Source organism: Cervus elaphus, chromosome 26 (genome assembly GCF_910594005.1).
Source record: "Cervus elaphus chromosome 26, mCerEla1.1, whole genome shotgun sequence".
NCBI classification, from domain to species: Eukaryota; Metazoa; Chordata; class Mammalia; order Artiodactyla; family Cervidae; genus Cervus; species Cervus elaphus.
In genome coordinates, this window is record NC_057840.1 from 30,778,985 (window position 1) to 31,009,508 (window position 230,524).

General features: G+C 37.6%; 1 protein-coding gene and 1 long non-coding RNA gene across 5 annotated transcripts; both read left to right on the top strand.

Annotated features, from left to right (window-relative positions):
* The first annotated feature begins 24,707 nt into the window (after positions 1-24,707).
* Positions 24,708-177,565, top strand: STXBP5 (syntaxin binding protein 5). Of its 4 annotated transcripts, XM_043887954.1 has the most exons (28): positions 24,708-25,003; positions 26,229-26,326; positions 44,507-44,588; positions 48,458-48,558; positions 71,100-71,234; positions 71,579-71,642; positions 77,773-77,856; positions 81,918-82,041; positions 93,350-93,428; positions 116,698-116,852; positions 118,023-118,095; positions 119,768-119,915; positions 120,119-120,186; positions 120,462-120,502; positions 121,426-121,646; positions 122,136-122,314; positions 128,489-128,614; positions 130,720-130,871; positions 137,228-137,293; positions 142,326-142,385; positions 142,484-142,531; positions 153,726-153,776; positions 159,141-159,380; positions 160,451-160,820; positions 161,154-161,319; positions 167,305-167,416; positions 172,210-172,430; positions 174,178-177,565. In XM_043887954.1, the coding sequence occupies exons 1-28, from the start codon at positions 24,854-24,856 to the stop codon at positions 174,217-174,219; spliced, it is 3,456 nt and encodes a 1,151-aa protein (XP_043743889.1). In that variant the 5' UTR covers positions 24,708-24,853; the 3' UTR covers positions 174,220-177,565. The 4 variants fall into 4 exon arrangements, with proteins under 4 accessions (XP_043743889.1, XP_043743890.1, XP_043743891.1 ...); XM_043887955.1 differs by lacking the exon at positions 142,484-142,531; XM_043887957.1 differs by lacking the exons at positions 24,708-25,003; positions 26,229-26,326 and adding an exon at positions 43,683-43,731 and having other exon boundaries at positions 44,467-44,588.
* A 19,360-nt stretch (positions 177,566-196,925) lies between these two features.
* Positions 196,926-228,956, top strand: LOC122684224. The gene is made up of 6 exons (XR_006337956.1): positions 196,926-197,006; positions 200,320-200,383; positions 221,574-221,649; positions 223,046-223,119; positions 227,646-227,820; positions 228,897-228,956. It is a non-coding gene; the product is annotated as an uncharacterized LOC122684224 (long non-coding RNA).
* The last annotated feature ends 1,568 nt before the right edge of the window (positions 228,957-230,524 follow it).

The following is a 230,524-nucleotide window of genomic DNA, read 5'->3' on the forward strand; positions in this document are numbered from 1 at the left end:
CAAACTCTCAAATGACTGCCCTGGCCACCTGGCTTGGTCACTGGATGGGCAATGATAGTCTTTTCTGAGGAGAAGAACATAAGGAAGGAATCATGATCGAGGGAAGAAATGAGAATGTTAATTCTATGACCAACCTTCCAGAGTAATGGAAATAAAAAATAAACAAATGGGACCTAATTAAACTTAAAAGCTTTTGCACAATGAAGGAAACGATAAGCAAGGTGAAAAGACAGCCTCCAGAGTAGGAAAAAATAACAGCAAACACAACAACTGGCAAAGAATTAATCTCAAAAATATACAAGCAGCTCATGCAGCTCAATACCAGAAAAATAAACGACCCAGTCAAAAAATGGGACAAAGAACTAAACAGGCATTTCTCCAAAGAAGACATACAGATGGCTAAGAAACACATGAAAAGATGCTCAACATCACTCATTATCAGAGAAATGCAAATCACAACCTCAGTGAGGTACCATTACACGCCAGTCAGAATGGCTGCTATCAAAAAGTCTATAAACAATAAATGCTGGAGAGGGTGTGGAGAAAAGGGAACCCCCTTACACCGTTGGTGAGAATGCAAACTAGTACAGCTGCTATGGAGAACAGTGTGGAGATTCCTTAAAAAACCGGAAATAGAACTGCCATATGACCCAGCAATCCCACTGCTGGGCATACACACCGAGGAAACCAGAACTGAAAGAGACACTTGTACCCCAATGGTCATCGCAACTGTTTACAATAACTAGAACATAGAAGCAACCTAGATGTCCATTGGCAGACAAATGGATAAGAAAGCGGTGGTACATATACACTATGGAATGTTACTCAGCTAACATAAAGAACACATTTGAATCAGTTCTAATGAGGTGGATGAAACTGGAGCCTGTTATACAGAGTGAAGTAAGTCAGAAAGGAAAACACCAATACAGTATATTAATGCATACATATGGAATTTAGAAAGATGTTAATGATGACCCTATATGCGAGGCAGCAAAAGAGACACAGATATAAAGAACAGACTTTTGGACTCTGTGGGAGAAGGCGAGGGTGGGATGATTTGAGAGAATAACCTTAAAATATGAATAATACCATATGTGAAATAGATGACCAGTCTAAGTTCAATGCATGAAACAGGGCACTCAAAGCCGGTGCACTAGGACAACCCCAAGGGACTGGATGGGGAGGGAGGTGGGAAGGGGTTCAAGATGGGGACACAGGTACACCCATGGCTGATTCATGTCAATGTATGGCAAAAACCACTACAATATTGTAAAGTAATTAGCCTACAATTAAAATAATTAATTAATTTTAAAAAAAGAATGCCTGTGTGGTATCCACATAGAAATGTTCTGCTGACAACTGGGTATTTGGATAATTTCCATTGCGCTGACATGGAAAACCATTGCCTTCAGGACCCTCTCTATTTGCTACGTGGACACACACGAGAGGACCACGCAACGTGCAGAGGGAGGTGGTCCTGTCAGCTCCGAGACGATGTTCACCCCGGGAGCAGGGAAAGACTGATGCTGGCCCTGAACCAAGGTCAACAACTTCCCCTCTTATAAGGCATCCTTCCTCTGCTGCGGGGCTGCTGTTCTGGAGCATGCTGGCAGGATAGAGCACGCGTCACCTCTCAGCTCAGAGGGGTGATTAGCTAGTGTCTTCATTCGTGCAAATGATCCTAATGAAGCTGAGTACACACACAGTGAGATTTTAAAACATCCAATGAAGAAAAACAAATAAACCACTTGTTCATCTATCTTGCTATATGAGCATCAAGACACACATTTATTATCAATAATACTACTGAATGAAGCCCTCTGGTAGGCATTCCATAAAATTATTAAACACTGTCCATCATCCCAGAGATTCCAGAGAACAGCACTTCAAATATAAAAATGGCAAACAGAAACGCAACCCTCAGTTTTTAAAGTTAACCTTAGAGTTAAACATGAACAAATACATAAATGTGTAAGTATGCAGTTTGAAGAATGGGGACCTCGGAGTTGTAGGCAAAATTAAACAGAGAGAAACAGCCACCTCCCTTCCAAACTACTAAGAAAAACTTCAGTAAGGACACAAAACTTTTACGTAGAATGATGAGTTTGGATTTCTGGGACTAGGAGAACTAGCAATATAAAAGAAATCTCCTGGAAGGGTTTATAGGAAGGGGTGGGATAATCTGATAAAAGGAGAATCATGTCAGTTTTCTTGGGGAGAGATAATATGTTGGATTTCAGAGGCAGAGAGTGGGGATCCAAGTTTAAACTTTCAATGGTAAACCATTTTGATTACTGTTACTGACATAATGCCTGCACTTAATAGTATTTGTTAAATTGATCTATATAAGTTATGAGAGTGTATAAAAGTTACCCTATATTGTGGCTTATTTGATAGAAGTAAAATTCAAATTACATCAGTTTTCTTATGCATTTTTTCCCAGGGTTAATTTGAGTGTTGTTACCTCTATTGTTGCAAGTTTCCAGTTTTCAAGTATAATGACAATGTGCTTAAAAGTGCATATTTTAGCAATTAAAAATACACTTCTATTTTAGGTGAGAAAAATAAGCTGACAAGAGGGACTCTTGAACAACAAGGAAATTATTTTCATTCAAATATCCTTAGTAATTAAAAAGTAAAAAGAGACTAAAAGAATTCATAACATGTTCTGTACTATATTTCTGCCACAAAATATTGGTACAATGAGCATTTTTATAACTGCAACCAAAGAACTGTCACCACTGGGAACTACTGGGGTCTTCTCTTGTGTTGTTTGTTATGACCAGTGCATTCTCTTGGCAAAACTTTATTAGCCTTTGCCCTGCTTCATTTTGTACTCCAAGGCCAAATTCACCTGTTACTCTGGATATTTCTTGACTTCCTACTTTTGCATTCCAGTCCCCTATAATGAAAAGGACATTTTTTGGGAGTGTTATTTTTAGAAGGTCTTGTACATCTTCATAGAACGGTTCAACTTCAGCTTCTTCAGCATTACTGGTAGGGGCATAGCCTTGGATGACTGTGATATCGAATGGTTTGCCTTAGAAACGAACAGAGATCATTCTGTCATTTTTGAGATTGCATCCAAGTACTGCATTTTGGACTCCTGTTGACTATGATGGCTACTCCATTTCTTCTAAGGGATTCTTGCCCACAGTAGTGGATACAATGGTCATCTGAGTTAAATTCACCCATTCCAGTCCATTTTAGTTTGCTGATTCCTAAAATGTTGACATTCACTCTTGCCATCTCCTCTTTGACCACTTCCAATTAGCCTTGATTCACATTGCCTGGACCTAACATTCCAGGTTCCTATGCAATATTGCTGTTTACAGCACCGGACTTTGCTTCCACCACCAGTCACATCCACAACTGGGTGTTGTTTTTGCTTTGACTCCGTCTCTTCATTCTTTCTAGAGTTATTTCTCCACTGATCTCCAATAGCATACTGGGCACCTACCGACCTGGGGAGTTCATCTTTCATTGTCCTATCTTTTTGCCTTTTCATACTGTTCATGGGGTTCTCAAACACAAGAATACTGAAGTGGTTTGCCATTCCCTTCTCCGGTGGGCCACATTTAGTCAGAACTTTCCACCATGACCTGTCCGTCTTGGGTGGCTCTACAAGGCATGGCTCACAGTTTCATTGAGTTAGACAAGGCTGTGGTCCGTGTCATCAGATTGGTTAGTTTTCTGTGATTTTTGTGTTCAGTCTGTCTGCCCTCTGATGTTGAAGGATAAGAGGCTTATGGAAGCTTCCTGATGGGAGAGACTGACTGAGGGAGAAACTGGGTCTTGTTCTGATGGGTGGGGCCGTGCTCAGTAAATCTTTAATGCAATTTTCTGTTGAAGGGCGGGGCTGTGTTCCCTCCCTGTTAGTTGACCTGAGGCCAAACCATGGTGGAGGTAATGAAGATAATGGCAGCCTCCTTCAAAAGGTCCCATGCATGCAATGCTACATTCAGTGCCCCCAACCCCGTAGCAGGCCACCGCCAACCCACACTTCAGCCAGAGACTCCTGGACACTCACGGCAAGTCTGGGTCAGTCTCTTGTGGGGCCACTACTCCTTTCTCCTGGATCCTGGGGCACACAGGTTCTGTTTTAGCCCTCCCAGGGTCTGTTTCCCAGTCCTGTATACGTTCTGGCAGAAGTATGGTGGGTTAATGGTGACCTCCTCCAACAAGGGATATGCCATATCCCAGAGCCCCTGCCTATATTCTTTGCAGCCAAAGACAGAGAAGCTCTATACAGTCAGCAAAAACAAGACCAGGAGCTAACTGTGGCTCAGATCATGAACTCCTTATTGCCAAATTCAGACTTAAATTGAAGAAAGTGGGGAAAACCACTAGACCATTCAGGTATGACCTAAATCAAACCCTTTACAAATATACAGTGGAAGTAACAAATAGATTCAAGGGATTAGATCTGATAGAGTGCTTGAAGAACTATGGATGGAGGTTCAAGACACTGTACAGGAGGCAGTGATCAAGACCATCCCCAAGAAAAAGAAATGCAAAAAGGCAAAATTGTTGTCTGAGAAGGCCTGAAAAACAGCTATGAAAAGAAGAGAAGCAAAAGAGAAAGCAAAAAGGCAAAGGAGAAAAGGAAAGATACCCATTTGAATGCAGAGTTCCAAAGAATAGCAAGGAGAGATAAGAAAGCCTTCCTCAGTGATCAATGCAAAGAAATAGAGGAAAACAACAGAATGGGAAAGACTAGAGATCTCTTCAAGAAAATTAGAGATAACAAGGGAAATTTTCATGCCAAGATGGGCACAATAAAGGACAGAAATGGTATGGACATAACAGAAGCAGAAGATATTAAGAAGAGGTGGCAAGAATATATAGAAGAACTATACAAAAAAGATCTTCACAACCCAGATAACCATGATGGTGTGATCACTCACCTAGAGCCACACATCCTGGAATGCAAAGTCAAGTTGGCCTTAGGAAGCATCACTATGAACAAAGCTAGTGGAGGTGATGGAATTCCAGTTGAGCTATTTCAAATTCTAAAAATGATACTGTGAAAGTGCTGCACTCAATATGCCAGCAAATTTGGAAAACTCAGCAGTGGCCCCAAGACTGGAAAAGGTCAGTTTTCATTCCAATCCCAAAGAAAGGCAATGCCAAAGAATTCTCAAACTACTGCACAATTGCACTCATCTCACACACTAGCAAAGTAATGCTCAAAATTCTCCAAGTCAGGCTTCTACAGTACATGAACTGTGAACTTCCAGATGTTCAAGCTGGATTTAGAAAAGCCAGAGGAACCAGAGACTAAATTGCCAACATCCGTTGGATCATTGAAAAAGCAAGAGAGTTCCAGAAAAACATATACTTCTGCTTTATTGACTATGCCAAAGCCTTTGACTGTGTGGATCACAATAAACTGTGGAAAATTCTGAAAGAGATGAGGATACCAGACCACCTTACCTGCCTCCTGAGAAATCTGTATGCAGGTCAAAAAACAACTGTTAGAACTGGACATGGAACAACAACTTTCCAAATAAGGAAAGTAGTACACCAAGGCTGTATTTGTAACCCTGCTTATTTAACTTATATGCAGAGTACATCATGAGAAACACTGAGCTGGAAGAAGCACAAGCTGGAATCAAGATTGCTTGGAGAAATATCAATAACCTCAGATAGGCAGATGACACCACCTTTATGGCAGAAAGCGAAGAGGAACTAAAAAGCCTCCTGATGAAAGTGAAAGAGGAGAGTGAAAAAGTTGGCTTAAAACTCAATATTCAGAAAACTAAGATCATGGTATCTGGTTCCATTACTTCATGGCAAATAGATGGGGAAACAGTGGAAACAGTGGCTGACTTTATTTTTGGGCTCCAAAATCACTGCAGATGGTGACTGCAGCCATGAAATTAAAAGACGCTTGCTCCTTGGAAGAAAAGTTATGACCAACCTAGACAGCATATTAAAGAGCAGAGATATTACTTTGCCAACAAAGGTCCATCTAGTCAAAGCTATGGTTTTGCCAGTAGTCATGTATGGATGTGACAGTTGGACTATAAAGAAAGCTGAGCACTGAAGAATTGGTGCTTTTGAACAATGGTGTCGGAGAAGCCTCTTGAGAGTCCCTTGGACAGCAAGACGATCCAACCAGTCCATCCTAAAAGAAATTAGTCCTGAATATTCATTGGAAGGACTGATGCTGAAGCTGAAATTCCAATCCTTTGGCTACGTCATGCGAAGAACTGACTCATTTGAAAAGATCCTGATACTGGGAAAGATTGAAGGCAGACAGAGAAGAGGATGACAGAGGATGAGATGGTTGGATGGCATCACCGAGTCAAAGAACGTGAGTTTGAGTAGACTCCAGGAGTTGGCAATGGACAGGAAAGCCTGCCGTGCTGCATTCCATGGTGTTGCAAAGAGTCGGACACGACTGAGTCACTGAACTGAACTATCAATGCAGAACAGGTTTTGCAAAGCATAGCTTGTAATCAGAAATTTACCAGGCTAGAATTCTTTTATTCCTTGCAGACGTTAGTGATAATATTTATTTTAAGAAGGACTTAAAAGCGACTTAACTTTGTAAACTTACAAGTCAGAACAACATACGCTTGACCTTTAGAATTGAATACGTTTTTAAATCTTCCTCAATCTGACCTGAGAGGGATTCACTTCTCGTACTATAACCATATGCTAAATAAAAATACTAGCAGTAACAAAATTGTTTTTATTGAGCATGTACTGTGTACAAGGCATTGTTCTAAATGTGTTTCATGGGTGGAGTAATCTAAGCGTCAAAGTCCCAGTGAGGAGGTACCTTACATGATGGTAAAAGTATGGACTATCTAAGGCTTTAGGCCCTGAAACATTTTATAAAGGTTGCTCAGTCGCTCAGTCATGTCCCGCTCTTTTACAACCCCATGGACTGTAGCCCACCAGGTTCCTCTGTCCATGGGATTTCCAGGGCTAGACTACTGAAGTGGGTTGCTATTTCCTTCTCCAGGGGATTTTCCCACCCAGAAATGGAGCCCTAGTCTACACCTCCTGCATTAGCAGGCGAATTCTTTACCACTGGGCCACCTAGGAGGCCCCTTTATAAAGGCTAATTAATATGTTTGAAAGTGAAACTGTTAGTCACTCAGTCTTGTCTGACTCTTTGCCACTGCATGGACTGTAGCCCATCAGGTTCCTCTATCCATGGAATTCTCCAGGCAAGAATACTGGAGTGGGTTGTCATGCCCTCCTTCAGGGGATCTTCCCAACCCAGGGATAGAACCCAGGTCTCCTGCATTGCAGGCTGGTTCTTTACCATTTGAGCTACGTGTTTGGAGTATTAAGTTAAGAAACTCAGAAACATAAGAATGTTTCTGAAGGGATTTCCCTGGTGGCCCAGTGGGCAAAGAATCTGCACTCCCAATGCACGGGGCCTGAGTTCAGTCTCTGTTCAGGAATCTGGATTCCACATGCCACAACTAAAAGATCCCGCATGCTGCAACTAAGACCCAGAGAAGCTAAACACATTAATCAAGGCTTTTAAAAAGAATGTACTACAGGAAAGCCATGGTAATTGTACTTTAAAGATTTTTAATGGAGAGAAGAAAATTTAGCAGATGAAGAATGAAGAAATTTTACAGCTGAGTCAGATTTGACCTTGAAGAAGAATTCACAAGGAAAAGGATATTGAAAGAAATGGGGAAAATCTGGTAAAAGATAGGGACCAATCTTGCAAATAAAGCTGAAGCAACACATGTTCCCCCATAATCCTGGCTTCTCGTTTGTTTCGTTTGGTTTTTTTTTGTCATTCTATAACTTGGGCTAGGCACAGAGTGTGGGTAGAAGAAAGGGTTCTAGACAGAGCATCCAAGAAACTGGGTTTTCATCTTTACTCTGTCATTTATTGACTGTGTGACACTTTACAAGTCACTCTTCTCTGAGCTTTATTTCCTAACTCCTAAATTAGGGGCAATGTTGTGTAGGTATTGTGAATATTAAACAGATAATATGCTTTTAAAAGTGTAAAATGCTATACAAATGAAGGATATTCTTTACATTATTTTCAGGTTCAGTTACTGAACATAATTCTTTCTTTTCTTGATCCTTCTTTTCTTGTTGGCGTAACAAAGTATCTTGGCATCAGCTTAGTATTCCGTTATGCTAAGCTTTTGAAATTCTTAAGTAGAAAGGCAGTTAGATGACAGAACGCAAAAGCATTTCTGAGCTGGAACAGGACTAAATTCCTGAGCCCACACTTCAACAACCCCTTGACTCAGGTCAACAAGTCTCAAGTCAATAGAATTCTTCGGCCAACCCAGTCCATCACCCATCAGGGAATCTATTCTTGGTGGATGGCTCCAGGCAAGGGATAAGCCTGAATTTGGAATCAGACATAATTAAACAATAGGTAGTACAAATGACCAGCTGAACAAGTCTATGTTGTGGTAAGATATAGTTTATTTTCTGATCATAGTATATACCTCTTGGAGCAGTTTAGGTTAATAGAAGCTTACTGTATATACTTTAAAAAGTGAAAAGTGAAAGTTACTCACTCAGTGGTGTCTGACTCTTTGCTATCTCATGAACTGTAGCCTGCCAGGCTTCTCTGGAATTTTCCAGGCAAGAGTACTGGAGTGGGTTGCCAACTCTTCCTCCAGGAGATCTTCCTGACCCAGGGATTGAACCTAGGTCTGCTACATTGCAGGCAGATTCTTTACCGTTTGAGCCACCAGCAAGCTCTAACCCTTTTCCTTACTACCCTGTCCTGATGAACTGAGCTATAACAGTATCCTGAGGTTTGATATAGCACAACAGTGCATAGGGGAAGCAGAGGTAGACAGTCTGCCTCAGAGTTACAGTGGTGATGGCTGGAATCAGTGGGAAAATATCATATGTTGTGCTCAAAGGAGTGCCGTTACCCCAGACTCAGAGGTAATGGCAGAAAACCATGTAATGTGTCCACTGGGGCAGAACAAAAGGCCGAGCCAAGATCTGGAATAAAACAGGACAGAGCAACTGAGTCTGCAAGGTGGGAATCCAGCCTAACAGAATTATGATTTGTTGTGCCGACACGCAGTGTAGCTTTACTGAGAGAAGGTACAGCTAAAGAGTATGGTGGTCCGGTGGCTAAGACTCCAAGCTTCCAATGTAGGAACACTGGTTCAATCCCTGGTTGGGGAACCAAGATCCCACATCCTGCAAAGTATGGTCAAAATAAATAAATAAATAAAATGTTAAAATAATGAAAATAAAAAGTTTTTCAAAAGAAAGCATATAACTAGAGTATAATATATGTGTGCATATTTATTGGTGTTGCTTTCATTTGGTTTTTGGTTTTTTCCTAATGTGTTGAATCAATATCTCCATACATAAAACATTTCAGTAAATAATTAATTATGGATTATTGATAATGCATAAATAACACCAGCATCAGGCACCATCACAGCAACATCACTCAGACCACCAACTGTGATGCTGAACCTTAGGATTGTTACCGTCTTTTGAGTTTTCTAGTTGTTTGGATTGTGAGCAATCAAGAGTCCATGCAACATTTTCCAAATTACTGATTTAGAAAATTCATTAATCACAAAAAGTAAATAAAAAGTCAGTGCTAACAAAGGAAAAAATCACAAAGGCAGAGATAGTAAAATATTAGGAGGAATGGTGTTTATTCCAGTACTTGGGTAGAAAATCAACTAAAAACTTTGACAAGTGAAGTGAAAATCTGAGAAAAAAGATAACTGACTGCTGGAGAATGGTCAATTAAACCTGGGAGGAAAGTCAAAGTCAAGGTGAGTTAACAGAATATTTGCTATGATGCTGGTTAAAACTTTGATTTTGAATCTTAAAGTTTTCACTGATGAGGTATATCCCTAAATTCTAATCAGAAAGGAAGGGTTGAAGAGTTATATATAAGCATGGGGAACCCTACTCCTCCCACACCCTCAGATGGAGTGCAGAATTGGTGAAAGGCACCACACAAATGTAACTATTCAATATCTTTCTGAGTATCTTCTTTGTCCTTTGGCTCTCTTTAAGTTTGATGATCCACAAGTGAAGAACCTGTGCTTCTTGAAATTGAGCAAAACCCTGTGGGGCCCCTCCAAGTTCAAAGGTCCCTCCATGTCCTCCCCCTCTTACATGTAGAAAAGCTGAGGTCTCCCAGGTCTCCTCTGAGTCACCAAAGAGCGAACTCAAGCAGTTAATGATTAGAACAAGAGAGTCACAGAATCCTTCCATGTTTGATGCACATTCTTGAGTTGTTTCACAGATACCATAACTGCCACCAGAAGGAAAGAACTAACTGCATGATGACCAGACTATAGCTATGACATAGCTGCTCCTTCTGAATCTGTGGCTAGCACAATTCCAAGAAATGGCCTTAAGAGAATGGGATTAACAGTAATCTGTATTTTTGCGGGCATCAAAATAACTGTGGCTTGTACTGCCTGTATATGTAAGCAAACACTAAAACTGCCAGCAAAGAAATGCTGCAGACCCCTGTCAGCATCTTCCACTCTAAGAATATGATGTCCTATGTCAGCATGAAGTTATAGAAGATAGACCTTCACCCATAATCCCATACAAATGTAGTCATGTTTGACTCTGGGGATTTGTAAGCAGCTCTTTGCAGAAGGCTGTCTTGTCACATCACTAAAGCTATATTTTAACTAACTTTCATATGAGATGTCCCCATGCTTAACTAACTTCTGGCCCAAGCACACCTTTCAAATATTTTGCACACACAATGCCTCACATAACCTGCTAATTCTTTTCTTAGATCAAAGAGGTAGAAATGAAGAATAAATGCTTAACAGATGACTACAACTTTTCCCCAGCTTCCTCTTAGTAATCTGGAGAGCAGACTCTGGGAACAAGATAGCATCGAAAGAAGGCTCACGAGGAGTCAGCACTTGCATGCAATGGCAGATGGCAGAGAATCTGATGCTCTATTTTAACAATTCACTGAGATTATTTTCCCCTTTTTCCTTTAAAAACTTTCATGGCTGTACAGAATCTTCAGAGTTGGTTCTGGGACACAAGCCTGCCTTCTCCCCAGGTTGCTGACCTCCTGAATAAAGCAAATTTTCCTTTTCCAACCAACACTTGCTTCTCAAGTATTGGCTTTTGAGTGGTGAGCAGCCGAAACTGAGTTCAATAACATTCCGTTCCAGGTGAGGTCCAGAGAAACTACAAGCTTCCCAGAAAAGAAAGCATCCACCCCCATCCAGTTGGTGAAGCCAGGAAAACAAACATATCAGGATGTAGGCATGGGAAGGCTGAGAAAGGTTCCCTGGTTTGAGGCTCACAACTGGACAAAGGATGTCATATTAGATGGGTATAGCATGGGCGTTGCTCCCTAGAAATCTGTTGATACATGGCTACATCTCAGCAGATGCAGGGAGTAGAGTTAGGCTCCTAAGACCATCTCTTTGTCCTTTGAAAGACTGTGATTTATTTCCTGTGTTGAAGACCTGGTGAGTCAAACCAAGGCTGACAAGTCAACATTTCTCTTTCTCCACCAGGGCAGCATCGAGAAAGGGGACAAAAAGCAAACACCTTGGAATGACTGAGTTTACAAACTTATGGTTGAAAAAGCCCTTAGTTTACCTGAGCTCCTGAGACTAATTTTCCACATCAGCTTCAAAAAAATGGTGGGTGAGCTTCAAGTCAGAAAATAATTTTATCATTTGAAGATGAAGAACATTTCACTCTCTCATACACTGTGAACTTTGTGTCTGCTGCTATAATAATCACGTTTCAAAAGATCCTCTTTCACGGATCTCTGTCCCTTTCCCAAATCTGCTCCTGGATAATTATCTGGCTGCCACCAAAGCAACAATCAGAACTGCATGGTGGCCAAGAAAATCTCAGATCCTATGTTTGCTAATTGGACATAACAATTCATGCTCGGGGGCATCAGGCAAAATGAGACTTACTCTGCCAGAATTGTTTCGGCTCCCATTTTTTGGTTAGCATCAATAGCTCATTCCAAGTTTTTTGATCCCTAAAGCTACTTTCTTGGCAAGTAGCACCCAGTTATCTACCCAAGTATAAGAAACACTCATTCTGCTATATCTGGAGAGACCAGAACTTTCTGTGGGAGAAGATGAGGATTTGTAGCTGGGTAGATCTTTGTGCTTCTCTGAAACGTGATCACTTTGGAATTAATAAGACCAAGTATGAGAATTAATTCACCAGGAACTAGAGGTTATAAACAGATGACAATAGTATTCTGGCATATGATCTTTCCTTTTAAATATCCTATAAACATAAATCATAGCTTGTAGATCAAATTACTGAGAAACAAATAGGTCAATGATATAACTTAAGGTTTAATTCATTAAAATTTGAAAACTTTCAGTTCTTCAGTTACAAAACAGAGGTCCAAATAATCAGCTCTGCCTGGTCTCTGTAGTAGATGCTTAGGTTATAAAAGAGTATTGGGGGAAAAAAGAAAATCAGATTGAGTCTTCAAAGGATTCTTGAAGATTTCAATTTTTTCCTCTGTATACAAAATTTGAAGCAGAGAAAGTGACCTAAAGACCTTCAGTCTTGTAGAACTCCAAATAAGTCAAAGTTCTTTGATTTTAAGAATAGTAGATTTTTCCTAAAAGAGATTAGTGTGCAGTATACTGACAAACAAAACTCACATTTCTATTATTTTTTATTTTTTGGTTTTTGTTTGTTAGTATTTACTATCTAATTTGATCTCTATAGTATGTCTCATCTTTTTCCCACTTCACAAAGGGACATTTATAATATGAGGGGTTAAGTGACAAGCTAAAGGGTTATTTGGCTTGTACTAGAAACAAGAAGGAAGTCCTGCCTTCTGGCCCAGAGCCCATTGATTCATTCTGTCTCAGTCAACTGTTGAATGCCCCAGGGACACAGCAGAGATGAAAACAAAGTCCCTTACAAATAAATGCATAGTGTGTAAGGTAATGAGTAGGCTTGACTTTGCCAGGATTACTTTGGCTTCCATTTTTGAGTTAGTCCCACTCCCTCATTCCAAATTCTCCGACCCCTAGAGCTACTTTTCTGGTGAATCCTCCAGAATTCCCAGTTCTCCACGCAGGTATAAGAAACACCCATTCCATAATACCTGGAGAGGCCAAGGCTTTCTGTGGGAGAAAATGATGGTTGGCAGCGGGACAGAGCTTTTTGTTTCTTTCAAACTTGATTATTTTAGAATTAATAAGAGCAAATATTAGAATTCACAATTAATTAGAATTAAATAGAGCAATTAATTAGAATTAATTCCCAAGAAACTAAAAGTCGCTTCCAAAAAGGGAAAAAAATAAGGAGTCTGGAGCAGATATGGGAAGTACCAGTGTGTATGGTTGTGTGTGTGTGTGTGTGTGTGTGTGCGCGTGTGCACACACACGTGTATGCATGCACACAAGCACATGTGTGTTTGGGAGGGAGGGAGGGGTGAAACATGGGAATGGATCACATAAATATCTGAGGAAAGAGAAATATTGGCCAAAGGTCGGCTAAATTCAGCTCACCTGCTCATGTAAATAAAGTTTTATTGGAACACAGCCACACTCATTCGTTCAGTGTCTATGGGTTTCTGCACTATATTGGAAATGTTGAGTCATTGTGACTGAGGCTGTATGTGACCCATAGAACTGAAAACATTTACTCTCTGGCCCATTAAAGAAAACATTTGCTAACTCCTGGTTCAAGCAGAAGGAAAAACAGGCGCAAAGCCCGTAAGGCACAAAGTGTGTTTGTTGGGTTCAAGGATTAGTAAGAAACCAAGTGGGGCGAAGGTGAGTGAACCAGGGAAGCATGAGATGAGATAAGGACAGAGCCAGCTTGGACCCTGCAGGGCCTTTCTGGGCCACTGCATGGAACTCTGACCTTTATTCAGAGTGAGGTGGGAAACTACGGGAGGAGGATGAGTACCCACAGACATACTCCGACTTACATTTTAAATTGATCACTTTTTAAGAATAGATGAAAGGGGGTGAATTTGGTATATACTGAAAAAATCCAGGTGAAAAATTATTCTGGCCTGGACTAAAGCATGAAGTTGGAAATTGTGAGAACTGGTCAAATTCCTAATACATGAATATACTGTCAAGAAAGTTTTGATGGGATTTTTTTTGGTAAACTTGAAACAGAGGTGTGTGGTCTGTATGGGTGTGTGTGGGGGGGTAGGTAGGGAAGCAGATGATCCAAGAAAACTTATGTGGGCCTGTACATCTGGGTGGACAGTCACCCGTTACAAAGAGACAATTATGAGGGATATAAACTGTAGATTGTGGCTGGAAGTGAAGAATTCAGTTTGGACAGTAACATTTTAGATGTCTTTTGAATATTCAAGTAGCAATGTCAAGAGGCATATATGAATCACATCTGGAGTTCAGGAGAAAGGTTTGAAACAGACATACAAATCTGGGAGTTATCAATGTTTAAATAAAGGTGAAGTCACAGGAACAGAATAAGATCACCTAGACAGTACCTACAGACATCCACAGAAATTTATTTGAATAAAATCCTAAAGGATGATGCTGTTAAAGTGCTGCACTCTATGTGGCGGCAAATCTGGAAAATACAGCAATGGCTACAGGATTGGAAAAGGTTAGTTTTCATTCCCATCCCAAAGAAGGCAATGCCAAAGAATGTTCAAACTACTGCACAATTGCACTCATTTCACATGTTAGCAAGGTAATACTAAAAATCCTTCAAGCTAGACTTCAACAGTATATGAAACAAGAACTTCCAGATATATAATTTGGATGTAGAAAAGGCAGAGGAACCAGAGATCAAATTGCCAACATCCACTGGATCATAGAAAAAGCAAGGGAATTCCATAAAAACACCTACCCCTGTTTCATTAACTATGTTAAAGCCTTTAAGTATGTGGATCACAACTGTAGAGATTTCTTAAAGAGATGGGAATACCAGACCACCTTACCTGCCTCCTGAGAAATATGTATGCAGGTCAAGAAGCAATAGTTAGAACTGGACATGAAACAATGGATTGGCTCAAAATTGAGAAAGTACTATGTCAAGGCTATGTATTACCCTGCATATTTAATTTATATGCAGAGTACATCATGCAAAATGCCAGACTGGATGAAGCACAAGCTGGAATCAAGATTGCCTGAAGAAATATCAGTAACCTCAGATATGCAGATGATACCACCCTAATGGCAGAAAGTGAAGAGAAATTAAAGAGCCTCTTGATGAGGGTAAAAGAGAAGAGTAAAAAAAAAAACTAACTTAAAACTCAACATTCAACAAACTAAGATCATGGCATCTGGTCCCATCACTTCATGGCAAAGAGATGGGGAAAAAGTGGAAACAGTGACAGATTTTATTTTCTTGGGCTCCAAAATCACTGTAGACTGTGACTGCAGCCACTTGCTTCTTGGAAGAAGTTATGAAGAACGTAGTGTATTAAGAAGCAGAGACATCAGTTTGCTGACAAAGGTCCACCTAATCAAAGCTATGATTTTTCCAGTAGTCATGTATGGATGTGAGAGTTGGACCATAAAGAAGGCTGAGCACCGAAGAGTCAATGCTTTTGAATTGTGGTGCTAGAGAAGCCTCTTGAGAGTCCCTTGGACAGCAAGGAGATCATACCAGTCAATCCTAAAGGAAATCAGTACTGAATATTCATTGGAAGGACTGATGCTGAAGCTGAAGCTCCAATACTTTGGCCAACTGATGCCAAGAGCTGACTCATTGGAAAAGGCTGATTCTGGGAAAGATTGAGGGCAGGAGGAGAAGGGGGAGACAGAGGATGAGATATTTGGATTATATCACTGACTCAACGGACGTGAGTTTGAGCAAACTCCAGGAGATAGTGAGTGACAGGGAAGCCTGGCATGCTGCAGTCCATGGGGTTGCAAAGAGTCAGACATGATTTAATGACTGAACAACAACAATTTCAACATATGTGACAGGTTTTGAGCTAAGAACTTTGTATATTTTTTCTCTCATCTTACAACCCTCTACTTGGGTTTTCTTTTACATATGAGGAAATGAACACTTAAGTGAGCAGTCTGACATGACCTAGTTAGTGACACAAGCCAGGTATGCCTGTCTCTGTGATAGAGTCCTCTCTGCTCTGCCAGGACATAAGGAACAGGAAGACAAGAGTGAGCATCAGCTCTGCATATCTGAATACTAAAGGAGGCATAGAGTTTCCCAAGTAGGCTACCCAGTAACACAAAATTATCACCAGATGGGCACCTCCGCTCTAAGTTTCAACTGCAGTGAGAGCCTTCTTAAAGGAAACCACTAGGCTGGTGAACCACGATAACGCTATCATGGAACTTCCTTCTCAACTTCCTGAATTTAACAAACTCTCGCATCATGAAGAAGCAGAAAATTTCTCGTTTAAGACAGATTAAGAGGCTGACACTGCAGAGGAATGCATGCATCAATGTCATGCACTGCATCATAGGCAAGCTGTGGGTTACTAAGGTTAGATGTTCTTGCAGAACACTGGACAAATCCCTCATTAAGTCACAGGAAAGAAAGCTCATGACTGAAAACTGAATATGAACCATTTAAAACAGCACAGAGACAGAGGCTATTACTCAACAATAGATCTGACCCATGATGTTACTGAAATCCTTATAGCATCGTTTTAATCCTCACAAAGAAAAAGTTTCTTGGTTGACCGGTAGTCTCAAACTTGATCTTGCTTCCACTGGCCTCACGGAAGTGCAGTCATTCAGCTTAACATGGAGCATCATGCCTCTGTCTTCCTACAGGCCTGGGCTGAAAGTAATCACTTATTTTACCCCTACAGAAATCAAAAGAGGTTCACCTCTCCATTTTGAAGGGTGAACAGGAACTAACCTATGTGTGCAAGGGCTTCCACTTACCCTAGTTAGGAAGCCACACCTTGAGGTTACACCCTCTTTATGGTTATGAGGAAACCAAGGAAGGGATGTTGTGTTTTGGGGCCTGCTGAACAAGATTGTCTTGGCAAAAATATTTAGGTCATGCTGGTCTGGATGAAACCTAGTCAGAGGTTTTGGATGAATAATAGGGAACTGAGTGATTCCAGTGTCTTTCCTCCTCCACCCTTCATGTTTTCCAACCCCAGGTGTTGCTTCCACAGAAACCTATCCTCTGGGACAAGGTACCATAGCGATAAGTGCATACCCAATGGGAGGGCATTATTAGTATGGAGGAGTTTGAAATGATATACAGTAATAATCCTCAGGAGTCAAAATATGCATTTGGCATTGATGTCTGTCATTCCTTTTACGGATTTTGCTTATCACTGAGCTGCCGTCTTATTGAGTGCCATGAGCAAGTCTGTCATGTTCGTATTTCCCATAACGCTCAGCAAAGTACCTGTCACCAACTGGGTACAGAGCAAATCTTTGTGAAATGAACACCAGTCATCACCCTGCTGGCAGATAAACAGAAGCACCAGGATTCAGACTCCTGATCCTGTCTTCTGGAAACCGCACCAGGGCAGCCCTCTTCTGTCTCTCCCTTGCTCTATAGACTTTAGACATTTTCTGTCCTCAACATCATGATTATTATCTCTCTGGATGTATTTATGAGCCAGGAACAAACAGAACTAAACCACTACAGTGTACATAATCATGTTTCTTGTTCCTTCCCTGTGAAAAGTATTCTTTGTGCTTCCAGCCTGTTCACTTTTTTTTTTTTTTTTCCTGATTAACTGAGAGGATTAGGTGAGTGTCAGAGAGAAGGGAGTAGATGCTGCATACAAGAACATGTCTAAGTGGATTGAGGAAGGGGGATTTGGAGACAGTGAGTAAGCTATCGAGCAAAGGCTAGGATTTCTAAGGAGAGAGGGATCTGGGGTATTGGAAAAACTGCCATGAGGTGGGGAAGAGCAGTGGGGCATGTATAAATAGGTGAAGAGAATGTCTTGTGCTGAGTGTTTTACCCTCCATCAAAGTTTGTCTTAAGAAATCATTCAGGAAAGATCAAATTCCAAGGCTTCAAGAGCTAGGGCTATGTAACATTTTGTAACATTTTGGTGTACTGACGTGTTAGTAGGTTATTTAATGGGATTCCCGGGAGGTCATTTGTGTGCATGTTGGCGGTGGGGGGACATAGTTGGAGACAGGGGACAGGTAAGGTAGAGAACAAAGCAGTGGGGTTGGGGGTGGAAAAAAATATTAACTTTAACTGCTTTTCAAAGCTTACTCAGTTTCTATAACATATTAAATGTGATTAATTGCATAAAGTACAAACTTTATGGTTAGCTCTTCAGTCCACAAATCACAATATGAGAAGTTATTTACAATAAGATTTAAATCCTAAAATAAGATACTGTAATTAAAAATTCCAGAAGCATTATTTCTCACCTCAAATATGGCCCCATTGAAGGACTATCATTCCCACTGTAGAAAGATAATTTGAAATATATCAGAATTTATTGAGGACCTGATTGCTCAGTGTCTAATTTTTAAGAATCTGACAGTATTTCTCTCTTATATTTCTGAATGCCTCACATTTTCTGTTTAAGTGCTCACTTGGTTCAATTTGTATTGTTTTGCACTTCCCTTGAACTTTCCCTTGAACTTCAGTTCAGTTCAGTGGCTCAGTTGTGTCCAGCTCTTTGTGACCCCATGAACTGCAGCACACCAGGCTTCCCTGTCCATCATCAACTCTCGGAGCTTGCTCAAACTCATGTCCATTGAGTCAGTGATGCCATCCAACCATCTCATCCTCTGTCTCCTTCTCCTTCTGCCTTCAGTCTTTCCCAGCATCAGGGTCTTTTGCAGTGAGTCAGTTCTTTGCATCAATTAGCCAAAGTATTGGAACTTCAGCTTCAGCATCAGTCCTTTCAATGAATAGTCAGGACAGATTTTCTTTAGGACTGACTGGTTGGATCTCCTTGTGATCCAAGGGACTCTCAAGAGTCTTCTCCAACACCACAGTTCAAAAGCACTACTGTGGGCAAGCCTCCCCTCAAATAAATGGAGTAGCCCACATAGTCAACGGAAGTCTGAAATGCAGTATTTGCATGCAATCTCAAAAACAACAGAATGATCTCTGTTCATTTCCAAGGCAAACCATTCAATATCACAGTAATCCAAGTCTATGCCCCAACCACTAATGCCAAAAAAGTTGAACGGTTCTATGAAGACCTACAAGGCCTTCTAGAACTAAGACCCCCAAAAGATGTCCTTTTCATCACAGGGGACTGGAATGCAAAAGTAGGAAGCCAAGAGACACCTAGAGTAACAGGTAAGTTTGGCCTTGGAGTACAAAATGAAGCAAGGCAAAGGCTAACAGAGTTTTGCCAAGAGAATGCACTGGTCATAGTAAACACCCTCTTCCCAACAACACAAGAGAAGACTCTACACATGGACATCACCAGATGGTCAACACCCAAATCAGATTGATTATATTCTTTGTAGCCGAAGCTGGAGAAGCTCCATACCATCAGCAAAAACAAGACCAGCAGTTGACTGTGGCTCAGATCGTGAACTCTTATTGCAAAATTGAAACTTAAATTGAAGAACATACGGAAAACCACTAGACCATTCAGGTATGACCTAAATCAAATCCTGATTAATTACTGATCAATTTTCTTTCCCTTGAACTTACTGATCTTTGTCTAGGCACTTTTGTATTTAGTTTAATGATAATCTTACAAATAATATTAAATAGTAATAGAGGTAATCCATGGAATAATGAAGGCTCCTTAATATCTGCCTAATCTATTTTTCTAGAAAGGCCAGAGGTTGACAAAGAAGATCACAACATCGTGGATTCTGCTTGTTCCCAGACAAGGCTTGTTTATTTAGCTGATGATATTTGTCCAGTTCACGCAGGTACAAATGGTAACTGGAATTTCTCCAGAAGTCATAAATGTGGAAATTAAATTGCAACACCACTCTTCTAAGTGCTCAGGCTGAAAATGGGGGCATTATCCTTCCCTCTTCTCTTTCTTTGATACCCTCCCTCATTTCTGTCAGCAAATCTTGGCTCTACCATTAACACATAATTCAGAGTCAGACCCTTTCTCACAGTAACCACTACTTTTAACTGTTCCAAGCCACCATTTGCTTGCTGGGCTACTGCAGTAGCCTGTTAACTGTAGGGAGAATTGTGAGTATAAAGTAAAAAGGGCAGTGAAAAATGGCTACAATATCTCTACATTCCTATTTGGGGCAGGTTGTACCTAAATTTCTGACCAGAATATTTGATTGCAAGAACCAGAAACCTATTATAACTCATGAACACAAAGAAAGAAAATATTGCCAGATTTCCCAAGGAATAAGGATTGGGAACTGGAAAGTCAGGAATGGAGACTTTCCACCTCACTAGAGTTACTTCTCTGGTATAGTTTGTGTGTCTGCTCGGTTCTCCTAGGTTCCATAGATGTCTGGGCACTTTCAGCTTTAATCCCAGCTCTACATGACTTCTTAGTTTGAGGCTAATGGACAGAGGAGCCTGGTGGGCTGCCATCTATGCGGTCGCACAGAGTTGGACACGACTGAAGTGACTTAGCAGCAGCATCTTTATGACTCAATTCCAGATTCCCAGAAGAAGGTGATCTCTTGGCTTGGCTTACTTCAGGTGTCTGCCTTTGAACCAATCAGTTTAGACCAAGACACATGGTCATGGGATCAAAACAGAGGTGTCCAGTTCTAGCATTTCAGCAGGGCCTAGGGGACCCATTCAGAAAAGGGGGCATGAACCGGGCAAACTAACTAATTAACATCTCTACTGCAATTTACGGATAATTTAAATTCAATATTCTGTTAAATGGTGTAGTGAATCAATTATTGTCATGCACACATCCTTTGGGACTCAATAAATGAAAATTAAGTCAATACAAATGAATGCTTAGCAGGTGAGGTAGACTTTGTCTACCTTCCAGAAAGCTTTTGCCAGTAACATAATTTCTTTTTAAAATATTTATTTTCAGTTTCTACTTTATTCTTCTCAATCAGCATCCAGCTGCCCCTGTGAGACCAATAACAGAGCCTTTGTTAGCCTGGTAGCCTTTAAACAAGATAATGAAGATGGGCAGATTCAGCAATGTTATGAATTCTTGGTCTTTGACCTTTCATGCCAAATAATTGAATAAGCTGCCTGTCTTCCTATGTATCAATTTTTTTTTTTACCTTTTAATTTCTATTGAATTAACTGAATATTGCTTAGAGCTGTCCTGACTCAGCTAAATGTATTAATAATACAGCTATTTATAATTTGTCAGTGGTATGTAGTATTACATCATCATCTCCTGGTCCATTCTTCAATAAGCAAGTAAGAAAGAATTCCATTTGGGAGAATATCACAGAAAGCCATTGAATTCTCCCAAAGGCAGGAAGCTATTCAATTGTTTGGAATCGATACACTGACTCATTCAAGCAAACAAAACAAGAATAAATAAATAAAATTTTGTTGTGAGATTACTATGGGTAAAACTAACCTATGTGCTAAATTTTTTAACAAATAATATAAATTATTAAATAAATAATTTTTTAGTCATTTTTATTGTAAACTTTAAATTTCTAATTAATTTTAATTTTAAAATAAAATCCTAATTTAAAACCAATTGATTAGTTGAAACTGATAAGAAGTATCATGAGTTTGAGGATCCCTTATTTTATCTTTGCCATCACAAAAGTAGATATTTGGGAGTGTTGTTGCTTTTTACCTAACAGAATTCTAGATATGTCTCTGAAAGAGGAGAAGATGGATTGCAAGTGTACAAAGCTAACCTACAGTAGCAGATATGTCAATATTCATCTTAAATTGTTTAAAGTTTACATGTCCTCTAGGAACCAAAGTTTTGAGAATGTCAGGATGAGTTCATAATCTGATGAGAGGGAATAAGTGTAAAAATCAAAACAAAATTCCAAAAGTCCCCACCCCTTAAATTGGTGGGGTACTGGCCTAAACTGGTGATCTGTTGAAGTCCCTTTCTCCCCAAGGACCCTGATAGTAGTTTTTCCATTTTACTATGTGTACCTAAATTAGTGCAAACTTTACATTTTTCTTCCCCGGTTTATCCTCCAAAACCCAAAGAAGAAGGTAGTATTAATCTCATTTTACACATGAGGAATCTGACCCTTAGGAAAAGTAAGGAATTTGTCCAAGGTTGCCCATATTACCAACGTCTGGATTGAAATCCATGTCTGGCAGACAACCGAGTCTAGGATTTTTCCACTACTCCACAAAGCCTCTCAGCAAGAAATTGTCCCTTCTCCAAAGAGTTTCATAATCCAGTGATGACAAATCATCCAACAGATATATTTTCAAACTAGGTGAAAAGGTGGATCATAAAATTCTGTGGGGAGGTGATCTCTCTGTTTTGCAATTTACTCCTATGGAGATATACCTATTTTTTAAAAGCTCTCCAGGTAATTCTGACCATCTTTCAGCTGGCTTCTAATGCTTTTCTCCCTCCTCTTCACCTAGCCAACTCCTCCTCACCTGGACTCAACTATGATGAGTTCCCCACCTGCAGGTCTTCTCCTGCCTTCTGCTAACCCTCTTCAGTCCCTCTCTTGCATGATTCCCTCAATGAACTCATCACATTTTTTCACAGTTATTTATTTAGTTCAGGTTTGCTCCCATTTCACTGGGGAGCTTGTAGAAAGCTTTGAGTCTCCAGTACCTAGCAAAGTGTTCGACACTCAAAAAATGTGTTTCACAGAACTAAATCAGTAAACAAAAATTTCAGAGCCACTTAGAAATAGCCTGAAAAAATCTTCAAATTTGTTTTTATCGCTGGTTACACCTAGTGAATTAACTAGGTAATTCAATAAATATTCAATAAATGTTAAATTCAATAAATATTAAAACAATTTTTATAGATTTCAAGTGTAAGACATCGTTCTTGGATGCGGAAGTTCCAGAGTACTACATTTCCCGAAATTCCCGAGGCTCACTAGCCACTGGTTTGTTGACTGTTCTTGACAGCCTGTCACATCAACCAATACCCTGACGAGAATTTCCCTGCACCGAGCGGGAGGCGACCAATCACAAGAAAGAGGGCGGGCACTTCTGATGGTTCAGAAAACCCTCCGTAACTCACAAGCGTCAGGGGCTGGCAGTTGCTAGCTTTGGGAAAGTGTGCTTCTTCCCACTCCCACCTCACGAATTAGAATTCGTCTTTATGGTTTCCAAGCTTTTCTTTACGTTTTTCCTAGTTCCCACTCCTCCCTAATCAAGTACCTCTGCTTCCCATCCGCCTTTCCGTGTTAAACTCACTCTCCGGAAAAGATAACCGCAGCGTGAATCTATCTTTTCAAACTTGAGCTAGGCATTTGTCTGTGAGCATCCAAGTGAGATTGTGACAGTGAAGCAATGGAAAGATTCGAGAGAAAACTTCCTTCTTTCCCCTTTTCTCCATGCAAGAGTGAAGAAGCTACTGGAGATTGCTTAGTGGACAACAGCATTACAGGACGGATTGAAGATTCTGAAATGAGTGCCCGCGCTGTTTACTTCTACCCTTGCTCCCGCCCTCATCTCCACCACCTTAGCGTGCGGACTGAATCCAGGGCTGGTGTGTCACTGGTTGGGGCAGACATCCAGCCCTGGAGCCGGTTCCCTTTGGCAGCCTATCCCCTTCTAGCAGCTACCTGCCAGGTCCACGCTTTCATCCTACCAACAGTAAGAGCTTCAGGAAAGAATTCATTTCCCTCCCACTAGGTTCATCTTCTTTCCTAGTACCTTTCTAAGTCTGTTCATATTCTTGCATCAGAAATAACCGTTGTCTAGACGCTCTCTTTCCAAAATCCAAATCCAAATTAGTTCAAAACAAAGACCATCAATAAAGCGGCAACAATCACTTTGCAGCCAGCAGCCGGGAGTGTGTGCCTCGTTAAAGGGTGAGAATATAAACCCTCGCTTTAATGACCGATTTTGAAATAAAGGTTTCCTGCTGCTTCGTAGTCATCAACATTTTTACTACCCCAGCTGCAGGAGAAGCAGCTGCATCCTCTGGCAGGGCGATTGAGATGGGAGAAATTTAGCCACGGTCTGGGATTTTCGCAGAGGATAATTTAAGCCCCAGCTCCACTCCGGCGGCGGAGGGGGTGGGTACGCGCGGTGCGCATGCTCAGCAGCCCGGCTCCGCCGAGGCCCAGCTGCCGCCACCGCCGCGGCCAGCGCTGTAACTGCGGCCGCCGCTGCTGCTCGGAGCGGGCGTTGGTGTCCTGTGCCGAAGCGCCCTGTGAGGCGAGACGGAGCGGCCGGGCGGGACCGCGGGCGGCGGCGACGGCGGTGCCTGAGGAGGGCAGCCGGGGCTCTGAAGGAGCGAGGGCGGGCCGACCCAGCCGCGTTGAAGCGAGGCGGAGAGCGCGGGGACCCACCCCGGGCGCCCTGCGTGCGATGCCCGGCGGGCAGCGGCGCTGAGCGGCAAGGAGGCCGAGCGGCGAGCGCGGACGGAGAGCCGGCGACCCCCGGGAGGAAGAGGAGGAGGCGGATCCGGAGCGGGAGGAAGCGCTGAGGGACTGCGGGGGCCCGGGCGGACGACGAGCGGCGGGGCCGCGGGCCATGGACGCGGCGGCGGCGGCGGCGGGGGCGAGCCGGGGCGGCGGCGCGGCGCAGAGTCAGCCCGCCGCCAGGTGAGGCTGGGCGGCGCGGGCTCGGGGCGCCGCCGCCACTGCTGTGCCGCCGGGCCGCGGAGCGAGGCGGCGGCGGCGGCGGCTGAAGCGGCGGCCTCGGAGCGAGAGGGGTCGCCGGCGGGGCTTCTGGTCGCCGCTGCTCTCTCGTCGTCGCAGCATTTCCTGTTCGGATTATCTCTCGCTACTCCCCAGCTGCCTCCTTCCCCTCACACTCCCACTCGCGCCTGTTCCTCCGCGTCCTCGGTCGAAGCTGCTCTCGGCCCGGGCCGGTTCCCCTCCGCCTGGGGACGCCCCTTACCTCGGCTCCCGGGGTGCGGGGGAGCCCCGCCGCGACCATGAGGAAATTCAACATCAGGAAGGTGCTGGACGGCCTGACCGCCGGCTCGTCCTCGGCCTCGCAGCAGCAGCAGCAGCAGCACCCACCTGGGAACCGGGAGCCCGAGATCCAGGAAACGCTCCAGTCCGAGCACTTTCAGCTCTGCAAGGTGAACGGAGCGCGCAGCCCCGCGAAAATTGGGGTCGTTCTAGGGGCACCTCGGGCTTTGCGCCCGAGTGACAGGGCTAGAACGCCAGTAATACTCAATACCGCGAATCAAGGGCTCGCTCCCCCAGCACACATTTGCTTGGTGGGCTATTTTGGAGATTGACATCATCTTACTCCTCTTTTCGTTGATTTTCACATGCGGCAATCATTTCAGGATTGCTTCCAACATACTGACCTTTAATTCGTATTCTTAATCTTAACGACTTTTATATGCAAGCATTTTGATAGATCTTTCACCGACTTCCAAGTTTCCTTTGGGAAGAGTGTCTAACGAATGTTGTTTATGAAAAAGCTAGACGTGTTCAACTAGATGTTGGCTCATTTTTACCTTAAAATGTGGTAGGAGACCTGTCACATGTGAAATCACAGGGTCTTGCTAGCCTTGTGTTTGGTGAAAAAGTTAGAAGTGGAATTTTTGCCTGTTAATGGTACGGCAATTGCCATAGTGATGTGTAATTCAGAAAGAATGATGCAGCGAATTAATTCACCAGCTGCTCAATGAGAAATACAAACTTGTGTCGGTATTAATACCTGCCTTCTTCATAAATACCAGGCGTTCGTAAGTCAGAGTTTAAGTGTGTATATACTTTTTGCTTCAGTGTTCTAAAAGTAAGGATTTAATACCAAAATGCAAAAATAGATGCTGGATTTATTTTCATTCTGTTATGGTTGCAACATGATGAGATAGATTTTTGCTAATTCCTTTGCTGAATCCTTAATTAATTATGAAGCGTTTCCCTAAACGTACTTGCATTTAGCATAGAAATTAAGGATGAAGTTATCACACTTGAAATAAGCATGAGTTGCAGTTTCGAATGAATATAGAATTTTGACCACTGCCAACTATAATCATTTGTTCTCAGACATAATAGTAAAAAGAATGTTAAATTTTCTTCTAAAGAGTACCACTGTGATGAGAAAGTAGAAATGTAACACTGAGATCGATTTTTTTGTTGTTGTTTCAGTTTTTACTTGCATAAGTTTTTATGTGATGTAGAATTCATAGTTTTCATAGTTTTTTTAAAATAGCAGTGCATTTATGTATGTTTTGTTTCCGTTATAATTGGGTCTTAATTGGTTCTAGGTTCTAATGTCTCTGTTGGCTTTTCTGTTTTAAAACTTTGCTTCCTGCCCTGGCTGCTGTGATGTCACTTGCTCATGCCTAGACTGTTCGCCATGGATTTCCCTATCAACCCTCGGCCCTGGCCTTTGATCCCGTGCAGAAGATCCTGGCAGTGGGAACTCAGACTGGTGCTTTAAGGCTGTATCCTTTCATTTAATTTAATTGAACTTTTCCCCAGTCATTCTCTATTGCTGATTAGTTGCTTTTCCTGTGTAATTCCAAGGAAATGGTATGATGAGGTATTAATGTGAAGTCCTGCGGTCGTGTTTCTCCCGGTGATGATACATACATTCAGGTTGTGTGTTGCCCGTGTTGTTTCTTGACTCTCAATTTATACATAGCTAAAAACATGTATCCACAAAAGAGTTCTAAAGGTTTGCTATAATAATTACTGTCTTTGCGAGAGGTAGAAGTTTCTAAGGGGAAATATATCTGCTTATAGTAGTGATCTGTTGGACAGACTGTTGAGGATGAAGCTTAAAGACAGTTGCACAAGGCACATTTTATTTGCTTTTTAAAAATATTGTACATGGTAGATGTTCCAATTATGACCTATTTATTATTCTATTGAATTAGAGATTGAATTTGTTTCTGACTTGATCATCTAGAAAAATTAGAAAACAAATGTAAATTTTATATAGTTACAAAGTGTTGCTGTTTTCTAGAAGTTTTAGAGCATTTTCTTAGTATACTTCTCTATTTGCATTATACTGTCTTGATATGTTTTCCCATCATGGTCTACATTTGTGATGTATATGTAAATACTGTGAGGTTTACTATACTCTGAAGTATTAGTATAGAGAATATTTTTTCTGGTTATGCATGAACTATAATTTTATCATAGCATATTTTTCCAAATATCTACTCATTCTTCAAGATCATTTTTTCAGTCTGAACAATGGAGAATATTTCACAATTCCTCTCAAACTATTTAAACTTGAAGTAAAATTGTGTTTACTTTTACTGTGGCATTTACCTACATTGCCCTTATTTTTAAACTTAAGCCTGAGATTTTAAAAAGAAAATGCTTTGTTCACCATCAGCAGGGTATCTGCTTCCTATATATTAGTGAAGTAATATGTTGGTGATAAATAGGAAAAAAAAAAAACACCAGATAATAAACAGAGAAGCAAGGAACTGTGCTCTCCACATTTTCAATTTATCTGCCTCCTGAGAAGGGAAGGGGGTGGGAAGCCTGCATTTGATTTAACAAGTATCTTGCATTTCCTTACCTTTCAAAGCCCTCATTTCAAGGTAGGGCTATATATGGTATCAGGATATGCCTCGTTTCCTTTGTGATTGAAGTGCCATGTTCAAAATACTGATAAAAGTTTTCATTGAATTGTGTTACTAAGTAAAGACTCTCATTCATAGTAAATATCAATAGTACACTCATACCTAGTAAAATGGTAATATCTGACCAGGCTAGATCTCAATTTGTGAGTTTCTAAGACAGTATGTCTAAATGGTTCTTGCCCAAATATCTAGTTGATACTGAAATAGTTTTTGCTTCATTCGTAGATATTCCTATATCCAGTGATCAATACCTTTCTAGTCTAGGGTTCCTATTTTAGTCTTGTGAAAATGGGATTTAAATTTGGGCAGTGTGAGTACTAGTTGTTGAGCACAACTCTGGGTAGTGACAAAAGTGGTGTGTGGTTGGATTTATACTTAATTTATACTTAATTTTTTTAAAACCTTTCTTACTATATTTAGAATGAAATTAAGAAAGGAGTTTACCAAATATATTTCTGCTTTCCCTTTTATGAGATTTATGTGAACATTCCAGAGTGATAAATTGGTTTGCCTACCTGTAATACCACCTAGTCGTTCTTCCTGTTAAGTTTAGGTAGAAGATAAGCTCATGAGCTTTATTATGGCTTTGATTTGTAGAAAATGACTAAGATCTTTTTATTCTTATATAATTTCTACCATATGTCGTTTAAAATTTGTTCATTTCTCCATTCTTTGTTCTGAAAGCTGGGCAGCTATAGTTTATTTCCAAGCCCTTTCCTGATTTAATGTGCAGAGTTATTCTAAGTTTGTTCTTTTGCCCTAGCTCTTTTATGTTTTTCACTGTTTTATTCAGTTTCTTTCAGTCCTTGGTAGCCTATAATACATTTGTTCTAAAAGATGTCTTTAGGACAGAAATATACTTGTAAATCAGAGTCTTTTATTTCATTTAACTGTGGAGCAGAGTAGGAGATTTTTAAAAGTGGGATTGGGCTATTAGAATTTGAATTACATATCTAATTTAACTAATAGAATATCTTCCTAAATGTTAAAGGACTATATTAAGTTCTGTTTTGAGATTAGGAAAAAAATAGGGAATTTACATCTGATATCTAATGTCTGTAGATAAGAACTGTGGAAATCTGAATCCTTAAATAGTATCTAACCAATAATGAGGCAAGATAAATTGAATGTATTTGCTGCATTAATGTATAGCAAATGACTGATCTAATTATATAAACATGCTTTTTGTTCAGCCTTCTTGGTTTCTGGAGTGAATATGAAGTTGGAGTGAACTTGCTGGTAGGAAGCAGGAGAGCATAATTTTATATGCCAAGTCATGTACTAGTGATTTAATTCTCTTGCCATATAGAAGTGGATGCAGTTTGATTCTTCCAAGTAATCTAGGCATCAGAACTGTTGGGATAAAATAATCATTTGTCCCCAAATGGAATACGTAAAAGGGAGAAAAATGGTTCTAACTGAAGAATGAAGGCGTTGCTAGGAATGCTGCTCTTATCCTTATCTAGACTCCTGGTTTACTAGTATAATTTTGAATTACATCATAGTTTGTTGTAACCATGGTCTACCCTGATCTTATTTTTAAGGTATTTTTTTCTAAACACAATGAGGTCATTTTACATATGACATTTTCAAGGACTGTGCCCAAAAATGGAATTTCAAATTTATTGAAGTTTTATAAAAATTCATGAGTTTTTTAAGTATCAGAATTATCAAAGAACCTCATTTTTGTCTTCATGACTTGTGGAAAACATGGTCGGCAGTCTTTGCTTTGATAAGATGTAGTCCTGTCTTTCAGTGTAAGGTTATTGAATGCAGAGTTACAAAAGGCTTTCTGTACATTGGAGTTCATTTAATAAGCACTTATTAAGGGTTAACATTTGATTATGAATTGTGCCCTTATCTCTTGTTCATGTCTTGCCACTAAAGAATTATGTGTCCTTGAGTTTGGTTTTTGTTCTTTCTTTTAAAATGAAGATGCTGTATTAAATGGTTTCTTCAAGAAATAACTTTTTGATTCTAAGTAGAACTACACATGGTTGAAATTAGAATTATTTAGGGGTCTACTTCCCAGGTGGAGCTAGTGAAAGAACATCCTTGCCAGTGTAGAAGACATAAGAGATGCAGGTTGTTCCCTGGGTGGGGAATATCCCCTGGAGGAGGACATGACAACCCACTCCAGCATCCTTGCCTGGAGAATCCCATGGACGGAGGAGCCTGGTGGGCTGTGGTCCATAGGTTTGCAAAGACATGACAAGTGTTTTAGCTGCAGCAGCAGCTACTGACATAACACAAAGTGAAACTACAGTTGAATTTATTGCATTTGACATTTCTGCACATCAGTAGATGAGATTCAGAATGGTAGGAAAGAAGAAGTTGGAAAATTATTCTAGGCTAACTGAGGTCAAAAGTAGAGAAAGGAGAGTTATGGTAGTTTGGAGGGATACTAAAGAGACTGGTTGAAATTGTGATCCTAATTGAGTTGGGAGAAATAAGGAACCAGTTGGTGGAAAAACTTGAGTGTCAACCTGAGTTACCTGGGTGTTGTTCAGTAAGGAATCACTGTAACTATGTGAGAGATAGGCTGTCAGGTAGACTTCGACGTTTCGGATGATTAACAGGGCAGTGTGTCATGGATGAAAAGAATAGAACCAAGGCAACCTTAGTATGTAACTATTAATCCATATGGGTAGCAAAGTGGAACCCAAGCAGGGGAAGTAGAATGGGAACTGGGCAAGACTTGACAACTTCTTTGTATCAGATCTTAGAGGGAGTAGCTGCAGATAAAGGTCTCAAATACTGCCCTGAGGCAATTACAAGACAGAAATGGAAAACTTGGTAAAAGAAGGTAGCAGAGTAGTATTGAGTTTGAAGTTATATCATCTTTTAGTTTATTCCTCTTGCCATTTTGAGAAGGTAGCCTAGACCTATTTTAGCTTAAGAAGTTGGTACAGTTTTATATTTGGTTGCCTTTGGGTTGGTCCCCAGTGATTTCTTGGATTTTGTCTTTGAGCCAGGGTTAAATCACTGTGAGCTGTTTGGCTTTGTCCCTTTATTCTCTGTCAGTGTCTCAGTAATGCTAACACTTGGGGCTGGATGATTCTCTGGGTTTGTCCAGCATGTTGTGGTCTGTTTGGTATCCATGGTTCCCACTTACTAAATGCTAGGTTACCTCTGCTGTCCGTGTGGCGACCCAGATGCCCTCACTTCCAGATGCTCCTGGTTGAGAACCACTGCACTCTGTCTTAGGTCTTCCACTAGTTAAGTTGGAGTAACCCTCCTAGCTCATGAAGTGAGAATCAGAATTAAATGCAATAGTGTAAATGTATAGTTTTTAAGAGCATGCCAGGACTGTTTCAGTGATTGTTCAGTATGATATTATTACAAATATGGGTTTTTCCTGTGGTTTTAATTTTCACTTCTTTCATTTATTTCAGCAAATGCTTGCTGAGAGGCAGCTCAGTGCCAGGCACTGTGTAGGAAGGCCTTAATTTCATTTACTTTGATAGCTGACACAGTCTTCGAAGAAAAGATCTTAAAGTACTATTTTTGTCTTTTTTAAAATGGTTGTGTTTCTTTCCACTACAGGTTTGCAAAATTGTTATTTAGGTGTGATAAGATAATATGTGAAGATTTGTTACACACAGTAGTTGATAAATGACTGCTTAATGATTTTGTACTATAAGTTAACATTGCAATGTTTGACTTGCTGCTTATTAATTTTATTTTACAGAACTTAATCACAATGTTGGAAAAATTTGCAAATAGATGTTTGTTCAAAGTAGTTAAAAGTGAAACGGTTTAGCTAGAAACTGTTTTTTAAAAACCACATTTTTATTACTCTTCTTCCCCACCATCCTTTTTGTTCATAGAGGAATTCTAGTCATTTGAAATTCTAGCTGTGGAGGAGAAACAAGGACTTTGAAACACTTTTATTCCTCACCTCTTAACTCATTAAAGAGGACTTTGTATAAAAGGAAGAATGAGTACTGTGTCAGCTGTAGGTTGTGATTCTCAGCATGGATTATGGCAGCAGGAAAAAAAGACACATTGACTTTAGAAACTACCAGAAAAGCTGTCTGCCTGAAAGCAGTTATTTTACAATGAATTTCTTTCTTTTTTTTTTTTTTAACAATGAATTTCTTGTGGAGGGGAAAAAAGTATGATAGAATGTGAATGGAACTGAAAAGGAGTATGTTAGTTACTGGTGAATCAAATTTGTGGTTGGTGAACACTTTTGTCTTTAAGTAAGATAGGTTTGTTTTTTTGTTAGGTATTCTCTTTGTTTTCCATTTGTTTTTTTAGTATAACTTGCTTTTAAAATTATAACCTGACTTTGCCATTCTGGCAAAGAAAGGTAAAGGAATGTTGGAGGAATTACCTTATTAAAAGTTTATGTTCTAGTCTTCAGACTAATTTTGGATAAACCAACTAAAATCTCTAGGCTTTTAGTTTCCTTTTCTGTAAAACTAGAAAATAGGGATCTGTGATTTCTAAGAGTTCTTCCAGCTCTATCATCTTGAATTTCTGCGGAGGATTTGGGAATGCCGTGGACCATATCTGTCTAGAGTATCTTCTGATTGGTTGTTCTGAGTACCTGTTACAGAGGGTGAAGTGTTGGACTCACTTCCATAGTGGGTTCCTTTACTTTTTACCCATTGACTGCATTCATAAATCAGCAGATACAGAGTTGTAATCTTTTGTTTACAAAAGGGAGCAGGGAATAACATGTGAAAAACATTTTTTTGTTGTTGTTGAAACAGCAGCTCACATTGAATAAGATGGTGAATTGTTGCTTTTCCTTGTATAATCAGTAAGTCCTCAATATGACATAGGAAAGTTAGGGAATTTTTAAATATTGTTAACAAAGTTTACTTTCCTTTCTTGAGTGTTGGTGGTCAGGTTGTAAAATTAAAATGAGATTACTTAAAAATAATACTGGGTTCCTAATTGTATGATTTTATTAAATTTTATATAAGAAATTTAATAGAGACTAATTTCATTGACTTGCTAGCATGTAATTTGAATAGCAAATCTGGTAGTTGTGTAGTAATTGGAATAGTAATAGCTAGCAATGTACATGTAAATAAGTGAACTATAGGGGTGATTATACTTAAAAAAAAGATAAGCTTTGGTTGTCTTTCTTTGACTTTAACTTCATGCACTGGAAGTGACACCTTATTTACAAGGCGGAAATTAATAATTAGAGTGTCAGCATTGATTTGTAATGTTTAAATGAGAATATCCTGTCCTGATTTGGTGCATTATCATCATTGGAAGGTATATTCGGTATTTTAAGATTGAAGATTAATGAAATGTCTTTGGTTTGAACTAAACAGATGTCTGTTTAAGGATATAGCAAAATTATACCGAGAAAAGGACCTTTGCCTATATACTATCTTTTAAATTTGGGGCTTCCCTGGTAATTCAGCTGGTAAAGAATCCACCTACAATGCGGGAAGCGCTGGTTCGATTCCTGGGTCAGTAAGGTCCCCTGGAGAAGGGATTGGCTACCCACTCCAGTATTCATGAGCTTCCCTGTGGCTCAGACGGTAAAGAATCTGCCTGCAGTGTGGGAGACCTGGGTTCTACCCCTGGGTTGGGAAGATCTCCTGGAGGAAGATTCTTGGCCTGGAGAATCCCCACGGACAAAGGAGCCTGGTGGGCTATAGTCCATGGGGTGCCAAAGAGAGGGACACGACTGAGCAGCTAAGCATACCTTTAATATTTGAATGCCTTTTGTTAAACATAATATAGTACTATAAAACTTTGGAAGAAGTAGAACAGAGTAACTGACTTGATTTCTATTAAATAAGCAAAGAATTCATAAAACTGTCATCGTCAAAGACTACCAAAAGGTACTTGATATATCTCCCTTGCCTTAGTCACTTGTGGGATAAATCACTCTTAAGAAGAAAATAGTACCTTCAGATTTAAATACTCAGACTTCTTTCTATGAAGATGTTCAGGCTTCTGTATAATGTCTTGTACTTTTAATTTGAACCCATTTCTGATTTTTATTTGTAACATCAAAGAAGAAAGACAAGTTAGTTATCTTTCCATATATCATTATTACAACTTTTAACATTTTTGAAGAATTTAAAGAGTAGTCATCTACTTCTGGATTTGGTGATCCCAGTTGCTTTAATCTCTCTTTTGCATTCATTTTAAAGAAATTTTGAATTCTGTTAATTGCTCCATTCAATGTGTTACTTTTGTTTTTTGGGTTTTTTTTTTTTGGTGAGGGGGAGTGCTTGGGTGGAAGGAGGGTTAGGGGAAAGAATCACTGACACAGTGACTCCTTACTACTAGCGCTCCACAGTTGTCCATGTGTTTAATGATTGCTTTGATCTAGAATCCTTTTTTTTCCTGTTAAAATAATTCTTTAAAGCTGAATGCTTTTTGTTTTTGTGATGTGTTTCTGGTTTTAATTTCATCCCTACTTCCACTCATGTAGCCATCTTTTTCTTAATTCACCATTGAAAATCTAAATTTCTGTATTACTATCCTTTTATATGTAGTATCGTGTAGTCATTAAGTATCTAAAAATAGACCTTTAGGAATTTATTAACTGTCAGAAATGTTATGAGAAGATGCAGTAGACTTCAAAGCAGTGCAGATTAGAATCAACCAGTATCCTCTGCCTTATAAAAAGTTCAGAAATTTGGACAGTGGTCAGTATACAATTATAAAATCAAAACAGGAGGAACATGCAGATTCTTAAATGATTAGCTTAGTATGGTCTCTACTAAAGATCATATAAAAGATGAGTGTATGTGTGCATACAAATGAAATAATGATCTAAATCTTTAATTCAGGAGTCAGCAAATTTTTTTCTGTGAAGTGCTAGGTAGTAAATATTTTGCCTTTATCATCTCTGACCCAGCAATTCAACTCTCCTAGTATAGCACAAAAGCAGCCATAGACAGTATGTGCAGGAAAGAATGTAGATACTTCAGTATATAACTTTCTTTTAAAAATCAGGCAGCGGGCTAGATTCAGCCCGCAAGCTGAAGTTTGCCAATCCTTGCTCTAGTTTATTAGGCTTCGCTGCTTTTAAATTAGGGAGGAATGCTCAGGAAGGAATTATTGGGCTTCCCGGATGGCTCAGACAGTAAAGAATCTGCCTGCGATGCAGGAGATCCAGGTTCAGTCCCTGGGTTGGGAAGATCCCCTGGAGAAGGGAAAAAATCCACTCCAGTTTATTCAGCTTCCTTGCTTTTAAATTATGGAGGAATGTTCAGGAAGGAATGACTACAGAGATTTTTATAGTTTTGTAAATTACACTTGCACACTCAATTTAAATTTAATCTTTTAGTCATAAATAGAAAAATACTGTAAAGAACCAATGATACTTGGTACCATTATATACCAAGTTAATTTATTTTCATAAGTATTTTTTTGACCCTGTGAAAGATGCATTATTTTTCTGGTGAATTATAATTACTATGATAATGAAGATGACTTATCAGGCATCCTTTGGGGACAGTTCAGTCATCAGTTCTATTATTGAAGTATTCAGCTTGTTTGAGACCTTTTTTCTTCCTAATTTTAATTTAAAACATATTGATATTTGTAGTTTTTTCTTAATATTTTCATTAATGTTACATTGAGATAAGTAGAAGCATTTAGATACTTTTAAAAGTAGAAATGAATGTAAACATTTTGTTAAAGTATTGTGATTTCTTAGATGTCTGCAAATTTTGATGAAAAATAAATCATTTTCATTTGTGGAAGAAAACCTGAAAAAATGTACTAACAACAACAAAAACTCAAAGCTCTTAGAAGTAAATTTATGTGCGTGGTTACCTTCTTTAAGAGTCAGATAGGTTGCTCGCCTTTTCTTGGAATGAATATATGTGGTACTTAAATTGAAAAATTAAATTTACTTGGAAAAATTTTTATCGTTGTTCACTGTCTATATAACTTTTCACTAGCAGTAACTACAAACTTTATTCAGTAAATAAAGCTAATTTCTACTTAGTTTCACTTTTCCAACTGATGTTAATCCTTCTAAAGGTTATTATGTAAAGACAAATGAAATGATGACATACTGAACATATGTATTTTTACTGGTGCTAATGATTTAAAAATGAACATTGATCTAGAATAACATTCCCTTAATCTGGGCATGAATACAAAGAAAAAAAATTAGCTAATGCTTTTGACTTTAGTACAGTCTTCATTGGGGAATTAGAGCTTGCTAAGCACATGATACTATTTGCAAAATGGTGTAGACTTAGAAATTATACAGTAGTTATTATTGAATAATGTTTTATTTTTTTAATTGGGGATGTTTTTATAACACATTTTGGTTGTGTTTCCCTTTCAATAAGGACTGTCTAGAACTTTTGAGCTTTTCCTGGTGAGGTTGTCTTTTGAAGAGTGACTAATCCTACCCTTTCTTGAAAGTACATAATCTTTTGTTGTAATCGCAGTACCTCGGCTTTTTCACAGCAGTACTCTGCCAAACGTGACTAAATCTAGTGGCATCAACTATTGCAGTACTCTGTGCCAAATTGCTTTCTTTTTGTGCATGTGTGTGTATAATATGTATATATTGATATATATATATATATTTTGTCTTTTGAAAGGGACAAAAAGTATTGAAGCAGATTTTCCATACTTGCAGTCTTTGTACTATATTTTTCATAATGTGTTTTATTTTTCTTCTAAAATTCACTTGGCCATGCATACTTAAGAACTTAGCCGTTAAGCATCTGAGAATGGATGCTGGGATAAAAGATTGTTACTTGATACATGAAAATATATGTTCCTTCTTGTTTCTTTAACCAAGACCACGATTATTTATGGCTGTATTTCACAGATGACTGAGCAAGTGGTTCATTTGAAAGTATATTTATGTATCAAAAGCCATTCTAAAGAACTGCCTGTGATAGTAAATATAATTCATTTTGACCCCTTTAGAGATAGTCCTAACTCCAAAGCAGTAAATAAGAAGATTGGATAATTTTCAACCACTCTATTCAAAAATAATAAACTCTTTTTCAAAATAATAGTGGACGATGTAGCTCGAGACCTATTTCAACCAGTTAATGCTATAATTGGGGCCTCCCAGGTGGCGCTAGTGGGAAAGAATCCACCTGCCAATGCAAGAGACGTGAGACACAGGTTCAATCCCTGGGCCAGGAAGATCCCCTGAAGTAGGAAATGGAAACCCACTCCAGCATTCTTGCCTGGAAGATTCCACGGTTAGCGGAGCCTGGCGGACTGCAGTCCATGGGGTCACAGTCAGATGTGACTGAGCACAAGCCCCGTGCTGTGATTATACTTCAGTCTCAATGCTGCCGTCCCTGTGTGTGAATGTGCCACTCACAGGAAAAGCAGTCAGATAGCGTTGGACATTTACTGTAAGTTACTAAAAACTGTGTCAAGAAAGTGTTAAATGTTGACCTGTGCATCTTTCATGGTTAATTTTAGCACTTTGTTTTACTGTAGAAATAGTGCACAGTATAGTTTTGCTTAGGTAGCAGACTAGCAGAATGTTAGAATTGTGAATAAGAAGTAAAAATTAGGTCCACCCTTATGAGAGTGTGGCTAGTTTCCCTTCTTAACGTATTAATTTTTTTGGTAGACTGTACTCTTCAGAGCGGTTTTGGCTTCACAGCAAAATTGAACAGACAGTACAGAGATTTCCTATATATCCCTGTTTTCACTTGGCACAGACTTCCCCATTATCAGCATCCCCCCCAGAGCAATACATTTGTTACAGTTGATGAACCTACACTGACGCATCGTCACTCACAGCCCATAGTTATGTAAGGGTTTGTTCTTGGTATTATACACACAGTGGGTTTTGACAACTGGATATTGACACGTATCCACCTTTAGTATCATACAGAATAGGTTCACTGCCCTAAACGTTTTCTGTGCTGTACCTATTCATCTCTCTCCTTCCCCTACCTCTTGGTAACCAGTGATCTTTTTACTCTCTCCATAATTTTGCCTTTTTTTCAAAATGTTACATAGTTGGAGTCATACAGTCAGCAGCCTTTTTAGATCGTCGTTCACTCAGTAATATGCATTTGAGTTTTCCTTATCTGTTAATGGAGAAGGAAATGGCAACCCACTCTAGTGTTCTTGCCTGGAGAATCCCAGGGACGGCAGAGCCTGGTGGGCTGCCGTCTGTGGGGTCACACAGAGTCGGACACGACTGAAGTGACTTAGCAGTAGCAGCAGCAGTATCTCTGAATAGTTGATAACTCATTTCTTTTTTGTGTGAAATAATATTCCATTGGCTGAATGTACTGTGGTTTGTTTATCCATTCACCTACTGAAGGACATCTTTAGTTGCTTCCAAGTTTGGAAAAAGTAACTATACACATCCATGCATGGGTTTATGTGTGGATATAAATTTTCGCCTCCTTTGGGTAAATACCAAGGAATCGGACAACCAGACTGTATGAGTATGTTTAGTTTTGTAAGAAACTGCAGAACTGCCTTCCGCAGCGGCTGTACCATTTTGTGTTCCCACCCAGCAGCGCGCAAGCACTATTTGGCTGCATGTGATCATCATCATTCAGTGTTGTTGGTTCTGAATCTTGGCTCTTCTGATACATTTGTAGTGATATCTCCTTGTTCTAATTTGCATTTCCTCCAATGACCTATGTGGGGCATCTTTTCATATGCTTAAACGCCATCTGTATATCTTCTTTGGTGAAGTGTCTGTTCAGGTCTTTGGCTCGCTTTTAATTGGGTTGTTTGTTTTCTTACTGTCAAGTTTTAGGAGTTCTTTATATATTTTGGGTGATGGTCCTTTATCAGTTGTCTTTTGCAAATCTTTTCTTTAAGTCTGTGTTTGTCTTATTATTCTCTGATACTGTGTTTCACAGAGCAGAAGTTTTAAATTAAGTCTAGTTTATCATTTTTTTTTTCTTTCATGGATGGTGCCTTTGATGTATCTAAAAAGTCATTGCCAGATACAAAGTCATATAGGTTTTTCTCCTATAAGAATTTGATAGTTTGGCATTTTACATTTAGGTCTGCCATCCATTTTGAGTTCGTTTTCATGAAGGATGTAAGGTCTATGTCTAGATTAATTTTGGGTGGTAAGGGGAGGGGAAGAGTTCTGTAGGCCTGTGTATATAGGTTGTAGTCTTTTTGTGAGCTTGTGCTTCGGGACTGTGAACTTCTCAACTGTTCTCAATTCCCTGCTCCTTCCATCTCCGCCAGAGGAGTTAGGGTGGCTGAAGAGGGTTGAAGTTGATTTCCCTTCCTTCAGGCCAGTTAGGCTCTGATAAACCCCCAGCGGTTTAGGCTCTGTTTATTGCTTCTGAGGGTAGACCGTGTTATGAACAGAACACTCCAGTATATTTAAAAATGGTTGCTTTTCCCTTTCCAAGAGGGCATTTTTCTCAGATAGAACATGGTAGAGCTCTTGGAGGTAAAACTCACAGAAGCATGGGAAATCGCCCCTCCCCATGACTGGGTCCACCTGCGGTTTCTCACAAACTTGTCTACGGTAAGCCTCCAGCAGTTCATCATCAGGTGCAGTCTAGGTTTTCGTGCCCCAGCACTCCTTCCTGCAAACACGTCTGCCGGCTGGTTCATTTTGCTTTGTTGTCATTCTCTGTACTGGCCTGTCTCTGCAGTTTTGGGAGCAGTCATTTGCCCTATGAATTCTTTTAAGTCTAAGCAAAGTTGTTGATCTTTAGTTTGTTGAGCTTTTTATTTGTTGTTAGCATGAAATGACAGCTTGCAAGTGTCTTATGTGCTGGACCAGAAATCAAGTCTGTATTAATTTTTATAGGTGAAAAATACATGATCTTTATTTTTAAAAAGATGTTTAAATTGATGTTTGTCAAGTCGATGAAACTATAAAGTTAGGGGTACTGTACTATAAAAGTGAAAATAATTGCTATTTGACAAAAATTGTAGTATTGTAAATACATTCAAAGTTCATTAAATATAAAATGAAATGTTCTTCACTATCTTAAACCTTGGTAAAGACTTAAGTTCTTCTTTTGAGCATATGCCTATCACGTGGATTAGAACTAGTTCAGATGGAGGTAGCAAATTTTTAGAAGTTTTGAAAAGTAAGACCTATGATGAGATTAAGGGGATTCATGATAATTTTTCAGATTTTCTTTCTTCAAATGGACCAATTTAATTTGTTGTTCTTTAATCACTAAGTCGTGTCTCACTCTTTGTGACCCTGTGGACTGCAGCAGGCCAGGCTCCTCTGTCCTCCACCCTTTCCTGGGGTTTGCTCAGATCCTATCTATTGAATTGGTGATGCTAACCATCTCATTCTCTGCCATGCCCTTCTCCTTTTGGCTTAAATGTTTCCCAGCATGAGGGTCTTTTCCAATGAGTCAGCTCTTCGCATCAGATGGCCAGAGTAGTTATTCATTTGTAAATATGCACCTTGTGTGTATGTGTGTGTGTATATCTATATGAATTTCATAGAAGATAATGCTTAATTATGCTTTTGCCACAAGGTTTTCCAGTTTTTCTCAGCCATGGATACACATTGAAATGATTTGTGGAACTGGGGGAAAAAAATGAAATAAAACAATGCCCAAACATGTGCTTAGATTTCCTCTCTAGATAGAAAATTCTGATTCAGTGAGTCTGGCATGGAGTCTGACATTTGTAATTTCTTTTTTGTTTCAGTTGTCCATGGCTGCTTATGATGTAGAGCCAGAATTAAGAAGGACTGGTTAAATGTTTGGTAGACAGGGTAGTAGTATTCTTAGTGAGGCAAATGGTAGATAAGAAACACATTCAATACAGTGTATGTAGAGAGGATGTCATTTTAAAGCCGTCATAGCATCTTGAGATTTGTGGTATAACCGTGAGGACACAAGCTGACACTTTGGTTCTGTCATTGCCGTTGGAAACGGTGCTGTGAAACTGATGTCTGACGTCTTTATGAAGATGAAAAGGGACTGGAATTCTGGGTGTGCCTTACTCATCTTCCTAGCAGTGGATCACTGGACATGAGAAGCAGTAGTTAAAGACCGTGGAGTCTGATGAAGAGGTTGAAAAGCCTAGTCTTAGACTTGCCGGTGATCCTTAAACAGATCAGTGAGGGAGGCAGGGGCGCAGTTCCCAGGTGAGGATGCTGCAGCACACACAGGTTGTCTTAGTTATCACGGCTCAGTTTACATATTTCCCATTTTTTTTCTGGTCATCTGCTACCTTTAGAACTTTCTTTGAGAACAGATTGTATTTATTGTTTGCCCTTTTATTTGTTGCCCCCATTTATTCCTCATAACAGTACAGAATAACAAAGAATTGAAAGCTTTCACGTGCAGCGTGATTTATGTTCACACAGAGTAAATAAATAGTAGGCTAAAGTTCATCCTCTTTTCATTTTCAGAATCCTTTTGTCAATATTCTTTGACCACACTATGGCGGTATTTGGAATTTATCTTTGTTATTGAAAAATAATCACATTACAGTTTAAGACTTAGGCCATTAAAAGTAAAAATCATCCACCGACCTTTTATTCACAGAATAGTATGCTGGTTCAGAGTAGACGCCTTGAAGCCTTACTGGAATACTTAAAGAGGTATGAATTACCCTGTTTGCTGAAAGTCTAAGGATGTACTAAAAGAAGTGGTAACAGAAGTCAGTGGAAATCTTCTGGGATTCTGAAGGATTCAAATGCTACTCCTGGGCTTCGTGTTTTTAACAGCGTCAGGGAAGAACGTTTACTCTTAAAAGTCTTTCTTGGTTTGTTGGCAGAATATCTGCTCAAAGTTACACTCACAGAATGTTACATAATTAAACATGGGATAATTTATTAGTGACTGATTTATGAGTTCATGGAAAAGACGGTTATCCACATCCTTGTTTTAAGCATATGTTTGCAGCATATAAATGTATTTTCAGATACTGCACGGGATATCAAAGTCCTCCAGTTGCTTTCCACTGTATTAATATGCCAGTCTTCTGTTTCTGATTGCAAAATTGAATATGTCCCTTCTGTTGCTGTTGGAACAATACTGATACTTTCTTTGACTTTTTCTTTGTTGACAAGAATTGATGAACAGATTCTCTAAGAAGATAAATAATTTAAAAGATCTTAATAGTTTACTAAGTACAGTATGTAGCACTGATCATTACCACATTCTTCATAAAAGTAGAGGTTGTCAAAGCGTGTGTATAGCACACAGTGGCAATGATGGCAGTAAAGTTTGCTGAGGAATTATTCTTTCAGAAAGTGTAGACTGGCTGAGGTCCCATTGCCTGCTTCTTTTACTGTTTTTTATTCTGTTTTGCTGACAGTACAGTGGAAAAATCCCAGAAGAAAGAAGAAGCAATAAGAGGAGCTATTGCTATGATTGTAATACCGACCTAACAAATGACTGGAAGGTCAAATGAATAGGCTGGAAATACAGATTTCCTGGAATTTTGAGAGCTATAATCGACCCTAAAGACAATCTAGTCTAGTCTCCTGATAGAAATAAGAACTTTGAACGTGTTTCTAGTATCCTATACTTTTGGTTGACTTTCTGAAAAATGAGCTTAATTTTACCTAAGAAGATATGACAGGATGTAAACAGGTTTCTTAGATTTTATAAAGTCATTCATTCATAGATATTTATTAAACACCTGCTGTGTGCCAAACACTACTGCAGGTTCTGGGAGTGCAGAGATAAGATCACCATATTCGTATTACCTGAAACTCTTAAAAGTCTAGGTAGGCTGTAAGGAAGGCTTTCAAGACTTTATTGGTTTTATGGTATTTGCTTGCTACTAAAAGTTACATTTGGTCTGGTTTTATTGTTTCAGACTAGTCTGACTTTCCTGGTCTCAACTGTAAGTGTTTCCTATATATTCTCAGTTTTAAAATGACTTGAAATAAGTCAGGTGATGTTTAGATGTGAAAATTGGTCCTTTCTTTTTGGGAAGTGAGGTTTGATGATGGTGTGTTTGTGTCTGTGTGTCTCTGTATGTCCTGGAGTTATTAATAGACTGCCTAAGTTCAAACCCCAGCTTCCTTACTAACTAGCTATATGGCTTTTGGTAACTTATTTAACCTTGTGTATAAGTTTCCTCATTTGTAAAAATGGTGCTTATAATAGAGGGTACTCTTTGTAAGGTAATACATATATAGTGCTTGACACATTGTTTTCAACAAATGTTAGCTACTGTGATGATAATTATGATGTACTTACCTCTTTACTCCCTCTATTTCCAACCAAATATATATGTCTGTGTGTGTGTGTGTGTGTGTGTGTGTGTGTGTGTGTGTGTATAAAACCGTTTAGGCAACTGAATGAATGCTTATTTTGAATTTAAATTTGGTACGGTAGTATAAAAGATTCTACTAGATCTAGTCATTGTTTCTGCTTATCTGTCCTCTGTTCTTACGTATGTCTTCCTGATTATTCTTCATTAATAGCTAGTTTTATTATATTACTTACTCTTGTAAATATTTCTTCCTCCCCCCCCCCCGCCCAATTGCTTTCTTAGAGGATTCCCTGCAGGACATCTGGTCCTATCTAAAACATTCATAAGATATTTGGTCCATGCCAAAAGCTTCTTGCATTTGGTCCTGTCTAAAATGTCCATGAGCATACTTGATCTATGCAAAATGGTTATGGACAGGACCCAATTTCAGGAACCTTATGGTGTGGACCCAGTGTCTTAATGGTCATTTGAGACAGGACTCAGTGTCTACTCACCTTGAGGGTCATGTCTAAATTCAGAGATCGTGTCTGTATTCAGAGACCCTGCTCCCCATCAGACAGCCTCATCTTCTGCAGTTCCTCTTCAGGAGTCGTGCTGGTTGGTGCTTGTCTGGACAAGAACCACGAGTGCTGCTGTGCAGGAAGTGTCTGGCATATGTCATGGGTCAGGTATACTGTTGGTTTAATCCAGAAACAAAGATGACTGGTAGGATTAGGTAGATATTAAAGCCTTTGATAGGTAAGCTGTAGAAAAATTGAGACTAAAGGTATCTAAGGTAGGAAGATTGCAACATTTTAAAAAGAATACATTGGAGTTCAGAATTAGAAGGTAAGATAAATTGACACAAAGAAATATCAATGTAGCCTTATCTCGGCTGTACTTTCTAGTTGTGTGACTTGAGAGAAGTCATTTTCTCTGTGCTTCAGTTTCCTTATCTATTTGTGTGTGTGCATGCTGTCACTTCCGTTGTGTCTGACTGTGTGAGACCCTATGGACTCTAGCCCACCAGGCTCCTCTGTCCGTGGGATTCTCCAGGCAAGAATACTGGATTAAGTTGCCATGCCTTCCTCCAGGGGATCTTCCAGTCCAGGGATCGAACCCACATCTCATGTCTCTTGCATTGGCAGGTGGGTTCTTGACCACTAGCGTCACCTGGGAAGCCCCCTTATATGTTTATATGAGGGATGTTTTATATTCTTCATGGTTGTGAGGATTGAATGAATTAATATGTATACTAAGTTTAATATAATGCCCAAAGTACAGAAAATGCTGTCTGTTTCCTGTTATTATATGGAAATTAATAGATATTTACATTTTAATCTGTATTCTAGTATATTGTAAGAGACTGGTAACATTCATTGGTGACATAACTTGCCACAGTTACAAACATATTTATGTGGTTCTTCGTTATATTTTTAGCCTACGGTATTTAAAAATGACACTACAGGAATGAAAAATACTAGTGAAAAGATAGTTGTTTCTAAAAGCAGTATTCCAGATGACATGTGTCTACTTCTCGGATTTGTTTACTGACTTGGAAAAAATTGGGTGCTCTATAGATTAACTGCCTTTTCTTTTACTTTAAATGAAAGAAAAAGACTAGGGCCAGAATAAAGTATATTAAATACATGTAGTTTGGTTCTGTACATTGCTGTTTTTAACTTTTTTTTTTCTAGAAGAGATAGCTGTCTTATTTCTTTTAGACCCTAAATCTCTGAGATTTCTGACTGTCAACAGAAAGTAGCTGATTAGATTGATGTGTAATCTAACTCTAAATCTCAGCCTTAGTAAATAGCCTGTATTGAATATCAGGCCATCGAAATACTTGTCTGTTGTATAACTTTATCAGTTGCTATAAACAGCCCACACGTACCATAAGCTCCTTAATGAAATCCGTGACAGCTTCGGTCGTCCCGGGGTAGAATGCTACTGCCAGCACGACAGTGGGGCTGCGGTGATCCAGCTCCAGTTCCTGATAAACGAGGTTAGTGAGCTGCTCTGATCTCTCCTGCTTACCTGTGAAATAGGGCCATACCCCATCTTTCAGAGTTCTTGCATGCAATTACATTTTAATATTTGAGCAACACCAAATTTCTTGTAGGCCAGCGCCAATAGTTATTCATTTTAAGGCATCATCATGGACAGTTACATAAATAATGTAAGATGTTTCTGAAAACAGTGTTGAAAATAGAATGGCATAAGGTAAGATCTTTTTGGTACAATGTGCTGCATTTAAATTTTATTCCACAGATATTGAAAGTTACATAACATATAAAAATCTGCATTAATTTTTTTCAAAGATTGATCTTATTATAAATAACAAAATGTACTTCTTGCCAGTGAGTTGTTTTGAAATACAACCAGGAAACCAAAATCCATTAGACACTGGTTATTGTCCAGAGTTCTTGCTGTATCACTTATTGGGTGAAGTAATTGATGCCTTTCTTTGCAATACAGTGTAAAGTTGGGAGGGAATTAGAGATACATCATTTTATTAGCAGAGTAAACAATGTGTCTGCAGGTTTTAAACAAGTTTGAGCAGCTCTGACATAGATGTTTTCAGATGTAGGGACAAGCAGGAAAAGTTGGTCATAGGAGAAAAGCAGATTATTCCAGAAAAGATTCTGCTATACTTGGATATAGGATAGTTTGTGGGCATTCTTTTTGCCCCTGGATCCTTGGGTTCCATGGAATGAATGTTTAGATGTAAATAAGAGAAAGGAAATACTTTTCTTCATATCAGAGGATTTAAGTGAGGCAGTAGGGGATATACAGAGCTAAAGAGGGTGATATAAAGATTTTAGTAAAACTAAAAAGGGTAATATATTTTAGCAAAACTGTGATCCAAATGATACACAATTGTGTAGGTGTTTCAGGGTCAGAGGGAAAAACTTCAGTATTCAATTCAGTATTCTGTGTAAGATTGAATAATAGGCTTTATAAAATGTTAAGATACACATAAAAAATCACTGTAAAAAGTTGTTGAATCCGTGTGAGTTTTTTTCCTTTTTTAAAAAAAATTATTATGAAATAATTAGAATGGCCACTAGCTTCAAGATAGAGACCCTATGTACCCTCTCCCCTTTCCCCCGTAGTAATGTTTTACGTAACAGTAGTAAAATATTAAGCCAGGAGAATGATATCAATACTATTAGCTAGACTACAAGCCTTATTTCGATTTCACCACCAGTTTCTACACTCTGATTGTGTGTATGTGTGTAGTTTCGAGCAGTTTTATTGCATACGTACATTTTATGAAATGGCCAACAGGAACAAGGTACAGATCAGTACCAGCACATAAAGGAGTGCTCTCAGGCTACCTCTTTATACTCGCAGCCCTTACTGGTCTCAGTCCCTAATACTTGGCAACCGCTAACCTATTCTCCATCTTTATATTTGTGTTAAGATCTTTTTTTTTTTTCCAAGCAATATAAACAACATTGCAAATTGATTAACTATGCACCTAAATTTGTTCTCCCCCGGTAGCTCAGTTGGTAAAGAATCCACCTGCAATGCAGGAGACCCCGGTTCAAGTCCTGAATCAGGCAGATCCCCTGGAGAAGGGACAGGCTACCCACTCCCGTACTCTTGGGCTTCCCCTGTGGCTCAGCTGGTAAAGAATCTGCCTGCAATACGGGAGACCTGGGTTTGATCCCTGGATGAGGAAGATCCCGTGGAGGACGGCATGGCAACCCACTCCAGTATTCTTGGCAGGAAAATTCCCATGGACAGAGGAGCCTGGTGGGCTACAGTCCCTGGGATTGCAGAGAGACACGAGTGAGCAACTAAACACAGCACGCCTAAATTTTGGAAATCTTAACTAGTCGATTAAAAATCTTATACTCTTATTAGTTGATTATAAATCTTAATTGATCTTAAATAGTCATTATTCATAATGCAGGATTGCTTTCTGTAGAATTTATCATAAAGTTCTTTGATATTTTACATGTTTAAATGTTACACTTTAAGTACTTCAAAATGACAGTTTTAAACCATGCCTAGCAAAATATGACTGTTTAAATGGGAATGGCTATGGAAATGTGAAAATTGGGAGTAGCTGTTTATTTTCAGTTTTGGAAAACCATTATGTAGATAAATGAGCCACCATAGGCAGGCAGCTGTATTTTGTCTCTACATCTTCTTTTCTTCCTTGAGATACTAAGATGGGACAAACATCTTGGGAAAGAAGATGGCCTGGTCTGAAACTATGGTGGAAGTAAGAAGGAAGAGTACAAATGTTCAAAACTCTGAATCCTTTGATTTTCTGCTTCAGAGTGATGAAGATGCTTTCTAGTGAAAAGGAGAGTATGTGGACTTTTAAGTAATATTGGGGCAACAGGAGTAGTTACCCAATAGAGTAGCCCTCATCGAATTTCAGAAGTGGAAAGAACTTCGTGAGATCATTGAATGTAAATCGTCTTCAGAGCTATTTTAGTTCTCTTGGATAAATGAGAAACTCTTCCTATTTTAAAAGAGAGATTTTAAGATTTCTCATCGTAACCTGAAGGATTGGAATTGCAAATCTTTTTTGAAATTAAAATAAGTTCTTCATGTTGCATCTATTATCTTATGCTCTGTTAGATGAAGACTATCTTCTTCCTCTTTTGAGGAAAAACATTCATATGTCTTAATAAATCAGTCTTAGTCTATAGATTTTTTAATCCAATTCACACATCAAAATCACTGCTGGCTATTTAAAAAAATAAATCTGCAATGGTTCTTGCTCTAAAAATTCTGATTTGTCAGGTCGGAGGTGAGACTGAGTCCCCTGCATGATTCTCACATGGTGCCAAAGGTTTTCTTTTTCAGACCTGATATTGTTTAATAGTTTTGACTATTTTAACTTTCTAAATTAGTCAGATTCTTCAACCCTTGGACTCTGAAATCATAGAGAGCTGAATGCTATTTTTGTTTTCCACATCATTCTAGTAGAATTATGATATAAGCAGAGTACGTTCATTTGTCTTAAGCCAAATCAAAGTTACTTCATACCATATATTTATCTTTTAGTCAAGGGAGTATGTACGATAAGGACAAAGTAACTTATGGTCTGACTTCTAGTTTTACATAACTAGTTGTTGATAACTATATCCAACTAGATCCTAGTATCAGTTCAGTTCAGTCTCTTAGTCATGTCTGATTCTTTGTGACCCCATGGACTTTAGCACGCCAGGCTTCCTGTCCATCACCAACTTCCAGAATTTGCTCAAACTCATGTCCATCGAGTCAGTGATGCCATCCAACTGTCTCATCCTCTGTCATCCCCTTCTCCTCCTGCCTTCAATCTTTTCCAGCATCAGGGTCTTTTCTAACGAGCCAGCCATTTGCATCAAGTGGCCAAAGTATTGGAGCTTCAACTTCAGCATCAGTCCATCCCAATGAGTATTCAGGATTGATTTCCTTTTGGGTTGACTGGTTTGATCTCCTTGCAGTCCAAGGGACTCTCAAGAGTCTTCTCCAACACCACAGTTCAAAAGCATCAATTCTTTGGTGCTCAGCTTTCTTTATAGTCCAACTCTCACATCCATACATGACTACTGGAAGAACCGTAGCTTTGACTAGATGGACCTTTGTCAATAAAGATCCTAGTATACTTTTAGTTTATAAGATATTAAATTGCACTTTAATTAAATTGCTGAAGTTTAAACATAATTTTTATACATCTGTATACACATAATACACTCTTCTACGTCTGCTGCTTAGAATTTGGGTGAGGCAAATGTTTCTCAGAACTAAAGCTAATATTGGCAAAAAGCTTTGAAATTTGAGAAGGAGATTTTTTGGCAGCTCTTTTAGTAGCATTAATGTTTGTAAATATATTCTACATAAAATATATTACACTTTATTTTTAAGGGAGCTCTTGTGAGTGCCTTGGCTGATGACACCTTACATTTATGGAATTTACGTCAAAAGAGACCTGCCATACTACATTCACTTAAATTTTGCAGGGAAAGGTAAGAATTTCCTCAGTTATTTTATGTATATGCTATTTTATACTTCTTGAAATTTTTTGAATATTATTCTTTAATTTTTTGTGATGGATTTTGTGTACAATCTAAAAAATAATTCAAAAACTTAAGCTGCTATACAGTAAAAAGCAAGTTTCCTTCCTTTTCATACCCATCTTCTACAGAGGTACCCACAGAAATTTCTTTTGTGTCCCTCTAGAACTATATAAATACTTATATAAGCAAAAATCTCTCTATATAACTTTTTTATTTGCATAAAGGTAAGGCATTACATATTCTCTGTGTAACTTGTGTTCATTTAACAAAGGTGATTGATTTTTTTTCATGTTGCTATATTTAAATCTTCTTTAGTCATTCTTAAAACTGCATAATACTTCATTGTATGGAATCGCCATAATTTATTCAGACTGTCTTCATGAATTAGCTGGAAGTTTGATATATCTAAGACTGGGTTTAATATGAATGGACATTTCTATCATTTTCAGTTTGTTGTTAATTATGCTCTGTGATGTTACATATTTCTGTGTCCACTTAGGCAAAGTATATCTGTAATATAAATTTGTAGAAGTGAAATGACTTGGTTATAGAAATCTCACATGACTTGTGAATTTTGTGGGTGATTGAAAGGGCTTTTCACTCCAATTTTGTTAAACATTCTCCCATATTTTTTTAAAGTTCTCTTAAAGCTGCATTTTTGTGCTTAAACTTTGATTCATGTGGAACTTACTTTGGCATGAACTGTGCATAAGGAGTGCAGTCTCCCCTCCCCATTGTTTATGAGGTGTATATTTTGGTGTGTATATGTATATTTGCTATGCTGTGCTTAGTCGCTCAGTTGTGTCAGACTCTTTGTGATCCAGGGACTGTAGCCCACCAGGCTCCTCTGTCCATGGGGATTCTCCAGGCAAGAATACTGGAGTGGGTAAGCCTTTCCCTTCTCCAGGGGACCCTCTCAACCCAGGGATTGAACCCAGGTCTCCCACATTGCAGGAGGATTCTTTACCATCTGAGCCACTAGGGAAGCCCAAGAATACAGGAGTGGGTAGCCTGTCCCTTTTCCAGGGGATCTTCCTGACCCAGGAATTGAACTAGGGTCTCCTGCATTGCAGGTGGACTCTTTACCATTTGAGCTACCAGGGAAGCCCGTATGTGTGTGTGTGTATATATGTGTATGTGTGTATATGTGCATATGTATTAAGGTTAAGAAATCTGAATCGAGCTAGCGTCTGAATGCAGTGGAGTTAGTGTCAGGCCATGTCTGTGAGAAGGTAGGCATTAGACTCCACAATCCATGTCCAAGAATCAGGCCATGCCTCTGCCTTGATAAATATCAATCCATTCAGGTTATATAAACTGATCAGTCTGTTTGTGAATTTGGGCTTCTGCCCACAGTGGCCTTCCAAAGTAGACAAGCTAAAGAGGCTGCTGGGAATATAGCATAGACTTTTCTAGCCAACACCAGAGCATGTCTGCACTGTATGCCAGACCAGAGCTGTCAGGTGGTCAGTAGCATAGTCAGCTACCTGGCTACATCTTGTCTGGGAAGACAAATCCACAAATGGCTTGGAGTCGTGGTTCTACTGCTAGGGCAGGGGCAAACGCGGTAGACGCGTTTATGGAAGGAGGGAGCGATGAGATAAGGGAGAAAGAGCAAGGCAAAAGTCAAGTTCAGTTCTCTCCATCCAATGGGAGTAGAGCCAGCCTGTCAACTTGCTGGGCAGAGTTTCTTAGTCTGTTTGCCAGTGGGATCTCAGAAGAGACTCTCCAACAACCTCAGATGCCATTGGGCTGGTGAAAGTAGTGGTGGGCATCTCAGTACTCATCTTCTTGGTGTCGGTCTCAAAGCACCTACTGGCAATGGCAGTGTAGGTATATCAGAGTTGTTGTCAACCTGGTGCATTTGTACCCTCCAGAGGGCATTTGACACTGTCTGGAGACATTTTTTGTACACCTGAATTGTGTTGGGTGAGCAGCACTACTGTTACTTAGTGGATAAAACCACGGTTACTGTCAAACATATTAAAATGCACAAGACCGTCCCCCACAACAGAGAATTATCTGGTCCAGAACGTCAGTAGTGTCAAAGTTCACAAAAGCCTGCACTCTAGCACATAAAAGTGATATCATTTGATCACTGTGGGGTGCTCTACAGGTTCTGTTAATCCACTACCCACTGAAGGGATTCTTCCAGGATTAGAATTCTAGTAGAAGAATACCTCTGATAGTTCATTTACCAGTGGCATGCCCATATTGCTCGCTGGGACACAGGAATGTGGCAGTATGTCATCCAAGTTCACAAACGTACACTGCAGGTTATCATGGTAATCTTCATGCAGGAAGGATCAGGCCTCAAGGAGTCCCGAAGTGGTCAGAGTCCCGTGATTGTCTGGTATGTAGTAAAGTCTCCTCTGTAGTACTCCTAAGGTTGGTCTCCAAAAAATTCTTTTAAATATGGATAAGGAACCATAAGCTAGTCGATAAGGTCCTATAGGCACATATATTGACAAACGGGTGGCACCTTTGTGTGAAATTTGAAAAAGTAGCCCTTTTTGGTGGTTACAACTTCAGAGTTCACCATTCCTCTCCTTCAGTTCAGTGGCTCAGTTGTGTCCGACCTTTGCGACCCCATGAACCACACTACGCCAGGCCTCCCTGTCCATCGCCAACTCCTGGAGTTTACTCAAACTCATGTCCATCGAGTCGGTGATGCCATCCAGCCATCTCATCCTCTGTCGTCCCCTTCTCCTCCTGCCCTCAGTCTTTTCCAGCATCAGGGTCTTTTCCAATGAGTCAGCTCTTCGCATCAGGTGGCCAAAGTATTGGAGTTTCAGCTTCAAAATCAGTCCTTCCAGTGAACACCCAGGACTGATCTCCTTTAGGATGGACTGGTTGGATCTCCTTGCAGTCCAAGGGACTCTCAAGAGTCTTCTCCAACACCATAGTTCAAAAGCATCAATTCTTCGGTGGGTGCCATTGTGCAGGGTGCAGCCGATACAATTGTATAGTGAAGTGATAATCGCTCAGTCATGTCCAACTCTTTGCGACCCCGTGGACTGTAGCCCACCAGGCTCCTCCGTCTGTGGAATTCTCCAGGCAAGAATACTGGAGTGGGTTGCCATTTCTTTCTCCAGGGAATCTTCCCAACTCAGAGATTGAACCCAGGTCTCCCAAATTGCAGGCAGACTAAAATTTACAAATCAAACCAACTGATGTTCACATTTTCAGTTCTGTAATACACTCTGCCCACCTCACCAGTAGAAACTGGTTGGTTCTGATCAAAGTTCAGCTTCCCCTCAGCCTTTATTGTGCTGTGCTTAGTCACTCAGTCGTGTCTGACTCTGCGACCCCGTGGACGGTAGCCTGCCAGGCTCCTCTGTCTGTGGAATTCTCCAGGCAAGAATACTGGAGTGGGTCACCATGCTCTTCTCCAGGGAATCTTCCTGACCCAGGGCCTTTATTAGGACAACAAAAAGCAAGACACTGTAGCATGGGTAACTTGGTTCTTGAATATTCTCTTTGGATGAAATCCTCTAGGATGGCCACAGGCTTCTATAGCAGCTGTTGTACCTCAGTGCTGAGAAATGGGCCCAAGGCCTCATGGTAGAACTTTGTTGTGTTCTCTTGAGAGTAAGGCTTCCCTGATGGCTCAGAGGTTAAAGTGTTTGCCTCCAATGCGGGAGACCCAGGTTCGATCCCTGGGTTGGAAAGATCTCCTGGAGAAGGAAATGGCAACCCACTCCAATATTCTTGCCTAGAGAATCCCATGGACGGAGGAGCCTGGTGGGCTACAGTCCACCAGGTCGCAAAGAGTCGGACATGACTGAGTGACTTCACTTCTCCTTCTTGAGAGTAAAGTTCAGATTTCCTCAAATGGTAAGAAGGGGCGAGGTGGCATTTGGGAGTCTACTCTTCTGCAGCATCTGGTTCCAGGTGGGGAGGGGAAAGCATACTACTATGCCTACTACAGCTCTTGGAACCTGCCCTTGGTGGTAAGACTTATTCTGCCCCCACCCTGAACTCTGTCATTTACGACTTTTGACTTTTCATCAGTTCAGTTCAGTTCAGTCAGTCATGTCCGACTCTTTGCGACCCCATGAATCGCAGCACGCCATGCCTCCCTGTCTATCACCTGTCAACTCCCGGAGTTTACTCAAACTCATGTCCATCGAGTCGGTGATGCCATCCAGCCATCTCATCCTCTGTCGTCCCCTTCTCCTCCTGCCCTCAGTCTTTTCCAGCATCAGGGCCTTTTCCAATGAGTCAGCTCTTCGCATCAGGTGGCCAAAGTATTGGAGTTTCAGCTTCAAAATCAGTCCTTCCAGTGAACACCCAGGACTGATCTCCTTTAGGATGGACTGGTTGGATCTCCTTGCAGTCCAAGGGACTCTCAAGAGTCTTCTCCAACACCACAGTTCAAAAGCATCAATTCTTCGGCACTCAGCTTTCTTTATAGTCCAGTGCTCACATCCATACATGACCACTGGAAAGACCATAGCCTTGACTAGACGGACCTTTTTTGGCAAAGTAATGTCTCTGCTTTTTAATATGCTATCTAGGTTGGTCATAACTTTCCTCCCGAGGAGTAAGCATCTTTTAATTTCATGGCTGCAGCCACCATCTGCAGTGATTTTGGAGCCCAAAAAATAAAGTCTGACACTGTTTCCCCTGTAATCTCTGCTCTGGTGGAAGCCTTCTGTAGGAGCAGCTGCCCCAGGCAGGAGGAGGGATGGAATCCTATGATTTCCTGCCCATCCTTCCATCTCCCTCATTTGCAGATATTGGTTCTTTTCCTTATATAACTGCTTCATGTTCTGTTTTTATATCCATATCAATCGGGGTAGTCTGGTATTATAAAATACTCTAAAAATCTTAGAGTTAAAGGAACAACAGTTTATTTTTACTTAGGCTATATGTTCTTTGTGGGTTTGCTGGAACACTCTTTATTATCATTATCATTTTTATTCCAGAATCTTGGCTGAGAAACAGCCAGTCTTTACAGCATTACCAGTCAGTGTAGTGAAGGGAAGAAGAATATAGAGAAGCATACTTGGCTCTTAAAACTTCTGCCTGGACGTGATATATATATCTCTTCTATTCTCATTTCTTGGGCCAGAGCAAGGCACATGGCCATCCCTAGTTTTACTCATCTAAACTAGAAGAAGAAGAGCTGGAATATTTATGAATACTTATAACTATCATGCTGCTGATTTTTATTATTGACATTGAAGTACAATAAGCAGTAACCTAGTTAATTTTCCCCTTATTCCACGATGGATTTGGGCTAACTTAATAGTTAAGTTACTCTATTTCATCTTTATGCTATGTATTTTTATTCTGAAACTAGGAAAGGCAGCAAAAGTATGAAAATTTTGTAGATCTGTTTTATTACATTCTGAACAATTGTTAAATGCTTCAAATGTGTTATTGTAATATAGTCTTATTTTAATAAATAATTTAAATTTCTACTAAAATAAGAATATTTCATAGGAATTACAATGGTTTAGTTATAATTTTTCATAATGTGGATTTTTTCTGGTTTTAACTTTTTGAAATTATGCTATAATGTTTGGCCGCTAAGTTGTGTCTGGGTCTTTTGCAACCCCATGGACTGTGCTATAATATACATAACATAAAACTTACTGTCTTAACCATCTTGAGGTGCCCAGTTCACTTGTGTTAAGCAATCACATAATGTGGATATTTTGATAAGATTTCCCTTTTATGATTAAGAAAAAAATGTAGAAATTGAAGTCTCAAATTTTGGTTTAACTTTATGAATTTAGACATTACATCACTGCTTTGTTTGTTGGTTTTGGTAGAAACTTTGAATTTGACAAGTAAAATTCTATCTGACAGTTGCCTTATCAGACTATGTTCAATTTAGCTTCTATTTTTTTTTTCCCTTAAAGTTTAATGGGGAGAAAGTTGTGTGTTTATAATTAACTACAACTATCTGCTAATCTTTTTTCATTACCTTGAACTATGATGACCAGGATTCCTTTTTTAAAAAGTTTTTATTGGAGTGTGATTGATTTGCAGCATTATCTTAGTTTCTGCTGTACAACAGCTTCTCTGTCTACTTACATCCCTCCTTCTAAAACCTCCCTCCCATTTGTCCCCTACCCCATGCCTCTAGGTCATCACAGGGCACCAAGTTGAGTTCCCTGTGCTATAGAGCAGGTTCCCACTGTCTGTTTTACACATGATAGTGTATGTATGAGCGTGACCAATATTCTTAACTACATTACATTTTTTCATAATGGTTTTGAAGTAGCAATATATGAAACATTTCAAGATTAAAGAATAAATTTATAGATCTATGCTTATCGGTTATTCTCTTAGTGAAATTTCAAAGGCTAGAATTTTTCTCCATAAATATATTAGACACCTCAATAGCCAAGTCTTTATATTGAAACTAAAATATTTGTCTTAAAGATACGTTTTCTTTTATCCTAACACTCTGATTTACAGTTTACTCTCTGACTTAAAGCTTTTCCATTTGATGATAGATATATATTTTTAGAGAATAAAATAAGCATGCATTCTAAACTAATAGTTAGGAAAATATAATATTATATGGATTGATAATCCATTAATCAAAATTTCATCTTAGCAGTTATCAGTGGAGCATCAGTGACCAAAGTCCTCTAAAGAAAAGAAAAAAGTAGCCAATAATAAAGTAACCCATTCAGATACCAACGTAGCAGTAGAGAGAGTCGATGCCTGTAATACTTTAGGAGCTGACTGCTGCCATAGCGTCGGATTTTCTTAGTAGCATCAATAAAATAATGTAGTGACAACAACTTGTCTCATTATATTCTTATTATAGTATTACCTAAATACTGTTCTTGCATATTTACGAGGCTTAAACTTTGCTTAGTTTGCACGAGAACAAGGCATAGCTATAAAAGAAAATTTGGCTGGATATCAGCCCTCAAAGTCTCTGGTAGAAGTCTTGCAAATACTTTAAATTAATTCCTTGCACATATTTAATGAGAAAAATATCATAATATCGGAACTGATTCTATACCTGGAATTACAGTTTTTGTGGTAATTGCAAAATATCAGCAAAACATTTTCCTTTGAAAACAGCTTAATGAAAAGTATACATGCATTAGATTTGAGAGCAATTTCGTGAGAGGAAATTCAGAACTAGAACAAAGGAATGGAATGAAAGCCAGATCTGTTAGGAAGGCAGGCAGAGAGACCTACCACTCTGGACCTAATTCTAGTCCACAGAGAGAATTGCTTGCTCATATGGAAATGATGAGTCACCTTGGGAATTCTCAGTGTAGAGAACCACACACTGAGACAAAATTTAAAAAGGAAACAGACATTCTCAGTGTTCAGAGAAAAAAACAGTTGTGGACTGCTGACCTTGAGACTGTAAAAGTCAGGAAGTGTTGGATAACTTCCTAGAGTAAATTTATAACTAAGGAATTCTGACAAAGAAATTGAGTCAGCCAAAGAGACTGATCTACTTGCACCAGGGGTTTATAATGTACTCAGGTGACATGGTAAAGAATCCACTTGCCAATGCAGGAGACACAAGAGACTCAGGTTCAATCCTTGGGTCAGGAAGATTCCCTGGAGAAGGAAATAGCAACCCTCTCTAGTATTCTTGCCTGGGAAATGCCATGGACAGAGATGCCTGGCGGGCTGCAGTCCATAGGGTTGCAAAAAAGTCAGACACGACTGAGCATGCTTGCACGCAGTTGCAAAAAAGATATAGAAGGAGAGGATCCCTGTAACAAATTCCTAAAAATGTAGAAATCACTTTGGAATCAAGCAGTAGGTAGAGGTTGGAAGTATTTGGGGAAACATGATAGAAAAGCCTAAACTGCTTTGACCGGCTGTTTGTAGGACTCTGGACTCAGAGACTGCTGCCAGAGAGAGCTCAGAAGGAAGAGAGGAACATGATTTCAGAAACTGAAGGAAGAAGTTCCTTGTTATATAGCAGCAGAAAGCTTAACAGAAGTATCTCTTTGTACAATGTTTAAATATTAACTTGTATATTTAGCTGAAGAGATTTCCAAGGAAAGGCTTAGAAGTGTGATCTGACTTTTTCTTGCTGCTTTATAGTAAAATGCAAGAGGAAAGGAATAAATTGAGAGAAAGAATTTTTAAATGAACTAGGACTTGATTTGAGAAATTCTTAACCCTGATCTATTTGGCACAAGACTGCTTCTGAAAGTGTGGCATAGGGAAAAACCTGAGGATGCGGCTGAACAACTTTCCACTAACAATCTTCTGTAGAACAAAAGGTCACAGTATTTAATTACATAAAGAGCTCTTTTAAGAGATTGAAAGTATGCCTTAATAGACCTTCTCAACCAATCTAGACAGCCTGTAGGAAGTTTGAGTATCATTCTTGGGCCCTCTCAGCAGGAGCCTAGATAGAGAAGGTATTGCCTCCAGAAGATTTGTGGTTATGACTTTTTCTAATGCAGAAAACCCAGTGAAAGGTATTCAAGTCCACAACTTTCTTGAGAAAATTGTATAAAAGAAATATTGCCAGCTTGGACCTAAAGAAAGTACAGAATGAAAGGAGGCTACAGCAAAAGTACTTGGCTGTAAACAAGTGCTACCTTTCATGAGAAAGGATGATTATGAGGGCAGAACTGGGGTACATGGAGGCTTATTCCCAGGCCTTGAAGCCTAAGAAAAATCCAACATTTGGCCAGTTGGACTTCAGAAAGGTTATGGACTCATTTTCACCTTCCCCTTCCCCCCATTTTGCACAGGAATTCCTACAATTGTTATGCTATGCCTGTTAAACCATGAATGCTTGAGGTGTTGGGGGCAGATAGAAACAGGGGAATCTCTTTTCTCTTGAAGGCATGACCTTCCATACAGTTACTGTGTGGGAGATAGGTTCCAACAGGGAGAATCTTCAAATGAAAAAAAACAGGAGTGTTTGCTCCAGGCTAACTTGATATAATCTTTATTCCTCCCACTAATCCAAAACTTGCTAGGTTGTTTGATTATCTTTCAAATGCTATTTGGTCCATAGGTCCATAGCAAAGATTTTACATTTTTTTTCTTTTTTTGTAAAAAGAGTGAAATGGGATATTTCTTTTTCCTAAACCAGCATGCGTGGGAGTTTAAGCACACTTCAATCTGTAATAATCTGGCAGTGATTTTCAAGATGAAGATGGTTTTATTTTTCATTTTTCTGCCTTATTGTATTTAAGGACAGTGTTCAATGATATTGGTGACAGCAGGTGGCTTTTTCTTGTTAATAATTATAATAGTACTGCTTCTAGAGTTTTATTGTTAGCATAAGGGAGGATGTTGATTTAAGATAAGAGTTTTTCCCCTTAAGAATTGTTAAGTTAAAGAATCCACCTGCATTGCAGGAGACATGGGTTTAGTCCATGAGTCGGGAAGATCCTCTGGAGAAGGGAATGGCAACCCACTCCAGTATTCTTGCCTGGAAAATCCCTTGGACAGAGGAGCCTGGTGGGCTACAGTCCATGGGATCCCAAAGTTTTGGATACGACTGAGCAACTAACACTTTTATGGAAGTTGCATTTTAATTTAATACCTTTATAACATTTTTATATGACTGTGACTTTTCACCTTCTCCCTGTGGATTTAATCTGTGACATTAATAGATTTCCTAACACTAAGTTTTGGAGTTTTTTGGTGGAGAAGACAGGAGAAAACAGAACAATGGGAAGAGAAGTAGTGATCCAGAGGCATAAGTGAAAAAAATTTTGTGGAGTTAAAATATCTGTGTCAGGAGTTAGTCCGTTCAGCCTAACTAGTAGAATTAGAAATACCTTAATGAGCTGTGTTGTAACACTGTCAGCTCAGAATGAACTCAAAAAATTTAATGCTTATCTGACACTAAGCCCGTACCAGTCTCAATCTTTAAGACTGTTGGAAAGCTGTGAAGTTAAATGTGTCTTAAATGTGTAAGAGTTACTGCTAAAATAGAAAATATATAGTATTAAAACCATTAGAGAAGGAAATGAAGAAAATAAATAGGGGTCAGGAAAAGAGATAAAATGTTTAGGAAAAAAGATGTTTAAGAAAAAAAATTGGTTCAACTAAATCAGTAATCAGAATCATTTAGTATTCAACTAAGTCAACTACTGAAATTTGGGGGTTTTGAGACTGGATTTAAAAACAGCAAAATATAGCCGTTAAACTGTTTATAAAAGATAAACCTAAAACATAATTACACAAAATTTGAAAGTAAATGGAAGGAAAAAGGGAAAAAAAGCACAGATCATGCAACAAAGGTTACAATGTTTATAGAAATACCACTAGCAAAAATAAAAACTTTATTCCAGGAATAAAAGAAAAGTTTTAACAAATGGAAAGCTTCACACTAAGGAATACTCAAGTTTTAAAATGCCACTCATCTCCATGTCTATAAATTCAGTACTGTTTGAATCAGAATTTTAGCAGTGTTGCTCATTGGACTTAGGGTGATCTGCAGTACATTTGGAAAAAAGAAAGTCTCAGAGCAACCAAGACAGTTTTGAAAAAGAAATAATGAGATAATGGGATTTATTTATTAAATATCAAAAATCATAAAAGTAAAGATTACAATGGTTCAGTAATTACAAGGGGAAGACAGATGAATCAAAACACAGTAAATGGACTCCAGAAATTTGTATGTGAAGAGAAAGAAAGATACACACATGCTTAATATATGACAAAGGTGTCATTGCAAAAAAAAAAAGGGTGCTGCAGTAAGCAAAAGATGCTGTGATGGCTTTTATCTAAATGGGGAAAAGTGGTCCCTACTTCATGACTAAAATAAATTGCATGCCAGTTAAAAACCTAAATGCAAAATGAACAAAGAAAATGTAAAACGTGAAAGAGAATGACAGGAAATATCTGTAAGACCTGAGCAAGGTGTCCTTAAATAGCATAAATAAAAAACACAAGCTAAAAATGAAAGGATTAAAAGTTCTGTACAACACACTTACCATAAAGTTAAAAGTCAAACCTCATTCACCAGGTACTGATGGATAAGAACGGGAAATTCAGAACAATTTGTACAGTACTCTTTTTTAAAACAATGACTCCCTCCCCACTCCAAATTCATGTTGTCTTGTGTGTATTTTATGAACATAGAGCAAAAATATGGAACAATATGCTGTTCCAGGCTATTACTATGACTTACGGAGAGAGTACATTTTAGAGAAGATGAACATAATAAAAAACTATTAAATGATTTGAGATAAATACATAAATGTACAAATAGAGTAGTATTTATGCACATGTGTATGCAGATATATATATTTATATAATATTTATGCACTTTTGTGTGTGTGTGTGTATATATATAGAGAAAGAAACTTCTTCAGTAATCAAGCCATAGACTGGAAGATATTTAGAGTATGCCCTTTACTGTTTAAGTAATCTAATATTGAAATGGAAAAGTATAGTTAACAGTTGCACATGAGTTGTTCATTCATTAAGTTGTGTCCAACTTTTTGCTACCCCAAGGGCTACAGCATGCCATGCTTTCCTGTCCTTCACTATCTCCCAGAGTTTCCTAAAAGTCTTGTCCATTGAGTTGGTGATGCCGTCCAACCATCTCATCCTCTGTCACCTCCTTCTCCTCCTGCCCTCAATCTTTCCCAGCATCAGGGTCTTCTCCAATGAGCCGGTTCTTCTCATGAGTACCAGATAGCTTTTGTTTATCATACTGTTTGTTATATAATAATACTTTGACACCTTCATTCCTAAAGGTGAGTAATACTATTAAAAACAGAACTATAAGAAACCCAGAAACCCTCCATACAACAAGGAACAGTTTTTTTCAGATGTTGTTTGTTATTTCTGTAGTTGACATATACTGTTTTCTATTTGATAGTCACTGTTTTACTTACTGATGCTCAGTTTTTTGACATCCATTGATGATGTTAAGATCTCATTTCACAGGAAGGGTTATTAATAGCATGATTTATTTGGACATATTTCCAAGTTCTTAAATGTTTTGTAAAAATTGAGATGTAATTGATAAAGAATATAGTAAATCAATACAAATGTAAAGTGACCTTCAAAGATCTCTGAGGCTTATTTTTCAAAACTTTTATTACATTTTACTTCTGTGTTACAGATATGATGAAGATTTTTTTTTAAAGTAGCTGTGACAGTTTATCAGAAAAGATATGTGGGACTACAAATAGAAAAGAAGTCCTTTGGACAGAGTTATAAATTGCTTTCAGCTGACTCTGCTGTTTTGAGAATATTTGAGCATTTCCATGTTCATTAATGCAAACTTAAATTTTCATCTAATAACAGGACAGTATAAGGGACAATTGATTTAAGAGAAATCAAATAACATTTGCTTTTTTATTTTCTTTTGCATCAATTCACTTGGTAAACAATGGTTAAGATTCTGACTCATGCAAATACTATAATAAATTCTGGAGAGACATGGAAGTTATAATTGTCTAAGGGAGATGGAATACCTAATTACAATGCAGTGGAAAATGTGATATAAATGTAGTGAAATTTTCTTATGAAATTATAAAGATTAAAATTAACCAGAAAAGGGGTGTATCATCATGTTTGGGGAATTTTAGATAAAGCATTACAAAGGAGCCCATATGAACAGATTTGTAGGGTTATTAGGAATTTTCTACAATGACAGAGGGGAAAGGCAATTTCCATTATGTTCAGATGTTCTGATTTATAAAGCAATTTCACATGTTTCAGGAACTATATCTTGTTAGACATTGTTAGGTGTATAGTCCATAGAGGATAATTTTGGGAAGATGAACAGTCTACTTCCTGAAAAGCCGTGTATGCAATTATAAGAAAGTTATTTTCAACCTTTTTCCAACTTTTAAATCATTAAATGAATAATGTTGTCTGAACAAGATATGTTATTAAGTAGGTATCTTTTAGTCACTTTATACTATCGTATAGATAAGTAGCTGATTAGGTACATCTCTTTGCTGTATTAGCCAGGGTTCAGCATAGGAACAGAAAGCACTGTAGATATTTTCAGCATAAAGGAATTTAAGGATATAACTGTTCATAATATGTTTGAAAGTGTGCTGACACTGTTAAGTTTTAGAACTTACTATTACTGCCGTACAGCTGCCTCTTGCCATGTAAATCTCAGGTATGTTGTTTATGTCCTGGTTTCTTGGCCATGGGGCATATGGGCTCTTTGCTCCCCGATCAGGGATCGAACCTGCACCCTCCGCGTTGGAAGGCAAAGTGTCAACCACTGGACCAGCAGGGAAGTCCCCTGGTCTCCGCCACTCTTAACCCTCTTAGTGCCTCTTAGACCTCAGGTTTCCGTGAACATTCTTGTCAGCAGAAACAGCAGCAGAAAAGTGGTCTTCGCCTCACTTCTACCCACAAATCTTAAGCACATTCAGTTAATAGAAACATAATATCATCTAGAAATTCCAGCTGTAGGACAGTCTGGCAAATATAAGTTTTAGCTTTCTAGCATTTCGAAGACAAGAAGGCCTATAGGAGGATATGAAGAGGATGCTGAGTAGCAGTTGACCAAATCCAGACTATAACCTCCTTTCTCGGACATTTATACCACAAAGTGTCAGTAAATATTGCCTAAGAAGCGTCATGGTAGGAGATAGGAAGCCATTAGAGTCTTTCAAGCAAGATAATGGTGTCTGTGACCTCTCTTCGCTTTGAAAAGATAACTCTTGGGGCAGCTTGGAATTGATTTAACAGTCAGTGGTAATGGTTTAAATTAGGCCCAGGCCACAAGGCTAGAGAAAGAGTAAGTCAAGAATATCTGATTGTTTTGTTAACTAACTTAATAAATTCTCACAACTTTTTATAGTTCATTTGTCCATTTAATGAATATTTGCTGAGTATTAGGTACATGACAGTGTAATATTTGCAAAGACTGTAAAAGTGATGACATATTTCTTGTCATGTTGGGCTGATGGAATGGTGGTCTAAGCATGTAGAGGAGCTTATTGGCTCATATTTCTTTCTATGGATTAAATTGTAAAGTTCTAATTATCTGTGTATTATGCCCTTCTTTATGGGTGGTTAATTTCAATATAGGAGGCTGTGTGTGTTCTCCTGTTAAAGAAAACTGGTAATAGTAAATCTTCCTTACAGTGCTTATTGACTACATAGTATTTGACAGATTGCTGCTAAGAATAGTGAATAGAATATTTGTATCACTCCCTAACAGTTAACATATTGCACATTTTTGTAAAGTTCTTCAAGCAAATATAAAAATTGTTGTGTTCCCAGTAATGCTTTGTGTACATTAAATACATTTATGTGTAAGTTCAGTATAGGGAGTTAGAATACAGCTCCATTTAGTGACACACTGCAGGAATTCAACTTTATTATCTGTGTATTTCTAATGTATTAGTTTCATTCACACTTTTTATTTTTTTGGCTCAACTTGTTCGTTTTAAAGTTTCTTTTCAGCCTCAAGTTAATATGCCATTCTTATATAACCTTATTAGTGTTTACTGAGTTTTAATGTTTTCCATGTAGTCTCAACTATATGTATTATTATAAATTGTTTTTGGTATAACCTTTTCCCTTAATAATGTCAGCACATAAACCTAACTTGGTCTCCTGGTATTAGTAAGAATTGAAGTCACTGTCATTTATTACAATCTTTATCACCTGAAAATAAAAAACCTTCATGATAAAAGTACATGAAAAGCAATAGTTATGAATTTGATTTTAATCACAGGTAATGTTTTAGCTTCATGATAAATACACTTACATTCGTAAAAAGTTTTCCTGAGGCCTTTTTAACATAACTGTAGAGCTTTAAGAATTGGTTTGCCCATGTTTTATGACTTCATTTTCAACTAAAAATTTTAGTTGAATAGATTATATTATGTAATAGACCAATTATCTATTCCTGTGTATCAAAACATCCCCAAATTTAAGAGCCTAAAATAATGCTCATTTTGTTTGCGTACCATTCTCTGCATCAGCCACTTGTGTTGGTCTTAGCAGGAGTCGTTTTCTCCTGCAGTCGATGTACCACACTCATGTGGTTGCTCTACTGACGTGGGTGACCTAGGCTTGCCTTATTCACATGTCTGATGGTTGATGCTTGCTATGGACTGGGCCATTGTCTCCAAAAGGTTCTTCTGGATTTAATCACATGGCATCTGGGTTCCAAAAGTGTAAGGAAGAGGGAAGCCCTAATGTGCAAGTGCTTTTCCATCTCCGCTTGTGGCACAACAGCTAATGTTCCATTGCGCACTGCAAGTCACATTACCAATCCTAGCGTTAGTGTTGGGGAGACTATGCAAGAGCGCGAATGGTGGGTGGAGATGAGATCTTCTGGAGCTATCTCTGTCGTATTTTCCATATGTGATATTTGGTTCATTGTTGAAACCTTATTTCCAGCATTTTTCACATCTTTGATCTGAACTCTTTTGAAATGATTGTTCAGTCCCCTTTGTTTCATGACTACTTCTACTGAAAAAAATTAGATTTCCATCATGGATTGCTTTCTTCAGTCCAGTCACTCAGTCGTGTCCAACTCTTTGCAACTCCATGGACTGCACCACGCCACGCTTCCCTATCCATCACCAACTCCTGGCAGTTGCTCAAACTCATGTCCATCGAATCGGTGATGCCATCCAGTCATCTCATCCTCTGTCATCCACTTCTCCTCCCCCTTCAATCTTTCCCAGCATCAAGGTCTTTTCCAGTGAGTCATTTCTTCACTTCAGGTGGCCAAAGTATTGGAGCTTCAGCATCAGTCCTTCCAGTGAATATTCAGGACTGATTTCCTTTAGAATGGATTCCTTTTGGATCTCCTTGCAGTCCACAGGACTCTCAAGAGTCTTCTCCAACACCACAGTTCAAAAGCATCAATTTTTTAGCACTCAACTTTCTTCATGGTCCAGTGCTCACATCCATACATGACTACTGGAAAAACCATAGCTTTGACTAGATGGACCTTTGTTGGCAAAGTAATGTCTCTGCTTTTTAATATACTCTATCTAGGTTAGTCATAGCTTTCCTTCCAAGGAGTGAGCGTCTTTTAATTTCATGACTGCAGTCAACCATGTGCAGTGATTTTGGAGCCCAAGAAAATAAAGTCTGTCACTGTTTCCACTGTTTCCCCATCTATTATTTCCCATGAAGTGATGGGACCAGATGCCATGATCTTAGTTTTCTGAATGTTGAGCTTTAAGCCAACTTTTTCACTCTCCTTTCACTTTCATCAAGAGGCTGTTTAGTTCCTCTTCTCTTTCTGCCATAAGGGTGGTGTCGTCTGCATATCTGAGGTTATTGATATTTCTCCTGGCAATCTTGATTCCAGTTTGTGCTTCATCCAGCCCAGCATTTTGCATGATGTACTCAGCATATTATATAAGCAGGGTGACAACAAACAGTGTTGATGTACTCCTTTTCCTGTTTGGAACCAGTCTGTTGTTCCATGTCCAGTTCTAACTGTTGCTTCTTGACCTGCATACAGATTTCTAGGAGGCAGGTAAGGTGGTCTGGTATTCCCATCTCTTAAAGAATTTTCCAGTTTGTTGTGACCTACACAGTCAAAGGCTTTGGCGTAATCAATAAAGCAGTAGCAGATGTTTTTCTGAAATTTCCTTGCTTTTTCGATGATCCAGTGGGTGTTGGCAGTTTGATCTCTTGTTCCCCTGCCTTTTCTAAATCCAGCTTGAACATCTGGAAATTCATGTTGAAGCCTGGCTTGGAGAATTTTGAGGTTTACTTTGCTAGTGTGCGAGATGAGTATAATTGTGCAGTAGTTAGCATTCTTTGGCATTGCCTTTCTTTGGGATTGGAATGAAAACTGACCTTTTTCATTGCTTTCTTAGATTCATTAAATAACAAAAATCTCTCTCTAAATGTACATATCAGACAAGTACATAATATGTGTGTATAGTTTTCAGTATGCCAGTACATGTTATTCTTAAGTAACCAATTAATATAATTTTTCACCAATTTAATTATTTGGAAAAAAGCTTCCTTAGCTATATATCTTAATTTCCAGCAGAGAAGACTAAGATTCTTACTTTGTAACAAGGAAATAAGGTCATGTTTGTATAACAAATTTAAAGGACACTAGCCCCAAGCCAGGCTTCAGCAATATGTGAACTGTTAACTTCAAGATGTTCAAGCTGGTTTTAGAAAAGGCAGAGGAACCAGAGATCAAATTGCCAACATCTGCTGGATCGTTGAAAAAACAAGAGAGTTACAGAAGAACATCTATTTCTGTTATGTTGACTATGCCAAAGCATTTGATTGTGTGAATCACAATAAACTATGGAAAATTCTGAAAGAGATGGGAATACCAGACCACCTGACCTGCCTCTTGAGAAACCTGTATGCAGGTCAGGAAGCAACAGTTAGAACTGGACATGGAACAACAGACTGGTTCCAAATAGGAAAAGGAGTATGTTAAGGCTGTATATTGTCACCCTGCATATTTAACTTATATGCAGAGTACATCATGAGAAACGCTGGGCTGGAAGAAGCACAAGCTGGAATCAAGATTGCTGGGAGAAATATCAATAACCTCAGATATGCAGATGATACCACTCTTATGGCAGAAAGTGAAGAGGAACTAAAAAGCCTCTTGATGATAGTGAAAGAAGAGTGAAAAAGTTGGCTTAAAACTCAACATTCATATAACTAAGATCATGGCACCTGGTCCCATCACTTCACGGCAAATAGATGGGGAAACAGTGTCAGACTTTATTTTGGGGGGCTCCAAAATCACTGCAGATGGTGGCTGCAGCTATGAAATTAAAAGACGTTTGCTCCTTGGAAGGAAAGTTATGACCAACCTAGACAGCATATTAAAAAGCAGAGACATTACTTTGCCAACAAAGGTCCGTCTAGTCAAATCTATGGTTTTTCCAGTAGTCATGTGTGGATGTGAGAGTTGGACCATAGAGAAAGTTGAGCGCTGAAGAATTGATGCTTTTGAACTGTGGTGTTGGAGAAGACTCTTGAGAGTCCCTTGGACTGCAAGGAGGTCCAACCAGTCCATCCTAAAGGAGATCAGTCCTGGGTGTTCATTGGAAGGACTGATGCTGAAGCTGAAACTCCAATACTTTGGCCACCTCATGCGAAGAGCTGACTCATTGGAAAAGGCCCTGATGCTGGGAGGGATTGAGGGCAGGAGGAGAAGGGGACGACAGAGGATGAGATGGCTGGATGGCATCACCGACTCGATAGACATGAGTTTGAGTAAACTCCGGGAGTTGGTGATGGACAGGGAGGCCTGGCGTGCTGCGATTCATGGGGTTGCAAGGAGTTGGACACGACTGAGCGACTGAAGTGAACTGAACTGAGCTCATTATAGTAAGTCAAGTCTAGTTTGTGTTAACCACAAACTTCATATTTTGGTAACCTACTGATTAAATTGCCCCAAACTTTAGAATCTTGCATTTCTTCGTAAAGCATGTTGATAGACTTGCTTCATTTTAGTAGTGCATTTCAGGGAACCTTAATTTCTTTTGGCCTTTCCCTAAAGCACTGGCGTGGTATTGTTTTGTTTGATTGCAACATGGAATTTTATTTTTCTCATTATATTCCTAATCCAACATGTTTGTGAAAATTTGCTAGTTAAGACATTATCAAGTTAATTGTGATTTAAAAAAATTTGACTTTCCCCCTTCTCAATTGACTTAAATAATCATGGTAGTTTTGGAACAGAGTAAGTTTTAAATTTGGTGGGGCATTGTACAAATATATATACCCTTATGGTTCATATTGTTTTTAAGTATACAAGACTCATTCCAGGGATAATATTAAAGTCTTTGTGCCAGATCAGTAAGTAAACATTTTAAGTTCTTTCATAAAATGTTAAGCATTAAGTAGGATAAAGATTAAAAAATAAAGATGCTTAAAATTTCCCAGCAATGTAAGTTGGTTTTATAGTTGACTGGAGGAAAAAAAAACCTTACTATGGTAACTAATATTGAAAAAGTGAGTCTAGGGAAAAACTCTAGATTTTTTTCTGAACAGTAAAGAATTTGTTCTGACTTCATTTCTTTAAATATTTGAGAAACACCTGTAGTATGGTGTTGCTGTGGTAGGAACAGAAAACATTGTATCATATATCCAAAATCTCTACTCTTAAGGAGATAAGTTTAAACTTTGTAAACATATTACTTAAATGATGTTGTTAGTATTAAAATCAAAGGTGGATCATGTAATTGTATTAAGCCAGTAACTACTCCTTTTTTGAAGAGTAATGGAAAATGGCAAAAAAGTACAGATCAGGAAGTTGGATATTTCTGTTTTTGTTTTTTTTTTTTTAAGTCCAACTTATGATTTTGGCTTATTTATTTTGAAATTATTTTTGAATTTTCAGAATGTTTCGGCTGTACTCATGTTTCACTTTAGGGCACATTTCACATGAGATAGTTTATGATATTAAATGCATTGTTCATTTTGTACATGGCATGCTATTCGTGTGATTTATTTTCTTCATGTTGTTAAAATTTGCCTATACCTTCTAATTAGTAGAGTAGCATTTAGTTTTTCATAATAATTAGCTAACATTTATTGAGCACTTACGTATGTCAAGGCCCCATTTTAAGCATCTCCTGTGCTTTGTCTATTTGATCCTCGGTCACTGAGGCTCTGCTGCTTAGAAACTGAAGCTCTGAGAGATTGAATGGGTTCCTGAAGGTCATGCTAGTGAGTATTGGAGCTGGAAGTTAAATCAAGGCAGTTTAACTCCAGAGCTTGTTGCCTAAGTAGTAGAGTGACAATCTTGTTTTCATAATTCCTAAAACCACACAGCTCTGAAAAAAATTTTTATAAAGCTTGATTTAGGTATAATGGACATATAGTAAACTGCACACATTTAAAGTGTTCAGTTTGATAAGTTTTGACACATATGTGCACCCATGAAACTGTCACCATAATCAAGATAATGAACCTGCCCATCATCTCAGAATGTTGCCTGTGGTAATCCCTCCCATCTTCTGTTGCTGGTCCCTACCCCACAATTCCAGGCAAGCTCTGACTTGTTTTCTGTTACAGTAGATTAGTTTGCATTTTTCTATTGCATATACATTGTATGCAGAACCATGTAATATATCCTTTTTGTCTGGTTTTCCCTCATCTTCAGTACTTTGAGATTAATTGGTATTGTTGCATATATGGTTTATTTTTATTTACTACTGAATAATATTCTAAGTACATAACACATAAAATACTATTCTAAGTATATAAGTTTGTTCATTTACCTGTTGAAGGACCTTTGGTTTATTTCCACTTTAGGGCTCTTGCAAAGTCACTCTGAAAGTTTGTGTACAGGTCTTGTGTAGACCTGTACATACGCTTTCTTTCTTCTGATTTAAATACCTAGGAATGGCAAGGGCAGTTCATATGGTGGGTGTACATTTAGCTTTTTAAGAAACCACCCGTGATTATAGGTAATAACACTGTGTTATATATTTGAACTTTTTGGAGAGAGTAGGTACTAAACGTCCGCATCACAGAAAAAAATTTTTTACTATACCTGTACCTATGGATGATAACTAGATTTATTGTGGTAATCATTGCATAATATATACATATGTTGAAGTGTTATGTTGTACACCCAAAACTACTTTTATATGATGATTATGTCTCAAGTAAACGCAATTGCCAGAAATTATTCCTCAAAAATAATCAGTGCGTTCACCAAATGTTAGCGCATAAAGAAGCTGCCTGCCAGAGCAGGATATGTAAGAGACATGGGTTCAATCCCTCGGTCAGGAAGATCCCCTGGAGAAGGGCATGGCAACCCCACTCCAGTGTTCTTTCCCGGAGAATCCCATGAACAGAGAAGCCTGGCAGACTACAGTCTATAGGGTCGCAAAGAGTCAGACACGACTAAATGACTTAGCACCCACACACTACCATACTCAGGAATATACTCTAGAGAAGGAAATGGCAACCCACTCCAGTATTCTTGCCTGGGAAGTCCCTTGGACAGAGGAGCCTAGTGGGCTATACCCTATGGGGTCACAAAGAGTTGGACACGACTGAGCAACTAACACACCACCATACTAGGTAATACACAAAATACTCATTATGTACCTTTCTAAAATGTGGAAAATTCTGAACCCTATGTAGTCCTAAGTTTTTGTAAAAGTACTGTGGACTTACTGCCTTGTGGAGTAAGGTGTATCTGCTTAGTTGCTCAGTCATGTCCGACTCTTGGAAACACCATGGACTGGAATCCACCAGGGTCCTCTGTTCATGGGATTCTCCAGGCAAGAATACTGGAGTGGGTTGCTATACCCTCCTCCAGGGGACCTCTCCAACCCAGGGATCAAACCCGGGTCTCCAACATTGCAGGCAGATTCTTTACTATCTGAGCCACCAGGGAAGCCCAAAAAGTAATAAGATGCTGTGTTTTTTTGATTCAGTAGTCGTTTCTTTGCTTTGTTCAATTAACACATAAATCCTTTGGAAAGATGACATGCTGTCATATAAAACACTTAACAAAAAATATAGATGATGAACCTTAAGTAATTATCTGTTAACCTTTGGGAAATAGTGAGACCATGAGTTGCATGTATTTGAAGTGTTTTCATCTTGAAATTTCTGTGTGATGAAATTATGTTAATAGGAATAACATATGTTTGGTATGTTATATCTTGTCTAATGCTTAGTGTCAGTTAAAGAGTTCAGCAGTGATTATCTTCATTGTATACTATTTGAAGGGCTATTCCATTAAAATCTTAAATAGTATATTTTGAGAGAAAACACATTGTCTGAAAAAAATGAGTTTATACGGTTTCATAACATACTATGTTTTTACTAAAAATAAGTTCTACAAAAAGGACAAGGTAGGTTCCATTCTTTACCTTGTAATCAATTGAGCTTATATAGAAAATGTTTGAAATTGTTTGAATGATTATAAACTTTAATTCATGCCTATAAATTTTTATAATGTGTCAACGAAGATCTCTTACATCATCGGAAAGAGATCGTTTGAACATATTCCAATGTCATTATTTAAGCCTGAGTACAGAGGATCTTTGCCCTCCAGAGGCTTACAAGTCAGTGAGAAAGGTAGACTTTTATAAGGCAAGCCAGATAGAGATACAGAAGTATTGGGATATCGATTTGAATGAAGATGGTATTTTAACTGGATCTTGAGCAGAAGAAAATTGTGAGCAGGAGGAGCATTTTGCATGAAAGGAATAGTCAGCACAGGTTTTGAGATGGATTCGTGTGTTTAATAACTTCTGAGGAATATGATAGTGCCCAGAAGTGATGAGTGTTAGACTCAGTTTGTGGCTTCACAGATTCAGTTTGTGATGTGCCTGAAGTAACACAGTGGATTTGAAATAGCCAGATATGAAACACACACTAATGTCAAAACTCATCTTTTCTCTGTTATGCTATTTATTTTTGTAATGACTTATATTTGACATTAACATAGAATTAGTATAATTGAATATTAACTGCAGTGAGGTAAATATGATGGTTGTATCTTTTTTGTTTCCTAAATTGTATATATGAGTATTACTTCTCTGACACAGTTAATAAAATTTACCAGGTATTTTTCTCATTTCCTTTGGATATATTTTGTTTTGCAGGGTTACATTTTGCCATCTGCCTTTCCAGAGTAAGTGGCTCTATGTGGGCACTGAACGAGGTAACATACATATTGTCAACGTGGAGTCCTTCACACTCTCAGGCTACGTCATTATGTGGAATAAAGCCATTGAATTGTGAGTTTGAGCAAATATTGCATATCTGTTTCTACTCCGTAGGCCTCAGTTCAGCTGCATTCTTACCTGTATGACTTCTTTTTCTCTGAGTAAATATTAATGGAACTTTTTTTTTTCAAGCATAATGCAACTTTTCTTATTTTTGATATGAACTGTAGAATTGAATGACATACCCCAATTGGAGGCTAGAATTGAGTAAAATAAAAATAGCAATCATTTACTGAAATGTTTTCAACCCTTGTAGATATATCCTGATTTTACAGTCATTATTTCTGTTGTAATGAATGTGTAGTTGTATGCAATTTTTGGTTGAGAAAAAAAAATCTTAACTTTTTTTCTTTCAGGTCATCTAAATCTCACCCAGGGCCTGTTGTCCATATAAGTGATAATCCAATGGATGAAGGAAAGGTAGATTGTTTCAAATAAATATATTTATTATTTAAATGCATGAATTCCAGTATTTTTTAAGTATTCAAACTATTCTGGAATCACAGTTACTCTGCAAATTTGAGATTGCTAACAAAGGTTGTATATCATATAAACAATTGCTTTTTTATAGATTATAAGGAACAAGTGAAAGAATTAAAATCACTTACATTTTAAAGAAGAAAACCCTAAAACAAGTAAAATTTAATAAATACAATTAAAGCTTATTAACTTGTTTTTTGCTTATTTGTAATAATTCCCCTGATTCTCTGATAATCCGGAGAAAACCTATTTTCTTCTGATTTTGAATTCTTTTTTATACTTTGTAGTTATACAATTTTTATAATACTTACTACATAACACCTCTCTCTCCTAAATTTTTCTTCATAAAAATCTCAGGTTAATCAGTTCACTTCACTCACTCAGTCATGTCCAACTCTTTGCAACCCCATGGACTGCAGCACGCCAGGCTTACCTGTCCATCACCAACTCTTGGCGCTTGCTCAAGCTCATGTCCATTGAGTCAGTGATGCCATCCAACCATCTCATCCTCTGTCGTCCCCTTCTCCTGCCTCCAATCTTTCCCAGCATCAGAGTCTTTTCCAATGAGTCAGTTCTTTGCATCAGATGGCCAAAGTATTGGAGTTTCAGCTTCAACATCAGTCCTTCCAATGAATATTCAGGACTGATCTCCTTTCGGATGGACTGGTTGGATCTCCTTGCAGTCCAAGGGATTCTCAAGAGTCTTCTCCAACATCACAATTCAAAAGCATCAATTCTTCAGCACTCAACTTTCTCTGTGGTCCAACTCTCACATCCACACATGACTACTGGAAAAACCATAGCTTTGACTAGACGGACCTTTGTTGGCAAAGTACTGTCTCTGCTTTTTTATATGCTGTCTAGGTTTGTCATAGCTTTTCTTCCAAGGAGTGAGTGTCTTTTAATTTCATGGCTGTAGTCACTATCTGCAGTGATTTTGAAGCCCCCCAAAATAAAGTCTCTCACTGTTTTCCCCATCTATTTGCCGTGAAGTGATGGGACCAGGTGCCATGATCTGAGTTTTTTGAATGTTGAGTTTTAAGCCAACTTTTTCACTCTCCTCTTTTCACTTTCATCAAGAGGCTCTTGAGTTCCTCTTCCTTTCTACCATAAAGGTGGTGTCATCTGCATATCTGAGGTTATTGATATTTCTCCCAGTAATCTTGATTCCAGCTTGTGCTTCATCCAGCCAGGCATTTTGCATGATATACTCTGCATATAAGTTAAATAAGCAGGGTGACAGTATACAACGTTGACATACTCCTTTCCTGATTTGGAACCAGTCTGTTGTTCCCTGTCCAGTTCTAACTGTTGCTTTTTGACCTGCATACGCATTTCTCAGGAGGCAGGTAAGGTGGTCTGCTATTTTCCTTAAGAATTTTCTACAGTTTGTTGTGGTCCACGCAGTCAAAGACTTTGGTGTTTTTATTTTATTAACCAAAGTTAATATTAACCAAAGGCTCATGTTAATAGGTATTTTTGAAAATAATATTTTTTTATACTCGAAACCAGTTCCATGCAGTCATTACCTAGCTGTTGTTAATTTAGGTTAATACCCTGAAAAGCAATACAATTTAGTTTAGGTTCTTTAATACACTAAAAAAAGAAACAGTAAAATTTTCATTTCCATGAATCTCTGTTTCGTAATTTAAACCAGTCTCAGTTCTATTTAATTATGTTTTTTCTACTTATAAAGTTTCATTATAATTAGTTTGCATAAGTACCAGGAAGTTAATCACTACCAGAAATCAGTGAAATGAAACTTCTGAATTTTGTGAAGCAGTTTACTCAGGTTTTTCCTTTCCTTAATTACTGGGAGTGGTGATGTCTCTATGTTGTTTTAACACCGTTCTCTTATTTGACACTGGGAAAACAAAAGGATGGCTGTACATACTGTTTGGAGCTGACTTAATCATGCCATTGTATGTTTTGAAAGAGACTTTCCATGAAGCAAGTTACAGTAACCTGAATCTTCACTTATTTATTTTTGGTATAAGATAATTGTCTGAAAGCCAGCCTTAGGTAGGGGACCTGGTAGAAGAGTTGGAAACTTGCGTTTCTTTTACACTGACTCAGTCACTGAATCATTTCAGTCCTTCCACTGCAGTGTCTCTTTGCTATTCAGTCTCCTTCCCACCACTGCAGTTCAAGGCATTCCTACCCAATCTTGAGTCATCTCCGGGTCAGTCTTCCTGGAGTGCCATTTTAATCTTGTTCTCCTATCCCAAAGCTTTCAGTCGTTCTATATTGTCAAACAAACAAAGCAGTGTTTCTGTAAAACATAACCCTGGGTTTCATTATCTTTGGGAACAACCTTACCTGAACACTGTGCTGAAGCCAATAGTTACTGTTGCCCACATGTGAGCTGGTCTTTACTATCTCCATGACTTCTTTATGGAAGACCTTTTGTTCAGAATTCCTTCTCACTGTTCTTTCTCTGCTAAATTCCTACTCACATCTTGAGGCTCAGATTAAAGTAACGTATCTTTCATGATAACCTTTCTTGATAATCCTGACATAAAATTCTTTCTGTCACTTCTAAATTTATTAGCACCTAAGTTGTGCAAGTTGGACAGTATTTACCGCATATTGCCTTGAATTAGAAATGTGTTATCTCAACTCCCCTGAGCTTGAAGGACTCCTTGAGCACAAAGATAGTATTTATGCAAGTTTATATTTCCTATAGCACTCAACATACAATAAAATAATAACTGTTCAATATGTTTGTGCTAAGTCACTTCAGTCATATGTGGCTCTTTACGACTCTTTGGACTGTAACCCGCCAGGCTCCTCTGTCCATGGGATTCTCCAGGCAAGAAATCTGGAATGGGTTGCCATTTCCTTCTTTGGGGCATCTTCTCAACCCAGGGATCGGACCCACGTCTCTTACGTCTCTTGGATTCACAGGTGGTTCTTTACCACTAGCACTGCCTGGGAATCCTGGTTCAGTATGTACTTAATTGAAAAAATTTATGTCATCCTCGTTTTTTGAAATGTGGCGTTATATTGTCCTCCTTAGTTCCCAGAATTAATCTCTTTCAAACATTTTTAAGTATTAGGGTGCTAGAACAGATGATATTATCTAACTTTTGGTTTCTAATAGAAAAATTTCCTTCACGCTACTGATTCCTATTTCTAAAGATCTCTTTGACATTGTGTCACTGAAAAAAGAGGTAAGGTGATAGGACGTGTTCTTCCAAAGCTAACCTTATGGCAGATGATGCTGCCACATTAAGCACAGGCCCTGGCCAAAGAAAGTTAAGTGTTCATGTCAAATTCCTTACTTAACAATAACAGTAATAACTACCATTTATTACCCCTACGTGGTCGGGCCCTGCTTTCCACTTTATGTGCACTATTTTTATTTGATCCTCCCAACAAATCTTAAGTGAGCTGTTTTCCCTGTTTTATAGATAATCAGGGAGAGACTTGATCCAGTTACGTATTCTAGAAGTACAAGGCTAGATATTGGTGGAGCTGGGATTTTGAATAGTGATTTCTCTGATTCCAACCTCAGAGTACTCTCTCTCCATTATGCTACATTTCTTTTGTAAGATTTAGATCACGTATTAATGTGAAGAGCTTGTATCAGCATACCTGATGAATGCTTTTTATGAGAAAAATTCAAAGAAAATTCATCAACAGTACTGTTAAAAAATTAACATTTCTATGAGTTATAGATTCTAGTGGGAATAATCTTTGAATTTTCTGTTCATAAGTACCACATCCTTTAGTTCTTCTATTTTTTACTGTTTAGGAGATTACAGGGGTTAAAGTCTAACTTGTTGGCACAGATTTCTGATATTTGTAGGAAGGTAGAGCTGGCTGGAGGGGTTAAAGTTTACTATAATCCTCTTACGTTGTTAACGTCTGGATGGGTAACATATTTAAGTTGAATAATTACTGTTGGTAGATCTGGGCCTAGAATGTAAGTTACCTGTGTCCTGAAAAATCCAGTATTGTTTTACACTATACATAAAATTCACACTATACATTGATTCTTAACTGTTATCTTTTTCCATCTCTTTCCTTATTCCTGAAGTTCCTCTCTTATGTCCCCCATCAGAAAATGCCATACACATGTCCAGGATGCTTAGAAGGACTAAAAAGGGTAAAGGAAACAAATACCAGTTTTTTCCCAGAAGGAGTATGTATTACAGATGGTCAAGGAAAGGAGAGTTTATGTTAGGAAAATTAGCTATACTTCCTCCCAAGATGTAAATCTGTTTTGTTAGTTTCTGACTTGGTCTTCTGAGTGCCCCTTATATACTGAAATACACTAAGTTACTATTTAGTGAAAATTACTGGGCCTGCCTCCAAATTCGTTCATATCTCCAGATTATGTGAATGATTATTGGCTAGTTGCTGATTATTCATGTACTTATTAAACAAATATTTATTGAACATCTACTGTGTGTTAGAGAGTATATTAGATACTAGAGATGTCTGTAGAGACTAGAGATGAAAATGCATGTATTAATATAGGAGAAGGAGCATCTTTGTCCAGAGGAACTGGGTAGGCTTACCCAAGGAAGCAACACCAAAAGTGGATAAAAAGGGAGGAGGTTACAAGCAGACAAAACACTAAGATTTATAAAATGCAAGTGTAGACAGTAGGCAGTTTGTGAGGCAAGAACATGGATTTCATTTTGGAACTTAATTTATTCACAAAAAATGGATTAAATACCTATGTCATATCAGACGGTCTGTCTTATGTTAGAAGTATAGTAGTAAACAAGATAAAACCAATTCTTGTTAAATAAACCAATGTTATAGTCTGCAAGAGAATTCAGATAAAGAAAAGGACATTATTAAATTGTAGAGTGACCTTTCAGGCTAAAAAATGTACAAGTTGCTGTTGGAGCAAATAAGAAGGGCGCTGACTTACATTTGGTAGGTCAAGGAAGGCTTCCAGGAGGAAGTGATAGCTAAAATGACCTGAAGGATTAGTAGGATTAGTCAGGCAAAAAGGATGACTTCAGATGAAGTGGTCCAGTTAGGATGCCAGCATGTGCAGAGGCTGTGTGTAAAGGTAAGAGACAGCATGTAGAGGTAAGAGAGCATGACCTGAAAGATACACTGGAATGCATTGGGTGATAGGAATGTGGAACAGCATGAAGCTGAGGGGTTAAGCAGAGGTCAGACCATGATATATCTTGTAGGTCAGATTGTAAACTTTGGACTTGATCCTAAAAATAAGCATAAGGCATTAAAAAGTTTTAAATAAAAGCATACATTACATGATCAGACTTGTATTTTAGAACTATCACTCTAGCTACGATATGGAATGAAGTAAATAAGGAACAAGACTAGCAAGTCAGAGAGACCAGAAGCGAGAAAAGAGATCTTTGTGTATTGAACCAGGAGAGATGTATTGGAAGTGGAAAAAAATAAATTGTATGAGTGTAATTTTTAAATTACTTGATGATTTTACCTGGTGGGAGAGACACTAGGATTGAGGTTGATGCCAAAGTTTTTACTTGAGCCTCTTAAAAAATATTTTTAAAAATACTGAGAAAGCCTCTGTAACAGGAAATAGAAGAAAAAGACAGTAGGGAAGAAAGTAATGAATTCACTTATGGATATATTTGCTTTGAGGTTCTTGTGGAATAAATATGTGAACATGTGACCATTGGAATTATAAGTCTGAATCTCACAAGAGAGGTCTAGGCTAGATATAATTTGGAACTAATCAGTAGATGAATAAATGATACTGCCTGATAGTGTGTTAAATTAGAGAAGTTTGTAAACTTTAAAGCACATGTAAATTTTCATTTTTATTAGTACATTAATGAATGGAAATGTGCACTCTGGACTTCAAAATGGTACTGTTTTCATTTTCAGTAGTCAATTGTATGATGTATGTTGAAGTCAAAGGCATATAAATATGCAATGCAGTATTTGCATATGTCATCCATGTAATTAGCGATTAGCAATGCAGATGTTTAATGATGCTATAATTTTGTACCCAAAGCGTATGAATAATGATAGTTATCTTTATTGTCAGCAAGTAAATGTTTCATATGATTAATGTCAATCCTAGGTAATGTAGCATTTTCTTTTATTACAGCTTTTGATTGGCTTTGAATCTGGAACAGTAGTGTTATGGGACCTCAAGTCAAAGAAAGCCGACTATAGATACACCTACGATGAGGTAATAACATTATTTTTGTCATTTCTCCAGTTCAGAATGGCTTCTCTAAGACTTCTTTAATTAATGACTTTAGGCAATCTTTGTAGTTACTGTAACACACAAATTTTTGCACATGTATCATATAATATATTCACATAGCTCAAAAGATACAAAAATGATCTTTCCGGCTCCTGTCATTTGGCCATCCAATTCCCTTACCTCATCCCAATGTTAGTTTCTCACGTATTCTTCCAGAGGTATTTTCTGCATTTACAAACAAATTAACAAATGTGTGCTAGCTTTTTATTTTATACAAATGATAGTGTACTGGAAATATTTATAGCTTTCTTGCTTTAGATCCAAATAAAGATTGTGATTAATAAAAAAAAGATTTTTATTGCCTTCAGATTTCCTATAAGTTGGATGGTTTACTGAGATGACCAAATTTAGGTTCATTTTTTGGTTTTGTTTTTAGCAGGACTACTTCTTAGATGATGCTGATGCTCTTCTCCCAGATTGAACATTAGTGTCTGTGATATTAGCAATCAGTTATGTTCAAGGCCTAAATCCATTACCACGTAGTTTTTGCACAGTAGAGAAGTTCTAATTTTATAATTCCTTCTCTATCGAATATCTGGGATACTTATGTAAAGAGAAGCTTCTCACCTGCTCTTTTGATTATGTAGTTGTACAATTTGGATAGGAAAGGCAGGATAAATGCTTATTTCTTCTTATTTCAGTAAAAGGGGCTGTTCTGTAGTAATCTTAATGATAAGCATTTTGATCTTGTTTCCCATTTCACTGTGTACTAAAAGATTTAAACATTATTTCATATGCTTCAGTACACTAAAGTTATTAGCCTTATTGATTTTCAAATTGTCCCATCTTTCATCAGTGAATCTCTTCCATTTGTTTCCTAAGTCCTTTGATAATAGTCTTAGCTAGCTTCCTTGCCATCTGTTATAATAAAGCATACCTATTAAACTTGAATATTTCTGTCCCAAATTTAGAGTATCTTTTTCCTTGAAACTGGGTTCTTTCGGTGAGAAATGGTGTCTGGTGACCATAATTTGGGTACCAGGAGTGTTCACAATTTTTAATTCGGAGAATAGATCTAGGAAATGTGTAAGTGTTTTTTTTGGTTTATTTTTAAGAAATGTCATGTGTTCATATTGATGATTTCAGTTAGTCAAACAGATTACATTGAGTAACTATAGCAAAACTAGGAATACTTTGTAAATGTCTGCATATTATCTTTATAAGCTTGACCGAAAGAGAATTTTGTTTGTTTCCATAACTGTATACTTTTTTTTTTTTTAAAGCCTTTTGGTTAGTAAATACTCTGTCATTTACCAGTCAAGATCTTAAAATTATTTTAAGAGAGTATTTTTAATAAAGAGTTCTTGTCATTTCTCTGGAAGCTTTGGCCTGTAGAACTGTTTCTTGTGTCAAAATGAAAGCATATTTTAAGGATATTTGACTTTTTTTATTTTGCTTTTGTAATTTAAATAGTTTTCTTGGCTTTAGCCACTATTGAATCACAGGGAATTTACCCTCTTAGTTTAAACAAACACACTGGGAAAATATATGTAAGAACAGTTTATAGAAATTAACAGTATAGAACAGGGATTCCTTAGGGGGAAAAGGTGAGCCTTTCAATTGCATTAGCTTATGGTCTGGAGAGATTTTCCAGGTCTCATTCCATGAAGGGAGGTGGGCAAGGGGGAACCTACATTAAACCCAGCAGTCTCCCTGAATTGAGGAAACAGAATTGGGAAATGAGGAAAGATATCCATAACTGATAAGACAAGGTAGCAGAATATAGGGACCTGCCTTGTGAGAGAGTTTTAAAAATCCACAAGGAGCCCTTTACCTTAGTCTTAAGTTGAACTGAATAATGATTAGCACATGAGTGTGAGGTTTAGAATAGATCCATTGGAAAGGAGTAGGTAAAACAATTCTCATAGCACACACAGGACTAAGAATAGGTCACATTCCCAACAGAACAGAGAATGCTTGTAATGGACAGGGCATCACGAAGCATACTCAAAAAGGTATTGGCCTTGTCGTAGGGACAGACTAGCCCTGCATTAAAGACTGGCTTAGCTAGCCTAACAGAGCTTAAGCAAGTCTTAAAAAGTCCAGGCTGTTTCCAAGTAATATTTTTAACTACATACCAGAAGAAAAAGTGAAAAGTATTTAAAAGAGTATAATTGGGCTTCCCTCGTGGCTCAGTGGTAAAGAATCTGCCTGCCAATGCAGGAGACATGGGTTTGGTCCCTGATCTGGGAAGATTCACACGTGAGTGAAGCAATTAAGCCCTTGCCCCACAACTTACTGAGCTTGTGCTCCAGAGCCTGGGAGCTGCAAATGCTGAAACCTGCACACCCTAGGATCTCATGCTCTGCAACAAGAGAAGCCACTGCAGTGAGAAGGCGGCGCACCGCAACCAGAGAAAAGCCTGCACCGCAGCAGAGACCAGCACAGCCAAAAACAGAGAGTTTCTTTAAAGCTAATGTCCTGACTTATCAGACTGTTCTCCTAGAGACATTTGATAAAAAATAAGAGTATAATTAATATATACCTACATATCTGCCATTCTGGTATTCTTCATTCCTTTGAGTAGAGCCACATTTCCATCTCATATCATTTACCTTCTGCATGAAGGACTTCTTGTAACATGTCTTATAGTGAAAATCTGCAAATGATGTCTTCTTTGAGTCCTTTATGTGTGTAAATGTGTTTATTTTACCTCTGTTTTTGAGAAGATATCTTTGATGGATATAATCCTGGGTTGACGGTTTTTTCTCTCAGAACTGTAAAGGTATTATTCAACTGCATTCTTGCATTGTTTCTAAGGAGCTATCTGCTGTCATCTTAATCTCTGCTTTTCTCCGTTTAACCTGATCCCCTCCCTGTCCCCACCATCTGGTTGCTTTTAAGAATCTCTTATCATTAAAGTTCCAGTTTTAAGCAATTGAAATATGATGTACGTTTATGTAGTTTTCTTCAAGTTTCTTCTGCATTGAGTTCATTGAATTTCTAAGATATCTATGTATTCTAGAAGTTTATAGAGTTGAAAGTTTTCATCAGATTTGGGAGACTTTGGGTCATTATTTCTTCCAATATATTTTCCGTCCATAGGCTCCCTCCTGAGACTCCTATGACACACATATTAGTCTTCTTGAAGTTGTACCACAGTTCTCTGATGTTCTGCTTATTCTTTGCCCATCTTCCACATTGAGTAGTTTCTGCTGCTGTGTGTCTTCAAGTTAATCACGCTTTCTGAAATTCTGCTGTATCAAATCTGTTGGCAAACTCATCCAGAGACAATTTTTCATCTTAGACATTTTTCATCTCTAGAAATTCCACTTGTGTTTTTGAAGGCTTGTATGTCTTTCCTCAACATTTTCGTGTTTTCACTTACCTTTTAGAGCATGTGGAGTCTGTTTAAAATATTTGTTTTAATATCCTTGTCTGCTAATTCTCTCATAGGTATCATTTCTGAGTCTGTTTCTATTGACTACATTTTATTCTCACTTTGCATCGTATTTCCTGGTTTCTTTGCATGCCTTATAGATTTTTGTCACCTGTCTTGAAGTTCAATATGAGGTATTTTCAGTCAGTCTTAATTCTAAATCTGCATTCTTGTCTCCTAGAATTTTAGTTAATTTATAAAATTTGTTCTGAACAGTCAATGGAACTAGTTTTTCCAGTAGGCTATTGATTTTATAATTACTTGGTAATTTATGTTTAGTTATTGTTTATTCTAAGAAACTACAAGAATGCATTCTGTTTTCTTGAACTTGTCAATAATACATAATCACTATTATATTTTTATCATGCTCCCTTAAGGAGTAAATAAAATTTTGAAAGTTAAAAGAGTGTTAGAACCAAATTAAATCTCATTTTTTTGGCAGGACAATTAAGTTATGGGAATTTAATGTTAACATATGGACTTCAGCTTGGGAAATAAGAAAAAAGTTAATATGAAAAATTAATTCCAGTTCCAATTATGAACAACTTGGTGTTTAAATAAGTTTTTGTTTTTAAAGGTGGAATTCTTTACCCCTCTTCTGTAGGCTATCCACTCCGTTGCATGGCATCATGAAGGAAAACAGTTTATTTGCAGTCATTCAGATGGCACCTTGACTATATGGAATGTGAGATCCCCTGCAAAGCCTGTGCAGACCATAACTCCACATGGTAAGAATGGATCCCTTTTAAACACTACCTAAATTGTGATGGACAGAAAACTGTTTTGAGTTAGCGTTTGGGTTTGTTTGTTTTTGATGACAAGGATGAGTTCTATTTTGAATTTAAAATTTTAATTTAATTTAAAATTTCTATATTTACACATATAGAAATAATTTGTAGCAACTGGGTGAATGAAATCTTGAATAACTATATTTGCAGTTGAGATTGTAAATTTGAGCTTTCAGAAAATGAAAGTTACAAAATCTTCTGAGTAATTTTTCTCCAATAGTCCAGAAAGTTGATAATTTTGTAAGTGAGGTAAGACTTATTTTGAACTTTTGTCATCTTAATATTATCAACTGCAGATTGCTAATCTGTATATAATATGTATTGAACACTTGGCACCCTACAGAAGGTAATTTTATACCTTAAAGTATTGTCTTCAGAATCCCCCAAATGACCCCAAGTTTGATTCACTGGGAATACTCATAGGACTCAGCAAAAGGATGCAAAGTGAACTCAGCAGAGGGAAAGGCACAAGGGATGGAGTCTAGAGGAAGCCAGGCTCAAGCTTCCAGCAGTCTTCTTCCAGTGGAGCCACACAGGAGATGCTTGATTCCTCTTGCAAGGAGTTATTACCACATGTATGAAATGTCCTCTACTAGGACAGCTCACCTGAACCCGGATGTCCAGGGTTCGCATTGATGTCAATCTATACGCACCCTCTGCTTCAGTTAGCATGTACCAAAATTTCAGACGCTCAGAAGGAAAACAGAGATTGGTCGTAAACCGTATTGTTTGTACAAGTAGTACAGACACCGTGTGCCACCCTTTTCAGTCTGGGAGTGGTGGGCACTGTCCTGAAAGTCAGGTTACCAGTTGTTAACCAGGAGAGCTAATCCTGCAAGCTGCCATTTCTGGGGATAGTGATCTCAAGCTGATGTGTTAACTCTTGGTCTACAAGTAATGTATATAAAATCTCCATGAAAGTTTTATTAGAGTGGCTTCCCTGGTGGATCAGATGGTAAAGAATCTGCCCTGCAATGTGGGAGACCCGTGTTTGATTGATCCCTGGGTCTGGAAGATCCCCTGGAGAAGGGAATGGATACTCCAGTATTCTTGCCTGGAGAATCCCATGGACCGAGGAGCCTGGCGGAAGACAGTTCATGGAGTTGCAGAGTGGGATACAACTGAGTAACTAACAGTTTCACTTTTTATGAATAGTTTATGAAGGACTTTGAATTCTGGATGAGGCCTGGAAATTTGCATTCCTTTATTAATCTGCCTTCTCACGATTCTACGCTAAGAAATGCTTAACCAGCAAATTTAGGGAAATGAAAGGAACTGTTGGTTGCATTAGTAGCATACAGAAAGAGTATTTTTATAGTTATTGTCAGTGTTTCATTGTTCACTTTAAAATACGACTGCCCGTATTCTTTAAAAATTGGCACATTCTGAATTATTTCAATGTAAAAAGTAAACAGATTAAAAACATACTTTATGTAGCAGTATGAGTTTTTAGACTTGCTTGTTTTGTGGTAAAAATAACAATTCTTTTAGCCACATATTGTAATATATTTTACCACTGTGTTTTGGTCACAGTCAGAGACTCTGCTGGAAATGTACTTATTTTATTTTATTTTATTTTTTATTTTTTCATTTATTTTTATTAGTTGGAGGCTAATTACTTTACAATATTGTAGTGGTTTTTGCCATACATTGACATGAATCAGCCATGGATTTTCATGTGTTCCCCATCCCAATCCCCCCTCCCACCTCCCTCCCCATCCCATCCCTCTGGGTCTTCCCAGTGGAAATGCACTTATTTTAAATTTGCTACAGTTCTGTTTACGTGTACCTCCAGGAGATAGCCCTTTTCATAATAGGTTCCAGTTTTCCCTGATACGTTTTTGTTCTTCCTTCTGTTAGTGCCTAAGTCCCTGATCTTTGTGGTATTCCTGAGTATTTCATACATTTTAGACTCTCCTATCCCCACTGGAATCTAGGAATTCAGAAAACCAAAGAAGTTGATGATTAGTTTAGAAACCTTTAATTTCAAATCCAGAAAGAAGTATAAATAATATTGAAGATAGTAGAAATATGTATATTGGTTTTAAAGTTTTATCTAAATTTTCATCTTTTTTTGTAAGTATAATTCAAAGAGGTTTTTTTAACCACCTGAGAGTAAGTTGTCAGCATATTGCTCAATCACCCCGAAATAGTTCAGTATTAGTATCTTACAGAGACATTCTCCTATATCACCAAGTTTTGCCTTTTGTCAAAAGGGTCTATATGCAGATTAGATTTAGCTATCATGTTTCCTCAGTCTCTTTCAAACTAGAACTCTTCTTGAGCCTTTCCTTGACTTTCCTAACTGATAAATTTTGTATGTTGCAGGTCAGTTATTTTATAGAATGTGCTTCCATTTGGTTTTGTCTGATGTTTTTTGCATGATTAGATTCATGTTGCGCATTTTCAGCCGGACCATCTCAAAAGGATTGCTGAGTCCTTTTAACATTCTTAAGTGGAGCTTGTGTTTGATTTGTCATGGTGGTGTCTCATACCCTGATTCCTTGATTAAGCTTCTGTCTACTAGGTCTTTCCATTATAGCATTATTTTTTCCTTTTTGAAGTTAATAATATTTTTGATTTGTTATCTGTAATCAACAAGTATTTTGATTTGAAGGAAATAGTTGAGACTTTATAAACATACTGTTCCTCATCAAAATTTCTACCCCCTGGTTCTAGCATCTGTTGATGTTTCTTGGATGGATTACTTATTACTGTAATGGTTGCCAAGTGGTGATTTTCCTATTTTAATCTTGATTCTCTTTTAATACTAAAAATGTAAATTCTTGAGAGCAGGCTTTTAGTAGTAGCATAATTAGATTTCTGCAGAGTTTGTAGTATCTTAGTAAAAAAGGCAACCATACACATATATGTGGTATGTAGTTTTTAGTATACTAAATATCTACTCTGATGGATTAAAATTTAGGGATTTTTTTCATTACTATCCATATTGTGGGCTCTTGCTCTTCCTTTCCTACAGGTTATGGTAAATCATGGGGTTTTTTCATATCTAAACCCATGTAATGTAATAATTAAGTATCCTATTCTTAAAAACATTTATAAGCACTACCTTGGTAATTGATTGGAACTGATTGTACTTTTATTCATTCAACAAATATTGGTTCTACCATGAGATAAGTACCATTCTATACCTTGGATCAAGTAAGCAAAATTTAAGTAAATGTACTTGAAAATTATGACATGCTATATACATATGTGATTATAACAAATGTAAATTTGGATATCTCATTTACTTGGTAGGATAGCACAAAAGATACTTAGATAAGTTTTCCCCAAAATATATTTTATAATACTGTTTCCTATGTTAATGAGTTATTTGGTGAAAAAGCATGTTATGATCAAAGAAGTTCTAGAAATGCTGAAATAAAGTTAAACGTTTTCTTCCTTGAAAGACGTCTTAGATTTCAACGTACACTATGAATTTCTAAGAGGGAAAATATGTATAAGCATACATATGTATATACAATTGACTCTTGGAAAGAGCAGAAAGTCAGGGGCAGTCATTGCTGCATAATAGATAATCTACACATAACATCAAGTCAGCCCCCAGTATCTGTGGATACAAATCTGTGGATTCAACCAACCACACACAGACTGTGTAGTCATCTAGTATTTACTACTGAAAAAATTTTGCCCTTAAAGTGAACCCACGCAGCTCAAACTCCTGTTGTTCAAGGGTCAACTGTATATTAATTATTTGTGTCAGTTTATATATTTTATGTGGCTTTTCCTAAATTTACTTGACTCTAGCATCTTTTATTCACAGAACATCTTACAGTACTCTAGTGTTCTTCAAAATAGCACTTTGAGAAATGATGGCCTGGTGCTTGAACTATAATTGAATTATAGGTTCAATATTCAGTTTACTCTCAAATGGAATCATTCATTGCCAAAGTTGTTAGATAGTGGATTCTTATTCTGAGGGTCGTGACAGTTATCTAGACAATGATGATAAAATGGCCAGGAAAGGAGAATAATTTGAATTCACTTAAGACAATTTTCTGATATAATGTTGGATAATTTTATGTGTATCAAGATGGTTGACAGTTGTATTTTTTCAGAAAGTTTCTATTTGGGTGTCTGAAATTAATCAACCAGTGCTTTTTTTACTAAAACAAAAAATGATACTTCCCTTTAATCTAGTTTTTATGATTATCAAAGAACACTTTCCCAGTAATCAGAAATCTGGAATGTAATTCTAGCTTTGCTGTTTGTGAAATACTTTGTAGAAATAATTACTGTTTTCTGGGACTTAGTTTCATCATATGTAAAATGGAAGGATTGAATGGGTGATTTTTATGGTATAAGTTTTTTGATTATGTGGAAATCAATGAACCAGGATTAGAGAACTTTTATTAAGGGTTGCTAAAGGGAAAAATAAATTCATACTTCATGTAAATAAAAGTCAATTTATAATATTCTAAGGATGTGACATATTAAAAATTATATTAATCTACTTTTAAGATTTACTTGAAGCCTAGAACACTCAATGAATCATTAATCCATACTGCAATTCCTTAATGTATTAATAGTTCATTACAAAAGTTTTTTCCCCAGTTTTTATATTTGAAAGAACTTGCCAGACTCCACAGAGTATACTCAAAGAAGGCTTTTGTTTAAAGGCAAAGGATACTGTGCAGCAAGAGAAAAAGAATGTGTGTGGCATTCTAAGAGATATCCCGTGTGAGTCTCCCACCCTGCTCACAAGGACTGTGCTCCAGCCCCCAAACTCTGGCTTCTGAAGAACTCCACAAGAAACTCTCAGAGTGATCCTTTAAATGAACAAGCCAGTATTGCCGGTTAGGCCAGTTGCCAGCCGTCCAAAACTGCTACACCAAGAGTCACCAAGGGGAGTTTGGAGAGTTTTGGATCTTGAAGAAACACATCATAAATCCCACTGCTCTTGGTCATGATCCAAAAACCACGTATCCCGCTGGTCATCCGTCCAGCTATAAATCAGCTCTCTCCACACTCATCAAGGAAAGAACACCTTCCCCATTTCAGACTAATGTTATTAACAATGTGATTCTCCAGTTTGAATCATCTTATTTTCTAGAGCATCATTGTTCAGTAGAAATATGAGATCTGCATGTGTAATCTTAAATTTACTAGTGACCATACTAATAACAGTAAAGAAGTAAAATTAATTTTAGTAACATATTATTTACCCCAAATATGCAAAATATCACTACTTCAGCGTGTACTCAGCATACAGAATTGAAGTATTTTGCATTCTTCCTTTGTACTCTTTGAAACCCAGTGTGTGCTACAGCACACCTTAACGTGGAGCAGCTACATTTCAAGGGGTGAGTAGCCGCGTGTGAGCGGGGCCGGCTCTCATACCACGGAGCCCACTCTTGAGTGAGCCCATAGCTGCTGCGCAGCAACAAATGTGTTCTACATTCTAAGTGGCATTCTCCTTCCCTAATTAGAAACTAGGGAAGCACTTGTTTTTTTGACAGCGATCCTCATTTATTTGTTAATGCATCTCATTCATCCGTTCATTCATTCAATAGACATTTATTGAGCCCCTCCTCAGTACCGGAGATTAAATACTAGAAATATATTGCTCTTGGAGAACTCATAGTCCAGTGAGTGAAAATGATATATAAACTAAAATACATACAATGAGTGCTGATAAAGGCCTGCATAGTATGATGTAGAAACAGAAGTAATGAGTATGTTTTAGGTGAAGGCTATAGGAAGATTTCACAAATTCAGGCTGGATGAACTTGGTCTTAAAAGGATCAGTGGGGAGTTATAAGGGCAGAACAAGGTTATTTTAGTCAGAAGGTACAAAGACATAATCAAAAGCAAGGTATTTTTGGAAAACCGCTAGTTTAATATGACCAGTATTTAAAATTCCTTTGAGTGAATTAGCCAGAAACTAATAACTGCATACAGAGGCAAAAATATGCATTATAGTATGCTAAAGAGTTTGGACTTCATGAAGGGAGACCTAGGAAATGATTTCACAGTGAGAAACATAAAATTTATATTTGGAAATACCACTTTGATGGTAGTACATCAGATGAGCCAGGAGTAGAAAAGAGAAGCCAATTAGGGTGCTGATGGCAACAATAAATAAGGACGACCTCAAATATGACTATAAATGGAAAAAAGTGGATATAAAGGAATAAAATTCCGGAGTTAGAATCAACAGGACTTTGATTGTGTCTGAGTAGTTTTGGGGATGTGAGAAATAGGGCTTAGTAAGAGACATGAAGAAATCGCATGTTACATGGAGATTGTATGATTTATTAAGTCAAGTTTTATATTTAACCAGATCTTTTCAGTGATTTATCAAAGTAGTTCACAGGTAGTTGAAAGAGTAAGTACAAGTTTTTCTCCTGAGGTGACTCAGTAGTTAAGAAGTCAGATGACAGTTAGTGGTGAAATCCAGTGATCCTCTAAATGTCCTTTAGTTATACGAGCTTTGTAAAATCTTAGCTAGTGCCTTATTACTTGATTTGACTTAGAAAATGGTTAGTCTAGGCTTATCAGTTCAGTTGCTCAGTCGTGTCCAACTCTTTGTGATCCCATGGACTGCAGCATGCCAGCCTTTCCTGTCCATCACCAACTCCTGGAGCTTGCTCAAACTCATGTCCATCAAGTGGGTGATGCTATCCAACCATCTCATCCTCTGTCGTCCCTTCTCCTCCTGCCTTCAATCTTTCCCAGCATCAGGATTATAGATGAATAATCTAGAACATGAGCAATAATCAGTGACATAATTTTAAAAACCTGAGTTAAAAAAAAAGATCAGAGTATGCAAATCAAAAGGACTCACTAATTTCCAAGCGAGACTAATGAAGGAAGATCACTATAAAAACTGCAGCATTTTTTCTTTACAAAGATAATGAAACTACTCTTAACATCCATGCAGGTGGTGACAGAAAGTATTTAAAGAATTAAAAATCAGGCGGCTTTACATTTTATTGTAAGTAGAAATATTGGACACAATAAAGCAATAACAAAAGACTATTGAGCAAGACAAAAGTTAAGAATTTTGTACCTGGCTAGGTTTTATGCAAGATATATAAGCTCAAACTTAATGAAGTCTCACTAAATATTCCACCCAACGCCTGCCCTTTTTTCAGGATTGTTCCAGCCAGTGAAAGATTGCTGGTGAATATTGAAGTAGATTAAATTGAGTGATATCTGAATAACTTTTGCTTCATAAAATAAAATGCATGCAAGGTAATTTTTTTAAATAAATGTAAAAATTTTACTTCTAATCTCAAATTATATCAGTCTGCCACTCCTACTAGAACTTTGGGTGGTAGAGGAAGGCTGAAGGTCTGATGGTGGTCTTCTTCAGAACAGACTTTTAAATTCCTCACTGAAAGGCCATATATCTCTGAACAGATTGAAATAGAGGTTGGAATTCTCAGTTTGTTCCTTGTACAGCACAAGGGACTAGTTTTCAGATTTAAGACTCCTTTTTCCCACACCTTTTTTATTTCCTCATTCTCTCTCCCACCTCAAAAATCCAGTCTTCTCCCCTGGCAGTCCTTTCCAGCTTCTTGATCTGATGTCCTCTGCGTAACTCTCTCACTAGTCACTTGGTTCTAATAAATTAGGATGCAAGAGGCTCAAGGTTCCATTGCAACATTATTTTCTGCATAAAGAGGGGAAGAGATGTTTCCCTAGGATCTTAAGGCAGGAGTAGTATATTCTCTAAGACCAGTTGACCAGTGTGTATTTATGAAAACTTAACGTAATAAAGGTGAATTTCACATTAGTGGAGAAAGCTCCAGTGGTTCAGTGAGAATGCTGGCATTTTTTGTTGTTTAGTTGCTAAGTTGTGCCTGACTCTTTTGTGATCCCCATGGACTGTAGCCCGCCAGGTTTCTCTGTCCATGCCATTTTCCAGGTAAGAATGCTGGAGTGGGTTGGGATGCTTCCATCTTCCCGACCCAGGGATTGAACCCACGTCTCCTGCATTGCAGATGGTTTCTTTACCACTGAGCCACCTGGGACACCAGTGCTGGCAGACACATAACGATATCACAGCTCATCACGTTATACACTTCAAATACTTGGTCTTTATTGTCTGGCAGTTGCAGGTCAATAGAACTACACAAATAGTGCTGAAACTATTAGAGAAAAAAATCTTTCCTTTACCAAAGTATACTTCAGAAAATTAATGTAATAAATGAAACTATAAAGCACTTATAAGAAAATGCTTCCCAGAGTTGTAATGGTATTTGTGTGGGAAGAACTTCCTAACCGTGAGACCACAGAAGTAGTGACCAAAAAATGATAGTTTTTTATACACATAAACATACATACATATATCATTGTAGATAAACAGGATCATATAATACCAGCCTCTTCTCCATAAACCTTCCTCTACATTAGTAGCCCCTTCCCCTTTCCTGCCTCACCAGATAAGCTATGTCAAAAATCTTGCAGATGTTCTTCCAAAATACATATATTTCTAAAATCATACATATTTATAGGCACATACAAGAGCATATGAGATTTTTTGGTCATTGTTTTACATAAAAATAGAATTACATTATTCTTTCTTGCATCTTGCTTTTCTTAATCCTCTGTACTTGAGGAAAATCCCTCCTTTCATCTGGCATAGCTCTCAATTCCTTTATTTTAATGCTTGTGTATCAACCAGTTGTTTGTCTCACAGTTCTTCATAATTTATTCAGCCATGCCTAAATGATGGATCACTACAAATTATGCTGTAGTGATGAATATGAAACTTTGAAGCTGTATTTTCAATTTCTGATCACTACAAATTATGCTGCCTTTACCTTTCTTGTACATATTCAATAGGAATTGATCGTTTTATTCCTATGGAATAAATGCTTAAGATTAGAATTGCTGCTCCTCAAAATGGACTAGTTTTATATATTTCTGTTTTTCATAAATGCTCTCAGCCTGCTTTTCAAAAAAACTGTACCCTTTGCATTTTTACCAGCCATTTTATCTCTGTTCCATTGTTCTTGCCCGCAGTGGTATTATAGCTTATTTTACTTTCTGCAGTGGTAGTACAGTTCACTTTACTTTTCTTACTTTTTTTTTTTTTTTAACTTTGAGTTTGCTCAAAGTTAACTCAGGATCTCAGAGTTGGCCAGAGATGAATGACAGGGGCCTTTTCCTTTCCCAGGTCTTTCCTGGGCCTGCACACTGCCTTAAGTACAGCCTGGAATGTGTCTAGTTCTTAAGGATTTTTTTTTTTAAATTCCTGCCCAGCCTCTTATTTGCCTCAACTAAAACCACAGCCTTAGGCAGGTACCTACCATATTGCCAGCATATTACTGTTGTTTCTGTGATGCCTGGAGGTGGGGCTTTCGGTCTCCCTGAGCTGATGTCTGTTGTGTCAAATGAAATTGCCGCAACATCTTGGGATTAGAGTTTTTCAGGAAGCTGCAACTGGGGATAATATACTGATTGGGCTCTAGGGAAACTGGTTTTAATGGAACTGCAAATAAACTTCAGTCCTATCTCTTGGCTGATGCTCTGGCCTTTTTATGGCACCATGCCGTGAAGCTGAGGAGCATAGGGGATGGAAATAGCCCTTCATCAAAACATCCCGGGCCCGCCCCCCACCCCGGGTCTTAACAAGGTTCGGTCACTTCCATTGAGTAGACAGTGGTGTGCTCATTTTGTGGCTTCAGTTCTGAAGTGATTACCCTTAGTTATTTTGCTAGTATTTCAATTTTACTAAGTGAGTGGGTTCACAGAGGTCTCACTTGGTCACTCCAGAAGTCATCTCCTTTTCAGTTTCTTTAGCAGTTCATAGGCATTGAGTCCGTTGTGTGAACTTTAAGGTCATTTTGTCAAAATTCAAGTACAGCTGTTATATTCTAATTCCATTAAATATATAACTTAGTTTTGGAAGAAGTGCCATTTTAGGATTTTAAGTTTTCTTAAATGGCAGCGTGATTAGGACTGATAGACTCGATTATTTAAATGTACACTTCTATGCAATTGTTTTTAAATGTCTTAGACTTCACAAGTGACACTAGGAAAAGTGGTTGCAACATATGGACACAGTGTTAATGAACTTTGAATGTTAAATTTATTTTTAAATATAAAGAAGATAAAGTATAACCATGGGTAAAAGGTATAAGCTATTTTTAAAGAAGAAATACAGATGACTAGAAAGCCAAAGAATTTTCACAGAGATTAAACAATACACAGAAACAATCAGAAACAAATAATAATCAGAAAAAAACAATCAGAAAAAAATAATAGCATTGTTCAGGAAAGGTGGGACAAAGTACTCACACACTTTCTTCATCCTTTCTGGAATACAGTTCTATCTAAATATCTCTTTTCTTGGAATTAATCCTAAAGAAAAATCATTTTATTCACTTATTAAATTGTTATTGAGTGTCCCGTCTGTGCCAAACAATGTCACCATGGATACATAAACAAAAAACACATACACACTTAAAAATCTTTGCTTTCATGGAGTTTACATGCTTGTTGGTGAGGCAAACAGCAAACAAAAGAAAATTAAAAATACATTAGAATGAGCTAGTTCCTGGGAGGAAAAAGCTGGGAAAGAGGATAAGAAGTGTTGGGTTAGCAGTGTGTGTTTGGGACCTTCACTAATAACATAATGGTGACACTGTTTAAGAAACAGGAATTAGTATATCTTATTTTCTTTTAACTTTTTCTGAATTGTTAATACAGTGAACATGTAAAACTTGATAATAGAAATCAACCTTTTTAAAAATAATCAAAATTCTTTAACAGTATGAGTTTGACACATTTTACAGAGATTGGTTTACTTCAGCAGTCTTTTGGACATTACAATGGATGGATTTTACTTTAAGAGAGTAAATATAATTGACTTTATTAACAGAGGGATTAATTTTGCAGCCTGTCACTTTGGGTGAAAATATGATTTAGACTTATTTTCCTCAAATAAGCTATATTAAAACTTGAATTCATTTAGAAAATTGAAATCCTGTTTTCCGTATCTCTAAAACATTGCAAATACTGAATTTCTCTTACTAGAATTTTATCACAAATGTTGTTGACAAGTTATTCATTGTATTTACTTTTTAGCACTGGATTTCAGACACTAAACTGATCATTTAAAATATCTTATTTTGTATTAAATACTTCTTTCAAAATCACTTTAAAATATTTCATGGTGGATTTCATTATATTTCATTTTATAAACTATCAATGTATAAGAATTTAGAGTAACTTAGAATTTTAGAATTTAATGCAGGAAACTATATTTTAGGAAAACAGTTAAAGGATGGGAAGAAGCCAGAACCGTGCAAACCTATCCTCAAGGTGGAATTCAAAACGACTAGATCTGGGTAAGATTTTATTTCATTGACAATATTCATTGTATACAATTACTGAAATAGCACTGAAGACTGTCATACTTTTAAAAGCCTGCTTTAGAATGGTCCAATGAGTTTTTAAATTTTATTCTTGCTTTATTTAACAAAATAACTAAAAGGGATAATTTCAGGATAAAATATTTCGTGTGTTCTCTGTCTTTAGTAGTTTTACAATGTATCTTGGAAAGCTTGAATTACTTTTCTTGTCAAACTTCATATATTCTGTTAGTCTTCAATAACAGTGTTTATTCACTAGTGAAAATTGTGGAATAAGCAATGAAAAAAAAAACTTAAAATTTAGCCTGTTAATACAATATGTGTTAATTATGTAAGTTATATGTATTCACAAATTAAATCTTATTTTAAGAATATTTGACAATTTCAATAATAAGTACAGCTTAATATTAAAGGAAGAGTGTCAGTTGTATTTGAATAGATAAATTGACACTGTAACTCAGGGATAAGATTTGTATGGTTTTTACAATTTACATATCTTACACATAGTTTTTGTATATCTGTGTGTGTGCATCTCAGTCGTATCTGACTCTTTGTGACCCCAGAGACTGTAGCCCTACAGACTCCTCTGTCCATGGAATTTTCCAGGATACTGGAGTGGGTTGCCAGGGGATCCTCCTCCAGGGGATCTTCCCAACTCAGGGATCAAACCTGCCAAATGTTATATTTTAAAATATAATAATGAAAACAAATAAGCATTTCTTTAAAGATTCTAACCTCTAAAGGAGACCCTTTATGTTCAAGTTTTCTAGGAAAAGTGTATGGTTTTATAAATTACTAGAACTGTGTAAGAATTTAGGTAGTGTATATCGTGCAGTGGTTCTCAAACTGTGACCCCCTGGAGCAACAGAGGGCAGCAGTCTTGGATGCTAAGTCGCTTCAGTCGTGTCCGACTCTATGTGAACCAATAGATGGCAGCCCACCAGGTTCCCCTGTCCCTGGGCTTCTCCAGGCAAGAACACTGGAGTGGGTTGCCATTTCCTTCTCCAGTGCATGAAAGTGAAAAGTGAAAGTGAAGTTGCTCAGTCGTGTCTGACTCTTTGCAACCCCTTGGACAGCAGCCTACCAGGCTCTTCCGTCCATGGGATTTTACAGGCAAGAGTACTGGAGTGGGTTGCCATTGCCTTCTCCAGTCTTGGATGAGAACTCATTAGAAATGTACATTCTCAGAATTCACCCCAGATCTCTGAATCACAAAGTCTGTGTTGTGTGGGTGGAGCCCCGCAGGTGGTGTGGGTGGAGCCCGGCAGTTGTTGGGGGTGGAACCCGGCAGTTGGTTCTCACTGGATCGGCAGAATGCACACTTAAATTTAAAACCACTGGGACATTTTTTTCATATGCCAGTTTAGAACCACTGGTTATTATAACTGGCTGGCTTTTCTTTTTAATCTGTTCTTTTCTCAGTCTAATTCGAGTTGACCTTTCTTCTCGAGAGTTCAGTTCAGTCACTCAGTCGTGTCTGACTGTTGGCGACCCCATGGACTGCAGCACGTGAGGCTTCCCTGTCCATCACCAACTCCCGGAGTTTACTCAAACTCATATCCGTCAAGTGGTTCATGCCATCCAACCATCTCATCCTCTGTCGTCCCCTTCTCCTCCCGCCTTCAATCTTTCCCAGGATCAAGGACTTTTCAGATGAGTCAGTTCTTCACATCAGGTGGCCAAAGTATTGGAATTTCGGCTTCAACATCAGTCCTTCAAATGAATATTCAGGATTGATTTCCTTTAGGATGGACTGGTTTGATCTCCTTACAGTCCAAGGGACTCTCAAGAGTCTTCTCCAACACCACAGTTCAAAAGCATCAATTCTTTAGCACTCAGCTTTCTTTATAGTCCAACTCTCACATCCATACATGACTACCGGAAAAACCATAGCTTTGACTAGAGGGACCTTTGTCAACAAAATGTCTCTGCTTTTTCATATGCTGTCTAGGTTGGTCATAACTTTGCTTCCGAGGAGTAAGCGTCTTTTAATTTCATGGCTGCAGTCACCATCTGCGGTGACTTTGGAGCCCAAAAAAGTAAAGTCTGTCACTGTTTGCATTGTTTCCCCATCTATTTGCCATGAAGTGATGGGACTGGTTGCCATGATCTTAGTTTTCTGAACGTTGAGTTTTAAGCCAGCTTTTTCACTCTCCTCTTTCACTTTCATCAAGAGGCTCTTTAGTTCTTCACTTTCTGCCATAAGGGTGGTGTCATCTACATATCTAAGGTTATTGATATTTCTCCCGGCAGTCTTGATTCCAGCTTGTGCTTCATGCACCCTGGCATTTCTCATGATGTACTCTGCATATAAGTTAAATAAGCAGGGTGACAATATACAGCCTTGAGGTACTCCTTTTCCTATTTGGAACAAGTTTGTTCTTCCATATCTGGTTCTAACTGGCTTCTTGACCTGCATACAAATTTCTAGGAGGCAGGTCAGGTGGTCTGGTATTCCCATCTCTTGAAGAATGTCCCACAGTTTGTTGTGATCCACATAGTCAAAGGCTTTGGTGTAGTCAATAAAGCAGATGTAGATGTTTTTCTGAAACTCTCTTGCTTTTTCGATGGATGATCCAACAGATGTTGGCAATTTGATCTCTGGTTACTCTGCCTTTTCTAAATCCAGCCTGAAAATCTGGAAGTTCATGGTTCACGTACTGTAGAAGCCTGGCTTAGAAAATTTTGTGCGTTACTTTGCTAGTGTGTGAGATGAGTGCAATTGTGTGGTAGTTTGAGCATTCTTTGACATTGCCTTTCTTTGGGATTGGAATGAAAACTGACCTTTTCCAGTTCTGTGGCCACTGCTGATTTTCCAAATTTGCTGGCATATTGAGTACAGCACTTTCACAGCATCATCTTTTAGAATTTGAAATAGCTCAACTGGAATTCCATCACCTCCACTAGCTTCGTTCATAATGATGCTTCCTCAGGCCCACTTGACTTCACATTCCAGGATGTCTGGCTCTAGGTGAGTGATCACACCATCGTGCTTATCCCAGTCATGAAGGTCTTTTTTGTATAGTTCTGCTGTGTATTCTTGCCACCTCTTCTTAATATCTTCTTCATTTATTTATTTATTTTTGTATTAGTTGGAGGCTAATTACCTCACAACATTTCAGTGGGTTTTGTCATACATTGATATGAATCAGCCATAGAGTTACACGTATTCCCCATCCCGATCCCCCCTCCCAATATCTTCTTTTATTAGGTCCATACCACCTTCATTGTGCCCATCTTTGCATGAAATGTTCCTTTGGTATCTCTGATTTTCTTGACGAGATCTCTAGTCTTTCCCATTCAATTGTTTTCCTCTCTTTCTTTGCATTTTCTCAGAGTAGAATGAAGAATCTTAAGATTGCTGTTATTTCTCTTTAATCCTCTTCAGCCTTCCTCTGGGACCCAGAAGACGTACTGTGCTCAGACAAAAGGTTGAGTGACCTCCAAGAGGAATAGCGTCTGTTTAATTGACTCTGGCATCCCTCACTGTGTGACCTTTGGCACTGAGTTCTTTGACTTCTTTGTGCTGGTTTCCATTTAGGACATAGATGTGATAATAGGTCAAAAGTTTGTTGTAATGAATTGAGTGAGATTATCATGTATTCAAAACATTTCACACAGTGCCTGGTACATCATAAACTTGCAATAAGGGGTTGCCCTTATTTTTCTGGGAAACCTCCTACCACCAGTTGCCTTATTTTTTTTTTGCTGCATTTGTCTTGTAGCAAAAGTACGTGAATAGACAACAAGACAGCAATGGAGGGTGGGTGGGGAACCAGAAAAAAAAAAAACCCCTGTCCTTGTAACACAACATAAAATGAATTGTCTAAACATTTAAACTAACAGTGCTGCTTGTCCTCTGAATTATCTAATCATGTTAACAGCTGTGGTTTGGCAACAGAGGCAGACATCCTGGGAAGATTTTTCCCTTTGTGTGTTCTACCTGTTCCCACGTTCATTCCTGTATATTGGGAGTATTTATAAGTTCCTGATTTCTTCAGGATGACAGAGATAATTCTCCTTTCATAGGATCAGAAACAGAAGGCAGTCTGACCCTTTTATATGCATTCACGGTGGTGGTTTAGTCGCTAAGTCGTGACTAACTCTTTGCAACCCCATGGACTTTAGCCTCCTCTGTTCATGGGATTTCCCAGGCAAGAATACTGGAGTGGTTGCCATTTCCTTCTCCAAGGAATATTCCCAACCCAGGGATCAAGCTCAGGTCTCATGCATTACAGGTACTACCAGTATGCATTTGTAGGTGCGGTTAATACAAGATAAATCAATAGGGTAGCCATCTGGTAACAGCTCTCTCCAGCTTTCCAGTGTCTTTTTCCACCTGGGATAAAATTTTCAATAAATTAAATGAGCTCTTTCCTTGACTCCCTGACTCGTTCCCCAGAATTCCAGTATGTACCCCACGCTGAGAACTGCTGCACCGAGAGAAGGCTCACCTCCTTTAAGCAAGCTGGGCAGCGCTCAGCCTTTCCTGTTCCTGGCAAGTGTCTTGGGCAGGTGCCCACAGAATATGTTCTATCAGTTTATGTTGGCCAATCACCAGATTTTGTTAGAGGGCTGTCCTCCCCTGCTCAGGATCTTCCATGTCGTCTTCTCTTTACCTGGAAATAATTCGAGGCTGAAAGATTCCCTCACATCCTCTGTAACTCCGCATGCTTGTCACTTCTTTTCAGGCTGTCTTGGCCATGCGGACTGGATCACGTCCGCTAGTAATTACTCTAAAGCGTGCTGTATTTTTTCCTTTCTAAAACTGATATCTGTCATTAGTGATGAAATTATTTACTTAACGCATGCCTTTCCCGTTAAATATTCCACTTGATGAACGCACAGGACATAGCTGTCTCACTTTTAATTGTCCAGGCACAGCACTATTGAACATAAGGCAGAAGATAGACAGGTGTATAGAAAAGTGCAGCCATGAAGGGTTAGCTGTTATCAATGATAAGTGCTAGCTGTTACTTTTAAAGGTAAACTCTGACAGAAAAATGAGTCAAGATGTTGTGTGCCTTTTATTTTTCTAGTAAAGCATATATTACTCCAGGAGCGACAAGATTTTTCCCTTACATAGAGAACAGTGACAATTTAATTAATGTAACATTTTAATAGCACTTTTATTAAAGACATGCAGCTGTTGTTTACATGTGCTGTGCTTAGTCACTCAGTCGTATCCAACTCTCTGTGACCCCGTGGACTGTAGCTTTCCAGGCTCCTCTGTCCATGGGAATTCTCCAGCAGGAATACTGGAGTGAGTCGCCATGCCCCCCTCCAAGGGACCTTCCCAACCCAGGGATCAAACCTAGGTCTCCCACATTGAGATGGATTCTCTACTGTCTGAACCACTGCCCTCTACCAGTTCTTAATAAAATTTCAGAAATTAAATGGTAAGTCAATTCTGTTGAAGTTATTTCTTTGAAAATCTAATGTGACTCAGGTGTGAAGTCGTGCAGCCAGTGGTGCTTGACCGGTGAGTGTGAGTGAGCAAGCTCTTGAGCCAGACCTCCTGGGTCCAAGTCCGGCCTCAGCTCGCCACTGGTGTGCAGTCATCAGCTAGGCTTCCTGTGCTTGTTCTTTCTCTGTAAGATGGGAGTAATGGTAGTATGTATGTCAGAATTGTTGTGAAGATTAGAGACTTCCCCGGCAGCAGAGTGGTTCGTACTTTGCCTTCCAAAGCAAGGCATGTGGATTCAACCCCTGGTCAAGGAGCTGAGGTCCCACATGCCTTATGGCCAAAAAAGCAAAACATAAAACAGAAGCAATATTGTGACAAATGAATAAATAGTTTAAAAATAATTAAATTTTTAAAAATTTTATGAAGACTAAACAACATATATAAAGCACCATTCATAGTACCACCAGGTTGCAGGGAAGCTTCTCTTGTTAGGGAACCTAAAAGTGAATATTACCACAGTCAAATATGGCAGTTACATTTGGAGAAGCATATCTAAGAGGTTAATTTAATCCCTTTTGTCATAACACATGCTATGACCAGCCTTTTGTGCACAGGGCCAGAGAGTAAATACTTCAGACTTTACAGATTGTTTGGGTCTCTTGCAGTTACTCAGTTCTGCCACCGTAGTCCCAAAGCAGCTGTGGACAACTCATAAATGAATGAATGAAGAAGTGTTACAATAAAACTTTACAGACTTGAAAATTTGAATTTCACATAATTTTCACAAAAATTCATTATTTTGTGTGATTTTTTTTTCAACTTTTTAAAAGCATAAAAACCATTCTTAGTTTGCAGGCCATACAAAAACAGACAGTGGGTCATGGTTTGATGACCCTTGATAAGCACACATCCACACACATGATATATTTATTAACCTTTAAGAAAAAGTTGTTGGGATTTTGTGTTTGATTATTCCCTTACTCTTTCCCTCACTCCCATTCCTGGTGCAAGAACGTGTTTTCAAGTAGTTTTGTAGATATGGTGATTTAATTTACTGAGTGGGCTAAAAGCTGTAGGTAGATTACCTAAATAATATAAAATACCAGATTATAATAAAAACTCAGGATACGCTGGTGATATTCTGGTTCTAAAAATATCTAAAAATCTATTTTGGTAACTCCCACAAACTTGATACCACAGAGTCCCACTGCTAACAAGGCTGTGTTTCTGATAAGAGAATCCTAACTCTGTGAAGTCCCAAAACAAACTCCTTGTGCATGAAATAATTTCTCCAGAACACGGGCTCACTTTTTATGATTTTTAATCCTTCCAAACTTTTTTTTTTCTTGCTGGAAATTGATTTTATTATTAATAAGTCACATGATACAAAAAGATAAGGATATTCAAGTGGAACTTAGTAAAAGGGCAGGCAGAAAAAGTTAAGGCACAGTGGAGGCATAGAAAACTGGAAAAAGAGGCTGCAGAATCAAAACAAGTAATTTGTGTACACACACATACACCCCCCACACCCCTCAAGCCCACAGCCCATCAGATAAGAATTCACCTGGCATTAAAACAGTGAGTGGGGCCAGATCACCTGAGGGCTGAGGCCAGTGAGGACTCCAGGAGAGATTAGCTTGTTCTTAAATAACTACATCTGTTAACACTCACACTGGGCTTACTATGTGTGTGCTGCCCAACACTGTTCTGAGTGCTTTACACATATGTATTTAATCTCAGCAACTACCCTGTGAGGCAGATATTATCTTACAGATGAGGAAACTGAAGCAGAGAGGTTGAGTAACTCACCCAAAATCATAGCTGAAAGAACCCAGAATTAAGTCTGTACTCTTAACTGTACTCTACTGCTGCCTACTCTGTTTGCATTAATGGCCAACCCCCACAATCATACTTTACAGATAGGTTGAACATTGAGAACAATGTTTTGGGATCCGGGTATGGTAATAGTCTTTCAGTTCAGTTCAGTCACTCAGTCATGTCCAACTCTTTGCGACCCCATGAACCGCAGCACGCCAGGCCTCCCTGTCCATCACCAACTCCCGGAGTTCACCCAAACCCATGTCCATTGAGTCAGTGATGCCATCCAACCACCTCATTCTCTGTCGTCCCCTTCTCCTCCTGCCCTCAATCTTTCCCAGCATCATGGTCTTCTCAAACAAGTCAACTCTTCGCATCAGGTGGCCAAAGTATTGGAGTTTCAGCTTCAACATCAGTCCTTCCAATGAACACCCAGGACTCATCTCCTTTAGGATGGACTGGTTGGATCTCCTTGCAGTCCAAGGGATTCTCAAGAGTCTTCTCCAACACCACAGTTCAAAAGCATCAGTTCTTCGGTGCTTAGTTTTCTTTATATTCCAGCTCTCACATCCGTACTTGACCACTGGAAAAACCATAGCCTTGACTTGACAGGCCTATGTTGACAAAGTAATGTCTCTGCTTTTTAATATGCTGTCTAGGTTGGTCATAACTTTCCTTCCAAGGAGTAAGCATCTTTTAATTTCATGACTGAAATAACCATCTGCAGTGCTTTGGGAGCCCAGAAAAATAAAGTCAGCCACTGTTTCCACTGTTTCCCCATCTATTTGCCATGAAGTGATGGGACCAGGTGCCATGATCTTCATTTTTTGAATGTTGAGTTTCAAGCCAGCTTTTTCACTATCCTCTTTAACCTTCATCAAGAGGCCCTTTAGTTCCTCTTCACTTTCAGCTCTCAAGGTGGTATCATCTGCATATGTGACGTTATTGATATTTCTCCTGGCACTCTTGATTCCAGCTTGTGCTTCATCCAACCTGGCATTTCTCATCATGTACTCTGCGTATAAGTTAAATAAGCAAGATGGCAATATACACCTTTGATGTACTCCTTTCCCGATTTGAAACCAGTTCATTGTTCCATGTCCGGTTCTAACTGTTTCTCCTTGACCTGCATACAGGTTTCTCAGGAAGCAGGTAAGGTGGTCTGGTATTCCCATCTCTCGAAGAATTTTCCACAGTTTGTTGTGATCCACACAGTCAAAGGCTTTAGTGAAGTCAATGAAGCAGAAGTCTTAACAATTCTTACATGCTTACTTGAGATAAAAATAGCATCTTAGATCTTACTGTTCTCAATACCCTTACTTAGCTGGCTTGGCTTTCAAGCACCACAAGGAAAAAATTAGTAGATATAGTGAACATTTGTTGCTTGCTTACTATGTGTCAGATATTCTCCTGTGCAATTTGAATGTATTATCTTTCATAATTCTCCTAGCAGCACTATGACTTGAGTACTTTTATTGTCTCCATTTAGGATTATAGATAATTAGCCGTGGAAAGCTTAACTAGCTTGACCCATGAAGTAATAGAGCCGATTTTGAGCCCAGATTGACCCCAGAGCTGGAGGTCTTAATCAGTATACTGGACATGCTCACAGATAGCCTGGGTTAGGATTGGATTATACTAATCCCTCATAAGTCACTCAGTTCACCAAGAACTGCATTCTTCTTTATATTTGCTAGCTTATCAGATTGACTTTTTAAATATATTATTAAATCGTACTTGGTACATAATCAAGTGTACTTGATTATGTGAGCTGAGGAATCTGTCTGTGCCTCTTAGCCTGGATGACTTAATGCAAGTAACCCTAGCTACTCATGACCAGAGAGCTTTGTAGGTTGCTTCCAGGCTGCAGATTTAATTCTAGCCTGATGATGCCCACTTGGTTTTTATGGTATCCATGCATGGTCATAGCACTTGGTCATATACCCATGTTGTGGAAAAATCCACAAGCAGATTTATATTTAATTGTACCTAATGGGAAAAGACCTTTCTGAATCCACGGACTCTTAAAATTTCAAATGTCTCATCAGATAACCTTCCCTATTTACTTGTTACTTTTACAAGTAAAGTTTCAATCAATTCAGCAAGTTTCAATCTCAAATTGGCTGATTCTCATTTTATCACTGTCTTCAGAGACATTCTTATGACCCACTGCAGATTTATCTATATTATTTTCATTCTTTCAAAAGTAAAACATCCTCTCCTAATCTTACTCTTTAAACCTCATACCTAACAGTATACGTTATTATTCACTTTCTTGATTATAACATAAAACACTGAGACTACTGGATTGATAGCTGTTTCTTCTAACATCAGAAAACTTCATTTAGTAGCTGTATAAGTATATGCTCAAGATTGGGTTTTGTCCATGTCATCTATCAATTTAAAGTACTAAGATTTTTCTATTTTTAAGCATTTTTATTAACATTTAATTTATTACAGCTAAATTAAAATTATATCCATATTTAATTAAGTCTACTGATATCCAAATCCATTTTTCTGTCATTAGCAAATTTTACATGTTAACTGTTTTGGAAAGCAGATGTGTTATGAAGCCTTAGAAGTGTATTTAACCAGTGGCAGTTGCTAAAATGGAGGTGACGTTGCTTCAGTATAAAACAGCAGCATATACCGGATGGTTCTCTGACAGCTCAGAACCCTGTAGCACCAGCGCTCCCAGCACTAGTGTTTTACCTTGAAAGATGCTAAAATTAAATAGAAAAGAAGACTAGCAGACTCCAAACAGGGCGAATGGAAATTTAAGATAATCATAATCTTGAAGTGTTTCTAGGAAAGAGTAAGCAAGCATTGTTTACTTCTGTAGAAAGATAACAGAAGAAAAGTTAGGAGATATATATTGTATGAAAGATTAACTTGTAAAAAGGCGCTTGAGTAGTATTTCAAACATAAACCAGAATGTGGGGATGTTAAAGAAAAAGATATGAATGGATTCATAATGGAAAACCCTCATGTAGAACATGTATTTAGTGAATTCACCAGTAGATATAAGTAGCAATTATGTGTCATCAAGAAGAGTAAGGTGCAGATTCTTTTTTTTTATTTGAGAGTAGAAAGCAGTATTTATTTATTTTGGCCATCGTGCATAACATGTGGGATATTAGTTCCCCAACCAGTGATCAAACCCTTGCTGCCTGCATCAGGAGCGAGGAGTCTTAACCACTGGTCCACCATGGAAATCCCAAGATGCAGATTTTTATTTTCACTTTAAATTAGAGAAGACCTCCATATGACTAATGGCAGAAAAGTAAGGGTCTTTGGAATAGGAGACACTGAAAATGAAATACGTTTAGAAGAAAGTTTTAGAGTGGATTTCTCATAATGATTCCAAAGTACAGATGGAGAAGATAACCTTCTTTCTTAAATTTTGAAAGCATTTTTATATGATTATGTGATCTATTCTTTTAGAAAAAGTTTTTAATATGGCGTCGGACATGACTTAGCAACTAAACAACAAACAAAACCAAAAATCTTAGAATTATATAGATCTTAGATCCTGAAATGGAATACTGGAGTAGGTGAAGCAGATGATAAGAATAAACAGTGTGGCAGAGGGGAGTGCACAGGTTTGGAGAATGGAATGAAACTAGGGAAACTAAAGGATGGAGAAGAAGAATTCTTAGCCCCTGCTACAGTGACTTCCACACACAAAGCACTCAGTAAACTGATAGTTGAATGAATGAAGCATAATAATATCATGACTTAATTTGCTTTTTCTTGAGTGATCTAAAAAGCAGAAAAATTTTCAGCATAAGCTACATTTTAGCAGTACTTTAGTGCAAAGAATAATAATGGATATGGAGATGACATTAAAAATTGGCAAGCTGTTCAGATATTTCACAGGAAAAATGCACTTTTAAAAAGTTTAATTAGTCACGAAAACTTAGTTTCATTTTAACCACTGTTATTATCTTATTCTCTGAACTGTTTTTGGAAGTATCTAGATGATTTTTTTTTTTAATTTTTGACATTAAATAAAATCCTAACAAGAGAAACAGGACCTGTAATTCCACTATTCTGAAACAATTTTTTTCATGGGTTCATTTTCCCTAAGTCTTTTTTCAAATGCATATCCATTTTCACTTAACTTTATTCTTTGAGGATATTCAGTTTGGTAGTCTTTTGTCCTCTTACTCTATCTAAAATATCCTAGTTTTATCAATTTTTAAAATTGGTTTCAAAGGCTGTATGGTTTACTCAGACATGCCTACCTTTTTTCAAACATTTAGTTTTTCACATTATAGATAATCAAGTTATGATATTACTAATATAGTAGTGAACATATTCTCTCGTGATACTATAGAGAATTCAGCAGAAGATTTTTGCTATTATACTGTTTCTTTACAGTAAATTTCCAGTGGTAAAATTTTGAAGATAAAATCTTTCTAGGAACCTTGACAAATAGACACATTTCTTTTTGAAATTACACTTTAAAGAAGTATAAAATATAATTTCATAGTCTTATCAATGCAGTATGACTTTGTTTTTAATTAATTTACTACCTTAAAATCAGCATTTATGCTTTAGAATTTTCTTAAAAATTCTCTAACCATAATGTGAACTCCTAAATGAATGCTGTTAATGGAAAGGCAGCATGCTGTCATAATTGGGGGTTGAAGTTAAATTTATTTCTATCTGCAGGCAAAGCAGCAATGATTCATAGGAACTTTCCAATTTAATTTTTTGTGTTTGTCCAGCTAAGCTTTTATGTTTTCACAGGGACCAGAAATTATTCATAAACTTGTCTATAGTTTTGAATATGTATTATATATTAAAATACACAGTTTTATTTCAAACCTAATCATTTTCAAAATTGTTGCTTTTTTGTTATGGCTGTTAAGACATTGCCTTCTTATACTGCCTCTAGTTGATTTTTTCTACTTTGCCTACTACTGAAGTTCATTCTGAGCTCTCCTACAGTTTCTTTTAGGGCCATGCTCCCTTTTCCTGTAAGTTGGTTCTCTGTGCATAGTCACTCAGTCGTGTCCAACTCTTTGCGATCCCATGGACTGTAGCCTGCCAGGCTCCTCTGTCCATGGGGATTCTCCAGATAAGAATTCTGGAGTGAGTTGCCAATTCCTTCTTTAGGGGATCTTCCCAACCCAGGGATCAAATCCAGATCTCCCACATTGCAAGCGGATTCTTTACCTTCTGAGTCACTAGGGAAGCCAAGAAAAAAAAAAATTGGTTCTCTAGTGCATTCTTAAAGCCTTATGTATTATTGAAGCTAATCTAAGGGTATATTTCCCATCTTTACTCATCCTAATCTACAATTTTTCCTGTCCCTAAAATGACCTCACTGTGATCTGTACATAGACTCAGTGTCTTAGTTGATGTTTCATTGGTTGTTGTTTTTGTTCAGTTGCTAAGTCGTGTCCAACTCTTTGTGACCCCATGGACTGCAGCAGCATGCCAAGCTTCCCTGTCCTTCACTGTCTTCCTGAGTTGGCTCAGATTCATGTCCACTGAGTCGATGATGCTATCTAACCATCTCATCCTCTGCTGTCCTCTTTTCTTTTTGCCTTCAATCTTTCCCAGCATGAGGGTCTTTTCAAATGAGTTGACTCTACGCATCAGGTGGCCAAAATATTGGGCTTTCAGCTTCAGCATGAGTCCTTCCAATGAGTATTCAGGACTGATTTCCTTTAGGATGGACTGGTTTGATCTCCTTGCAGTCTAAGGGACTCTCAAGTCTTCTCTAGCACCACAATTCAGAAGCATCAATTATTCAACACTCAGCTTTTTTCACGGTCCAGCTCTCACATCCATACATGACTACTGGACCTTTGACTATATGGACCTCTGTCAGCAAAGTCATGTCTCTGCTTTTTAATACACTATCTAGGTTTGTCATAGCTTTTCTTCCGAGGAGCAAGTGTCTTTTAATTTCATGGCTGCAGTCACCTTCCACAGTGATTTTGGAGCCCACTACTTGCATGTTTATAATATATATTGATATTAGCTTACATAATTTAGGTTGTATTTTCCTAGAAGACAACAATAAAATCCATGTAAGACTATTTGCAGTAAATGACTTTTAAATGTTGTTTTATAAATAAGCTTTGAAATTATACTTGTGACACTGTGAACCTCATATATGATTCATTTCATCATAATTTAATTCCATGTGGCAAAGACTGCATTAAAAAGTTTAGATTTCTTTTTGGGAAAAAAAGAAGAAAGTCTAATTGTTAAATAGTTGAATTTTTCTGTATATATTGATACTAGAGAAAACCAGAGTATTACACTGATATGAATTACTGTTATGTCCTTATAAATCTTATGTAGCCTAATGAATCTGTATATAAAAACTGTAAAATCCCACAGCACAAGTTTTGTGGAATTTGTATGGTTAGGATAGGTCTACTAAACTCTGTATCTTTATCTCATTGATTTACCATATGATGCTTACTGTTTTGGCTTTCTGTTTAACTTCACACTACAACTGATGCTCTGTCCTGAAAAGCACAGGTGGAGAAAAGTTATGTTGCCATTGCAGGGCAACTTCATCATACTAGCTTTTATTATCATTATCAGCCTTTATGGGCTACTAGAGAGTTACTGTAATTCTTCTGAAGTTTTTATGGTTCATGAAATTTTCAGTTCATAGTAGCACTTAAGGAAGTTTTTGCCTCCAAGGTGGGAATGGTGTTCTGAGATCCTATTTCCCTTTCATAATTAAGCAAGGACTTTAGAATTCATGGATTTTTCTGCCTTTATCTTTAAATTTGTGATTTGTGGGCAATTATTTAAATGAGAATTTCAGATATTAGAGGACCAATGCTAAATAACTCTTAAAAAGTCTTAAATGATTAAGGAAGACTTTAAAATTTGACTAGTATAAACAGAAGACATTTTCCTGGGTTAGGTGGATCCCCTGGAGGAGGGCATGGCAACCCACTCCAGTATTCTTGCCAGGAAAATCCCCATGGACAGAGGGGCCTGGCAGGCTACAGTCTATGGGGTCACAGAGAGTCTGACATGACTGAGTGACTAAGTACAGACGTCATAGGACTTTGATAAATATCACTAATCTAATGGTCAAAAGAAGATAATTTACAGAAGAATGCCACTTTATTTCTTTGTATTGTACTAATAGAATCCGCTAATAAACCCAAGTCCACAAATAATACCTTTTTAAATTATAATAACATTTATATAATTATATAATCTCTTAATAATTATTATAACCCATTAACTGTTACCACCTTTATTAAAATGAAAACCTGTCATTGCGTATTTTCTTTTGTGTGGGCTTAATTTTTAGGTGTATACTAGCTATCCACAAGCTAATCTCAGAATCCTTTACACTTTTAATTATGAAGAACCAAAAAGAACTTTTATTTTTGTGGGTTTTTATCTTTTGATATTTACCATATTAGAAATAAAGTTTAGAATTTTAAAAATGTGTATTAATATATTTTAAAATAACTTTAACATTCTAAAAAAATTAGGGGAATTGTTTTATTTTGGAAATCTCTTTAACGTCTAAAATAATAAACTACAGCTCTTATACTATTCCTTGGAAGGAAAGCTATGACAAACCTAGACAGCAGATTAAAAAGAAGAGACATAATTTTGCTGACAAAGGTTGTTATAGTCAAAGCTGTGGTGTTTCCAGTAGTCATGTACGGATGTGAGAGTTGGACCATAAAGGCTGAGCACTGAAGAATTGATGCTTTTGAACTGTGATGCTGGGGAAGGCTCTTGAGAGTCCCTTGGACAGCAGGGAAATCAAACCAGTCAATCCTAAAGGAAATCAACCCTGAATATTCATTGGAAGGACTGATGCTAAAGCTGAAGCTCTAATACATTGGCCATCTGATGCGAAGAGTCAGCTTATTGGAAAAGACCCTGATGCTGGCAAAGATTGAAGGCAGGAGGAGAAGGGGGAGACAGAGGATGAGATGGTTGGATGGCATCACCAGCTGAATGGACATGAGTTTGAGCAGATTCCAGGAGATGGTGAGGAGCAAGGAAGACTGGCATGCTGCAGTCCATGGTGTCTCGAAGAGTCGGACACGACTTAGTGACTGAATGACAACAAGTTTCATACTACTACTCAGATCTGCTCCCATTTTCTCAGAACAGTGTTGGACATTTCTTTCCATGGTGCTAATAGAACCCCTTTTAATAAACTAAAGCCCTAGGGTCAAGATGTAAAATTTAAAAGTAGTCATTTTACTACTTCATCAAGGACACTTTAAAGTGAGAAAAAAAAGAATCCTCCTTGACATGTGGTGGTAAAGACTATAACTAGTAGATTTTGGTGCCACTGTTTTGATTGATGCCTATTCAGTTCAGTCTGAGGTGCAGGAGTTTTATTCAATTACTGTTACTTTTGTGCCATCATATATCAACATAGTAAAAAAGGCAAGTGATGTCTTAATATCACAATGAAAATAGTTTTACCCTTAGTGATTTTTTGGAAAGAGTCTTGGGAACCCCTAGCAGTCACGGACCATAGTAAGAATCACTGTTGCATGTCACATAGGCATTTAGAGGACTTATCCAAAAGGAAATATTTTGAGATACCATATTTTTATTACCTTGAAGGATGTGTATTAAATCCAATTGCTCTTAACAATTTAACATAAGAAAAATTGTAATAAAATATTTGACATAAAATTAAAATCCTGTATTTTATGCAAATACTGTAGTATAACAGACCCACTCTACCAAAACTGTATTATCATTGTTAAATTAGTCATGAAATGAACAGAAACTTGTTTAAATGTTATCTTTTTTTATTTTTATTTTAGTTTACCTTATTTTTACTCCAAACTCATAACTTTATCTGTATTAGCAAAAGATTCTTAGGGTTAGTCACTAGTGAAACACTGTCTGGAAGTGACTCCCTTGGCCCCAAAGGGTCCTCTTAAAATTGGCCGATGTACAAATATGAACCGGAAATATAATTGAACATCATCTTCATCATACTAGCAAATTATCTCATTATCATAGTGATTTATTCTTATGGTATCCAGGTATTTCTCTGTTCACTCAAATAATACCTTGATGAAAACTTCTTATAACTAAGCAGTAGTTCTCTTTTTATCAAAGAGTTGTTCTTGTAATCAGCCTCTCCATCCAGGCCCAGCTAAAGAGTTCTGTGGTTTCTGATTGAAGTCTGCAGAGTGTAAGGGGTGTGGGGTCTTATAGTGAGATCCTTAATGGCACTAAGTCAGTAAGTGCCAGTCATTAGGAGGCTCAGCTTTCTGTGCTCCGCTATTCAAAGCGTAATGTATGAATGAGTCCACTCTGCTAACTGATCTGACACAAAATAAGTACAGAAATCAAGAGTAGAGTGTAGAAACTTCAATCTCATTTGACATTGCCACATCTACACACACTTTAGTTGTTGTTTTTCCTTACAAAAAGCATAGATTTCCAGTGAATTTAAAAATTTTTAAATAGTTCTTGACCACAGATAGTTTGAGCAACATTGTTTGAGACTGTAACACTATATGGTTAGAAATTCATCTCCCAATGTTTTCTTCTTTTATTTTTATTTTGTATTTTTTTTTTGCCCATGCCAGCCACATACCGGAGTCTTAGTTCCCCAACCAGGGATCAAACCCACATCTTCTTCACTGGAAGCCCCTGGACTGCCAAGGAAGTCCCATTTCCCTGTATTTTCAATTTTATTTTCTTTTTTGCTTCCTGGCCCTTGCATTAAACGTTCACATTTTTGAAACCTTTGTTTTTGCTTATTCCATTTTGATTTCTTGGCTCAAAAACTCTCTGGAAGGAATTCACTTGTTCCGAGTGCTTCACAATTTGTGTTCTACTCTAACCATGTGTGCAGGTGAGTCTAATTTGACACCAAATAAGAGGTCATCATTGCACAAATTTCTCTTAGACTATTCAAATTAGATAATGCAAATTTACATCTGAAAGGTGAACTAAGAATCTGAGAAATATGATATAGCCATAGTGAAGTTGCTCAGTCGTGTCCAACTCTCTGCTTCCCCGTGAATTGTAGCCCACCAGGCTCCTCTGTCCATGGGATTCTCCAGGCAAGAATACTGGAGTGGGTTGCCGTTTCCTTCTCCAGGGGATCTTCCCACCCCAGGGATCAAACCCAGGTCTTCCGCATTGCAGGCAGACACCTTAACCTCTGAGCCACCAGGGAAGCCCCATATGATATAGGGTCTTATAAAAATTAATAATTATTTATTAATTCAGTCAGTAATAAGTGTGTGTTTGGACTTCGTGTTAAGCTCTGAGAGTAGAATGGTAAGGATAAGGTATTTGTTACCTGGTAGCTTTCAAGAGCTAAGGTACAATTCTGCTCACCACATGTAAAGTATTATACCACTCCAGTATTCTTGCCTGCAACATCCCATGGACTGAGGATCCTGGCGGGCGCATGGGGTCACAAAGATCAGACACGACTGAGCAACCCGAGTACAACACAGCACACAGCTCTGAAATAGAATGGGGTATCTTCATTTGGAAAAACTTGTGGAATTTGATAAGATTAGTAGTATAAATCAATGGCATATGAGATTACGTATTTAGAACTTAAATTCCAATCTTAAAAATATTTAGGAGTAGTGAATAATATAGGTAAGAGTACTAATTATGCAAAAGAGTATCAATAGCACAGCAGTTGTATTTCAAGCTTCTTTAGATAGTGCTTCTCAATGTTGTTGTTGTTTAGTTGCTAAATTGTGTCTGACTCTTTAAGACCTCATGGACTGTAGCCCACCGGGCTCCTCTGTCCATGGAATTTCCCAGGCAAGATTACCGGAGTAGGTTGCCATTTCCTTCTCCAATCTGACTGAGATGCGGGGCTTCTCCTACAGGAGTCAGTTAAGTCTAGTACCAGTGACCAGCTGAGCAGTAGGTTTAGTGATGTTTACAATGTATGTGACAAAAACATTTGGGGATACCTTGCCTAGGGCCTATGAGTACAGGGGTTAAATACCATTCTGTGTCCTGAAGGAGCTCACAGTATAAATGGAAAGTAGATAATGAAAATTCGGTGTGGAAATGCTGAGAAGAGGTATGTGGAAAAAAAAAAAAAAGAAGAGGTATGTGGAGGGTGCTTAGGAACACAGGAAGGGCATCCAACTCAGGAAGGATGGGTCAGGAAAAATATGGATTGGACTGAGTTTTAAAGGAGAAATGGATGTTCAGTTCAGTTCAGTCGCTCAGTCGTGTCCGACTCTTTGTGACCCCATGGACCACAGCACGCCAGGCCTCCCTGTCTATCACCAACTCCCGGAGTTTACTCAAACTCATGTCCATCGAGTCGGTGATGCCATCCAGGCATCTCATCCTCTGTCATCCCCTTCTCCTCCTGCCTTCAATCTTTCCCAGCATCAGGGTCTTTTCCAATGAGTCAACTCTTCACATGAGGTGGCCAAAGTATTGGAGTTTCAACTTCAGCATCAGTCCTTCCAATGGACACCCAGGACTGATCTCCCTCAGGATGAACTGGTTGGATCTCCTTGCAGTCCAAGGGACTCTCAAGAGTCTTCACCAGCACCACAGTTCAAAAGCATCAATTTTTCGGCACTCAGCTTTCTTTACCGTCCAACATGGTCATCCATACATGACCACTGAGAAAACCATAGCCTTGACTAGATGGACCTTTGTTGGCAAAGTGATGTCTCTGCTTTTTAATATGCTCTCTAGGTTGGTCATAACTTTGCTTCCAAGGAGTAAGCGTCTTTTAATTTCATGGCTGCAGTCACCATCTGCAGTGATTTTGGAGCCCAAAAAAATAAAGTCTGACACTGTTTCCACTGTTTCTCCATCTATTTGCCATGAAGTGATCAGACCAGTTGCCATGATCTTAGTTTTCTGAATGTTGAGCTTTAAGCCAAGTTTTTCACTCTCCTCTTTCACTTTCAAGAGGCTTTTTAGTTCCTCTTTACTTTCTGCCACAAGGGTGGTATCATCTGCATATCTGAGGTTATTGATATTTCTCCCAGCAATCTTGATTCCAGCTTGTGCTTCTTCCAGCCCAGCGTTTCTCATGCATATAAGTTAAATATGCATATAAGTTAATGCATATAAGTCACTCTGCATATAAGTTAAATATGCAGGGTGACAATATACAGCCTTGACGTACTCCTTTTCCTATTTGGAACCAGTCTGTTGTTCCATGTCCAGTTCTAACTATTGCTTCCTGACCTGCATATAGGTTTCTCAAGAGGCAGGTCAGGTATTCCCACCTCTTTCAGATATTAGCCCAACACAAAATGAGGGGCAAGTATAGCTCAGGCAATGAACAACCAAACACTATTGTAAGAATATAAGTTGGAGGTTACTAGGGCCAGAACTCATGTTGACTAAGAAGATGACATAGAATATGGTCAGGTTCTTGAGTTCATTATGGTGTAAACAGGATGTGTTTGCAAGATTTGGGGTCGTGTCATCTGCCATGTATTGCTTTACTCAGTGTGTGGCAGCCACGGTGGCCTTTTAGTCCCTCAGGCGGCCCAGGCTCACTCTGGACTTGAGGTCTTTGTGGTGGTTATTCGTGCAGTCTAAGCTGTATATCCGTCTCTTCCAACCCCGAGATCTTCGATCGGCTGGCTCCTCTTCATTCTGATTCCAGTTCACCTGTGGTTACTTTAGGGGCCTTTGCTGACTGCTCTATTTTACAGTAGCCCCTCTAGGCCCCCCTCACATTCAGCACTCCACCCTGATTTATTGTCTTCATGCTTGTAACAGTGTGTTAACGGTCCAGAACAAGCATGAACCACCATTTTATTCTCAGGAGTACAGGTGAATGGGCAGTATTATGGGACTGAGTTGAGCGAATTGGTTATACAGATGACTTCTTGAGTAGAAAAAATGAAGAATGCTTAACCTGGAAACACAACTTCAGCCAAATCTATTGTCAAGGCCAGCCTCGGGAGCTTGATCAGAGTCAGGAAGCGTGTAATTTTCTGAAGTGTCTAGCCTCTTAAAAATAACAGTCAAAATTGCAAAAAGTTCAAACTAATACCTTCCTAACCTAGATGCCTTCAAAGGACAGGCTCTTGAATAAAACTTATATTACTTCCAGACCTTATTATAACATCAAAAAGCATAATTTATTTAAAAAAAGGTTATCCACATCCACAATTCACATGTTATCTAGAAGTAATTTAGATTCCTAGAACTTTGAATATAATTCCAAATGTCAACAAAACTTTTGAATTTTTATAGTTTTACATGTCAAATGTTAAAATATTTAACTCAGTTTTATCATTGTATTTAAGACTGGTTTCCTCTGGTAAAATATTTATTTCCTTAATGTTTATGCCTCAAGATTTGGGACATTAAGTTTGTAAGTCAGGTGATTCCTGCCTGGCAAACAGTTGTGATTTTTTAAAAACATTCCATAAGATAAGAAAAAATATGCATACACATGCATTTATTGCTGAATTATGGAAACTTTTATTATTATGAAAAAGAATATTACCTTGATACTCCTTTCAAGCTATTTCTTATTCATGTATTTTTACCCATAATTTTTTGTTGTTGTTCTTTCTCCTAAATTTACAAAAGAAGTATAGGCATTTACAAGGCCACTGAGCAAACACGTAGTTGCGTTTTGAGGACAAACTTAACAAAATGCCATGATGTTATTTAAACCATATTAAGACTTTGTCTAATAAACTGATTGCCTACCTGTCAATACCTACTTGGTATCTCCATGGGAATTTTATTCTGTAATGGACCTTAGCATCTTCCTATTCATAGTTCTTGTATTAATAATGCAAGTTTTATGTATATAAAAATGAACTTGTCAGACTTTTTTTGAAATATTACATATTAAATACCTGGCCCATGCCTCTCATTCTATAAAAGTATATGTTGTTAGACTCTTCACCCTTTTTAGTATTTTACATTCAGTTGTATGTTGTATGTCAGAATACAGAAGAGTTATATTGTTTATTCACTGTATGTAATGAAAAGTAGAAGAAAATTAAATATACTTTCCTGACTACAGTCAATAATCACAGTAAGTCAAGAATTGAGAACAGTGAAAGTATGGGTATAGGTCTGTTACTCGAAACAGTTTAGTGCTGAAAAATCTAAATGTTAGTAAGCTAGACAATGGTTAACATAACAAACATTTTTGTTAATGTACTTATTTACCAGCAACACACTGTTTTGCATATAGCAGTGAACAAAACAGATAAATACCCTTCCCCTCATGGAGGTCATGTTTTCATGAGGAAAACAATAAGCAAAGTAATTAGTTCAGTGAATGATGATTTGAAGATAATAATAATAGGTAATTCTTTACACCAGGCACTGAACCCAGTGCTTTGCGTATATTAATTAATTCAGTAATTGTCTGAGGATAAATACACTTGCTCCTTTGAAGAAAAGCTGTGACCAACATAGACAGCATATTAAAAAGCAGAGACATTACTTTGCCAACAAAGGTCCATCTAGTCAATGCTGTGGTTTTTCCAGTAGTCATATATGGGTGTGAGAGTTGGACCATAAAGAAAGCTGAGCGCCAAAGAATTGATGCTTTTGAACTGTGGTGCTGAAGACGACTTTTGAGAGTCCTTGGACTGCAAGGAGATCCAACCAGTCCATCCTAAAGGAAATCAGTCCTGAATACTCATTGGAAGGACTGATGCTGAAGCTCCAATACTTTGGCCACTTGATGCAAAGAACTGACTCATTGGAAAAGACCCTGATGCTAGGAAAGATTAAAGGCAGGCAGAGAAGGGGATGACAGAGGATGAGATGGTTGGATGGCATCACCAACTCGATGGATATGAATTTGAGCAAGCTTTGGCAGTTGGTGCTGGACAAGGAGACCTGGCGTGCTACAGTCCATGGGATCGCAAAGAGTCGGACACAGAGTGACTGAACTGCAATACTTACCACTCTGGCTCCATGTTATTTAGACGCAAAAACTTGGCAAGGAGAGATTAAGCACCTTATGCAAGGTCTTGGGGAAAGTAGAGCCAGAGCTGAGATTTAAATAGAGGCAGTGTAGTTCCAGAACTAGCTATGTTTAACGTTACATATTATCACATACTACTTGTACTAGGTGTGAGAGGAGGGGGATAGAGACACCTAGAGGAAACACTATGAAACTACCTCAAAACTCATTCATCTGTGTGATGCACCATGAACAACTCCCCACCAACAAATGGGATGATACATGTGACAGATCAAGAGCTGGTTTCTTTAGAATGCAAAAAACTCTTAGAAAACAGTTAGAAAAGATACTAATCCAATAAAACATGGATGAAAAGCATGTGCAAGGAAGTCAAGAAATACACATAGATCAAAGCATATGAAAAGATATTTAGATACTTTTCTTTTTTCATATTTAAATATGTAGCTTTTAAAAGTAAATCATTACATTTACTAATGACTAATAAGGAGACAAAGTTATAGGACTCAATAGAAGTGTCAAAAGGGCAGTTGATAGATGTGCATGGGAGTTGTAGTTCTGAGGATACCAACCAAGCTTCCAGGAGAGAATTAAGCATTACAGAAAATGATTTGAGTGACCATTTTTTCAGTTTTCTCAGGGGTGATTTGTGGCTAGTACATGCTTGATGCATCTTTGAGAAGTTAATTCATTGCATATAATGGGTGCTTTAGGGTATTCACATTCTCTCTTAGAATTTTCTGTTGAGAAGGTCTGGTTATTAGGATTGAAAATAATGGCAGTACATTTAAGAGATTTAACAGGAGAAACCCAGGGAGAACTTTTTGAAAATTGTATAAAGAGGATAAAGGAAAAAAAATATAGGGACCAAAAGGAGATATGAGAATAGAATGTGGTCAGTGTTCATACACACTGTAGGTTAATTTTTAAGAATTCACCTGGGTTTTACCTATTGCAATTTAAAAATCTACATGTGAGTAATCAATTAAATGGTGCCTAAAAAATGTTAAAATTTAAGATTTTATTATTTCACTAAAAAAGAATTTATGATACAGCAAGAAGATAGATTCCAGTATGCTGTTTATAATCCTAACTGTGTATTTTATTTCCAGGGAACCTTTTATTATTTTATCAGGAGGCTTGTCATATGACACTGTAGGAAGAAGACCTTGCTTAACAGTAATGCATGGGAAAAGTACTGCAGTGCTAGAAATGGACTACTCAATTGTTGACTTTCTGACGCTGTGTGAAACGCCGTACCCAAATGGTAAGTGTTGTATCTTTAAAATTCATTCTCTATAGATATCTATTATTTAGAGCAAGACCTCCTTGTTTTCCGAGTACTTCATTTATCCCATTGTGCTGATTCTTCTGGGGAAGGAACGCTGCCTTCATAACTTTATAAATTTTATTTGAGAAATTTTGTTTAATAAACTGTGTCTGTTTCATCCTACATTTTGGTAGCAAGTGCCTCTGAAGGGTAGACAAAACTGTCCACATTAAGAACAACTTAAAAATCCTCTAAAAATCTAGTGTGTCAGTTACAGTTTTCCAGAATAACAGAACCAATAGGAGATTTTAGAAGGTGAATGAGAGCAGAAGCATGAATTTATTTTAAAGGAATTGTGAAAATGTACTGCCGATTTGAAACTTCAGGAAAGAGTTTGATTTGCAGTCTTGAATCAGAATTTTTAAGGCAGGAAACTCGGGAAGATTTCTGAGTTGCCATCTTGAGGCAAATTGCTTTTTTCAGAACACCTCTTGTCTTTGTTCTTCAGGCCTTCAACTGATTGAATGAGACCCACCCAAATTATCTACAATTTTCTACTTTACTCAGAGTCTACTAACTTAAATGTTAATCACATCTTAAAAATGCCTTCACAGCAACATCTGCACTGGTGTTTGACCAAACAAATGGGCACCATAGCAGACACAAGCTAACACATGAAATTAATCGTTATCATTGACATGTTATTATTTCAGGGGAAATTTAGCTTTTATTTACAGCTAATTGAGATATAAATATATAATGCATTTTATAGTTGATATGCACATAGAAAATACCCAAGAAAGAGTTATAATATTATAGTGGTAATCTAGTGGATTTCTATGAGATCCAGTAATGAGAGCTGTTCTTAAGGGTATTCAGATTTAAATTTGAGATATGTTATTCATGTACTGTCTTGGACTTTGCAATACCGTGGAAGGTACTGAACTTGTCTAACTCATCTTTACAAAACAAATAATTATTTATGGTGTATTATATAGATTTATCTCATTTAAAACATACTGCCCTTACATTATATGAAGTACAATATCAGAATGTTAAATATTTGAATGGAACAAAATAAAAACCACGGCAACATGTTTTGTTATCTAGTTTGCAGTCCTCTTGCATATTTGTAACTATTGTTCATGCCTTGTTTTCCTGTTCCAGATTTTCAAGAACCATATGCTGTGGTTGTTCTGCTAGAAAAGGATTTAGTACTAATAGACCTTGCACAAAATGGGTAAGAAATAAAATTTGGTTAACAGTTACTTTAGTATGTGGTGAAGAAAGAGTCTCTTTAGGATTGACTGTTTCATTTCTTTGAAAATGCTACATTTATATTCATAACCTGGACTCCCTTTTAGAACTACAGATACACATTTCTCATTACCTGCCAAATTTCTCCATTATGGTACTCATATAGAAATCCAAGTTTATATCAAAATTGTTGAATTTCTGAAATTTTTTATGATTCAACCTAATACTTGAATACCTTGAAAGTGAAAATGAAAGTCACTCAGTCGTGTCCAACTCTTTGTGACCCCATGGACTTGGACTATATGGTCCATGGAATTCTCCAGGCCAGAATACTGGGGAGTGGGTAGCCTAACCCTTCTCCAGGGGATCTTCCCAACCCAGGGGTCGAACCCAGGGTGGATTCTTTACCAGCTGAACCACAAGGGGAAGCCCAAGAATACTGGAATGGGTAGCCTATCCCTGTTCCCCAGTTCGATTCCTGGGTTTGGAAGATCCACTGGAGAAAGGAATAGGCTACCCACTCCAGTATTCTTGGGTTTCGCCTGTGGCTTAGCTGGTAAAGAATCCCCCCCAGGTTCAGTCCCTGGGTTGGGACTATCCCCTGGAGAAGGGAAAGTCTACCCACTCCAGTATTCTGGCCTAGAGAATTCCATAGACTGTAAAGTCCATGGGGTCGCAAAGAATCAGACATACATGACTGAGCAACCTTCAACTTCACTTCACTTCACCAATCTTGTTACTCTTTTCTTTAAATCCCTTTGGATCTCTGTTGGTTTTTTATGTAAAAACAGTTTCTCAGCCTGCTACTCTACATAGAAGGGATTCAGCGTACCTTTCCAACCTGGTACCTGTTCTCCAGGAAAACTGAACAGTGTCAAACAAGCATCACACGTCCATGTCTTTTCTTACCTAGCTCCCAGCAGCTGAAACATTCCACGTGTGTCACTGCCATCAAAAATCCACGTAACTTTCAAAGGCAGCCTTCTTTTCCTCTTCAAGCTTTTCCTATTCTCTCGTAACCAGATGTATCATAGCTGACCTGTAAATTCTCACCATAGCTCCTGTGCAACTTTTAGTGGTATTTCCAACATTCTGCTTGTTCTAGATTAGATGATAGCATGTTTACTTATAAATTTCTTGAATGGAAGGACATTGTATTACATTAGTTGTATTTCCTGAGAGATAATCATTAAATATGGTTTTAATGAGTTTACCCATTCAGTATTTCTGGATTGGGGGCACTTTTGCCCCTCAAGAGACGTTTGACAGTGTCTGTGTAGACATCTGAGGTTGAGGGGAGGGGTGCTGCTAAACATCCTCAGTGCACAGGGCCGCCCCGGTGATACTGTCTGACCCACAATAGGAGTGGTGCTGAGATAGGAAAACCCTAAAGTCTAAGTGAATGGTATTACTTACCTTACTTTACGGCATTCCAAAATTCACATCAACTTAGTGCGTGCTAACTGCAATAATGATTTTTTTTTCTTCCTGAAAATAACAAGACCATGTCAAACAAAGGAATTTAAAAACATTTACTCTCAGTGATAGCCCTAGAATAGCCTATTATTAAATAAGTTTAAATATGTTTTTCATTGTTTCATTAATCATAGGTAATCATTCATTAACAAATGTTTTTTCTTTTCCTCTTGTTAAAGATACCCTATATTTGAAAATCCCTACCCTTTGAGTATACATGAATCCCCTGTTACATGTTGTGAATATTTTGCTGATTGTCCCGTGGACCTTATTCCTGCACTTTATTCTGTTGGAGCTAGACAGAAACGTCAAGGCTACAGCAAAAAGGTATTGAACATGAATTTTACTCTTTACTTCACATTTCAGTATTTTATACTTCTCACCTTAACGTGGTTGATAGTGATACCTTTTCTAGAGAAATTAAAAATCCTTTCTGGAAATGAAATATGTTATTTACTATTGTCATAAATATTTTGTGAAGATACATGCTATGCTTGGAAATTGCTTTACACAATAATCTTTTCTTACAGGAATGGCCCATTAATGGAGGTAATTGGGGCTTGGGTGCTCAAAGCTACTCAGAAATAATTATTACAGGGTAAGTAAAAGTCTGTTTTCTCCTTAAAAAAAATATTAATAACTAAATATGATTAGGACTACATGAATATTAATTAGTTAAGCAGGTAGTACTTTTCTTTATACAGTAACATCATAAGTAATAAGTTATTTTATAGAACCTATGAATTTATCCTAAATTTTACCTTTTTCCTCATTTTGGTAACTATGTTTAAGTAACAATATATCTAACTTCAAAGAAAAAATTAGTGTAAATTTTTTTCTTCAACACATTCTTAATTCATTTGCTTTTCACAGGCATGCTGATGGGTCGATTAAGTTCTGGGATGCTTCTGCGAGTAAGTATTCTGAATATTATTTGTTACATGCTATGCAATTATTGCTTTTATGTAATCTGTTTTGTAATAATTGCATAGCTAACATTTAATTTGAAATTTAGAGGCTGTAAAGTTAATGCTTGATTTATCAAGTATTTGAGTAGAATTTATAATAGATGAAGATATTTGAAGGATGTTAATTCGTAAATCAAGAATAATTCTCAGCAGAAATACTCAAATCCTTTTTTCAGTATTTTTTCAAACCTTCTCTTCCTAACTCAGAGATAAGAGAAGAGAGAATATGTTTCAAATCAACATAAATCTGTTGAATAATTTTAGTGTCTGATTCTAAACTTATATCATGAAAGTTTATGCTCTCTATGTGAATTATATACAGTGGTTACATTAGCAAAAAGGAAAGAATGCTTTGAATGAGTAGTGTACAAACACTACTAATTACGAAATTAGAATCCAGTTAACTCAGGGTATATTATGCTTCATCATGAAGGAGTGTGTTAGATAATAGTGGTACCTTTCTGAGAGAAAATAATTCTGTAAAGCAAAATATGTGCTTTATTATTTTTATTTATGCTTTTATCTTTTTTTTTTATTATATATTTATTTTTTTTTGTCATACATTGATATGAATCAGCCATAGATTTACACGTATTCCCCATCCCGATCCCCCCTCCCACCTCCCTCTAATCTTTTTACTCATTTTTTTGATAATCTAAATTCATCATGATGGTGATTTTTTTTTAAATGAATACAATGAGTGTACCTTCTTTGGTCGATGAAGTGCAGTGAATACATTATGTAAAAGAATAAGAAATACAGACATAGGAATAAAAATACGATTCAAGAAACAGGCTGTTTTTCTGATGTGATATATCCCCTTTTATTCTTTTTGTACTAAGATATTTTATCCTTTTTTTTTTTTTTAGTAACTCTACAAGTATTATATAAACTAAAGACATCTAAAGTATTTGAGAAGTCAAGAAATAAAGATGAGAAGCCAAACACAGACATTGTAGATGAAGATCCATATGCCATTCAGATCATCTCCTGGTGTCCCGAAAGTAGAATGCTGTGCATAGCTGGAGTTTCAGCTCATGTCATTATTTATAGATTCAGCAAACAGGAAGTGATTACAGAAGTCATTCCGGTAGTTGTCTCTGAATTATTTTCAATGTCAAATGTCTGACATTTACAAGTTTTCAAATCACTTAGGAGACTGTCGTACTCATTTTTAAAACACCTCAGTATTTACATTGAATTTACCTTTTGTGAAGAAAAGGCATATTTTTATGTATATCTTTTTACTGAACATTTATTTAAATCTTTAAATGCATTCTGTTTCATTTAAGGAAAGGATATAAGTATGAGCCTAATCTAATTTAGCATTAACAGGAGTGCCATAAACCCTAAAATCAAAATGTGTATGTGTGAATGTACTTGCACACAAACACACAATCATTTTTAAAAAGCTGAGTCAGAAACATTTTTTTCTTTGTGAAATCTTTATCTTTAGTAAGCTCACTAAATTTTTCCTTTAAAAATGTTCTTTCCACTTTAGTGTACATGTGTGTATGTATAAACTAACAAAATGAACAGTAATTGTTAGGAGAGGGTCAACTGTCTTATTTTACAACAGATGCTTGAAGTTCGGTTGTTGTATGAGATAAGTGATGTGGAAACCCCGGAGGGTGAACAGGCTCCACCTTTGCCAACACCGGTTGGGAGTGCCAATCCACAGCCCATCCCCCCTCAGTCTCATCCTTCTACCAGTAGCAGTTCATCTGATGGGCTTCGGGACAATGTCCCTTGTTTAAAGTAAGTTAAAGAAAAATACAGATGGTTTGGAACTTACCTCTTAATTTAGATAAATTATAAGCATTAGTAAAGTTAAGTAATGTTTTCCCATGATAGAGTAAAATGACATAACTACTTCTCTTTCTGCATTTCACTGTGGTTAATCCAACTCATTTTTTTTGTGGCACCAAGAGGAATATGATTGCATTCCATGATTTTATCCTTAAAGTAATATGATTTGATCTCTAAACCTACTGGTAGAGCAGCATGGATCTTTCCTCTGTATCTAGCTCATTCTTCTCAATCCATCATCATGTTTTAGTCTGGGTTTATATGTGGATCAAATGTACACGTAGACTGCTTTCTGGCGTTCTGAAAATTCTGTTTTTTCAGCCTTTAGAGATACAGTTGTTCGGTAATCATTTTTTTTCTTTTTCTGAATCTTCTTTAATATCACAACATTGTTATGTAAATGCCTTTATTGTAGAAATCCAGATTTAATGCGTTTTGCTTTTCTATAGGAGTAAATTGGACAAAATTTATTTTTACTTTTATATTATTGAGTGGTTAAAAGTTTTAAAGCATCAGTTCAGTTCAGTCACTTAGTCGTGTCCAACTCTTTGCGACCGCATGGACTGCAGCACACCAGGCTTTACTGTCCATCACCAACTCCTGGAGCTTACTCAAAGTCATGTTCATTGAGTTGGTGATGCCATCAACCATCTCATCCTCTGTCATCCCCTTCTCCTCCTGCCCTCAATCTTTCCCAGCATCAGGGTCTTTTCAAATGAATAAGCTCTTCGCATGAGGTGGCCAAAGTATTGGAGTTTCAGCTTCAACATCAGTCCTTCCAATGAACACCCAGGACTGATCTCCTTTAGGATGGACTGGTTGGATCTCCTTGCAGTCCAAGGGGCTCTCAAGAGTCTTCTCCAAAACCACAGTTCAAAAGCATCAATTCTTCGGTGCTCAGCTTTCTTTATAGTCCAACTCTCACATCCATACATGACCACTGGAAAAACCATAGCCTTGACTAGACGGACCTCTGTTGGCAAAGTAATGTCTCTGCTTTTTAATATGCTGTCTAGGTTGGTCACTTTTAAAGCATATGAGCCTTAAAAATGGCATAGAAAGAAAACAAAGAGTTAAAATCACTGAATGATTTCATGAAGACTATGATTTAAAGTATTATATTTACAAAGAAGTCAATTAGGGTGTAAAGAGAAGACAATTAAGGTCGTGACTAAAAGTGGTTGTGGAAAATGTCGGAGATTCAATACAAAAGTTGGGGGCAAAAGGCAGACTGTAGTAGATTCAAGATAGGGTAGTCAGAAAGACAGTTTGCATTTGTTAAAAGAACCAGTCTTTATACTGTTTTGACTTTAGGTCTACTAGAACCATTACCGAATAGTTCAATAGTTGCTGAGGAGATTGTCTGCGTCATCAAAAATGCATTCAACCAGAGATAAAGCAGATTTTTTTATATTACAATCACTCATGATATAGAGCTATAGAAAAGTACAGCTTTTTAAATCTTCTTTATGTGCTTACGTAAATTTGAGATTGTGTTCTATGCCAGTGGTTCTCAAACAGGGGTGGTTTTGCTCCTCAGAATGCTTGGCAATGTCTGGAAACAATATTTGTCACAACAGGAAGGAGTGCTACTGGCATCTACTGTGAAAAGTGAAAGTCGCTCAGTCATGTCCGACTCTTTGCAACGCCGTGGCCCGTACACTCCATGGAATTCTCCAGGCCAGAATACTGGAGTGGGTGGCCTTTCCCTTCTCCAGGGGATCTTCCCAACCCAAGAATCGTACCAGGGTCTCCTGCACTGCAGGCGGATTCTTGACCCGCTGAGCTACCAGGGAAGCCCGGGCATAGAGCCCAGGGTTGATGCCCGACATCCCGCCGTGCACAGGACAGCGCCGCACAGCGGGGTTAGCCAGCGCAGGGCGTCAGTGGTGCCGAGGGTGGAGGCTGGTCGGGCCTTGGAGTGTATGCGTGGAGGCGAAGCGGCTACTTTCTTAGAGAGGTCTGAGGTTTCTTCCCTCTTCCGCTCCCCCCTCCCCCCACTCTCTCCCCTCCTCCCTACCCCCTCCCCTTTCCTTTCTATCCCATGTGTATATATACACACATACTTCCTTTCTGCCACAGTCTGGCATATGTTTAGATAGAATGAGACTTGGAAATAAAAGAATTCTACATCTTTCCCTTTTGTTACTTACTCTGTAGTACTTTAAACTTAAATTTGTAAAATTTACATTAATGTCACTTCTGATTTTCATGTATATTTCTCCTGTTTTTTGTTTAATTTTTATAAGCATATAAAGTAGTTTGAGGTTTGATTTGGTAACAAGTTTGAGATTTTTGTCTAAAATCCACATATTCACTAGTGACTTTTAAATCACAGGCAATTTGAATTATATATATATTTATATATTTTTTTTACCATTTTAATAGTTTTCAGGTAAATGCAGTTATTGTTAACTTCACATCGTTTTAGTCCACAATCTCAAAAACCAATTTTAAAAGTCAGAGATATGTGAAAATAACTAATACTTAGATTTTGTTTGTTTTTTGTACAAATTATTTTTGTACTTCATTCAGTTGTGGTTTTTTTTCCCATTGAAGTATAGTTGATTTACAATGTTATATTTCTGCTGTACAGCAAAATGATTCAGTTATACCTATATATATGTTCTTTTTTAAATATTCTTTTCCAGTGTTCTTCATCATAGGATGTTGAACACCGTTCCCTGTGCTGTACATTAGGCCCTTGTTTTTCATTCATTCTGTGTGTAATAGCTTACATCCGCGAACCCCAGCCTCCCCTCCATCCCTCCCTGCACGTAACTGTCTTTTGAAGAAACTTTTTAAAAGTAGCTGTTTGATTTTGTTTTTAAGTATTTTCATTGTGCTTTTTGCAGGGTATTAGTCAAATCAGACAAATCGTTTTGAAACTGCCAGGCCTCCAAACATTATTTTTAAATTTAAAATACGTTTGTACAAATTATGGAGCTTTTCATAAAAATAAGTTCTACCCTTTGTCTTTAAAAAGGAAACAAGTTAATATATTAAAAACATTAAAATGATAACTTGCATATAACCATTATACACGTTAAACATAATGCCCACCCAGCCCTCATTTTGTATGTTTAAAATCTAACATATGTCATCATTTCTTGATTCGATTTCTAATTTTTTACCAGTTGAGGCTTTTTCAGCATGTTTGACTGTTTAAAGTTATTTTTACCTGAGAATGTTTTTGTTTCTTCATACTAAGTAAAATAAAAATTCTATGACTTCTGTGTGTCTTCATCACTTACATCTAAAATGTGCCCATATATGGCTATCTGAAATTATCCCTGAATGCCTGTTCCTGCTCTTGAAAATCTTAGTGTGAGTATATAAGTGTGAAAGTCACTCATTCGTGTCCAACTCCTTGCAACCCCATGGACTGTGTAGTTCATGAATATCTCCAGGTCAGAATTCTGGAGTGGGTAGCCGTTCCCTCATCCAGGGTATCTTCCCAACCCAGGGATCGAACCAAAGTCTCCAGCACTGCAGTCAGATTTTTTACCAACTGAACCAGGAGGGCGGCCCTGAGAATCTGAGGTGCACATAAGTATGCCAGAGGGAGAGTGGACACTTCGTTGAAGCTTACTTGACTCACACAGGGAGAAAACAGCACACTCGGACTCTGCAGGCTGTGCTTGTGTCGACAGAGGCTGTCTCTGGTGGAGGTGAAATGCTACTCAGTCTTTATTTTTGTCTTTTGAGGTGGATGGCTGTGGCTGATCAGTGGGTGTTTCCCAGAGGAAAATTAGAACTTCTGCTTCAGCCAGTGTGTAGTTCCGAGTGTATTAACTTGCAGACTTTGCACAGGCAGTTGTGACTGCAACTCAGCTCATTTTAAGAGTACCCTGGGTGATTCACATTTACTCCAAAACTCAGACAGCATCATGACCCTTTGCTTACCTGGACTGAGTCTAGCAAATATGACAGCAAAAGGTCTGGTGTTGTGGTGTTCTTCATGGAAGTACCAACTGAAAGATCCAAAGGGTTCTCTGAGTTTAGTGTCAGGAGGTTAAACATGGAATAGACTTCCGGCTGTCCTTCTTTATACATTTAGTCCAAGGCAGAAGCCTCAAGAATCATTAGCATAACCAGGCTTTGTGTATGTTTTACAAGAACAATTACTGGAGAGTCTGTGCAATCAAAAATGTCCCCACCTTGAAGTAAAAGTAGATTTTTTTAATAGTAAAAGTAGTCACACAAATAGCTCATATTTTATAAAAATTTTATCTTCCAAATTCACTTGAAGTTTACAAGTAATAAAGGTATTAGCTTAGTAACTTTATTCCTTAGAAAGTCTCACATTTATAAACAAACCCCTCCTTTGCTCCCTCTAACATGCTTATAACAAGTTGAACCAATGTAAGTTTTGTGTGAACTCACTCAACATAAGTGAGTATAACTGTTTGCTGAATAGTTCACTTGAAGACCCCTACCATCCCCTCAAAGTTAACCACGTCTTCTTCTGAGACTGGCTCTTCAGCCTGACATCTTTTTTCTTTTTCAAAACTTAGAATCACTGTCTTCTTTTTCTCCCCTCCTCCGCCTCTAATCAGCCTGCAGCTCGTTCATTCATTCCGTAAATATTGAGTACTTCATCTGCTGGAGTATTAAAAGTAACGGTAAGGTATCTACCTTAATGGAGTTTATGAACCTTTTTGAGACTTAGTTCATGCGTTTCAAATCTGTCTTATTATTTTGCATCACACGAATCACAGGAAGTTCCTCATGAGTCTTCTTATTCTACTTCATCTTGTGAAATTCTACAGTTAATCTTCCCAGAATATTTCTCCTAAACCTTCACTGGCTTTTAATTCTTTAATAATGAAAATGTATGCCTTTTGCATAATTTGGCCGTTGAAAAACTTCTCTCAGAGGTACTCACAGTATCTTTATACTGTGATTAAGTAGTAATATTCCCACTTTCAAACAGGAAGACATTAAGTGGCAGAACCAAGACTCACACTCTAGCACTTCAGAGCCCTGAGTTCTTTCTACCAACATCAGACCTTTGCAGCCAGACCTCACAAACCCTCCAAAGTCTGGCCCTGGCCTATCTCGCTATAGTGACTTTTTTTTTTTTAATTCTTACTATTACTACACATACCTTCTACTGTGACCAAACATACACACTTGTTAATCTTTGTGGCTTTCCTACTTCTTTATCTTGTTAGCATATTTTTTTGCAAAAGCAATTTTTTGACACTATCGAGCAGTTTTTGGGGGAATAGCCTATGCTATCAAGGGGCTTCCCTGATAGCTCAGTTGGTAGAGAATCCTCCTGCAATGCAGGAGACTCCAGTTCGATTCCTGGGTCAGGAACATCGATGGAGAAGGGAAAGGCTACACACTGCAGTATTTTTGGATTTCCCTGTGGCTCAGCTGGTAAAGAATCTGCCTGCAATGTGGGAGACCTGGGTTCAATCCCTGGGTTGGGAGGATCTCCTTGAGAAGGGAAAGGCTACCCACTCCAGTATTCTAGTCTGGAGAATTCCATGGACTATAGTCCATGGGGTCACAAAGAGTCGGAGATGACTGAGCGACTTTCACTTCCCTTCACTTCTATGCTATCAAAAATACTACCAACTCAAAGTCAAAGTAGATTTTTTTAGTAGTAAAAGTGGTTATGCAAACAAAAATAAATTGCCCACATTTTTTATACATTTTCCTTAATTCCTTATGTTTTAGGCCAGTTTTCATCTACTTATACTCTACCTTTTTCAAGTTTTAAGTCTACTCTTCTATCTTGGGTTTTTTCTGTAACTTGATTCTTTTTCCTCTTAGACCTAGAGTGCAGCTTCTCTTTGTTCTTCTCTCCATCCTTCCCTGGTCTTCTTTCATTCCTCTCTACCTACTCCCTCCTTCTCCCCTTTCACTTCTCCCCTCCCTCCCCAATTTATATGTAGAACTTATCTATGATTTGTTGCTTATCTATGTGTTTCATCTCCAACTGGATTAAATGATTCTAGAGGACAGGATTCTGATTTTTGCATTTTTATATCATATACTTTCATATATAAAGTTATTTTGTATAGTTATTGATGGATGACTTTATAATTACATAGGCTAATAAGATAATTGAAGATGTGTTAAAAGGCAACATATTTTCCTTTCTTACAGAGTTAAAAGTTCTCCACTTAAACAGTCTCCAGGTTATCAGACAGAATTAGTTATACAGTTGGTGTGGGTGGGTGGAGAACCACCACAACAAATAACCAGTCTGGCAGTTAATTCTTCCTATGGATTGTAAGTATAATTTATGTATTTCTGTGTCTCTTCATAGTGTTCCATCCATGCATTTTTATATTTTTAAAAAAAGAATGGGTGATCCTTATTATATCACTTAAAATGTTGTATAAGCTTCAGTGTCAGATCAAATTCAGTGTTTATTTGGAACATAATTCTGTTCTGAATAATTTACTCTGGATGTGCTTGTTACTACTTCCTTATCTAAAATTAAATATCTCATGGATCAATGAATCTCTCCTCACCTTGATATACTCTGAGAAATAATTTCCTTGTTAATATTTGGTATAATAAAAGTCTAACATCAACCCAGAAGACTATGTTCTAAATTGATTCTGTAAATGTTGAACCATAGCTGCATAATTTATTCTTTCTCCTTCCATAGTTAACTTGTAAAAACTGTAAAGACATAGTCATAGCTTAGTAAAGTATTCATCTTTACTTCAGGTGTGTTTTTATTTATCAGTTCATGCCTTCAAGTGTATGGTGTTCATAGTACATACTATTTATTATAATAGGATAGAATCATAAAGTATTTACTTTTGTTTTAAAAATCAACACTGTCTGGCTTCCTGGTGGCTGAGTGGTCAAGAATCCACCTACCAGTGTAGGAGACACAGTTTCAGTCCCTAGTCTGGGAAGATCCCACGTCCCGCCTGCAGAGTAACTTGTGCCCGCACACCACATCTACTGAGCCTGTGCTCTAGAACCCAGGAGCCTCAGCCACTGAGCCACGGACCTCAGCCACCGAAGCCTGCATGCGCGAGAGCCTGTGCTCTGCAACAAGACAGGCCATTGCAGTGAGAAGCCACGCAGTGTAACTAGACAGTAACCCCCACTCACCTCAACTAGATAAAAGCCCACGCAGCAACAAAGACCCAGTGCAACCACAAGTCAATCAATAAATAAAATTATTTTTTAAAAAAATCAGCATTGTGATAAAAGAGAAACCGCATGCCAACTGTTTGGTCCAGAGCTGTTTGTCTTGTGTAGGTCGAGTCTCCTTCCTTGCTTCTAGCCCTAAGGACTCATTCCTCTTCCTTCTTCCTTCCAATAGCTACTACCACCTACACTATCTCTTGCGTTTGTGCACGTAGATAAGACTGGCCACAGCCTGAAATAGTCTTCTCTAATGTCTTTTATTTGCTGTCCCACAGTGTGGAAGTACAGATGTTCCTTTTTTTTTTTTCTTTAGTATTTTGCTGCTCACAGCCATAACAGAAACAAACTGGAAATAAGAAGCAATAGAATGTTTCAAAGGAAGTTGCAAATCAGTTGCTCACAGTCCTGATTGGGTTCACAACTATACTTTGTTTAGGCTTTTTCATGTATTTTTAAAATTTGAACTAATTGCTGAGACTTTTTAATGTGAAAATCTGTATTTAGAGCTTTAATTGAAAAGTTCGATTATCTAGCCCGCGTCTCCATTCCTGGTCGGCCGTAGTCAGCAGGAGCGGAGGTGAAGCTTCCCCTGTTTAGATGAGTTGTTCACTCTTCAGGTCACCACAGTCCTTAGTCGGCGTGTTTTACTTACCTATATAGCCCCTCTGTGTATGTTAGTTTTCAACGCCTGGCTTACGGGATCTTAAATGAATAAAGTTCCTTCATTCATAGTTGCTTTTATTCATTGTTCTTCATGATTGAGAAAGTATTTGGAATACTCCAAAGGGAAGCCTCCGAGATCTATGCTTTCTATGTTTTACCCTTGACTTTACCAAAAGTAACCCTATAGGGTAACCAAAAGTTACCCTATAACTTTTCCAAATATATAATGCCCTATTCCCCAGTAGAAATGAATGTCTTCCCCAAGGGGTTCAAAATAGTCAAAAAAAATAGATGTCACATTGCTTAGCATGGGGATTTATATCTTTAGTTAAATTTCAACTCCTACATCAAATTTTTTATGTTGATTTGTATACGTTGATACGGAAGATCTGCACAGCTCCATCAGAAGGCATATGTAACCTGTATTTGCATGTCTGTAATAGTGTTTTGTTTCAAAAGGAATTTTCTTAAAGATCCATCGTGCTTTTTTAGCCCTGTAGACTACTTTTTCTTCGGACTATTTAATTGTACTAAAATGTTTGTTCTTTTCCTATTCATAGGGTAGTTTTTGGCAATTGTAATGGTATTGCGATGGTTGACTACCTCCAGAAAGCAGTACTCCTCAACCTGGGCACTATTGAATTGTATGGCTCCAATGATCCTTATCGGCGAGAACCCCGATCTCCCCGTAAATCTCGACAACCTTCAGGAGGTAAAAAGAAAGAAATCCTGAGCTTTAGGATTTCCATAAATGCCAACTTACTTCTGTGAATATAAGTACTTCCGTTAGGTAAATAGCTTATCTGATTGTATCTGTTTGTATAAACTGTCAAAAAAATAGTAAAAGGTATCAACCTCCTTTTTTGTTTTGTACTGTTATTAGTTTATGCATTTGTTTTTAATATTCTAGGATTTTATTTAACATTGGGAAGGAACCACAGTTTCAGACTTCTTTAGCTAAATTACTATGACAGGGAAATTTATCTCATTACAGAACAAAAGTTAATTTCATAGTTCTGTCCCTTTTACTGTTTAATAGTGTGAGACCAGCAGTTTATTGTTTTGAGTATCAAAGGAATAATTTCCCACATGAAAACAAAATGTATATGCAAAAGTGAGTTTGAACTCTGTGAGATACAGCATTCTCAGACAGCTTGGATTCAGTGCAAGCCCAGATCCATTAAAAATTCTCTCTATAGCATTCTTTTGTGTTTGCTAGGTAATTAATCTTATTTTAAATGTTTCAATACTAATGCCTCATGGAACACATATATAGTTAGCTGTTTATACCAGTATTCCTCACCTCTTTTTTTTTTCCAAACCTCATGACACACACACAGAAAATGACATTGGATCTCTGGCATGTAGACATATGTTAATGGGGCCTCTAGTGGTGGTAACTGGTCTCTGGGCTCCAGACTCCCCAGGACCTTCCCAGGGGCACCGGAAATTCAAGAAACTCAATCTGTGGCAGATGTAACCTAACCTGTTTGCAGAATGCCACTGGGAGCCCTGTTCTACATCTCCTAACTCAATCTCTCTGAATTAAAATTCTTTCTGATAGTCATTTCTCAGTTGCTTTCAGGACATTTTTTGCTGATACTAAATAATTCTCATAATTCATGACAGAAGAAAAGAAAAAGATGATGGGATATAGACCTTACTGTCACTTTGGCAATAGTTGAATATTTTTTTCTATTTTTGTCTGTGTGATCATTTTGTCATGTGTTATCTTCAGCAGAAGTTGTTGTCCCAACCATACCATTCTAGTATCTTTGTCTCCTTTTTTTTCTTTTGCTTTTCGTTGCTTCACTGAGGCATGCTGATTGTGACTTCTTGCATGTGCGGCGTTTCTAGCTTATATTCTGAATCTGTGAAAAAACTCCGTTCTTCTTTTTTAAGTAAGTTATTCATTCCACGTCAGTAAAGTCATGACAGTGTATTTTGTCTGTAAAACTATTTTTTTCTCATTTATTTTTAAAAGAGCCTATTAAAGCATCTATATCTAAAATAACATACTCATTACTTAAATTCATCTCATAATATGCATATGAAAACAGCTACTGAAATATTTGTGTTCCGATCCAGTTTCTTTATTAAGCAAATAAATTAATATATAGTGTCAGAAAGTTAAACATTGTCTTGATAGAGAAGGAGCAGTAAAAGTTTTATTACTCACGAAATTAATTTCTTTTCTTGTTAGTACCTCAGTATAACTTACATAAAATTACTAGAAATTAAATGCCTAAATTCATCCAAGGTTAGACACCAATTCTGCCATGTGATTTTAATTTTTTTATTGCATTCCATTGCATCCTATTTTATTCTTTAATAAGCATTATTGTATTATTCATATTATTATTTGCTTCAGTTTATGTTGAAGAGTTACACATTTAGGTACAGGAGAACTACTTAAATTTTTATCACTTTAAGATGTTATTGTTGTTATGCTCACTTGAACAATATTAAGGAGAAAGATAAATATTAAGAGAAAATTATTTTAAAACATACTTTAACATTTTAAGAATATTTGTGTCTTGTTTCTAAAATATTTCTATTTTAAATAAAACTAAATATAGAATAATTGGTACTAAAATTCTTTGCATTGATGCAAAAAAGATTTTTTGCTGAAGTGTATATTTTAGCATATATTCTTGAAGTGAAGCCCAAATACCATGAAATTGTTCTTCTGGCTTTCATAATAGATCAGTATGAATGGAGAAACTTTTTTTTGCTACTACTTGGTGCTAATAGGTTTTCATAAAGAATATGATGGCACTCATGAAATTATTTTATGAGATAAAACATTGTCGTTTAAGTATTTTTTAGCTGTGTTAAAATACAGTTGAACTATTGACTAAAATATCTACAGTATTTTCATAATAAAAATTATGAAATTCTCACAGGGTACAAGTAGTGAAGTATTTCAACTAAATGTATGTATCTGCTAATTATCGTGATTCTGCTGGGTTGTTGACCAGAAAATTCAATTGGGTTTTTCTATACCATCTTACCAGGTAGTGCAGTGGTAAAGAATCCGCCTGCCAATGCAAGAGGCAGAAAAGACGTGGGTTCCATTCCTGGGTCGGGAAGATCCCTTGGAGTAGGAAATGGCAACCTACTCCAGTATCTTTGCCTGGAAAATTCCATGGACAGAGAAGCCTGGCGGGGTACAGTCCATTCATGTCTCAAAGAGTCAGACACCCACACACACACACATACCATCTTATGGAAGAGCCCAAACAAACTTCAGCCAGCACAGTATTAAAACAGACCAAATTCTCTACCCTCATGAAGCTTACATTATACCGGAAAAGACAGAGTTTGAAAAGATAAGTAGTATATAGTAAGTTACATAGTAGTGCCAAAGGAAAAAATAATTAAATGAGGGGGATTTGAAATAGTGACAAGGGTGTTACATTTTAAATAGAGCATCTTGAGCAAAGATTTAAGGGAGACAGCTGTTCTCCATGAGGATGTCTGTAGAGAGAACATTTCAGGTAGATAGTAGCAAGTCTAGTGGCTCAGAAGCAGTGTAACTGGTGAGTTCAAGGTTACAGTGAAGGGTCAGTGTGGCTGAAGCAGAGAGAGTCAGGGAGACGGTGAAGTAGGTAGGAGAGGAAATAAAGTCAGAGAGGTAATGGGATACCCATAGTCACATAATAAATACCACAGTCATGTACCATAGGATCATATGCATCAACCAGTCTTCTTGGACTTTACTTTAGCTTTTACCCTGAGTCAGATGGAAAGCGTGGAAGGCATTTTTAGCTTATTCCAGAATTTAATAACTAAATTATTCCTATCACACTTGAATTTAGCTTCCTAAATGATTCCTCCTAGGCTATTTTAAGAATGAAAATTAGCAACTCTTACTACATTCTTTTGGGCTCCAAAATCACTGCAGATGGTGATTGCAGCCATGAAATTAAAAGATGCTTACTCCTTGGGAGGAAAGTTATGACCAACCTAGATAGCATATTAAAAAGCAGAGACATTACTTTGCCAAAAAAGGTCCGTCTAGTCAAGGCTATGGTCTTTGCAGTGGTCACGTATGGATGTAAGAGTTGGACTATAAAGAAAGCTGAGCACCGAAGAATTGATGCTTTTGAACTGTGGTGTTGGAGAAGACTCTTGAGAGTCCCTTGGACTGCAAGGAGATCCAACCAGTCCATCCTGAAGGAGATCAGTCCTGGGTGTTCATTGGAAGGACTGATGCTGAAGCTGAAATGCCAATACTTTGGCCACCTCATGCGAAGAGTTGACTCATTGGAAAAGACCCTGATGCTGGGAGGGATTGTGGGCAGGAGGAGAAGGGGACGACAGAGGATGAGATGGCTGGATGGCATCACTGACTCGATGGACATGAGTTTGAGTAAACTCCGGGAGTTGGTGATGGACAGGGAGGCCTGGCATGCTGCGATTCATGGGGTCGCAAATAGTCGGACACGACTGAGTGACTGAACTGAACTGAACTGAACTACATTTTTATAGAGTTTAGTTGCCCTTCAGTCGCTAAGTTGTGCCAACTCTTAGTGACCCCATGGACTGTAGCACACGAGTCTCTTCTGTGCTCCACTGTCTCCCAGAGTTTTCTCAAACAGTTGACAAAATACCAAATTATTTTTATTCAGTACCAGGCTCATCGTAATACTGGAATATATTACCACTATTTATTTACTTAGTTGAGGAATATGAGATCGCGTGGCATTTGTCTTTCTTTGCCTGACTTGCTTTACTTAGCATAATATCCTCAAGGTCCATCCACATTGTCACAAATGGCAAAATTTTATTCATTTTTATGGCTGAATAATATTCCATTGTATATTTATAACTCTTTTTCGTCTGTGCATCCACCAATGGACACTTGAATTGTTTCCATATAGCTCTACTGTTTAAAGACCTGCTATCTTAAGGTTTTATCAAGAAAAGATTTGTTTATATATATAGGTATTATGTCAGAGATTAATACGTGCATACCTATAATTAACCTATCACTGTAGAACTCTAAAGACTAGTTTTGGTTTTTTTCTAGAATCATTAGTTTGATGAAAGTTAAAAAGAAAAAACAACTGTCATTCAAAAGCTTCCTATTCAATGAAGACCGTAACACACAATTCAAAATAGAAGACACTCCTCATAAACCCAATTCAGTACTCGTGTGTGCCAAGTTGCTTCAGTCATGTCTGATTCTTTGTGACCCCATGGACTGTAGCCCACCAGGCTCCTCTGTCTGTGGAATTCTGCAGGCAAGAGTACTGGAGTGGGTTGCCATGCCCTCCTCCAGGGGATCTTCCGAGCTAGGGATCGAACCTGTGTCCCTTACGTCTCCTGCATTGTCAGGTGGGTTCCTTACCACTAGCACCACCTGGGAAGCCCAATTGAGTACTCAGCATTCTCTACATGTTACTGTAAGAGGTCTCTTAGGGACTGTGAAGATTGTGACGTTATGTCTTTTACCAGAGGAATAGAAAGGCAGATACTGGTCATAACGTGCACATATGTTGATTTCATACCTGATAACATCTGAGGCCTAGGCATGCAGCTTTTGTCCATTGTCCAGCTATCCCAAGCTCCCTGGCCACAAAGTCCTAGTTGGCATCTTCCAATAGAAGGCTGTTTCATCTACATTGGAAATCTGTTGGCTGGTCTAGTCACCTTCATTAATTATCTCACTAGACTTCCTGGATAACTTGCTGCCTCACTTTGTACTTCTGTGTTGTGGAGATGGCTTCTGTTCTTAATCCTTATGAACCAGCCTCTTCCAGCTTCAGCGTTTATTGCTGCTTCCATACCTCTCTTGGTCTTCATAGAATTGAAGAGAGTTAGGGCCTTTCTCTGGATCGGGTTTTGGGTTAAAGGGATCCTGTGACTGATGGGATCGTCTATCCAGACCACTGAAGCTTTCTGCCTGTCAAAGAGTAAGGCCATTTCACTTGATCATTCATGTGTTCATTGGAGTAGCACTTTGAACTTCCTTCAAGAACTTTTCCTTTGCTGTCACAACTTGGATAACTGTTTGGCTTAAGAGGCCTAGATTTCTAGCCTTTCTGAGTTTTTGACATGCCTTCCTTGCCAAGCTTAATTATTTCTGGTTTTGGATTTAAAGAGAACAGAGAGTGGCTGACTGACTCACCCTTTCACCTGAACCCCTACAGGCCATTGTAGGGTTATTAACTGATGTACTTTCAATATTGTGTCTCAGGGAATAGGGAAGCCTGAACAGAGAGAGAGAAAGATGGGAAGGGCAGGTCAATGGGGCAGGCAGAACACAGATGTTTCTTAGCTAAGATTGCTATCTTATGTGAGTGTGGTATGTGGTGCCCCAAAACAATTAAAAATAGTAACATTAAAGATCATGATCACAGATCACCATAGAAAATGTAATATTTCAAATTTTTTTGTTATTATTATGAGAATTAACCAAGATACGACATAGAAACATGAAGTGACAAATACTGTTGAAAAAAAATGGTGTCTGTAGGCCATCTCCATGCAGGGTGCCCACAACCTCCAATTTGTTTTTCAGAAAAAGCCATTTCAGCAAAATGCAATAAAACAAGGTATGATTGTATTTTAAATGTTGCAAATTTGGTGGTACAAAATATTTTCTTAATTATTTTCAGTAATATTTAAGGGAGTATATTTGAAATATACCTAGCAGAAACAACTTTGAGATATGAGTTGAAAGTCCCTATGATGTAAAAAAAAATTACCAAATTTATTACCAAGTATTTGTTCTCCCTCAAGAGAAATCTAATAAGCAGTATAACAAATGCCCTCACATTGCTGACTTTGGACAAAATCCTGTTATGTCTAATGTCCTTGAACAACAGCAGATTGAAAATTGTTACTCATTTTAACTGATGACTGCTGTGTTAGTTTTAATATCAGGATGCTCCTATATTCCTATCTCAAAGCTACTGAGCATGATATCAATGCCAGCATAGTCTGATAACCTGCTGAGTTTTTAAAAATGGACTGTCATTAAATATGTAACGTAAAAAGGAGGTACAACTGCACTTACATAAACTTGTGGTATGACTTGGTCTGCGTTTTGTTTTTCAGCAGGTCTGTGCGATATTAGTGAAGGGGCAGTAGTCCCAGAAGATCGCTGCAAATCTCCAACTTCCGGTAATTTCCTCTTTATTTTATTAATTGTTGTAGTGCTACAAAAAATACAATGTGCCAGATTTTTATAGATGAGCATTTAAAATACACCTACATGGAGCTTTTATGTTACCTATTTATTCTTAAAATTGTAACTATATTCTTTGCATTCTAATTAAGTTATAAGAAACACATTAGGTAAAAATCTACAGGTATTACCTGTTGAGAGTAATGCAGGTGTTTACTTAGCTTTCTAATATTTACACTTTTGCGGGGGGAATAGATCTTATTTCTTACCATTGGATCAGAAGTTTAGTTATCTACAGTCTTGTCTTTGCTCTTGGTAGTCCTGGAGTCAGCTGGTAAAATAGTGCTCTAATCCTTGAATAATGTCTGTTTAAATGTTATGAGAGATTTTTAACATCTATTGTCTAATGGTGACTGTGGACAGTTAGAATAATTGTAGACTAGTTATATTTGGTTTTGATTTTATCAAAGTAATATATAATTTTATAGCTATATTAGAGCATTTGTTCTTTGTTATCCAAATATTGGTCTTAGGTAACCTATGTATATGTTACTATTTCAGAGGAACATTACTTTTAATTCTCCTTAATTAAAATTAAGAGGATCCTGAATTTATTGGGTTTTTTTTTTTAGTGGATTGAAAATTTGCTAAAATTTAATAAGTTTAACTTCATATTTTAACAGACGTGTTTGAAGGCTGGGAATTTTCATCAGCTTTCTCCTGGAAAGACTGTTCTTAGCTTAAAGTAACACTGTTCATAGACAGATTTTGATTTTCCATAGGTAGTTCTACTATATCGTAAATAATTAAAGAATAGGAAAAACTGAAGTGCATTTTACTTCCTCATATTTCATTTGACCATTTTATTAGTTATAGGACCGTGAAAGCTTTTGTGAGGTTTTCTTTTTAAAATTGCATTTTCCTGATATTGCTCAAGCTAATCATTTCTTCTCAAAATATATACACCTTCTGGTTTTCTTATTATTTAAGTTTCGTATTTAAGTTCAGTCATTACACTAATGAAACACATGGAACTATAATATATATACTATCATATATTATAAGATTAAGGCTAAACATTGGTAGCATAACACTGAACAAATAATGTGGAGCAGTATTACTTCCCGTCTCACAGGACAAAAGCTATTTCTGATATAATTTTGAATTATAATATCTCTTAATTATTGCTGTTCTTCCTCCAACTATATACAGTACTATTCTGATCTTCTCACCTTACCTCAAGGCCATGTGAATGTAGTTATCAGTGTGTTAAGTCTATAAACCAAACTGGATAACATGGACATGTGATATATTGTCTTTTAATGTATTAAATGACCATCAGATGTGTTTTAACAAGATTCAGTCAAAGTACATTAATACTCCTTTTAATCCTAAGGCATACTTTCAGTAGGTATGTATAAATAACAATTTGAAATAACCCAGCAAGAGGTAATTGTAGATAAATATGTAAATATACTTAAATGTAAGTAGATAAATATAAAAAGTGCATAGTGGCAAAAAACTCCACATTCTCTCTTTTGTACCAGAGCAACTCAAACATCATTGAGCATTTTCAAATATACTGTGCTTTTTGGTTCACATGAAAAGACTCTATAGTTGTAACAGGCAGAATTTTATGACACCAGGCATTTTTCAGGTGTTTGAAATGCAAAGTAAAAATTGTGACCTCAGAAATTATTGATAAACCACAGATTCTTATCTTTAGACAAAAACTCTTATTTAGTTTAGCCTTTGATTGTGCTCTGGAAGTTTGAAGAGTTTTTGAAAAGTCATATCCATTCATGCATACCAGGAAAGACCGCTGTTAGAAAAGCAAACCAAACTGTTCCTGCTAAGTCGCTTCAGTCGTGTCCGACTCTGTGCGACCCCATTGACGGCAGCCCACCAGGCTCCCCCATCCCTGGGCTTCTCCAGGCAAGAATACAGGAGTGGGTTGCCATTTCCTTCTCCAATGCATGCAAGTGAAAAATGAAAGTTAAGTCGCTCAGTCGTGTCCGACTCTTAGCAACCCCATGGACTGCAGCCTACCAGGCTCCTCCTTCCATGGGATTTTCCAGGCAAGAGTACGGGAGTGGGGTGCCATTGCCTTCTCCGAAACCCAAACTAGTAGGCAATAATTGTACCTAAAACATGTTTTATATACCAGGAGCTAAATGTTAGTCATGCATGAATATTAAGAACTATCATAGAAATCAGAATAAACCTCTGGATATAGTTACTAGAAAACAATGTTTGTATTTATGAGAGAAGACGAAATGCATAAAAAGTGAGTTGGAAGTTCAGCTGAATCACAAATACTAAGAAGAGTACCTCTATTATAGAAAATGAAAGGTAGTCAAGTGCCCTTTATCACAACTAATGTGTTCATTTGAAATAATACATATAAGTAAGGAGAAAATTTTTGAAAAGTTTAAATCCCATAACCAAAATTTGTAATCTGAACAGTTTAGCCAACTAATATCATCTCTATTCAAAAACATCCTGAGAAAATCCAAATTACGAGTATAGTTTTCCCTTTCTGTTTATTTTTAAATAAAGCAACAATACCTCTGAAATAGAAAATTCTTGCCATCCTGAATTAACATAGAAAATTATTTCTGCCATCTCTGTTTGATCTTTATTTCAGAGAACTCAGATTGCTTCACTGAGCACTTCAGTAATGTTGGGATATTTTTAGTATTGTATGTGTCTGTATGTATCTATGTATATGTATATATACATTTCAAATTGAAGAAAACACAGGGCCACATATTATGACATGGTGACCTCAGGAGTTTCCATGTACCTTAGAGAAAAAAAAATTTAAAGCTATATGTATTTTCTGTGTTTGTTTAATCATAGTAATTTGTAAAATATATTCAAGTAGGAAATGCTAAAAACATTTTTGGAACTTTTTCATAAGCTATCATGGAAGTTATGACAACTAGTAGTAGGCATTTTCAGTTAGCGGGAAAAAGATCTGCTTCTTTTACTTACGTTTATGGCTTATGTTGCCTATTTTTCTGTTGGAGTTACTGAACATTTTTATACTTTTATATTCATGTTAGGATATGCTGTCTTGCTATTACTATGATATAAAATATATCGAATAAAATAAGTATTAATTTTTGCATGTTCATGTGATTATATAGTGTCAGAGATGAATAGTATTTTAAATTATATATAATATCTTCTCATAGCCATTATCCTCTTTAAATCTGAATTATATTTATATGAGAAAGGAGGGCACTTATTTGTATTCTCATTGTTTCCTGTGTGATATTTTTTGATATAGACTTTATGAGGATCTATAAATGCTATTTAGCAGCAATAAGGTAGTTTTAGAAGAGTAATTTTTATGAGACTATTTTAGAAGTAATTGGCTCCTGCCCCAATGTTGACAGGTTTTACTTGTTCTGAGAAGAGACGTCAAGGATATTTTCCACCTGGCCAAAGAAAGAAAGTATGATTTTGTGGGGAAAGGTCAAATTTCGACCTTATTTATTAAGGTTCAGTACTTTCATTGGGATAAAAAAGAAATCAGCACAGAAGAACCGCTGTATTTACTTCGTTATATTCTAGACATTCACTTCTAGCAAGAAAGCTTCATTCGTTCAGCAGATGTTTATTTAGAGATTCCTACAGGCAGAGCACTCTGCTGAGTCCTAAAGGGATGGAAAGATCAATCAGATGGGGTCCCAGCTTCTCACTTCAGCTCAGTGAGAAAGGCCAAATGTGTGTAAACTCAAAATATAAGCTGTTAAGTGATTAACATGATAAGAAAAGTAGCAGGTAAACTTTTACAGGAATTGTGAGGAAGGGAAGTGATTTATAAGCTGGAGAGATTTTGAAAATTTTAATGGCTATCATTTGAAATGTCTTTTAAAGAATAGATAGTTTGACTCTCATAGTCAACTAGAATACTGCTTAGAATTTCCTTTATAAAAAAAGACTTGTGTTAGAAGTTAAAGAAATACAATGAAAATTTAGAAACATCTTTTTAAGAAAAAAAGACAAATCTCAATTATAAAAATATTAGATAAGCTTATGGAAAGTCACAGTCGAAATAAAATATTTCATGCCTCATTAAATTTAAGTGAATATTTGAACATACCTAAAATTATAAGTAATACCCTCTGTATTTTTAAAGACCTGTATGGTAATAGTACAGTTTATATAAAATTTTAAAGTTCGTATCTAGAAAGCTAACTCTAAAATTAACCTTACCAGGATAGTATTTGTACAGGATTCTGTGTGCCACTCAGTCAGTTCAGTCGCTCAGTCGTGTCTGACTCTTTGTGACCCCATGAATCGCAGCACGCCAGGCCTCCCTGTCCATCACCAACTCCCAGAGCTTACTCAAACTCGTGTCCATTGAGTCGCTGATACCATCCAGCCATCTCATCCTCTGTCGTCCCCTTCTCCTCCTGCCCACAATCCCTCCCAGCATCAGGGTCTTTTCCAAGGAGTCAGCTCTTCGCATGAGGTGGCCAAAGTATTGGCATTTCAGCTTCAGCATCAGTCCTTCCAATGAACACCCAGGACTGATTTCCTTTAGGATGGACTGGTTAGATCTCCTTGCAGTCCAGGGACTCTCAAGAGTCTTCTCCAACACCACAGTTCAAAAGCATCCACTAGATAAACCTTATTCAGTTAACTAATATCAAGAATTTTTACATTTTATTTCACAAACAGTTCCTTATATTTTCTTTATCTATTCTCTAACTTACAATATATACGAAGATTTTGCCAAATACTTGTATCTTATGGAAAAATTATTATAGGTTAGAGTTAATATATATACTAGAGGTTAGTCTACCATGAAAAATAATGTATTACTGATTGCTATTGCTACTGTAATATTACATGAATTTTTATTAAGTATATACACAGTATTTTCTTGTGTCCAGTAGTGTGGGCACTTATCCTCGGTGTTACCAGATTACTTTGTTTGTACTTTTTCCTGTGACAACTCAGTGTTTGTGACTGACTGTATGCCTGTTCCTTCCATTGTCTTCATTTGTGTAGGTTCTTCATCACCCCACAATTCAGATGATGAACAAAAAATGAATAATTTTATAGAAAAGGGTATAGTATCTTTAAAGTATTTTCTTTTAATTACATTTAATTCATTTAGTTTACTTTGAATAGATTTTGACATTTTTATATCAAAATATTATTTTCAGTGAAGATCAAAAGCAGAAAGTTTTCCAAGATGGTAGCCAGTGATATAGGTAGGAAATAGACATTTCTATTTTGTTTCTAATCCTTGCTATATGCAATGCTAACTCAGCATCAGAAAATTATCTAATGCGTTGCACTTTGTATATATTAATTTGTTATTCCTGTGCTAAATGATGATCTCTTGGGCTGTGTTTCTTCCAAACTCATTGGGACAGTAATTATAAAAAATCAGTTAAATTGGGGTTGCAGTTCTTCCTCTGACTTAACCGTGTGAACTATTCTATTAATTTTTATTTTTGCTTATTTTAAAATAAAGCAGGGTTCAATTTGTGACACAAGTAGTACAATTTTTTACTCCAAGGTTATGAATTTTTTTTTTGTATTTGTATTTTTTCCTGCCTTTACTCTCTCCTCCTCACATTATTAAGACTCCAGATTTCAAGGAAATGGTTCTTTGAAAGATTGACATTTAGGCTATAATCTCTACTACCCTTGAGTTAAATAGGAATTTTCTAGGACTCTTACCCCCCAAGTAAAAATGAGTGGTACTTTGAAATTAATTACTCAGTCCAAGATTTTCAAAGTTTCAAGTTGGGGGATAAAATACATAGTTAAATTCAGGGATATAATCCAAATAGGATTTTTTAGTCATAAAAATTTGAATTTTGTCTGAAGATTTTTAAAAGACAGAGAAACACCATTTTACTAAAAGAGAATACATTTAATCTTTGGTTTAAGTCCAAAATTTTTATTATTAATATTTATTTCCCCCCAAACTCCCTCCATATATTCATTGAATTGTATTAAATTAGATGAATTTCTAGGTAGCTGGAATAGATTTACTTTTTTTCAACTCAAAGTTTTATATGTAGTAAAATTAAATTTCAAAAACTCTTAGAAATAGCACCATATTGTCTGTATGTTGTAAATTGAACCCTGTTTAGTCATATTAACATTGGCTGACTTTTAGCACCTGTGGTCATTTTTTGAATAAGGCGATTTATTCTTGGGCAAAGGGCACTTCATTTATGGAGAATTAATTGCTCACTTCTTTGTATTTGTGGTACCTTAGTGAATCATCGGGTAATATTTCAATCACTTTCATTAGCTACGAGCACTGTTGCATAATTCTTTTTCAACCAATTTCCTTTTTAGTATATACTATCTTAATAGTACTTTAGAGGTTCTTTTACTTTCATATAATTTGAAAAATTTGAAGGGACTTTGTATGTACAATTTATCAAAGAACTTGCAAGGTTTAATTACTTAAGAATTTTGCCTTATGTGAAAGTTACTTTGTAATAATTAAAATTTTTGAATAATTTATCTGTTTGATTTTTGATCCTGGGATTATGTTACTTTATTAAATGTATTGACTCAATTTTCATTTTTTTTCTGTGTAATGAATATATAACATGGAATATCTATCTGAGTATGATTATTTGAAAGACTTCAATTAATTTCTTAGAATTGAGAATATTATTGGAAGGATAGTTCTTTGGCAGCATAAAAAAAAAAAGCAAGAATGTTATCAACAAGGTTTTTGTCATGCCAGCTTCTATATTTTTGGGGAGACATGTTAACTTTCTTCAACTTTTCAAACTTATGTTAGTTACACAGTTATACATAATTATTTTTCACTTCCAGAAACCACAGTTGCAGCTGTGGTTTATATATGTCTATATTTGTTTTCAGTTGGATTCTTTCAGTATTTTCTATTGACGTATAATTGACTTAAACTATCAGATTAGTTTCAGATATACAATGTTGAATACAAGATTTCAACATTTTAATCATTACCCACCATACAGAGTTATTACAGTATTTGTGAGTATGTTCCCTGTGCTATACATTACATCCCTGTGACTTACTTTGTAACTTATATTTTTATATTTCCAACATATATCCCAAGTGATACAGAAGAAAAAACGTACTTCTCCATTTCTTCTTCATTTTCTTATTCAATCCACTCAGTAACCTCTTAGCTACTTACGGTTATTTCCCTGGTTTACATATGACAGCGCTGTCAGAGAGTGTACAGAGTATCTCTTGGCTACACAGCTGGCACATGTCAGAGCCACAGTGGACACTGAGGTTGTCCAGCTCCACTGTTCGTCCTCTTCAACACTGTGCTGTGTTACCTCTTAAGGAAATTTACTGAAGCCTGTGAGGATTCAAAGACAAATCTGTCATATGACTTATAACTAGACCATCTGGTTATGACCCTGTTTTATCTACATGGTAACCCGGAAAAGTAAAAAGATGGCTCATAATCAGACTCTGTCTAAGCTCTAGCTCCTGGGTGCCATCATGGTACCCATCACCCAACTGAAATATACAGTGCCTGGAAGTCCACCTTTCTCAAAGAGCAGACTCGAGTGAAAGTAACAGGCGTCAACAGTCGAGTTCCCTGACCTGTCTGTCTGAGGCCTGGCTTCATTGTTTCCTAACTGACAGTTAACTCAGGTTAATGACACTGACAGTGAGGTCTTTGTTCATGCATAAGAATAACAGCCTGAAAAGACATAACTGTAGTCTTGTGAATTAACAGTAAAAATATAGCACAGTGTGCTGTATAATGCAGCTGTAGCATCCCTATGCATATATTGTTTTGCCTGTTATGATTAATTTTTGTTACTAAAAATCTTAATGGCCAGTATTTTAAAAATCAATAACTTTCCCATAGTTAGCAATTTCTGTAAATCATTTTGAAAATAAGATTGGTTAGCAATTTTTTATTCAGTATTTACATTTTATAAAATTTCAGAAATATATAAAGCTTTTTGTTATTCCAAGCTTATATAAAAATAGTCCTAAAATATGTATCTTTGTTAAAGTATTAAACAAATTTTTCATGATATACTTGTGAATAAAATATGGTCCAGATGTTAGCATTCTTTGGTAGATTTTGATTAAACTTCTCTAAAGATTATTCTATCTCATTATGAGTACTTTATTCAGAAAGTAGATACCTAGCTCTATTCTGTAGTCTCTTATCCTGCCCATGTCCCATTTTGTTACTAATATCCATATAAAAGGAATGAAAGTGTGAGGAGGAAGTACTATTGGAGATTAAAGAATAAAGAGTCAGGAAATAAGGTCACTTAATTAGTGCTGTGCCAAAACAAGCAGAAGTAATAGCTCTATGTAATGAGCACCTCTAAGTTCTACATATTACACTAGGCGTTTGTCATATGGTATCTGTTAATATAAGAAAGATAATACCTGCAGGGCCCTTTTTAATTTCTCAAATTTCTGAATTAGCTGTTACTTTGGGAATGATTGGTTTTCTTGCTTAGCAAAAACTGAAGTAAGTTTTGAAGTCAGTTTAAATGAAAATAATGTCCAGGTGCTGTTTTCATGAGTTCTCCTATACACGTGTACATGCTCAGTTGCTCGGTCATGTCACTCCCTGCGGCCCCATGGACTGTTGCCCACGAGGCTCCTCCTCTATGCATGGGATTCTCCAGGCAAGAACACTGGAGTGGGTGGCCATTTCCACCTCCAGGGGATCTTCCCAACCCTGGACCAAACCCACGTCTCTTGCGTCTCCTGCACTGGCAGATGGGTTCTTTACCACTCTGCCCCCACATGTGTCCCAGTTACTCCTTTTTTATATTTAAGTGTTCTAACAGACTTAAATCTGTTCTGAATCATATTTTAAATCGCTGACTCATTAAATCCTACATTTTAAAGCAATTCAGCCCTTTTATTTTTCAAGAAAAGAATTTGAGCCTCAAAGAAGTCAAATGCCTATCCAAAGTAATATCACATGGTAATGACTTAGTCAAGGTCAGAATCCCAGTTTCTTGATCCTGTACTACAGCATGTCTCTGCTTTCATAATGTGTGGCCTCTTCTTGTGCTCTCTTCCCAATTTCATTTATGTTTACAATTTGAAAAACAAGTTCTCAGAGGTTTGTTTGGAATTTTCTGTATGAATTTGAAAAGATATGTATGAAATTAAGTAGAATTTTTTTTGTTTTTTGTTTACAATTTTAAGATTTTTTTATTTTGTTCTAAGTAGAATTTTAAGTTTTAAAATTATTCTAATTTATTATAAAACAAATTAGTACTGATATTTCTAGTTTATATCCCCCAATATTCATCCCAAAATGTGGTTGCTACATCTGTAGAAGTTCATCTTTATATTTAATCCTCAATATGGCCATTGAAAGAACAGAAGCTTGTCTTGAAAGAGAAGATGAGTCAAGTATTCATTAAAACCCCTTTTACAGGTAACTTTAATATTTTTACTTTGAAAAAAAGATTATTATGTAATATTAATACTTACCCTTACTTGGTCAAGAACTAAATTTCACAGACAGGTACTTTAAAACCATTGTATAAGTCAGAGTTCCTCTAAATGAATTTCTTTTTCTTTTTCAGGATGACTATAAAGTCTGAGGACTTTGGCATATCATGTGTTCAAACTCTAATTCTGTTTCTGACTGTATTTTCTGTCAAATTTCATAATAAAATCTGCTCAGCAAAGTCTGCTTTATATACCAGTACTTACTGTATATGTGTGTATAGAATCATCTTTTTCTTAAATTCAAAGCCTATACAGTGATCTTTCTAGAAATAACTTGCTGTTTGCTTCCTAATATAAAGAAAATTAGTCCAAATTAAAGTTACATTACTGAAATATTTTTTGTCAACAGTTGTTTGACCAGAACTATTAATATTAATGTGGCGATCTATTTTATGTCATTACTTACTGTATTTATTTGGTAGAGTTGCCATAGGAAAATACCGCAAACTGAGTGGCTTAAACAATAGAAATTTACTTTCTCTAGAATGGTTCTGGAGGCTAGAATTCCAAGATCAAGGCAGTGACAGGTTTCTGTGTGTGTGTGTTTCTGTTTTCTCCTCTGAGGCCTCTGTCCTTGACTTGCAGTTATCTGCCTTCTTGCTGTGTTTTCACATAGTCTGTCTTCTAGGCGCATGAACCCCTGGTGTGTCTGTGTGTCCAGATTTCTTCTTATACGTGCCTATCAGATTGGATTGGTGTACCTACTTAGTGGCCTCATTTCAACTTAATCACCTCTTTAAAGGTCCTGCCTCCACATAGGTCACATTCTGAAGCCCTAAGTGATGCTTAAGGCTTCAGCATACCAGTTTCGGGGAACAGTTCAGCCCGTGGCACTTAACTATGTTAAGTTTGTTTAATGCCTTCTCTAGGAAATGCTATGAGATGTCTTTAATTATGATGCTATCCTGGATGTTATATTTTATGAATTTGTGAAAAGTACATAGAGATGGGGAAAGTATTGAAGACAAAACCTCTAGGAGTTCAAGAATTAAGAGAGCTTGTAATAATAGCCAGGTCTTTACCAGGCAGGTATTAGTATCTCTTTAAAATTTCTCCTTCATTTTAGGTAATCGATAAGTGTCTTGTATTTCCAAAAGTTGTCTTTTTGATTAACAAGCTTATATTTAATTTGTCCTCTTTTTCTCTTTATCTGATTTCACTTGTGAAGAAATTCAGCTTCTTTCTAAAAATTCCAATGACAGCTTTTGTTTATATTTTCATTCATTGTCATGTTTATTGAACATGCACACTAAAAGCTAGACACATATACATGGATGCAGTATTTTTCAAAATAGATTGCTCCCAAATTAGCAGTTTATATTCTAGCATGGGAGGTAGAAATGGATATTATTAGTTCTAATAGCTATTAAAATAATGTGTGATAGGAGAGTTTCTATTTCTTGGTCCCATTTTCCCCTGGGATCACTTGCTCTATCCTACAAGCTGATTTTTAGTCTTTTTTTTTTTTTTTAAGTTCTGATTGCTCTTATTTAATATGCATACATTTTAAACATTATCCTTGAAAAGAGCTGCATTGGATCTCTGCCGGTGAGAAAAGTGATCTTGCCACTTTATTCTAACTATTGAACCTTTCTCGATAATAAAGATCCATTTGCTTTTTTGGCATCTTCTTCATAGTGTCATTAGAAGAAGTCATTTTACCTTGTATTGTGGGTATGTTGTTTAATATAAAAGTCACATTCTAAAAAGCAGAAGTTATAGTTCTGTTTTCCTTTAAGAAATTGTCCTTAGAAAAATAAAATGTGAAACACAGTGGGTAGAGGAGCTAAAGGAAAATTACAAAGCATCTGTTTAAATTCAGAGAAGCAGTAAGAATCTCTGTAACAGAGAAACTTTTCTTCGTAAAGAACTAAAAAGCATCAACCATGACAGAGCTGTCATCTCTAATATAATGGTCCAGCCAATCCCCTTGCCTCAAGATTTGCTTTTCTTCAACATCACGCATCTTTCATTGGTATTGAAACCACTATTGCAGACATGATTATTGTGATCAAGTATAACTTCATTATTCTTTCCAAGCAAATGCAGCTCTTTACTGCTTAATTCAGCCAGCCAGCTTGATATTCTCATTCAGATTTATAAAAAGAGAGAGCAGAGATGGGTTAGCAGCCTGCTGAGATATATCTCTGACTGCAGTTTTCTCCAAATTGAATAAACTTCTTTACTGCCATTCCATTGTTTCTACTGTGGACAAAGGCATAGAAAATGAGAGCTATTTTATAGCTTCTAGTGACAAAGCATTTCAAAACAAGAAAGGTACTGGGTTTCAGGGGCAAGAGTTGAAGAATACACAAATGAAGAAGAGAAAAACAGACAATTTGCCTTCCAGGAACTCATTCAGATGATATGTTTTCAGTTTGAAGACCTCATTGGAAGCTGGATAACTTCAAAGCATGGACAGAAGTTTCTTTTCCAGGGTGATAAAATCAACTGACTAGATAACTGTGTTGGCAAGTGCTTCTGAGACTCCTGAAAAGTAAAAATATGATCTCCAGGAAGTGCTGGATAAAGTCTGCAGCTGCTTGCTCATAAATTTACAAACAGGATACAGTTTGTAAGCAGGAGGATTAACTATAGGTTCTCCAGAGATGGATCCCCCTCTTGTGGACCGCCACCATGGAGGCTGGCTAAACAGACCTGAGAACAAAGATATTCCTCAGAAATAGTTACCAAAACTGAAAGATAGAAACGTTTGGCCTAAATTTAGGTTTGGAACCTAGTGTCTCACAGAAAACAATAGTAAAACTAGTAAAAATTCATGCGGCTCTGATTTCCAGTCATTGAGCAATCCAGGACTGTCATCCTCAAGAGAAGAAAGGACATGAGGTGAGCCACACGATTGCCCCAGCTCTCTCTGACGGGAGAGTACTTTCCTGTTGCCCTGCAGAGTGATTCGAACCCAACTGGAATTGTAGCCTCAGTAGGCTAAGGAGGAAGAAATGGAAGTTCTGGGCTGCTAAAGTGACTTGAACTTGTGAGGGTGGACACCGGAGAGAAAGGAACTGCTCCAAGGGGCATTCCTAGAAGTCTTGTGTGTAGGTTCAGTGTAGGTCCTTGCCTTCGGCCTGGGCCGCATGTGAGCTGGTCGAGACTCCACCAGCAGGCCTCAGGCCCCTGCTGTGAGGCTGAGAGCTGCCCGCTGACACGAGAAGTCATGTGGTGCTAGGAATAGATGTAGTGAAACCTTGCTGATCACCTCAGTCATTCTGTTGAAATCCCAGAAAGGCCACTTATTAAGAGTAAGGATCACTTCTTAGCATGAAAGCCGTACCCTAAAACAAAGTTCTAACTGATATAGACCCACCCTAATAAAGAATAAAACCAAGAGTGATCAGAAGGATCCACCAGGAATTTAACTGCATGACAGACTAAAACTCAACACCTGTTAAGGTTGATGGTATAATCCATACTCAACTTCAACATATTGTCCACTATTCAGTCAAAGCTTATGTCCGATGGGGAATAAGTGTAAATCTATGGCTGATTCATATCAATGTATGACAAAACCCACTGAAATGTTGTGAAGTAATTAGCCTCCAACTAATAAAAAAATTAAAAAAAAAAAAAAAAGGTCCTGGGCATGTGAAATAAAGATTCAAAATCACAAGAAGTATTGGGTTGGCCAAAAAGTTCAGGTTTTCTGTAGGTGCTTATGAGAAAACCCGAACTAATTTTTTGTCCAACTCAATATGACACATAATCAAGAATTTTAAAAATAATTCAATAGAAACAGACCACAAGCTGGCCTATATGTTGAAATTAGCAACCAAGAGTTTTAAAACAGCTGCTGTAATATGTGCAAGTACTAAAGTGGGAAAGTGGTCATAGTGAACAAGATGGAGAATATCAGCAGATAAAATTAAAACTTTAAAGTTGAAATACTACTATGGAAAAATTCAGTATCTGAAATGACGTGATCAGTTCATCAGCTGAGTTTAGATGGAGACTACAAAAGAAAGGGCTAGGAGCCTGAAGACATGAATGCAAATTATACAGGAAATGCTGAGGAATTAAATCTTTTCCCTCCAGCACTTCCCCTCTCCCCTTCCTCATAAATATATCTTACAGATTACTCAGATTGTTTCTCTTTCTACAGTTAGATATATATTGAATTTACTTTTTGAAATGAACTTAAAAAAGGTTGAGCTTATAGTTGTACATGCCATTCTATATTTATGTCCTAAAAATTGTTTTCCATTTTGTTTTTTGAGTTAATTAGGGTAGAATTGAAATTTAATTACTGTAGAATTAAAGAAATATTGGGCTGTTTACAAGTATATTAATGGCTCATATGTATAACATTTTACAGCTTATGAAAACTATTTCACTTGTTTAGTATTAATAGTAACTAATGTTTATCAGCTCTACACTGTGTCAGATATTGCGCTTAAAGTTTTGCTTATGTCTTCTTATATAATCTTCAAAACTATACAGTTGGCATTATTATCCATCTCTGTTTTCCAGGTGAAATTTGAGGTTTATAGAGGCAAAGTGGTTGGCATAAGGTCACATACCTAGTAGTTCATTGAATTAGATACACGGTACTATCTGGTCTGATTCCAAATCCAGTCCTAACCACCATACTTGACATTTCATGTTTTACAAACAAGATTTTGAAGCTTATTCAAGAATTGTTTGCTGTGGACTTACTGTATCTACATATGGGTTTCATGAATTAGTCTTGTTTCCTATCTTGAAGTTACTTGTAGTCTAGGGACCTTAATGCTCCACAGACCAGCATCTCCTGGGAGCCTGTTAGAAGTACAAGAATCTGATTTAACAAGATCCCCAGATGATAGATATGCACATTCAACATTCAATATTTATAAGCACTGGTCCTAAAGATATAGAATAACTTAATCATATCAGAGTAGTCAAGTCTAGAGGGGCATACACATCTGATTGTAAAAGGGTATCTTTAGACTATACCAGGCTAGTTTTTCTCCTTCAGTTATTATGTAGATATTATTTATCAGTCTGTGTACATTGTACCTATGATTTGTAATAAAAACTTCTAACTTCTTTCAAAAGTTAAATGTTGCATTTTAGAAAATGTTTTGAGTTGGGTAGACTTCAGTTCAGTGGCTCATTCATGTCCGACTCTTTGCAGCCCCATGGACTGCAGCACGCCAGGCCTCCCTGTCCATCACCAACTCCCAGAGTTTACTCAAACTCATGTCCATTGAGTCAGTGATGCCATCCAGCCATCTCATCCTCTATTGTCCCCTTCTCCTCCTGCCATCAATCTTTCCCAGCATCAGGGTCTTTTCCAATGAGTCAATTCTTTGCATCAGGTGGCCAAAGTATTGGAGTTTCAATTTCAGCATCAGTCCTTCCAATGAATATTCAGGGCTGATCCCCTTTAGGATGGACTGGTTGGATCTCCTTGCAGTCCAAGGGACTCTCAAGAGTCTTCTCCAACTCCCCAGTTCAAAAGCATCAATTCTTCGGCTCTCAGCTTTATAGTCCAACTCTCACATCCATACATGACTACTGGAAAAACCATTGCTTTGACAAGGTGGACCTTTGTTGGCAAAGTAATGTCTCTGCTTTTTAATATGCTGTCTAGGTTGGTCATAACTTTTCTTCCAAGGAGCAAGCATCTTTTAATTTCATGGCTGCAGTCACCATCTGCAGTGATTTTGGAGCCCAAAAAAATAAAGTCTGACACTGTTTCCACTGTTTCCCCATATATATGCCATTCAGTGATGGGACCAGATGCCATTTATATGAGATCAGCCATGATAGATTTCATTTGGCTATTTCAGTTTTCTGTTACTTTTTATGCTTTAACTGAGATTAAGTCTGTCAAAATGGGATAAGACTGATTCGTATATTTGACGCTTTGTTGTTTTTTGAAAGGATGCTAATTAGATTAATGAATCTTAGAAATAAAAACCTGATTTCCCCCATCCCTTCCCACTTTGCCTAATGCCGCTTCCCTAACAATGAATTTGTCATTTTTTTAGATGTGGAAGTTATGTGCTATGACTGGATTTCTCTTTGTTTACATGGCGCCCTTATGGACTAGCAGGGTCTGTTCTTTAAATATCTCCTAACCATCCAAAATTTAACCCCATATACACATTCATGTATTAACACGCAAATGTGTATTCAAAATTTCACTTAGAAAGCACTGTTCTGTTACGCATGCACTGCCACTAACAATGGATGTAGTAAAACACCTAACTTTAAAGCACTTCATAGATTTAGGCAATAACTGAGGATGGAAAGTGAATTCCAGTAAGATTTTTACATAGACTTTTTAAATATTCTAATCTCAAATAGAAATATCTGTAGTTTACATTTTTGTAAATACTCTAGACTGAGCATGGCTTTGATTTTTTTTGTTTTTGTTTTTTACTAAAATGTAAATAGAGATGTTAACATATATGAAGAAATGGATGAGCCAGATACTTTGTGATGTAATCAAAGACTTCAGTTTGATGTAGGTTTGTCCTATATTCAAGATACTAACTTTAAAAAGAATGAGCCCAATAGCTGTGAAGATGAGGAGATGGAAAGATTGTATTATATCACATATCCAGACTAAGTCTTATGCCTCTTGTTGTCCTTATCTGCAACATCTTCTTTCTGAGAAATGACTGCTTCTCTTAAAAAAGCCTAACCCTTTCCTATGAGCCTAAGAAATAATTAACAGAATTTAAAAGGCTTCCTTGAAGTGAGAGCTTCAAGCACTCAAAGATATTATATCAAGTAAGTACAAACTTTTTAAAAAGCTGAAAATAAGATTTACTTTCCACCCATAACATTATTAATTATATTTTAATTATCTTAGTCTCTAGATTTAGTAATAAAAACATTCACTCCTATCTTGAAGATCAATTGATAGAAATAAGAATGAATCAGATATTCTTCAGAACTTTAAAAGTGCATTTTATTTTTCAGCAAAAATGTCAAGGAAGTTAAGCTTGCCTACTGACCTAAAGCCTGACTTAGGTAAGTAAAATAAATGAAAATATGCAGTAGTTAAAATCTCTTTAATGGGAAGACAAAAAAGTCAGGAAATTTAAAATGACCATAGAATAGATTTTCACTGAAAATTAAGTTTAAAATGACTGTTTAAGGAATAATAGCCTTTTGGATGTCATCTGTATATTATAAAATAATTATAAATGTAAGCAAACCAAAATAATATGTTTACTCAATCCTCTCATAAAGTATCCTTTAGATACTTTAAACAAAATTCAGTGTAAGATTAAAATTTATGTGATTTTTAGATTAATTTCTATTAGCTATCTGAAAACTTATCTTGAGCACTATGATTTATTAACTTATTTTTATGAGAGTAATATTTTCAAAATATATGACTGGTTTTCTGTATTACAGTGAATCTCATGTCAAGAATCAATATTACTTTTTGATGATAAGTTGGGAAATATTTGTTTCTCTGTAGTACTTTATATACAACCTATCCATTAGGAAAGCAGAGTGAATATATCTCGCATATTCCTTTTGTTTTATATCCAGCTCCAAAACAGCTTCCTGATATTCCAGAATAATATTCCAAAATAGGGAAAAATGATGTTTCAATAAAGATTTAAAGATTTCACATAGTACATATAAAGCAGATATCTTTTAGAAATTTCTATTGCTTTTATTTGAATAACTGCATATGGATGGTTTCACCCATGTTGTCTTAGAAACTAGATTTGCTCCTTTGTATTTGCTCACCCACCTCATCTTCTCACTTTTAATTCTCTAGATTCCTTGACTATGTTTTTATGTATAATAGAGACTTAGATATTGGTCCATTTCACCTTACTGATTTTAGCATTTCCAAACCATGGTCTTATCTCAGTAGTGATAGAAAATGTGTTACTATGAGTAGGCATAATATCATCCACTGTCATCAGGAAGAGTTTCCATTCCTGAACATAGGAAAGACAGTCCGGTAGGGCCCTGTAGTAACACTGGTGTTAAGGGACCCAGAGAAAGTTCTAGAATGCAGGATAACGTGTTTTGAGAAGAGGGTAGTTCCCTTCGCTATAAAAATGAAATATGCAATTTGAACACAAGTGTATCTGAAGCTAACCTTATTCATTTTTCCTCCCAACAAGAGTATCCAGAGTTTTCTTCAGACTCTTAGAGTCCCAGAATTTCAGTAACACTAAATACTATTAGTTTAATTTTTGTGACACTATGATTTTGTGTCATTTAGTATCTACAAATCTGAGAAAACACATGTAGGAGTACTTTTTTAAAATCAGTAAAATATGATATCAATTTAATTTTAAAAGAATATTCACACTTAGGTACTATTTAAGTATTTTAATCAAAGTGTGTGCTGGGAGAAGGCGAGGGTGGGATGTTCAGAGAGAATAGCATTGAAATAAGTATACTATCAAGGGTGAAACAGACCACCAGCCCAGGTTGGATGCATGAGACAAGTGGTCAGGGCTGGTGCACTGGGAAGACCCAGAAGGATGGGATGGAGAGGGAGGCAGGAGGGGGGATCGGGATGGGGAACACATGTAAATCCATGGCTGATTCATGTCAATGTATGACAAAAACCACTACAATATTGTAAAGTAATTAACCTCCAACTAATATATATTAATACATATATTATGTGTATATATAATAAAAGTAAATGGAAAAAAAAAAAAAACAACAAAGCCATACTGTACAGCACAAGGAAATATAGTCATTATTTTGTAATAACTTTAAAGAGAGTATATCCATAAAACATTGAAACACTGTATTGTGTACTTGAAACTAATATAATACTATAAATTAGCTGTACTTCAATAAAAAAAAAAACTCAGAAGAAAAAAGACAAAGTGTGTGCTCCGTACTTTTATAGATTATCTTTCTTTATTCAGCTTATCTTTTACTGTGTGCCCATGTATTTCAATGCCCTAAGCTAATTGCTACTTAATTTAATACATGCATTGAAACAATACCTATATTGCCTAAATAATTTCCCTTTAAGGTCATCATGCTACTGAACTATTTTTTGGTAGAGATTCTTAACTGGTAATTATTTTACACTGGCCAGAGGCTTCCCTTGTGGCTCAGCTGGTAAAGAATCCGCTCGCAATGCGGGAAACCTGGGTTCGATCTCTTAATTGGGTAGGTCCCCTGGAGAAGGGAACGGCTACGCACTCCAGTGTTCTGGCCTAGAGAATTCCATGGACTATAGTCCATGGGGTCGCAAAGAGTCTGATGACTGAGCGACTTTCACTTTCAGAGAGTCACTGGGGGAAAACAACTATTATCAGTAGGCTCAAACTGCCAAATGTTGCCGTGTAGTGGTAGTAACAATTCATGAACTGCTAAGATTCTAACTTGTTTTCAAACAGTTCCAGACACGTAAAATTAGCAACTTAGTTTTGTAAGTTCAAAGTTGCTTCTGATTCAGTTCATTTTCCCATATTGATCTAGCTATAGGAGTTTCTTTGATAACCTAATTTTTATAGAGAAGTCATATAATAAAAATGCAGTTGTAGTTTATAAACTTTATATCGTTAGTCTATTAAATTAAAATGTTTTGTTGGCCTGTGAATTAACATTTGAATTAAGATTGTTGTGAATCACCTATTGTAATTTTAATAGATAACAGTAAAAGCTTTTATGCAGCTTAATTTTTATTGAAATTCACAATATCAGATTTTCTTATATATTTTTAATAGAATATGTATATTCTTATATATTTTCTTATATCACTGATTTACATTTACACTTATATCACTAAGTCCCAACTGATAATATAGGTCAGTATGTGTGTTCACCTTGTATGTGTCTGTCTTATTAAAATATTTTTATCAAAAGAAAATTTTAAATTTCTGTTATTTTATTGTAATAACTGTGGAAATCTGAAGAGTTAAGATTGGCATCACTGCCATGTTACACTTATCCAATAATGAGCTGTCATTTGTTTTATTTATATTAACTAGTTCTTTTCTCCTGTGTCATAATCGGTAACAGGAAGCACAATCCCAGGCAAAAGAAGAGCGTTTTTAGAAACTATAGTTGGAAATAATCCATGTTGCTGTCATAACTAGTGGCTTTATTATTTTCTAGGCTAACTATAATTGAAATTATGTTGTATATAATTATTTGGGGGGAGAATTTTTTTAACTTATGAATCCAAATTTAACCATAAGAACCTTTTGTGGAGGTGTAAGTAGGATTCAGTAATACCTTTTTTAATTCAATGAAATACAGTTTAGAAAACGTGAACGTGTTTTTCATTTTTCACAGTATTATGAAGTCATTTCCTTCACAATAGCATTGAAAACATACAAGTTGAGGAATGACTTATTAGATGTGAAGAGTAGAAGCTACTGGAAAGTTTACTATATCCCAGTAGTGTAGCAGAAACGCGTTGCTCTAGATACTTGGAACTCTAGGTCTGTCTTCAGCAAGTATCAATTGACTACTCTCATATGCAAGGCACTATGCTAAATTCTGCAGGGAGTCAAATGCCCTTGTTCTCAAGAAATTTTCAGTCACATTAGAACAAGGCCCAAGACATGTCAGAAATAAGTACAGAACAAATGTGCTATTAGTGCCATGGGGGAGATAAAAAGCTATCAAGATTCAAAAGAGAAAAACTATAGATGGTTTTAGGAATCAGGATAAACTTCATGAGGATGACAGTACCTGAGATGGAGAATAAAGACCATCTAGGTGGGTAGCAATAGGAAAGAAAAAGCATAGGCAAGTACCAAGTATGTTTGGAGAACACTGAACGGCTTGGTTTATTTCCCACAGTGAACTGAAGCAGGGCAGCACTGGCAGAAGGGGCCAGGATGGTAGGCTGAAGATGTTTTGTGGAGAATTTTATAAACCTGAGTAAGACTATAAAAGGAACCATTGTTGATTTTTAAGGTAGAGGTGATAGAATTAAAAGTGTACTTTGTAAAATTTGAGTTGTGATAGAACAATGACAGAGTGAAGGTGGGGAGGTCTCTTGGGAATTGTAGATAAAGGGTGATAAAGGCCTGGTCATGGGACTTGATTGGTACTGGAAAGAAGAAGATGGAAATATTAGAATAATGTAGGACTTGTCATCCCATCAGAGATATAAAGTGAAAGGGAAGAACCAAAAATGCAACTCATGTCAAATGTTGTTCCCGAGGAGAATGGGGTTGCTGTCAATATAAGTAGTACTATTAGAAGAATTTAGAGACTTGGGGAAATGGTGTGTTTTGATTTTGCCTAGTGAGCCATAACAGGAAAAAATTTCATGGAGCATTTGGAAATGCATTCCAAAAGGAAAGGGGGCCAGAGCTTGAAACAAACTTAAGGTTGGTCACAGAGAGGAAGGTAACTGTAGACAAGAGAGGGCTTATTAGTAGAATTTATAAGTATCCCTGAATATACCTGGGGTCGAGTTAAGAATGAGCCAGGTGCTGGTTGTCCAGGTTAATGGAAAATGCCTTAGTTGAATGTTGATTCCAGTTAAAATAGCATTTAAGAAAAATAAAAGCTAAATGTTCATGGATGAAGGCTTTCATATGGACAGATTTGAAGAAAAAAAGTCCATCATACAATAAATTTGAAGGTAGAATCAGAGTACTTATAAATGCATTTTTTTAAATGTAGAAAATTGAAAATACCAACTTTGCTAGTACTGCCTAATCGTGAACTATATTATACCAAAGGAAGAGGCAGCACATGAGAAAAGATGGTGGTGGTGGTTTAGTCGCTACGTCATATCCAGTTCTGCGACTCCATGGACTGTAGCCTACCAGTCTCCTCTGTCCACGGGATTCTCCAGGCAAGAATCCTGGAGTGGGCTGCCATTTCCTTCTCCATGAGAAAAGGTAGTAATGACTACAGTTGGAAAAGCAGCCAAGATACCAGCAGAGAGCTACACCAAAACTGCAGAGGTCATGCATCGGAAAACCCCTTGGCTGCCCCGAGCCCAGTTCTCACAAGTGTGGATTTTTCCCTTTGTGTTTTATGTATGAGCAATGGGCAAAATTGTTAGCATAAAAGTAAATTGTTTTTCTTTTCAATTAAAATGAAATATGCTGTAGATTTTTCTCTTTTTGCAGATTAATTATTTGACAAAATTTATAACAAACTAAATGGGCTTCCCTGGTGGTTCAGACAGTAAAGAATCCACATGCAATGCGGGAGACTTGGGTTCAATCCCTGGGTTGGAAAGATCCCCCGGAGAAGGGAGTGGCAACCCACTCCAGTATTCTGACCCGGAGAATTCCATGTACCATATGGTCCATGGGGTCGCAGAGTTGGACATGACTGAGCGACTTTCACTCACTTATACCAAACTAAAAACATGATTATTTTATAACCTGAGTAATCTCACAGCATTTAAAATCATTTCAGACATAAAAGATAATTCCTTCAGCCGATCACGGAGCTCAAGTGTAACCAGCATTGATAAAGAATCCCGGGAAGCAATCTCTGCTCTTCATTTCTGTGAGACTTTTACTCGAAAGACAGATTCAGCCCCTTCCCCGTGTCTGTGGGTCGGCACCACGCTGGGAACAGTGCTGGTCATCGCACTGAACCTTCCCCCAGGAGGAGAGCAAAGGCTTCTTCAGCCAGTGATTGTGTCTCCAAGCGGTATGTATGCGCTGCTGCTGGACTGCCCTTGAAAGTTCGCTTTACTATAGTTTAATAGAAGCCTTTGCTTTTCATGTTTGAATCAGTCTAAGAATTCTGAATGGAGATAGTTACAGTCTTTTGCTTTTAATTGAAGGAATACATGGATTAAGAGACCAGAATATCATTTACTTATACAGCCAATCAAGTTTTGCATTTTTTTAAATGTTAGGATCATGTCTAAAATGATTACTACATAAGAAAATGAAAACAAAATACTGTTGTTCTGTCGCATTCTAGGATACCTTGAAATAGTATGTTCTGTAAGCAGAAGGATGGTACATATTTAGTTTTAGGGAAAAAACAGAAAAGTTTTTTAATACACTTAGCTACTTTTAATCTCTAAGTGTGAAGTCTTAAGATTGTCTTTCTTCTTTGAAGAATTAGAAAAGGTAATTTAACAAAAAATTTTAAGAAGAAAAGATTTATACTGTTCCTATATTAAAAATGAGGGGAAAAAAGAAAGCATGATTTTGCTCTCTAGTATATTCCTTGTTTATATATTATACATATAAATTTTCTAGTAGCCATATTAAAATGGCAAAACAAACAAGTGAAATTAATTTTAGTATAACCAATTTCATTTAGCCCAGTCTATGCAAAATGCTAAATCATTTTAGCATGTAATCAGTATTTTTATATTATTGAGTTATTTCCTATATTTCACTCTTACAGCATGCCACAGTGTGGACGAGCCACAGTTCACATGGCTAGGCGCTGGGCTGCGATATTGGACCTTGCAGCCCTAGATGCCATCTACTTACATTCAACAGTAGTACACTTGCCAGGTGTGAATATGAGACCTAGCTCTAGACATCCCAGCATTTATCAGTTTGGTAACACTTATTGAGATCTTTTTCCAGATTCAGATATCAAGCTTGAGGTTTGAATGCTGTCAGCGAGCCAGTGTACAGTTTTGGTTCAGTATATATTCTACATATTTTTGAGCGTCTAGTATGTGTCAGAGTTGGAATAAACGTATTTACTGTCTGGAGTAAAATGCTTTTTATTTACTGAAATTGCAATTGTAGGTACGATATTGAGGTTAAAGGGGGCGATCCTGAGAATGGCCTTCCTGGACTCTACAGGCTGCCTAGTGCCACCTGCCCATGAACCCTGGAAGGAACACAATGTCCCTGAAGAAAAGGATGAGAAAGAGAAAGTGAAGAAAAGAAGACCTGTCTCTGTATCTCCCTCCTCTTCTCAGGAAATCAGTGAAAACCAGTATGCAGTGATATGTTCTGAAAAGCAAGCAAAAGTGATCTCATTGCCAACCCAGAACTGTGCTTACAAGCAGAACATCACAGAGACCTCATTTGTGCTTCGTGGAGACATTGTATCGTTAAGCAACAGCATCTGCCTTGCCTGCTTCTGTGCCAATGGACACATTATGACTTTTAGGTAAGAGACACATTATGACTTTTAGGTAAGAGGTTTTTTGTTTGTTTTTTAAACACAAACACAGCATTTTCTCCCCTCAGAACATAATATTGCAGAATTGTATTCAGTTTGGAAGAAGTGCTTTTAATTTGCTTACAGTCATATACACTGAGAATTTATTTTCATTCAGTTACTAGTGAACACGTACATGAGGAAAAGAAATCAGTTTTATCTCCCACTCAGGTACACTAAATCATGAGGTTTAGAAGGTCCCTGCCATTTTTACTTCCTGTAGTATTTGTTCAAAACTAAAGCCTACCTGTCTGTTAACAAGTTTTTCATTGTATTCTCAAGTTTGCCGAGTTTAAGGCCTCTACTGGATGTGTATTACTTGCCTCTTACCAACATGCGGATAGCCAGAACGTTCTGCTTCACCAACAACGGACAAGCCTTGTATCTTGTCTCACCTACAGAAATCCAGAGACTCACTTACAGTCAAGAAACCTGTGAGAATCTTCAGGTACATAACAAAACTATCACTATCATTTCTTCAGAGGTAAAATATTTTCTAAGGTCCCTTATATTATCCATCCCTTCTACTCCATGAGAAAATTCAAAGCTTTTCTTGAGAACTTGAGAGCATATGCTTTGATATTGGTAATAAAGTATCTTCATCAGATTCCTATTATAAGAGGGACTCCATCTCATCATTCCATATTTTTTCTCGCCAGTGATGTCAAAGAAATACAAAATACTACATCTGTTTTATACCACTCTCCACACAGAATAAATATTTATTATATAGAAACAAAAGAAAAAATCCTTTTTAAAGACATATGTTGATGTGAAAATAATTATATCTATTTTAGGACAAATTGTTGTCATTCCTTCTCATATGCTCTATTCAAAGGATATATACACATTATCAGGAGAAATAAGATTTGATAATTTTCCTCTAAATATTTTTGTTGATCTATTTGTGAGAGATTACACAATCTTTATAAAACTGTATCTTTTAAAAGTATTGAGTGCTTTATGTGCTTGTATATTTGTTGGAAATGATCAGTTTAGCTTGAACTTTTTAAATAAAAGTGCTCTTTAAATATTAGAGCTAAAATATTCATTGATATTTAGAGAAACCATTACCTAAGGGAACTTTATTGTGGAAGTTTTTAGTTAGTTAGCCATATTTTGCTGGTTTATAAACTTTAATTTGTGACTTATTTTTAGAATATGAGCTTTGGAGTCAAGAAGAATGAATTTAAGTCCTAGCTTTGCTAGTTACACAGTTATGTGACCTGAGACAAGTTAGTATGTCTGAACTTCATTATATTTAAAATGAGGATAAAAATACCTAATGTCATAGGATCTGTTGTGGATTAAAGGAGACAGTACACATAAAGTTCTTACCAGCACAGTGCTCAGCAGAAAGTATGTGCACTCACATGTTAGTGGTAGTATTTCAGTAAGCTAGACTATACTAGAAGCATACTCCTGATATTATAAACCCTGAGAGTGAAACAAAATTCTAGTTATAACTGTACTACAATTAGAACTGTATTCTGGTAGCTCAGCTGATAAAGAATCCACCTGCAATGCAGGAGACCCCAGTTTGATTTCTGGATCAGAGAGAGCCCCTGGAGAAGGAACAGGCTGTCTACTCCAGTATTCTTGGGCTTCCCTGGTGGCTCAGGAATCCACCTGCAATGCAGGAGACCTGGGTTCAATCCCTGGGTTGGGAAGATCCCCTGGAGGAGGGCATGGCAACCCACTCCAGTATTCTTGGCTGGTGAACCCTCAGGGACAGAGGACCCTGGTGGGCTCCAGTCCATGGAGTTGCAAAGAGTCGGACACAACTGAGTGACTAAGCATATGTACCTAAAAGTTAAGTAGGAACATAGAAGATATAAAGACCAAAATTGAACTTGTAGAGATGAAAATGTATAGTGTTAGAGATGAAAAATATACTGGATGGAATTAACAACAGATTAGACATTAGAGAAAAAAAGATTAAGTAACTTGAAAGCATAGCAATAGAGAAAAACAATTGAGTGTTTATACTTGGAAAATTTATAGCACTAAAACATCTGTATTTGAAAAGACATGACATGTATGCTCTGTCATGTCCGATTTTGCGAAAAGAAGTTCTCATCAAATCAGTGACTTCAGCTTCCACCTTAAGAAACTGAAAAAGAAGAGCAAGTTAAACCCAAAGTAAACAGAAGAAAGAAAATAGTAAATATCCAAATGTAAATCAGTGAGATAGAAAACGTCAGTGAAGTAAAAAACTTGATCTCTGAAACCAATAAAATTGATCTCAAGCCAGACTGATTGTGAAGAGAGAAGTTAGAAATTTACCAGTATCAAGAGTGAGAGAAGTGACTTCTGTAGATTCCACAAATGCTAATTAAAATGGATAATAAGGAAATACTATGAACAGCTGTAGGCCAGTAAATTGAAAAACTTAGGAAATGGGCAAATGTCATGTGAGACATGTATTACCAAAGTTCAGTCAAGAAAAATATAGATAACCCAGAGAATACTATAGGAAAATTGAAGTTAGAAACCTTGGACAAAGAAAATTGAGGCCTCGGTGGCTTCTTTTGTGAATTCTATCAACATTTCAGGAAGAAATGGTACCAGTTCTATATAAAACTCTTTCAAAAATTAAAGAGGGGAAATGCTTCCCATCTTGTTAATGGTATGTTCATAGAACATGTTACCAAAACCAATGATTTTAAAATAAAATTACATATAGATCAATATTCTTTACAAATATACATGTTAAAATTCTAAGCAAAATTTTAGCAAATTGAACCTAACAGTATATCAGATGGATAATTCTGGTCATGATAATTCATAATAACCAAATAGGATTTATCCCAGGAATGTAGAGTTGACTTCACATTTATAAATCAATCTATGGAATTCACATTAGTAAATTTAAAAAACAAGAAGCAGTTGACAAAATTCAGCATCCATTCCTGACTAAAAAAAGTCACACAAGGTATAAATGGGAACTTAAAAGGCATCTAGGAAAATCTACACCTGATGTAATACTTAGTGTTGAGATAGTGCCGTGAATATTGGTGTTTTCATTTTCTTCAGCTATATACCCAGGAGTGGAATTGCTGGATCATAAGGTGGTTCTAGGTTTTTGGAGAACAGTTTTCCATAGCGCCTGCACCAGTTCACGTTCCCACCAGCTGTGTACTAAACTCCCACCAGCAGTTTCCTTCCCTCCACATCCTTCCCAGCATCTGTTATTTGTGGACTTTTTGATGATAGCCATTCTTAAAGTAGCCAAGATATGGAAGAACATAAGTGTCCCATCAGCAGATGAATGAATAAAGAAAATGTGATAGATAAATAGATATACACACACATATACATACATATGATGGAATGCTATTTATCCAAAGTAAGAATTAAATTTTGCCAGTTACCTATATAGACATGGAAGGTATTACGCTTAGTGAAATAAGTCAGAGAAAGGCATACAGTGTATTATCACTTATATGTGGAATCTAAAAAATAAACAAATATATATAGTAAAACAGAAACAGACTCAGAGGTATAGAAAACAAACTAGGGATTACCAGTAGGCAGAGGGAAGGAAAGAAGAGCAATATAGGGGTGAGAGATTACAGCTATGTATGAAATAAATAAGCTATAAGGATGTATTGTACAGCATGGGGATTATAGTCAATATTTTATAATAATTTTATTTTTTTAACTTTTATTTATTTATATAAAATAAAATTTATTTATAACTAAGACCTGCTCCAGGTCTTAGTTCTATCTTCGTTGTAGTATGCAGGATCGATCCTTTAACTGCAGCATGTGGGATCTAGTTCTGTGACCGGGAATTAAACCCGGGCCCCCTACATTTGGGAGTACAGTCTCAGCCACTGGACCACCAGGAAAGGCCCAATTTTATAATAACTTTAAATGGAGTATGATCTATACAAATATTGAATCATTATGTTGTACATCTGAAGGTAATAAAATAAGTCAACTAATAAAATATTACAGTTCAGTTTAAGAAAAAAGTGATAAAGCGTATGCATTGACTCATTCATGAAATTAGTTTTCTATATTTTATCACTTATTTATTAACACAAATGACAAATGAGATACAGTTGTCTAACATCAGACAAGTATATTTGCTTCTGTACCTTCGTATTTTAGAGTAGTTTAAAAGTTCCAGACATTGTTTCAGATGTATTACTATTACTAGATGTAGAGAAATATCACAGATAATACAAATCTATTTAGATTTTACCAAAGTTTATTAGTCATTAAAGTTAATTGTTCTAAAGAGTATGTTTATCATAATTAAAATTTTTAGTTAAATACAAATGAAAAGTATTTAAGATACTATTCAATGGTATGGAAATACATACTTTTTGTAACATCAGTATTCCTCTCCAAATCCTAATACTAACAGACTGTGCAGACTCTTTAAGAAATGCCTCATTTTAAACTTCCTTTAAAGATTTATGTTCACAGTGTTAATCTAAAGATAAATGACTTCATATTTTCTAATTTGTTTCATCTCCATGTGAAAGGAGATTTTTCTATTTAATGTAGACATCACTCAGTTTCTAATGTTGGCATTTTGTGTTATCTTTAACTCATTAAAGATAATCTTCCTTATCTTTAACCCTGGTAACATTCCTGAGAGGTAAGTATTAATGTTCGTTCTTTATAAAGTTAAGGAAACCAGTTCTCTGAGAGACTGATTTGCCTAAGATCCCTCTGCATGTAAAAGGCAGAGGTGAGAATCAAACCCAGGTCCATGTGGTTCCAATTTATACTCATCCCAGTACACTATAGTGACTCTTAATTTACAACTATAATCTCTGCATTTTAAATATCCTACTTTATACTTATAAAATTACATGATCATTAAACACTAATTAAGAAGAGTAAACCACAATTCTGAAGTGAGGTAAATTTGAAAGAGCATATTTTTATGCTGTGACTCTATATATGTCTATATATGTCTTACTATTGACTTAGCATAAAAGACACTCAAATGGTAGCTGTTTGCAGTTTGTTGTATCAACTTAATAAATGCAGTTTAAATTACAATCTTCAGAATATTGTATAAAAAAGATTGGAAATATGTCTAAAATCACCTCTGTTATACAGGCAAATGTAAATTTGAATTAAATAATAGGTATTACTATATTCTGTGGTGGATTTTAACAGGTTTGATTTATTGACTTTAGGGAGTTTTTCATTCTAGTTTTACTCCACTTTATAGAAATCCAGAGGAAAGAAAATTTAAATGTAAAGCCTTCAATCCACTTCAGCCTTATAAATGAAACTCTGTGTTGTATACCATTAACATTATCTCCTTTCATTCATAATCTGGTTGGGGAGACAACATTAATATGGTTATATCTGGGAATTCCCTGGTGGTCAGTGGTTAAGACTCCATGCTCTCCCTGCTGAGGGCCTGGCCTCAATCTCTGGTCAAGGAATTAAGATCCCACAAAACAAAAGGTGCAACCAAAAAATGAAAAAAAGAAATATGGATATATCTAAAAGTAAAATCTTGGGACATCCTTTATTAACTTGCTTAGCCCAGCTCTAAGAAAGAAACTCTATAAAATACATATTTTTAGCTCCAACTGTAATGTAATATCAGACAGAACTACCTGGAACCAATTGTGTACTTGTCATTTCTATCACAGCTACTTCTCTTTACGGGGCAGAAATGCAATCCCAAGCCTCACTATACTTTTATTTTGCTTGTAAAGGTTCCCAGAGTTGCCTTGTAAATAATATTACTACCATCCTTCTTTTATAGAAACTTCTCTTCTCTCTTTATGTCTCATCTACAAAGTGAGTAAAATGTCAGCAGTTTTTCTTGTCTGCTGACTTACCTTTACCGTTTCTGTACTCTGAAGAATATTGACAAAAATTTCAGGAAAATATGACAGTTTAGAAAGAAGCCTTTCCATCTCTCAGGCAGATTTCTGGAATTCTAGGTGTATGTTGGCATAATTCTGTTCCCAGCATATGTTTATGAAAAAAGATGTGTGTCTTTGTAAACTACTAATTTTCTGACTCAGCTATCATTACACTAGACTTTTCAATTTGCTAATATATTTTCTTCTTTCTAATGTAAGAAGACCTAGTTATTAATACAGTTACCAATTTTTGATAATACGAGTTATAGTTATATGAACACTTTATCATAAAGATTGCACTCTCCTCACAGTTTAAGCTTAAATCATCTTTGCTTAAAATGTGAAGAAAGTAATCTAGCCAAAGTGGCAAACAAGTTACTCTTAATCAAGTTAGTCTTAATAACTTATTGTTTGACCAAATCAGACTGTTCTAGATCTGATCATTTGAAATGTGCTCATTAATTGTGAACCTCAACAGCTAATGTTATAAGTTTTAGTTAAAGAGTTTACAGTGCTAGTTTTGTGGTTATAGTTTAGTGTCCCTGAAACTTTAACAATTACAATTTGTTTTGATTTTAAAGGAAATGTTGGGTGAACTCTTCACTCCTGTAGAAACACCTGAAGCACCAAACAGGGGATTCTTTAAAGGCTTGTTTGGAGGTGGTGCACAATCTCTTGATAGAGAAGAACTGTGTAAGTTGATTTATTTAATTTGGATAATATATCTATAAAACAAACATTCAAGCCATGTAAATTTTTCTTATGTGTATAAATTTATGTTCACCTTTTTCCTCTCTGTCACGACAATTGATGGATCCATCTTTTAGCAAAATGCATAAAATTGTTTTCTGTCATATTCTAACTCAAATCAGGGGAATATTTTACTCAGCAAATCAAAATCAGCATGGCTTCAGGCTAAAAAGGAATAAGCTTTAAGTGAGTAATTTGAAAATATTTTCTAGCTTTCGTTAAATATGATTTTTATTATTATTTTAATTCTGTAATGGACTTTAGTTGATAACATTAACTTCGAAAAAGTTTTTATGTTAACATTTATTTTATCTTACAAAACCTCCAGAGCTACTCTCATTGCACTTAGAAGATTATTTAAAATGTAACGTCTAGTTCATGTACTATCTTCCATAGAATTGGCACAAGTTGGAAATTGGTCCTTGAATGAACTAGTAAATCAATGCATGTTTCACCTTTCTTTCAAATAGGAGCTATTAGCTATTCTTGAATTATTATTTTCTTTTATTCTTTGTTTTTTACTAGAATATACTAGAATTCTCCTTTTCTGTTCAGTTTACTAGAAAAACTGTAAGATTAAATATTAGCAAATAAGAGTGTAGTACAGTTTCATTTTAAAAATTTATCCTAATGATTGGTCAGTCATCTTGGTAATGAGGATTGGTCAGTTTTAATTCATTTAAAAAATGAAGACTGTTCTTCAGGTCATGCTGCTAAGTCGCTTCGGTCGTGTCCGACTCTCTGCGACCCCATAGACGGCAGCCCACCAAGCTCCCCATCCCTGGGGTTCTCAAGGCAAGAACACTGGAGTGGGTTGCCATTTCCTTCTGCAATGCATGAAAGTGAGAAGTGAAAGTGAAGTCGCTCAGTCATGTCCAACTCTTAGCAAGCCCATGGACTGCAGCCCACCAGGCTCCTCTGTCCATGGGATTTTCCAGGCAAGAGTACTGGAGTGGGGTGCCATTGCCTTCTCTGTCTTCAAGTCATGGGGGACTGATAATTTAGAATAACATTCTTACCAAGATTAATTGATAAAGCTGTACAAAATTCAATTTTTATAAACATCAATGAGCTAATGATATAATGAAGACAATATACATGGGGAAAGGTGGTAAGCATTGCAACCTGAGGCCACTTTTGCCCTGGAGTACTTTGCTAATCTAAAGCAACAAGCTGAAATTCTGAACTGTGTTAGGACCAGCGAGATAGGCTTCCAGAATTCGCTCAGGTGGCAACCCTGATAAATAACGCGTCCTCTTTGAAAGGACCCCAACCAAGGGCCATAGCTTAAGAGTAAAACTGATGTGAGCATATACACAAATGAACATTTAATGAAGCCCTTATCAACTCGCTGCCCCAAACTTTGTAGTATATTCTAAATTTTATTTGGGAATTCAAAGGTCTCACCTCTTCTGTTTACCACTGTACTAGAGTCTTTAAACCAGGGCAGTTAGGCAAAAAGAGAAGATAGTTGGCATGCAGTTGGAATGGAAGGAATGAAACTGTCTCTCTTTGCAGATGACAGCCCTGCCTATAGAAAATCTTAAGGAAACCACACACATACACCGTGGTTCTAACTACTGGTGGTTAGGACTCAGCTCTTTCACTGCCATGGCCCTGGGCGCTCAATCCCTGGTTGGGGAACCAAGATCTTGCAAGCTGCACTGTGTGGCCAAAATAAATTTTTAATTAGAAAATTAAACACATTCTAGGCAATAAACAAGTTCAGCAAGATTTTAGGATACAAGGTCCATATAAAGAATCAATTGCATTTCTATACACTAGCAATGGACAAACCAAAAATTAAATTAAGAAAGGAGTTTCATTTATCAAAAAGATGAAATACTAGAACATACACTAAAAAATATGCTAAAAAATTCAAACATTGTTTAAAGAAATTAAGAAATAAATGGATTAATATCTACATTCATGGATTGGAAAATTTAATATTGCTGAGATGGCACTACTCCCCATGTTGATCTATATGTTCAACACAATCCCTGTCAAAAGTCCAAGCCGGTTTTTTGAAGAAAGAAATAAGCAGTTTCTGAGATTCATATGGAAATGAAAAGGATTCAAAATAGCCACACAAACACACACACACAAAAATTTTTTGTAAAGAAAAAAGATCCAAGTCACATTTTGATTTCCAATGTTGTTACAAATCAGGAATCAATCAAGATAGTGTGGTACAGGCATTAGGATGGATACATAGACCAATGGACAAGAATTGAGAGCCCAGAAATAAGCCCATACATGTGTGGTCAATTGATTTTCTACATGGATGCCAAGAAACTTCAATGGTGAAAGAGTGGTCTTTTAACAAATGGTGTTGGGACAGTGGATATCCACATGCAAGAGACTCCGACTCACACCATACACAAAAATTAATAACTCAAAATGGATCAAAGACCTCAATGTAAGAGCTAAAACTATAAAACTCTTAGAAGAAAACCTAAGTATAAATCTTTGAGACCTTAAATTACACAGTGGTTTCTCAGATATAACACCTAAATCAAAACCAACCAAAGAAAACAATAAATTATGTTCCAAAATTAAAAGTCAGAAAACATAATGATATCTATTGAGTCTAATAGCCAGAGTGTTAAAAAAAAAAATTCTTAAAATTTCTTTATTCTTCAGTTCAGTTCAGTTCATTCGCTCAGTCATGTCCGGCTCTTGCGACCCCATGAATCGCAGCATGCCAGTCCTCCCTGTCCACCACCAACTCCTGGAGTTTACTCAAACTCATGTCCATCAAGTCGGTGATGACATCCGGCCATCTCTTCCTCTGTCGTCCCCTTTTCCTCCTGCCCCCAATCCCTACCAGCATCAGGGTCTTTTCCAATGAGTCAACTCTTCACATGAGGTGGCCAAAGTACTGGAGTTTCAGCTTCAGCATCAGTCCTTCCAATGAACACCCAGGACTGATCTCCTTTAGGATGGACTGGTTGGATCTCCTTGCAGTCCAAGGGACTCTCAAGAGTCTTCTCCAACACCACAGTTCAAAAGCATCAATTTTTCAGCGCTCAGCTTTCTTCTCAGTCCATCTCTCACATCCATACATAACCACTGGAAAAACCATAGCCTTGACTAGATGGACCTTTGTTGGCAAAGTAATGTCTCTGCTTTTTAATATGCTGTCTAGGTTGGTCATTACTTTCCTTCCTATTCAACAATAAAAAGCGAAATAGTCCAATTTTAAATGGGCAAAGGATTTGAATAGACTTTTCTCCAAAGAAAACATACAAATGGCCAATAAACGCATGCAAAGATGCTCAATATCATTTGTCATTAGAGAAATGCAAATCAAAACCACAATGAAATACCACTTCACATTTACTAGGATGGTTGTATTCAAAAAGATGATCTTCTCAAGAATATGGAGAAATTGGAACCCTTACAAGTTGCTGGTGGAAATATAAAATAGTGTAACCTCTTTGGAAAACTATAGCAGTTTCTCAAAAAGTTAAACATGAAGTTACGTGACCCAACAATTCCATTACTAAGTGTACACCCAAGAGAATTGAAAACGTGTGTTCACACAAAAACTTGTACAAATGTTCATAGCAGCATTAGTCATAACAGCCAAAAAGTGGCGACAACTCAAATGTCCATTAACTGATGAATAGATAAACAAAATGTCACATATCCATATCCATACAATAGACTAGTACTCAGTTATTAAGAAGGATGAAGTACTGCCACATGCTACCATATGATTGAATCTTGACATTAAGTGAAAGAAGGCAGACACAAAGGCCACACAGTGTGTGAATCATTTGTATGAAATGTTCAGAATAGGAAAATTTGTGGAGACAGAGGAGATTATCGATTGCCAAGGACTGAGACGAGAGGGAAATGGAAAGTGACTGCTAATAATCATGCAGGTGTTTGGGTGTTTTGTTTTTGAGTAATGAAAATGCTTGAGAATTAGTAGTTGTACAGCCTTCTGAATAAACTTCAAGTTACTGAATTGTTTAGGAGCAAATGTTATGGTATGAATTACATTTCTAAAGAAGGAAATGTGTGCTGAAGTATGAGGGAATCTGAAATCAGTTTTCAACAGAATTTTGAAGACTTGCAGTCATGAGGCTGTTAGGTCATGAGGGTCTAGGTTGCAAAGGGAAAGAAAGCAATAAATTCCTGAGATCTGTTGAAGACAAATGTGATCTATTTGGTAAGCAACAAGATAAATGGATAGAAAGAAAGGAATGTGGTTATGTACAACTTTTGGAGACTGAAAAGAAATACTGAATAAATTCTACATTTTTCTTCTAAGCCTAAGGATAGTATTTTAAGTGTGAGGAAAGTACAGAGTGAATAAAACAAATACGTAAATTTAAATCTGTGTCTTTGAATTTAAATATCTTTAATTTATCTTTAATTTTTGGACACTTAAGAGTGATTTTTTTTTTACTGTTACTAAAGTGGTATCAGTATACCAATCATCCATTACAACAAATAATTGTCACTTTTTTTGCTCAAGTTCTACTATATGAACTGGAATGAAATATTTATTAGTGTATGTTGTATTTCTATATACTTGAAAAGTATCTAAAAGTTAATTGTTAAAACAAGCATGATAAAATACATAATAAATTACAAAGTAAAATATAAAAATACTTCAATTATATTGTCAGTCCAGTGTGTTTTAATGCTATCAGGAGATAGAATTTTATCTTAATTAAAGTTTTCATTTTCTGGGTTACTCTTCCATGTATCAAATCATTCAGTTGGAGAATCGTCCTCAGGAAAGGCTTCAAGGAGCCTTGCTCAGCACATCCCTGGCCCTGGGGGCATTGAAGGCGTGAAAGGAGCCGCATCTGGAGTTGTTGGGGAGCTCGCCCGAGCCAGGCTGGCACTCGACGAGAGAGGGCAGAAACTCAGCGACCTGGAGGAAAGGACTGCAGCGATGTTATCCAGTGCAGATTCGTTCTCTAAACATGCTCACGAGGTATGTCTGTCAGACAGATGCCTAAGCCAAAAAGGCTAGACACAGCAAATATGAAAATTGTGTTTTTATATCTGTTTTATTTTGACACATAGATTTTCTTCTCATATCCTCAGTATGGTTGCAAATTCCTAAATTTTGCCACTAGAGGGAATCATTACAAGACTCTCAGTAGCCTTTGGTCTCTTAACTGAAGATTATGAATTTTGAAGGAACCTGCTCCCCCTTCAGGCTTGTGTTAGACAAAACCAGTGGCTTTGCAGTAGTTAGGGAATACAATAAAAACAAAGCTAATTTTCCTAAATTCCTCAGATTCTACTGCTAACTTCTCCTAGAAAAGAAAATAATTTGTCTCTTGATTCTTTAGGTAGATTTAATCCAGTGAAGCGATACTAAATGTGTCTGTAGACCAATTCACGCAGAGGAGTAATGTGCATTTTTGCAGTGAATTCATCTTGATAAACGAGGAAGCTGTGGTGGAGGTTAGAATCAGAGACTGTGAATTAAGGGAGCCCTCATTGGCCCTCTTACAAATACTCTTTGTTAGCCAGAATAACACCCTTGAAAAACTGAATTTTTTTTTTTTTAACCAAATTTAAAGTCTGTTAGGTGGAATGGAGTACATGTTTCTCATTTTGACAGGTCTGCCACTCCCTGATACTTTATACTGGGCTACTTCTCACATTTAGTTCCTAGCCTAGCCTTCAAAGACGTTCTGCTTTTATTACCTGAAGACACCATATTAAAGTTGTTTTTACATTTGAGTACCCAGTCTGTCAGTAATAGCTCTTCTTTAAACTTTAGGTCAAAAGCCATCTCTTCCTTGCTCAATAATGTTGACAGCTAGCATGTATGAAAGAGGTAACTTGGCCTAAGAGAGATTTTTCCAGGTTTTCAAAGAGATTTATGAGTCCTTGTATGAGACCCACACACCTCAGATAAAGGCTAGTGCCGTCACATCTAAGTCAAGACTTATGTTCACATAACTCTAAACCTGACTGTGATTTCTAAGGCATGTAACATTTCAGTCAGCCTCAGAATGTATCTACGGTCTAAATATTTAGCCAAGAGCTCAATCCCTAGCTGTTAGCTTTTCCCTTCTACCAAATGTTCCTCAGCCATATTTGAGAGTATAAAGAAGACAGTACGTTGAGTTGGTTAAATCATGGGTTTTGGATTAGACTACATGGGTTCAAATCCCAGTTTCACCACTGTGTTATCTTGGCTAACCTCTTTAAGCCTTAGTTTCTTCATTTGTAAAACAGGGAGACTAACAATGCCCAGCACATAGAGTTGTTGTGAGGATCAAGTGAATCCATGCAGGGAAAGTGTGTTATACAAGTGCATGCCTCAGAGTCAGCTACTCCGCAAACTGTAGATGGCAGCAGTACTAATTTCAGCCTTTCCTTCTCCAGGTTCTTTAAGTGTTCTTTTTAATTCAGTTAAGAGAACTGAAAGTTACTTATTTTTTAAGTTATTAGCTTATGTCACCAAAGAATGCGCTGAGCTAAAATTTACTCATATCACGTCTTTTAAGAAATGTGAGGACCTGCTATGCTCGTCTTCATATAGTCTTTTTTTCCTTGAAACAGAACAGTTCTTATTTCTTGCGTTCAGTATGAATACTGAATATTAAAAACTGGAGAATGCTTCAGAATAATTTAATGTTTCAGAAAACTACAGAAACCAGTTTATAAATGTTATTCTGGCATTTTTAAAGCATGTTTTTTTCTTGTTTTCTCCCCTTTAGATGATGTTGAAATACAAAGATAAGAAGTGGTACCAGTTCTGATAACCAGAAACCCAGCTAAAGTTCAACGTCAGCCAGAAGGAAAAAGAATTTTCCTTTTTTATGTTATTGATTTCACTTTAGGAAAGTTAACAAGAAGGGATGTTTGTCACTGGATACTGCTCTTTCCTAGCACAATCACGCCCTGTCTTACCTCAGTCGTGTGGCTTTAACTGAGGCGTGCTCACACACACTCAACGAGGAGTAGATGGTGCGGGCCAGTCATGAGCTGACAGCTTGGGAATTAGGATGGTGGTCACACGTTACAAATGAAGAAACAGAGGGATTTGAGGAGACGTGGCAGGGACTATTCCTGGATCATTCCTGTATTAAACTTTCACATGCCAACAGATCCCGTGCTGTCCTATTTGCCATCAGTGTTTGACCTCTTGGAGGGAGAGGCAGTAAGTCAGAAGTCTCGAAGCTGAAACAGTTATGTTTGTGTCATCGACTGAAGTATAAACTGCTGTCTTGGCCTTTCCCTCCCTTCAACTGACTGGTCACCAGTATCATTAGTGAAGAAAAAAAACAAAAAACAAACTGTTTGTTATCTTTAGACAGATAAGCTGAATGGTGGGCTTTAAATAATAAAAACATACACATAGTTGACTTGTGTATGGGCTACTCTTGGATTCTTGTTATTGTATACCTGTGTTTAGTCCATATTTTGTCAAAAGCAAAACAAGGCGATACATCACTTTTCATTGAAAAGAAAAGTGTAGAGCATGACTGAACTGCTCATCATTCTGGGAGTTTCCATGTAGTGACTGTGCGGTGTGGAAAGTGAGAAAAACCTCCATTGTGCTGAGGAGAATACTTCAGTGTCTCTTGTCATTGTGCTCATTAATTCAGCTAAAGGTGGATTTGACCAAAATACTTACCGGTTAAATTTGTGGAGATGTTGAAATCAGCTAAGTTTTTAATTTTGCTTGAATTTTTATAAAATGTTTAACCCAATGTACCTTTGCATTGTTTGATTAAAACTGCTTTAAAAAATGTTTCATTATTTCAGTAAAATGTTCAGCTCCCTTTAAAAAAAAAAAAACAACACCCTTTATTTGCTAACAGTTCCAGTACACTCAGGTGATGAGGCAATTAACTCTTAGTGCACATGCCGTCGCATGGAAAAACTCAAAAGCATCCATTCTCAATAATTATCTAAGAGTCTAGTCTGACCTACAAAGTATTTTCTGTAGAAATATACTATAAATCTGTACGTGTCCTTTCAAGGTTTTGAAAAACCGAAAAGGAAAATACATGCATTTTGGTAATTAAATTGTTTCTGTATTGGAGCATAAAGCAAATGAGACCATCAGTGGACAGTAAATGACTGGTACTAAAACTGCACACACAGTCAGAAAAGAGATAATGGGATGGACCTGGAAGTAGGTAAGCTCATTCTGCAGGCTCATCTGAGATTATTACCGATCGTTCTGAAAGCGACAAAGGATGAATAATCTAGAAGCATTATACTTAATGAAATTTAAAATATTTTCTTCTACAAAAGAAATAGTTTAAAACCATTTTCTTTTGTCATCAAGAGATAATCAGAGCACAAATTGATAGCAAACATGATGGTTGTTTTTCTATTCCATACAATCTAAAGGTATATATAGAACACCTTAATTTCACAAGTCTGTCTTGCGTTTTTCCTCTTTACTCTTTTCATTGATAAAGCTCTTATGTTTACATTTTATGACGTGCACTACGGGATATGAAAGTTTACATTAAAATTTACTTTGTCATTAGGGAGGGATTGAATATATGTGATAGAGATGATTGATCAAGCCAAAAGAAATATTTTTAAAATACAGTCATTTTCAAAAGTTTTTGAATTTGTAGGAAGACCTATGAGTAACATTTCTGTTTAGTTAATGCCAGCTTTATGATGAACATGTAGCAGTTTACAAATTGCTTAATTTGTATCATATATAATCTAATAAACCCATTGTTCCATGATATGTCACAGGAAGTTTTCAAAGGCCATTTTTTAAAGGTGCAGTTTCGTGTCATCAGTAAAATCAGTAGTTAATGGATTTGAAGTTGAGAAGCACTAAGTAAAGTGATATACATGAATGGTTGGTTCCCCATTCATGTGTAAGGGCACATTAGCTCCAATTATTTGATTTGCTATGTTGTTTTGTGTTAATTGTATATCAACTTAATTTTTATATCAACTGTCATTTTTCCTGTTGTATATAAAATGAATCAATCTTGTAATTATTTTCAAATAGAGAAGTAGATACATTTACCTGAGGTGGATTTTATAAGAAAACCTTGAATCAATGTTTCGAGTTATTTTATTTCATTTTTAAATTAACCTACAAATTATGCACAGCAAACTAGAAACTCACGTAGGATTAGAAAGCTTGAAGTATTTTTGAAAATAGGAAATAAGCTTCTCAGAGTTATACTTGATTCAGTCTGTAGATAAGAGACAGTCTGCAGTAATAACTAACCCAGGGAATTTATTGTAATTTGAGAGGTAACATCTCTATTTTTTTTTCTAACACAAAAAGTTATAGTCACCAGCAAGCCAAGATTTCAGGAAAACAAACCAAAAAAAGTCAAAATAGAAAATATTAGAAAAATGAAAGATTTTTGTGTGCTTCCTCCATATCCTCAAACATTATTTTTTGTTGCATTTGTCCTTGACTCTAAAATCATTGAAGAATTCATTGATTAGCAGTCTGTCAGTAGGAGGTGGTTTCCCTATATGTACCACATAATCTGGTTCATTTCACTTTTCAAACCAAAATCCATATGTATTTGCTTTAGAAGTTTATTTGAAACTTTCTGATAACTTCTGTATATTACTTCATTTGAAGTTTTGCATCATCTTAATTCCCTTGGTTTGCATTTCAATTGTACTGTTTCCAAAAATGGTTATAGATATAACTGAGCTATTGCTAACTTCTTAATTTGATTTTTTTATGGATGTGAAAAAATGCTGCTAATTGTCTGTTATTATGTGTAGTATATGACAATTTAAGTACAGAACTTTAAAGAAAGATATATCTCTTTTCCTTAGAACTTTTTAATTGTAGGTTTCTCTGAAGTTATTTTGTGTAGATATGTGTTTTAAACAAGTCTGAAAGTGTTACATAGTTTTTGATTACAGGAGTGATGGGAAAACAACTGAGGAAAGGAAAATACGTGAAAGACACCATGGACTTCAAAGTTTTACCCTGAGTTCTATATTCCATATATGTTTTGCTTAAGGCATTTTCTCATGTGACATTAGAAAAGCTATATCCAAAGGTAAATTTTGTGTGGCAAAGATTTATTTTACATTTTAACTTTTGGGATTTTGTTTGTTTTTGCAAAATAAAGAGCACTGAACTTTAAACTTGAATTTTTTCTGCACTTTTTTAGGTAAAGAAGACTTTTTATTGTCATTGAATTCACATTTCTCCATTCAAATCAAGTGATACATATGTATAAAACATACCAAAATCATGAATATGCTGCTAGTTTAAACAATTAAACTGATCATAGTTTTAAAACCTTCAATAGGGTTTTATATAGTTTTCAAGGATAAAAAATAGTGAAATCATTTGCTGTTTGTTTCAGTGTTCTAGGTCTTAAATTATTGCAACACTTTCAGATTTGTTTTAAGATCATACAGTAACATGTTATATTTATACATACTGCTAGAGAATATACTTTTAGTTTTAAAATGGAATTTTTATAAATGTATTCTTTAATTTTAAAAATGGTGAACTTGTTAAGTTTAAGTCGAAGTACTTAAAAAGTATGTATATTATCCATACAAAAATTTATGTTTTACGCTTATAATAAGAAATACTGGTATCTCATATCGAGATACAATTAATTTTAAAGAATCATACATCATTCAAAAGTCTTCACACATGACAGGAAAGATACCATTCCTCTGGTTAAAAGAAACCCTCTATTGAACATTTTCAAATATTAATTTTATTTTGGGGAAAATGCCCACAACAATAATTACAAGGTCTTTCTCAATACCTGCAGCTTGCTGTTGGATGCCTACCTTAACTATTGTTTTAAAATATATATATATATTTAAAATAGTTTTCCAGATATTTTCTTCTACCTTTTTTAAAAATAAATTTCCAAAAATGAAAACAGAGTTTATGTATTTTTGTCAATGAAGGTTTTTATTTTGTAGTTTATAGAATTTGTTCCTTATCAGTTTGATACTTGATCAATACTCCTAGACTTTTTAATCTGTATTTACTTTGAAAAAGAGCATTTCTCTATCTTAAGTGTTCCCTTTTTGTTCTTTTCCCTTTCAGGGTGTTTGCCTTCTTGAATTGAAATTTATGCCCATAAATTTTTTTTTTTTCATTTGAAATGAATGTGAAGATACTGTTTACAGTTTTTGTTAATTATACTTTTCATCACTCTGATCAATTTCTTGTAAAGTGCTATGGGGATTTTTTTTCCTGTGAATATTAATGATCTTAGTATACCACAGAAGTTTTAAAGGTTCTGTGGACAGAAAAGAGTGGTAACAATAACAAAGGGAATACTTTTGCTTACCTTTCTCAGCTGAATTAAATGGTTTTAATAACTTCCCAGTTATCAAGGTTATAACGTTGCTTTCTTCAGTTCCTAATAACAGTCTTAAACTATTAGACACAGCTCATTTACAGATGGAGTAGAGTGGTCCAGGACTATGTGTAATTGCTCTTTTTATTGCACTCTTTACATCAGAAAAATCATGAATGTCAGTTTTGCCAGTATTTCACAATGAGGCTTATAGGTTAAATTAAAATTTTATAGTGTATGAGATGTAAATAAATCAGTATTAATTTATTGTAGGTTGTTTGGCTCAGGCATTTAAAATGGATACAGGCTAATGACAATGGAATCCTATTTATTTGGGAGTTTTAGGTTTTTTTAATACACAATGTGTTTTGTGTTGTTTAAATTTTGCTTCCACTGAAGACAATGTAAGGAATTGGAAACAGATTCAACATACCAATAGAGAGTAAGTAATGCAAAGAGGGTAAATCATGTTTTAAATTTTTAATTTTTTTTTTTTTTTTTGTAAATAAATGGTACTGTGATCCTTAGGCGTGACCTCTGCTTAACGTGATAGAACTGGAAAAACATCTTGCTTTCTAGTTATACTATTGGTTCATTGTGAATGCAACACCAAAAACAATGTTAAAAAGAGCAAGATTAAGTTTTTCTAACACTGTCCACTTCAGGGGCAAGCATGCTTGGTACAGAGCTCGGGCTTGTGTCCACCTTGAGCTGTACATGCAGACAGTTTTCAGTTAATGCACTTTTTTTTTTTTTTAAATCTTGCTCAGTCCAGTAACTATCTCAAAGGTGACTGCTGGAATATGCATTTTCAATATGATTAAAAAAACCCATCTCTGTGTACTGTTTCATTTAAAAAAAAAAAGAAGCACTATTGCAAACACGGAAAAATGTGTTAAACTTTGTAGTTATTTTGCATTCCTGTACTTTACAAACTGTCATCACAGCAAAAGGTTTAAAATTAGGTAATGAAATATTTTTGTAAATAAATACCGTTAAGCTGGTATTTTAAAAAATGTATTATAAATTAATGTTTCTGGAAAATGTTCATATATATGTATATGAATGTCTCTTTATGCTGAAGGGCTCTGATTGGGCAAAATAAAATAATCTCTCTGAAAACTAAATAAGCCCTTTTTTTCTGAAAAATTTGTTTTAATTTTTTTCCTCTAAATTGTGGAATTAATCCAGTAGTTTAACCTCAGCAAATAATGAAGTAGATTTCTACATCTGCAAAGGAAAAGTCAAGTTAATCAGATAATTCAAGTTAAACAAGCAATACTTAACTATCTGAACTGTTTGGTGAAAGTTACCTGCCCTTTTGTTGGGTGGGAAGTACAGTTAAGGGCGAGGGTCCTGACATTAGGTGCGAGCTGCAGATGAAAGCATCTTGACCTTGAGCATGTAGGACAATCCTCAGCATGTTGTCAAAATGCAGATTTGGGTTCCAAGTTTCTAAGGTGGGGTGTGACTTTGCATCTCCAATAGGCTCCCAAGTAATAACAGATGCTGTGGGCCTGTGGAACACACAAAGTAGCGAGACTATAGATAGTTTCCGTAAATGGCATTTTGCTAGTTAATATTGTCAGTATCAGTGTCCCACCTACTGGTACCAAAAATGAACATCCCATTAATGAATATAGAACATGGGCTCACAGAGGACTGACCATTCTTATCATTGTTTCCACTGCATTTTCAGAATAAAGATTTCTTATTAAATTGAAGGTTTATTTGATTTTGAAATCTGTATCATCTTATTGCCCACATGGTGGCAGTCATGTCTCACCTTATTATCTCAGCCTTTAGGAAGCGTTTTCAGTATGGTGTAGCAACAGAAAGGTGCAGACTTTGCAAAGGTTAATTTTTTACGATTGATACTTTTCATCCAGAAAATTATTAGATACGGAACAGACAAAATATCTAAGTTATTTGTTATAAAGTGACGTAGATCATTTGGTAGTGATCCTCTACGTTATCAAAAGAAATAGTATTTTTTCCAGAAAATATAGGTGTAAAGTGATAGAATTTTAAAAAGTAAAGAGACTGTCTTCATGTCTCTGTTCATGGCTTTTTAAAGAACTTTAGGGTGTGTCCTTGCTTAAATGGTACAGTGCTTTGCACTGTTTTAGATAGAAATATTCTTGTCATTGTCAGTCTTCATAGGCCTATTTAAGACGATTCTGATTTTCTTCCATTATTTTAAAAGACAATGTGACTGCTTGTGTAATAATACTTTTAGTTTTTGTACAAATGTTATCCTTTAAAGAAGAAAAAATCTCTCAAAGTCGTCATACTTTTTCAAATTTTAATTAACATCGATACAGTATATATTCACTCAAAATTTACAAAAATATTCTGACCTTTAATTTTGGTCATGCTATCTCATTGTATACTGTTTTAAAAACGAAACCTCATAGTTTTTTATCACTGTTAAAAACAACATAAAAGGAAGCTCCACAATTAATAAAAGCATTTTCAGAGAATATAGACTATGTCGTTACAGTATAGAAGTCTGAGAGCTTCATTTCAACGTCAAACTCAAGTATTTAACTTGTCTGTTGCATATTTGTCATCCATGGAAGACCAAGTACAGCTCTCAACAGGTATCCTGAGGGACAGTCAACCAGCAGTGTTACTGTCCCACGGTGAGTGTGAGCGTGCGCATGTGTGTGTGTGTGTGTCTGCTCCCAAAGAGAAGACCTTTGTGCATCTCCCTGGTTGAATTTATCTCTGCGTATCTGTCTCCCCCTTCCTTCCTCTCTCCCTTTTTCTCTATTTCTCTTCCCTCTCTCTCTCTCTCCAGTGCCTCTCACCCCAAATCTCTTTACTGTTTATTAATGTTTATTTTAACCAAGCACATTTCTTTGCCATTTTGGGTCCAAAATACTGTTGCATTGGCCAAAAATTCCATAAGATAGTATGGAAAAACCCAAAGGAAATTTTTGGCCAATGCAATATAAGTCCTTATATTTCTCAAGGTCCCCCACACTCAATATTGGGTGAATTTGTAAATAATTTTCATAAGCAATAATGCCATCCTTACTCCTTATTGTTATCTCCAGACATGCAAAATCTCAACAGATAAAGTAAAAACAGTTTGGCACACAGAAGGCCTGTGTGGAGGCAGAAGTTTTTAAAGCATAAGCACTGGAGAGGTGCGCGGTGACAGAATGCAGCAAGGTGACAGAATGCACCGAGCTGACAGCCCTCAGGTCCAGCCCCGCCCTCTTCGCTAGAATGATTAACCAAGAAAGCGTTGGCATTGCATAGGCGTAAAAGCCAGAAGACTGCATTTAGAAAAGGTAGTAACCTCTGTGTTCCTTTAACAATAATGTGACTGCAGGTACCATTAGTCCAAGCAGCTGTGCCCAAACTTGAGCATCAGTGTCTCCTGGAAACCTTGATAAAACACAGACTGCTGGGCTGCATCCCCAGAATTTCTTGTTCATTAAATCTGGAGTAATAAGAATTTCTATTTTCAACAAGTTCCCAGGTGATACTGCTGACTCACTCACCACACTTTGAGACGCCTAATCCAGAGCATGCTCTAGAACCAGTTTACCACTGACATCACAGATACTTTGGATGTTTCATTTACTATACTCTATAATTAAATTCATAGAGAATTGTTATCACTAAGTTGTGTCTGAATCTATGACCCCATGGACTGCAGCACGCCAGGCCTCCCTGTCCCTCACTACCTCCTGGAGCTTGCCCAAGTTCATGTCCACTGAGTCAGTGATGCCATTCAACCAAGTTCATGTCCACTGAGTCAGTGATGCCATTCAACCATCTCATCCTCTGTCACCCTTTTCTCTTTCTGCTCTCAATCTTTATTAGCATCAGAGTCTTTCCCAATAAGTCGACTGTAGATGATATACTTGCCTATATACGTAAATTTTTAAAATTGACATAATACAACATTGTAAATCGACTGTACTCCAATAAATTTTTTTAATTGATAAAATAGCCTAATACACTACAGAGGTATGAAATGAATGTGATTTATAATTTAAAAGTTGTCTTTCAATATATAAATCTTCAGGTTATACACTACCAGAACAACCACAACAAAAGGCCCCACAAATTTCCCAAACACTCCCAACAGGGTAGTCCCTCTTCTTCTACCTAGCGCTCACTCCCACACTCGACCACGAGAACCACTGGCCCAGAGAATAAGACCAGTAGTAGGACCCATTCTGAGGGGCTGTCAAAAATGTGTTCATAAATGGCTCTGCCATGGTGTATATAAGAAAGCATAGAGAAGAAGTCCAGGCTATTTCAATGCTAGTTTAGATTTTAGTGTATTTGCATTAATTTCTCTTATAAGTTCACTTCCTCTTTTACATTTAATCCATCCTTTTGAACTAGTCAGAGTTGGTAAGCAAGCCAGGTAAATTTGTGGCTGAAGCTCACAAATCTTAATACCTGATATGGTTCTCTGAACAAAAACTCTCCTTGGTAAGATGAGCAGTGAATCCATTTATAAGGTTCTATTATATAACTTTTCTAATGGTTAGTGGAGTGAGAATCTGTCGAGTCCGACTCTTTGAGACCCCATGGACTGTAGCCCACCAGGCTCCTCTGTCCATGGAGTTCCCCAGGCAAGAATACTGGAGTGAGTAGCTGTTCTCTTTTCCAGGGGATCTTCCCAACCCAGGGGTCAAACCCAAGCCTCCTGCATCACAGGAGGATTCTTTACCATCTGAGCCACCAGGGAAGCCCAAGAATACTGGAGTGGGTAGCCTATCCCTTCTCCAGGGGATCTTCCCAACCCAAGAATTGAACTGGGGTCTCTTGCATTGCATGTGGATTTCTACCACGGATGCCCTCCTAATGGTTAGCCTACTGCAAAATTTTATTCCTCCTGATTAATCATGAAAACTCAAGGAGTGGTTATTGGTTAAATATTAGCCAAGTGGATTTACCTTGTATTTCATGCCAAGTTGATTAAAAATGGGCCTTATATATAGCTCCTTTCAGTGTGGATTGACCTGAGTATGAAAGCCAGTCTTCTATTCCTAAGTTTAGCACTATGTCAGTGACCTTTCCAAGTCACTCGACCTCCATTTGCCTGTTTCCTTATGTGTAAAACTAGGATGCAAACACTAGCCTTACCTACCTCACAGAGTACTTGTAGAAATATAATGAAATAATCTCTGAAAATGGTTAGAAAACAAAATTACCACACAAACACAAGGCTTTATGACCTTAAAAATATTAGTCCCTTAGAAGATCTGTGAATCAGAAATATATGTGAATAAGACAGAGCAAGTAGCAGAACTGGTACCACGATCAGCAAACAGGTAATATTAAAACTGCTACAATCAGGATGAAATCAATGTGATACGTTGTCTTTAATACAGTACCTAATGGAGAATCAGTGAATTTAATCATGTTTGAATTTAATAAGTCCCTTTAATTCAACCGAATTTCATGTTTGCAGTGTGAGACTCCAGAAAGCCAAACCAGGATGCATTTATGGCCAACTATCATCAAGATGTAGGATCAGATTAAAATTAAGATGTTGTTGCCTTTAAAAATAAAACAGCCAGTATCCCAGTGCCTGGCACTTTTTGTAATAAATACAAATTTTTTTTTTTTTTTTTTTAATAAATACAAATTTATAAACATCATATTTTTCTCCCCCACATAGAGAATAAATACTTTGGAGGGTTTAGTCATAGCAGATTTAACATATATTTTCACAGAGCATTTATAAAATATCACTATAAATAAAAATAAAAATTGTCTGAACTTAGGATGTTGCTTTCCTGTCCCTTTATTGTGCAGATTACCTTTCAAAGTCTTTGTTTCCATGTAGCAGGTAAAAGAGAGACTGGATCAGGTCAAGGTCCAAGTCCTTTTTTGCTGTTTACCAACAACATGAACTTACGTTACTTAACCTTTTTTAAACACTTTCCTCAGATATTAAATAGGAATGAAAGCAGCACCAATTTGTGATTGTTTTAGTGACTTCATGTGATAATGTGTAAGGTAACAGCAGAGAAACTTAGCTGTCGATGTACCCTCTGTAGCTGTAGAGATAGCGTACAGATAAGCATGGGCCCTGAAGAAGGCTGTTTTAAATCCCTTCTGCATGATATGCATGGCTTTTAGCAAGTTATGAAACTTATCCATGCCTCAGTTTCCTTGTCTGCATGATGGTAGTGATTACTAATACAAGTGCTCAGGACAGTATCCGATGCACATAGAATTGCATTAAACTAAGTGCCACTGAAAATTAGACACCAGTATTTGTACCACTAACAACAATGCTAATAATCACATTTGCATAACCTATTCCTGATTTCCAAGATGTGAGCTATGTGAAAAAGGATCTAAGAATTGATGAAATATGGTAATAAGCTTTCAAAAGTTTACCATTTTTCAGAGAACTAGGAAATGAGACTCCCTCCGCTTATACATAATTCTAGATGATCACCTAGGGGTGCAGGAAGAACTAAAAATTTCTTTCTTCAGTGTGTTCCTCCGCATAGATCTTATTCACATGAACCTACTGAAGCAAGAACTCCCATGGCTTTGTCTCAGGCGAGGTGGTGTTCCAGAAAGCACAACATGACAGATAAAAAATAATTTTAGAAGAATCCAACACTTAATTCAACTTTCTCAGAAGATGCTAAGAGGAACCCAACTCATAACACCAAAACTCTTCTCAAAGCCTTTTGCCTTTTGAATTTTTCATCGCTGCTTGCTCTCCGAAGACTTTCAGATGCTAAAAGCTTCTTATGTTTCCTCCCTCTCTCCCCTTAGATGCTAGCTCCCAGACATGCCTGAAGAAGAATGATCTAAGCTCACCTCTCTCCTCCTGAGCCTCAGGTAAGATGCTGTCCTGTATCACTCTGGTTTCTGGACCCTCGGGGGGAGCTCTCCCAGTCTCTCTGCCTGGGGGTGCCATCCCAGAATCTCAGCTGTCAGGCCTGCATTCCTCTGAATTCCAAAGGGAAGTGGGGCCTCACTTCTCATTCCTCTTAGACCCTCAAACTTTTCAGCCAGTTCCATCTTTCCTCTGTCCTCCTTGGAGCTAATCCCTGAAGGGTGTCAGGCTCAGAGCCCTGCCTTCTCTCCCCATCCCAGCCTCTAAGATTCTCGTCTAATCTGGACAGACAGGAGAAAATCATAGCCTGCTTCCTGCTTGAGCCAGGACCTCAGTTATTGACACTGAAATCCAAGTAACTATTTACTCAAATCCCCTCCCCCTGCTTTTGTTGCTTAAAAGCTGTTGTCTATACCATGAGCTCCAAAATTCCAGTTTGACATTCAAAATATTGGCTTTCTTTTAATTCAACAAATATTTCTTGGACACCAGGATGTGTTGGATTCTGTTCTACATATTAGATATGGAGAAGTGAACAAGATAGAACCCTTCCCTGGAGTTACATCCGGAGACACTGCCATTAATCTTTCTATTTCTTCAGTAATAACAGTAACTTGAGGACAAAGATGGTAGCATGCCTTTGCCACCTGAGTGGAAACAGGAATTTTGTATGTGGGGTGAGGGAATGCATCGTTTAAAACATCGCCACACTATCGCACCAGAAATACTTACTAAGCACCTATTCTTCTCCCTACCTCAACATCTAACGTCATCAGGGCTTCCTTTTTAACCTCACAAACGATTTCCAAATTGATGCTCTTTCTTTCCTGCTCAATGATTGCCTCTACTTCAGCATCTTACTGGTTCTATTCCTAACTACTCTTCCTTTTTCAACCTCCTCTTTCTCTGGTATATTCTATCCCAGCTCCAGTAAAGCTGTTTTCTTTTTCAATTTCTCAGACTCCTCTGGTGACCGACCATGAAGTTCAAAGTTTTCATTGTCAGCATGGCTCCTTAGCCTTCTATGTTCCATGATTCTGGTACCACATGCCATTCCAAACACATTTCCTGCCATTTCCTCCTGCCCTAACCACCCATGCAGTTAATTTTCCATGCTCTTGTTCATGCTTGGAATACCCTTCATTTCTTTCTTATCTCGGAAAAATCCCACTAATCCTTTATGGCTAAACCACAATGTCATTTTCCACTGGAAACTTTCCATGTCCAGGAAAGATGGATTGCTCTCTTCTCTCTGCTACAATAACCATTCCTCATACTACCAGTTGAGTTCTTATCACAATGTGGTCCAGCTATTTGTCCATGCATCCATCACCTGTCTAGATTATGGGATCCTTGAGAAAAGACCATTTTATCCATTTTTGTAACTCCTCTGATATCTGGCATAATATCTGTCAAGTACGAGGTGCTAATTAATATTTGTTGCTAAACTCCAAAACTCAAGAGCTTTATCACATACAACATATTTACACATATGCATAAGCTTTCAGAGATACCCACATGAACAAATATTTTTATATATTTTGTATTTCATCTAATTTTTAATATCTCTTATTTCTGTTGTGAATGCTCAGAAGCAGCTATTTCTGTGGAAATTTCTCATTAAATATAAAATATGAAATTATCCTTTATTTTAAATGGACTAATATTCCATTCGAAGGCTTTTATAGTTCTGACATTTCTGAAAACTTGACTGGTTCCTGAAAGCTTATTATTAATTCCATAACACTTTATATTCTGTACTATGCATTATATTTAGTACTCTGTTTAATTTAAATAAGATTGCCTACATGGTCAATAAGTCACAAGTGAAATGTAAAAGTTAGCAGCAGGAATCTAGCAGTCCCAAATCAAGTGATATGATGGTCTGAATTAAGTAATCAGATTCTTAAGTCTATTTCATGATCACTATGTAACTATTCAGAGAAGAACAATTAAATTTAGCTTTTTAGCTGAGAAACTAGAATGCTGTAATAACCAGATTATTCTAGTCTTATTTCTCTTCTTTTTTTTTTTTTTCATTAGTCTGTGAAATAGTTTCACATGGAAAGACTTGAGATCCTCATTTGAAAGTTCTAGTCTAAAGAAAGGTAAAGACTACAGTGGAGTAAATTAATAAGAAGTGGCTTCACATGCTGGGTTAAAAACCTGATTTATCCCCCCATCACCGCGTTTCCTCTCCGATAACTGTAGGTTTGTTCTCAATGTCTGTTTCTGAACAGTCATTTTCTGAAATGTGGAAATTCAAGCAAGTGTGGGCTTTGGATATCATTGGAAGAATGATAAGAACTTGTGAACAGCCTGAGGAGAGGACAACTGTGGCCAATGAAACAAAATGGTGTGTAAAAACACTAACAGAAAGGAGGCCCAGAGGCAAGAAATGGACCCTTGTGGTTAAAGCAGAAGGTTTCCATGAGGGTTGTGGAATGTGGACCATGAGAGGCAGCCAGTGGCCCGGAGTCATTGCATTGGTGAAGAGGTCAGGGCATTTGTATGACAACATCCTCAACTCTCTTCTTCCTGCCCATGACTGTCCTGCTTCTCTTCCCATTATTTCATTGCCTGGAATCTCTTTTCTCTTACCATTTCAAGTAGTCTGAATTGAATTTGGGTCTTACTCCCCATTTAGCCATATTTTTCCTATTTGAAGACTCATAGACTGAGCAACTTTCAAAGACAACTGAGTGACTTTCAAAGACCCATAGAAAATTCAGTCTAGTATCTGAAGGTGTATGAAGGAAGAGTGTTAGTCGCTCAGTTGTGTCTGACGCTTTGTGACCCCATGGACTGTAGCCCGCCGAGTTCCTCTGTCCCTGAAGTTCTCCAGGCAAGAATACTGGAGTGGGTAGCCATTCCCTTCTCCAGTGGACTTCCTGACCCAGGGACTGAACTTGTGTCTCCTGCATCACAGGCAGATTCTTTACCATCTGAGCCACCAGGGAATATTATGCTACATAAATGTGAAGATAAAGAAAATGTCTACTTTATTGTAAAATATACACAACACAGTGCATTTCCAAGAGAGCTGACTTGAAACTAAGTCCTCACACTGAATATTTCATATATATTGTGCAGCTTACATTGATTAAAGTATGTATTTACTTACTTATTCATTCAACAAACACTTGAGCATATAATATGTACCAAGCAATACATTTAACCATCCACCTAAGAAGATGGTTAATTAGACAGAGCTTCTGATCTCAGAGACTTGGAGGCAGCCACTAAAATGCTCCAGCAAACATCAAGAAACCTCTTTTAAGAGAGTTCTTTTTTTTCAATAGCAAAAAAAAATTAAGATATAAAAACCAAAAACTGACAAAGGATGAAAAGATATAATAGAAAAGTCATGGAACAGAATTGTAAGGCAAAGGTAAAAATCAGGGAAGCTGAACACAGGTCAAGAGAAATAATCCAATGCGAACAACAGAGAGAAACATGATTGTAAAAAAGGATCAGAGCCTTGGTGATATCAGAAGGATATCAAAACAAGTCTTAGATGTGGACTTCTCTGGCAGTCCAGTGGTTAAGACTCTTCACTTCCAATGCAGGGAGTACAAGTTCGATCCCTGGTCAGGGAACTAAAATCTAACATGCTACTAGGCCAAAAGAAACAAATCACCACTGCTAACAGCAATAACAACCAAAGATAGGTCTTAGATCTGAATAAGGAGAGTCACAGAATTGTGGTCACAATGGATCTTTTCCTCTCCAGGTGTAGCCCTGAGGTGGAGGTTCCTGAATGTTCTTCGGGCCTGGAAGAAGGTCAGACTTTGAATTGGAAGTTTCATCAGCTTTCCCACCCCCACCCTTGCCTTCTCCACTTTGCGCACATTTCTCTTCTTCCACTGAAATCTGACCTCATTTGCTTCCTGTTACCCACCTGCCCTAGAATCTCATAATCAAATGTTTGGCACAACATTTGCACTTCATGTTAATGGTATCCCTGCGTGCCTGCTAAGTCACTTCAGTTGTATCTGACTCTTCTGTGACGCTATGGACCATAGCCTGCCAGACTCCTCTATCCATGGGATTCTCCAGGCCAGAATACTGGAATGGGTTGCCATGCCCTCCTCCAAGGGATCTTCCCGACCAAGGAATCAAACCTAAGTCTCATGTCTCCTGCACTGGCAGGCAGGTCTTTACCACTAGCGCCACCAGGGAAGCCTGAAGTTATCCCTAAAGAGGTGCAAAAGTCCTGAATTTTTTCCACGAAGTCTGAAACCCAGAATGGAGCTGGGCGTATCCTGGCAGCCTCCCACTGTGCAGGAGGTGGGTTAGTGATCTTTCCTCTGAAGTCCTTTTATGAAATGCATGTGATTCCACCACACATCTTCCCAGCAAGAATGCCCACTGGATATCCCCATGGAGACCCCTGGGTTTCTCCAGGGACTGAAGCCAGCTCCCTTGGTAGGTCACATCCCTAGTTCCAGAAGTTCTTCCCCAATAGCTGACGGTAAACTGTCTTCTCTCCCTGTGGCTCCTGTGTGGTGCATCTCTGGGGTGCATGCATGTGGCAAGCTTTGTAGGTTTGCTCCACTTCAGGCTTTACAATGGCCAGATGGAGCAAAGCCCCCAAGAGGTTTGAACTCACTTGTGATCTCCCAGACTATGACAGCAACAGCCGAAACATCTAACCATCTTGTAGAGACTAGGAACAATCCAGAGCCATGGTGATCAGGGTTTATCTATCATTTTTAAAATATAAACTAGAAATTATGCTCTGATCCTAATCCTAAAGGAAATCGACACTGAACATTTATTGGAAGGACTGATGCTGAAGCTGAAGCTCCAATACTTTGGACCAACCTGATGTGAAGAGCTGACATACTAGAAAAGACCCTGATGATGGGAAAGATTGAGGGCAAGAGGAGGAGAGGGTGGCAGAGGATGAGATGGTTGGATGGCATCACAGACTCAATGGACATGAATTTGAGCAAACTCTGGGAGATAGGAGAGGGGAGAGGAGCCTGGCGTGCTGTAATCCATGGGGTCACAAAGAGTCAGACACAACTTAGCGACTGAACAACAACAATCTTAAACTTAGATTGGGCTTCCCAGATGGCACTTAGTGGTAAAGAACCTGCCTGCCAACAGAGCAGACACAGCACACATGGGTTCAACCCCTGGGTTGGGAAGATCCCCTGGAGGAGGAAATGGCAACCCACTCCAGTATTCTTGCCTGGAGAATTCCATGGACAGAGGAGCCTGGAGGGCTACGGTCCATAGGGTGGCAAAGAGTTGGACACGACCGAAGAGACTCAGCATGCACATGATACTCATATCAGTTACTAACACATTTACTTAGGCTTAGACAACACCATTCAAAGCATTCAAATCATTAAAGCAATTGCACAGGAAGCCACCTGAAGCCGCCCTGCCTTTCTCACTAACACATCCGGGAATTTGGCTCTCGGCCTCCCTCCTAGTCCTCCCCCGACCTTGCAGGGGTTAGTCTGACTTTGAACTCAAGACGGTATCCTCCCCTTCTCGCCTCCCTTACTCCAGCCTTAATATCTTGTATGGGCCCTCCTTTATTGCACGTTCCCAAATGAACTGCCACGGTGTGAAATATATGTGGACATTTAGCTTCCTCTGCACAATTACCTCTTCAGTGCCTCTTCCTTCATGCTTTCCTGGCCTATTACTCACCCTCCTACCTCTGTGCTGCCAGCTGCCCTCTACTTTCCCCCCTTTCAGGTCATTTCAGAACATTCCAACCGCTTTTTCTTGTAAGTCATTCCTTCCGTACAAGCTGTTTTTTATTTCTTTCGTGTTTTTGCAAATGACTCTTTAGACTTCCACATTCAGAACAGAGAGGAAAAGCCAACTCACCTTCATAATGTGCCAGGTGCTTCCCAATGTCCTCGGGTAATGCTCTCAACTCTTTCACAAGAGAGAAATGATTGAAGGCATGAGGAGGCCTGAGGCCCAAGGAAGGAGCCGTAATTGCCCTAGGTTGTACGGCTGGTAAGGGACAGAACTTAGATTTAAACGTAGAATCTGTATGATTCCAAAACTCTGGTGGTCTTTTCATCCTACAGCACTGCCTCAGTGACATTTTTTTTTTTTTTTAGTATTATCACATGTGAATTTTTAAAATTTTATTTTTTTATTATTGGCTCTATGTGGGATCTTTGTTGGGGCTCAGGCTTAGTTATCCCGAGCATGTGGGATCCCCGACCAGGATCAAACCCACATCCCCTGCATGTGGGTAAGGCAGATTCTTAACCACTGGGCCACCAGGGAAATCCCAACACAATTGAATTTTAAGTAAAAGTTCCAAAGATACATTCAAATTCTATCAATAGCCCTCTGACAGACTCTGTATGGTACTATTTCACACTACACGTAGGTGATCCCTTAGCAAACAATCTCTTAGAATCAGGAATTCTGGAAATGGGAAGGACCTAAGAAAGGACTCTTTATATTTGAGGTGCCCAGAAACACATGCAAATTTATTATACAGTAAAAGACACTGTAAAACAAAGTCAAATCTAAAATTTAAAAAAAAAATAGAGAAAAGAATTTGCAACATATATGACAAGATAAAGTGACATTTCCAATGTACAAGAAGCTCCTATTAAGAAAATAATAACCCCAAACAAAAAAATAAATGAATAGGCTTTTCACAGAACAGTTAATTCAAATGGCCAATAACCATATAAGCTGATGTTCATCTTCATCTATACTTGTGAAAATACAAAAGAAATGATGAACAACCAGTTATCTGTCAAATTGACACAGCTTTTAAAGAACAAGATCCAGGCTGGGAAAGACTTAGGAACAAGGACTCTGTTCACTTGGGTTTCCCTGAAGGCTCAGCTGGTAAAGAATCTGCCTGCAGTGCAGGAGACCCCGGTTCAATTCCTGGGCTGGGAAGATCCGCTGGAGAAGGGATAGGCTACCCAGTCCGGTATTCTTGAGCTTACCTTGAGGCTCAGCTGGTAAACAATCCGCCTGCAATGCAGGAGACCTGAGTTCAATCCTAGGTTGGGAAGATTCCCTGGAGAAGGGAAAGGCTACCCAATCCAGTATTCTGGCCTGGAGAATTCCATGGACTGTAGAGTCCATGGGGTCACAAAGAGTCAGACACAACTGAGCGACTTTCACTCTGTTCACTGGCTATGAGGCTTGTAGCTGATCTGTTTCTTCTCTGCTTGAATCTGGGCTGGCCTTCAGTGAGTTGCTTGACAAATAGAATACAGAAGAAGTGACTGAAAGAACTTGCAAACGATAGGTTGTAAAAAGACCTGCAGCTCTCGTCTGAGCCCTGAGACTGCCATATTGGCAACACCTCTATTTTGGAGATGACATTTTGGAGAAGAGGCTCTGAGAATACGTGGAGTGGGAGATGTCTGGCCAGCTCCCAACTGTGCATCCCCAGCTATGCAACTCATCCCAGCTCTGGGTCCAAACACATGAGGAGCAAAAAGTAAATCATGCCCCCTAAATGCCACTCAAATTGCAGGTTCATAAAGAGGGTAATCCATTGGTGGTGTTGTTAGCCATTAAGGTTTGAAGTGGTTTGTAATAAACAATGGACAACCAGAACAGGAATGAACTGCTACTACCATTCAGGAAAGTAACCTGGTAATACAACTAAAATAAAAATATAATTCCCTTCAAACCAGAAATATCACTCCTTGGAATCTATCCCAGGAAACCAAAGCACCAGTACATAGAATATATGAATAATAATGTTTATTGCAGCATTTTTGTTGCAAAATTAAAAACAAACAAAAACTAGTGAAAAAAATGAAGGCCCATTGCTAGTGGAATAGTGACTATACTATAATACATGCTTAAAAGGGATTAGAGTTTTATGACTTTTCTTAGAGGGATTTCCACAAATTAAAAGAGAAAGAAAAATGCAGAAAAATAGGTAAAACATGATCAGATTTTTTTGTAACACAAAGAGTGAGGGGAAAGGTTCCCATATATATATGTATATGTATATCCATACCATATTTCATTAAATCTAAAATTGCAAGACATATAGCAATTTCAGCAATGTTAAAATTCGAAAAAGATAAAAGGTGCATCTCAGATCTGATGTGATACAGTGTGTGTGTGTGAGAGTGTGTGTGTGTGTGTGTGTGTGTGTGTATATGCACACACATGTTACACAGACTGAATAAAAGTGGAAAGAGACAGGACAGTTTGTGAACACAGCCTGGAGGCCTGTGTTTGGGGTAAAGAGAAAAGGAGTAGGGTGACAAACAGGAAAGAAAGGCTTGATTAAAAAAAAAGAAAATATTCCATTTATAAAAAAAATATGTGTGTTTACAAAGAAACTAAACTAAAAAAAATGATTTATGTCTAAGATTAACTTGTGGGGATGCCCATGAAAAATGTCAGATTCAAAAAAGCAAATTATAGAGTGATAAACATAATATCTTTATATTTTGGCAAAAACAAAACACTTACATATGATCATATCTTTGTGAACATTGTGGATACTCCAGTTTGGGCATGATTATTCTTTACATTGTTTCACTGTGACAAGCATTATCATTTTATGATTTTAAAAATAAAATAAGGACTTCCCTTGTTGTCCAGTGGTTAAGAACCCGCCTTCCAATGCAGGGGACGTGTGGGTTCAATCCCTCGTCAGGAAACTAAGATCCCACATGCCGTGGGGACTGTGGGCCACAACTACTGAGCCTGCAAGGAAAGACCCCGCATGCTTCAACTAAGACCCAGTGCAGCCAAATAAATAAATATAAGCAAATAAACATTTCTTAAAAAACTAAATAAAATTAAAATGGATAAAAACTGATGGGGCAAAAATGACAAGTTACTCTAAAACTAAAATAAATGTAATATTTTTATTTATGTTCCAAGCGTCCTTTTCAAAACTACCGTTATTATTTCTGGTCCATAATGCTAATTCCCCAGTGACTGATTACAAAATTTAGCCAAGCAGTCCATGAGATTTGTGTATCTTAGTTTATTGTCACCATTCCTGTCACTATGATCACTTGGTTCAAATATTTTTTAAAACTACCATTAATCATTCAAAAATCAAAGGTTTTATTCACATTCTAGCACTGAAAAAAATTAATGTCCTATTACAGTTAAGAAGAGATAAAGTAGAACTAAAGCAGTCCCCAAGCACACCTTAATTTGGGTGGGTTTTTTTCCCCACCCCTTGGAGGTAACTAAAAGACCACCAGAACCAGCATCAAGAGAACCCCATCACACAAGTGGTGTGATTTCTAGCTCTGCGTACCCATAGGGTATCATTTCTCTCTCTGAGACTCAGTTTTCTCATTTATAAAAGAAGGGTGAAAATCCTCAGGGAGTGTTAGGAAACCTAAATGAGAGGATGTGGTTGAAAAAATCTAAATTATGACTGCCATGTAAGAATACTTGCTACATTCCAAGTGTCGTAATAAAGATGTAATGGGAAGAAAAAAGGAGTGAGGATCAGAAACCAAAGGTTTTTTACCTTCATCACTGTAGCTGAGTGCTCATGGCCATTCCAGATCATCACTCATGGCCTTAATTTTTTCAGCTGTCCAATAAGCGGATGACAAGGTCTAATGACCTTTTCCAGTGCTTTATTTCTAACATTTAAAGGAAAAAAAAAAAAACCTCAATAGTTAATATTAGAAAACTTTATAAATTTATTAATTTGTATTTCTTTTGGGGAAGAGAAGAATTCTTAAATTCTTTATTCAGCCCCCTAAAGCTAAATGGGTTTACCTGGTGGCTCAGATGGTAAAGAATCTCCTGCAATGTGGGAGACCTGGGTTTGATCCCCAGGCTGGGAAGATCCCCTGAAGTAGGGAATGGCTACCCACTCCAATATTCTTGCCTGGAGAATTCAATGGACAGAGGAGCCTGGTGGGCTATAGTCCATGTATGGAAAAGAGTCAGACATGACTGAGAGATTAACACTTTCCCTAAAGCTAAATATTATCTTAACTGAATGTACTTCAGGTATATTTAGGCATCAAAATCATTTCTGTAGTACTCAATGATAATGAAAAGGATTTCACAAGATCCAGATAACAAATGAAGACAAATGTTTCTATAATCCTCTTTCCATAAAAGTACACAATCTTCATTTATCTTCAGGGATGACATCTGTTCCTTTAAAAATATTTCCTTTATTAGATGCGCTTTAGTGTCTGACTGTGCCTCTTCACGACTCTTACATCTATTATAGACTGTCCAGCCCTCAAATCTCTCAACTGAGACTCAGATCTGCTGACTCCCTGCATTCTTCCAGCTGATTGATGGACTTCTTTCTAATGGAGCTGCCGAAAGAGCAAAATGCACAAATTGTGCTTTGCCCCTATTATGACTCTGGTGCAATAGAATTCTTGTCAACTACCGTATTTTACTTCTGCCTCTGTCACTGAAATGCGTGATTTATTTTATAATTAATAGTGTTTCTAAATGAATATAAATAAAGTATAACTGATTTAAGCTAATTTTTGAGTCTTTTTGTCTCATGTTTAACTCATTCAACATCTCTCTTGCCACAGTTTTCAAGATAGCATTCATCTGCCAAAAATAGCCTGTGTCTCAGACTAGATACCTCATCTGTGATGGTTAATTTGCTATGTCAACTTGATTGGGCCAAAAGGTGCCCAGGTATTTGATCAAACAAGCTGAGTGTATCAGTGAGGAGGTTTCTACTTGAGATTAATATTTGTATTGGCAGACTAAATGAAGTGGCTTTCTTTTTTAAATTTTGAAAGTCACTCAGTCGTGTCTGACCCTTTGTGACCCCATGAACTATACAGTCCATGGAATTCTCCAGGCCAGAATACTGGAGTGGGTAGCCATTCCCTTCTTCAGAGGATCTTCCCAACCCAGGGATGGAACCCAGGTGTCCCACATGGCAGGCAGATTCTTTACCAGCTGAGCCACAAGGGAAGCCCCATGCCTGCCCCTGAGCGGGTGGGACCTTCCAATCCACAGATCCCAGAAAAAAAACAAGCTGGGTAAGAGGGAATTTCAGAGCCTGATAGTCAAAACCAGCGTGTTGGAAGCTGAGGCTGAATACAGCTTAATCTCACACCGGTACTGAAACCACATATTTAATACTGAAGAGTATTTTTTAAGCAAAGAAAAATTCCTTGAAGTCAAGTATTATTCCTCATAGCGCACACCTTTTGCTACTTTGGTTTGGCCCACAATGCCTAAAGCAGTGTTAATACAGTGGTCTCCTAACACATCCCTAATCTACCCCCCCAGCAACCTCCCCAGCACCTTTCCTGACTGCCTCCCCACCCCCACCCCCGAACCCCACCCCCACCCCACCCCCACGTTGCACTTTGCCACTCTTTCCCCTCTTCCAAGACCAGCTGCGATGCTTTTGCTTTATGAACTCGTCTTCTCCGCCCACCCACCCACGGAAAATTCTCCCGGCTTGTTGGTGGTAAGTTTTTCTATCTTTGCATCAGGAATTGCCAGAGGGGAGTTTAGGGGCCGCTTCTGTCACCTGGAGCCGATCCATTCCGACCTCCCGTCCCCATGGCGACCACTCAAAGCGCTCCTGCCAGGAGCAAGCCGGCCGAGCCTGCGCAGGGGCCGCTCTGTCCCTCCCGAGGCGCCCGGAGACTGCTCCTACTGGTCCCGGGCTGCGGGGGTATTCCTTCCCAGCCCCACTCCCACCTCCGCTGTCAGCTCACCCCGTCCCCCACCCCGTCCCCCACCCCGTCCCCCACCCTGCGATGGCCAGCAGCTAGGAGCCTCTCCTCTCTCACTCCACCACTGCCTTCTCTGGGGCTCCCCTTGACACGTTGTGTCCAATTCCCTTCTTCATGTCTTTACCACCCCATGAACTGTAGCCCACCAGGCCCCCGTGTTCATGGGATTTTTATTTTGTAGTTAAAAGAAATGACTTCCCTGGTGGCTCAGACAAAATCTTCCTGCAATGCCGGAGACCCAGGTTCGATCCCTGGGTAGGAAAGATCCTCTGGGGAAAGGGATCCTGGCAATCCACTCCAGTATTGCCTGGAAAATCCTAAGGACATAGGAGCCTATCTGGCTACAGTCATGGGGTCACAAAGAATGAGACACAACTGAACGACTAACACACACAGACAAACACACACGCACACAAATTTAAAATAGTTTTGTGTTAATGTTATCAACACAATTCAATCCAGGTTCTGTGTGTGTATACATGCAGCACACACATAGACAGAAATGTATACAGTATACCCAGTAGCCAAGAGATTAGTGTGTTTATTATTCGTATTAACAGTAGACAGAATGTGGTCATTCTTTTTTTCAAGTTGAATTGGATTTGCTTAACATCCGAACTTCCTTCCCTTACATCATCTTTCTTAAAAAAAAAAAATTATTTGTCTACACTGGGTTTCAGTTGGAGCATTCAGGATCTTCGGTCTTCACTGGGGGCATGTGGGGTCTTTAGCCGAGTGCAAACTCAGTTGTGGCATATGGGATCCAGTTCCCTGACCAGGGATCCAACCGGAGCCCCTTGTATGGAGAGTGCTGAGTCTCAGACACTGGACAGCCAGGGAAGCCCTTGCATCCTCCTTCTGGACACAACTATTACCATTTTGTTCCTGGACTAGTCGTATCCAGTCATTAGACTTAAGTTGTGTCTTTTTCAGTTTTCTTTCCTGCTTTATTATCAAGCTTTGGAGTCTTTTCAGATTTTAGATCTCTCTTTGCTTTGTAATCATTTCCAACTCAGCTTCACTATTTGCAAAATAACTGAAAACCTAAAAAGACTTCTGTGTTCAGGACTCTAAACTTGTTCCCTAAAACTTACCAAAGAAGACTTAGACGCATCCAGGAAGTTATTTATTTTTCTTTACCCTCATTCCACTTGACTGTGTCAAAGATGGAATGAAGAATGACAGCAGATCTACTCATAAAACGAGCCGAAAATTCAGAGACTGTGAATTCTGGCTCTGGCTTTGACGTTCACATATTTATAACCCCAGGAAAGTTATTTAAGCTTTTTCTCTGGTGTGTGACACATTTGTCAAATCATATAGGATTTATGATAAATGTCATGTGTGATATATGATAGATACTGAAAACTAAGCCTGGGCTTATCTGTTGAGCAGGATAGAGCAATTAGCAAATTCATTTATTACAACAGTAGTTTTCAAATCCCAAAGAGGAACAGAATCATCTTTTTGACCTTTAAAAAATTCAGGTAGTTATGGTTCATCCCAAACTGGCTGTAGTTGTTGTTTTTTTGTTTTTGTTTTTTAAAGATTTGTTTTATTTTACTTTCTGGCTGTAGCGGGTCTTCTTTGCTGCCTGTGTGCTCTCTCTAATTGCAGTGAGCCGGCTACTCTTCCTCCAGGAGCACAGGTTCTAGGTGCGTGGGCTTTGGTAATTATGCCTCATGAGCTCTAGAGGATGGGCTCAGCAGCTGTGGTGCATGGGCTTACTTGCTCCACGGCATGTGTTATTTTCCCGGGCCAGAGATCGAACCAGCATCCCCTGCGTTGCAAGGCAGATTCCTAACCACTGGGCAACAAGAGAAGCCCCACATTTGTTTTTAAGGAGGTCTGCTCACGTAGAGGTAGGTGGGAAGAGCCCTAGAGTTGTAGGACAGGCTTGAGAACTGTTCCTGCAGTGGATACTTATCATCCATCTTTCAGAGAAATTAGTTCAAACTTTTATCATCCTGCCTAATTTATCAGTAACTAATGAAAGATGACCATGTTTGAATAATTGCAGACATACCAAATTTGGAACCCATGCTGTTCACAGCAAGCCCTAGGCTGTCAGTTTGCTCATGTGCGCTTTCCTGGAACCAGACAGAGAGATTTTTACTTACACTAATTAATGATTAGTATTTATTTAAAGTAAAACGGTAAGTAAGTGGTAGTAGGAGAACAGGGCTTCCCTGGTGGCTCAGCAGTAAAGAATTTGCCTGCAGTGCAGGAGATGCGGAGGATGTGGGTTCGATCCCTGGGTCAGGAAGATCCCCTGGAGGATGGCATGGCAACCCACTCCAGTATTCTTGCTGGGAAAATCTCACAGAGGAGCCTGGCAGGCTACAGTCCACAGGGTCACAAAAAGTCGGACTCAGCTGAAGCGACTAAGCATGCAGGAAAACAGGGTTGATGCTTTTCATCGTATAAGTTTCTGTTGCATATTTCAAAATCTCAAAAAAAAGTTGAATGAAGTGAAATTCAGGCAAATTATTACATTGCCTAAAGGAATCTTTAAAGAAGAATCTCAGATATGAAAGTGTGCCTTTGGGCATTAGGACATAAAAATGCTATTCACCAATCAACCATTTCTTAAATAACTTTGTGCCAGGAAAAAATAAAAATAAAAAAGATCACCCCGCCCCCACAAAGCAAAAATTTTCCTGCAAAAGATGAGTTCTTAAATTTTTTTCACCAGAAAATATCCCCCCGCCATCCTGCTTCTTTGTATATTTTTTTCCCTGCCATTTTCAAAATAGTAATGAGTTAGTGGCTTAAAGGGCACCAGGATTTTAATCTCTTCTGATACAACAGAATCATGGATTGTAGACCATATTTATGATAGGCAAGATTAGCTGAGTCAAATCTCTCAGGCTCTCTAATCCCCCGTCCCAAATCAAGGGTTTATCTTGCAGCAACTGTGCACCTCTAATAACTCTGTCTGTTAAAACTGGGACCTCAATCCATCTCTTGACTTATGGACATAACCGTTTCTTACGGTCGCAGAAATCTTAATGCAGTTTTTCTTTGGGCTCTGTTTTACAGGTTACTTCCTAAACATCCCTAGAAATCACCCCTTCAATCTGAATTGCCTTCATGGGCCTTGAGGGTAAGAGGAATTGATGCAAGTATTCTGACTCACGCTGCTTATTTCCTGAGTAATAACGTCCTTTGTTTCTGACCCAGTCGTCCTGTGTCTTCTCTCAGCAATGGAACCATGATTCGTTAGCTGGCAAGTAGTAAAATCTCAGAACGTTCATAGATCTTGACATCTGTCAAAATGAAAATAATACAATGAATAATGAAAACTGGAGTGGTGGGGGGAGAGAGGTCAATGGAAGTATAAATGTCAATCTCATTTTTTTGGTAGAGTAACAATAAATGCTATCTAAAATTGAAATATGTAGTTTAGAAAGGGAATAACTGTATTTGAGTGATTTTCATTATCTTATTTCTTATCTTTTTAAAAAGGAACATTTCTTCTTTTTTTTTTTTTTACTGTTAAGCATTTTCCTTTCAGTTTTGGTGAGATATAATTGACATACAGGACTGTATAAATTTAAGGTATACAGCATAATGACTTGACTCACCTTCATCATGATTATCACAGTAAGTTTAGTGAACATTCATCTTTTCAAAATTAAAGACATAAAAAAAAAATTTTCCTTGTGATCAGAACTCCTAGGATTGATGTTCTTAAAAACTCTCATATACAGCAAACAACAATGTTAATTATAGTTATCATGTTATACATTACATTCTTAGTACTCATCTGTCTTATAATTGGAGTTTGTATTTATTGACCCCCTTCATCCAGTTCCCTCTACCCTCATCCCCCGCCCCTTCTAGCAACCACAAATCGGTTTTCTTTTTCTGTGATTTTGCTTGTTTTTTAAGTATAATTGACCCATAACACTATGGTAATTCCTGTTGCACAACATAGTGATTGGATATTTCTATACATTTCAAAATGATCACCACGATAAGCCCATATCATTCCCCTACTGATAAGTCTTAGGGAAAAAGCAAATCAAAGTTAACTGTGAAGGGGAGACCACCTGCTGAGTCCGGGAAATTTTTTTTTTTCTTTTTGAGAGACTGATCCCCAAGACTTGTCTTTCAAACCATGCAGTTCATGATGATAATATACAAACCTGGTTCTGTAGACAGAGTTGCGGAGCCAGGACCCCACTGTGGTGATGTTTTTTACTGGCCTCTGAGAAGATGTAAGCTTCTGACGAGAGATTTTCCTGATGTCGAAGGCCCTGGGAATCATGAGAAGACCATTAGTGCTCAGAAAACATTTGTCCCATCCACCCGTGGATTCTGTGGACCTGGAGAAAGCCAGTTGTACTGCGAGAAATCTGCACGCACACCTCCCCCTTTCAACAAATGACTTGTATATTCCTCCCTGGTGCTGGTCCATTTCCACATTCACAGCTGGACTCATGTCATAAGACATCTGAGGCAATAGCCTCCAAAATGGGGCATCTATTCCTTGGGAAATGTATATGACATAACAAGGAGGAGCAAGAAGAAAATATTAGATAGGTTGTTTGTATTTGCTGTTAAGGTTTCCATTTTTGTGATATTTATAATGTAAAAATCAAAATATACTTTCACATAGTACTGGGTGCTCCAAAGCTCTTTATTAATGAGGATGAATAGGGACTTCTCTGGTGTTCCAGTGGTTAAGAATCCACCATCCAATGCAGGGGACATGGGTTCAATCCCTAGTCAGGGAATGAAGATCCCACATGCTGCAAGACAACTAAGCCCGGGCACCGCAACAGCTGAGACCACGTGCCCTGGAGCATAAAAGCCACAATTAGAGAGAAGCCCATGTGCCGCGATGAGGGTCCTGCGTGCCACAGCTAAGACCCGATGAAGCCAATAAATAAGGAGGGTGATAATGATAGAGCTATAGACGCCAAAGACATTGAAATAAGATGCATTTGCTGTTTCAAAAACCTGGCCACATTCCACTCAATTACACCTTTGGACTTCTCAGCTTTGGGGGCTCCTGGGCTTTCTGTGCCCTCTACACAAGCCCCTAACCCCCACCCCCACCCCCAAAACACACACACTGAGATGCATCCGGTCCAGAGTAGATGAGGCCCAAGGATGAGAATCCACCCTAAAGCATTGACACAGCCTCACAGTTTCAGGATCATTAAGAAATCATTAGCAGGGGAAGGATTGCTGGTTTAAATTAGAATGACACTGATAGACTTATAATTAGTAGAAACAAAAATTGTTAATTAAAATTACATCTTATTTCCCCCAGGCATGATCTCTATTTGCCACTTGGTTGAATAAAAATAAAGTCTTTTGATACAATTTGTCAACCCAAAAGAAACATTGGGAAAGGAGAAAAACATTTTAAAAGTTTCACTTTTTAAGGATGACAAACTACCTCCCTCAGAGCTCATGTTTAAATTAGACTGTGTCTTGATAAAAAATTTAAAAAAATTAACTTTTTTGTTGTATATTGTTATGGGCTGAATTTTGTCCACTCAAAATCCACGTGTTGAAGTCTTCAATATAAGGACTCAGAATATGACTGTTCATGGTGATGGGTCTTTAAAGAGGTAATTGAGGTTAAACACTGTCACTGGAGTGGATCCTAATTAAGTTTGACTGGTGTCCTAACAAGACGAGGAGACTAGAGTGTAGATCAGCGCAGAAAGAAAACCATGGGAAATACAGAAGATGACCATCTGCTAATGTTTACAAGCCAGTTAAAGATCCTTCCTTGTTGACCCTCAGAGGAAACTAACCCTGCTGACATCGTGGTCTCAAACTTCGAGCCTCCAGAAACGCAGGAAAATAAATTTCTGTTGTTTAAGCCGCTTAGTCAATTTAGGAACACCCAGTACATTTTAGGGACACTAATTTCACCTCTTACTGAATTAACTTTCAAAAGTATCAGAATTCAATAGTCCATAGATTAATCCTGCCTGTAAAAATTTCCTCTCTACTATCAGTAATTAGCATATGACTTAGCCTATTGAATGTGTTAATAAATATGGAACAGCATGTTATTTGCTGAAAATTTTTATGCATCAAATTATCATCTGTGGTTCCAAGAGTGTACATCTTATCATAAATGTCATCTTCCTTTTCAAAATGATTCAGAACAATCTCTTTTTGCTACAGTTGAAAAACGTTCAAATATGAAAGGAAAATGCGCACTACAAATGGTGTATACTCCAAAGTTATGTGTTCTTTGACAGATTTGAATGCTTTCACATATCCATTCAGGACTTGAGATGTAAATTCACTGACAAAATGAATTTCATTTTCCCATGACTCTAAATATAACTTTTGAAATACAAAGTTATTAATTGTCCTCCACTATCTCTTGCAATTATAGAAGTTTTCCACAAGTAGGTATAGATCAAAATGAATTGTTGCTGATGTCCACCATGAATACTCTGAAGATGGTATCTTTATTTATTTGTATTTGGCTGCCCAGGATCTTCTTTGCTGCACACGGACTCTCTAGTTGCAGCAAGCGGAGGCTACCCTCGAGTTGCAGTGGGTAGGCTTCTCATTGCGGCAGCTTGTCTTACGGAAGGACACAGGCTCTAGAGTGTATGGGCTTCAGTAATTGTGGCACATGGGCTCAGGAGTTGTGGTTCCTGGGCTCTGGAGCACAGGCTTAATACTTGTGGCGGACAGGCTTAGCTGCTCTGCTTTGGTGGGTGGATTCCCTACCGCTGAGCCACCACGGAATCCCCTCAGATGGTAAGCCTATAAGAGGGAAACACTTAATACATGAGTTATAACCACAATAGTTGTCTGCTGGGCAGACAACTGTTATGGGCTACATGCTGATGGCTGGGCTACATAGATGTTTCATTGTGACTCACGCTGTCACAGCCAAGAGAAAAACCAGCACAAGAGCACTTGTTTATAGACCTCAGGAATGCCAATCCCTTTGTGCATAAGTCATATTCTAAAACAAATGATTCAACTCTCTGCTGTTTTTAAATCTTCATGAATGCTCAACACTCCTCCCAGGCAATATCCCACTGCATCTTGTATCTGCTGCTGCTTCTGCTGAGTTGCTTCAGTTGTGTCTGACTCTGTGCGACCCTCTGGACTGCAGTCCTCCAGGCTCATCCATCTGTTGCATTCTCTAGGCAAGAACACAGGAGTGGGTTACCATGCCCTTCTCCAGGGGATCTTCCCGACCCAGGGATCAAACCCAGGTCTCCTGCAATGCAGGCAGATTCTTTACCACTGAGCCACGCAGGAAGCCCACATCTCATATATTCTTGTTTCTAAACTCACAAGCATTGGGTTTAGATACAGGTGATTCATTAACATAATTTTATATTCTGTAGATACTTAGTCAAACATTTGTTAACATTTATTAATTTAATTCTGCAGTATTCCTTCAAGATATGAAATCTCTCTTTTTTAAAATCACAAGTATTTCATGGTACCATGAAAAGGTCATAGGCTCCAGCATCGTGTTTATGGTGTCCAGTGGATTAAAGAGTCCTGCCATGTTATAGGACCTTGCAGACCAATGGTTTACTACCGTAACTGACTAGTTGGCTGTGTCTTATAGACTAATTCTTAAATTTTCAGTTTCAGAAATGGCTTGGTCAGTTCACCTAAAAGCAACTGGATAAATAGTACTGACAAGCAGTGGAGTGGTAAACCAGAAACATGATAGGATAATTTATGAAAAACACAATAATTCATAATGTTCACATTATCAATATGGCATATAATTATCTCTGGAGGGAAAATGACTTAAGTAAATTAAGCTTGGAAGTCAGATTATGAGTCATTCCTATACATCTAAGACTGAAGCAGATCTGTCTCTTTGGTTACCTCTTTTTACTAAGGAGTATGGATACTTATCAACATTTCACTTGGTTATTCTGGTTTGAATAATGAACGTATGGCTAATTGTGTACAAACCTAACAAACCCTTCCAAAGTGGCTGCAAAATTTTGCATTTCTCTCAGCAGTGTATGACAATTCCAGTTATTCCAAATCCTTGTCAACCAACCCTTGGTATTGTCAGTTTTGTTTTTTTTTAATTGTAGCCATTCTAATAGGTATATGATGGAATCTCATTTTTATTTTAATTTGCATGTCCTTAATCACTAGTGAGATTGAATATATTTTCATACTTATTTGCTGTTTTCATCTCTTTTATGGTCAAGTCAAATATTTTGCTCACATTTGCCCAGTATTTTGTTGTGGTCAACAAGCAGATTCTGTATAAGTTTTGCTAGATCTATCCCTAAATTTTTCCGTTTTTGTTTTTGGAGCTATTGTAAATGGTATTGTAAAAAAAAGTTTTCATACATTTCTACTATATAGGAAGATAATTCAGTTGTATATGTTGACCTGGTATCTTATACTATGACTTCTCATATGATTATTAGAGTATTTTTGTTTATTCCTTGAGATTTTTATTGTAGATAATCATACCATCTGCAAATAGGGCAGTTTTATTTCTTACTTTTCAATTGGTATGCTACCTTCCTATCTATCATCTATCTATCCATCCATATAAAATCTGTCTTGTCTTGTTGTACTACCTAAGATGTACTATGGGCAATAGTAATGGTAAGAGTGGACACCCTTGCCTTGTTCTTCATCATTTTATTTTTTCAGTTTCAGAATTTCAGCTTGGTTCATCTTTATATTTTCAATTTCTTTGCTGAGGCTATTTTTCCTTTAGTTTCTAGAATGTTCACGATTTCTGGCTGGAATATTTGTATAGCTACTGCTTTCAAGTCTGCCTCAGATCCTTCCAATATCTGTGTCATATCAGCATTGGCATCTGTTGATTGTCCTTCCCTGTGAAAACTGTTCTGATTCTTCATCATCCCCCAAAGAAATCCCGTACCCATTAGCAGTTATTTCCCATTTCCTCTGTTTTCAGGCCTGGTCCTAGGCAATCTACTTTCGACTTCTGTAAATTTTCCTATTATGAATATTTTATATTCATTCAATCAAGATAAATTTTATATTCATTCATTTATATTATATAATTTATAATATATAATATATATTATATTCATTTATAAATTTTATATTCATTCAATTTATAATCATTCAATATAGTCTTTTGTTATTGGCCTCTTTCATCATCATTATAGTATTTTTAAGAGTCATCCATGTTGTAGCGTGTATCAGCACATCATTCTTTTACTACTGAGTAATTGGAAGGACTGATGTTGAAGCTGAAACTCCAATACTTTGGCCACCTGATGCAAAGGGCTGACTCATCTGAAAAGATCCTGATGCTGGGAAAGATTGAGGGCAGGAGGAGAAGGGGACGACAGAGAATGAGATGATTGGATGGCATCACCGACTCAATGGACATCAGTTTGGGTAAACTCCAGGAGTTGGTGATGGACAGGGAGGCATGGTGTGCTGCGGTTCATGGGGTTGCAAAGAGTCAGACATGACTGAGTGACTGAACTGAATTTTCCATTATATGGATAGAAGCTATTTTATGCATTCATCACTTGATGGAAATTTAGGTTGCTTCTCGTTATTCATTATTACAAATAATGCTGCTATGAATACTGTATAATTGTTCATGATGTAAACATATGTTTAAATTTATCTTGGGTAGATACTTAAGAGTGGAACTGTTGGATCATATGGTAAATCTATGTTAATATTTTGAGAAACTCCCAAAATCATTTCCAAAGTAAGTCATTATTTTACAATTTCATTAGCATTGTGTAAGTGTTCCAAATTCTGCACATCCTCACGGTCATTTTAGATATAAAGTCATATATCGTTGTTGCTTTAACGCTCATTCCCCTGATGGCCAGTGGTTTTTTTTGCTGAGGACTGAGGAAATGTCTGTTCAAATCTTTTGCCCATTGTCACTTGTCTTTTTATTATTATGAGTGTTCTTTATATATGCTGAATACAAATCCTTTATCAGATGAATGATCAGGAAAATTTTTTCTCAATTTATAGGTTGTATTTCATTTTTGTAATGTCCTTTGAAACATAAAAGTTATAATTTTGATGAACTTATCTATCTTTTTCTTCAGTTCCTTGTACTTTTATTGTCATATCTATGTTTCATTCTAAGACTTTAAAGTTTTACCTCTTATATGGAGGTCTCTGAACCATTCTGAGTTAATTTTTGTAAATGGCAGAAAGTAGGAGTCCAGTTTTATTCATTTGCATTGTATATCCAGTTGTTGCACCCCTATTTGTTGAAAAGACTATTTTTATCTTGTTGATTGGACTCGGATCCTTGCCAAAGAGCAGTTGACTGTAAATATGAAGATTTATCTGTGTACTTTTGATTCTATTCCACTGATCTGTTCTACCCTCTGCATCTACCCTTATGCTGGCTCCGCCCTGTCTCATTACTGTAACTTTGTAAAAAGTTCTGAAATAAGTAAATAAGAGTTCTCCAGTGTTGTTCTTTTTCAGTACTTTTTTTGCCTATTTCTATTTCATGTACCTTGACATCTAAATTTTAGGATCATCTTCTTAATTTCTTCTGAAAAAGCCAACCATACTCTGGGTTGCATAAAATCTGAGGATCCATTTGAGAAATATTGCCATCTCAACAATATTAATTCTTCTGAACCAAGAACTTGGGACATCTTTCCACTTCTTTAGGTCTTCTTTAATTTCTTTAAGCAATGTTTTATAATTTTCAGAGTATAAGTTCTATGCTTCTTTCATGAAATTTATTCCTAAGGATTTTGTATGCAATTGTAAATGGTACTTTTCTTCTTGCTTTCATTTTGCATGGTTCCACTGAGTTTTAACTTCAACATTGTATTTTTAATTCCTGAAAGTCCCTTTTGTATCTTTTTTCATAGTGACCTAATAATTCAAGCTTCAACATATATTCTTTTAACATAAAAGGGTGCTCAGATTTGGTATTTCAATATATAAAATCTCTGCAAGTATATTTTGCTCACCTGTTCTCATCTATGTCTCTCTTGTAGAGATTTCTTTCCTCCTTTGTTTTTCCCCTTTAATTTCAGGAATGATGTAAGATATACCTTGAAAGTGTTCAGAGATCCTTTGGAATTGCTTCTGCCAGATCTTTGGGGACACCAACAACCCTTGATCACTTGGAATTAACTTTACCACCCGGAAAGTATGCATTTCTGTACCAAACCTACCTGAATGTTAGGAATCTTCTAGGGAAACCTGTGTTTCCTCTGACACTCAGAGCCAAATTTGAGATGTTTGCCAATGCTCTCCCTTCACATGGTGATAGTTCTCTAGCTTACCTTATTACTGAGGTTATCATCCTTTGTAAGTTGTATTTTTATGTGCGGGATCAACTATACAAACCTCTACTCTGCTCAAAGTGCCAGGTTTTGTATGTGGCTCTTTTTTTTTAAGGCCTCATACATTATTTACTTTTCAAATCTTTATTTATTTATTTGACTGTGCCACATCTTAGTTCTGGCATGGGGTACTGTTAGTTGCAGCATGTGAAATCAACTGGATCTCTAGTTGACCATGATCTAATCCAGACTCCTGCATTGGGATCGTGGAGTCTTAGTCACTGGACAACCAGAGAAGTCCTTGTATGGGGTTCTTTAAATCCCAAATTCTTGTCCCCCAGAGATTGTCAAATACCATGGACAAACACCTGATTCCAGCACTTACATGCCACTCCAAATTCACACTTTATTATCATTTTTGCTCTTATTATTATTTGCTCTTTTCTATCAGATCAACCATGCATTATAAAATACTTAAAATTATAGAGCAATTTTCCTTTCCTCTGAACATTTAGTCTGCAATATTAACTGCAGTGCATTTTAATTTATGTCTTTTTAATTTAACTCCAGCGAAGGTGGTGAACTTGATTCTGGTTCTAGAAACATGACCTTTGGTTAGTCTTTCTTTCTCTCTGTGTCTTAGCAACTCCATCTATGAAAAATGAAGAGTTTGGGCTAAATTATCCATATGGACCCTTTCAGCTGTAAATGTTCATGACTTGCAGATGCAATAATTCTTAATTTTGCAGAGACTTCATTAGTTATTAATCATGTAGTGGGAGGTTTTTTTACATTGCAGGGATAAGATTGTTTTACCCAAAACTATAGTTTTTCTCTGACCTGAGCGGCTTATTCACTTTCTCTCCTACAATGGGAGTTCTTGTATTGGGGCCTGTACACCTGATTGATGACTATTATAATTCCACTTTAAAATATTAGAAGAGTAAAACAAAATACACCAAATTAAAAAATTGGTTTTTCCCTTCACTTCGATTTTAATAGTACCCAGAAGAGGTAAAATAGCAATGACATATCCTTGAAAGCAAGATGTTCCGTAATTACTATTAATGACTTTAAAATTTTATTTTATTTTGGCAGCATCAAGTGATCTGTGGGATCCTGGTTCCCTGACCAGGGATCAAACCCAGACCCCTGGCAGTGAGAGCATGGAGTCCTAACCACTGGACAACCAGGGAATTCTTCCAAAATTTTTTGAGATATGACTTGGCTTTCTTTAGAAGAGTTATTGGTTATAGAAATTCTCCTAAAATTTCAGATAGCATTCAGAGATAACTATATATTTAGCCAATTCAACACTTTCAAAGCCGTTCAAAAAACAAGCCATAAATCAGCAGCAGGAATTGAAAAGGAAAAATCCTCTTGGAACAAACGCTATTTACTACCAAGAACCCATGAATGATAGAGAACAATATAAACCGAAAGGGTGTTTTCCTTCTGTCATTTGAAGTTGCAGGAGCAAGTCTGTATCCTTGAAGAAATGAAATGCACTGAGACAGCACGAAATACATTATTCAGTTGCTTGCTACATAATGTGATTTAAATTGTTTTTCCTTCCATTATCCTCGGCTCGTGGGCACTTAAGTTGAGGCAGATTTATGAGCAGTTCATAATTAACAAGTGTTCCTCTCCAACAAAGATAGTAGCCTAATTTGGGGGGGAGATGGGGTCTTTCTCTCTGTCCCCACTGAACTTCTCGATCAGCGTGTTTGCTTCCCTCCAGTCTATGACTCCATTAACTTCAAAAGCAAATTAGAATCTAGTCTTTTTAACCATAGTTACTCCATTCAAATCAAAAGATACTTAATTAGTTTGCTTCTAGGATATATTAGTGTAATAACAGCATCTAGTATAAATTTTATAACAGGACAGTCTAAGACAAAGTGGGTTCAGAAAAGATTTCAAACCTGAATTATGACCAATACCTGAAGGACAGCCTGGACAAAGTCTGATTCTAGCCTACATTTTTAAGACTATCACCCGTTTATAAACCCTTAAAAGACCCATTTGGCCATGTTTGGTGGGTAAGTCCTGTGACACAAGTTAAAATTGGAAAGTTGTCTTCTCCAAGATGGTTTTGGCAAAGTCTATTTTCAACAAATATGAGGAGCTCCAGAAGGAAGTGATTTATCTAGTTTTCTCCCGCTGCCTCCCATTTGCCCACGCCTGGTACTCCAGGCCCCGAGGACCCCTTGTTGTGCTGGCAGAACGGCGTGTGGATGAGAGGAAGGAGGCTTCTGACTGTCGTGATGTTGCTGTTCTCTCCGTCTATACCTCGTGATCACCTGGGAGGAAGTCCCTGGGCATTTCTTAAATTCCATCTTGCTTTGCTTTAGAAAGTGTGATATACATCCTGCTGTGTGTTTCACAGGATGGTTTAGTGACACAGAAGCCAAGAAAAGAAGTATTTCCAGAGACGGGAGTGGGTAACTGCATTGAATACTGCTGAGAGAACAGAGAAGAACTCTTTAAATTTGACAGCGTGGGGGGAGTCGTGGGTGATCTTTGAAGAGAGTGATCTTGAAGAGGGGAAAGACATTTGACTGGGAGGAGCTAAGGAGAAACAAGAGGTAAAGATAACTCTGGTACTTCTTCTATAAGGAATAATAGGAACTAGGGATGTACCTCGAGAGGATCATGGGAGTCAAGGAAGTGCTCCTAAAAAGGAAAATATCAGAGAAGTTTCTGTGCAGAGGAAAACTATCCAGTGGATATCAATAATGCATTTCTTCTTCTAGGAACTTACAAATATAATCAGAAATGTGAACAAAGAGAAATGTACAAAAATGTTCATTTTATGTCCATTTAAATTAGTGAAAAAAATGTATAAAAGTGGAAAAGAAATGTACCAAAATGCCAATAGCGGTTATCCTTGGTTGATGGAATTATGAATAAGTAGTGATAAGAGTAAGAAATAAGAAATACTATTTTCTTCTTCATTGTCTATTTTCTAAATTTTCGATGTGAATATATATTTCTCTTAAAATAAGTGTGAGAAAAACATTTTCTTTTTAAATATGTGAATGTGTCAAATCCCCGTTAAATATGTTTAGATATTATTCCTCATGATAACATCTCCTAACACAGTCTGATTAAGGAGAAGGAAATTCTTATTTGTAGAGAAAGCCAGAAAAGACATATGTCTGTAAGAATTTCAAATTTTTTTATACTCTTTACATTTTAAGATGAGAATATTTATTTCCAAACCTAGCCTATAACTTTAAAGATGGAAAAATAAAATTGCAGATAATATTTATTTTTACAAAAAGAGAGCTGCTTATTTTCTACTCGACCTGCAAGCATTTCATATGAATACGCAATTCAACCAAATGGATTTAGGTGCATTTACAAAAATTGAATTAGGTGTATAAATTATGATCAAATAAAATGCCTCATGGTAAGTTAAGTGTGTAAACCAAAGGTTTAAGAAACGCTTCTGTTAATATCTTAAGTATAATAATTCTACCATGTACAGGTTGTCCAGTTTAAAACTCATAATTAGAATCTAGTGAAGCAGATGACAAAACAGATGCCTAGAATGCAAATGTGTAATTTATCCTTGTATATGATTAATTTATGATCCGCTCTGCTTTGAAAATTTTGAAATAAGCCCATATATATTTCAAAAACTCATTTTTATGAAAAGTAGTTTGTTTCACAGACAACACAATTTTATATTTAATTTAATTTTCATTATTATCTTCTGGAACAACTGTTTTTTCCCTGAAATATTAAAGAAGAAAAATGTTTTATTAGTATGCAATTTACAACAGCAGGATCTGCTACTTTATTTTTTATGACATTTATTTTCTTGTATTCTTAAAAATTCACAAGACAGTAAATTCCTTTGTGAACTATTTTTCCCATCTTCAAAGCACTGGTTTTATTTTTGAAATTCTGGTTATGTCCAAATTTATAACATGTGTCCATTATTTTTATGAGCATCAATTTCAAGTATCATAGCTAAAAATCAAGCAAATATCTTTACAAAGAAAAGTCTGAAACATTTCACAAGAAATACACAATAGACTGTGACCTTATTAAGACTGCTTGACTACCAACCACACAGAAGTTCTTGTTAAACTTTAAGCTCTTTCTTATACCTTTAATAATAATCACAATAATTTTTTGAGTGTCAGGAGGTACACTGTGGCTCCATAGAAATGCTGTCGGCACCTGGAGAGGCCATTTATCTCCACTCTTACTACCCTTCTTTCTTTCTGTGAAGTCTCTAATTTTACTTTATTTTGACATCTCTTCTGATTTTGACACTGACTGCTTCTCAATCTCTTTCTTCAATTATGGAAGACCTACTCTTGGCAAGGTTTTTTTGTCACTGCTTTTGCATAGCTGCCTTTGGAAAGGTTTTAAAAATCAGATTATTTCAGGTGCTTTGATAATTGTTGATCAAGGATCAACAAGGATATGTTAATGTAATGCAAAGAAAAGAACATACAATTTGGAGCTGTGAGACCTGGGGTTGATAATCCTTTGTCTGACACTTAATAGTTATGTGACCATAAATGACCGAGAGCCTTTCTGAGCCCTGGTTTCCACATCTTAAAGCGATAAAAATACTTATATCAAGGCTTATAGTGAATGAGGTACACAAAAGATAAAGTTCTCAAAAGTGCTTTGTACAGTGAAATACTAACGCTATTGTTATTTTAAAACTGTAATGGTTCTGACTTTGTCTTCCTTTACTCCTAGTTGTCTCTGAGGCTTTCCACATCTATAATTGAATCTGCTATTTTCTCTTTGTTAAAATTAAAGTTTATGCTAAAACCTAAATGCAACCATGCTCTGGAGCCCACAAATTAGCACATTATTCTTTCCCAGTTTATCTATAGGACACACGCATGGTTCTAGGCAGAGGAGCGTGCAATGCGGCACGCTTAACTTTAAACAATGAAAGGACAGAGATAAATTAGAAAAGTGCTAGGAAGAGCTAGTAAGAATAAGACCAATTTTCGTTTTATTTCAAAGTTCTTTGAGACTGCTCTAATCATTCTGCTACAAATCTGTAAACACAATAGACAATCAATGTTTCAAAATAAAATCATCTGAAGGAATGGGCCAAGAGGGCCAGATAACTTAGAGGGCTTTAAAAATCCTAATAACTAAGTGTCTTTGAATTCTGCAAATGGTTTCCAAATAATAGGAATCATGTATATATACATTAATACAGTAACATACATTATTCCAATTATGCATATAATGAAAGTATTCTCTTTACCAAGAAATTACAGAAATTATGCACACTCTTTAATGCAAGCTTGCTAGGTCTGGAAGTGCTGTGTGGATTTTTCCACCATATAGATCCTTACTGATCTTTTAAAGAACTGCTCATCATTTCTGCATTCATTCCAAAAATAGTCATTAAACACCTATCGTATATTAGGAAATAAGTATAAACAGTTTACAAAACAGCCACTATCCTGGCCCCAATCTCTGTTCTGATTGAATCTCATTAAATATTGTGTTAGATGATAATAAGTTCCGGGGAGAAAAATAAAATCAGGAGAGTGAACTGTGCAGTAGTGGGGGAGAATTTTTGCTTATTTACTTGCTTGTTTGTTTGGCCCTTTAATTAGGGTGGCCAGAAAAAGCCCATTTGAATAAAGATGAAGGAAGAAGTGAGGGAGCAGGCCTGGCAGGTCAGGTGGGGAAGCTTCGGACATAGGCAGCAGCCAGGGTTAAGGTTCCAAGGGTCAGCGTGTGCGTCTGGCATACTTGACCATCAGCAAGGAGACGACTGTCCTGGAGTGGAGTAAGGAGGGGGGACGGTTGCTGGGGCTGTTGATGTATTCTGTAGGGCTTTACAGAACGTCGTGAAACCACTGGTTTCTCTTCTGAGAGAAAAGATGGGCAAACCTGGAGGGCACCAAACAGACGCCTGACTAAATCTGAACTGGATTGCTCTGGATGCTGTGTGTGAATACACGGGATGGGGGGCAAGGGCAGGAGCCAGGAGATGGGGTTAGGATGCTGCTGTGAGAGGTGATGGAAAGCCTGAACTAGGCTCGTGATGCTAAGATGACCTGCAAATGTCATTGCAATCATCCAAAATGGTGGCCAGAGAAGACAGGAGATAATTCAATTTAGAAACACCTGTATTTGTAAGGGCTTTCCTGGTGGCTCAGATGATAAAGCATCTGCCTGCCATGCGGGAGACTCGGGTTCGATCCCTGGGTCGGGAAGATCCCCTGGAGAAGGAAATGGCAACCCACTCCAGTACTCTTGCCTGGAAAATCCCATGGATGGAGGAGCCTGATAGGCTACAGTCCATGGGGTCACAAAGAGTTGGACACGACTGAGCTGCCACCCTGGGGGTATTTGTAAGACAGGAAGAAGGGAGAAAACCAGAGAGGCTCAGAGTTCCCAGAGTCCAGGTCCCTGCTAGACCCTCCACCTAAATTCTGGTTCAGATGTCAAGACTGATAATGCCACGCACACCCTGAGAGGTTGTGAAAAAGTTAATTGCTTAAATAACTGAGGTCTCTGGGCAGGGGGGATTAGAGCGGGGGGGATTAGAGGCGGGGGATTAGAGGGGAGGGGATTGGAGGGGAGGCTCCTCTCACAGGTCGAAATGGCTTGAGAGCGGAAGGAAAGGAAACTAACTCAGAGTTTTTATTGTGGTTGAGGTTTGGGACCATGGTGAGAATTCTAGTGGGTTTGCAGAGGTTTGTGTGGTTTGAATTTCCCATTGGATCCACTTGCTCTTTCTTATCAACTTGCCAGTTTGTGACAGGCCAGAGAGAGAAAGGTAAGGATTAAAAGCTGTGGGCAGTCAAACATCAAAATTGGAGTCTGGCTCTTTATTATAATCCCTAACCTGGTTTTAAAGGAGTCAGGTCCTTTAAAGGTCCTTCTCCTCCAGAAGAAAGTAATGCCAGAGATAATATACATATTAGAAAAGGATATTTAGTGACTCATTCACTATTTCTTGTTTGTGCTTGTAAATATATTGTAATTGCAAAAATAAAAAAATACAGAAAAGCATAAAACAGAAATTAAAATTCCCTCATAATCTCAACATCCTAAAATAATCACAGTGACCCTTTTTGTGTATTGCCTTCCTGAATAGTTTGATTATCAGAAAAATAAATTTAAAAAATAATAAAGTGAATTTTTTTCTGGTGTACATTTCTTTACATTGACCCCTTTCCTCAATGAAGTCTTTATATTAACTGCTGTTCTCAAACCTTTTTTTTATAGAGAAGTTAATGCTACTTATTCAATTTTGCTTACTGTTTCTAGTGATGCTTTTCAGCCTATTCTCTTGTTTTTTTAAACATGGCAGAACTGAACCTACTGTATTTTTTTAAAGTTGGCAAACCTATGTTTCTTTGTCAGAGAAGTGTTATTTTTACCAGATGTATTTTTATTTTGCTGTCAAGAATCCACTGGAATTCGAACTTGACCTTTACTATTCAATGCCTCTTGGAAAGCTAAGAATCACCACAGGGCCACATGGTTCTACACTGCTCCACAAAAAATACATTGTATATTTGAAAATCCACAGTCTCTTACCACTTTTATCTTTCAGGTGCTTAAAGAACTTGTCAGATTCAAAGGCAGAACCACGAACTTTTATGTTTAAAAGATTTCATGGAAGTTTGGCCTTGGTGCTTCTGAAGTCAGCTAGAACGGGCACTGTAACGCCCACTACTCTCGTCTTTTCATATTCCTTACTGCTGTTCCTCAGAGTACTTTTCATTGCCACAGCCCAGGGACAAATAGGAAAAAGAATTGTGTGTCATGTATTGCTTGTCATCTTCTTTTTTTTTGGTTTGTTTGCTGTGTTCCATTTAGTGAATATCAGCCTACATAGTCAGTTCCATGATAAAGTGAGTGGAGTTGGCTCTGTCATAAGGCGAAGGTGGTCACGGCCTTGGGCTTTGCAAAGAAAACCCTCAAACGTGCGAAGACCTTCAAAGATTTTTGTTCTCAGGGACTTCCCTGGTGGTCCAGTGTGAAGACTGCACCTTTCAATGCAGAGGTTATGGGTTCAATCCCTGGTTAGGGAGTTAAGATTCCACATGCCTTGAAGCCAGAAAACCAAAATGTAAAACAAACAAGATTGTAACAAATTCAACTAAGACTTTCAAAATGGTCTACATCAAAGACATTTTAAAAGAGAAAAAAAAGGACCTTGGTTCTCAAGGTGATCCCAGCAAACCCCTCTGCGTGCATGCCCCGTCACTTCAGTCATGTCTGACTCTTTGCAACCCCATGGACAATAGCCCACCAGGCTGCTCTGTTCATGGAATTTTCCGGACGAGTGGAGTGGGTTGCCGTGCCCTCCTCCAGGAGATCTTTCTGACCCAGGGATTGAATCCATGTGTCCTGCATTGCAGACAGATTCTTTACCGCTGAGCCACCGGGAAAGCCCCAGGAAATCACCTTATGGCTTTTCAAAAGAAGGTTGATCTTGGATCATCGAGATATGTGAATGGGTTTCCACTTCACTTACATCAGCGGACATTTGTATAAAGGATACAATACAAGTATATGTAGATGACGAATTTTTTCAGGGGGAAATGCATTTTGGGCTCTTTGTGGAATGATCGAGAAGAGTGTTTTCTGATACTTTTGCAGAACACAAAGCCTAGAACATTTACTGTTGGCCCTTTACAGGAAAGCAGATCCCTGCCCTGGTCATCCATATTCACACAGAGAGGACTGTTTATGTCAAAGTTTGTTAAAAATTGGTAGTTAATTTGGCATTATAACTACATACATTAATTATAAAAAATAAATTATTGTAAGGTACTGATTATATTTATTGCAAAAATGTCTAGAAATACGGAATATCATTCTCGAGCAAGACATTGGAATCACAGAGTTAAAAAAAAAGCAAGTGACTTTGGAAGAAAGCATGTGGTCTTTTGTTTAACTTATTCTTTGTCATTGTTTTTGTTCAGTTGCTCAGTCATGTCTGACTCTTTGCGACCCCATGGACTACAACATGCCAGGCTTCCCTGTCCTTCACCATCTCCTGTAGTTTGCTCAAACTCATGTCCATTGAGTCAGTGATGCCATCCAACCATCTCATCCTCTGTTGCCCCCTTCACCTCCTGCCTTGAGTCTTTCCCAGCATCACAGTCTTTAACTCATCACATCAGGTGGATAAAGTATTGGAGCTTCAAGGCCTCACTATTTCCTGTACTTGAAATACATTGTGACAAATACCAGCACAAGACCTACTTTAACTTTACGAACAGTATTAAGTGAGCTTAGCTTGGTGTGATATATACAAAGCTATAAAAATCTAATTGTTCTCTCAAGAAGTTAATATTAACATTATTATTAATAATCGTGCTAAGCAGGGGCTGCTGGATCTGAGAATTCATCTTTCACTGGTGTCTTTAAAGCCCATTCATTTGTACTGATATTAAGAAGCAGAAGACATTTTTTTCTTATGTACAAAGAATATTTTGAATTTCCTCTTGTCTTAACTTGATGTATGACACATGAAAAACCTATATGAAAGGGAAATTCAGATTGGGATTTTATTACAGAAAAATGGAATTTTACAAAAAGAAGTTATGTTAAAATATTTTACTTATAGATTACTCTGTACTGTGTGAGACATTTAAAAAAAACTATTAGGTGATTTCTGTGATGTATAATATCACATATTTGTGCTCGGTTGCTCCGTCACATCCAATTATTTGCAAGCCCATGGACTGTAGCCAACCAGACTCTTCTACCCATGGAATTTTCTAGGCAAGAATACTGGAGTGGGTTGCCATTTCCTACTCCAGGGTATCTTGCCGGCCCGGGGATCAAACTTGCCTCTTTTGCGTCTCCTGCACTGGCAGGTGGAAACTTTACCACTAGTGCCACCTTGGAAGCCCACAGCGTTCCCATAAAAGTGTAGGAGCTATGTGTATCTTAAAGAAAGGCACGACCTTGTATCTTTCTACTACACACTAACATCTGTGACATTTATTTCAAATAATTCTGCCCTTACCCAGAAATTCCGTAAGGAATTAGAAAATACACAGACATAAGTTCTTGTTATATTGCATATTTATCATTTTATTCATATTTATTGGGCGTCCCAGGTAGCTGAAAGTGTAAAGAATCTGTGATGCTGGAGACCTGGGTTTGATCCCTGGGTTAGGAAGATCCCCTGGAGAAGGGCATGGCAACCCACTCCAGTATTCTTGCCTGGAGAATCCCATGGACAGAGAAACCTGGCGGGCTCCATTCCATCAGGTTGCAAAGAGTTGGACACGACTGAGCAATTTTCACTTCACTTCACTGCATATTTATCATTCAGTATTTGCTTCATAGAATTTCTATTTTAGTGGACACCCTAAGTTTTTTGTCAAGAAACTTTTAAACACTTTTTCCCATTAATCTTATAAAATTGCTTGGAGAACATAGTTTTTCTAAAGATCTTCTTTTTAGATGTCTTTAGGAAAAGTCTACCTTATAGCTTTTATATTTTATAAATCTTTCACAATATAAATTATTCCCACCTTCCTTTTACCTTTGGCAGCACAATATTTCAGAATTTTCTGGAAAGAAAAAGCTTAAGTCATTTCCCATCATTTCTAGGTATAGGATTAAATTAATCTAACAAAATTTAGAGAAGAAACTCTTCCTTTCATGGAGCTTTTGTGTTCTTTTATTTCCTTTGTACCTGAAATTTATGTGCTCTTGGGGATTTGTAAATCATTTTTGCCATCTACACCACTGATCTCAGACCCTGGAAAAACATTTTTGAGTCTTGATTTCCTTTCCTGCAGCATTTTCAGGATGACAGATTATACTAAGATTATTTTGATTAGAATGTAAATTGGATTATCTGGAATTCTATCAAGTATAGTCATTATCTCCTCTTCTCTCTAGTATCAAGATTAGTACAGTAATGATATACTGATTAGGACTGTACTATACTCATATACTGATATACTGTAATGAGTAACTGATGCTCCTATTTATTACCCCAACATACCACACTGTCCTCTGAATCAAGAAGGTTGCCAGTATGGTTTCAGTAGGTATTTTATTTATACTAATCCTTTAAATGTGTATAATGTTATTTAACAAAGTTCTGTTAGCCAGATTATTCAATTAACTAGATCAGTTCTTTCTTTGCTTTCTGTTGGATAACAGAAAGACTGTCAAATTTTAAGTTTGTTGGATTATTCCACTTTTTCATTTCTTATATGTAAATCCTCTCTTGCATCTTATTCTTTTTTTTTCTAAGTCAAGGTGTATTTAAAGTGAATTTTCCGGCAGCTCTGCACTTGCACCGGAGCGGCTCAATGCCACTGAAGAATAACATACAATGCTGCCAACCGGTCTCATTCAGTTTATGGCCACGAGCTGCAAATATGACCTGGGGATTCCTGGCATGCCTGCTATATTTCTCCAGTCAGTTCACTCTCCCACTCTCTAGGATGACTGCTCCTACACCATCTCCTATCTCCCTTGCCGCTTTCTTCTTTCTCATCAGATGACTTTGCCTTTGGTCATCAATCAGAACAGAACTTCCAATCCTCCCAGCCCCACATCTACTCAGCTACGTGTGTCTGTCCCCACAGACTTGTTTTCTCATCTGTTGAAAATGAAATGCACCAGCTGGGCTCCTACCCGAGGCCAGAGCACCCACGCCTGCTTTGGATTCCACTTACATCCCCTAGCTCTGCTCCTGCATCACCCTTCCCCCTCCAGCTTCCTGAATCCTTCCCTTTGGCAGCCCACATGCAGAAATTTCTTGCTACTAAAAAAGACCCTTCCATACTGCATAACATTCTCTAGCCCCCACCCATTTTTCTGTTCCTTATTGTTCAGTCCAGTCCAGTTCAGTTCAGTTCAGTGGCTCAGTTGTGTCCGACTCTTTGCAACCCCATGAATCGCAGCACTCCAGGCCTCCCTGTCCATCACCAACTCCCAGAGTTTACTCAAACTCATGTCCATCGAGTCGGTGATGCCATCCAGCCATCTCATCCTCTGTCGTCCCCATTGCCTCCTGCCCCCAATCCCTCCCAGCATCAGGATCTTTTCAAATGAGTCAGTTCTTTGCATCAGGTGGCCAAAGTATTGGAGCTTCAACTTCAGCATCAGTCCCTCCAATGAACACCTGGGACTGATCTCCTCTAGGATGGGCTAGTTGGATCTCCTTGCAGTCCACGGGACTCTCAAGAGTCTTCTCCAACACCATAGTTCAAAAGCATCAGTTTTTCGGTGATCAGCTTTCTTCACTGTCCAACTGTCATATCCATACATGACCACTGGAAAAACCATAGCCTTGTCTAGATGGACCTTTGTTGGCAAAGTAATATCTCTGCTTTTTAATATGCTATCTAGGTTGGTCATAACTTTCCTTCCAAGGAGTAAGCATCTTTTAATTTCATGGCTGCAATCACCATCTGCAGTGATTTTGGAGCCCCCCAAAATAAAGTCTGACACTGTTTCCACTGTTTCCCCATCTATTTCCCATGAAATGATGGGACCGGATGCCATGATCTTAGTTTTCTGAATGTTGAGCTTTAAGCCAACTTTTTCACTCTCCTCTTTCACTTCACCTGACATGCCTCTTGAGAAATCTATATGCAGGTCAGGAAGCAACAGTTAGAACTGGACATGGAACAACAGACTGGTTCCAAATAGGAAAAGGAGTATGTCAAGGCTGTATATTGTCACCTTGCTTATTTAACTTATATGCAGAGTACATCATGAGAAATGCTGGTCTGGAAGAAGCACAAGCTGGAATCAAGATTGCCGGGAGAAATATCAATAACCTCAGATATGCAGATGACACCACCCTTATGGCAGAAAGTGAAAGGAACTAAAAAAGCCCTTATGGTTACACCCCTATATTGTCACAGCCACTTGCTCCCCTCTGTGTCTCTTGAGCCCACCCCCATGGATAGATTGCTGTGGGCAAGGCCAGAAACTAGCCTTCCTGTTGCCAATCCAGGTAAGTTTCCGTCCTTACACCTCTGGATCCCTTGGCAGCGATGGATGCAGTTGCTCATCTTGAAATGGCTTTATTCACAGGTCCCACGCTGAGCTCACCGGCTGATCCTTCTCTCCTGTGGCTCCTCGGAGTCCCTCCCAGAGTCTCCATGTTGAGGTACTCTAAATGTTCATTGCTTGCCTTCTTTAATCTAGTCTCACTTTATCCAATGCTTTTATGTACCAACTACATGCTGAAATGGCCAAGGTGGCTCAGTGGTAAAGAATCTGCCTGCAAGGCAGGAGACTTGGGTTTGATCCCTGGGTTGGGAAGACCCCATGGAAGAGGGCATGGAAGCCCACTTCAGAATTCTTGCCTAGAAAATCCCATGGAGAGAGGAGCCTGGTGGGTTATAGTCCATGGGTTCACAAAGAATTGGACACAACTGAGCAACTAAACAACACCACAACAACGATATTTCTACCTCCTATTCTCCCCTGGCTGCAGGCACCCCTTGAATAACTCCACTTAGATGACTGTCAGGCACCTGAAACTTGGTATGTCAGAATGAGGACTCTTGCTTCTTCTCTCTCCCTACTCCCAAACTCACTCCTGTCTCTCCATTTTAGAAGATGGCAACTGGTCTCTCACTTGCTCATGTCAAATATTTAGGAGTCCACAGCCCACATTGAGCAAGCATTACTACTACAGGCAGTCTTTGGAGATATTGCAGGTTCAATTCCAGCCCACTGTAATACAGTGGACATCACAATAAAGCAAGTCATAAGAATTTTTTTGTTTCCCAGTGCATATAAAAGTTATCTTTACTCTATATTGAAGTCTATTAAGTGTGTGATGGCATTGTGTCTTTAAAAACAATGTACATACCTTAATTAAAAGATAATGCTGTTGGGGGCAAAAATGATACTGATAGAATTGTGCAACTCAGGGTTACTACAAACCTCCAATGTATGAAAAATGCAGTATCTTTAAAGCCTAATAAAGTGAAGCACAATAAAATGAGGTATGTCTGTGTCATAAATTCTGAACATTTCTCACCCCAGATTTGCCTCTGTAGGGACCAAGTCAAAGGCCTACTGAACAAGGCTTCTGCCCTTGATCCCTCTGGTCTCTATTCCATGAAGTAGATAGAATAGTCCTGTTAAATTATGAATCAGCTCAAGTTCTCCTGGCCCAGAACCCTTCAGTGACTTTTCATCATATTTGTGTGGTGTGTGTTAAATCGCTTCAGTTGTGTCCGACTCTTTGAGACCCTATGAACTGTAGCCCGCCAGTCTCCTCCATCCATGGGATTATGCGGGCAAGAATACTGGAGTGGGTTGCTATGCCTTCCTCCAAGGGATCTTCCCGATCCAGGAATCGAACCCATATCCCTTATGTCTCCTGAACTGGCAGAAGGGTTCTTTACCACTATCGCCACCCGGTTTAAAACAGGGCCAAATACCCCTTACAGCAATTTGGTCCTGCCTCGTCCCTCTGATTCCTCTTGCTTCCACGCTCCTGTGTGTTTACTTTCCCCCGACAGTTCATAAACCTTCTCGTTTCTCCCAAGATGCACCACGTTTGATCCTGCCTCAGTACCTTTCCATCTGGTGTACTGGCTACCCAGAACACTCCTTCCTCCAGGTATTTCATGACATGTTCTCTTCCCTTTATTTTTCTCTATATTTTATCTTCACTTGAAATGATATAGTGTTTTATTCGAAACTTTCAAGGGCAGAAAGTTTGTCCCTCTTTAGGCACTGCTGTATCTCCACATTTACGAGAGTGTGAGAAACACGATAGGCACTCAGTGAACATTAAATGATAAAAAGGAATCAATGAAATAAGGTATTTAAAGTTTTTTTAGTTTTAGTTCCACCTACTTGTGTACTGGACATTGATCATACTCTTTGAAATGGAGCTTTTGTCACAGGCGTAGTTCTAGCTGTCTGCAACTCTGACCTTTGCATAATCTTTCTGATCTCTGTCAATGTCAATGTCACCTCTTGAGAGTGGCGTGCATGCCCCGTTGGTTCAGTTGTGTCTGACTCTTTGTGACCCCGTGGACTGTAGCCCGCCAGGCTGCTCTGTCCATGGTTTTCCCAAGCAAGAATACTGGAGTTGGTTGCCATTTCCTTCTTGGGGATCTTCCCAAGCCAGGGATTGAACCTGTGTTTCTTGCATTGGAGATGGATTCTTTATCACTGAGGCACCAGGGGAAGCCCCCTTGAGAGTGGTAAGGATTGTAATTAAACAGACCACCTTGTGTTCATCTAAGAGTTTCAAGTCACCCACGGAATAATGTGGTATTTTCGTTGCCTGTATATTTGTTTACCTTTTATTATGAAAATCGGAAAATGTAAAATCATAAAGAAAATAATATACTGAACCCAATTTAATATCACCCAGCTTCAACAATTAATTCATGGTTAAGCTTGTTTCATGTATTGGGTTTTTCAAAAAGTTTGTTTGGGTTTGCTAGCCAGAACTTTTTGGCCAACTCGGTATCTCAACTTCTCACCTCTCCAGGTTAACTTTGAAACAAATCTAGGCATTATCTCATTTCACCTGCAAAATTTGCATCTCTATTGAGTGGCTACATTAAAAAAAAACCAAAAACACACACTTAACCGTAATACTGGTTTCACACCTTAAAATGATCAGTTTCTTAATATCAATAACTATTTAGTCAATATTCACATTTTTCTCATTTTCTTATAAAAATACTTAACAACGTTTGTTTGAATCAGGTTCCAGAAAAAGTGTATTTCTTAATTGTTTGATCTGCCTTTTGTTCCTCGTCAAAGTCCCTGTCTCCTAATTCCCCTCCCCACCCACTCTCTATTTTGCCACTTTTGTGGAAGAAGAAAGGTGTTTTTCCTCATGCAGTCTCCTTTCATTCTGGATTTTGCTGATTGTACCTTCCACATGTTTATTATCACACTCTTGTAAGTGTGGAGAGATAGTGTTTCCTATAAATTGCTAATTATTTGTAGAGCTTTGATCAGAATCAAGTTTAACATAACTTTTAGCAAAACTTCTTCATAGGTAGTGTCGACTTCCAGTTGGAAGTAATAGTAATATCTGGATGTCTCTCTTTTAGTGATGCTGTCAGCCGTTGACATACTACTTAGATTAGCAGCTATCGAACTTTTTGCCTTATGAGTACATTATAGTCTTAAAAATTATTGAGGATCCTGCAGAGCTTTTGCTTTTGAGGATTTTATCTACTGGTATTTACTATTTTAGAAAGTAAAACAGAGAAAACGTTAAAATATTTCTTTGTTTGGGAATTAACTGGCAGTCCAATGGTTAGAACTCCACGTTCTCTCAGCCAAGCGCCCTGGTTTGATCCCTGGTCAGGGAACTAAAATCCCACAAACTTAAAATAGTTGTTTGTTTAAAATAACAATAATCAAACATTATATGTTAACATAAATAGCTTTTATGTGGAAAACTCTATTTTCCAAAATAAAAAATTAGTTAAGAAGAGCACTGTTTAACATATTTATTAATCTCTTTTATTAATCTCTTAAGCCAGACTGCTGGCTTCTTCCTTTTGCTTCTATATTCAATCTGTTGCAATACGTTGCTTTACTTGAAGTACATTAAAAAAAAGAAATCCATCTTCACAAAGAGGTGTTGTTAGAAGTGGAAGGATTATTTTAACACCCTTTTCAGATAATTGTAGATACTCTTCTTGGTACTGTATGAAACCTTGATGAAAACCTTTAGTTTTCTAAAGGTTAGTTGCAATGTGAGATCTAAAACCACATCAATGAACTTTTCCTATTCAGTTACAGATAGGTTTATCTTCCTCTTTTAGTGGATCTCTCAGCAGGCACGATTTTGTGACAATATTTGGAAAATACACTGATATAGGTAGAACTTCTAAATGTGGATGTATTTATTTATTCAATATCAAAGAATCACGTTGATTAATAACCACTGACTATTTTTTTTAAATCTGTGTTTAGAAGCTTTCAAGCTCATGGTGACAAACTAAGGTTTCCATAGGGGGCCCAATTAAATGCAGGTTTCCTTTAAGTTAAAGGTTCAAGAGTGTTCAAGAATTTTAGAGTGTATATCCCAACAGCAAACTTAAACCAAGTAAGAAGAAAGAGGTGAAAACAAATATATAAAATTAGTCTGTCTCAAAAAAGAACATCTACAACCTCTCAGTCAATAGGGAGCCAAATAGACCTTAGGAAGTAGCCTCACCAAATCATTTGTCCTAAGATCGGATTGGAAATCAACTGCTAGATGGGAACAACTAGTATTTGTTCAGTTTTTGACACCTGTTCATAAACTGAGTGATTTCACGGTTGTGATTAGGTAAATAACTTGCACTTGTCTGAGCTAGCTTTCATCAATATCATTTCACTTGTATTGAGATTATTTTGATTATATCAGTATAACCTAATTTTCAGGTGGTAAGTTAAATTTGCTGATTTAAATGAGAAAAAAAAAAAGCTACTCCTAAGAGCTGTCTATCATTTAACAAAATAGCTTCACCTATCATCTTTACCTTAGGAAATACCGAACTAATTCTTTCCTCCACTTCCTGAGAGCATTTGAAAATATAGAAATTGGGGGGCTTACCAGAGTGGTAAAGAATTAACCTGCAGTGCAGAAGAACTGAGTTGGATCCTTGGGTCAGGAAGATCCCCTGGAGGAGAGCATGACAATCCACTCCAGTATTCTTGCCTGGAGAATCCCATGGACAGAGGAGCCTGGTAGGCTACAGTCCATGGGGTCACAGAGAGTCAGACACGACTGAGCAGCTGAACATCAGGAGAGCGGACCAGAGATAAGAGCATAAGATTGTTTAAAAAAGGGTCTCATTTTATTTTCTATTGCTGTTAATCTCTTGCTTGGCTCTTTCTGTCAGTGATCTCCAGGTCTCTGACTTTTTGAACATTTTTTTTTTTTACCCTTTGTTCCTTTCTTAAAGAAAGAAAGGTCTGTTATAATAGTAATGAATTATCTAATGGAATCCTGCTGCTGCTCCCTACTGCTCCATGTCTCTCCTCCTTTCATATACGTGTTGTCACACACAAGTATAATGTATACAGCTCAGACATATTAACAGACGTCCCCGCCCACCCTGCCCCCAATTAAGTTGCCAACCCAATGCCTGACTCCCAGCCACTGGAGAACAGATTGCCTGTTACATCACTCAAGTCCATTATTCTTTTTTCTCCTTATGGCATATGCTCCTCCTAGATACTTTTCAGCTCGTAGTTTAAACAGAGGCAAGACATATTCTGCATTTTAAGATTAATATTATATATCCTTGACTTTTACAAGCCTAGACACCCTGGGGACTGACATTTAATAGATGTTAATGGAATTTAATTTTTACACACCCTATGTGTGAACATTTATCTTCAAAAAAAAAATGGTGTGAAACTTCATGAAACCTTATGTGGCACCAAGAAAGTTTCAAAACAAATTATTTTTCATTCTATATCCTTAAATCAAGTTATAGAGTCTGAGCAAAGTAGAAAAGCTGTCTTCTGAGATTTAGAATTTAAAACTTGAATATAATTATCATTAATTTATTACACTGAGTATCAACAGGCATTTTGCCAGTTATTACCATTACAAAACAGTTCAAAAGAATGCCTAAAAAGAAACTTCTAGAAACTTTGTCTAAGATAGGTTAAAAAAGAAAACCTATTTTATCATTGATTTTCATCAGGCGAGGGGTCCTCTCTCTGAAAAAAAATCTGGCCCCAAACATTAACTAATAATCAGTACCATAAATGTTTTGGACATTTTTTAAAAAAGAAAGAAATTCTAATAAAGCAATACCACTTGAGAATACTTGTAAAATTATAGGTACTTGACAATGTGTGTTGAGTAAATTAATTTGGTGTTCTAAGGCTGTGCCTAGAAGCATAATAGCCACTTGTATTTTTTAAAGTACATTTTTGTCTGGATGTAGAATAGTTTAATTACAAATTTTGGCTAATGTAATGATTCATGGAATTTGAATAATTAATTAAAGATAGAAGAAAATATCACTGTTATAATCTTAATTCATGAACCCACATACAAAAAAAAAAAAAAAAAAAAAAACTATGGGTTTATTCTCTACATATTTAGAATGCTGAAATCTCTCCAGTTCCAATTAATGAAAAATAACTCTTCTCTTTTTGCTTCAGTGCCTGGCACTGAAGTGCCTACTTAATAAACATTTGATGAGTAAATGAATGATTTTGACAGTAGCCAGGCGCTTACAGCAAAAATGAGGTAATGCAGCGCATTGTGAAGAACTCGTGAGGAAACAGATCTGGATTCCTGTCCCAGATCTGTCACCAACCAGCAGTGTGACCTTAGGTAAGTGACTTGACTTTCAGAGCCTCAACTTCCTTCGTGTAAACATGGATGCTTGAGATGACCTTGAAAGGCCTTCTAGCTCCAAAATACTACAGTTCTAAATCTTTAAAATTGCCTGTTTTACTTTGAATTTTAGCCTTGTGTCTCTCCCTCCCGTTAAACCTACAAAACTTTTGTATTTGAGATTACACGTAGTTGCCTCTGGAACTAAATCTATTTAGAGAGGTTCAATATGCTAAGGCAAGCAGAAGAAAGAGCCTTGAGGGCTCACACATAAAAGGCTTGAGCAAGTGCAAGAAAGGAGAGAGGTTAGTAGAAGTATCTGGAAAGTGTTTCTGTTGTTCAGACTAGTGAAGACTCCACATAGCAGGCTTTCTCTAGAGGTAACAGTAAGTTTTATTTATGACTGATTAGCAAGTGATTAATTTAGAAAAGGCTTCCCTTCCAAAGAGAGTACCAGGATGCTTTATTTTCTAATTGGATACTGACTTGCACATAAATAAAGGGAGAATCACTGCCGCTGGCTGGGGAGACACTTTGACATGGCAGGTTTGTTCTTGTCTCTGCCCTGATTTACTGTATGACCTTGGGCAAGTCATTTATCTTTCCCCAAACCAGTTTCCCTAATTATAAAATGGAAATAAAAACACTTGCTGCCCGTCACTAAGGATTAATGAGCAAGGTGAACATCTCTCAGCTCACAGAGGGGAAAAGGCTGTAGATAAGCAAGCAAAGAACCCCTTGGTAACACTGTTGGATTTTTCATAAGACTGGGGAAAGGGAAAAAAAAATCACAGCAGTACCACCTGGACCTTTCACTTTCCCACTCTAAAAACAAAAGGCATTCCCCTCTTACAACCAGTCAGATGTTTTCTGCATGTTCTCCAGAAGCTTCGTGGCTGAACACAAGCACTGAATCAATGCCTCTGAGTTCTAACCCTCGCTCTCCTGTGAACAGTGGTGACATCTTGGGTGGGAGGAACGGGGATTCGTTTAGGTGGCTTCCTTTCTTCTGTAGGATCTTGTTGTTTAGTCACTAAGTCGTGTCTTGCTCTTTTGTGACCCCAGTGTACCAGGGCCCACTAGGCTCTTCTGTCCATGGGATTTCTCCAGCAAGAATACAGGAGCGGGCTGCCATTTACTTCTCCAGAGGCTCTTCCCATCTCAGGGATCGGACCGCTGTCTCCTGGAAGATTCTTTACCACCAGAGGAGCCCCATCCTGTATAATAATATGATACTTACCATATATACAGAGAAATGTGTAGGTTCCTGGCATATAGGAAGTTTCAAATAAATATCTGTTATAACTTCTTTTCTCAGCAGCATTCTTCAAAGTGCTGGAATATTTGCCTCCTACAAGTCAAAGGTCCTTATGAAACAGTGTCTGGGTACAAGGGTGAATCTGATGCAAAAAATAAATATTAGTATTTTAAAGGGGGGCCAGGAACTAGTATAAAACCTTGAAGCTACTTCTTTCGCTGAAATAAATCAAGTTTGGGGCCACTTGAACGCCTTAAAATTCAGCCACGCGATCGCTAGGGGGCACTGTGAGTCCGCCTCGGCGCGAGAGAGGCGGCGAGCCGCCATGGGCGGAAAGGGGCTTAGTGCTTCCAGCGCCGAAGCGCGCAAAAGACGAGCATCCTAACAGAGCCGAAGACTCCAGCTCGAGCTCCGGAAGGGGTGACCCAGAGTGGATGGAGAAGGGCTGCTTGCAGCCCCACGGCTCTCCGCGCTCGATTTCCCACCTCCCACGAGGTTCCTTCCAGGCAGATCCTTCTGGCAACTGTTCTTAATATGCTATTCCCGAGGCTTGGGAACCCGGGTCATCCTCTTTCCTTCGCCCCCAACTATAGGGAATATTTTGGGTGTAATTAGGTGCGTTAGTTTCCCGCCTTAAAGGGCAAAAGCTATTTGATTCTTTAAGGGGTCTATATCCCCAAAGGGGTTAAGCTCTTCTGATTTATGTAAAGCGGACCCTCTCCCCGCCCTAAAGACCAAATGTGCAGGTCTGGAAACGTCACTGAAATCGTCGTGGTCCACCCCCAGGGTCGGGGCTTGTGGCTGGCACGCCCCCATGGAGACTCCTGGAGAAAAGTCCAGTTCAGGTCCTGAAATGGCTCAGGTGCGAAGCTGAATCGCCCATCCCCGAAAAGAGAGGAGACAGTGACCCTGCCCACCGAGTACCTAGACCCAAATTTCCCGAGCCCAAGAGGTCAAGACACTCAAGAAAACTCGGGCGAGGTACTAGGGCTGTTCAACCTGCTCCTCGGGTTAGGCCTGTTCAGGTATTGATCACGAAAGAGACAACTCGGTAGATTTCGTTCTTCCCAAGAGAGAAAGTGTGGCGGGCGGAGGTCCGCGCGTCTCCTCTAACGCGAGCTGGGTGGTGGTGTATCGATGTCCATGCGATCCCGGGGCGGGAGGCGTGCGCTCTGCTCCCCAGGCTCCAGGACTGAACACATCGAAGTGTCGTCCTTGGAGGTCAGAGCCACTCGGGGAGGCCGGGCAGGATGCTGGGTGGTGGCGGTGGGATCAGAAGGAAAGCGTAGTGGACACGAGGGTGAGAGGACCCGGTGAGGGACCGCAAGGCATGCGCCAGCCGAGGGAAAGCACAACCCAACCCAAACTTTCGCGGACCCCGGGGTCTAGGAAGCGCGAGCCAGGCAGAAGCACCAGCCTCTTCCGCCGCCCGGCGCGAGGAGG

Excerpts from the sequence above, each read along its gene's own strand:
- STXBP5 (XM_043887954.1), top strand. The coding sequence starts at position 24,854 with ATGAGGAAATTCAACATCAGGAAGGTGCTGGACGGCCTGACCGCCGGC. Across the intron at positions 119,916-120,118 it reads GTCAAGGCTACAGCAAAAAG|GAATGGCCCATTAATGGAGG; the intron begins GTATTGAACATG and ends CTTTTCTTACAG. Across the intron at positions 159,381-160,450 it reads AGTGATTGTGTCTCCAAGCG|GTACGATATTGAGGTTAAAG; the intron begins GTATGTATGCGC and ends TTGCAATTGTAG.